Below are 222,449 nucleotides of genomic sequence, written 5' to 3' on the forward strand. Positions count from 1 at the left end.
ACCTCGAGGCAAGAAATTAAATATCTTTAAAGAGAAGGGGAGATAATTCAAAGAAATAAAACGTAAACAAAAAATAAAATTTTTAGTTTTCATTTTGTATATGGTTTGCAAGATGTGAATTCGTGTGTTGAAACATATTTTGCTGTATCTCGGTAGGGTCATTGTGCAAAAATATTTCACGCTCTGGATCTTTTCGGTTTGAACGGCAGTTTTTTCTAGCGGTGTCATATGAAATTGTCACCCACAATTATGACCCTAGTATCGATCTATTGTATTACAATCTGTTTTATGGTTAGGGGTGGGGAGAAGGGTATCTTTTTTTCTTCACAAATGTAAATAAACCCAATCTGTTTCTTAAACCAGGGACATATTCATACGGCACAGAATGTTTTCACCTCAATAGACGTCATTGATTGGTTGAAATTGCAGAAAAAAACAACAAATATCTTACAAACCATAGAATTTTCTCAATAAAGCCAAGAGAAAAAGATGTTTTATAAACACATTCTACCAGTATACGAAGTTTAAAAGTGTTTAGTTACGTGGAAATTATTAAAAAAAACTGCCGGTCAAACTGAGAAGATCCCGCGCCCTGGTTAGCAGAGGGGAAAAATCGTGAAATTTGTATTTTTAATTTTTGAAATTATCTCCTCCTCTGTTTGAGACACGCTAACAATGACCGCTAAGTTTTTGTTTCTTTCAACTAAAAACAAATTTCAATTCATAAAGAATTTTTTTTTTTATGTACGTCATTCATTATTCAGAAACGACAATTGTTGGTACTGTTATATAATCATCACAACAAACATGAACAATCAACGTCGCCCATTGTCTCCCTTGATAAAAGGACTTTCACTTTGTTTCCCGCCAAAACAATTAACTTGTACAACAACGGCAGTCGAATAAAGTATCTTGTATCGTTAACACGTTGTTTCAGTCTCTCTCATTTTCTTAATCTTTCATACTAAGTACTCACTACTTCCTTTAATACTCAATACATTACATATATATAACAACAACATGGTGTCAGAATACTAAAAGAACCCAAAATACAGAAACCAAAGGAAAAAAGAAGTTGAAATCATACTTCAAAGACGAAATGGAAAATTTACCGCATCCAAAAGACCTAGACTTTAATCAGGAAAATCTAGCCGCAGCATGGAAAAAGTGGAAAAAAGAATTCAATCTCTTTTTGATAGCAACAGAAAGTGACATGAAGCCAGACAAAGTAAAAACTTCAATGTTTTTAACTTGCATCGGTTCTAAAGGCCGAGATATCCATTCCACACTGGATTTCGATTCACCCGACGAAGAAATGAACCTTCAGACAGTAATCGAAAAATTCGATACATATTGTGAACCCAGGAAAAACATAACTTTCCTAAGACACAAATTCTTCACATGTGGACAAGCGGAACATCAAAAATTCGATGAGTACGTAGTAGAGTTGCGCCAAAAGGCACAACAGTGCGAATTCGGCAACCTCACAGACAGTCTCACCAAAGATATTCTGATATGTGGAATCAGAGACATGAGATTAAGAGAAAGATTATTGAGAGAACCAAATTTAGACCTACAAAAAACAATTCAAGCAGGTCAGAGTGCAGAGCAAACACGACTCCAATCAAGGATACTAAATGCCACATCCGAAACAAGAGATAACGAAATCTCGAGGGTATATAGTCAACACGACAGAAAAGGCGCCAAAACTCAAATAACCCGCCATATGCAATCCAGACATCAAAACGAACAAGGCGGAAGTGACAGAAAGCCCGCGAAGTTTCAAGCGCCAAGTCAACACTACGTCACTAACTGTCACTATTGTGGTTATAATCACAAAAGAAATAAATGCCCAGCATTTCACAAGACATGTGAAAAATGCAAGAAACAAGGACACTATGCAAAAATGTGCAAATCAAGAAAATTTGTACATAAAGTAGAGATACATACCGACGATGAATCAGATGACGATACACATGTACTCGAAATGATCACTGCAAATAATTCCCGCGTGCACAAAATCGAAAAGTTCAAGACTCCAAAAGACATTTGGACGGTCGAACTAAAAGTGAACAACTCGAATGTAACATTCAAAATAGATACAGGAGCAGACGTAACCGTACTGCCATTCAGAGAATATAGAAATATAATTCCAAAACCACAACTGCAAAAAACCTCAACTCGATTATCAGCTTACAATAACACAGCTATAAAAGTGCTAGGAAAATGCACAGCAGTCATTAAATACAAATAATTATCAAAGCAAATAAAATTCATTGTTGCAAAAACAAACTCGCACGCAGTTATAGATGCAAAGACAGCTAAAGATCTGAACCTGATTCAGAGAATTTCAAAAATAAATTCGTCGAACACAAACGACATATTAGAAAAATATGAAGACTGTTTCGGAGAAATCGGCACTTTGTCAATAACACATCATATCACAGTGGATCCACGAATAACTCCTGTAATTCATCCACCAAGATCGGTTCCTTTTTCTATAAAAGAAAAACTCAACAAAGAATTAAAAAGAATGACAGAATTAGATATCATAAAACCTGTTAGTGAACCTACAGACTGGGTAAATTCCCTAGTCATCGTTGAAAAAGCCAACGGAAAACTCCGACTCTGTTTAGACCCCAAGAATCTAAACAAAGCCATAAAAAGGCAACATTTCAAACTCCCTACAGCGGAGGACATTTTTGCACAAATGCATAACCCTAAATATTTTTCAAAACTCGATGCATCTAATGGATACTGGCAAATTCCAGTTGACGAAGAAAGCTCCCATCTTTTAACGTTCAACACACCTTTTGGAAGGTATCGCTTCACACGACTACCCTTTGGAATTCACAGCGCCAGTGAAGTTTTCCAAAAAGAAATTTCAAAAATAATAGAGGGCATAGAAGGAGCAAGAAATTCACAGGATGACATCATAATCTGGTCCAACACTTTAGAAGAACACACAAATAGACTACAACAAGTTTTCGATCGAATCCGAAAGCACGGATTAAAGTTAAATAAATCAAAGTGTATCTTCTATGAATCACAAATCAAGTACCTTGGGCATATATTAACCAGCGAAGGGATAAAACAAGATCCAACCAAGGTACAAGCAATCATTCACATGCCACTGCCAACAAGTAAAAAAGAATTACAAAGATTCCTAGGTATGACAAATTACCTATGTAAATTTTTATCTAACTACTCCGAAGTCACAGCACCATTGCGCCAGCTTCTACAGAGTGACACGTTATGGTCATTCGACAAACCACAAATCGAAGCAATAAAAAAGCTAAAAGAAATGATTACCAGAAAACCAGTGCTACAATTTTATGATCCAGATCTACCAATAAAAATAACTACAGATGCTAGTAAGCATGGGCTCGGAGCGATACTTGAGCAGAAACACAACGAAAGATGGCTACCTGTTTCGTTTGCATCTCGTGCAACAACTCAAGCGGAACAAAACTACTGTCCAATAGAGAGCGAAGCTCTCAGTATAGTTTTCGCATGCAAGAAATTTCATCAGTTTATATACGGAACTCATTTCAGAATCGAAAATGACCATAAACCGTTGAAGCAAATATTCAAAAAATCGATCACTATATGCCCCCCCCAGAATCCAAAGATTTCTACTAACATTACAAAGATATGATTTTGACCTAAACCACATACCTGGTAAAGAATCAATTGTTGCAGATACCCTATCACGTGCATACCTTGAGCAAAATACTCCAGAAGTATCAGACGAAGATATGAAATCGCACATTCATGCAGTAATAAAAAATTACCCCATAACCGACACTAAATTAAAAGAGTATAAAGAAGCCACTGCAGACGACCCGTCTCTACAGACACTCGTCACATATACAAGAACAGAATGGCCCCCAAAAGACAAAATACCAATAAACATCAAACCATTCGTATCCGTTCGTGATGAAATATCAATCGTCAATGGTCTCGTTCTAAAAGGTTCAAGAATAATTGTACCTAAGTCATTACGTAGAGAAGCTCTACAGGAAATACATACCGGACACATGGGTATCGAAAAATGCATAGAGAGAGCGAAGGAATGTATATACTGGCCCGGCATTAACGCTCAAATCAAAGACATGATTAACACATGCTCATACTGCATTGACTACAAAAATCAACAAGCAGCCGAACCACTAATAAATCATGAAATACCTACTACACCATGGACCAAAGTGGGTACAGACGTATTTCACCTGTCTGGAAATTCGTATGTCACAATTATTGACTATACAACAAGATTTTTTGATCTACACAAAATAAATGATTGCCAGTCAAAAACCGTAATCAAAAAATTAAAAGAAACTTTTGCTAAATTCGGAATTCCGCAAACAGTTGTAAGTGACAACGGTCCAGAATTCAATTCGGCTGAATTAAAAAAATTTGCAAAAAATTGGCATTTTCATCACACGAAGACAAGCCCGCATTATCATCAAGCGAATGGCATGGTTGAGAGAAATATACAGACAATAAAAAAGACGCTAAAAAAGGCATTCAAAAGTGACGAAGAACCTCAGTTAGCGCTCTTAGCATTACGCACGACTAAATTACAAAATGGTGCACCATCCCCTGCAAATCAAATAATGAATAGAACATTGCGAACAAATCTCCCAAACATACTACACGACAAAATTGGTATCAGGCCTCACGAAAAGAAGAAATCAAACATTACAACAGAACTCCCAGAGTTAAAACCACACGACACGGTTAGAATTAAGTTTAACAACAATTGGTTTAGAAGGGGCAAAATAATTAAAAAACTAGAGCAACCTCGTTCATACTTAGTAATAACAGAGGAAGGAAATACAGTCAAACGAAATAGACAACATATTCTTAAAACAAACGAACACGTTCGCATAACAGAAGAATTAGATTATGAAAATATATTTCCAAAGTCAACAAACACGCATGAAAAAACAAAAACAGCACAACTACAGAATTCAACACTACAAAATAATAAAACCACAAAAAGTGGACGACGAATAATTATTCCCTGTAGATACAGATGATATAAAAAAAATTAAAAAAAAAAAAAAAGGAAGATGTTATATAATCATCACAACAAACATGAACAATCAACGTCGCCCATTGTCTCCCTTGATAAAAGGACTTTCACTTTGTTTCCCGCCAAAACAATTAACTTGTACAACAACGGCAGTCGAATAAAGTATCTTGTATCGTTAACACGTTGTTTCAGTCTCTCTCATTTTCTTAATCTTTCATACTAAGTACTCACTACTTCCTTTAATACTCAATACATTACATATATATAACAACAACAGGTACCATCCTGGTTTTATTTGTGCTTTTCTCTGTTTATTGTTCCATTTTTTAAAATCCTAAAACAAAGAGTATTAGCTTCAACTGGCAATTTAGTAAAATCCAAAAAATGTGTATATATATTAATATAATAATTCATAAAATTCCAGATGTCGATTAGTAATTCATGAAACTCTAAATGTCAAATGAAATGACATACATATATCAATCTAAATAATTTGGAAGAATTATTTCAAACGTTGGCAAAGTATGAGCTCTACTGAAAAGGAATTATGTAACAACGATATTATCAATGATGCTTGACTTTTATTACCAATGAAAATTTTCGGCTGTAACCGGCTTTACTACCCGTCGTTTTCGATGATTTTTTATCTTATCGATCGCATAGTAAAAATAATTTATCCAATCTATCTGCAATCGTTTGAATTTCCGTTCTTGTCCGAAATGTTTTATCTTAATCTGCAACAACTTAAAATGAAACTTAATTGTTTCAACTTCCCTTAGTTGTCATTATTCATTTGTCAAAATGGTTATGGCGGCTGCCCTTCTTTTGCTAATTACCAACAGACGGCCGTAACCTGAAGAAAATTGGTCCAACCATTTTCGAGTGTTTAATTTCCGGTGAAAAGTCTTTCTATAATTGTAATATTTTTAACCAATCCGCTTTGGGTTTATACTTAAGGTTTATCATTCATTATCATGTAGCATTGTTAGAACGTCTATTTTTATGATATAAACAGAGAACCGAAGTTCATTCAGCTCATTGATTTCATTTTTGCTCGATGCTAATTATACTTAGTTTTGCAGGAAATAATATCAATGAAACATAGTATACTACTGCATTTATATGCATATTAATAAAGGGATTATTTAATGAATGCTTATAACGGCCTGCAGAGGCGAGACGACCGACAGGATAACGTACTGAATTGTCTGCATGTGTATTATGTTATCCAGTTTCTTCTATCACAATAACTTTTCCATTTAAAATGTATTAAAAGGATATAAATCTATCACCAGTACTTGACTAGTACTTTATTTTATTATAGTCTGCGTAGCAAGGGGGCAGTCCACCTGGGCGACGCTTTTAACCTGAACCTAGACATCATTGAATACAGGACTCCATGGAAGATCGTAGTAGAAATCTACAAACATTTCTGACATGCGCCATAGATCTTAGATCCTATTGAGGTGGGATACAGAGAGTTTGCAGGCCAGTCCGTTTGTAAATCTTACAGTATACTTAGTAGGATAGGGACCAGTAAGTGGAAAGCCATCAAGCTGGCTGTGGAGACAGCAAAGATGCCTCAAGATGGTTGTGGGCGAGGAGGTGCAAGCCCTGGAAGGGGAAGTGTTACCAGGAGTAGTGCTAGCAGGACACAAGGTGGTGCTTGCTGAAATCGGTTGAGTCGTGGGGGTGTCTGATGTTGAAAAGTCCTGAAACACCTAATGAGCCCAGGAAACATCACTGACGATATGTCCAGGGGCATCACAGGATGATCTATGGAACAACTTGTTAGTAAAAAAAAATGCGTTTTGGTTCCTTTTCTTTATTCAAGATCACAAAATAATGTTTGATCTTGACAGGCTGCTTCCTCTCAAATGCCTGGTTCTTAAAACAATCATGAAAAAAAAAAAAGAAAAGAAAAAGAAAATTGGGCTGCTAGTTTATTACAGCAAATGTGTGACATATTTTTCAAACAAAATAAGACCCTTAATAAAATATACCATTTTCGTATTCGTCTTGTGGCAATGTTACAACAAATCGGGCTAATCATTGCATTATTTCCCTCTCCAAATGTAAATTAAATCTTTTTCATTACAAGAAATGTGTTATAGTAAAGATTGTTTGCCAACATAACATGGCAGTCCTATGTTGCTGTAATTTAGCCCCGGGAGACATCGTCTCCAGTTGGTTATACGACACAATTTGTGTCATTTTCGAACAAGGGAATCTAGCACCCCCACTCAGTTCAAAACAATATCTGTGTATCGCGATTTCTGGGTTATTTCTCTTCATCAGCATAGAATAATTGTTCGGCCAGAGGTGGCGCTGCCAAATTCCCGTTTGAAAATATACGGACACAGATCGTGTCCTATAACCAGCTGGAGACGATGTCCCCTGGGGGTAAATTACAGCAACATTAGTCCTAAAACTAGGACTGCCATGTTATGTTGGCAAACAATCTTTACTACAAGGTACTGTTGCTGAATATCTCACGTTGTGAGATTTAAAAATAGTAATTTTCTAAGAAATGTGTTGTTAAAATTCTTACTAAAATGGTAACACTCTATCTCGAAGGAGACCCTGTGCTCATTACAGAACATTCTAATGCAAAATCAATGACAAAATATTACGTTGAAGAAGCAATCTTCGTATAGTTTCAATATTTTCTACGTACTAAAAGTAAGTGTTTTGATATCTTATTTCGAATGATTTGTTCTGCTCAACCAGCTTAGGAATTTCTTCAGCGATTTTTGCCATAAACTGTGCAACCTATGTGTGCAAAGATTGTTGAATTATGTATAGGAAAAAAATGTTTTCTGTTGAGAATATCCGTAAAATACTTTATGACTGCCGAATATGCTCCGAATCTAAATCCATTCCTCAACTGCAAGACACCTGTTTCTGTTTCTCTATCATACTTTAACCTCTCATCACCTGCCACAAAACTACGCCCTTCAATACTACTCCCCACTTAGATTGAGGGGTCTTATCTTGCGAGTTACTTGGTGACCTTACTGGTACCGATGTCACGTAAAACTCACCTAGCACACGCTGCATAGTGGTTAGCATTAGGAAGGGCATCAACCGAAGAAAGCATACCAAACAGACAGTAGAGCTTGGCGCAGTCCTCTGGCTCGTTGGTTCCTGTCGAAACGTTCAACTCATGCCAGCATGGAAAACAGATGTTAAATGGTGACTTCTGTATAGATCCTACAAAATGCAACGCGATTTCATTGGATTTTTTTTGGATCTAAACAGTTATTATTTCGAAACTGTTGACTGATGTTGTAAATAATTACTTTCTCTTCTTGGAACTCCCGGCGCTATCCAAGATTATAAAGGAGCTCAATTCATGAGGAAATTCGAACTTTTCTAAAACAAGAATTGTGCAATGCAAAACCTCTTCATACAATCCAATAAAACAGTGTGAAAGTTAGAATTGTTAGCTTAGAAGTCTTACAATCTTCCAGAATCTACTTGAGATTTCTTTCAACTACTACTAATGCTCCCTACCATTATTTATTATTATTTCTTTATATCCAATTTTCAAGCTGACATCTCTCTACCTTCTTGGCTCATTTGTTTTGGCCCTGTCGAAACATATCTACTACATATGTGGAAAATCGGTGTGTGTTTGTTTGTGGCGTTGTTAGTTAACTCCTCCTACATCATTTTATTGATTTTGATGAAACTTGACACGTGAGTAGAACTTACGTCTGGAATCCTCGTGACATACCTAGATTGTTGAAAACTCGATAATACAAACCCTGGAAGGGATCTTTATATCTACCTCATATAGCTATTTTTAAACACACAAGGGAAATAACCCATGGCACCTGCACAATATTTTTTAAACACTCAACGGAGATAACTCATAGCATCTGCACTTTATTTGAATTCTTACTATCGGGTAATTAATTTCATGTTATTACATAACTGACTTCACAATTTGGATATTCATAACTTATTGGGAATTCCTAAAAATAAGATCCTGTGTAGGACAGTTCGGTATTCTCTGTAAATGCACAAAAACTTTGTATTGTTGTTACTGGATTAGCGAAGCAATTAGGAGAACGGAACCAAGGTTCAAGTCCCGCTTTCTCGGGAATTACCGGGTACGTCAGCTAGTGTATGCATATGCAAAAATGATCTCACGATAGATGCTGAATTACTGGAATCTAACAAGTTCGTCTGTATTCGAAAAAATAATGGAGTAAACACTGTCTCACTTCGTGATTTGTCACGGTATCTGAAATCTCAGGACGAAAGAGTAAAGCTTGTGGAGTCGGACTTAGCAATGGCTGACTCAGTTTCCTGTTCTCAGGAACATTGCACGTTCTCATTCTTCGCTCCACGATAATAGTTTCTCAAGAGTCTAGGCTCTTTCAATAGCAGAGATAGTAAAATTATTTCCCCCGGTTTTGCTGTGCTTATCACTCTTATTCATGTACTTTGTCATTCAAAGAAAACTATCAAACCACTTGAAAGATTTAAGTTATGTGTTAAGTTGTTTTAACATAAATTTAATTTCAGATTGAAATTTCATTATTAGTGCTATTCTTGCTAATTTTATAATCTTACAGTTTATCTCATCCCTAGTCGGTGATTGTCACGCGCTGATGACGGGTTACCACTCAGAAACCCGGGTCCGTGTATATCACGTCAGGCTAGAAATGGGAACGATGATTTCCCTTTGCAAATACTAATCAGACACAGACAGTATGTCATTAGTCAGCTGGAGGAGATGTCTTCCTGGGGCTATAAACTACAGTAGTATCGTCCCATATGGGTCAGCCACATTTAGGTGGCAAATATGTTTCAATGTTTTCTTCTAGTTTTTCGTAAAAGAAAATGAGCAGGCGGTGTTTTGTTTTATGATCCAGAAAGCGAAACTGCTGAAGTCAATAGTGGTCTTTCGTTTCTTTGAAACGAAATAGTGATATAACAAGGAAGGTTTATTTCTATGTCTTCGAACATTATTTATTTGTTACATTAACAGGAAAGGTGTTCATGCAATACAATTAACGGAAACAATAAGACGAAACAGCTTAATATGATACGTAGGGAAAGTCTCTGTTAGCAACTCCACACGCAAGCAATTTTGTTTTCATATACAAAGCAAATATTCAGGTGCCGTGACGTGTCTTCTTCGATTATCCTCAGTTGAATATGCAGCTGTGAGAACAGCTATTAGGAGAGCGTAACATAACGCGATCCAAAACATTCTGAATTGGCGAAAGTGGACAACGTCATGGCGGCTCGGACGTCTCGACAGTCTGCGAAAGTGACAGCTAATTTGATTATATTTGTAGGTCCCGATACGGAAGGTCGTAGTTGAACCACTGAACTATCACGTGAACAACGGCCGTTCATTGGATAAAATCTCGGTTGCGCAATGTTCAAACCATGACTGAACTGTGGCTTGAGATTCGTATGTGGCAAAATGCGGGGTTGAATCCAATTGCTATAGAGATATAAATCTGAAGTAGCAAAAGGGTGGCTGTAAAACCTTATTTTACATAAACTACTAGCGATTTATTTATAATTTGAAAAAAATAATGAACTAAAATTAACAGAATGATACCATCGAAGATATTTAGCAGACGATGAAATTTAGCGGGCGATGAAATTTAGCAGACGATGAAATTTAGCAGGCGATGAAATTTAGCAGACGATGAAATATAGTCAATCTGTACAGGACGGTCAATATACCACATAACACACGTATCATTAAAATAGTTATTCCAGTTAAATATTGTTTCTCTGCTGACATCAACCTTCATAACAAACTGATGACTGCATACAAGCATTTCCAAGTTTTTCTACTATAGCCCCGTGAATGCTTTGTGCATGAATTCGGTAGATGGAAGCTGAAAGAAGCCCATTATGTATATATGTGTGTTTGTTCTACACCACTACTTGACAACCAGTGTTGGTTTGTTTACGCCCTTGTCAATTAGCATTCCAACAAAAGAATAAGTACTAAACTTTGAAAAAAGTACTGAGAATCGATTTCTTCAACTAACCTCTTCAAGTTGTGGTGCACCTGAGCACTGTATACAATAATTTCATTATTATTTTTTTAAGGCAGTAACCCAGTATAGCCGCAATCCAATAACTGAAACTAAAAGATAAAAGATAATAATAATCGCTTAGAATAGTGATGTCTAATGCATCTAATGAATGACGAAAACACATAATCTTTGTGAAAATGTCAGGTGAATTCTTGGAAATATATTGAGAAGAAATTATCTGAAGTTCCACCCATGGTGTACAATTGCTTTTGTATTCTTATATAACGTTGCAACGTTGATATCGACGAAAACTAACACTGGGGAAATTTTTCAGTTTTACTTTATCACCAATTGTTAATGATTAATAAGATTTTTCTTTCACTAGAATTTACTCTATTTCCTTTCATTTTGTTTCCCATTGCTGTCCGCTATTACATGTTCATAAATCGAAATATCGACCTTCTTATTTATCACCATTACAAAGACAACCGGAAATCCTCGTTTATTGCTATCTCATCTTTGAAGATAATGTTAAACACTTCGTACAGACTAGGTTACGATCAGTTGTTTTATGCTCATCAGAAGCAATACATTGTTCCATTCAAATACTGGAATATGTCCAAGAAAGAATTAAGTAAAAGAAGGTAAAACAATATTTATTTCTTTATTGCCCACAAGGGGCTAAACATAGAGGGGACAAACAAAGACAGACAAAGGGAATAATTCGATAACACCGACCTCAGTGTGTAACTGGTACTTATTTAATCGACCCCGAAAGGATGAAAGGCAAAGTCGACCTCGGCGGAATTTGGACACAACGTAACGGCAGACGAAATACCTATTTCTTTACTACCCACATGGGGTTAAACACAGAGGGGACAAACAAGGACAGACAAACGTATTAAGTCGATTACATCGACCCCAGTGCGTAACTGGTACTTAATTTATCGACCCCGAAAGGATGAAAAGCAAAGTCGACCTCGGCAGAATTTGAACTCAGAACGTAACGGCAGACGAAATACGGCCACGCATTTCGCCCGGCGTGCTAACGTTTCTGCCAGCTCACCGCCCTAAGGTAAAACAATATTGAAATATAAGAAACATTACATAGATCAAAATACGTATTAGTTTTTCATAGATTATAATTCTATGTATAACATTATATACAGCAAACCACTGACAGGAAATTTTGACCAATCAAACACTCTTTTTAGGGAATTTAACATTTTCATAATTAGCATGCACGTGAGATCCTCTTGGTACAATCAATTGTCTTAGTACGTACGTACAGACATAGAGGAAAAAGAGGTGCTGGATGCGAACCAAACGGAAGTTATGTTAGATTTATCAATAACTAGCAGTAAAGCCCTGCGTCGCGCGGGCTTGTTTTCTTTTTCTACCCTTTAAAATTGGAATTTTTGAATAGTAAAGATTTTGCACCATGTAGCTTGTTATTCTCTTTAAGTGAACATTTTTCTGGTTGAAATACACCGAAAAATGGCGACACAGCAGTCAAAAAATCGTTAAAAAATAAGGATTTTCATAGAAAAAAAGCACCTTTTTGATGTAAATAATTTTTGGTGTTAACATGGTCCGATTTGAATTTTTTCTTCTACGGAAGGAAGAGCAAGCCTTCTTCTATCATACTCTCAATTTTGGCCAACTTGCGCCGCAGGGTCTCGGAGGAGTTAGTGTTAGTTGAAGGCTACCAAACCTGCCATACACAGACAGCTTCAGCTTTATATATATATGTTATTAGAGCGATTATTTAAAATTTTCAGTTTTCACGTAAAAAAAGCAATGAAAATAAAGAAAAGCTAAAGACAAAATTAAAAACTGATAATATGCCCCATTTAAATAAAAACCGAGAACTTCCAAATATTATTTTAAAAGATTTAATTATTAAAGTACAAGATCAATACTGTACTGAAAAAGTAAAGATAAAGTTGCAATAATGCATTTTCGCACCTTTCAGAGAGTTCACACACACACACACACTGGATCGAATAAAATCGATAACTTTATAGCAATAAAATATAGTCAGATTCTTAAAAAAATAAATTACCAACTTATCCACATGGTTTTCCAATCTTCTTCAGGAGTAAAACACACATTATACAAATTCTTTGTTAGTGTACGAATGTCATTTCTATATTCAAGGAGTATAAGTTTGAAAGCAGAGGCAACGGAGAGGAGGTCCATCTCTATACGGTTTAAATGTCACGTCCTCAATATCCAAGTGGCTAAAAAATGCCAGTAGAAGGACACCCAGGAGTCATGACCTGGATGTTGCCCGGCCTCCTTAGAACGTAAGAAGTTAAGGGCCGAAGCACTTACCTGATGGGCTTTCGTCTCTGAAGACCTTTTGTTGTTCAGCTCTCCCGAGACATTCTTACCAACTACCACAAAAGATTATTTAAATTTCTAAGATCGTTAAATGATTGTTAACCCATTTTTCCTCACCACTTACTGTAGAAAGCAGTCATGTGAATGAATAGTAGTGACCTTAAATATCAATGTTACAATAAAAGCCTGTCTATTCGTATGTACATTAAATATCAATGCTACAATAAATGTATTGATGGTTAAAGCGTCTAGAAAGAAGTCTAGGTTGCTAAGTAACAGTAGCGGAAGTGAATGTGGTTCGCCAACACGCAAGCTCGTTTAACAGTTTAATTCTCAGTAAACAAATATGGCAGCGCCCAGGTGACACCTCGAATTTGTTGAGTTTCGGGATATTTTAATGTAAGAACATAGCAATATGGATAATAACATGAACAGGTAAGTAATGATAAATGTAGCTTCTGCATGCATGTCTAGTGTTACTTTACTGTGATATATTACGGAATGATCGATTCTATTGCTGTCGTTATTCGTTTCACTTCGATAAATCAATGATTGGATGAAAAAAAAAAAAATATATATATTTAAAAAAATCGTTGATGGAGATTAATTTCGTTCCATCTCATCATAAATGTATATTTGTATATCTCTAACACACACATCTATATTTACTAATTTACCTAGTGGATATTTTCTCAAAAGTGGTCACCTTAGCTGGAATATATATTTATAATCATAATAAATAATCTACGTTTGCTAAACATTATTACCCAAGCGTGTCGACCGTATTACATGGTGTGTTTTTTATCACCCAATCCTCTCGATCATCATAAAGCCTTATGAATAGTTTATTGTGTAACAGTTACGTAATATTAATAATGTAATATTTAAATGTTATATCACTTTGAAAAGACATTTCCCTCCAAATAAATAAATAAATAAATAAAAGCGATACTGTATAACCAACACGTATAATGCATACGAAATATGCAGTCAGACAATTATGTTTACTGAGACAAATTTAATGTGCTCCTATTTTTTCATGTTTCGTTTTCTTTCATAATTTTCAAAACTGATCTTTCACAGTAATAATTAGCAATTCAAAATGCCGCTATGAAATGTATTTGGTCGACTAAACCTCAATCAATCAATCAATTTTTCACTGTACCTTTCAATGACTATTTACTCCAAAAAAAGTGACTTGATTAAATTTCGTAAATAACACACTACCCCGTGAATGATTCACCCGATAGCAGCAAAAAATAGATTTGTTTCTCCTTGCATGTAAAACGAAATGAGTAATAATCTGTAACCTGTTGTATCAACACATAATAAACGTTGTACTGTTTCTCGAAACCTATAATTAATGTTAATATTATATTTGCATTAAAAGACACCGTGACATGTATTTTATTTAATATGTTATGCTCACTACTTATGTTTGTAGATATTTCTTTATCTAATCAATATCTTCAGAAACTTAATATTGTTATATTTAAGACGATGAAACTACAGATAAATCTTAGAACACCGTCTTGTCAAAAGTCAGATTTCAGTTAGATTAGAAACACAAGTGAAGCAATTGCCAAAGATGTTATTTAGCAACACTCTTTAGATTATCATGGCTACATTTTTTTTTTTTTGAGATTCTGCCATAGTGTTGTTTTTATATAAGACTGCTGATGAGGAGATAAAGGTTTTGAGTTCAGTCCTAGCCAAAGGTTATGTTCTATGCAAAAATTATGTATCTGGGAGAAAAAAAATGATCGAATTCTTGACCAATCAAAATATATTGTGGATAGCAACAGATAAATGGAATTAATATGCTGATTTTGTATTGTTTTTTTTTAATCCAAGAAGTGATCAAGGCCAGTCGTTGACTGATCGATTAAAATAGTAATTGAAGGGGTGGGGGAAGGAAAAGCAATACGAAAATATGGATTTAATTCAATGAGCTTCTATTCATGTAAAAGTGTGTATGGTAATTTAATACATATCAAGGTATTTCTATGTTATGTAGTATTAGTGGTTTGACCGAGAATTCGTGGTTTAGGCTTGTTTCTGAAGGTATGCCATAACAAACATGACCCAGTGACATAGAATCATCGTTGTTATTTATTTTCGTCGACCCAGACTTTGGCTGGGTGACGATTCTTCTAGTGGGTTCAGGGTAAGGTTAGAACCACTGACATACCAACACCCTACCACTATTACCACCACCACCAACCAAAGGAACTTTTACTCGGTTGTTTATCCTGCTAGAAATAGCAGACAAATCTTTCTGAAATAACTCCATACCATTTTAGATAAGAAAGATGGATATAATTGGAACGTAGTCCCTGATATAAAAGGCGATATGGTCACAGCTGGAACACCATTGATCGTAGGTCTGCTGAACAACAGCAATCCTGTCACCTCCATAATATTTGATGCAGATAATTCTTCACAGTAATATCAGTTAATTTCAGAACGCAGCACATATCTATTTTTTCTTTCTTTAAACTTTCACAACAAAGATGCATGACTAAATTTATGTATCTTAATTAAACAAATTGTAATCACTGTGAATAGGACTAAAGATTCTTCAAATGGACATTCTGGAGTTATGATTCTTCAAGTGATTTGATAGTATAGCTACAACCACCTGAATTAATAAAACGCTAATAACATGGTTTACTCAACTCTTGTATATAATGTTTATGGACCAGTTGATTCTAAAATATTAAAGAATGCCTTCCTTCATTAACTCATGATAACAAAAATAACCAATTGATAACCTAGTATGAAATATAAAAGTCTGAAAATTGTCTAATGCATTTGGATAATTCAAGAGAAGTCAATCTGATATATTTAATAGTTTCTTTGACATAAGTGACCCTTTAATGCTCAAGTAGAGTAATAAGTATACTTATACTATTTATACATACTATAGTAGCTACAGTCTAAAAAGTGATAAAAATATTTCAGGTAGATATTATCTCTGTTGGTAAGGAAGTGTTTCTCTCTGTACAAAAGGCAGACTGTACAGAGCCTGTGTAAAGAGTATTATTCAGAATACAGTGAGATGTGAGCATCAAGTGTGAAAAAAAAAAATGTGGTGAATGGAGAGGAACGAGTCATGAAAGGTCTGCTAGGATATATAACATGGAGAGCAGAGCACAAATGAGCTGGGAAAGAGGCTAGAAAAAGGCAACAGCTGATGTTTGTGTGTGCAGATAAATGTGCTTGTATGGATATGTGATTTGCTGACAATGGAAAGTACCTATGACAGAGAAAGATTGGGGAAAACGTGATGACGTCAACTCTGATGTTAGACATCAAAGAAGAGATGATGCAGGACTGGGAGTAGTAGCAATCTATATTTCCTATAACCTCTGCAATTGCTATACAATGGATGTTAAGTGGATGATATGACAGGAGATTAATGCATTAATCAACTGCATAGCCTAAATATTATCTAAATGTTCTCAACTGGTGGCCAACCCTGCTTTCTTTTCGGTCTGTATTTAATCTAACGCAATACCTTTGTTACTCACAACATAAATATGAATTAGAGTGGAAACTACTATGCAGGTATTCAGTGTAACAACTGAAGCTTCCTTAACAAATTCACTGATGGCTCTCACATGAAAAAATAAATTTTAATATTGTACCTTGTTGATGGTGTTCTGTGTAATGTAGAGTATGGTTTTAGATTAGATTGATATTTAACATATCAAAAGCGCAAGGTTTATGAGTTTTTCTTATAGGTTTGGTTTAACACTATAAAAAAGGTATATCATCATCATCATCATTATTTAATGTCCTCTTTACATATTAGCATAGGTTGGATGGTTTGACGGGAGGTGGCAAGTTGGAAGACTGCACCAAGCACTACTGTTTGCTTTGTTGTGGTTTCTATGGCTGGAGCAGACAGTCTAGCTTGAGTAAAATTCAATAAAGCTACTCAATAGCAACAAGAACAACAAACCAATGCAAAGAAATCCTTTTAACTCATCCTTCTGCCACTCCAGCTCTAAATCTTCAGTTCCTCTGTGCAATTTTTTTTTCATTTTCTGCCTTCAAAACCACCATTCCAATCAAAATCCTCTTTCCTACCTTGAAACAATATGCTTTGGCATTATTTACATTCGACAGATATATGTCCTCATCTTGTTTGTTGTTAACACAACATTTTGGCTGATATATCCTCAAGCCTTCTTCAGTGTCTTAACCACTATGCCATATGCCCACGGGCATATGGCATAGTGGTTAAGAGTGCGGGCTACTAACCCCAAGATTCCGAGTTCGATTCCAAGCAGTGACCTGAACAAAAACAACAACAACAATAATAATAATAATAATAACATTGAAAAATACCTTAGGAATGAAAACCCAGGTTCGAAATTTCCCCAAAACACCTGAAGAAGGCTGGAGGGTATATCAACCGAAATGTGTTAACAACAAACAAGATGAGGACAAATATCTGTTGAATGTAAATAATGTACATAATTCCTCATCTCTTAAATATAGAACTGTAATGCACTTTGGAATTAGCTCCTGTTCCAAGGATGCTTTTAACACGTTTCATCTAAGCAGCAATTTTTAATTAGGGGGAAATTTAGGGATTCCAGTGAGGAGATAGTTTTAAGTTCTTTATCATTATTTGCACTGGTTTTGCTTGATTTTGTATTTGATGACAAAAAAGATGTATGGGCATATTAAATGCACCCTAATTTCAGCAGCGCATATTCAGGAAAAGAAAGCATTTCTGTGTATTGAAGCATGTCGTATTGAAAGCTTTCTAGTAGTATTTTACAAAACATTACAAAAGTACATCAGGCCATAACAACAAGCATGACTGTATTAAAAGGTTAAGTTAGCAGTACAGCTGAACATAAAACTAGAAATCACAATAGTAACAATATCCTATATGGTTACAGTAATAAAATATGCAGGAAAAAAAAAAGCAGAATACAAACTGGCAAATGTCACCAGTCTGTTGTGATAATTTCTTCTACAATATAAGTTATGAGGATAATGTTTAAATAAATATTATTATCATTGAGTCAGACTGAGTACAAGAGACAGTCTGGATTGGAACTTGCCTACAAATGTCAGGGACAAAATGAGCTTGGAAGGGGACCAACTTTGTTTAACCCTTTAATCTGGCTATAGCAGGCCTAAATATTCTGCCTGTTTTGAGTTGAAACCTACCAGATCTTACCTCTCACACTTACCCTGCAATGTCATTCTTAAAATAATCATACTATTGGAAGTTCAAAGCTGCAAGGCAATATGATTAATTTAAAGCAAAGTGAATGAATAAGAATAATATTTGGGCTACCATAGAAAAAAAAAAGGCATAATCAAGACAAAACTAGAAGTGCATTGTATGTCTCCACTGTCATTTTTTTTGTTCCCAACTTTGACCCTCCATAAATCCTAAATTTTATTTTAGAATTTATGGGAGCAACTGTCTTTGAAGACTCATATTGTCATTGAATGCTTGAAATGAGGAATAGATAGACAGCCGACAACTGATGAAGGGTCCTTTCTCTGGGTTAACTCATCCTCTTTTCCATCTTTTTCTCATTGTTTATGTATTTAACTTGTTTTTCCCTCGTTTGTTTACATATTTCATGTTATTTGCACCATTGGTGACTTAGAAAATTACTATTTTTAAATCTCACACTGTGAGATATTCAGCAACAGTACTTTGTAGTAAAGATTGTTTGCCAACATAACATGGCAGTCCTGGTTTAGGGCAAATGTTGCTGTAATTTAGCCCCAGGAGACATCGTCTCCAGCTGGCTATGCGACATGATCTGTGCCCTTGTTCAAAAAAAAAAAGGACACAGATCGTGTTGTATAGCTAGCTGGAGACAATGTCTCCTGGGGCTAAATTACAGCAACATTAGTCTTAAACCAGGACTGCCATATTATGTTGGCAAACAATCTTTCCTACTGTTGGTGACGTTCTATAGCCATATATGCATGTATATATATATTATATATTATTTATTATTTAACTGAACACGATGCATCCATTTCCAAGTATACACATACACACACATTATATATGTGTGTGTGCGTCTTTTTGTCTGTGATTGTCTCCCACCACTACTTGGCAACCGGTGCTGGTGTGTTTACATCCCTGTAACTTAGACAGCAAAAGAGACTGATTGAATAAGTACCAGGCTTAAAAATAAAAATGAAGTCAATTTGTTGAACTAAAATTCTTCAAATAAAAGATAAAAGGTAAACAGTCCTACTTCTGTAATTCTCCCTCCCTCTCAACTAAAGTCTTATCTTGGGAGTACTTGGCGACCTCACCAGTTCTGGTGTCACATAAGGGACTCCTTACCCCAATGCCCCACCTTTAATATAAAGGATTGTTAATGTTTTGCATTAATTTGCATTGTATACATGACTTTTTTTCTTCTTCTTGTGTATGGCAGGGCAATTGGAATAATGAACTGCCCCCACTTTTATTTCTTAGCAAATCCTATTTCTCTCTGCCTCTTACACTAAAAACAGCCGTAAGATGACAGCAGTGGTGGTCACCACTCAAATTTCACATGTGTGTATTGAACAATGGTCGAAATCTGATTGCAACACAATAAACTGATGGTGAGATGAAAGATTGGAAACTAATCTGAAATCATTCAGATGTGATATACTGCATAGGAAAAACAGCTATAGATCCCACATTAGCACATGATAAGAACAAAAGAGGATTTGTATGTAGTTTGTAGAGAAAACGGTAATCAGAACTAACAAACAAGGTGAATATGCACTGAACTGGTGAAGAGATATGGTGAAAAAAAAAAAAAAAATTACATAAAAGGAAATGATCTAGAGGTGACATTTCGGTGAAAATATGAAATTCCTAACAAATCTGGAGCAAATCGTAATAATGGCTCTTAAGTACTGTGAACTGACGGTGAGCAAGGAAACCTCTATGTGGTTGCTTGACCTGCTGGAAATAGCAGCCGAATTTAACTCAAATCCTGTTCTATCATCATCATCATTTTAATGTACACTATTCCAGGTTTGTATAGGTTGGATGGAATTTACTGCTACTGGATGTTCCTCTTGTTGCCAAACCTCACCTGTTTCCAAGTAAGGTAAGATTTCCCTATGGCCTGACATGTTTTCACAGAATATCGGAAGTAAACGACATAACTTGTATGACTGTGACACGTATTTAGAACTACCATGTGATGTCAAGACAAGTAAACACACACACGCACACACAAGTATATATCATACTACTATATCCCTCAATACTATTAAACCTCACTCAATTAAAGTCTTGTTTTGTGAGTATTTGGTGTCATGTAAAAAGCACCCGGTGCACTCTGTAAAATGGTTGGCTTTAGGAAGGACATCCAGCTGTAAAAACCATGCCAAAGACATTGGAGCTCAGCACAGCCCTCTGGCTTGTTGATTCTTGTCAAACTGTCCAGTCCATACCAACATAGAAAAAGGAACATTGATGATGATGATGATATATAAATCTATATGATAAATTTTTTTCAGTCGCCATTAAACAAATCCACTCACAAGGCTTTGATCAGTCCAGGGCTGTAATAGAAGATGCTTGCCCAAAGTTCCATGCGGTGAGATTGAACCCAGAGCTGACTTCTTAACCACACAGCCACACTTACTGCTTTATAAAAAAGTCGGAATCAATGCATAATGGAGTCCTTGATACATAGTCTGAAAATTGATGGACTGATCAAAGCCAGAATACTCTGTCTGATCAGAGCTCGCCTAGAGTTTAATAACAACAACAATTAAGAAATTAATGGCATGGCATAAAAGGAACTCTCTTACTATCTCTTCTGGGTGTGTATACACGATAGAGTGTAAGCACCCTGAGAGAAAAGTTGGATGTAAGAAGCATCAGATGTGGTGTGCAAGAGAGACGACTGCACTGGTATGGTCATGTGTTGCTTATGGATGAGGACAGCTGTGTAAAGAAGTGTCACACCCTAACAGTGGAGGGAACCTGTGGAAGCGGTAGATCCAAGAAGACATGGGATGAGATGGTGAAGCATGACCTTCGAATGTTGGGCCTTACAGAGGCAGTGACAAGCACACTCTAACAGTGGAGGGAACCTGTGGAAGAGGTAGACCCAGGAAGATATGGGATGAGACAGTGAAGCACGACCTTTGAATGTTGGGCCTTACAGAGGCAATGATAAACAATTGAGACCTTTGGAGATATGGTGTGTTTGAGAAGACCTGTTGAGTCAAGTGAAGACATAGTCATGGCTGATGCCAGTGCCACCTGATTGGCACCTGTGCCAGTGGAACATAAAAAGCACCACTCGCTCATGGCTGATGCCAGTGCTGGTGGCATATACAAAGCACCATTTGAACGTGGTTGATGCCAGTGCTGCCTGACTGGCTCCTGTGCTGGTGGAATGTAAAAAGCAACATTTGAGCATGGTCAATGCCAGTGCAGTCTGACTGGCCCCTGTGCCAGTGGCACATAAAAAGCACCCACTACACTCTCAGAGTGGTTGGTGTTAGGAAGGGCATCCAGCTGTAGAAACTTTGCCAGATTAGATTGCAGCCTCCTGGGCTTGCTAGTCCTCAGTCAAGCCGTCTAACCCATGCCAGCAGGGAAAGCAGACATTAAACCATGATGACGATGATGATGAATTGTTATTGATTTGAGAGAATTTGGAAGACTTAAGAAAATCTTATGCCACACAAGAGATAACTGTGAAACAATGTAAATGCAATCTTCAAAGATCCAGTCATTCTGAAAATATAATTAGGACTGGAAATTATCAACTGTTTGAGAAAGAGGGAGAGAGGGTTTAGTTTCACAAATGTGGTTGTGTTATTAAGAAGCTTGCTTTGAAAGTATATGGTTTCAGGTTCAGTCCCACTGTGTGGCACCTTTGGTAGGTATTTTCTATTGTAGGCCCAGACCAAGCAAAGCCTTGTGTATGGATTTATTAGGTGGAAACTGAAAGAAGCCTGTCATATGTGTTTGTCTGTAACTATCTCCTTGCCTTGACACTGCAACCTACTTGTAAAACAGATGTCATCATGTTGCAAGTGGTATATTTTGTTTACAGTCTGCCATGAAAACATGTCTGGCCACGGGGAAATATTCACCTTGCTTGGAAAAGAGTGAGGGTTCATGACAGGAATGGCATCAACAAATCCTCTCCAACCCATGGAAGCATGGAAAAGTGGATGTTGAAATGACAATGATGATGATATATATGACGGGTGAAGCCGTGTGGCTTAGTGGTTAGGCTGCTGCACTCAGGATTGCTAGACCATGGGTTCGATTCCCACACCAGGCATCTCATTGTGCTCTTGAACAAAACACTTCATTTCACATTGCACCATTCCCCCTTTCAGTGGGGAATGTTGGCCTGCTTGCCTAGCCATTGGGGTGGTGTCATTCGAAGCTAAAGTGATGCAAAGTGCATTGTGGCCAGTGATGTGCAACAACTGATAGTCTGGTTGGACACATGATATAGGAAGGACATGGCTGAGTGCCTTTCATGTATTGGACCTCACGGGGCCAAAGTGGCTGAGTTCCTTTCGAGTGTTGGGCCTCATGGAGGCAATGATCGAGACCTTTGGCATTGTGTCATGCTTGAGAAGAAGACCCATCAAGCTGAATAAAATTGCAGTTGTGGCAGATACTGGTATTATGAAAATGGCACCTGTGCCAGTGGAACATAAAAGCACCCATCTCACACTCTTGGAGTAGTTGGCATTAGGAAGGGCATCCAAACATAGAAAACCATGCCAAATCAGACTGCAGTCTGGTGCAGCCTTCCAGCTTACCAGCTGTGGTCAAACTGTCCAACCCATGCCAGCAAGGAACAACGGACGTTAAATGATGATGATGATGATGATGATGAACCATTTCAGATTTTGTTTAACATTCTGCATAGTCTTAACACTCATCACATCCTTTTCCAGATGTATCCTCTGAAGATCCAATGACTGTCTGTCAAGAATCAATTAAGATACATTATCATACAATGGTTTTAATATTTAATGTTATGCATCAGTTCTTCAACTTTATTTTCTATTTGTTTCATCACCTAAACCATATATATATGGAAAAGAATGCCCACCCCCTATATCATCATTGCCATCATTTAATATCTTCTTTTCCATACTTGTATGCTTTAGATGGAATTTTTTTGAGGCAGGTTTTCTGCAACCTGGTGCCTTTCCTGCTGCCAACCCTTGCTGTCCAAGCAAGGCAATATTTCCCCATGGCCAGACAGGATTTCCATGGAAGACAGGAAAGGAACAACCTCACTTGTATAACGATGATACTTGTTCTTAGTCATTATGGGATGTCAAAAGAAGGGTACACACTTGCACGCACATGCACCCCCCCCACACACATACAGGATAGCATACTTTCAGTTTCTGGGTACTACCTCTCACAAGACATTGGTTCATCTGGGGCTATACTAGAAAACACCAGCCCAGGGTGCCGTGCAGTAGGATTGAATCAAAGATCAAATGGTTAGAAAGCAAGCTCATACTGCAATGCCTGTACCTATCAGTGGTGTGAAAGGATCTTCGGATGCTGGGCCTTACTGGGGAAATGACGAAAGACCAGGAGTTGTGGCAATTTGCTGTATTTGAGAGGAAGCATCAAGCTAAGTAAAATCACGGTCATCCATAGATACAGGCTGTCATACATACTTAACAGGTGCCAGTGGCACATAAAATGCGCCCGTGCCGGTGGCACATAAAAAGCACCCAGCACACTCTGTAAAGTGGTTGGCATTAGGAAGGGCATCCAACTGTAGAAACCATGCCACAACAGACGATTGGAGCCTGGCCAGCTCCTGTCAAACTGTCCAGCTCATGCTAGCATGGAAGACGGATGTTAAACAACGATGATGACGACGATGATGATGATGATGATAGAAAGGGAGAGAGAGAGAGATATCTCATTTGAGAAAAATATAAATATAAAGCTACTTTTTTGTTTAAGAATATAGTAGATAGTAAATACAGTTTTGACTGGCTAATCTTTTAATTACGGGTTGTTTGATTACAATCCTGTTGTTAACCTATTAATGTTGTGTGCTATCATGTGTAAGTGGCTAATAACAGCTGTAGGTATTATGTCATGTAACATACATCCATACATACATACACACACACATACATACATACATACATACATACATACATACATACATACATACATACATACATACATACATACATACATACATACACACATGCATGCATACATTTGCTAAGTGCAGATTTCTTTCAATATTGATAATCATTAAGTGCAATTTATTTTTATTTCATCTTTTCAGCTGTCTCCTTGTTCCTTCCCATTTCTTCTTCCGTTTATCATTTCCTTCCCCTCCCTCATTATTTATTTACTTGTTTTGTTAAGCTTTTTTCTCTCCAAAATTCCTATTTGCCTCTCTCTCTGATCCCCACCCCCAACCTACCCTTTCTCTCTCTTTTCTTTTCTTCTTATCATCATCTCTGTTTTTGCACTTGTTGAATTTTCTGTTTTTAACTGTAGTACTGCCAGCATTTGTCTATATATACGTAACTATACAGCATGTGGAGGCACATGGCTTAGTGGTTAGGGTGTTGAACTCATGATCATAAGGTGTGATTTGATTTCGATTCCTGGACTGGGCGATGCATTGTGTTCTTGAGCAAAACACTTCATTTCATATTGCTCCAGTCCACTCAGCTGGCAAAAATGAGTATACCTGTGATGGCTTAGCGTCCTGTTCAGGTGGGTCTTATGAATCAATATGAATCAGGAAGGAACTTCACTTCTTTTATACAGTGTACATGTGTGTTTGTGGAAGCAAGACTGCAGGCTTAGCTGAATGGTTAAGAATTTAGCTGAATTGCAATCAGGAGGTTTCATGTTCAATCCTTATACATAGCAAGTGCTACTTCAATAGCCTTAGATCAACTGAAACCTTGGCAATGAAATTGAGTTGACAGAAATTATCGTCTACTCTAGGCACAAGGTCTGAAATTTTGGAGGAGGTGCCAGTTGATTAGATCAATCCCAGTATGCAACTGGTACTTAATTTATCGACCTCCCCCTAAAAGATGAAAGGCTAAATCGACCTTGTTGGAATTTGAACGCAGAACGTTAAGACAGATAAAATACTGCTAAGCTTTTCGCCCGGCATGGTAACATTTCTGCCAGCTCACCGCCTTTAAGTTGACAGAAATTGTGGAAGCCTGACGGGTGAAGAGCCACCCTTCATTCTATAAAAACAAACAAGTTTTACAACAATAGCCAGAAAAAGAAAAAACAGTTTGCGATACAGCTCCACATAGCATACACTTTTGAAAATGAAATGTGAAATCAGTTGAATGTATACACACACACACAAAAATTTAAATAAATCTTCATGTATTCTCTGTGTATTTTCAATTTCATTTATTTCTTCTGCATTACTACTTCTTTGAATAAGTAATAATTTTTATATGGAGGTGCAATGACCCAGTGGTTAGGGCAGCAGACTCGCAGTCTTAGGATCGCGGTTTCGATTCTCAGACCAGGCATTGTGAGTGTTTATTGAGCAAAAACACCTAAAGCTCCACGAGGCTTCGGCAGGGGGTGGTGGTGAACTCTGCTGTACTCTTTCACCACAACTTTCTCTTACTCTTCCTTCTTGTTTCTGTAGTACCTGTATTTCAAAGGGCCAGCCTTGTCACACTCTGTGTCATGCTGAATCTCCCTAAGAACTACATTAACATTACACGTGTCTGTGGAGTGCTCAGCCACTTGCATGTTAATTTCACGAGCAGGCTGTTCCATTGATCGGATCAACTGGAACATGCGTCATTATGACCGACAGAGTGCCAACAAAAGAAAATATATATATATATATATAATGAGGTCACAAATGATATCCCATATTGGAGATGAGTACTACACAAGGGGATCGAGCGAGGGGAATAGAAACTGAAACTTACCACCAAAGAAAAGTGCACTTGAAGAAAGGAAAACACAGTAGCACCAGTGGAGAGCATCTTCAAGTGCAGTCACTGCATACAAGGCTGCCACTCCCAAGTAAGCCTGTATAGTAGCTGAAACAAAATTCTACGGGTGTAGATCTATGTTCTTTTCAGACCAACAGATGCTGTCTCTCTCTCTCTCTCTCTCTATATATATATATATATACCCACAAAATTATTAACCATGTTGCCAATAACCACCTTGAGCACCTTTTTGAGCTCCATGTGTCTTACACATGTTGGCATGCCTCCAAAATCAGAAAACAGCACAGCTCCCACGACTTTCGGAAACAGTTTTTTACACTCAGAGTTGCTGCAGTATGGAACAAACTACCTGCATCAGTTGTTAATTGCCAAGACATTGCATCCATTAAAACCTCCATGCTTCCTGAAATTCGCCAACACCACACCTGATACTCCCCACTCCATACATATGCAGACATGTATATCATGACCCATACACTATTCACTTTTCTGACTTTTGTTCATAATTAGCAGTTCAGGAAAAAAAAAAAGAGACCAATAGAATAAGTACTAGGCTTACAAAGAATAAATCCTGGGGTCAATTTGTTCGATTAAAGGCGGTGCTCCAGCATGGCCACAATCAAATGGCTGAAACAAATAAAAGAATATATATATATATATATGTGTGTGTGTGTGTATGCCACACTTCTTTCAGTTATTAGGAATATATTTTAATGAAATGAAAATAAATTTTGCATAAAGTTGTAAAATTCTGTACCCGAGTTTAGAAAACTAATCTTTGAACTTTGTATTTTATCCTTGAATTTAATTGCTATATGCATGTGTGTGTTGGTTGGGATGTATTTTTTTTTAAATGCTTAAATTTTATTCTCTATCTTGTAACTTCCCCCTGCATTATATTAGCCTTTTTTCATGTTCTGCCATATCTTGTCTCCTCTACAATGAAGGACTTTGTTATTTTTGTTTTTTAATTTTTTTTACTCTCATCAGCTGCTCTATTTTGTAAAAGTTTTTGGAAGGAAAATAGACTTCAGTGTGTTGATTTGCTATGAAAATTTAACTGTTTCAAACATTTGTCCTTCTTTGGAGAGAGAGAGAGTTGGGGGAGAATGAGGCTTTAATACTCTGGTGGCAAAATTGTGAATGAAAGGAAGACGTGAAGAAATGAACGAAAAATGTTGTGAGTCTATGTTGTGTTTGTGTGTGTGTGTGTGGGGGGGAGGTGCAGTTATGTTTGAAACATGATGAAGTTATGAGACTTGTTACAGAAATTGCTTGCAGGTTAGTCAGAAACCACTGAAGCTTGTCACATTGGGACAGACCAAAGACATAAAAAAAAAGAAAGAAAAAACTAAAAAAACCCCCCAAAACAAAGTAAACAAATAAACCAAGGTTTTTTATTCTTTTACTTGTTTCAATCACTTGACTGCAGCCATGCTGGAGCACTGTCTTTAGTCGAACAAATCAACCCCAGGACTTATTCTTTGTAAGCCTAGTACTTATTCTATCAGTCTCTTTTGCCGAACTGCTAAGTTATGGTAAACATACCTACATTGGTTGCCAAGTGATGATGGTAGGAACAGACGCACAAGCATACACATACACACATATACACACGACGACGAGCTGCTTTCAGTTTCTGTCTACCAAATCCACTCACAAGGCTTTGGTTGGCCTGAGTCTATAGTAGAATACATCTGCCCAAGGTGTCACGCAGTGGGATTGAACCTGGAACCATGTGGTTGGCAAGCAAGCTACTTATCACACAGCCACTCCTGGAAAGTTATAGAACATTTGTCCAAATTGTTTAAAATGAAAAGACTGAAGCCATATTGGAGCAATGCCTTGAGGAATTTTTAGTTGAATGAATTGACTCCAATATTTATTTTTTAAACCTGGTACTTATTCTATTGACCTCTTTTGAACCATTAAGTTATGGGGACATAAACACACCAACACCAGTTGTCAAGTGGTGGTGGAGGACAAAGACACACACATACATATACAGACGATGAGTTTTTTTCAGTTTCCATCTACTAAATCCATTCATAGGATGTGATCAGCTTGAGGCTAAAATAGAAGACACTTGCCCAAGGTGCCATGCAGTGGCACTGAACATAGAACCATGAGGTTGTGAAGCAAGCTTCTTACCACGCAGCCATGTATATATTTTTTATGATTCTGTCTAGCCAATTACTAATAAATAAAATTAGACAGAGCTTACTAATCATGAATAGTCTTATACCATCTATAATTAAGAGCTATAGATCCTGCTGAGGTTTAGCTTGAAAAAGGGGTGAAAAGTAAACTCCAATATTGAGAACAGTTTGGGAGGCAGTCTGAAAGCCAGACTATGTGAGCTGAAGTATATAATGAGGGGCAAGGATTGTCAAAAGTTTGTAGCAAGAGCCACATTCTTTGAAGTGGAGGGGTTAAGGGCCAAACCAAATGAGTTAAAAGACAAGGGAGGAAGGGCAAAGCAAAAGAACATCTACACAACATCATCATCATCACTATTCGGCTGTTTAGCATTCAGCTTATTTTGTCAAATGTAATGCTTATTTATTCAAATTGTTTTGAATTAATTATGCATTATCTTGTAGCTGTGAGATTTTGATGTTGTCATTGTTTATTTTTAGAATGACATAGTAGCGTAGTTGTAAGAATCTGGATTAGGTCCGTTTTAATATAAAACAGCTAGAATATTTGGGCTAGATATGGTTGGTTTAAATCCTGAAGTGTTAGTGTTTGTTTTACCTGCTGGCATGAGTTGGGTGATTTGACAGGAGCAGGCACACCAGAGGACTGCATTAAACTCCACTGTCTACTTTGGCATGGTTTCTATGGCTGGATGCCCTTCTTAATATCAACCACTTTACAATATTACTGGCGTCGAGCTGGCAGAAACGTTAGCACACTGGGCGAAATGCTTAGCGGTATTTCGCCTGTCTTTATGTTCTGAGTTCAAATTCCGCTGAGGTTGACTTTGCCTTTCATCCATTTGGGGTTGATAAATTAAGTACCAGTTGCATACTGGGGTCAGTCTAATTGACTGCCCTGCCTCCCCCCAAATTTCAGTCCTTGTGCCTTGAGTAAAAAGAATATGTACTGGGTATGTTTTTTGTGGCATCAACACCAGTGAGATAGTCAAATAGCTCTCAAGACAAGATCCCTCAACTGAGGTGGGGAGTAGTATTGAGAGAAGTGGCTTTATGCTAATATGATGAGAGGTTAAAGTATGAGAGAAGGACGGGAATAGGTGTCTTGCTGCTGAGGGGATCAGGGTCTTCCTGACTACAGCAAGATGCCAGATGTCTTGGACCTCAGTATCTTCTTTGTAAAGCTCAGTGTCTTGAGGTCGGCCTTCAGTATTTTGTTTGGTACTTCATCCAGTAGTTACTCCAGTTGGAAAGAAGAGAGGAGAAAGCTGAGAGAGAGGTATTGGATGGAGTACTGAAGGTTGATATCAAGACGTTGAGTCTTACAAGGGAGATGACTAAGGTTCGAGACATCTGGTGCCTTACTGTACTCAAGGGGACCCATCTGCCATGGCAGAACTGATACCAGTGCTGGTGTCACATAAAAAGCACTGGTGCAGGTGTCACATAAAAAGCACTGGTGCAGGTGCCTCATAAACAGCACTGGTGTTGGTGTCACATAAAAAGCACTGGTGCAGTGTCACATAAACAGCACTGGTGTTGGTGTCACATAAAAAGCACTGGTGCTAGTGTCACATAAAAAGCACTGGTGCTGGTGTCGCAAAAAGCACTGGTGATGATGTCACTTAAAAAAACACCCTGTAAAGTGGTTGGCATTAGGAAGGGCATCCAACAATAGAAACCATATCAAAACAGACAACGGAACCTGGTGCGGCCCCTGGCCATACCAGTTCCAGTCAAACAGTCCAACCCATGCCAGCATAGAAAACTGACATACATAGAAAACATATGTAAATACATACATACATTCATTCAAATGGAAGAAGTTGGGGTGGGAAAAGAAATGAGTTAGCAATAGGAATGAAAGAATAATAGAATATGAGGAATATAAAGAAATTTAAGGTGTGATGAAAAACTGTCTGAACAATGAGGTATAAAGAGGTAGTAGTCTATTGGTGAGGAGTGGTGGTTGGGGAACTAGGAGCTGAACTAATGGAAATAGGGCAAAAAAGGCAGTACACTTACCTAAAGTACTTCACACATGATAGGCATGGCTATAGCTGTGTGGTGAAGAAACTTGCTTTGTAAACCATGTGGTTTCAGGTTCTGTCCTACTGTGTGACACTCTGGGCCAAGTGTTTCTGCTATAGCCCTGGGTCAACCATAGTCTTGTGAGTGGATTTGCTAAATTGAAAATCTGTGGAAACCCATTGTATATATGTGTGTGCATGTGTAAATGTGATTGGCAAAAGAGACTGATTGAATAAGTACTAGGCTTACAAAGAATAAGTACTGTGATCGATTTGTTTGACCAAAGGCGGTGCTCCAGCATGGCTGCAGTCAAATGAGTGAAACAAGTAAAAGAATAAAAGAATAATTATATTAGAAAGAGAGAATGAACAGGCAAGACATGTAATTAGTTAAGAGCATGTAATTTATAATTCAAACATAATTGCAGAGTTGTTAGAGTAAATAAGGGTGTAAGTAGTTGTGCATAAAGCTTTACAGCCGTTTCAAGAATATCTGTCCATATGGGACATATCTCATTGGGCAAAGATTTCCATATTAAAGCCTTCAGAGAGGAAGCTCTTAAGAATGTCTTTAATAAAGGATATTAATAGTTACCAGTTCCACATATACATAACACAGTGCAAATAAATGCAGGACAAAAGCATGTAAAATAGAATAATGTACCTGACCTAATCCATCCCTTCCATTGATAATTGCCCCACCTACCCCACTCCACCCCTCCACTTATACTATCTCTTCTCCCCTATGATAACAAATACCAGTCTGTTTCAGGGTTGCTAATTTACAGCTGAATGGCATGGAGCAAAGTGAAATGAGGTGTTTTGTTCAAGAACACAAACTGCCACCCAGCCTAAGAATCGAAACTTCAACCTTAATCGTGAATTGAACACCCTAACCACTAAGTAGCCCCCATGTGCTTTCACAATTTAAAACTAGCATCCTTAAAATCAATATTAAAGAAAATAAATCTAGCAAAGAAAAAAAAAGTAACAAAAGATAATAACTGTACAAATAGTGATCAGGCGTTTTGCAATCTAAAAACAATTTTCTTACCTGAACTCAGCTTCCACTGGAGTCTTGAAATTTCTTCCCCGAAAGAAATTTTCTCTCGGTTAAGAACTGAGTGCACTAAAGGAATTTGAAGGAAAATAAAACATTACCAGTATTAATTATTATTAAAATTACTATTATTATTACTATTAGTAGTAATCTGTTTTCTTGTAATCCTTCTATTTAAGACAATATAAAATATGATTTCAAATTTTGGCACCTAGCCAGCAGTTTTGGAGTACGGGGCAAGTCGAACACATAGATCTCAGTGCTCAACTGGTACTTATGTTACTGGCCCTGGAAGGATGAAAAATGTCAAAATTAACCTCGGAATGTGAACTCGAAACATAAAAAAAATGGATGAAATGCTGCTAAGCATTTTCTCTGGTGCATAATGATATCCTGACAGCTTACCACATCATCACCATCATCGTTTAACATCCGTTTTCCATGCTAGCATGGGTTGGACGGTTCGACTGGGGTCTGGGAAGCCAGGAGGCTGTGCCAGGCTCCAGTCTGATCTGGCAGTGTTTCTACAGCTGGATGCCCTTCCTAACGCCAACCACTCCATGAGGAGGCTGGCAAACGACCACGATCGGTTGGTGCTTTTTACGTGTCACCGTCATGGACGCCAGTCAGGCAGCACTAATAATAATAATAATAATAATCCTTTCTACTAGAGGCACAAGACCTAAAATTTGTAGGGAGAGGCTATGCCGATTACATCAACCCTAGTACTTGACTGGTACTTAATTTATCGACCTTGAATTGATGAAAGGCAAGCATTTTGCCTGGCATGCTAATGATTCTGCCAGCTCACTGACTTAATAATAATAATATTAATAAAAATCATAATAATAATAATAAGAAGAAGAAGAAGAAGAAGACACCTGATGGAAGTTATTCATCCAAGTGGTCTAAACTGAAAAATCATTAATTTGCCCATTACAGGAGTTAATAATCCAGAAAATTATAATCTTGATATTTGTATAGCTAATTTATATTATTTATATTGTCTGTTGTTAATTACAATACAATATTTTAAAGAAAAATAGTGTTACAAATTAGAAATGAAACAAAAGATTGTCTATTACGAATATAAATTATTGACATGAAAGGGAACCATCCAGATTTATCTCCCTTCAACCAGTAGCGTTTTCTTTTTTATTTCTATCCGTTAGTTTTAATTTGAAAGTCTATTTTAGTTTCGTTTTTTGATGTTTAGCCCTAGGTTAGTCCTCCTTGAGCTCTATGATCCAAGGCGTTCCAGTAACAGCCCTCTATTTTTCAGACATAATCTACATAGGTCTGGATTATTCAATGCATTCTCTTTTTTCTGCTTTTTTTTCTCCGGAGTGCAGTGCATTTAGAATATATTTGTTGATTTAATATAAAATTATTACTGTCCCCACTTGTAGCTCAATATATTGATTTCAAATTCTGGCACAAGGCCAGAGGTTTCCGGGGAGCGGTAAATCGATTACACCGACCCCATTGCTCTACTGGTATTTATTCTATCAACCCGGAAAGGATAAAAGGCAAAGTCAACCTCGGCAGAATTTGAACTCAGAACATGAAGACAAACGGATCTTTTCGCTTTGACCGGCAGATTTTAAAAATAATTTCTTTGTAACTAAACACTTTTAAACTTCGTATACTGGTAGAATGTGTTTATAAAACATCTTTTTCTCTTGGCTTTCTTGATATAAACACACTCTACCAGTATACGAAGTTAAAAATTTTTTAGTTACATGGAAATTATTTTAAAAAGATCCAGACAAACAAAATGCCTTTTAAGCGTTTTTACTTGGCATGCAAATGATTCTATCGGCCCACTATAGTTCAAGAAATTCAGTGTATTCACAACAGTCTATCTCATTTCCTTTTACTGTTTATTTACTCTTCTCTTTTATTAAGATTTATGTCACTTCAAACAATAAAAAGTTTCTTATCCAACTGTATGACCGTCCTTTTATCGCTTTTACCCACTCAGTGCTCTACTTCTGATTGAAACTGCCCTTCGCTCAGCCTTGTAGTACCGTCTATAACTCTCTTGTTTGCACAAGTAATCAAAGTTGTTGATGTTTCTGACTCATATCTACTTGCTGTAGTCTAACAGTGCTGCTTATGATAAGGTCTTGTTAACTGCTGTCACTTTAAGATGCCCTTCAGATCATTTATCATTTCCAGTGTCTCCCTCTCTCTCTCTCCTCCACTTTGAATTACATTCCATAGAACATCAGGGTTAAGGTTATGGTTCACAAACTATAAGTTATCATCGTCATCATCATCTCAATTGATGTGTGTTTTCCATGCTGGTTTAGGTTGGACAGTTCGGTCTGGTGAGCCAGAGGACTGCTTTAAGCACTTGTATGCTTTAGCATAGTTTCTCCTACTGAATGTCCTTCCTAATGCCAACCACTTTACAGAGTGTACCGGACACTTTTTATGTGGCACCAGCACCTGTGAGGTCACCAAATAGCTTGCAAGACAAAGATTTCTTAACTGACAGGGGGAGTGGTATTGGAGCAGATGGCTTTGTGCCAGGTGATGAGAGGTTAGAATATAAAGGGACAAAAACCAGTGTCTTGCTGTAGAGAAGTACATGGGTAACCCAACTGGAGGGAGAGCGAGAGAGGGAATGAAATTTGTGGTGACATGCTAGGATATTACGCCCTCAAGGTACAAGGAGGTAAATGTAAAAAGAATGGTGATAGAGGATTGGAAGAGCAAGTGAGAAGGGGCTGCAATGAGACAATGAGATTGCAAAGGGGAAGAGGGGAGAGAAAGGGGATATAAGCTCCATTAATCAGTTCCAATTCCTATTTGCAGCTTTATCATGTCCCTTATAAATAACGTCACTGAGAAAAGGATGGCTATGTGATTCAGAAGTTTGCATGGCTAGAGTATTACATTGATATGATGTACATTTACTGTAATTTTTGTTACCTTTACAATCTTAATTGTCATTATTTTCATTGTCATGAAGGCAGTGAACTGGCAGAATCGTTAGCATACCAGGTGATATGCTTAGCGTTCCGCTGAGGTTGACTTTGCCTTTCATTCTTTCAGGGTTGATAAATTAAGTATGAGTTGCATACCGGGGTCAATCTAATCAACTGCCCTCCTCTCCCCAAATTTCGGGCCTTGTGCCTAGAGTGGAAAAGAATTGTGAACACGCTAGATGAAATGCTTAGCAGTATTTTGCCTGTCGTTCCATTCTGAGTTCAAATTCTGCCAAGGTTGACTTTGTCCTTCATCCTTTCGAGGTTGATAAAAATAAGTACCTGTTGAAAACTGGGGGTGATGTAATTGAGTCATCTCCTCCTCCAAAATTGCTGCCCATGTGGCAAAATTTGGAACCATTATTTTCATTATCATGATCATCAAGATTATTATCCTTATGACTAGAAGGTGTCATCACCCACATCTCATAGCTTTTGTTTTAAATGTCTAATTTTCTGATGGTGACCAAATGGTTGATGTATTTGAAAACTGGGCCCACAAGTGAAACTTTAATAATCTTTGTCATCCCACCACTGTCTGTTATTTTTATTTTTTGCTTGTTTCAGTCATTGGACTGTGATCATACTGGGGCACCACCTTGAAGACTTTAGTCAAACAAATCAGCCCTCTCTCCAGTTCTTATTTTGTTAATCTCCATTGCCAAACTGCTAAGTTACTGGGCCTTAAACCAACCAAGACCAGTTGTCAAGCGATGGTGGGGACAAACTCAAATACACACACATGTCAAGCTTCCATACAGTTTCCATCTATTAAATCTATTTCAGGCCCAAGGTGCCATACAGTGGATCTGAACCTGAAACCATGGTGATGCAAAGTGAATTTCTTAACCTCTTAACATATTTATACAGTTCTGTATTTAAGAGATGAGGAATTATTTACATTATTTACATTCGACGGATATTTGTCCTCGTCTTGTTTGTTGTTAACACAATATTTCAGCTGATATACCCTCTAACCTTCTTCAGATGTCTTGGGGAAATAATAATAATAACATCGAAAAATACCTTAGGAATGAGAACCCAGGTTTGAAATTTCCCTAAGACACCTAAAGAAGGCTGGTGGGGGGTGTATCAGCCGAAATGTTGTGTTAACAACAAACAAGATGAGGACAAATATCCGTTGAATGTAAATAATGCTCTTAACATATTATCTCGTATATTTTCGTTCAGAGATGTCTATTTGAACGACAATAAACATTCACTGTACTCTGAGGTATCTGTCACTTATTTCTAATCCAAAATACTTTACTCTTTTACTCTTGTACTTGTTTCAGTCATTTGACTGTGGCCATGCTGGGGCACCGTATTTTAGTTGAGCAAATCAACCCCTGGACTTATTCTTTGTATGCCTAGCACTTACTCTATTGGTCTCATTTGCCAAACTGATTTGTTACAGGGACATAAACACACCAACATCAGTTGTCAAACGATGGCGGAGGTGACAAACAGACACACACACACACACATGGGCGTACATATATATGATGGTCTTCCTTCAGTTTCTGTCTACAAAATCCACTCACAAGGCTTTGGTTGGCCCGAGGCTATAGTAGAAGACACTTGTCCAAGGTGCCATGCAGTGGGATTGAACCCAGAACCATGTAGTTGGACAGCAAGCTTCTTACCACACAGCCACTCCTGCGCCTTATATACAGATTCAAAATAAATGATGAGAAAATATGGTATCTTTTGCATGGACATTGAAAAAAAAATGTGTATGATAAGAGGTTAACCACACAGCCAGGCATGCAGCTAAATTGTTATTGTAACAATTGGTGATTAGTTCGTTATCTTTATTTCTCACTGTCTGTCTGCGTTAAATAGTTAAAACCTGAAAAACAACTTTCTTACATTCCTTCATCCATCTGCCACAAAAACCACACATTTTCTTCATGTCTTCTCACTTTTTCGTCAGCTTCAGCTATTCTCTTTCTTTCTCATTCTCTCTCTCTTTTTCTTGTGCTCTCTCTCTCTCTCTCTCTCTTCTTTCTCTCTCTCTTGTTCTCTCTCTCTCTTGTTTTCTCTCTCTCTCTCTGTTTTCTCTCTCTCTCTCTCTCTCTCTCTCTCTCTCTCTCTCTCTCTCTTGTTTTCTCTCTCTCTCTTGTTTTCCCTCTCTCTCTCTTGTTTTCTCTCTCTCTTGATCTCTCTCTCTCTCTTGTTTTCTCTCTCTCTCCCTCCCTCCTGTTCTCTCTCTCTTGTTCTTTCTCTCTCTTCGTCTCTCTCTCTCTCCCTCTTTCTTTCCCCTTACACCTTTGCACTATAAGCATATTTGACAATCACTAATATTTCCTTTAAACTCACTGGCAACTACTTTAACCAATTTCCATCTCTTGTGATATCTACATGCACCTAAGACTGCAAGAAGCACTCAATTCACCTTCTTTCCTCCTATCAATTTCTTTGGGTCTCTCACGTCCCAGATCTCACACCAAACACTTTGCTTTGTCCTTCTTCAAGTGAACCACACCTCTCTTCCTCATGCTCGTTTTCTTACCATTGTTAATGTGCAGCAATACAAACACCAGTATTTAAACCTGTGAACCAATGAAGGAAGTGCTATGCAGTTACTTTAATTGCCAGAAATAGCAGCCAAATCTCTTAGATAAGGAAGGACACACCGAATAATGTATTTCTGCATACAGTATTGCTTACAAAATAGATGGGATAGTCATGGCTTCAGTACCCTTGATCTGAGATCTACTCAACCAGACCTGACTTGGAACAAAATAATTAGTATGTTACCAAACATTAATTAAACCTCACCTGTTTATCCCTATCTTTGAAGAACTAAAAATGAATTTGGAATATCTTTGAATTGCAGCCATGCTGAGTGAGGCACTGCTGCCTTGACAGCTTTAGTCAGACAAATCAATGCCGAATACTTATTTTTTTAAAGTCTCTTTTACTCTTTTACCCTGTTACTTGTTTCAGTCATTTGACTTCGGCCATGCTGGAGCACCGCCAAGCTCTAGTTGGAGACTGGGTTACTGCAGTTGGAAGCAGTTACACTAAGAGACTGAGTTATTTTCAGATTAAAAAACCTAATTTGAATTCAGTCTGAATTCTTGCATCAGTGTGGAATTTATAACTTGTTCCAATTGGATTGTGGCCATGCTGGGGCACTACTTTTTGAAGGGTTTAGTCAAACAAATCATCCCCTGTACCTGGTACTTATTCAGTTGGTTCCTTTTGCTGAACTGCAAAGTTATGAAGGTATAAAGAGACCAACACTGGTTGTCAAGCAGTGTGAAGGGAAAACATAAATACAAACACACGGATGCATGTGATGGGCTTCCACTCAGTTTCCATCTACCAAGTCCTCCCACAAGGCTTTGGTCAGCCTGAGGCTGTAGTAAAAGACACTTGCCCAAGGTGCCCCACTAGGACTGAACCACACAGCCATATCTGCATCCATGGGTATTGTCCTATAAGTAGAGTGTTTTAACTGACTGTACCACTGTTTTGATTTCTTACATTGGCACAAGGCCACAAATTCGTAGGAGATGGGTATAGTTGTATTACTTGACTGCCACTTATTTAATTGATCTCAGACGGATGTTCTAAGTTTAAATACTGGAAAGTATATAATAATGTTAATTACATTAAAAGTTAATGTGAAAATCTTTTCAAAAGCTCAACTCATTTACTGCAGAAAGCAGAAATATCACACCAAATTTATGTACCAACCTGTCTTTTTGGTGAGGAATGTTATGTTTAAAACTATTTTCTGTTGAGATATGTCGAGTTTACTGAGGCAATGTGACTTGCAGAAAGTACCAGTTCTATTTTTCGGTAGCATTACTGGAATAACCATGAAATTTAATTTCACATTGAAAAGGTTAAAGAATGTCTTAAAAAACAAATATTAAATTCTAACTTCTATTTTTATGCAAATTTTTGTGACAGTGAGATCCAATGTTTTTATATTCCTATTGAAATATATTTAAAATATTTCGAAGTGATTAAAAAAAAAAAAGAAAAGAATATTGAGTGGGAGAGAAAGAGGACAAAATTCTTTGCTTTTAACTAAACAATCATGTTTGTAAAAAAAATTTTGTGTGAAAACAATTCTAACCTAATTGAAACAAATGGTTTCCTGTTTGAATCTGGTGACATTCTTTCATTATAAAATCTGTTGTATGAGAAAGCATTGGCTGACATCTCACATTGTTTTAAGCTAAACTGGAGAGAATTTTCTTCTCATATAACAACAGCTCTGTGTTGGCCTTAACAACTAAGTTATGTATTTACTTTCCATGCTATACTATAAATAGTGAGGCAATGGCTACTTTTACATGTCTGAAAATAAAAGTTTTCCCTTTATTCATCATTATTCTCGTCATTATCGTCATCACCACTTTTTCTATGATGGCCTCCCTATATAGAAACATAAAGGAGAACGCATTCTTGATATGTGCTTTTTCAGTTGTCATCGTTATCATTAGTGGTACCACTGATGACAATTTACTAATTATTAGTGTTGAAGCATGAGCATTATATCATTGAATAAGAATGTTATTTGATGGCTTGGAAGGTGCACAAGCATAATATACTCACAAATCTCAGCAGCACATATTCAGGAAAAATGGTTTTGTGCGTGTGTTAATGCTTGTAATGGGTTATGAGAGGCCCTATTTTGGCAAACAGAATCCCGGGTGATTTTTTATTTTTGAGGCATGACTTTAGTAAAAAAAAACAAAAGTATGACTTACATGCCATCAAATATGGCGTATGATTTTCATGGTGTTTATTTATTTATTTCAGTAACATTTGTGATGCAAAGGAAACAGTTTTGGTTGGGAATTGAAAATGAATTTTGGACGGTATTCATCTAGAATTTAGCTCTAAATTACATTACAGCATTAATCATTTTAACAGAAAAAATAAATAAGTAAATGAGTGGAAATTGAATTGATGAGTGTGTTAAATAATAAGGCACTAAAAGAGAACAACTCTTCCCAGACACAATAAAATATGCTTCAACACATAAATTCACCAATGCTAGAACGGGACGACACTGCATAGTGCCAAAGATCCCAGCAATGCCATCACGCTTCAGGACCAGCTTCTGCAACAGCCTGGGTTTCATGGGCCCACAGCTTTTTAATATTCTCCCAAAGAGTCTGAGGAACTTGCACAAAGTAGATGTAGCGGTTTTTAAATCAAAACTGGACATCTTCCTGTCGAGAGTCCCAGATGAACCTACCTCATGGCAAGAGGTGCAAATGAGAGTAGCTATATCAAACTCCATTCTTCACCAAGTGCCACACATTAGAAGAGGTTCTTCGCAATAACAGTGTAGCACAAAACGGTGGTGCATCAGCATGGCCACAGCTCTGAGCTGAAACTAGAGAAAAAAAAAAGAATCTTGCAAACCAAATACAAACTGAAACATTTTAATAATGTTTTCTCTATAAATTGATCCATCAACAATTTTATGGAAAGAAGAGATTATGATCATCATAATTCAACATTTGTTTTCTATTTTTGTGTGGGTTGCATGGTTTGACTGGATCTGGCAAACCACAGGGCTGCACCTAGCTCCATTGTCAACTTTGGCATGGTTTTTGTACAGTCTGATGCGTTTCCAGCCCAGCACACTGCTTTACAATGTTTGCTGCATACTTTTTTATGCCACTGGCACTAGTGATGGTGCCAAATAATTTGCAAAATGGAAAGAGCACAAAAGGTGACCCACCCCCCAACTACCACTTATACGTAAGTAGGTTTAAGAAAAAATCCCCAAAATCTAGCACTCTGTTGGTTATGGTGATGAAGGTTCCAGTTGATTCAATCAATGAAACAGCCTGCTTATGAAATTAATGTGTAAGTGGTCGAGTACTCCACAGACATGTGTGCCCTTAATGTAGTTCTCAGGGAGATTCAGTGTAACACAGAGTGTGACAAAGCTGGCCCTTTGAAATACAGGTTCTACTAATTTTTGACAGCTGAGTGGACTGGGGCAACGTGAAATAAAGTGTTTTGCTCAAGGACATAGCGTGTCACCAGGAATTGAACTCATGACCTTACGATTGTTAGCCAAATGCCCTAACAACTAAGCCATGCGTTTAAGATATAAATAAAATAATTGTAGCACAGTGGAAGTGGCAACACTGATCTCAGGGTCATAAGTTCAAATTCAACTAAAGCTGTTTGGTAAGACTTCTGTTTATTTCCAGATTGCATAATTGAACAAAGTAAGAAACAAGCTTCATTTTTACTTCACAGCCAAGTGGTTTGACTCTAGAATTTACAGTATTTACTTGTATACAGGTTACGCAATTTTATATCTCATTTCAACTGAAAAAAAAACTGGGGTGAAACTTATGGGACAAAGCTAAAACTATACAGGGAAAAATATTTGTACCAAGATCTAATACTAAATTAGGAGTGTATCTTATGCACGAATAAATATGGTAAATTCAGATATTAATAAGAACAGCTGCCAAATAGATATTTTAAAACTTCTAATTAATATGTTTTAACTTCACTAGTCTAGGCCATATTTAATAGTTTCATTATTAGACTGGAAGACTAATATTAATTACATGATATTAACATATTTTATCAGCTTTGGGTGTGAGCTGAAAGGCAAGTCAATCCAAGCACAACTTTAACCATTTTGTTACTGTATTTATTTTGAGATGCTCTGTGTTTCTTTCAATTACTTTTTAATATAACAAAGAATTTAGTAAAATAACTTAGTTATGATTCAGCTAGTGTTAGGAACATAAATTGTGACTAAGGTTTGGTGGAAGATTTTAATTCAAAACTTATGAAAACAAGACATTTGTACTCAGAGCCAGAGTGAGTTTCAGCTGGGTTGGTAATGAAAGGGTTAAGCACTGGAAAGCATTTAGTCAGAGGATTGTACTGTTCTCTCAGCTTATTATTATGTTTGTCACATTAATTATACTAATAATGATTTCAAATTTTTGGCACAAAGCTAGCAGTTCTGGGGGTGGGTGTTTGTTGATTCTATTGACCCCAGTGCATAACTGGTGGTTGTTTTATAATCCTTGAAAAGATGAAAGGCAAAATTGACCTCATTATTATACTAATAATGATTTTTTTTTTATGTTCTAGATCAGGCCTGGCCAACTTAAATTACATTGTGGGCCGCTTTAATCAGAGAAAGTCTTTTGAGGGCCGCTTGTATACTTTATGCACTAATAGTCAAATAATCAAATTACAGAATCAAGAATTTTCCATATCTTTCGTTTATTCTTTTACTTGTTTCAGTCATTTGACTGCAACCATGCTGGAGTACCACCTTTAGTTGAACAAATCAACCCCAGGACTTATTCTTTGTAAACCTAGTACTTATTCTATCGGTTACTTTTGCCGAACTGCTAAGTGGCGAGTACGTAAACACATCAACATCGGTTGTCAAGTGATGGTGGGGGGACAAATACAGACATAAATAACAAACACACACATGCATACACACACACACACACACACACACACGCTTACAACTGATCTACCTCAATGCCATAGCAACCACCCTCATACCATCTCGCCCTCTTGCCAGGTTTTGGGCATTCTCCCTTTTCAAGCCAGCCCTCTCAATCTCCTCCTCCACATTTTCATCAGACTACCTCGCTTTCCTCAGACCATTGGCCATCATAAGGCAAATCATGCTTGCAAAACCCAGGATGAAGGTTTGCAACTTCCTTTTTGAGGTAGGCAGATGCAGCCCACTCCAACCTTTGGGCTGGCTGGTGCCCATTCTCCTTTTCTATCATGAGGCTTTCTCGGAGCTGGATTTTCTACGGGGAACATGCCCTTGCTTACCCCCAGCTTCAGTTTCTAGATATGAGTGGTCCTGAGACCATGATTTTTAAGAAATGTGCAGGAAAACTAGCTCAGGAAGGCAGGGATGCTACTCCTTGAGACCCTGTTTTTTCCACTTTTAATTTGAATCCTTTCTAATATTATTTGAATTAATATGAAAAACATTTTTATTATAGTGTTGTTGTTTTTCTTTTTATTTTGTGGCTTTAATCTTCCTCTACAACTTTTATATCATTTTTGAAATTTGAATAAATTTCATCTCTTTAGACATATGACAATGGAGTGCTTAGTAGTAAAAAGAAAATAAAAACAAATTTTCTGAAAATACAATACTTTTTTAGTAAACTCTAAAAAAAAAGAAAGAAAAGAAAAGTTGTTGGAAAGAAATTTAATGCAAAGTTTCTAAAGGGAATTTTTAGAAAATATATTGTGAAAAATTGTTCACTGTACATTAGGAATTATGAGAAGAATGACATGAGGCCTTGTTTAACCCTTTAGCATTTAAACTGGTCATAGTCAGCCTAAATACTCTTTCTGTTTTATGTTCAAACCGACCAGATCTAGCCTCTCACATCAACCCTACAATGCCATTGTAAAAAGAAACAATCACATCAGTGAAATCTCAAAGCTACAAGATAATGCATGATTAATTCAAAATAAGTGAATAAATAAGCATTACATTTGACAGAGCAATCTGATTGCTAAAGGTTAAAGTTAAAATATACATACAGTATAGAATTGGTAGATTCAGGTGAGATTATTGCAACTGACGTGCAAGAGGCTTTGAATATATATTACAGGTGTGTGAGTGAAGGCTTGGCTTACCAAACAGCTGGTCCATTCTTGGCTGCAATCCAATGTAGAATTTGTGTTTGTCTGACAATGCTGCATCTTAAATATCTAAGCAATACTCTAAAAATATTTCATCCTTTGAAAGCTGCTTGCTCTTTACAAATATGTGGTGGGTATTTTAAGATGTGTCCCACTTTAAAATACCCACCATGGAAATGTTATGCCCATCACATTCAAGCGAGGGCGTTGCCAGTGCCGCTGGACTGGTTCCTGTGCAGGTGGCACGTAAAAAACACCATTTGAGCGTGGCTGTTGCCAGTACCGACTGACTGGCCCTCATGCTGGTGGCACGTAAAAGCACCCACCACACTCACGGAGTGGTTAGCGTTAGGAAGGGCATCAAGCTGTAGAAACTCTGCCAGATCAGATTGGAGCCTGGTGCAGCCATCTGGTTCACCAGTCCTCAGACAAATCGTCCAACCCATGCTAGCATGGAAAGCGGACGTTAAACGACGACGACGATGATGATGATGATTTACATCCATGTATGTTTTTTGTCATGCAAGGTACTTGGTGTCATGTAAAAAGCACTGGTGCTGGTGTCACATAAGATTCACTGGTGATGGTGCCACATAAACAGCACTGGTGGTGATCTCACATAAAAAAAAAACACTGGTGCCTAATAAAAAAGCACCCAGTACACTCTGTAAAGTGCTTGGTATTAGGAAGGGTATCCAACTGTAGAAACCTCGCCAAAACAGACAGTGAAGCCTGGTGCAGTCTAAATGAACGATTTTTGCTCAAGAACATTATGGACCACTTGGTCCTGTAATCGAAACCACAACCTTGCGATCATGAATGCAACACCCTAACCACTATGCTACATGCCCTCACTATCCCTCTACGTTTTATTTTCTCCAGCTGTTACTAATATACAAATCCCATCAGGGATGACATGTAATACTTTTGGCATGTAAGAGAACCATCTGAACGTGGCCATTGCCAGCGCCGCCCCGACTGGCCTCCGTGCCGGTGGCATGTAAAAAGCACCATCCGATCATGGCTGTTGCCAGCCTCGTCTGGCCTCCGTGCCGGTGGCACGTAAAAAGCACCATCTGATCGTGGCCGTTTGCCAGCCTCGTCTGGCACCTGTGCTGGTGGCATGTAAAAAGCACCCACTACACTCACGGAGTGATTGGCGTTAGGAAGGGCATTTAGCCGTAGAAAAATTGCCAGATCAGACTGGGCCTGGTGCAGCCTTCTGGCTTCCCAGACCCCAGTTGAACCGTCCAACCCATGCTAGCATGGAAAGCGGACGCTAAACGATGATGATGTTGATGATGATGAAATCAGTGGGGGTGGAGGACTCACTTAGTGTTCAGTTATGAGAAATATTTGTCATGGGACGGTCAATTTTATTGACTTGATAAAATTAGGAAATTAGAGTTGTAACCTTTTTATGAAATAGCTGCTACTACCTTGAATCACAACTAGGTTGTATATTCAATTGACTGGGTGTTTACCATATTATACTACAGCCCTTACTGCTTTCTTCCTGAATAAGGATTTACATTAAATTCAAACATCAACCACATTAACTTGGCTCACTGATCTTTATCATCTAATAAGGGCTATAGGCATGGTTCTGTGGTTAAGCAGTTTGCTTCGCAACCACAGGGCTCCAGATTCTTTCCTATTGCGTGACACCTTGAGTAAATGTTTTCTACTATATCAAAATGAAGTATTAGGGTTGATTTAACCAATTTAAACTTTATATTTATGACCTGGTTCCTATGTTAGAAATGATTAGGACAGTTAGGATGGCGAGCTGACAGAATTGTTAATGTGTCGGACAAAATGCTTAGTGGTAGGCAGTTCTTCTGGCTTTTTATGTTCAAATATTGGCGAGGTTGACTTTGCTTTTGGTGTTGATAAAATAAGTACCAGTTGAGCACTGGAGTCGATGTAATCGACTTAACCCCTCTCCTAAAATTGCTGGTCTTGTGACAAAATTTGAAACCATTGTGTTGAGACAATACATTTACAGTTTTATTTTCTGTTTTTCATATTTTGAAGTATTGCGATCTGTCGGCCAACTACATTTTCCATCCTGTAGCATTTGAGAGGTTTGGTGGGGTTGGACCACTGACTGCGAGATTCCTGTCTTCACTGGCAGCTCGTCTAGTAGAGGTAACTGGTGAAGCTTGTGAGGGTGCTTGGTTGGCCTAGCGCACCAGCCTCGCCATCACCCATGGCAACGCTGCAAGCGTGCCTCAATAGTCATTAGAGAGATTTCCCAGTGCCCCAAAATTTTCAACCTAAAGTGATGAATTACTCTTTTACGCTTTTACTTGTTTCAGTCATGTGACAGTGGCCATGCTGGAGCACTGCCTTTAGTCGAGCAAATTGACCCCAGCATCGGTTGTCAAGCGATGTTGTGGGGGACAAACACAGAAACATATATACACGCATACATATATACACACACACACATATATACGACGGGCTTCTTTCAGTTTCCATCTACCAAATCCACTTAGAATACTTTGGTCGGCCCGAGGGTATAGTAGAAGACACTTGCCCAAGGTGCCGCGCAGTGGGACTGAACCTGGAACCATGTGGTTGGTATGCAAGCTACTTACCACACAGCCACTCCTACGCCTTGTTTTTGTTTTGTTTTCTTCTTATTCTTATGTATATATTTAATAAATGGAACAACTTTAAAAAAATTGGCGCGATTTGTAATAAATTCTCGTATATTTTGAAATATAATTTTATTTTTACATCGTAGCGACTAAGACACAGCTTAGTCTGTTGTTAGGACTCGTCGAGGTTACAAAGAGATATCACTATATTAAAGTTTGTTGTAGCAGTTGAAGTATAGTTTGATCCCATCGTTTGGGAAAGAAAATAATCTTTAGTTCATTAAAGCATGTAATATTTTAGTTGGAGGGCCAACTTTGAGTGATTTCTTTTTTTTTTTTTTTTTTGAGACATCTTGCGGGGGCAAATTTGCATCTTATTTGCCTTCAAATACAACTACAACACCGGAAAACTTCATTGTCAACGTCAGGGGAGAGAAAGAGTTAATTAAAATTCGTAAATTAAAGATAAGTTCGAGTGCCATGAGGAAGGGTGAATTGACAAGTCGTTGAAGGGACGGACCTCTCTCTACCCTGATACTTCAAAACTCTACTCACAAACATATAATATGATATAATATAATACATATGAAGTTGTTTATATCAGTGGCTGGTAACGTCTCTAAACTATATTATATTAAAAGATACAGACTGGAAAAGTTTAATTTCTTCAATGTCTAAAATAACATTTCATATTATTTTCCTTCATTGTTAAATAATGAATAAAAAAAACGTAACTGTTTTTTCTTCACTGAATAAATGCAACCGGACACAGTGGTAAGGAATTGTCGAGACTTTAGTTTATATGTGTGACGGAAGGTCGGTCGGTTGGTCTCTCAAGTTGATATGTTCTAACTCGTCAAGAGCAGCTGACTATCTCGGTTAAGAGTGTCAGCGCATGGGACGTGTCAGATTAGTGCGAGTTTCAAATATTTTACGACCAAAACATTGTCTATCACGCGCACACACGTATACAGCCAAACTACTGCATGTCTGAGAACAAAGTATCGACTGTTGGATCGGTTTCCAACTATTGACAACACGGAATCCTTCCCTATTCAAAAGTCATGTCGGACGTGGCTGATACTAAACGTTCCTATTTCGTTGCTACTCCGCCGTTTAATAACCACTTTCATGTAACTGCTTATTGTCAACAATCCCATAGCTGGATAACTTGCCTCTTCCCTCGTCACTACCGGAAGATTACTTCTCGAAACTCAACAATCCGTTCTATCTTAACAAATTGGTATGTAAGTCTCCCTTTTCTCTCGTATTTATTTTTGCCCACTCCCCGCCCTCTCCCTGAGTCGTCTCCTATCTGAGAAAATCAGTCTATTCCTTTCTGTTGTGGAGTCATATTTTTTTCGCAAGCATTTAAAAATTTTTACTTGTTTATTTATTTATTTTATCAACATTCTTGTTTCATGATGCTCCTACTTCGTTTATATGCATACATACCTACCTGAAGACCCTGTGCACTTACAGGTGAAAGTCGACCAAAATAAAAATATCGTTTTATCATCGCCATATATATATAGAAAGTGAGAGAGGGGGTAGTAAGAAAACTTAGAGAAGCTTCACAGTAGAAAGCGCACGCACACATATATATGTATACACGCATACACACATATATAAACTCGCGCGCGCGTTTTTCTCTCCACCTTTTCTTTAACGAAATAATTAAATAACGCTTCAAAAGAAATGAGTCAACAACACTAGCGACAATAGACATAAAAGAATGCATTAAAAAGTTAATAAATGTTTGTCTACTCCGTTACACACTGAATTCACTTGGACAATAAATCTGTTTTCTTTTCTTTCTGTAAACAACGCCTTAACAAAGAGGGAGGCCTCTAAGTGGTCGCTCGGCTTGCTTGAAATAGCAGCCAGAAGTCCTTTCAGATTTCATCTTACCGTCTCAGGTAAGGACGGACACATTAGATTATGCAGTCTAAGATAGATTATGTCTGTAAAATAATTCGGGATGGTAATGACTGGAGCCAAACAACAAAAAACAAGAGTTTATATTCGTTCACATGACTAATAGTTTTCTTATTACAACTGTTATTGTTTTTGCTTTTGTTTCTGTAGTTAATTGAAATTACGGTATTATAATATTATAAAACAGTTGGCTCGAAGATCAAATTGGGGTTAAACTATAATGTGTGTTTGTATGTGCCGTATTGTTAAAATTTGTGAAATACCTTTGTTATAACGAGAGCATAGCAATGCTACTCCCACCTGGGTGGTTAAACTGCTGCTCTGCTTTTATACCGAGATATTTATACATATTTTAGACATTCGTCAACTTGTAAGTATGTGTGTTGTATATAATATATAATAATAATAATAATAATAAATAAATAAAAAGACAGTTAGATATAACTGTCGTGAGATATTAAATACATTTAAGAAATTTGAAGATATTAAGTGTTGTTTAAGTTCTGTGTCGTTGACAACACTGAATTGTATTTATTTATTTTTTATCTTTATTTGTTTTGTACATATTAGATCAGACTTCCTCTTTCTCATTCACCCTTTCTCCCGGCGAAAGACCAACAATCAGCTGGTTTAACGAACACACACTCCCCCCCACCTCGCTCTCTCACACATTCATATACACACACTTATGTAACATTACCAATCCTTGTGGTCTCGACTTCACAACGGCTTGGTATTTTTAGTAAATTACTCCTCTGGGTGTGCATTCACTAATCATTGACAGATAGTTGCTATGCTTGTGTAAACAGAAATGTCGTTGAGAAAAACCTTAATTTTTGCCTGAAGGTGGAGCGGTTGGGAAGAGGAATATCTTATTACTCCTGGGCAAAATGTAATACTTAACGGCATTTCGTCCGTCTATATGTTCTGAGTTCATATACTGTCGAGGTCTACTGTGCCTTTCATCCTTTCGGATTCGATAAAATATGTACCGGTTGAGCACTGGGATCAGTGTAATCGACTGACCCCACTCTCCCCCAAAATTGCTGGCCTTGTGCCAAAATTTGAAACCGTTATTATTATTCCAACCATTCCGGCTTTTTGTAATCCAAGTTCAAATTTCACCAAGGTCCACTTTGTCTTTCGTCCTGTCGGGTTCGATAAAATAAGGACCAATTGAGCACTGGGGTTCACGTAATTAACTTACCTCCTCCCCACAAAATTACTAGCTTTGGGCTAAAATTTGAAAAACTCATCATTTAACGTGCGTTTTCTGTTCTGGGATGAGTTAGACGGTTTGGCAGGAGCTGGCAAACCAGAGAGCTTGTTTTGGGATGGATTCTACAGCTGGATGCCCTTCCTAACGCCAACCACTTTACAGTGTACTGGGTGCTTTTTACGTGGCAACAGCATGGGTGCCTTTTTAATGACATTGGCATGAGTACTTTACGTGACACTGGCATGAGTGCTCTTATTGAGGTTCATGTAATTAACTTACTCCCTCTCCACAAAATCACTGGCCAAAATTTGAAACATCATCATTTAATGTCCATTTTCCATGCTGGCAAGAGTGCTCTTTATGAGGCACCGGCACTAACCATTATTATGATGCCAGTACCGCCTGACTGGTCCTCATGCTGGTGGCACATAAAAAGCAACCACTACACTCTTGGAGTAGTTGGTGTTAGGAAGGGCATCCAGCTGTAGAAACATTGCCTGATCAGATTTGGGCCTGGTACAGCCTCCTGGCTTGCCAGCCCTCAGTCAAACCGCCTAACCCATGCCAGCATGGAAAGCAGACGTTAAACGACAATGATGACGATGATGATGATTATTATTATGCAGGCGCAAGAGTGGCTGTGTGGTAAGGAACTTGCTTACCAGTCACATGGTTTTGGGTCAGTCCCATTCCATGGCACCTTGGGCAAGTGTCTTCTGCTATAGCCTCAAGCTGACCAAAGCCTTGTGAGTGGATTTGGTAGATGGAAACTGAAAGAAGCACATATATGTGTGTGTGTGTATATATATATATATATATATATATATATATATATATATGTATGTATGGGTGTGTATATGTTTGTGTGTCTGTTTGTCCCCCCAACATTGCTTGACAAGCGATGCTGGTGTGTTTACATCCCCATAACTTAGCAGTTTGGCAAAAGAAACCGATAGGGTAAGTACTAGGCTTACAAAGAATAAGCCCCAGGGTCGATTTGCTTGACTAAAGGCGGTGCTCCAGCTAGGTCATAGTCAAGTTACTGAAATAAGTAAAAGAATAAAAGCAAGAATTATTATTATTAAGGTGCTGAGCTGCCAGAATTGTTAGCATGCTGGACAAAATGCTTAGCAGTATTTTGCCCGTCACTACATTCTGAGTTCAAATTCTACCAAGGTCAGCTTTGATATTCATCCTTTCGGGGTTGATATAATCGACTTATCCCTCCTCCAAAGTGGCTACCGTTATTATTCCAACTATTTAAATTTATTAAATGTCTTCATTAAAATTTTTTTTTAAACTAAAAAGTTTTGTCAGCAAAACTTAAAATGATACTCAACAGATATTAATGGAAAATGTAATTTTCAGTCTAAACTATCAGTCTATTGTCTTTCATAATTCTGGAGGTAATAAAGAAATGAAGTACCAGTCATATATTGGTAGTTTATTCTGCCAACTACACTTCTTGTCCTAATATGATTATATTTTATTTAGCATATGAATGGTAGAATTTATAGAGCTGTGGATAGAACATGCCTTGTAGAATTTAGTTATGTCTGAGTTGAAACTCCATTTAGGCGACCTTTGTTTTCCATCATTCTGGTGTTAATGAAATAAAAGCATCAGTCTGGATGTAATCGACTATGATCTTGCTCAGATTATGTGACATTAGCAGAGCTTGCTGCAGTATTTTGATTTGCCAGTTCCTGCTAAACCATCCTATCCATGTCAGCACGAAAAACAGATGCTAAATGATGATACAGTTGTGTTGCTAAATTCTTCATCTTTGGATTTGCTTCTGTCACATTCCTGGTAAATAAATCCTGTTCACACTTGCAGTTGGGACTCCTGGTCACAGCAAGTTTCCTTTCTGCCAGGATATGTTGTTGTTTAACACTTCCTTCAAATCAGTTCTGATTTAGCAGACCAACCTATGATAAAAAGCATTCCATAAAAAGCATAGTTTTATTGGACTACATTATTTTCAAAATCAAAATCAAATTCAATGACTGGCACCCATGCTAGTGGAGCGCTAAGAGTACCATATGAGCATGATTGTTGCCAGAGCAAAAAGCTGGCGTCCGTGCCAGTGGCACGTAAAAAGCACCATTTGAGCATGATTGTTAGCTACGTCACCTTACTGGCACTTGTGCTAGTGGCACATGAAAAAATATTCGAACGAGGTCATTGCCAGTGCTGCTGGACTGGCTCCTGTGTAGGTGGCACATAAAAAGCACCATTTGAGTGTAGTCGTTGCCAGTACCGCCTGACTGGCCCTCGTGCCGGTGGCATGTAAAAGCACCCACTACATTCTCGGAGTGGTTGGTGTTAGGAAGGGCATCCAGCTGTAGAAACTCTGCCAGATCAGATTGGAGCCTGGTGCAGCCATCTGGTTCGCCAGACCTCAGTCAAACCGTCCAACCCATGCTAGCATGGAAAGTGGACTTTAAACAATGATGATGATGATTTTCTTATTTAAGATACTGTAGTGAGAGAATTGACTTTTGTTTCTAGCAAGACAAGTGACCATGTTGATGTTTTCTTGTCAACTTGTCCAGCATATATAAAAGTCACAATTCTGAAGGGTTATTACTCTTGACCAAACACCAGATATTGCCCACTGTTTCAGCTTGTTTTATTATCTTGAAATTATTTAAAATTTTTCCACAGAAATTAAATAATAATAATGATAATAATCTTTTCTACAATAGGCACAAAGCCTGAAATTTGGTGGAGGGGGGTAGTTGATTATATTGACCCCAGTACTTGACTGGTACTTATTTTGTCGACCCTAAAAGGAAGAAAGGCAAAGTGGGCCTTGGCAGAATTTGAACTCACACTGTAGCAGCAGACGAAATACTGCTAAGCATTTCGTCCAGTGTGCTAACGGTTCTGCCAGCTTGCCACCTTAATAATAATAATAATAATAATCCTTTCTACTATAGGCACAAGGCACAATTTTGGGGAAGGTGGCTAGTCAATTGTATCGACCCCAGTGTTTCACTGGTACTTAATTTATTGACTCCGAAATGATGAAAGGTAAAGTTGACCTTGATAACAATCATGATGATGAAAACTAACTGTAACTATAGCAACAAATGGGTTGAATGAAAAGTGTTTCCTCTGGCAGTTTTCGTTTCTAACCAGTAAGACAGGATACTACAATCCTGTTTCAGTTACACCCATTCACAACAACTTGGAAATGTCCACCTTCACAAATACCTAGTTACTTATTACTACCAATCTTTTAACTGTTTGTCGAAGGTGGTATAAATATCACAAACAATGAAGTCTATATATAGCTATGTTAGCTAAATCACATATATGTTTATGCAATACTTTCCTTCGTCTTAAATGTAAGGAGTTCATTCTTGTTTGACGGGCTCTTCAATCAAACTCAAAGCTTTTTGTTTTTAATTTAAATACATACATACATACATAAATATATATATATATATATATATATATATATATATATATATATATATATATATATACATATATATATATATATATAAGTTCACACATTTACTTCAATATTTATACATGCATATATTTCATCTTTTCCACCCATCCCACTTGTGCAAATCCAAACTGTTGATGGACAAGATTGCAATTTGGAACCAAGCCTACTAAGTCCACAACTAATTTCCTGTTAATAGCACAACATACTGTCATTCACGAACTTAGTTGTTTTGCTATTTTTAACATGCACTTTTTCATGCTTGCATGGATCAGATGGAATTTGCTAAAGTAAATTTTCTATGGTCAGATTCCATTCCTGTTGCAAATACTTACCTGTTTTCTAGCAAGCTGATATTTCTCCATGGCTGGACATATTTTTCATGAAAAATTTTAGATGAATAATAAAAGCAATAAAGGGCAATAACAGTGTTGTTTATATTATTATTATTATTATTATTATTATCAGACAATAAGAACAGTGTGATGTAATTGCAATAGATTGTTACCAGTTACAAAATTGAAAACTGATGATGTCCCTCTATCAAAATAGGAACACAAGATTTCCTCATATTTTTGAATTTCTGTGTTTCTGCAGTTGTTTCCATTTTACATTTTGACAAGTTATCAAAATATTGTTCAAACCGATAAGCAGTCTCTTGCAATTGTATCGTGTTCTTCTCAATGTCTTCATGAAGAGTTACGTCAACCTTTATAAAATATTATTATTATTAAGGGGGCAAGCTGGCAGAATCATTAACACACTGGGTGAAATGCTTAGCAGTATTTCGGTCTACTGTTACGTTCTGATTTCAAATTCCACTGAGGTCAATTTTGTCTTTCATCCTTTTGAGGTTGATAAATTAAGTACCAGTGAAATACTGGGGTCAATATAATCGACTAGTTCCCTTCCCTCAGATTTCAGGCCTTGTGCCTTTAGTAGAAAGGATTATTATTATCGTTATTAAGGCTGCAAGCTGGCAGAATCATTAGCATGCCGAGTAAAATGCTTAGAGGCATTTAGTCTGTCTTTACATTCTGAGTTCAAATTCTTCTGAGGTCGACTTTGCTTTTCTTCCTTTTGGGGTTGATAAATTAAGTGCTAGTGAAACACTGGGGTAGGTGTAATCGACTAGTTCCCTCCCCTCAGATTTCAGGCCTTGTGCCTTAGTAGAAAGGATTATTATTGTTATTATTATTATTATTATTATTATTATTATTATTATTATTATTATGCACAGTGCTAAGAACACACATATATTGTTAGCAAAACGCATATTAAAGGAGAGATTATTCTTCAAACATAAACTTTTAAATGAATTAAAGACACAAGTATTTTTGCTTTTTGATTCTCTTCTCAAAGACAGCCATTCAACATTAAAGTGCAAAGCTGATTTGTTTTCCTTTTTATTCACTGCCAGAATCTATCTAAGTTTACATGGTTCCATTTTTAATTTATGTACTTCTAAGACAAGTTTATACAGTGGTAAGTACTTTAAAGATATCTCTCCTGCTGTATAAAACTCATATAAATTTTAATGCTGATTTTGTTCTTGAAAGAATTTTTGTGTGATAGAGTAAATTTCATTAAAGAGATTTCAATTATGCATTACTCATGCTCTTTATAGTGGTGAATTATAATTTTTTCATAGGTGCAGGTGTGGTTATGTGGTAAAGAAGTTTGCTTTCCAACTGTATGGTTCCAAGTTCAGTCCTACTGCATGGAACCATGGGTAGTTGTCTTATAGCTTGGCCAAACAAAGCCTTTGAACAGATCTGGTAAACGGAAGCTGAAAGGAAGTCATTTTGTGTGTATGTGTGTACTCTTTTGTAAATGAGCATCATTGTCATACGAGCAAGGTTGTTCATTTGCAGGTTTCAGTGGAAAACATGTCTTGCCATGGGGAAATACTATTTTGATTGGGAACTGGTAAGAGTTGGCGACAGGAAAGTCATGCAGCCATAGAAAACGTGTCTTAATGAATTATGTCTGACCCATGCCAGCATAGCAAAGTGGATCTTAATGATGATAGTGATGATTTCTAATTAAATTTTACATAGATTGGCCATTAATTAAATACATTTACTGAATTTAGAGCACTAAGTAATTAAAGATGTAGACTCTATTCATTGTCTAGTTTAATACCGCTTATCACTTTGGTGCTCTTAGCAAGATCTAATCTGTAAGCATTTGGGCCACATCTCCAGTGTGAAGGTAACTCAATATCTTGATGTATTGCTTCATCCTGTAGTCACCCATGAGTCTTGGCTTCTTTCTTTCTTTCTTACTTTCTTTCTTACCAATCTCAGAGACCACACAGAGATCATGGCTATTGGCTGTCCTTCTTCCTCTCAGATATTTAAAAAAAGGGTTGCACTTCCTCTAACTCATATTTAAACAAGATTTAATTTAGCTGTAACTTCAGATTCATTAACATTACATGAGTGGGAGATGAATATTCCCCTGGCTAGGTCACCAGTCTATTGTTGACAGCATTCCCCTTGGTAGCTAGATGAACTGAGGCTATTGGACTTGAGTGTCTACTCGGTGGTGGACTCTCTTATCATATGCCTGAGGATTCACCAAGACAGCTGAACAGTGCAGGATTATGGAGAGCAGCCATCAACCTATGAGTGCAAGGTCAAATCTGTAAACTTTCAGTAGCATCTTCCATGTGTCCCTGTCATCTCTTATTCTATCACCACAGGATTTATGAAGAAAATGCGAGTGGGCTGGTGTCTTGGATTGCTGAACAAGCTGCACGATGAATATTATTAGAGGTGCCATGGTTTCCACTCTCTCATCCTTCAAACTCATACTTGTCTGGTGCAACAAGTTCCACAAGACCGATACTTATCAATATGTAGAATTTGTATGGAATTGTGTCTTTTTAGATAAGTTGCTAAAGAAGTGAAGGGCCACTTCAGGCCTGGGTGCATTGGGTTGTCTGTGAGCGAACTTCTTTTGGAGGAGCCTCGTGGTGCTTAGGTGTCTTTTATGTGTTACTCCCACTTTTATGAGTGTCTTTTATGTGTTACTGGCACAGGATAAAAATCACGTGATTAAAATCTTGTAGCGACGAAATAATGTATGATTAGTTTAAAGCAATGAGAACAAATAATAATTACATCTGACAGAGAAATCTGAATGCCAAATAAATACAGTAACCTTTTCGTTACTGTATTCATTTTGAGATGCTCTGTGTTTCTTTCAATTACTTTAAATATAACAAAGAATTTAGTAAAATAACTTAGTGTTAGTAACATAAATTGTGACTAAGGTTTGGTGGAAGGTTTTAATTCAAAATTTATGAAAACAAAACATTTGTACTCAGAGCCAGAGCCATTTTCAGTGGGATTGGTAACAAAAGGGTTAAGAATTGTTTCTCTATAATATATTTTAACCCTTTTGTTACCATATTTCTGTTGAGATACTCTGTTTTTCTTTCAATTACTTTTAAATATAACAAAGAATTTAGTAAAATAATTTAGTTATGATTCAGCTAGTGTTAGGAACATGAATTGTGACTAAGGTTTGGTGGAAGATTTTAATTCAGAACTTATGAAAACAAGACATTTGTACTCAGAGCCAGAGCCAGTTTCGGCTGGGTTGGTAATGAAAGGGTTAAATGTACTCTTATTCTCACCCTCAAACATACAATACTCTATTTTCATCGTTACTGTTTTTTACATTTCACTTTATTCCTATTTATGTTTACTTTTATTAATATATTTAATAAATGCATCAGAAAGTAGGAAATGCTTGAAATTGATGCAAAAGAAAAAGAGTCACTTATTCAAGCCCTTCTCTTGCTATGGTGCATTGGACATCAATGAGTTTTTCTCCACTGTTCTTTCCTCTGAGTTGTTATTTTTGATTTTCTTCCAGTTGGCTCCCTGTTTTTTCAGTTCTGCTTCAGTATCCCACTTCCGGTTATTTTTAGGGTGTTCTCTTGTCTGCCTCACTTGCGAGCGCCAGGTTAGGTCCTGGTTTCCTTGAGGGGAAGATTTCCCTCTGTCTGGTCTTGTTAATTTTGAATTGTCATTGATGTTTCTCTAACTTAGATTTTCTCTGGGTATGGGTTTTGGCCCAGCGCAAATCCATTTTCACCCTTGGAAAATGTGGTCATATTATTCTGGCCTCTGTTTTTTGACTGCTCAGCACGGGAAGCACTATCAGGAGCTTGCACTCTGCTGGTATATGTGTGTGTGTGTGTGTGTTGTGTGTGTGTGTATATATATATATATTATGTTAGGGCATGGACTAGTGTGTTGCACTCATGATCCCTAGATTGTGGTTTCAATTCCTAGACCGGGTGGTGTATTGTGTTCTTGACCAAAACATTTCGTCTCATGTTGCTCTGTGATCACTTTGACACCTGATGCCTGGTACACTGTGCACCTGTCCAGACAACATTGATTTGATGGAGAGAGTGAGCTAATAGGCAGCACAAACATTTGTTCATAATAAACAAATCGTTTGTGTAGGCTGTATGGCAAAAGCTAAATGCTTATATGTCATCTTCAACAGGAGAGTCCATCATGTATATATATATATATAAACATTATCGACCACACATACTGAATGTATATGTGTTGTGTGTTTGCTAGTAGGCTGTGAATTGGTGTGATGGAGATTTCTACCTCAAAGTGCTTGCTTTTAAGACACCTGAAAGTGATGGACAGGTGAGACAACTCACCTCAAATCCCATCAAGTGGATGTATGATGAATGGTTTACATTTATGATCATATCTTTCTTTTCTTTTTTTTTCTTTGTTTTTTTTTTGTTTTGTTTTTTTTGCCATGCATAGCTGTGTAGTTAAGAACCTTGTTTTGCAGCCATGTGGTTTCAGGTTCGGTCCCACTGTGTAGAACCTTGGGCAAGTGTCTCAACTATAGCTTCAGCTCAGTCAATGCTTTGTGAGTGAATATGGTAGATGGAAACTGTAGTAGCTCGTGTGTGTGTGTGTGTGTACATGTATAAGTATGTTTATGTGTGAATGTATGTATGTGTGTCTTTGTGCTTGTGTCTCTCCCACCTCCTCTTGACAACTGTGTTGGTTTGTTTACATGTCTGTAACTAAGCAGTTTAGCAAAAGAGACTGACAGAATAAGTCCCAGACTTAAAAAAAAATTCAGTACTGTGGTTGATTTGTTCAATTAAGCCCTTCAAGGTGGTGCCCCAGCATGGCTACAGTCCAATGACTGAAACATATCATAGAATAAAAGAGAGACTCATTATTCCTAAAACAGCATTTTCTGATGTTACCTTATCTGATGCAGTAGGTCGTGCTTTGTGAGGGATTTAGCTGCTGTTTTTAGTATTGTCTCTTCCTTGTCTTGTATAATGTTTTATGCAGTGTTTTTCATGAGGGGCACCCGAAAGGAATGAAAACCAGGGGGAAATATTGCCATGTTTGTTAAAATTAGATGGTCTTTAACCTGTTAGTATATAAACTGGTCATATCTACCCCAAATATTCAATCTGTTCTGTGTTCAAACAGGCCAGATCCAGCCTTTCATACCTACCCTTCAGTGTCATTCCAAAAATAAGCAGTCACATCATTTTAAAATCTCAAAACAACAAGATAATGTGTAATTAATTCAGAACAGTGTGAAGATATGTGGCCTAAGCACAGGAGTGGCTGTGTGGTAAGTAGCTTACTTACCAACCACATGGTTCCAGGTTCAGTCCCACTGTGTGGCACCTTGGACAAGTGTCTTCTACAATAGCCTCGGACTGACCAAAGCTTTGTGAGTGGATTTGGTAGACGGAAACTGAAAGAAACCTGTCAAATATATATATGTGTGTGTGTGTGTGTGTGTGTGTGTGTGTCTTTGTCCCTCCAACATCACTTGACAACCATGCTGGTGTGTTTACATCCCCATAATTTAGCAGTTCGGCAAAGTGACCGATAGAATAAGTACTAGGCTAACAAAAAATAAGTCCTGGGGTTGATTTGTTCGAAAAGGCGGTGCTCCAGCATGACAACAGTCAAATGACTGAAACAAGTAAAAGAATAAAAGAATAGTTGTTTGGGTGTTCTACTCACAATTGCTAGAGTGTGGGTTCGTTTCTTGGACTAGGTAGCGTGTTGTGCTCTAGTGCTGTGTGGGGATCAGCATGTCAAAGAATAGACCCAGTGTTTCCTCTGCATGTCATAAAAGGCAATTAAATGAGGTTGAGGTAGGATTTGCACTCTGACTCATAAAAACCCTCACCATCAATGACTACCCAAACAGACCCATGGGTTGGATGGTTGTCGCCTGAGTGGTGCAACAGTGCCATCCGCCAGGAGTAGGGAATTACCAACAAATGGTAAATGCAGTGACTCACTGTTACAGCGGATGCCCCTATACTACTACTCTTTTACTTGCTTCAGTCATTTGACTGTGGCCATGCTTGAGTACTACCTTTAGTCAAGCAAATCAACCCCAGGACTTATTCTTTGTAAGCCTAGTACTTATTCTGTTACACTCTCTGAGTGGTTGGTATTAGGAAGGGCATCTGGCTGTAGAAACTATGCCAGATCAGATGGGAGTCTGGCGCAGCCTTCCAGCTTGCCAGCCTTGGTCAAACCATCCAACCCATGCCAGCATGGAAAGCGAACGTTAAATGATGAGGATGATGATGAAACTCTGTTTTGTTTTCTTATTACACTTTACACTTTTACTTGTTTCAGTCATTTTGACTGTGGTCATGCTAAAACACCACCTTTTAGTCAAAGAAATTGATCCCTGGACTTATTTGTAAACTTGGTACTCATTCTATCGGTCTGCTGAACTGCTATGTTATGGGGATGTAAACACACCAAGATCGATTGTCAAGCAATGGTGAAGGGACAATCACAGACACAAACACACAAATAAATATATATATATATATATATATATATATATATACACACACACATGACATGCTTCTTTCAGTTTCCATCTACCAAATCCACTCCTGAGGCTATAGTAGAAGACACTTGCCCTAGGTGCCACACAGTGGAACTGAACCTGGAACCATGTGGTTGGGAAGCATGCATCTTGCCTCACAGCCATCAATAAAGATTTGAGCAGGACTGGTGGGGAGAGAAGGGGGTTGGGGTCTGTTAGTTTAAGGGCCACTGGTTTAGTACATTAAAGCCAAGGCTAAATGCAATTTCCATAGCATATAAGTGATTGAGATTATAACATTCTCCTTTAAACGGGATGCTGATCCATCATAGGGTTATAAGGCACAGGTGTGGCTGTTTGGTTGAGAATCAAGCTTCTCAACCATCTGGTGCTGGGTTCAATCTGAATGTGTGGCACCTTGGACATGAGTCTTCTACTATATAGTGAGTGGATTTAGAAGATGGAAACTGAAAGAAGCCCATCTTATATACATGTGTCAGTGTGTGTGTGTACCGTTCTCTTGACATTATGTGATGGTTTAAATTAGCATTACTGTCATGCAAGCAATGTCCTTCATTTCTAGTCTTCCATGAAAAAACATGTCTGACCATGGGAAATTATTATGTTGCTTGGAAACAGGTGAGGGTTGTCAACGCGATGGGTATCCAGCTGTAGAAAATGTACCTCAACAATTTCTATCTGACCCGTGCAAGCATGGAAAAATGAACATTAAATTATGATGATGATAATGTCTGTCAATATGAGTTTCAAGAATGTCTTTTCCGTGTGGCAGGTATGTCTTAGATAAGAGACAAGAAGTGCATCCAGCTTTTGAAAAATCTGCCTCAATGAATTTTGTTTAATGCATCCGAGTACGGAAAAATGGACCTTGAAACAATGATGATCTTCATCATGGGGATGATGAAACATATATTGAGAAAACAAAGTCACTGCCTTTGATATTGGCAAAATCATTGACAAGCAAGCCTCTATGTCTAACACCTTTTCTATAGATTACAGCAGGATTAGACCTTTCTCTCAGTTCTTATTGTGTCAGCCTATGTTTTTTGGTATCTGCTCCATCGATTTTGATGTCTCCTAAGAACCCATCATTTACTTGCATCTCTTTCTCCTCGTTAGAGACCTCCTGAAATTACTGCTATTCCTACATCATTGTCACCGTCATCATCATCATTTAACACGGATTTTCCTATGCTTGCATGGGTCAGACAGAATTTGCTGAGGCAGGTTTTCTATGGTCGGATGCCCTTCCTATTGTCAAGTAAGATAATATTTCCCCATAGCAAGACAGGTTTTCATGGAAGACTGGAAACAAACAACCCCACTTATGTGATGGTGATGCTCATTTACAACTATCATGTGATGTCTAAACAAAGTCACACACAAATATACATATGAGCACACATACACACACACACACACACACACACACACACACACACACACACACACACACACACACAGAGTATATGACTGGCTTCTTTCAGTTGCTGTCTTCCAAATCTATACATAAGACTTTTGTCAGCCTGGGGCTAAAGTAGAAGGCCCTTGCCCAAAATGCCACAAAGTGGGCTTGAACCCAAGACCCAAGATTTTTAACTACACAACCATGTCTGTGACTTAGAGAATGAGAATGCAGTAAAGTGGTTTGTGCTATACAGATGCAGGATGGAATGGTCTGAGTAAATACCAGGAGAAAAAAAAGTATTAAAGTTTGATCAGTATAAACACTGGTTTCCAGATTCTTTTCTACTCTAGGCACAAGGGAGCCAGTCAATTAGATTGACCCCTGTATGCAACTGGTACTTAATTTATCGATCCCAAAAGGATGAAAGGCTAAGTTGACCTCAGTGGAATTTGAACTCAGAACGTAAATACAGACGAAATGCCGCTAAGTATTTCACTTGGCATGCTAATGTTTCTTATTTCTTTATTGCCACAAGGGGCTAAGCATAGAGGGGACAATCAAGGACAGATAAAGGGATTAAGTCGATGACATTGACCCAGTATGTAACTGGTACTTAATTTATCGATCCCGAAAGGATGAAAGGCAAAGTCGACTTCGGCGTAATTTGAACTCAGAACATAACGGCAGACAAAATACTGCTAAGCATTTCACCCGGTGTGCTAACATTTCTGCCAGCTTGCCACCTTTTTCTCAGATTCAGCACCTTAGGCATGTGAGACATTTTGGCATTGCTGATTTGGCACCGACTTACTTGACATCAGACATTTTAACGTCTTTCTCTCTCTCTCTCTCTCTCTCTCTCCCTCCTCCTCCTCTCTCTCTGTTTATGCACATGAGCATATTACTCATTATGTATATTAAGAGGGGGAAAGTTTTCATATCATTATGTTCAATTAATAAATCATAGTGCCTATGCTAGTGCTATGTAAAAAAACACCCAGTACTCTCTGTAAAGTGGTTGTTGTTAGGAAAGGCCCCCAGTTGTGGAAACCATGCCAAAACAAACAATTGGAGCCTGTTGTAGCTCTCTGAATTGCCAGCTCCTGTCAAACTGTCCAACCCATGCTGGCATGAAAAACATGCTAAATGATGATGATGATGGTGATGTCTCTTCTCCCCCGCTTCTCTTACTCCCATCTCTCTCCTTTTGTATATTTCTGCGTGTGTGCAGTGTCAAAATGTAGTCACCAAAACTGGTCAGATGTCCAGTCCGTGTCCAAACAGCTGCATCCAATTGTCCAATCATCTCATTCCATATACAGAAGTAATTACTGGGCTATTATTCTTTTATTTGTTTCAGTCATTTGACTGCAGCCATACTGGAGCACCGGCCTTAGTTGAAGAAATCAACCCCAAGACTTATTCTTTGTAAGCTTAGTACTTATTCTATTGGTTTCTTTTGCTGAACTGTTAAGTTACGGTGACGTAAACACACAAACATTGGTTGTCAAGCGATGTCTGTATTTGCCCCCGCCACCATCACTTGACAACCGATGTTGGTGTGTTTACATCCCTGTAACTTTGTGGTTTGGCAAAAGCGACCACTAGAATAAGTACTAGGCTTACAAAGAATAAGTCCTGGGGTCGATTTGTTTCGACTAAAGGTGGTACTCCACCATGACTGCAGTGAAATGACTGAAACAATTGAAAAAGAAAAGAATAAGTACTCGAGTTGATTTGTTTGACTAAAACCCTTCTAAGCAATGCCCCAGCATGGTCACAACACAATGACTGAAACAAGTAAAAGATAAAAGATTATACCAAATCATCTCCTAGTTGAGGGCTATACTGCACTTTTTGACTGAGTGGTGATGAACCATATTTGGTATGATATGATAATTACTTGCTTATTTTATTTTTGTGTCACAACCCATGCTGTCTCCAACCCATGCTGGCATGAAAAACATGCTAAATGATGATGATGATGATGATGATGGTGATGTCTCTTCTCCCCCGCTTCTCTTACTCCCATCTCTCTCCTTTTGTATATTTCTACGTGTGTGCAGTGTCAAAATGTAGTCACCAAAACTGGTCAGATGTCCAGTCTGTGTCCAAACAGCTGCATCCAATTGTCCAATCATCTCATTCCATATGTAGAAGTAATTACTGGGCTACTGTTCTTTTATTTGTTTCAGTCTTATTTATCTAAGTCTGATGCAGTTGCCTTTGTTCAAATGGGAAGGTCCTCTGGAAAGAAAGATTGACTTTTAACTGTAAAGTTGAATGATTGCAACTTTTACGTCTTTTAATGACTTTGCAACAATTTTGGGTTGACAAAACTGCAATAATTGATGTCATAAGGTGGTGAGCTGGCAGAAATGTTAGCATGTCGGGTTAAATGCTTAGCAGTATTTCATCTGTCTTTATGTTCTGAGTTCAAATTCTGCCATGGTCAACTTTGACTTTCATCCTTTCGGGGTCGATAAATTAAGTACCAGTTGCATACAGGGGCCAATCTAATCGACTGGCCACCTCCCCAAAATTTTCAAGCCTTGTGCCCAGAGTAGAAAAAAATAATTGATGTTGTTGAATGTTAATTCTCAAAGATTATTTTCTGTGTGTGTGTGTGTGTGTGTGTGTGTGTGTGTGTGTGTTGTACATATGCATGTGTTGAAGATTAAGTTTTGGGGATTTCTAAAATGATAATATTCAAAGTGTTCATATACATCTACTATAGCCTGTGTCATCATCATCATCATCATCATTGTCATTTTAGTGTCTGCTTTTCCATGCTCACTTGGCTCAGATGGAATTTTCTGCAGCTGGATGCCCTTCCTGTCACCAACCCTCACCTATTTCCTAGTAAAGTAATATTTTCCCCATGACCAAACATGTTTGCAGTTAAGATTAGAAACAAAGGACACTCATAATAACAGCACTCACCATTATCATGCAATGTCAAGGCAAGGAAACAGTAACACACATACGCACACACACTCACTCACACATACACACACACACACACGCGCGCGTGCATGCAAACACACACACAGACACATATATGGCATGTAAAAAGCACCATCTGAACGTGGGTGATGCCAGCACTGCCTTGACTGGCTTCCGTGCTGGTGGTACGTAAAAAGCACCCACTACACTCACGGAGTGGTTGGCATTAGGGAGGGCATCCAGCTGTAGAAACACTACCCGATCAGACTGGAGCCTGGTGCAGCCTCCAGGCATCCCAGACCCTGGTCAAACTGTCCAGCCCATGCTAGCATGGAAAACGGACGTTAAACGATGATGATGATGATATATATATATATATATATATATATATATATATATATATATATATATATATATATGTATGTACGAGAGGTTTTGGTATCCAGAAGACCCAAAATGGCAGGTAAGACTATGTAAGTGCTACGAAAGGACTGTAGTTATTTAACTGTCTCATATCGTCTCTGCCTTTCTCTTTATAAATGTCCTAGAAATTTCACACTGCCTTGGCTTTGCTGTTCCATTTTATTTAACACACACACACTGCTGACTACCAAATCCATCTACAAGGCTTTGGTTGGCCCAGGGCTATAGTAGATGACACTTGCTCAAGATGCCATGCAGTGAGACTGAACCTAACTCCATGTGATTGGGAATCAAACTTCTTACCACACCTGCCCCTATTGACACAACTAAATTAATCTCACAGTGGTCCCAATGTTGGGTCTTCTCGTTACTCATTCAGTGGAACTCTCTGCTGATAGAATTGCAAAGAAAATGGTTGAATATTCCAAAGAGACTTGCACTCTTAGTTCAGTCTTCGGAGTGACTCGGTACAACATTAGATGTGACAAACTGGGTCTTTGAATTACAAATAAAGTACATCTGATGGGCTTCTATACAATTCCTTTCTGCCCAGTTTCATTCATAGCACTTGGGTTGATATGAGGATTTTGTAGATGATGCTGGCTCATGGGGTACATAAGGGACTTGATCCCAGACCCTCATGATTGTAAGGTACTTCTGATCATTTTATTCTACCTATACACATCTTGTAAACAGACTTAATTCTTTCATACAAAATTAAAAAAAAAAAAAAACATTTATCTTTTACTTGTTTCAGTCATTGGACAGTCGCCATACTAGGGTATCACCATGACAGTCTAGTTGAACAAATTGACCCCAGAACTTGGTTTTTTTATGCTTGGTACTTATTCTGTTGGTCCCTTTTACTGAACTGCTAAGTTATAGGGGCATAAACAAACTAACACCAGTTGTCAAGTGGTTGTGGGGGACAAACGTAGTTACAAAGAAATGTATACACACTCACACACACACACACACACACACACACACACACACACACACACACACATAGGTTTCTACACAGTTTCCTTTTATGACAGACATATTCACAAGTCATTGGTCAACTCAGGGCTATAATAGAAGACACTTGCCTAAGGTGCCATGCCGTGGGACTGAACCCAAAACCACTTTGTTGCAAAATGGGCTTCTTAACCACACAGCCATGTCTGCACCTAACAATTTTTCTTTACTCTACAAATTTTAGCTTCAATTATGGAAGGCTGGTAAGGAAATTAAAAACATTAATTTGCAATGATGTAAACAGAAGTCAACTTGATGAACTGAATTTTCAGTGTCATGATTGGCAATATGGATTGCATGATGTGATTGTAGACCCCATGTTGAGTCCTGATTGAGCTGAACTATGATCAGCTACGTTCCAGCCATGACCATCTCATCTAACTTTCAGTTATGGAGTATCTAGGACTACATTATCCAATCTGCCCTTCCAATGCTTAAGAAAAATATGGGTTGAGATTTGACTGTTGTTTCTAGCAAGTCGAGCATCCATTTAGAGAGGCACTCTCTTTTACTTGCAATAATTGTTGCTGGTGTTGTCCTAATTTTCAAATCATTATTTTTAATTGCTGCATAAATGACGTTGAGATTTCTAGTCACATGTTATCATTGACACCCATTAAACATTTTGCTGTTTAACCCCAGGCTGGCTCTGGTTGTCCAGAATTATGATCAAAAACAATCCAGCTATATAACCTCTTACTTATTTTTTTAAAAGTTTTTTTTTTACTTGTTTCAGTCATTAGACCGTGGCCATGCTAGGGTACCACCTTGAAGAATTTTTCTTTGAATGAATTGACCCCACTTTTTTTTAAGGCTGGCATTTATTTTATCTGAACTGCTAAGTTAGGGGGGATGTAAACGTGCCAATGCCGGTTGTCCAGCAGTGGTGGCAAATCGACGCAGATACAAAGACACATACACACACATACAGATTATATGTATATGACAGGCTTCTTTCAGTTTCCATCTACCAAATACACACACAAAGCTTTTGTTGGCCTGAGGTTGACCTTGTTATATTTTATATGCCATCAGATATGGTGTGGTGGTAAGAAGCTTGCTTCCCAACCACATGGTTCTGGGTTCAGTACCACTGCATGGCACCTTGGGTGAGGGTCTTCTACATTTTTATTGCTAACTTTTACATAGCTGGGGCTTGAAGTGTTTATGAATGCATACCTGATCGTTATAGACTCTATACGAGATCTTTTTTACTCAGTAGTTTTATAAAATACATTTGAAAACTTTCACATACATTAAAAGCTACTAGAAATTTTAGCATTTTCTCATAGGTGTAATGCATAAGAAGGTAGAAAGAAAGTAGAAGTTATTTTACATCTACATGAAAGTTTTCACAGATATAAAATGGCTATCAAATTTGTTAACAGAAAGACATTATATATATCTATAAATCTATGTCTGTATCTATATATGAAAAGAAATATATATATATATATATGGGGCTTTGTTGGAGCTGGATTTTCTACGGGGATCATACTCTTGCTTACCACCAACCTCAGTTTCTAGACACGAGTGGTCCTGAGACCAAGGCCTCTACCATGATTTTTAAGAAATGTGGTGGGAAGCCTCATGATAACAAAGGAGAATGGACACCAGCCAGCCAGCCCAAAGGTTGGGTGGGCTGCACTTGCCTACATTGGTTGCTATGGCATTGAGGTAGATCTGGCCACCCCCTGTTAATGGAGACAAAACCCGGATTTAAAACACTAGATGATGATGATATATATGTGTGTGTGTGTGTGTGTGTGTGCGTGTGCTGAACCTTTCTTTAAATTTGTTGGGTGTTCTTTTTTTGTTTTCAACTTCTTAAACTATAGAAAAGCTTTATCTCTTTTATGTTGTTACATGTAACGTGCTAATGTCATAAAAAAGACCTTTTACCTTTACGATTTACATTACCCTTTTTTAAAATTTTGTTAGCATTTATGTAGTCAGGGTTTAAAGTGTTTATAAATGGGTACCTGTTATTTGTAGAACTTTTTACTCAGCAGTTTTACAGAATGCATTTGAAAAACACAAATTAAAAATTACTGGAAAATTTAATTCCCAATTAGAAAGGACCTAGTTATAATCTGATATTCATTTTTAAAAAAATACTATATTTACTCATGTATAAGTGGCACCCTTAATTTAGTGTTTAAATCTTGCTACAAATTTTTTTCCTTTCATAGTTTAAGCTTTGCCCCATATAAGTCATATCCCAGTTTTTTTCCATTAAAATAAAGTATTTGACTATGTGACTTATACACAAGTAAATACAGTATACAAGGGGATGCTGAAAAGTTCCTGGTTTTAAGGGTATCATGAAAGGCCTGGTTGGAGGCCCAACCTTCTGGGTTCTTTCACAGGGCTTAGAAAAACTGAAGGCTCGCTGCAATAAGTGTGTGATTCTGAGAGGAGAATATGTTGACTAAAAAAAATCTTAATTAACTGATCCTCCTGTATTTTCTTTTACTCAAAGCCAGGAACTTTATAGCATCCCCTCATGTATATATATATATATATATATATATATATATGTATATATATATATATATATATATATATATATATATATACACACACACATATATATATATATATATATTTAAAATATATTCTGCAAAGTGACTTTTTTTTAAGGTATGTTTTGTAAAACATAACTAAACTATTAAAGTTTAAAAATTCACAAAAAGATATTTTTTTTTATTTTGATTTCAACAACAACAGCAGCAACAACAACAAAAATATGAATACCATTTAGAACTCACTTTGGTAGTTTGTATTTGATTTTGTGGCATTTCTGTTGGACTGAAATGAGGAAAGCGAAGGGGTTTGCTAAATATTGGTGTTAAAAAGTTTGATGTTATTTTCTGCGACATTGTAAGGTGAGGTAAAATCCGTTGTCCAATGAAAATAGGTATCCTGAATCTTAGTTTCCCGCTTAATCCAGAAAAAGTGATCTCAACCTGTAAGTAGTGGGACACTTGAAATAATTTGCATTTGTACTGACTGATACACAGGGCCGCATTCTTGTGAATAGGAAGAAAAATCTGGAATTTATTTTCCTTCTTTTCATTCTGTGATGGTTCCTCTATTGGACTAGGGTCCTTTGAGCGCACATGCGAAATGCATTTAGAAAAACGTTCACTCTTTTCTTCAAACTGAACCAACTGGTTAAGTGTTCCTGTAATTTTCGAAACTGATTTTGTTGGCCATCCTGGGTCGATGGCTATCTGGAGACCAAGGCAGATCCTCTCTCCTGGTTCATATAACCTCTTGTCAAGAGTTAAGACAATGTGAACTTGTTTTCCACGACTGAACTTTAATTTGGTTTTCTCTTCATGATTCACAGGAATCAGTGCCTCTGACAGTCTGTTTACTAGGCTACTGGGAGATTCTTCAACTTGAAAGTGTTTCTTTCTCAGTAGCACAGTATGGGGATCCCTTGATTGAAAATTGTGGCTTGAGGGATGAATGTTGAGGGGTGTATGAATATATATGGCTATAAAGTAGGTAATTTCTAATACAACTGTGTTTTTGTCTTCATAGAGCAATGATGATGGTATATCTGGTGGTAACCAGAATTTATACTGTGAGCTGTACAAGCCTGGCATGGCAATCATCCTTTCATGAGGATTACCCAGAACAGCAAACTTTTTATTCATGAAAACCTTTTTAGGAGCACCTCCGATTCCTGTTTGTAGATATGTAGCACTGCTTTGACCAACGATAATCATTTCAATAAATTGTAGCTCCAAAGGATGTTTTATGTAAAACTCCAAGTCAATAGTCATCAGTTCACCAGGCTCATAATTTGCATCATCTGCTTTCTGAGTGTAGATTTGAAAATATGATATTGGGCTTGAGTTCCGTACCCTGTGTGTAGATCTACCCAGAGTTGGAAAGGTTGTAAACACTTGGTGTATATCTCTACTCGATAGTGACTTTCGGATTGGTGCTCGATGGCGTGTATGATATGTCGACTGACTCAAAGTTTTCCTTCTTAGAGTTGTCATCTTTCAACCAGTTATTGAATCTGAAAAGTGATTTCTGATTCTGTCAGGGAAATTTTTTCTTAAACTTGTATGATTTGCAGAAATCTCTGTTATGATGACACGTCTCCAGTTGAAGAAAATAATTTCTCAGCAAATCTTATTTATTTTGCTTTTCAGTGTTAAAGCTGTTGAGGAGTAGTTGCAGATTGTAGACTGTAATCTTTATTGTAGATATATGTGCTAGCAAACTGGTTAAAGCACTTCTATACTCACAAATTTTTTTGTTTCTGTTTTAGTTTTTATTAAAGGTGTGTCATTGTAAAATGATGTATCCAGCAAGCAATTTCTTTTTATAGCTTAAGACGGTAACTTTTTGTTTTTTGTGGTTTCCATGCACACAGTACAGATAATGTTCGCCTCTGGGGGAGAAAACAGGTTCTACCTAAGTGTCAGTTGCCAGCACCATACTGATTGACCAATAATGAAGCTGGATTGATATAGAGAATGTTAAACACATTGTTCCTTTAAATTATGGAGGATATATATGTAAATTACCAATTCAGTGTCTGAGTTATTTATTCATTCCATTTCCAACTTATATACTGGGAAGAAAATACAAAGCAACATTCCGTTATGTAACTTTTCTATGTTAACTACCAGTATGATTGGCTCCTGGTTATTGTTGCCTTCTTTTTTTAAACAAGTAATTTTTTTTTCAATTTGCTGAATGATATTTCTAAATTTCCCATGAAGGCATATGCTTTCATTTTATCTGATTGTTTTCTTGGGAAAAATGTTTTGTGGAGATCTAATTTGAATAAACTGACATGAAACAAGAAACAAATCACTGTTGTTTAATAATAACAAACTAGAACTTGATGAGGGAAGCATTTCAACTCTCTCTCTCTCTCTCTCGTTATCTATCAGATGCAGTGGGACTGGCATGAGACAATTGGGTGTAGCTGTTTGGACATTGATGATTTGGCCTGGCTGACTGGACATCCAGCTTGTTTTGGTGACAGTACTTTCTGGTGCTGGAGGAAAATTTACACACTCACACACACTTGTGCTCAGAAGTGTGTGTGTGTGTGTAAAAACCATGCCAAAAGTGACCTTGCCTGTGCAAGTACCACATAAAAAGCACTCAGCCCACTCTGTAGAGTAGTTGGTGCTAGGGAGGGCATCCAGCCACAAAAAAAAAAGATGCCAAAACAGACACAGAAGTCTGGTGTAGTCTTCTACCTGGTCAGATCCTGTCAAACCATCCAACCCATGCCAGCATGGAAGGCGGATGTTAAACGATGTTGATGGTGTGTGTGTGTGTGTGTGAAGGCATGTGGCCTAGTGGTTGGGGCAGCCACACTTCTGAGATTGTGGTTTTGATTCTCAGGCTGGTTGCACATTGTGTTCTTGAGCAAAGCACTTCATTTCATGCTGCTTCAGTCTGCTCAGTTGTAAATGGGTAACCCTTCCAAGTGGGGGGAATGTTGGCCTGCTCCCCTAGCCAGCAGAGTAGCTTCATTTGAAAGCTAAAATAATACAAAGTGCATTGTGACTAGCGATGTATAACAACATCTGATAGTCTGGTCAATACTGCAGTTGCTATTTTACTCTACTGGACCCCACTCCCACTCCATAGCTGTTTGACGTTTAAAAAACCCTATATATTTGAGTATTATTAGGAATTATATTAAAAAAAATTGTTTAAATATTTTGTTTATTGAAGAAGTATAACCAATTTATTGCAGATAATTTTCAACCACAAAATCTTACATAAACCCCAGTTCAGAGCCACTGAGAAAGAATTTGAACAGTGGGAAGGGAGTTCTTGATAGATTCAGATGTGGGAGATTTAAGATTAATTGAACCAGTTTGAGGAAGAGGAGAGGTGTACTGACTTGGTGTAAGAAGACATGGTTTGTCAACTGTATAAAGATGTCAAACTCAGAAGAATCGATGGCATTGGGTTGGCAACTTGGGAAAAGGGGCATAACCTGACTATAGACTAGTAATTGGAGTGTGTTAATGTATTCATATTTGCTAGCTGTTGTTTCTGGCTTTGAGAAAAAGTTGTAACCTTTGTGATAGAAATATTTGTCATAATACTGTAGAAGACAGCTGGAAACTATTCTATGCGTTTCTTTCATTATTTCTTAATTTCAAGTCCCAACTTCTAATCCCACCAAATATTATGAAGAAATAATTATCTCCCTTGTATTAACTGTCCACTAGGGAACTCCATGTATTCCAGTACAGCTTTCCCAATAAAATATCAATTCTTTCTCTGCAAGGTTTGTGTCTCTTGCATATTTTTTTTATTGCTGTTACTTGTCTGTCAAAACATGAGAATGTATAAAGTAACTGAAGTTGGTATGTGGGTTTTGCTGAGATAGCTGAGAGAGAGAGAGAGAGAATGTGGGGGAATGTTTTTGTGTGAAAAGGTCAGAGTGTCAAAAGAAAACCTGTTGGACCTTTATAATGATATACAAAAAGTAATGCCACAATACAGTGCAGTGGAAGCAGGTGCAAACCAGCTGTGCACTTGTATGTTTTTTTTTTCTGGTTGACAAACAAATGACAAATTTCTTGTTAATGTTATAAAAGTTAAAAGTAAGATTCTGTCATGAAATGAAGATGATAAACATATATTTATATAAGTCATACCCCTAATTTAGTGTTAAATTTGGTACAAAGATTGCATGCATACCATGGCAGTTTTAGCTTTATCCCATGTATAAGTCACAACCCTGTTTTTGCAGTTTTTATAAAGTATAAAAATAATGCAACTTATAAAGGAGTAAATGCAGTAAGTTCACCAAAAGTGGATTTTAAAAGATTTTTTTTAACAATTTGCATTAGCAGGACTGTATTAATATGTCAGATATTTATACTAACAAGTTCTTGAGTCACAAAATACTACTAAATTGGAACCTAATAGAAAAATACTGTCTGTCTGTCTGCCTCTCTGTGTGTCTGTCTGTTTGTATGTCTGTCTCTCTCTCTTTCACTGACACACACACACGGCATCGTGTTCACATGGATGTAAACTTGATGCATCTGATCCTAGGCATTATAGTTTTAGTTCATCTAAGTAAAATATTTAATCACTGAATGTACTCAATGACTCATTAAGTAGTTGGTGCTATGAATTTATGTCTGAATTATACAAACAGGAAGAATAGAACATAGAAAAACCCATGCCAGCATGGAAAGTGGACGTTAAACGATGATGATAATGATGATGATGATGTGAATAAACAAGTGTTACATTTGATAGAGTAATCCGAATGCTAAAGGGCTAAATCTTTGATTATACATTCGAATTTTTCTATTAAATGGACAATACAGCTGTGGCTGTGTGGTTAGAAGTTTGGCTCCCAATCACATGGTTCTGGGTTCACTCCCACATTGTGGTACTTTGGGTAAGTGTCTTCTATTATAGTGTCGGGGCCAATCAAAGTCTTGTCAGTGGATTTGGCTGACAGAAACTGAAAAAAGCCTGTCATATATATATGCGTGTGTGTGTGTATCTTTATGTCTGTGTTTGTCCCCCACCACCACTTGCTAACTGGTGTTGTTGTGTTTACGTCTCCATAACTTAGCAGTTTTGACAAAAGAAACCGTTGGAATAAATACCAGACTTTAAAAAAAACAAAAAAACGTACAGGGGTTGATTCATCTAACTAAAAATTCTTCAAGGCGTTGCCCCAGTATGGCTGCGGTTTAATGACTGAACTGAGTAAGATATAAAGGGAAATATAAAAGAATACATGAAACAGATTCCTGTAATTCCCATGTAATGTCAGCTTCAACTAAAACATGTTTAATGTTTTATCTTCAGCCCTGTATCTCCATAGCTTTGTCACTTTTCACATAAAGTAGTAAATATGTAGGTGTAGTTAGCATAAAACATATTTGATGGATTCCCAGAAAGGTCATTGTTTTTAGGAAAGGAAGGCAGTGTGTAAGGATGGTTGGCAGGGTGGGGGTTAGTAAAAGTGGGCAGTTGAGCATACTGGAATAACCAGCCTTCAAAATGTAAACCAGTTTATCAGACAGCAAGGTTTCCAAAGTAATGCAGCACAGCAGAGACCAATAAATCAAGCCAATGATCAATAGCAAATAAAACTCAGAATCCAAATTAATTAGCTCTGGTCTGTGTCGACAAAAATCATTTAATAAAGCTTGGAAATTTTAATAAATTAATATTCTTTTCTACTCTAGGCACAAGGCCTGAAATTTTTGGGAAGGTGGGGCCAGTTGATTAGATTGACCTCAGTACACACCTGGTATTTAATTTATTGACCCTGAAAGGATGAAAGACAAAATTGACCTTGGTGTAATTTGAACTCAGAACCTAAAGACAGATGAAATATCGCTAAGCATTTCTCCTAGAGTGCTAGTGATTCTGCCAGCTTGCTGCTTTTTATTCGTTTCTAATCTAGGCACAAGGCCCAAAATTTTGGGGGAGGGGACCAGTTGATTAGATTGACCCCAGTACACAACTGGTACTTAATTTACTGACCCTGAAAGGATGAAAGGCAAAGTCGACCTTGGTGGAATTTGAACTCAGAATGTAAAGACAGATGAAATACCGCTAAGCATTTTGGCCGGCGTGCTAATGTTTCTGCCAGCTTGCCACCATAATTGGAATTAGATAATTCTTTTCTACTCTAGTCACAAGGCCCGAAATTTTTGGGGAGGAGGCCAGTTAATTAGATCGATCCCAGTGCGCAACTGGAACTTAATTTATCGACCCTGAAAGGATGATAAGCAAAGTCGACCTCAGCAGAATTTGAACTCAGAACATAAAGACAGACAGAATACCGCTAAGCATTTCACCCAGTGTGCTAACGTTTCTGCCAGCTCGCCGCCTTTTTAATAAATGAATATTGTGTAGGTGGATGGGAATGCTGATGTTTTGAATAATAATGCTTTCTTGAAGTGAGAAATTTCAAAGTGTATAAAATAGTACTAAGCAAAAAAGAAGCTTGAAGGATCTGGGAGAGAGGGAGTGAGAAGGTTCAGGTGTGGCTTTGTGGTTAAGAGGTTTGCTTCCCAACCACATGGTTTCCAGTTCAGTCCTACTGCTATAGTCTTTGACCAACCAAAGATTTGTGGGTAAATCTGGTAGACAGAAACTAAAAGAAGCACATCGTGTGTGTGTGTTTGTCCTGCACCACCACTTGACAACTGGTGCTGCTTTAGAAAATTACTATTTTTAAATCTCTTTGTTTACATCCCTGTGACTTAGCAGGTCAAAGCACCATCCGAACGTAGCTGATGCCAGCGCCACCTTGACTTGCTTCCGTGCTGGTGGCATGTAAAAAGCACCAACCGATCATGGCCATTGCCAGCCTCGCCTGGCACCTGCATTGGTGGCACGTAAAAAGCACCCACTACACTCACGGAGTGGTTGGCGTTAGGAAGGGCATCCAGCTGTAGAAACACTGCCAGATCAGACTGGAGCCTGGTGCAGCCTTCTGGCTTCCCAGACCCCGGTCAAACCGTCCAACCCATGCTAGCATGGAAATCGGACATTAAACGATGATGATGATGATGATATATATATATATGTGTGTGTGTGTGTGTATGATGAGCTTCCTTCAGTTTCCAGCTATGAAATCCACTCACAAGGCTTTAGTTGGGCCACAGCTATAGCATCAGGCTTAATTTAATTTAAACAGTCAGTTAGGGGCTAACTTACTAACTTCAGACTCAAGTCTCTCTCCAGCTTATCATCATTCCGATTGCTACCTTTGTTTTAATGTCCACTTTTCCATGTTTGCATGTCTTGACCAGAATTTTATTTAGGCAAATTTTCTATGACTGGATGCCCTTGCTAGTGACACCTGTTGCCAGTGACATCTCTCTTGTATTAACACAAACTACAATGACAAACTAAGACTACTGTATTTTCTGGCATACAAATCAACATAGTATATAATGTTAACATGTAGTGTAAACATTCAAACATCGTCACTATCTTTCCAAATCCTTCTGCATTTCCCATGGAATTTTTGGTCCTCCAAAGTCGTCTGGGTGCATAAGTCAACCTACGTCTCTTGGCTACAAATTTTAACCTTAAAAAAATTTGACTTTTATGTTGGAAAATACAGTTAGCGATAACCTTACTGCTGTTGTTGCTTAAGTTACATTGAGTTTCCTGTGACTTAAGTAATTTTAGAACTTGAATCTTCAGTTACGAGAGAGAGAGAAATAGAATGAGAGAAACACATGTACACAACAAAAGTCTCTTTGACAACATTCCGTGGATTTGGTCATCAAGAACAGAGACAAGATCTCACAAAGCTCCCATTAAAAACACCGAGCACGTGGCTTAAAATATTGCGTGCTTTTCTTTTTTTAAATAAAAATTCTTTCCTATGACTAACTTAACAGTTTATTAATTTGTATAAATTTACTCTAAACTATTTGTTGTTGATTTTTATTTTTTCTGATTCATTTCTATAAACATTGAAAATGTAAATATCACAAAATATTCTCTTTATTTTATTTATGACAAAGCATCATCACAATTCTATTTTGAATCTGTTACATTCTATTGCCTTGTGTTGTATTATTGTATTGCTTCATTCATTGAAATCAAGATCTCTCAATTCACCATAACATTCTATGTATGACTGTATGTGTGTATATTTACAAGCACAGTGTGTGTGTGTGTGTGTGTGTATGTGTGTTGCATGTAAGTGTTTGTATGTGCTTAATTTGTATTCCTCACAAACATCACTCCTCACACAGACATAGACCTCGGAGTAACGGAACCCTCACATTAAAACAATGTCGTCAACTTTATAGAGTTAGCACCAATAATATATTCAGTGCATAGCCTCAAGGAGTATGTTTGTACTATGAATGTCAGTTACCCTGACGTCTGCCACAGACTCAGCCAGTCTCTCAACTGCAGTTTCTGTTGCCAATTAATGCGGTAAATATACTTGATACTGTATTTTTTCAGGACTTTTAAAAATTTTATCTAATCGCAGATGCTCGATAACAGACAGTATTATTTTTCAAAACCCTATCTCGCAAAAGCACTCAGGTTCAAATCTGCTCTCTCTTTTAGATACACACATGCCATCACTATCATCATCATTTTAATGTCCACTTTTCGATGCTTGCATGGGTCAAATGGAATTTGTTGAGGCAGATTTTCTAGCCCTTCCTGTTACCACCCTTCATCTGTCTCCAAGCGAGGTAATATTTCCCCATTGACAGACATGTTTTACTTGGAATCTTGGAAATGAAGGGTACCACTTAAATGACAGTGGCACTCATTTACAACAATTACACCAGGTCAAGACAAAGATGCTAACTCAACACATACAAACACATGCATACACACAAACACACACACACACACACACACACACTCTCTCTCTCTCTCTCTCATTCGCACACACACACGTGGTGAGCTTCTTTTAGTTTCCATCTATGAAAGCCATTCACAAAGCTTTAGTTGGGTCAGAGCTATGGCAGAAGACATTTGTCCAAAGTGCTGCATGGGGGGAATGAACCTGGAAACAAGTGGTTGGGAAGCAAGCTTCTTAATCACACAGTCACACCTGCACCTATTACACTCACACTTGCATACACACATATGCATATATATAATGCGGTCAATGCCAGTGCTGCCTGACTGGCTCCTATGCTGGTGGCACATAAAAAGCACTATTCAAGTGTGACAGATGCCAGTGCCATTTGACTGGCTCTCATGCCAGTGGCACGTAAAAAGCATCCACCACACTCTTGGAGTGGATGATGTTAGGAAGGGCATCCAACTGTAGAAACTTTGCCAAATCAGATTGCTGCATGGTACAGCCTCCTGGCTTGCCAGTCCCCAGTCAAACTGTCCAACCCATACCAGCATGGAAAGTGGAGTAGATGTTAAATGAATGTTGATGATGATGATGATGATATATTTATATATATATGCATGAGGACTTGGAAATTTCTTGTTTGATACGTAGGTGTGCATTTAGCCTGTCAGGGTGGGTTATACTCTAGTCTGTGGTGAAGGCAACTTACCCAGAAGATTGAGAACTCTAACAGAGTTATGTTATTCATTAAGTTTGTGACAAACATTGACACCAACTTTCTGCTATTGGCGTTTCCAAATGTTAGTGGCTATAATATTGGCTGTTAGACCCTCATACATTGAAACTGATTGGAGAATCAGGAGAATAAGAGAATACATACATAAAACATTCAAATCTGCACATGCACTGACTTTAAATACTGTACACATTCACACAAACATGTACAAATACCCTGTTGATGTTGTTGAAAATTCCAATGAAGGAGCCTTAAATCTAGGTTAGAAACCTGGCAAGAAATCTTGAAATAAAACTGAATAACATACATACATACACACGTACATGTACATATATACATACATACTTACTACTATCAGTTGTGTCCTCAAAAATAGAAAACATACATTGATTACAGTCAAATTGTGTATTTTAGGTCAAACCAGTAACTATTTTCATGCTTATGGGAAAACATCTAATAATATGAATATTTTATGTAATGTCTGTCATATTACTTGATATACATTTTCAGTTCTCACTATCTCTTTCTGTATTATCTTGTTTTTTACTTTAAATTAATAGCGATCGTTTTATTCCGTTTCATTTGCTTCACTTGGCTTAACTGCTGATGTAATGACATTGCATTATAATTAGACAACCAGGTCAGGTATACTTTTAAGCAATCTTCAGTGAATTCACTACCTCTTCCATCTGATATGAACTGAACATTCAATTTTTTTAATTCTGAGAAACTAAGATTCTGAATCATAACTCTGAGCACCTTTTCAAACTCCACCTGTCTAACATCCATGAACATGTTTACAAAGTCAGAAAAGAGCACATCTTCCATGACTTTCGGAAGAATTTTTTCATGCTAAGAGTTGCTGAAGTATGGAACAAACTGCCAGCATCAGTTGTTAGTTGTCGGAGCACTGCATCCTTCAAAACTTCCATGCTTCTTGAGATTTGCCTACACTACACCTGATTTTTCTCCTCTCCATACACACGCAAGCATGTATCTGACTCATACACTGTTCACTTTCCAGACTATTGTACATTACTGTATATGCTATTTATACACTTTTGACAAGTTGTGGTGCACCTGAGCACTGTATACATTAATTTCATTATATTATATTATATTTTAAAATTTCTAATTAGAAGATTTTTACTTGACACAATCCCCATCCACTGAGTCAAACACCTTATGGAGGTTGATGTAGGTTGCAAGCAGCCCATGCTGAAAGCTCTGCTTGCATTCAATGAGTACACAAAGAGCCAGGATCCTGTCAGTAGTTGAACTCTTTGGCATGAACCCTTGAGATGTGTCCTGTTACCTGTATGATTCAAGAGTGCCAGCCCAGGCTGTTTGACCATGTTGCTTGATTTTGTGAGTTAGACCCTGTTTACCATGTTGTCTTCACTGAGGATCTGGCTGAGTTGATGGCTCATGTTGGTTGACTACATGCTACATAGTCACAGTAGATGAGGAGGCATCTTGCAGAAATGAGGACTGGTTGAGACTTTGCTTGATGGGTCACCCGGGAGGATCCAGGGATATACTGACAAAGGGTGAATGCAAGTGTTTTCGACGATAGCCCTGGGCCAACAAATGTTATGTGAGTGAATTTGGTTGACTGTAACTACAAGAAACCCATTGGTAAATGATGACGATAATGTTGATATTAACTCTTCATCATCATCATCATTTAACATTCGCTTTCTATGCTAGCATGGGTTGGATGATTTGACTTGAGGACTGGCGAACCAGATGGCTGCACCAGGCTCCAGTCTGATCTGGCAGAGTTTCTACAGCTGGATGCCCTTCCTAATGCTAACCACTCAGAGAGTGTAGCTACTAATTTCAATTAATTAATTTTTCAAACATTAAAGCAAGAGACCATTAAGCAGGGTGTTGCTATCATCATCATCATCATGTCTGCTTTTTCCATGCCACAATGGAAAAAAGATTTGAGGTACTGTTGTTCAGCTGGACATCCTTCCTGATGCCAACCATTTCATGTTTTCAGTTAAATACTTTGTTTCAATGGCTTTCAGATGTTTTTACTTATGGAGGACATAAGTGACATCTCTGTCATCTCTGTCTAAGCAGCCTCAATGAAAAGACACACACGCACACACTCTCTCTCTTTCTCTCTCACTTTTGAAGCTACACAGCCATGCTTGTTGTCCAACATATAATGATTCATCATTTAACATTCACTTTTCCATGCTTGCGTGAGTCAGATGAGAATTGTTTGGGTGGATTTTCTATGACTAATCCTCACTTGCCAACCCTCAATTGTTTCCAAGCAAACTTGTATTTCCTATGGCCAGACATGTTTTCACAGAAGACAGAAAACAATCATTACATGCGCGACAATAATGCTCATTTATAACCACTATGTCAAGACAAGGGTACACACACACACACACACACACACACACACGTATGTATATTGAACTGAATTCTTTCATGTTTTGCTCTACCATGCAAAGGGCTTTGGTCCATCTGGGGCTATAGCGGAAGACAGCTTCCCAAGTTGCTGTCCTGTAGAACTGAACCCAAGTCCTCGTGTATGGGAAGCAAGTGCCTTAATCACACACCCATGCTTGTATCTAAATGTGGGTGTATATATTTATGTGTGAGTGTGTGTGAATGTGGCCAGACCCCCTTAGAGTGTGTGAATTTAAGGGCCAAAACACTTGCCTGAGGGGAGTTGCTTCTCTGAAGACCTTCTGCTGTTCAGCTGTCTTGAGAGAGAGAGTTTCTTATCACTATGTGTGTGTGTGTATATATATATATATAAATGTATGTATATTTTTTTTAAAGCGTACAAGTAAGGAAAAAAATAAATAGTTACCAGGGTAGCAAAAATTCACATATATAATTAAAAAGTAATGCCATAATACATTATGGAGGATATATCATAAACAATAATTATTTATGAATATATCGATGGCCAAACATGTTATCATAAAATATATAGAAGCAAAACGTTTATAATTTTGAACAAGTCACAATTATAACTAAGAGAGTTTTAAAAACCCTTACACGTATTATATATGAGGGGGTGCTGAAAAGTTCCTGGCTTTGGGTGAAAGAAAATACAGGAGAGTCAGTTAATTATGATTTTACGCATCGTACTCCCCTTTCAGATTCGCACATTCATTGCAAGGGTATTTCAGTTTTCCTAAGCCCTGTAAAAGAAGTTGGAACGTTGGGCCTCCAACCAGGCTTTTCACAACACCCTTAAAGCCAAGAACTTTTCAGCAACCACTCACTCGTTTATATGTTTGTGTGTGCATATGTTTGTATGTATTTGCATGTATGCATTCATATCTATAGTCTATCATTATCCTTTTCTTTTTTCTTTTTACAGTGAGGAAGAAAAGGATGGAATTGTTTGTCTGTGGGAAGGATACTATGGAGACATACGACTGCAAACGTTCGACATATTTTCCAACAAGGTCATCAAGAGAGTATCCCTTGGTTTTGACCATAGTCTTTTCATCAGCCAAGAAGCTGAGGTGTTTGCTTTGGGCAGTAATAGCCATTGTCAATTGGGACTCAATGGGTTGACAAAAACCTCAATCACTACCCCACAAATATTGGAAATATTCAATGGTGAGTAATTATTTTTACAGACGTTTATGTATTGATTTCATATCCAGGCACAATAAGCTACAGATTTATTTGGAAGAAGGAATCGGATGTGTGTCATTCATGCCTTTCTCGGCAGTGTTAGTGCTATTACATGAGCACATGGCACGGCTCTGTGGTTAAGAACTTTGCTTTGTAAACATCAGCCAAGTGGTTTCATGTTTGGTGCACAAGTGCTGTAGGTGTGTGTCTTTTACCACATCTTTGGGTTGACCAGCATATTCTGAGTGAAACAGATGGAAACTGTGTGGAAACCTCTCATATATACACAGACATCTCAAAAGTAGACAGACACCACCATTTTTGAAAGGTCTATTTCTAGAAATAAAATAATGTCATTTAATACATTTAAGTACTTAATCTAGTACTTAATAGACATGCCTTGTGTAGTTTTTTTATGTGTCTGCACTGTATGTGTGTGTGTGTGTGCGCATGTGAGTGTGGCCAAGCCCCCTTAGAGTGTGAGAATTTAAGGGCCAAAACACTTGCCTGAACGAGTTGCTTTTCTAAAGACCTTCTGCTGTTCAGCTGTCTTGAGAGTTTCTTATCACTTATCTGTCTGCACTGTATAATGAGGGACATCTATTTACTTTTGAGATGTCTGTGTATATTGTTGAGCAATATATTCCTCATTATGGCATAATGTTACCAATGGTTTCACTCCATCTATTGCATTTGGCAATACTGACAATTTCTCACACATGCTGACCAGAAGCACATGGCCTCTTTTGTGTTGAAGGTAAATATACAGCCCTGGTTCACATGAACTAGAACAGTGGTTCCCAACTTGGGGTCCCGCAAAGGTAGTACTGGGGGTCTGTGAACTAAATTCAAAATTTCATTCACATATATATATATAAGGATAGGCATATTAAAAGGAGTCCATGGGAGAACACATTTAAATAAAAGGGTTGGAAACCACTGAAAAGGTTGGGAACCGCTGAACCAGAATAAAAAAGTGGTGAACACTTAGGATATTTTCTGGGAGGGAAAGAAAAGCCGTCTCTCATGGAATGATATCAGCTGTGACTGAAGAGTTTCAGGTGTGCATGTGTACTTTTTTGGGTTTTTTTCTCTTTTCTTAAAAAGGAGACAACTAAATTGCCAAAAGGAATTTTCTTTCAGGAGGACAGCAGTGAAATATTTCGCTTAAAAAAAAAATTATGTGGGTATGCACTTGCACACATACACATGAACACATACAAACACACTATGTTGTTTAGGAAAGCATAACAAATAATATGCATATAATAAATTAATTTGTGGAGGCGCGTGGCTTAGTGGTTAGGGTGTTAGCACCATGATTGTAAGATTGTGGTTTTGATTCCTGGACCGGGCGACGTGTTGTGTTCTTGAGCAAAACACTTCGCTTCATTTTGCTCCAGTCCACTCAGCTGGCAAAAATGAGTAACACTGCAATGGACTGGTGTCCCATCCAGCTGGGGAACACATACACCATAGAAACTGGAAAACCGGGCCCATGAGCCTGGCTAGGCTTTAAAAGGGCACATTTATATATTTATTTATAATAAATTAATTTACCATGACCTCTTGTAAAAACGTCTGTGTTAAATGTCTTTAAAAACACATTTAATCAGACTGGATATCCTTGTGTAACGTAATTTATTGTATTTTCTGTTTCAGGAAAGGAGATAACAGAAGTGGCATGTGGAAAACAGTACAGTGCTGCTGTGTCTTCCTCTGGAGATGTTTTTACTTGGGGTGATTCCACAAAAGACCAGTGTGGTTTGGGACGTTCTGAGATAATTTCTAACCCTGAGCAAGTCACATTTCGTTTGACAGAAGATAAATGTAAACATGGGATTCCAATGCCTGAAGAAAAGATCCTGATACGTCAGGTAGCCTGTGGTGAGACCCACACATTGGCTATTTCCTGCAGGGGTGAGTTATGGGTCTGGGGTAGTGGAATGGGACTTGGATTAGGAGAACAAACAACTTCTCCTGTACCAGAAAGAGTGGAAGATCTTTTAGAATACAATGTACTTGATGTCTCATGTGGTCTGTCACATAGTATAGCTTTGGTTGAAAAACAAGGAGCCATTGGTACACCTAAAAAGATGAGTTCTGATATGAGATTCCACAAGTATTATCCTCCAACATGTGCCAAGTGTAACCAAGAGATCTATAGCTACATTGAAACTAATGATTTGTGTATTATAAGTGATGAACACACTTGCTGTAAGAAACCTGACAACAAAGCACCGATAACGAGATCTGAATCTTTAAAGAATGAGTCATTATCAAACTCTGCCCCATGTCTAACAAAAGAAACAGACAGCAGTTCTGCCTATGAATCCTCTCAACTGACATCAGAATCAACTGAACCTTCTGAAATAAATTCTAGCAATGGAATTACAGGTGGCAAAAGTCAATCTTGTAGCAATATTAATAAACCTTTTGTTTCTTCACAAGAACCTGAAGAAAAACATACTACAGATTTGAAAACTGGAGAAAATCAGTCCCAAAATGGGCAAATTGTGAACTTAACTACAAAAGATGAAGTCATCCAAACTTCACAATCAGAAGAGAAAAGTGCTTGTGAGACAAAGGCTGCTGATAGTTCTTGTCCTACAAATTCTGTAGCAGAATGTGATAATAAATTAAAACCTCGACTAACAAATGATGCGATTCAAGCAACTCTGGACAATAACATGGAAAGCGAAGCAAATGGAAATACAATTCCAAACACTGCTAATTCTGAAGAATTTCAAGAACATTCTAAGGAAAATAATTCAGTTCAGAAAATCGTTGATTCTTCAGACAACTCAGAGACTCCTGTGAAAAATTCCGTTGACTCTAAAGGAGATTTGGCTGATGATGCAGATTGCAATAATAGTCACAGTTCACAACCTTCAACAACTGTTAGTATGGAAAATATAGTTCAAAAATCTCATATTTTGGATGAAGATGAAGCTCGGGAGTTCCTCGCCAAACAACTCTGCAACCGAGAAGATTCTGATACAGATTTGGGTTGTCAACATCCTATTAAAAGTCGGTTGGAAAACTTACTTATTTCAGTTCCAGAAACTTCTGTGGCTGTCGTTCAACAGGTCACTGATTTAACCCATCGGGCAATCAGCACATTCCGATCATCAGTTGGCAGCATGGCAGATTCCTTTGGTTTTGTCTCTGGTCAGGGTATAGAATTAGATGGTCTTTCAAAGTCTAGCAGCATTGATTCCAATTTACAGTCAGACACTGACTCGCCAAACTTATCCCGTCGTGACTCTGTCTTTACATATGATACTTCAGTAAGTGAGGATTTGTGGAGAAGAAGATCTGGCAGTACCGATGATATTCTTTTGAGTGAGAGGTCCGATTCACATTCTTCCCTCAGAGCCCTTTGGAGACGATCCAAGAGGCTTGAAAAAGACCGACAGACACATAAAAAAGATGAGAAAAGTAAGTCAGAGTTTTACTGTCACTTGTTTCTTAGAATTTTTCCTGTTTTTTTTCACTTATGATTTAGTCAAATCTCCATTCTTTTTCTTTCTCCTTTATACAGTAATCCCTTGCCATATTGCGGTTCATTATTTAAGCTTACACCCCCATTGTATCTTTTTATCTTATTTAAAGCAGATACATTTTTAAACAGGGATGGGGAAACTTTTTAGTGTGTTGGGCAAAAATTTCCTAAGCAAAAGAGTTCTAACTCTTATATCTGCGTAAATCTTGTATATATCTATGTATGATTTGATATACATTAATAAAGATAGGTTTAACACAGTAAATTAATGTGTAATATCTTCATTTACGCCATCACTGAATTTAGGACGCTTATATCACTTATGAGGTATTCTATATTTTTCAGCTAGAGTGTAGTTGGGTCTCAAGGGGGTGGTACAAACCTAGCAATATGTGTTTTCTGCTGAAAACAAAATTTCCATTCAAATGGCAATTACTGGATGATTTCTGACCATTTTAAATTGTAGTGGAAACGCAACCTATGTCACAAATAGGTATACGAATATTGTATAAATTTTGATTGAAAAATTTACTATATTTTGTACATATGAGTATATCAGCCTGTGGACACAATAAAATGGGCTTGCAGGCGCAATTCCCCACCCCTGTTTTAAAAGAAAGCCACTTATAGGTGTAAGCTTAGCTGTGTGGTAAGAAGTTTGCTTCCCAGTCACATGGTTCCAATTTCAGTCTCAGCATGGCACCTTGGGTAAGCGTCTTTTACTAAAGCCTTGGGTTGACGGAAACCTTGTATGTGGATTTAGCAAATGGAAACTGAAAGATGTTCACACGTGTGTGTTTGTGTTTGTCTCCACCACCACCACTTGACAACTGGTGTTGATGTATTTACATCCCCGTAACTTAGCAGTCCAGCAAAAGAGACTGATAGAATACCAACTAGACTTTAAAAAAAAATGTACTGGAGTCAATTCATTTAACTAAAATTCTTCAAGGCAGTGCCCCAGCATGGCCACAGTCTTATGACTGAAACAAGCAAGAGATGACTTGTTTTAGTTTCTGTTGTTAGCCTCTGTTGACTTACCACATGATTTGCCATGTAGTTTCTGTGCATTACAAACATGTATTTTCATCCCTGAATTTAGAATTTCCTTAATTTTTGTCATACTTGTATGATTTGGGAGTTCCAGCTCAGATTATTTGGTCATGTTGCTTGATTTTCTGAGTTAGACCCTGCTTACCATGTTCTCTTCATTGAGGATCCAACTGGGTTGTCGGCTCATGTTGGTCAACCACATGCCACATGTTTATGGCAGATGAGGAGGGATCTCACAGCGATGGGGACTGACTAGGATTTTGCTCAATGGGCTGCTCCGAGTGAAGGGGAGAGAGATAGTGACATTACACATACAATGTGTTGATGCACACACATAAATAGAGAAAGAAGCAGGGTGAGAGAGAGAGAGAGAGAGAGAGGGAGAGAGAGAGAGATTACACATGCATATAGGTGCAGGAGTGGCTGTGTGGTAAGTAGCTTACTTACAAATCACATGGTTCCAGGTTCAGTTCCACTGCGTGGAACCTTGGGCAAGTGTCTTCTGCTCTAGCCTTGGGCCAACTAAAGCCTTGCGAGGTGATTTGGTAGATGGAAACTGAAAGAAGCTCATTGTGTGTATATATATATATATATATATATATATATATATATATATATATATATGTTTGTGTGTGTATATATTTATATTTGTGTGCCTGCGTTTGCCCCCTAACATCATTTGACAACCAATGCTGGTGCGTTTATGTCCCTGTAACTTAGCAGTTCGGTGAAAGAGACCGGTAGAATAAGTACTAGGCTTACAATGAATAAGTTCTGGGGTTGATTTGCTCGACTAAAGGTGGTGCGCCAGCATGGCTGCAGTCAAATGACTGAAGCAAGTAAAAGAATAAAAGAATAAAGAGAGATTACACATACATATAGACGGATTTAAATTGAGGGAGATAGTGAGGGAAGGAAGAATGAGGGATACATTAAAAAATCCAATGTTAGTGAGGTCAGCGTTGAATCAGCATCACTGAATAAGTGGTGCCGAAACAGCTGTACCAAAATGTCTTCAGCCCTGCTTCAGTAACTTGAGTTACAGGAAAATCAAGAATTTTTTTTTTCTTTTTTCTTAAGAATATCAAAATTGTTGTTTTATTATAGAAAGAAAAAAAAAGAAAAAAGTATAAAAGATCAAATTATCAAGACCCCCCCCCCCCCCCTCCCCGACACTCACTGCAACAGCCACTCCAGTTTTAAGTTTGAAATTGTGTCAGTTTGTTTGTTTGATATTGAGCATGTTTTTTTTTTGCAACAAAAAAAAATTAAAACAAATAAATTAATAAAAAAAATAATAAATGTTTTTACATAAAGCAACAATGGAAATTTTAACGAGTCAAGTTCTCACATTATCATTTGTGTAACAATTAAGTTTTCACTTGAGATTTTAATTTAAATATGAAATGAGCAGAGCAGATAAACAACTTGAGACGAGAAGTTGTCTTGAGGAAGTTGTTATCGAAACAGTTCACAACAACATTATGTCATATCTCACATGCAACATAGCTTCTCGTATTTTAGTAACATTCTGAGTTCATGTCTAACTAAGTGAAAGGCTTAGATCTAATTCTGTGGTATTAAACAGTCCAGCCTATACCTACATGGAATCCTCTTTATTTAATGTCCATTTTCCATGCTGGTATGGGTTGGATGGTTTGATAGGAGCTGGGAACCCTGAGAGTTGCATCAGGTTCCAGTTGGCTGTTTTGGCATAGTTTCTGTGGCTGGATTCTCTTCTTAATGACAACAACATCAACATCATCATCGTTTAATGTCTGCTTTCCATGCTAGCATTGGTTGGACGATTTGACTGAGAACTGGCGAAACAGATGGCTGCATCAGGCTCCAATCTGATCTCGCATAGTTTCTACAGCTGGATGCCCTTCCTAATGCCAACCACTCCAAGAGTGTAGTGGGTGCTTTTACGTGCCACTCAGGCAGTACTGGCAGCGGCCATGCTCAAATGGTGTTTTTTACATGACACCTGCACAGGAACCAGTCCAGCGGCACTGGCAACAACCTTGCTCAAATGTTTTTTGATCTGCCACTGGCACAAGTGACAGTAAGGCAACGCTGGTAATGATCACGCTTGAATGGTGCTTTTTACATGCCACCAGCATGGAAGCCAGTTAGCCACTCTGGTAACAATCAGACTAGGATGGTGCTCTTAGTGCTCCACTAGCATGGATGCCAGTCATCGAATTTGATTTCGATTTCCACTTTACAAAATGTACTTGGTGAGGTACTTTTTATGTGACACCAGCACAATTGCTTTTACATGACACCAGCACAGAACACTTTATGTGGAATCAGCACCAGTGGGGGTCACCAAGTAGCTTACAAGGCAGAGATCTCTCGGAAGGGAGATGATGAGAAACAAATAAGAGTGAGGACTTTCTCTTCACTTGGTTATGGTGCCAGACTATTATAGTCTTCCCTGATAAACAAATCAATAGTTTATAACAATTGGTTAAATTATTGAATCTCCCCCACCACTGTCCATTCTTCTGTTTCCTATCCTCTCTCTTCCTATCTCTCTCTGCTTTCCTCTCCCTTTCTCTCTCAATCTTTCTCACTCTCTTTCTCTCATTTCTAATATTTTATGAAAACATATCTGGTCACAGGGAAATATTAATATGGTTGGAAACTGGTAAGAATTGGCAATGGGAAGGGCATCCAGCCTTTGAAAATCTGCTTCAGTGAATTCAATCTGATCTACACAAGCATGGAAAAGTGGAGATTAAATGATGATGACGATATGAGAAATATGGATCAAGTTATGTTCATTCTATCTGCCACCATATTTTTATACAGAGTTTATTATCAGAAAATTGATTCTACTTTTTTTTTCTCAATTTATCTATTCCAGGTGTCAGTCAATGTTCCAGTATTGAACCACTGCCTTATTTCGAAACAGAGGTCTGGTGTTGGGGTAAAAACAGCAAAGGCCAACTTGGGCTTGGAGATGGTATAGAACGGTAAGTAAATTCATGTGTATGTATGTATGTATGCATGTGTGCTTGCACTTTCTTGTTAATTTAGGGAAGCAATTCAAGATCCATGGCTGGCAATGCAAAGCTCTGCTAAACTGCAATGGTTGACTGAGTTTACTAGTAAACAAGGGAACTCGAACATTTTTGCTGTTACTCTTTTACTTGTTTCAGTCATTTGACTGTGACCATGCTGGAGCACCGCCTTTAGTCGAGCAAATCGACCCCAGGACTTATTCTTTGTAAGCCTAGTACTTATTCTATCAGTCTATTTTGCCAAACCACTAAGTTACAGGGACGTAAATACACCAGCATCGGTTGTCAAACACAGACACACAAACACACACACACACACACACACACACACACACACACACACACGACAGGCTTCTTTCAGTTTCCGTCTACCAAATCCACTCACAAGGCTTTGGTCGACCCGAGGCTATAGTAGAAGACACTTGCCCAAAGTGCCACACAATAGGCCTGAACCCGGAACGATGTAGTTCGTAAGCAAGCTACTTACCACACACCCACTCCAGAACATTATTGTCTAATGACATTGAACCTCACCTTCTGATTTGATTACAATAAGCCTCTTTCAATATTACCTGCATAATATGCACTTTCTTCTCCAAAATCAAGTTTTAAATTTGGTTACATTCAGTACATGAGAATAAGCTGCAAAATTTTCCCCACTTTCATTTATTAACAAATTGCACTATAATTTTATAAAGCTTTATTAATTTTTAGGTTATGTTTGGTATTATATATCAGTATCATCATCATCGTTTAACGACTGGGTTGGACAGTTTTGACTGGAGCTGGCAAGCAGATGACTGTGCCAAACTCTACTGTCTGGTTGAATGCCCTTCTTAATGCCAACCACTTTAAAGAGTGTACTGGGTGCATTTCACATGGCACCAGTGCCAGTGAGGTTGAAGCTAGCATGATCCGCTAGATGTGTAATGTCAGTGTGCACACATGACAGCGCCCTGAGAGAAATGTTGGACATAAGAAGCATTGGATGTGGCGTGCAAGAGAGACGTTTACATTGGTATAGACATGTACTACGGATGGATGAGGAGAGCTGTGTGAAGAAGTGCCACTCCCAAATAGTGGAAGGAATCTGGGATAAAGAGAGACCCAGGAAGATATGGGATGAGGTGGTGAAACATAACATGCGAACGTTGGGCCTCACAGAGGAAATGATGAAAGACAGAGACCTCTGGAGACATGCTGTGACTGAGAAGACCCGGCAAATAAAGTGAGCTCACAGCTGTAACCTACACCAGTGTTGCATAACCAGCCAACTCAAAAAGTACCCTTGGATCATAGGGTGACATGCCATGCTTGAGGAGATCTATTGAGTCAAGTACATCAACATCAAAATGAAATCAAATCACAATGAAATGGAAATTGTAGTTGTGGTCCCTGTGCTGGTGACATGTAAAAAGCACCATCCAAACATGGTCAATGCCAGCCCCATTGCCCTGACTGGCGTCTGTGGTGGTGGCACATAAAAAACACCATCTGAATGTGGCTGATGCCAGCACCGCCTTGACTGGCTCCCATGCTGGTGGCATGTAAAAAGCACCCTCCGATCATGGTCAATGCCAGCCCCCTCAGGCCCCTGTGCCAGTTGTACGTAAAAAGCACCCACTACACTCTCGAAGTGGTTGGCGTTAGGAAGGGCATCCAGCTGTAGAAACATTGCCATATCAGACTGGTGCCTGGTGCAGCCTCCTGGCTTTCCAGATCCCAGTCGAACTGTCCAACCTATGCCAGCATGGAAAACAGACGTTAAATGATGATGAAATGATTAGAGTAGATTATGTACTTTTGGACTATAGTAGACAATTCTTGTAGCTATTGTGCAACACTCTGTGTTATGGATAGTGTCTTAGACTTTTAAGACAGTTTAGATCCAACAATCAAGATGTGTGTAACACATAGTAACATGGACTTTTATGGTGACTGTGGTTTTTGATCCAGCTCAGCTATAATCTATGGTAATCCAGACCATCCTCTCTTTTATTCAGACATACTGTATCCGATGGCAATTAAGCTGTATCAGCCCCTTTGCCTTTCCCTTGGATAACATCGGTGGCATGGAGAGGGGTAGCTGCTATGCATGGATGACTGCTGGTCTTCTATAAACAGACTTGTGCCTCAGAGGGTAACTTTCTAGGTGCATCCCATTGTTATTCATAACCAAAGGGAGTCTTTACCTCTTTACTGTATTTGATGGTATAAAAGATGCTCGAGTGTGTTGGATGCACCCCAATTTCAGCAGTATATATTCAGGAAAAACAAAAAGTGTTTAGTTTATTTTAGTATGTAATTTAGGCCCATCTTTGTATATCGGATTAGGACTGATTTTTTTTCAAGACATTTTTGGAGGAAAAAGTATGTCTTATGTACCATCATGTATGGCAATTTACAGAGGACTACATTATCTAATGTGTGTTTCCATTTTAAAGCCAGTTGGGTGTGATTTGAAGGGGATTTGGTTACTATTTATAGCATGTCAAGTGATTTGGTAGGGGCTTGGGCTCCCTTGTTGGCTACCAAATTATAGTTTAATTAAAGTTTGCTCAAGTTTGAGAACAAGCTGCAATGCAGACTAAATTCATTATCTTAAGTAGTTTGAAATTAACATAGAAGTATCATAAATTTTATTTTCATCTTACTGTCATCAAAACTGGAACCAACTGAATCAACCATGTAGATGGAACCAGTAAAGAAGAGCCTCTATACAAACAAATGAAAAAAAATCTTTGGAAGTCAATGAGACACACTTCTGCATATTTGTCTGACCTGCAAGAAATCGCAGCTAAATCTGCCTTAAATCATATCCTACTGTTGAAGAAAAGAAACTGAGACAAAACACATCAGGTGATATAGTTGTTGTAAACACAATGTCTAGAAACACAATATAGTTATAGAAAAATGCTGTCTGAAAAAATGATGGGATAGTCACAGCTGGGATATCTTTGATTAGGGTTGACCTGGAACTAAACAAAAGTGACAACAACAGCAACAACAACAGTTTTATAACTTCCTCTTTTGTGTCTTTGCTTAGTGACTGGGATTCCTCTCTAAAAACAGCTTTTTAGTGAAAATTATGAAATAGTCAGTTTTTTTTTTTATTAAGTGTTATTAAAATGGCTTACCTTGTCTATAAATACATGTAAAAAAAAAAAGCTGGGTGTATATTTCTTTTTTTTTTTCTTTTCACAATTGTCATTGAAATAATTCCTTTTTCCACCCATATTTATTTTTCAACCAACAAGTCCTACAACAATGTGAAACATTAATTTCATTTGTTTCTCACAGTCATTTGCAGTCTCCTCCCTCCTCAACCCCCACCCCCACCCAATAGAGGAGAATATGAAAGTGTGATAGTCACTTATCCATCTCTTTAATTATAAAACAAAACAAAAGACAACGAATTTTCCTTTTATTGCAGTCATAGGTGCAGCTACGGCTGTGCGGTTATGAAGCTTGAATTGCAACCATATGGTTTCAGGTTCAGTCCCACTGCACTGCACCTTAGGCAAGTTTCTTCTACTATAGCTGCTGATTGACCAATGTTTTCTGAGTGAATTTAGTATACTCTCTCTTTACTCTCTCTCTTTTACTTGTTTCAGTCATTTGACTGTGGCCATGCTGGAGCACCACCTTTTCAGTTGAGGGGTCTTGTCTTATGAGTTACTTAGTAACCTGACTAGTGTTGGTGCTGTGTAAAAGGCATCTAGTACATACTGTAAAGTGGTTGGTGTTGGGAAGGGTATCCAGCCATAGAAACCAAAGATGTTTCTTCCTGACCAATATCTCCAATGTAAACTAATTTCCATAGCGGGAACCATTGAAAAGGGGGAGAAAGAGAGACACTATCAACATTGATGTGGTTAGTTATTTTTCACAAGTATTTCAGAATTGCTTCTTCAGAAAATTTCAAGAAAATATTTTTATTGTTGTTGTGTAGTTCTAAATCAGCCGTAGCCATTCCATATTTTGTTTCTAGGTGTAGTGTATTGATGGCTAGATTTTTCAACATGCCCTTTCATTCTTTGTCATTTCTTCAGTGAGAGGTTTCTGGATTTGGGCTGCTATTTCTAACACTTTAAGCAGTCATGTAGAAGCTTCCTCAATAGCTTGTAACAAATATGTATTTCGAGAAAGTTTTTTTTTAAATGTTTCCTACAAAAAAAAAAAGAAAGAATTTATATCATTCATATATTTTGATTCCTTAGTGACAGACCACGCTGTGTCAAGACATTGAATTCTAAAAACTGCACCAAAGTGGTTGCTGGTTCTCAACACTCCTTGGCACTCACAGCCTATTCACAGGTAATATGCTTCTATTTATCATCATCATCATCATTATTATTACTGTTATCTGGCAGTTTGTCTTTATGTTCTGAGTTCAAATTCCGCCAAGGTCGACTTTGGCTTTTGTCCTTTCGGGATTAATGAAATAAGTACCAGTTGAACACTGGGGTTGATGTATTGACTAGTCACCCTCTCCCAAATTTCAGGCCTTGTGCCTATAGTAAAAAGGATTATTATTATTATTATTATTATTATTATTATTATCATCATCATCATTATCATTATTATTATTATTATTATTATTATTATTGTAAAGGTGCTGAGCTGGCAGAATCATTAGCACGCCAGGCAAAATGCTTAGTGGCATTTTGTCCTTTACGTTCTGAGTTCAAATTCTGCCAAGGTTGACTTTGCCTTTTATCCTTTCAGGGTCGATAAAATAAGTACCAGTTGAACACTGGAGTTAATGTAATCAACATAACCCCTCCCCTAAAATTGCTGGCCTTGTGCCAAAATTTAAAGTGATTATTATTATTCATATACTCACAACAGATTAGACTTTTGGGAAAGAAAATTTCCTAACATCAGACTACAACAAGTAACCTTAGATACCAAGAACCCTCCTAAGTGTCTTAGCTGTCCCTAATAACACCGTTTTCTGGAGCTGTATTAAACTGGGTTTTATGCCTGTTTCCTCTATAATTATTATTACCTCCACCTTAGCAAAGGCATAGGTATTGTTTTCAGTCATGTTTGTTTGTCAGTGGACAAGATATCTCAAGAACCACTGGATGGATTCGGATGAAACTTTCAGGGATTTTTGACCTTGTGACTGGTACAAACTAATTAGACTTTGGGATCGATCCGGTACCAGACAAGGATTCTGGATTATTTGTTATATTTACTTTACGTGATTACTATCTTATGTTAACTTTCAAGTCTTTTTCAGTTATCTCTCTTTAGGCTGTAACTATTTTGAATGGTGAATTTGTTAACTTTGGCTTGTATTAGATAAGGATAAATTTTCTACGGCCACCTTAACATGCCATGAATATCATTGGGATCGCTCAGGTACCAGATGAGGATTATAGATTATTTTCCCTGTTTCTTTACTTAATTTTTGAGAGCGGTCTGGTTCATTTTTAGTATTCTCATTTGTGAGAGTAGTCAAGTTTATTTCAGATATTCTCATTTTGAAAATCAACTCTGCCTAATCATTGAGAGAATGTTGGTGTTGCCTTGGCAGAAATTTGCACTGTCTGAGTGGTCTTTTTCTTCTTCTTCTTTCTTTCTTTCTTTCTTTCTTTCTTTCTTTCTTTCTGTCTGTTTGTCTGTCTGTCTGTCTTTCTGTCTTTCTTTCTTTCTGTCTGTCTGTCTGTCTGTCTGTCTGTCTTTCTTTCTTTCTTTCTTTCTTTCTTTTTTTCTTTCTTTCTTTCTTTTTTTCTTTCGTTCGTTCGTTCGTTCGTTCTTCTCTCTCTCTTTCTTTCTTTCTTTCTCTCTCTCTCTCTCTCTCTTCTTCTTTCTTTCTTTCTTTCTCTCTCTTTCTCTCTTCTTTCCTTCCTTCCTTCCTTCCTTTCTTTCTTTCTTTCTTTTTCTTTCTTATTCTGATAACTTGTAAATGTCTCACACCAGAGAGTTTTACTGCTGTTAGGACCTAATCTCTCAGCTTTATCTTTTAGATATGTTTTGTTCATCTAAATTATCAAAGCTTTTATAAAGTATAATTTATTATTGTTGTTGTTGTTGTTTTATTTGTAAATACAGGATTTTACTTGATATGTCACATACACATTAGTTTTTATTTTTCAACCAAACTTAACATAATTGCACAATATTTAAAAGAATTTATTTAGATAATGATTTTCACCATTCACTGAATTTCCCTCTATCCGTCTCACACTTTTATGAACTTACCAACGCATACCACTTCTCTTTAGTATACCTTCTTGTAATTTTAGGTATACCCTGACATAGCTTCTCTACCTCCTCCTTTCTTCCAACTAGCATAATCATGTATCTTTACTTAAAGCCAGACACCTGTCCCCCACCACCACCACCACTGTCATATGAACCTCTTATCACTTGGGTTAAAGCCTGATCCTTCAATAGTACTCCCCTCTTTTTCAGTTGAGGGGGTCTTGTTTTATGAGTTACTTGATGACCTGTTTGGTGCTGGTGCCATGTAAAAAGCACCCAGTACACACTGTAATGTGGTTGGTGTTGGGAAGGGCATCCAGCTACAGAAACCAAAGCAGACGTTGGAGCTTGATGCAGTCCTTTGGCTTGCCAGCTCCTGTTGAACAGTCCAACCCATGCCAGCATGGAAAATGGATATTAATTGGAATTGATGATGATGATTGTATACATTTCAATAATGTGTTTATCATCATCTTCTAATGTCTGTTTTCCTTGCTAGCACTGGTTGGATGGTTTGACAGGAGCTGGCAAGCCAGGAACTGCACCAGACTCCATTCATCTATTTTGGCATAGTTTCTATGTCTGGACGCCCTTCCTAATGCCAACCACTTTACAGAGTGTACTGGGTGTTTTTTTTATATGGCACCAGCATGATGAAATCATGGCTATGTTTATTATATAAACACCTAAAAAATCCATTCCTGAAGCATATGTACAATGGTTATTTAAATAAATTCTTTTAAACATTATGTCATATTATTCTAAGGATTTTTTAAAACTAATTAGCTTGTAAATAAAAATTTTCTTTTCATAATCCATATCATTTCCATATTGAGTTTTTAATTTACAGTTAATTACTTGTGTCTTAAAACAATTTGAAACATTTTTTTCATCAAAAATTACACACACACACACACACACACACACACACACACACACATACATATCTGTTTCTGCACACATGTGGAAACACACAGTGTAGGTCTTAACTATATAGCCATACACATTTTATTACGGAGATGTACTTGCATAGCAAGTGACCTGATCTGAGATCGTATGCTGAAACAAAAACAATTGCAGCATGGAAAGTGTTTATAAGCCATTTAAAAACACACAAAACCCATTAGATTCACTTCAACATTTAAATTTAATTTGCCAAAATATTTTCGTCGCTTTGAGACTGCGACCTGGTCACTGACAAAATTCCGTGCTGTATCCGTGTGTGTTTTTGTGTGTTTTTAAATGGCTTATGAACACCTTCCAATTTTTTCATATACATTTTATAAATCTTAAAACTTATGTTGTAAAATAATGCCCTTTTCATTGTAGGTTTTCTCATGGGGTTTCAATGCTTATGGACAATTAGGGCACACTGAATCTCCAAGTGTTCCATCTCCAGTTAAAGTAAGTTGCTTTTTTTTGCCTTCCTCTTATTTTTATTTGTTTTTTTGTGTGTGTGATAGCAATATCCTTGACCTTAGCTTCATTACAGCAATAAAAAGATAACTGGCCAGCTATTTAAATATAGATTGGTTTGAGATGATTGGACTTGACTACTTGAATGCTAAAGTTTTTATATGGCTGACTGGACATTCAGCTTGTTTTAGCAACAATATGTTTTGGTGTTGGAGGCAAACAGAGAGAGAGAGAGAGAGATAAAAAAAACTATACATTTACAGAGAGATTACACGTACAACACATCGCCCATGACTTTTGGAAACATTTTATTCATCCTCAGAATTCTTGAAGTATGGAATAAACTACCCACATCAGTTGTTAGCTGTTGGGATGCTACATCCTTCAAAACTTCCATGCTTCTTGAAATTTGCCAACAATACGACGACTCATTCACTATTCTGTTCTTTTCCACTCTAGGCACAAGGCCCAAAATTTTGGGGGAAGGGGCCAGTCGATTAGATCAACCCCAGTACGCAACTGGTACTGAATTTCTCGACCCCAAAAGGATGAAAGGCAAAGTCGTCCTTGGCGGAATTTGAAGTCAGAACGTAAAGACAGACGAAATACCGCTAAGCATTTCATCCAGCGTGCTAATATTTCTGCCAGCTCGCCATCGTATTCACTCTCTCTCTCTCTCTCAAACACTTCTGTGCAGAATCATTAGCAAGAGCTGGCAGAATCGTTAGCAAAGGTGGTGAGCTGGCAGAATCGTTGGCATGTCAGGTGAAATGCTTAGCGGTATTTCATCTGCTGTTACATTCTGAGTTCAAATTCTGCTGAGGTTGACTTTGGCTTTCATCCTTTCGGGGTTGATTGAATAAGTACGAGTTACACACTGGAGTTGATGTAATCAACTTAACCCCTTTGTCTGACCTTATTGACCCCTCTGTGTTTAGCCCATTGTGGACAGTAAAGAAATAAATTATTCTATGCACTGTTCATGCACTTTTGGCTACTTTTTCTGATGAACTGTAGAGCACCTGATCACTGTATACAATACATTTATTGTGTATATTATAACTAGATGCTCACACACATAAAGAGAGAGAGAGAGAGAGAGAAACCGTAAAATATCTGGTGTCAAATAACTCAACATGGAATCGGTGATGTTAAATAAGCAGTTCCAAACGACTGTGCCAAAGCCTCTTGTACCTTTATATTGGTGACAGTATTCTCTCTTACTTTCTCCTCCTTACATGCTCTCTCTCTCTCTCTCTCAAACACACCTTCACTCACAATCACACACACACACAGGTATTATATGTCTTTTTGCTGTGGGTCTGTCAGCCTCAGTCTCTTTTTCTATTTTATTTTACTTTACTTTTGTCCTGTTCACAGTGATTTTCTTTGTTAAACAATCTGTGTGAAAGTGCATGGCTTAGTGGTTAAGGTATTTGGCTCAAGATCATAAGGTCGTGAGTTCAATACCCTTTTGCACGTTGTGTCCTTGGGCAAGACATTTTACTTCACACTGCTCCAGTCCACTGAACAAGCAAAAATGAGTAGTATCTGTAATTCAAAGGGTCAGCCTTGTCACATTCTGTGTCACTGAATCTCCTTGAGAACTACAATAAGGGCACATGTGTCTGTGGAATACTCAGCCATGTGCATGTTAATTTCACGAGCAGGCTGTTTGGTTGTGTTTGGTGGCACATAAGAAAACCATCCGAACGTGGCCGTAGCCAGTACCGCATCAACTGGCCTCCGTGCTGTGGGCATGTAACAAACACCATCCGATCGTGGCCGTTCGCCAGCCTCGTCTGGCACCTGTGTCGGTGGCACATAAAAACACCATCCGAGCGTGGCTGTCTGCCAGCCTCGTCTGGCACCTGTGTCGGTGGCACATAAAATCACCCACTACACTCTCGGAGTGGTTGGCGTTTAGGAAGGGCATCCAGCTGTAGAAACACTGCCAGATCTGACTGGCCTGGTGCAGCCTTCGGGCTCGCCAGACCCCAGTTGAACTGTCCAACCCATGCTAGCATGGAAAGCGGACGTTAAACGATGATGATGATGATGATGATGATGATATCAACTGGAATGCTTGTCGTAATCAATGGAGCACCAGTTTAAACACTCTGTACTGATCTTGTATTGAATAATAATAAGTTTTACATTTTACTTATTCAGTTTGTTGCCAACTGCTTGGTATGGGACATTGCTGCTGGAGACAACCATTCTTTATTCCTAACTGATTCCGGAGGTTTTCATCCTGACGTCTACTATTCTGGAAAACAACCCAGGTAAATTTGAATAGATATTTATTAAATACTAATAAATTATGTTTTATCTGAATCATTATTATTTTCTGCAAGGCAGAGGCCTGGCTGTGTGGTTAAGAAGCTTGCTCGCTAATCACATGGACTCAGGTTCAGTTGCATTGCATTGTACCTTGCGCAAGTGTCTGCTACTACATAATCTTGGGCCAACCAATACTTTGTAAGTGAATTTGGTAGATGGAAACCGTGTGGAAGCCTCTGTGTGTGTGCACAGTAGTCGTCCCCACCAGTTGACAACAGCTGTTCATTTGTTTATATTCCTGTAACTTAGCAGTTTAGCAAACAAGATTGATAAAATACATACCAAACTTTAAAAACTAAATACTGTGGGTAGTTTGACTAAAAACCCTTCAAGGTGGTGCTCCAGCATGGCCACTATTGAATAACTGAAACAAATAAAAGATAAATATGAAAGGTTGTTTCTACCATTTCCAGCTTCTGTAATGTTGTACTAAAAGAGACTAGTAAAAAAAAAAATTCAAAAATACTAAATAACTTCATATATTCTTTCTTGAAAGAAATGAAGCTGATATGCTTTGCTGGATGTGCAATGTCAGTGTGCATGTTCGACAGAGTGCAAGCGTCTTGAGAGAAAAGTTAGGCATAAGAAGCATCAGATGTGGTGTGCAAGAGAAACGACTGTGCTGGTATGGTCATGTGATGCACATGGACGAGGACAGCTGTGTAAAGAAGTGCTGATCTCTAACTGTGGAGGGAACCTGTGGTAGAGGTAGACCCAGAAAGACATGGAACAAGGTGGTGAAGCTTGATCTTTGAACTTTGAGCCTCACAGAGGCAATGACTAGTGAGCAAGACCTTTGGCAATGTGCTCTACTTGTGAGGACCCATCAAGCCAAGTGCACCCGTGGTGGTGGCATGTTAGCAACACCTTTTGAGTAGTGGGCATCAGGGAAGCAAAGTGACTGAGTTCCTTTCGATTGTTGAGCCTCACAGAGACAAAGAGGCTGAGTTCCCTTTGAGTGTTGGGCTTCACAAATGCAATGACCGAGACATTATGTCATGCTTGAGAAGACCCATCAAGCTGAGCAAAATCACAGTCGTGAAAGATATCAGTGTTGCACAAATTAACACATAAAAGCACCCTGGTATCACACAGATAGCACCTGTGCCAGTGGCATGTAAAAGCACCCATTACTCTTTTGGAGTGATTGGCATTAGGAAGGGCATCCAGCCATAGAAAACCATGCCAAATCAGACAGGAATCTGGTGCAGTCTTCCAGCATGCCAGCCCGGTCAAACCGTCCAACCCATGCCAGCATGGACAACGGATATTAAATGATGATGATGATGATAGTGATATTTACTTATAAAAGGAACAAGTGTTTTGAAAGCCAAAAGGGCAGAATTCATAATGATATTTCTTTGATTTTTTAAAAATAAATGTTTGAAGAAATCAGGGTCTCATTAATATAACATTGTCGTCTTTTCAGTGAGAATCAATTCAGTTCTGTGACAAAGACCGGCAAGCCAATGGTTCTAAACACTCTGAGAAAGGTAAGAAACAGAATTCTATAAGTGTCAAGAATCTATAAAGCTGTTATCACTCACCTGATATAATTTCACCATCTCTGAGCTAAACAACTATTTTATGTTGCATTAAGAATATTATTTTAATGCATTTAAATTATGTAAATTTCACATTTAAACTTGTTTATTTATTTATGTATTCTTTTTTACCTTAGACTGGTTGGATCCGCTCTTTACAAGCTGGTGGAATTTCTTGTGGTTGTTTAGTTGGTAAGAGCTCATCAGGCCAAACTGCTACAGCTTTTGAACTTGCTCTTTCTGAAAGAAACTTCTATTCTAAACTAAACAAAATTGCAACAAAATTTCTTTCTCCCTTGAAAACATCAAGTAAGTACCACAATTTAAATGTTTTCTCTCATACCATATATCTGATTTGTTTCTGAAACGAATCGTTATTTCATTGTATATCTAAATGCCAGAAATAGCTTGCTTTTCCCTTCAACCATTCTGTTTTTATTCTTATTCTCTGTCTGTATTTTATTTATTTTTCAGTGTTCTTGTGTGCCATGGAATCCAGTTACTATAAATCTGTTTTTACCGCCCACATCGATGCTTTCCTTGACCTCACCAACAAAGTGAGTTGATTGAGTGTGAATATATTTCTTTACCATTTATTCTAAAAGAATCAGTCGATCAGAAAGTACACAAATGACAAAAAATTTCACCTAAAGAATATCGAACAGTTTTTGCTCCACAAGGGTTAGAAAGTGACACCTTTTGGATTCGTTAACTTACATAAAATGTATTTTACACTGTCCACAAAAAAAAAGTATAGAGCAATGACAAAGTTAAGAAAGCTGAAGTACATTCTGAATTATCTCGTTTACTGACTGAAACGAATAACATTTTTTTCTCAATAAAATAATTTTTCTGGTTAGTTGTTTTGATATTCATCATCGTCATCATGATTTAACATCGACATTCTATACTGGAATGGACAGCTCAACAGAATATGACAAACCTGTGGGCTGCATTGGTCTCCACTGTTTACCATAATACATGTACACTAGGTTTACAATATATATGGTGCATAGAATGCATCATATGTATTGTAAACTACACTCATTACTGTTTGTTCACCATTTTAACCAAGGGGAGTACCTCATCTAACGACTTCCAAAACCTTGGTTGTCACACACGTGTTTTTATACACCAAACACCTATATAAGAGAATCTCTCAAGCCTATCATCATCATTGTTGTCGTTTAACGTCTGCTTTCCATGCTGGCATGGGTTGGATGCTTTAACTGAGGACTGGTGAGCCAGAAGGCTGCACCAGGTTCCTATCTGATCTGGCAAAGTTTTTACAGCTGGATGCCTTTCCTAATGCCAACCACTCCAAGAGTGTAGTGGGTGCTTTTACATGCCACCAGTACAAGGGCCAGTCAGGCGGTTCTTGCAACGACCATGCTCAAAAGGTGTTTTTTATATGCTACCTGCATGGGAGCCAGTGCAGTTAGCAACGACCACACTTGAATGTTGTCTTTCACGTGCCGGGAAGACAACGCTGGCAATGATCACGCTTGAATGGTGCTTTTTACATGCCCCCGTCATAGAAGCCAATCTGTGGCCCTGGCAATGATCACGCTCAGATGTGCTTTTAACATTCCACTGGCACAAGTGCCAATCAGGTGGTACTGTCATCAGCGATTTCGATTTTGATTTCACTTGCCTCAGTAAGTCTTCACAAGCAAAGTTTATTGTCCAATGAATGCGGGCTATTCTTAAGTGGGCTGGTTACACCCACTGGCATAGGCCACGGGCTATGGTCTCACTTGGCTTGTTGGGTCTTCTCAAGCATAGCATATCTCCAAAGGTCTCAGTCAACACAGTATTCAGTGTTCTGACAGGGCATCCATGTTAAGTTGGATATAAAAGATTACCTTTTGGCTTTAATACTTCTTCTGTTGCTAATTGTTAATCATAAAATCATATGTACACTGCCATTTACACTTTGTGCAGTCAATAAGTAAACAAAGTCAGAGAGGCCCTTTGAAAGGTCATGGGCACTGCATTCCTTTCTGACTAAAAGATAAAACAAAAATGTAACAATTTTTTCAAGTGTTAATGTATAACTGAAAACAATAATTTGTTGAATTATTGTCATTAGTTGTTAGTTGTGTGATGTTTCATAAATATAAAGTTGCTATTTTATTTTAATTTAATTTAAATTGTTAATTAATCTTTACATTCTTAGATTGGGGAAAACTGTGTGCAGTTGACCCGGCTGATTCGAGGTAATGAAGACATTACTCATAGTCGTATGTTCCAAAAATCTAAAGAACTTATTGAGTACTTCAAGAACTACTCTCTTCGATTTGGTGACATGTTGGCGATTAATGGCTTTGAACATTGCACCAAAATTGGCAAGTAAGTCTATAGCTCTATTAATATCAAGTTTTACTTGTTGAATATTGTTTCAATATTCTTTTATTTATTTCAGTCGGTTGACTGCGGCCATGCTGGCCCACCGCCTTTGGTCGAACAAATCAAACCCAGGATTTATACTTTGTAAGCTTAGTACTTTTTCCTGGATCGCTAAGTTACAGAGATGTAAACACACCAACATCGGTTGTCAAGTGATGGTGGGGCTACAAACACAGACACACAAACACTCATACATACATACATACATACACACACACACACACACACACGCACGACGGGCTTCTTTCAGTTTCCGTCTACCAAATCCATTCACAAGGCTTTGGTTGGCCTGAGGCTATAGTAGAAGACATTTGCTCCAGGTACCATGTAGTGGGACTGAACCTGAAACTATGTGTTGGTAAACAATCTTCTTACCACACAGCCACTCGTCACGTACATGTTTTAGATTGTGGTTACATTTTAACGAAGTGATTTGACATTTTTTTATAATTTTGTAGTAATTATTTAGTTGATTATTTACTCACTATAAGTGCAGGCATGGTTGTGTGATAAGAAGCTTGCTTGGCAACCACATGGTTCAAGGTCAGTATCTTTGACAATAGCCTCACACCAACCAATGCTTTGTGAATGAATTTGGTGGACAGAAACTGTGTGGAAGTCTGTTGTTTGTGTGAGTGTATATGTATATGTGTGTGTGTGGGGGGGTGTTTGTTCCCCGCCACCACCACCATCACTTTACAACTGGTGTTGATTTGTTTATATGCCCATAACTTAACAGTTTGGCAAAAGAGATCAATAAAATAAAGACCAGTCCTTTTAAGAAAAAAGTACTGGGGTCAATTTGTTTGGTCAAAACTCTTCAAGGTGGTGCTCAGCATGGCTACAGTCCAATGGCTGAAACAAATTAAAGATAAAAAATAAAGACTTTTCTTTTTCATTGAATTATCATATTGTCTTTCCTTTTTTTTTCCTTCAGTTCTTACTTTGAGAAAATTCAAAACGTTTTTACTGAGATCCTTGATGAGTCAACTTCAGAGAAAATGAATTATGCTTCCATCCTTCAACGCATACTGCAATATCCTTTACATAGGCCTAATGAATATGGCCATATGATCAATAAATTATCCATGGGATACCCATCAGTGAGTTTCATTATATATTATCTTCTATTAAATATTCTTGGTAAATGTGACAGGAAGGGAAATGTTTGTGGGTTGCTACACTTTATCATTATCATCATCATCATCAACATCATAAGTGAGGTGTGGTTGTGTGGTAAGAGGCTTACTTCTCAACCTCATGGTTCTGGGTTCAGTCTCAATGCATGGCGCTTTGGGTATGTGTCCTACTATAGCACTGGGCTGACCAAAGCGCCATGCATTGAGACTGAACCCAGAACCATGAGGTTGAGAAGTAAACCTCTTACCACACAACCACACCTCACTTATGATGTTGATGATGATGATAATGATAAAGATAATATGTTGAATGCCCTTCTTGTGTTTGTCTACTCACCCATATATATATATATGGGTGAGTAGACAAACACAAGAAGGGCACTCAACATATTTATTGGGAGTTACATGTATGGATCAAAATGGTTTGATTCAGACTCCTTAGAAATTTGACCTAGGACTGGTGAGCCAGAGGCTGCGCCAGGCTCAATCTGATCTGGCAAAGTTTCTACAGCCTGATGCCCTTCCTAACGCCAATCACTCCGACAGTGTAGTCGGTGTTTTTTATGTGCCACTAGGACAAGGGCCAGTCAGATGGTTCTGGCAGCGACCTAGCTCAAAAGGTGTTTTTATGTGCTACTTGCATGGGTGCCAGTCCAGCGGCACTGTCAATGACCACAAATGTTGTTTTTCACATGCCACTGGCACATGTGCTGGTAAGGTAAAGCTGGCAATGATCACACTCAAATGGTGCTTTTCATGTGTCACTGGCATGGGAGCCAATCTGTGGCCCTGGCAACGATCACACTCAGATATGCTTTTAACGTTCCACTGGCATGAGTACCAATCAGGTGGTACTGTCATCGGCCACATCAGCAATTTTGATTTGTTTACACTTGCCTCAATAGATCTTCATAAACAAATTTCATTGCCCAATGAATGAGGGGGACTCATAAGTGGGCTGGTTATACCCCACATTCGGATGTACTTTTAATGTTCCATTGGCATGAGTGCCAATCAGGTGGTACTGTCATCGGCCACGTCAGCAATTTTGATTTGTTTACACTTGCCTCAATAGATCTTCACAAGCAAAGTTCATTGCCCAATGAATGAGGGGTACTCATAAGTGGGCTGGTTACACCCCACGTTCAGATGTACTTTTAATGTTCCACTGGCATGAGTGCCAATCAGGCAGTACTGTCATCGGCCATATGTGTAATTTTTGTATGTATGTGTGTATATGTATATATATATATGTGTGCCTGTGTTTGTGCATATCCTTGTCTTGATGTCTCGGTTGTAAACAAACATCACTATCATATAAGTGATATTATTCTTTTCTAGTCTCCCATGAAAAGCATGCCTGACCAAAGGCAGATATTACCTTGCTTGGAAACAGGTGAGGGTTGGTGAGAGGAAGGGCATCTGGCCATAGAAAATCTGTCTCCATAAATTCCCTCTGAGCCATAAGTTCCACACAGTGGGACCGAACCCAAAACCAATAACAAGTATAATTATGATAACCACAAAGATATCAAGAGGAGTGTTTCTTCAAGAATGGGCATCTAACTCAAAGAAAAACCTAATATGGGATTGTCATTGCTCTCCACTATGTAAAAGAGCACCTGTGTTGGCACCACATAGTAAAGCACCCATACTTGTACCACATAAAATAAAGCATCTGTGCTGATATCACATAAAAAAAACACTCATGCAGGTGCCACTTTGGAGAACAAGCTGTGCCAGTACCACTTATAAAAGCACCTGTGCCTGTTCCACATTCAAAAGCTCCCATGCCAGTGCCACATAAAAAGCCCCTGTCCTTTCTGTAAAGTGGTTGGTGTTAGGAAGGGCATCCAACCATAGATAACAGTTGACTGTTTGCCAGCTCCTGTCAAATCATTCAATCCATGCCAGCATGGAAATGATGGTGATGATGATTGCCACAAAGATATCAAGATGAGTCATTCTTCAAGACTGGGTATCTGACTTACAGAAAAATCTAGAATGCGATTGTTATTGTAATATCATATCTAATAAGCGTTTTTCAATGCATCATATTTCATTGTTATTCTTCTTATGTTAGAATTGTTTCCTTTGGTTTTTCTTCTCTCTTTTAGGACTCAGAGATGAGGTCTCTACTGAATTCTATATCTATCAAGTGGGATACATTGAAAATGTCTTCTACAGAGGAGCACAATATTGCAGACAAAACTCGGCTGTTCTGGGAGAGCAGCTCACAGAAATTAGTGGTCAGTTTACCATTTGTCTCTGTCTTCTTTACGCTTTCACTTAACATAATTTTGTCCTATATACATATACATACAAAGAAATTCACACACTCATATTAGCTCTCTGCATCTTAATATTCGTAGAATAATCTCTGATTGCATTCAAAAGACTCTAAGTATTTTTAGTACCCCCCCTTCTCTCTCCCTCTCCCTTCCCCCCTCTCTCTATTTGGAATTATTTCTTTTATATTTTGCATTCTAATAAATATTTCTTTTGACTAAGCTTAGGTTTTACTGCTGTGAAACATACAGCTGATTACATTCATTTAAGTATATATATATACTAGTAGAATTGCCCGGCGTTGCTCGGGGCTGAATTGCTTGAAAGTACTGTTAATGATTGCACTGAATTATGATGATTATTCAGGCAAATATTGAAATAAGCTTACGGTGGGAGATAAGGACTTAACGCCAAATGTGTGCCATTGCATTGTTTTGGGGGAACCAAATTTCTGATGAGCATTATAGGGGCACTAACTTTAAGTTTGAGAAAGTGTGGTGGTAGTCCGGGGTGCTCAAAGGAATTGAGTACCTCTATTGGATAGTTGATGACGTCCTCTGGGTCAGGAGTTGTATCGATAGACTGATATACATCGACTTCCCCAGGAATGAGTTTTAGCATTTCATCATTAATATGGTGAACAGTTTTATTCCTCGGGGCCAGTATAGCCTTTTTGCCAATCCAATCCATATTCTGATAATTAGCTTGTAAATCTGGGATCACTGCATCTCTGAGATCAGAAGGCGTCTTAACAATGGTACAAATGGAATCGATGGCAATATTACCATTTTCATCCCCTGGTATTTTGCCTTCGCCAAGTGCAAGGAGGGTGTGAGGAAATGCTGGTGATGTGATATTACGTCGCATATGAGCACGCATATTGGTGTGAAGTTTGAGAGTTACTTCCGTTTATTTTTAAAAAATGCATTAAAATGGAAAAAATGATGGTAAATTATTTGTAAAATCATAGACTCATCGTAGACGCGCGCTAATACCCAGAAGGGCTCGATATGAATCACGACTATAAGATACCCGGTTTTGGTTAAACTGCATCGCAAAATGTGGGAGTAGTTAGGAATCTAAATCGGAGTAGACAGACACACAACCTTTCTTTGATATATAAATACATACATACACACACATACATACACACACACACACACACATACATGCATACATACATATACACATAAACCGAGTAAAAATTTCAGTTATCTCTCTCTTTCACACATTACTCTCTCTGTCTCTTCACACACACTAACAGAAGCACTTCACTTACACAACATACTGTCTGTCTCCCACACTCCATCAAACACACACACACACACACATGTACATCAATGAGTCCCATGCACGGTAACTTCAAAGGAACTTCCCTCGTCATACAATCGCTTTCTCTTAGTCTCTTTCGCTCTCATTACTTATGTAAAAAAATAAAAGTTTTTTCTATGTGTCTAAAGTGGAAGTGGGAGGCAGAGTGAAAGAATCACTCACTACAGTAAGTGAATTACTTTCATTTTATTCCTTGCCCACTGTGTGTGTGCGTTTGCGTGTGCTGTAAACCAGACTAAGAAAAGCATTTGACACACACACCAGAATGTGAGTTTTCTGTAAATTTTGCTTAATTGGAGTTTAAATTTTAAAAACTGGACCTGGTATGACGCGATGCATTGTACTCTTAAAATTGCTAGGTAAATTGTAATTGAAGAAATCCTATATTGTAGATTTGTATAACTCCCAAAGGGAGGCAGATAAAATCTGCCTTTTATAATAAGAGATATATATAAAACTTCATATTATTCCATGCACCTACGATATTACAATTATTTAGATAACTGACATAAGTCATGGTTCACCTGAAACAGCTGTCAAGATGAGACTATTACATCATTCTCTTTGTTTATTTGTATTCCATGTAAATTCACTCATTAAGCCTAGCTTTGTTTATCTGCCTTTTTACTTCCATACCCACTCAACAAAGATCATTCTTATGGCGAACTTGCTACACCACAACCACCTGCCCCAGATGTAGGAGTTAAGAATTAAGTTCTCATTTATCTGAGCACTACTCCATGAATATTAACACCCCACTTGCTTTTGTGGTTCTCCAACACACTCTTTATATATTATAATTATAATAATTGCTTAAGTAACAAGAAGATGCATTAATCCCCAAACTCAACACTTCAACACACTAATCAACATATACCCCTTAATCCAAAAATATTAAATATATGTATATATAAATATGAGGTTCTTGGATCGGTATAATCAATTATACATGTGTCCTAATCATATTCCAATGAAAGAAATCAATGATATTTATAATCCTTATCCTTTGATAATATTTTCAGGACACTCTTCGTACCCCTGAAAGACGACTCCTGTATGACACCAAGCAGAATCCTCTGACCCAGGCCAGTGCAGGACGGTTCTTCGTCCATAACTTCCACCTTTTCAACGACATCTTTGTACATATCCATGTGAGTATTCAGCCAAATTTTTATCTTTTAAGCTTTTAGAAAAAAAAGATGATCTAATCGAGGGCCAGGAGTGGCTGTGTGGTAAGTAGCTTGCTTACCAACCGCATGGTTCTGGTTTCAGTCCCACTGTGTGGCACCTTGGGAAAGTATCTTCCACTATAGCCTCGGGCCGACCAAAGCCTTGTGAGTGGATTTGGTAGACGGAAACTGAAATAAGCCCGTCCTATATATGTATATATGTATGTCTGTGTATATGTTTGTGTGTCTGCATTTGTCCCCCCAACATCACTTAATAACTGATTCTGGTGTGTTTACGCCCCCATAACTTAGCGGTTCAGTAAAAGAGACCAATAGAGTAAGTACTAGGCTTACAAAGAATAAGTCCTGGGGTTGATTTGCTCGATTAAAGATGGTACTCCAGCATGGCCACAGTCAAATGACTGAAACGAGTAAAAGAGTAATCATGCTATGAGCACAGATTTGGCTTTTTGGTCAAGAAGTTTGCATTGCTTTGCAATCACATAGTTGCAGTTATGAAGTTCTCATCCTTTGGTATCAGTAAAATAAAGTAACAGTCAGGTACTGAGCTGCTGCTGCTGAGACCCCCTTCAGTCATGACTGACCTCTAGAAAGTTACCCTCCCAGGCGCAAGTCCAGGCAAGGTTATTTATGGAAGACCAGCAGTCACCCATGCATACCGGCCTCCCCTCTCCACGCCACCAGTGTTATCCAAGGGAAAGTCAAAGGCCAATACAGCTTGGCACCTGTGACATCGCGACTCATTTCTACAGCTGAGTGAACTGGACCAATGTGAAATAAAGTGTCTTACTCAAGAACACAGCATGCATCCTGGTCCAGGATTCGAACTCAACCTCACTATCGTAAGCTCGATGCTCTAACCACCGAGCCATGCGCCTTCAGTCAGGTACTAGAGTTGATGTAATTGACTTGTCCCCTCTCCTCAATATTACTGAGCTTGAACCCCGCTTTGCATCTGTGTCCTGTCTAGAAGAAATGTGATCCCAGTCATTTATATGCTCTGGAAATTGTGTAACCAGCATTGTAATCCCTGAGGCTCAAGAAAAATAAAGAATAACGTAAAAGGTCTATAGTATTCTTGGTAAGAACAATCAATAGTCATAAGTGGCAGTTTGGGAATAAAACTGACTTTATTTGTTTGATCTATATTAGTGTGTGAAGGTGCATGGCCTTGTGGTTTGGGTGTTGCACTCATGATTGCTAGATCATGGGTTCAATTCCCTGATCAGGTAACACATTGTGTTCTTGAATAAAACGCTTCATTTCGCATTGTCCCAGTCCCCCTTTTGATTCGGGGGAATCTTGGCCTGCTTACCTAGCCAGTGGGGTGGTGTCATTTGAGGGCTGAAACAATGCAAAGTGCATCGTGACCAGCGATGTGTAACAACATCTGATAGTCTAGTCGGTCACATGATCACATGATTTCAATGTAAATTTTTATCTTTTCTTTTTTTCTTTTTCTGCAGGGATCTGCAATTAATGAATTTCCTCTTGAAACTGTATGGGTAGACACCTCTTCAGAATCGGAACAAACACAGTAAGTATCTGCGTGTGTATAAACATATATACATCTTAGTTTAAAAGTTGTATGAGTAGGTTTGGTAGACGGAAACTGAATGAAGCTTGCCGTGTGTGTGAAGTCATATATAAAATCATGAGTTCGATTCTTGGCAGTGCATTGTGTCCTTAAGCAAGACCCTTTATTTCAAGTTGCTCCAGTCCATTCAGCTGGCAAAAATGAGTTGTACCTGTAATTCAAAATAAGCAACTTTTGTCACATTCTGTATCACACTGAACATAAGAACTACATTAAGGCTAATACAGTTCTATATTTAAGAGATAAGGAATTATGTACATTATTTACTTTTGACGGATATTTGTCCTCATCTTGTTTGTTTCCAAATATCTCCGAGTAAAATCACCAATAGAAGAGAATATGACCAAAGACTGCGTGTACTCCATCCCATGCAGATGTGGTAGATTATATAAAGGCGAAATATTCCGCCCCTTCAAAATAAGGGTAGATGAACGTCGCAAAGATGTGACATGAGGAGATATTGATAAATTGGGTATAGCTGATCATGTATGGGAAAATGGAGACCACCTCTCCCTGTGGGATGAAGTTAAAATAATAGACAGAGAACACCACTGGAAAATATGAAAACTAAAAGCAGCAGCACATATGCTAGGACACAACAACCTCCTAAGCAGATTGAGTGCAAATATGAGTAGCATATGGGAACTGGTATTAAGGAAGGATAGAAAAATATTAGATTTATAAACCCTAAAATTCACTCTATAATTTCCCACAGGCATATGGCGTAGTGCAGGCTACTAACCCCAAGATTCTGAGTTCGATTCCAAGCAGTGACCTGAACAATAACAATAATAATAATAATAATAACATCGAAAAATACCTTAGGAATGAGAACCCATGTCTGAAATTTCCCCAAGACACCTGAAGAAGGCTGGAGGGTATATCAGCCAAAACATTGTGTCAACAACAAACAAGATGAGGACAAATATCTGTCGAATGTAAATAATGTACATTAAGAGTGCGTGTGTTTGTGGAGTGCTCAGCCATCTTCATATTAATTTTGTGAGCACATCTGTTATCTGGAACACTTGTTATCATAACCAGTGGAAAGCCAGGCCACATATATATGTATGTGTACGTATGTTTGTGTCTCCTTGTCTTGACATTGTATGATAGTTGTAAATGAGTGTCACTGTCATATAAGAACATGTCTGGCCATTGGGAAAATATTACCTTGCTTGGAATCAGGTAAGGTTTGGCAACGGGAAGGGCATCCAATAGAAAATCTGTGTCAATAAACTCCAGTCCATGCAAACATGAAAAAGTGGAAGTTAAAACTTACTACACGGCCACTCCTAGGTGTATGAGTGGCTGTGTAGTAAGTAGCTTGCTTATGAACCACATGGTTCTGGGTTCTGTCCCATACATTTGTGTGTCTGTTTGTCCCCCCAACATCGCTTGACAACCGATTCTGGTGTATTTTTCTTGTCTTCTACATTTTATTTCTTTAACTAAACTCATTTTCTTTTCTCTTCAGAGATTCTCTTCAAATCATTACTCCTGAAGAAACCTTCGTTCTGACTGTCACCTCATCTGCTAGCAAAGTAAGTGAACAACAGATTTGTTAGATTTTGGCATATTTTAGAGCATGCATGGGCAACCTGCGACCCGCAGGCCACATGCAGCCCTCGACATGTTATTGTGTGACACTCAATGAGTTTCTAGGTTACTAATTTCATACTAAGACAAATAAAATTAAGAACTGCAAAAAATTCAGTGTAAAGTGAACAAGTAATATTTCATGCATATGTGTTTTATCATGTGGCCCTCTCCCACTTGGAAATGGTATGATGCGGCCAAAAGTTGCCCGTCCCTGGTTTAGAGGCTAAGAACCTCTTTAAAGTAATCATTTTTATTCATATTTTATCTTTAAAGTAATCATTTTTATTCATGTTTTATCTTTTGTTTCAGTCATTAGACTGTGGCCATGCTGGGGCACTGCCTTGAATTTTATTTGAACAAATCAACCCCAGTAATTTTTCCTTTTTTTTAAAGCCTGGTACTTGTTCTATCAGTATCTTTTGCCAAACTGCTAAGTTATGGGAACGTAAACACATCAACACTGGTTGTTAAGCAGTGGTGGGGGACAAACACACACACACACACATATGCAAACAACAGGATTCTTTCAGTTTCCATCTACCACATCCACTCACAAGGTTTTGGTCAGCCTGAGTCTATAGTAGCAGACACATGTACAAGGTGCTACACAGTGGGACTGAACTGGAAACCAAATGGATGGAAAGCAAACTTCTTAACACACAGCCATGTCTGCACCCATCTTGCCTGTAAAACAAACAAACAAAAAAAACGTACTTTTTTCTGAAAGACTTCTGAACCCATGGTTGGATGTCTTGAAATTTACTTTGTTCATCACAGAAGATGTTGCTTATTGTTAGTTAACTGTCAAGGTGGCCTTGATTAAGCAGATCTAAAATGGTTCAGCCACACTAATCTCATCTTTTTTTTTTGCAGTCATAGGCTTTCTTGGATTGCAATATCTAAAGTCTTCTTTCAACTTTAAGATCACTGGGTAGTATGATTTGGAGAAGATTTAGCTACTATTTCTAGTAGATCGTTGTTGTTATTGTTTTTCACCACATCAGTCCTGCAAAAGCATTTCAGCCTTGAACAAACCCTTTATGTATATATATAAAACTCCTTAGGCCAAATTGTCTTTCCATTTCTCTCATATGGCTGCTATTTCTAACATGTCAACCACACGCATAAAAGTTCTCTTGTTGGTTCAATCTGGGCATTGTCTATTATAGAGGTGTTATAAGTCTTGTGAGTGAATTTGATAGACGGAAACTGAAAAAAGTCCGTCATCCATCATATATATAACTAGCAGTATCGCCTGGCGTTGCTCGGGTTTGTAAGGGAAATAACTATATAAGCATTTTTAGAGAGTTATAGCCAAAAAATAGCAAAAAATGCATTAAAAATGGAAAAAAATTATGGTAAATTTTTTTTTAAATCGTTGACTCATCGTAGACATTTTTAGAGAGTTACTTCCCTTATATAATAGCGAAAAAAATGCATTAAAATGGAAAAAAATGATGGTAAATTTTTTTTTTAAATCGTAGACTCATTGTAGACACGCGCTAATACCCAGAAGGGCTCGATATGAATCATGACTATAAGATACCCGGTTTTGGTTAAACTGCACCGCAAAATGTGGGAGTAGTTAGGAATCTAAATCGTAGGAGACAGGCACACAACTTGACTTTTATATATAAAGATAATATATATGGTGTGGCTGTGTGGTAAGAAGCTTGCTTCCCAACCACATGGTTCCTAGTTCAATCCCACTGCATGGCACCTTGGGCAAGTGTCTTCTACTATAACCTCGGGCCAACCAAAGCCTTGTCAGTGGATTTGGTAGATGGAAACTGAAAGAAGCCTGTTGTATATATATATATATATATACATATATGCATATATATATATGTGTTTGTATATCTGTGTTTGTCCCCACTACCATCACTTGGTAACAGATGTTGGTATGTTTACATCCCTGTAACTTAACGGTTCGACAAAAGAGACTGATAGAATAAGTACTAGGCTTACAAAAAATAAGTCCTGGGGTTGATTGGTTTGACTAAAGGCAGTGCTCCAGTATGGCTGCAGTCAAATGGCTGAAACAAATAAATGAATAAAAGAGAATATATATATATATATATATGTGTGTGTGTGTTTTTGTGTTTGTCCCCCACCACTGCTTGACAGCTGGTGTCGGTGTGTTTACATCCACTTGCAACTTGGTGGTTTGGCAGAGGTGACGATACAATGTGTATCACAGCTAAAAGTTTCTTCTTCAAGGTGGTGCCCCAGCATGGCTGCAGTTCAAAGACTGAAACAAGTAAGAGATAAAAGATAATGACAATTTAAATATCAGTGTTGTTGTTGATGATTATGATGATGATAATGATAGTGACGATTCTTTCCATTTCTGTATTCTCTATGAATTTCTTGTAGACTGAGTGGCTGATAAAGCTGAACAGTGCCATAAACAACTGTTATCGACCAAGGAAATCAACGTCAACCAGTGGCTGTAGCCAGGTGGAAATGAACCGCTTCAACCCACCTTTAGTACGACAGGCACAGCACAAGTTCACCAAGCATTCCACCTTTAAAGATGCAGTCTACAATGGAGCTTGGATGAAAGGAAAATTACACGGATTGTAAGAGTTTGATTTTTCTCTGGCATTACTACGTTCTCCTGCCCCACCTCTTCCTCTTCTTTCTCTTCCCCTCATGTTCGTCTTCTTTCTCTTCCCTTCCTCATCTTCCTCTTCCCCTCCTCATCTTCGTCTTCTTTCTCTTCCCCTCATCTTCGTCTTCTTTCTCTTCCCTTCCTCATCTTCCTCTTCCCCTCCTCATCTTCGTCTTCTTTCTCTTCCCCTCCTCATCTTCGTCTGCTTTCTCTTCCCCTCTTCATCTTCCTCTTTCTCTTCCCCTCCTCATCTTCGTCTTCTTTCTCTTCCCCTCCTCATCTTCGTCTGCTTTCTCTTCCCCTCTTCATCTTCCTCTTTCTCTTCCCCTCCTCATCTTCCTCTTCTTTCTTTTCCGCTTCTGCTTCCTCATCATCTTCCTCTACCCCATTCCTTCCTCCCCCTCCACGCCCCCCCTTCCTCTCCTCCCCCTTTCCTCTCCCCCCTCTTCATCTCATCACTCCTCCTCATACACTTCCTCGCCCACCCCAGTGTCATGCAAATAGCACCTATGCTGGTGGCACATAAAAGCACTCATTACACTCTCGGAGTGGTTGGCATTAGGAAGGGCATCCAGCCATAGACAACCATGCCAAACTAGACTGGAGTCTGGTGCAGCTTTCCATCTTACCAACCCTGGTCAAACTGGCCAACACATGCCAGCATGGGCAACAGACGTTAAATGATGATGATAATGATGATGATGAACTGCCAGAGTTGTTGGCATGCTGAGCAAATTGCTTAGTGGCATTTCATTCATCTTTATGTTCTGAGTTCAAATTCCCCTAGGGTCTTCATTGCCTTTCATCTTTTGGGGGTCAATAAAATAAGTACCAGTTGAGCACTGGGGTCAATATAATTAACTAGCTTCCTCCCTCAAAATTTCAGGCCTTGTGCATATAGTAGAAAAGATTATTATTACCTCTGACTTAGCAAAGGTGGAAGTATTGTTTTCAGTTGCATTTGTGTGTTTGTCCATAGACAAGATATCTCAACAATCAATGGATGAATTTAGATGAAACTTTCAGGGTTGTTTGGCCTTGTGACTGGCACAAACTGATAAAATTTTGGGATCGATCCAGTACCGGACAAGGATTCTGGATTATTTTTCCAGTTTTTTTACTTAATTTTTGAGAGCAGTCAGGTTCATTTTTAGTATTCTCGTTTATGAGAGCAGTCAAGTTTATTTCAGATATTCTCATTTTAAAAATCATCTCTGGTTATCGTTAAAAGGACATTGGTGTTGCCTTGGCAAAGATGTGCGCTCTCCAAGTGCTCTTGTTGTTGTTATTAGTATTATTATTATTATTATTATTATTATTGAATGAGAGAGCAGTGCATGCTATCAAAGTGATACTGGGGTAAAATATATAAAGCCCAGTATACCCATTATGACTGCCTGTCTGATAAGGGTACACCAGACACATGCATCACAACCATATGTGCGCGACGTGCTTGAGAAGACCCATGAAGCCAAGTAAAATTGCAGTCATGGTAGATACTGGTGTCTCGCAAATGGCACCAGTGCCTGTGGTAGTTACAAGCACCCATTACAGTCTTGGAGTGGTTGGCGTTAGGATGGGCATCCAACCATAGAAAACCATGCCAAATCAGACTGGAGTCTGGTACAGCCTTTCAGCTTACCAGCTCTGGTCAAACTGGCCAACTCATACCAGCATGGATAACAGACATTAAATGATGATGATGAGGAATGAAAGGCAATGTTGACCTTAGCAGGATTTGAGCAATAGGAATGATAATGGCTTTGAATTTTGGCACATGACCAGTAAGTTTGGGGGTGGAGGCAAGTTGATTACATTGACCCCAGTGCTCAACTGGTACTTATTTTATCAACTCCAAAAGGATGAAAGGCAAAGTCACCACTCAGTGGAATTTGAACTCGGATCATAAAGACGGATGAAATACTGCTAAGCATTTTGCCTGGCAGGCTAACAATTCTGCCAGCTCGTCGCCTTAATGATAATAATAATAATAATAATAATTTAATGTCCATGTTTTGTGCTGGCATGGATTAGGTGGTTTGGTAGGATCCAGTAGGTCCAAGGACCATATTGTGCTCCAATGCCTGCTCTAGCATGATGTCTATGGCTGGATGCCCTTCATAACACCAACCACTTTGCACCACATACTAAGTGCATTTTTTTACCACTGGTACTTTATAATAATAATAATAATAACAGTAATGATGATGATGATAACAATCATGATTTGTCTGGCTGTATATTTAAGTAAAAGGGTTAGATTTTATTTTTCTGCATTCAATTTTCCAGTTTTTGTGTCCTGGATCAAGCCGTCATCATTTTCTGTTTTTTTCTCTCTTCCAGTGGTGAGATGAAATGGCCTGATGGAAGACGTTATATTGGAAAATTTAAGAATGGCTTACAGCATGGGTAAGTAATTGTAAAAATGTACCAAGGTATAATGTGTTCTATAGAAAATTTTGTTTGTTCCTGGAGTAGAGTGTCCAGGTAATAAAACAGAAAATTAGTTGAACTCTCTAAGAGCTGAGATAAAAAATAGTCAAGTGTGTTTGGTGTTGAGAAAAGGGAAGATAATGATTAATTCTGTAGTTACTTCAAGTTTCATTTAAAAATTAAAAAATTTTTTAAAAAAATCATTCAAGTTTTTGAACAAAAACCTGAACAAGTGCATTTTGGGAAACACACGTGTGTGCATACATACATTACATACAAATATATATACAAATATATGTTTGCATGCATACACACAAACATGTACACCTTGAAACCTCAAGCTGCTCAACCCAGATTATAATAATAATGAAATTATTGTATACAGTGCTCAGGTGCACCACAACTTGTCAAAAGTGCGTATAAAGCATATGCAGTAATGTACAAATGTCTGGAAACTGAACGGTGTATGAGTCAGATACATGCTTGCGTGTGTATGGAGGGGAGAAAATCAGGTGTAGTGTTGGTGAATCTCAGGAAGCATGGAAGTTTTGAAGGATGCAGTGCTCCGACAAATTACAACTGATGCCTTAAACCCTTTATCATTTAAACTGGCCATATCCAGTCCAGATATTTTACCTGCTTTACATTCAAACTGGCCATATCTAGCCTCTCACATCTACCCTACATTGACACTCTAAAAATACATAATGACATTATTGAAGTTTCAAAGCTATGAGATAATGCATGGTTAATTCAAAACAGTATGAATGACTAAAGCATTATATTTAACAGTAATCTGAACACCAAAAAGTTAATCTTTTAATTATTAGTACACTTGGCTATGTTAATTGACAATCTTGGAAAGCTAGGGCTTTCAGGCAAAGAAAGGGACCGTGTAACCAGTGCTGGATTAATCATTAAGCAAAATGAGCATTTGCTTAGGGCACCACAGAAATGGTAAATGATGCACAGCACAAAAAAAAATATTCAAATTGATTTATATGATCAGGAATATAATTTCAAAATGTTCATGGTGTCATAATGAAGATCTGGTCAAAAGACTTTGCAATTAAAAAAAAGTAGGAGAAAACTTTTCAAATATAAATAAAGGGGAGGTATACAAAAATAAATATTATTTTCCATCTTGTTTCATTTTGAAACATAAAAAAAATTATTTATTATTGTTCATATTTTGAATAACATATATATGGGGGCAGCAAAATCTTGTAAGGGCTTAAGGGCAATTATGGGTCTTAATATGACCCGGAATGTAGTGCATACTTTGAAAATTCAATGAAACAGTAAAACTGTGTAAAACCTTTCCAAAGTTCTACATGTGATATTTATCATTTTTGTTATGCAAATTTCAGCAACTGGGCTGTTTCTTTGTTACAAAGCATTTCCTTCTTTATTGGAAGAATTCAAATGATTAAAAAAAAAAAGATACAGGTACATTATTTTATTTTTATTTATTTATTTATGGTTCTCAAAATTATTTATCAATATATGTGTTGTGTTTCAGAAATGGAAAATATATTGTACCCAAATCAGACTCTGAAGAAATCTATGAAGGTTGCTGGAAAGAAGGCAAAATGAATGGGCTGGGCTCAGTTATGTAAGTAATTTTAATTAATTATTTATCTTTTAGTTTTTACTTGTTTCAGTAATTAGACTGTGGCTATGCTAGAGCACCACCTTGCAGAGGTTTAGTCAACGAAATCAACCCAGCATTTATTTATTTTTTTAAAGTTTTGTACTTATTCTGTTGGTCTCTTTTGCTTAATCGCTAAGTTACAGTAAACAAACCAACCTGATTGTCAAGTGGGAGTTAGTCAGAGGAGACAAACACATATGCATATTTATATGACAATCTTTCATAATTTCCCTCTACCAAATTCATTCACAAAGCATTTGTTGGCCCCAGGGTTACAGTAGGGCTCTCTTGCCTAAGGTGTCACACAGTAGGACTGAACCCTAAATAACATGGTAGCAAAGCAAGCTTCTTAAGTACACAGCCATGCCTGCACCTACATGGAAGGACTAAATTACTAGACAAGCGCTTCCTCCTCCTTTTGGCAAGCTGCAATCTGCTGATCATATACATATAACCTTGTCTTTGATGCCAGTCCTTCACACAAGCATCTTATGATTTGTTTAGTCCACATGACTCTGTAAGAGGCATAGAGCCAGTTTCCTCGGTTTCTCTGGAATATTTCTCCCTGGATGGGGAACACCAGTCTATCACAGGATTCCTCATTTTTGCCAGCTGAGTGGATTGGAGCAACATGAAATGAAGTGTTTTGCTCAAGAACACAACACATTGCCCAGTTCAGGAATCAAAACCTGGAAAGATTCCTTAATCTCTGAGGTACACGCCCTGTTGTGTAACATTACTCCAGAGATGTTTCAGAAAAATCTCATCTTAGCTGCTTGTATTTGCAATCGTACTCTTTCAGTCATTGTCCAGTATTTATGGACATAGGTGAAGATTGGTACAAAGACCAAATTGAAGAGAGCAAGTTTACTTTTTTATTGACCTCTCCTCTTCTGAGGATCAAATGCTAGAACTGGTGCATTACCATACCAGAACTTATGATGATGATGATGATCTCATTGACCCCAGACTTAATTTTAATGGTGGGAGGAGTTTAATATATTATTGGTTTCAAATTCTGACACAATGCCAGCAATTTTGAGGGAGGGCTAACTCGATCACATCAACCCCCAGTGCATAACTGGTACTTTTTTTTTACTGACCCGAAAGGATGAGAGGCAAAGTTAACTTCAGTGGAATTTGAACTCAAAACATAAAAAGGGACAAAATCCTAAGCATTTTGCCTAGTGTATTAACGATTCTGCCAGCCTGACACTTTATTTGTGCTTGTGGCACATAAAAAGCACCTACTTCAGTCACGGAGTGGTTGGCGTTAGGAAGGGCATCCAGCTGTAGAAGCACTGCTAGATAAGACTGGAGCCTGGTGCAGCCTCCTGGCTTCCCAGACCCCGGTCAAACCGTCCAACCCGTGCTAGCACAGAAAACGGACGTTAAACGACGATGATGATGATGATGATATATATATATATATATATATATATATATATATATATATATATATATATATATATATATATTAGCATCTATGTTAATGAAAGTGTGAAAGTTAAATGTTAAGTTGGAAATCTCAATTTCAATTTGGTGAGAGAATTAATGCTGTGTCAGATGTCACAGCATTAACATGAATACTGTTTGGTTCAATTTTAGAAAATTAGGCACAATTAAGGAATTTTCTGTCTGAAAACTAATGTGCCTCACATTCACCTAGAGGAGCTGGGTGGGTGACTTTTAAATTTATCTATTTGATTTTATTCATTTATTTGTTGTTACTACTATTTATTATTGTTATTATCATCATTAGCATCATTATTACTGTTGTTGTTACTGTTGTTATAAATAAGTTTCTCCTTCTTTGACTATTTTATTTTGCATGATTCCAGGTATCCAAGTGGAGACCGCTACCAGGGTTATTTCAAAGATGGACAAAAGTTTGGGCATGGGGTTTTGCGCCAGGGTAAGCACATGTCCAGTGTTGCCAGTGTTTACATAGGAGAATGGATGGCCGACAAACGTAATGGATATGGAGTATTAGATGATGTACTTCGAGGTAAGCATGAATGACTCTCAGATAATTCATTTATATTTTTCATTCATTTTTACATCTGTTTTTCTATGCTAGCATGGGTTAGATCAGTGGTTCTCAACCAGGGTCCATATAAAATTTTGTTGTTAACATTTATCTACAATAAACTGGTTATACTTCTGCAAATTACAAAACATTTTAACAATTTTTCCATACAATTTTTTGTTATTTAATTCTGTCAAGCCAAGTGTAATTGTAGTTGTGGTTGATGCTGGTGTCATGTAACTGGCATGTAAAAAGCATCTTTCGAGCATTGGGCCTCATGAAGACAATGTGGCTGAGCTCCTTTCAAGCGTTGGGCTACACGAAGGCAATGTGAATGAGCTCCTTTTGAGTGTTGGACCTCATGGAGGCAATGTGACTGAGCTTCTTTTGAGGATTGGGCCTCATGGAGGCAATGTGGCTGAGCTTCTTTTGAGTGTTGGGCCTCATGGAGGCAATGACCGAGACCTTTGGCATTATGTCATGCTTGAGAAGAAGACTCATCAAGGCGAGCAAAATGGCAGTCATAGCAGATACTGGTGTCGTGCAAATGGCACCCGTGTTGGTGGCACGGAGAAGCACCCATTACACTTTTGGAGTGGTTGGTGTTAGGAAGGGCATCCAGCCATAGAAAACCATGCCAAATCAGACTGGAGTCTGGTGCAGCCTTCCAACTTGCCAGTCCTGGTCAAACCATCCAACCCATGCCAGCATGGACAATGGACTTTAAATGCCGCCGCCGCCAACTTTTTTAAACACTGAATGGATAATGAGGGTCCATTAGAGTAAAACAGGAATCAAAGAGGTCCATGAGTAAAAAAAAGGGTTGAGGACCCCTGTTTTGCAGCTGGATGCCTTTCTGGATGCTAATGATTGTGTGTTTTTTTTAACTAAGAGATCAATTTCAAACTTCTTTGAAGTCAGAAAAATAGCAGATGAAGTGTTGACAGGAGGAATGGCGACACTGCTTGTTGCTCACAATTTTCACTGAAGGTCATATATAAACAAACACTTAAATACAGCCATTCAACCTCCTGTCAAACCGTTCAATCCATGCCAGCATGGAAAATGGACACTAAATGCTGATGATGATAAAATTTAAACTTTGTTATTACTTCAAATTTGTGTGTCCTGATCAATAAATCTATTCCTTTAACCTTTTCATTACCGTATTTATTTTGAGATGCTCTGTGTTTCTTTCAGTTACTTAAAATATAACAAAGAATTTAGTAAAATAAATTAGTTATGATTCAGCTAGTGTTAGGAACATAAATTGTGACCAAGGTTTGGTGGAAGATTTTAATTCAAAACTTATGAAAACAAAACATTTGTGCTCAGAGCCAGAGCCATTTTCAGTGGGGTTGATAACGAAAGGGTTAAGAATTGTTTCTCTATTATATATTTTAACCCTTTTGTTACCATATTTCTGTTGAGATGCTCTGTGTTTCTTTCAATTAATTTAAAATATAATAAAGAATTTTGTAAAATAACTTAGTTATCATTAAGCTAGTGTTAGGAACATAAATTGTGACTAAGGTTTGGTGGAAGATTTTAATTCAAAACTTATGAAAACAAGACATTTGTACTACAGAGCCAGGGGTGGTTTCAGCCAGGTTGGTAACAAAAGGGTTAAATGATGATGATGAATAGTGTTGTTGATGATGATGATGATGATGTTTTTTTTTTTATCTATTTGAAGGCGAGAAATATATGGGAATGTGGCAAGATGACCAAAAACATGGTGGTGGCATTGTGGTCACTCTGGACGGCATGTATTTTGAGGGGAATTTTGTCCAAGGAAAACTCAGTGTAAGAACCACCTTTTTGCAGTTTTTCTTTGGTCTCTGATAATTTTTCAATTAGTCTTTCATCCAGCAGTGAATGCATTGGTTTGTATACAAACTCAGTAACTACTTTATTATTTAATGTTAAGCCAAGGCTCTTATTTTCTGTTCAAATCTTGTAGACCAACTACGACTCTGTATTAATTTATCTTATCTTTTAACCTTTACTAATAAGTCCTCTCTGCAAGCCATGTTGAGCTAGTGTGACAGAATAAACTCATCAAACCAGTATGATCTCAAAACTCAAATTCACAGCCTTTACATCAGACTTGGTTGTGGAGAGAACATGTTGAGGCCTTTGTCCTGCAGTGGACTAAACATAGGCAGTCCACTCCAATAATTTCCTCACGGGGTGAGCCAGCAGACTCATTAATATTTTCCAGAAGACTAGAAATAAACACTTGCACTTGTCTGACAGTGATGCTCATTTACAAACATCACATGATGTCTAGACAAAGGGTACAAACACAGACATACATACATCATAACATTGCACTCAATATTAAGTGGTTAAGTGGTAAACACAATTGGACAACCAAAGCAGGAGAATAAGCCGTACTAATCAGAGCAGGCTTCTACTCTTCTGCTCATCAGTTAAAGTAAACGCAATACTCTGACAATATACTAGAATAAAGTTGACCATGAATTTAATCTAGGTTTTTTTCTGTTGATCAAATCTACTCTCAATGCTCTGGGTTTTCATAGAAGACACTTTGTCCAAAGTGTCATGCAGCAGGATTGAACTCAAGATTACATGGTTGGGAACCAAAATCTTCACCACACAGCCACTCCCGTACCTCTACTGTTTAGTATTTATAGATGGCAAAATGCTGTTAATTTGCTGTTGCCAGTACTGCCTGACTGGTCCTCATGCCGGTGGCACGTAAAAGCACCCACTACACTCTGAGTGGTTGGCATTAGGAAGGGCATCAAGCTGTAGAAACTCTGCTAGATCAAGATTGGAGCCCGGTGCAGCCATCTGGTTCGCCAATCCTCAGTCAAATCGTCCAACCCATGCTAGCATGGAAAGCGGACATTAAACGTAAAAAGCACTCATGCCAGTACCATGTAAAAATCACCCAGTCTACTCTGTAAAGGGGTTGGTGTCAACAAAGGCTTCCAGCCATAGAAACCTTGCCAAAGCAGACATTTGGAGCCTGGTGCGGCTCTGGTCACATCGTCCAACCATACCTGAATGGGAAACAGACACTAAGTGAAATTGATGATGATGTGTGTAAATACTCAAATTTTCAGAGTTATTTGACCCAAATGAAGAAGAATTAGTGCAAAAGTTTAAAAGAGAAAAAGAAATATAAAATTTAGCGACAATTATTTTCAGAATTGTTGTTACATGTTCCATTAATTCCTGACTTATATATTTATAGGGTTTTGGACTGATGTTAACTGATGATGACAGCTGCTATGAAGGTGAATTCTCTGGAATCACTCAACTAAACGGTAAAGTAAGTATACCGTTTTGAAATGTTTTATATCAGCCTGTGATGAAAATTTATCAAGTTTCTCTATAGGAGGTGAATTCCAAACAACAAAGCAACTGTAGAAAGGACAAAACTATTTGTGTGTTTGTATTATGAACCAAAATATAGTGTTCAGTATATACTAATAGGGTTAGTGTATCTATTTATCTGTAAATAGCCAACAACTTGAAATAAGAACGACTTAAAATTTGGCTGTTGTATCTTGGAAGGGTCATTGTACTAATAATAAGCATGCACGCACGAGTTCTATTTCACCTCTTTATTATTATTATTGTTGTTGTTGTATTTAGGAACAGTCATGTTGCCAGTTTAGCCAATAAAAACATTAATCTTAATCTTATTTCGGCCAGAGTTCTTTCGTCACACTACTGTGACCTCATCAGTGGTCCTTTGCTTTCTTCTTTCTTATTTGTGTGTCTCTCCTTACTAACCGTCAGCCATTTTGTATTTTGTATTCCTATTGTATGTGTCTTTATTTGCACATGCATATACCCCTATGTCTGTCTGTTTAGTTAGTGTGTGTGTGGGGGGAGTACCTGTAATATTTGTATCTCCTGTTTATATACACATTTGTGTAATTTGTTTTCGTTTATTTTGTTCGTGTTTATACCTACTTATTATTTTTTTTTGTATTTTAATTTTTTTTAAAATTTTGTTAATGTATATTTTTTTATCATTTCTAATGTGTCTATTATTATTATTATTATTATTGAGAGAGAGAGGAATGCATGCCATCAAAGTGACACTGGGGAAAAATATAAGAAGCCCAATATACCCATCATGACTATCCGTCTGATAAGGGTACACTAAGCACATGCATCACAACCATACATGTGCAACATGGTGATCTCATATGAAGATAAACAGTGCATGACCTTGCAGGTGGGGGCTCAGTTAGAATTTTCTTCTGGTCGAGTAACCCATCCTGCTCAAAAGGTCCCTGAATAAGGTTTGTTTAAGGATGATGAACGAAACACCCATGTTTCCAAGGGTGAATTATCCAGACCCCCAAAGAATTCCTCTCAACACATGGCTATGGTGCTCTCCCACTACTTCTGCTCGTGATCAGAGATGCACATATTGTCAGTCACTTAGGGATATGCTCAACTGGTTAAGATCAAACAACTGACAAGCAAATCTGTGGTATTGAGCAGAATATTTGCTGTAGCCCATCTTTTATACCATGGTAAAACAATGTACAAGATAACACCTCTAATCAGTTAAGATCAGAAGCCATGAAAGCCACTGCCTGGCATTGCATCAGGGCATCGTCGTCGTCGCCGCCTTCTTCTTCTTCTACAAATTTCAGGCCTTGTGCCTATAGTAGAAAGGATTATTATTATTATTATTTCCTTTTTTTTCAGGGTACATTACGACTACCAAACGGGGATAGTCTTGAAGGACATTTCACAGGTTCTTGGAATGTTGGTATCAAAGTAAATGCTACATTCCATAAAAATCTTCCTCCTGAGACAGTCAAGAAAGCAGACCTTACCTATGGGATCCACTCAAAGTAAGTGAGATATTGCTACAGTGAGTGTCACTCACATCAACAATTTACTCACATTCACACAATCAGTATGCATGCTACTTACTTCATTGAAGTTTGTGGTGCACTCAACCTCACCAGTATTACAATGATTTTATTCAAACCACAAAGGTGAAACAAAGAGGGTACAATACACGGGACACCAGTATTACGAGCCATCACCTTCCCTCTTTGCAGAACATTTTGATATGAACATCGTTTTATCACAGAGAGAATTTCATTTTAGCACTGCAAGTTTTAATGCACAAATCTCCTGTTGCCCGCAGAAATCTACTGTACTTTCTCAATGTCTCTTTACTGAGAACTAGAAAAACTGGGTCTTTTACAGGGTGATATGTAACTCTAATGACTTAGTACAAACTGCTAACATCTTGATGGTTTGGACACCTGTAAATCTATTTTAGTTACTAAGATATTCAATAAATTAAATGCGCCCTTTTAAAGCCTAGCCAGGCTCATGGGCCCAGTTTCCTGGTTTCAATGGCATATGTGTTCTCGGCTGGACGGGACGCCAGTCCATCACAGCATTACTCAATTTTGCCAGCTGAGTGGACTGGAGCAACGTGAAATGAAGTGTTTTGCTCAAGAACACAATGCATTGCTCAGTCCAGGAATCGAAACCACAATCTTACGATCATGATGCTGACACCCTAACCACTAAACCATGCGCCTCCACTATTAAGATATTACTTTCAGTAAAAACATAACTGCATGAATTATAGTCTGTCCCCACTTTCCTTCCTTCTTGAGTCACAGTCTTTATTCTCCCTTATATGTACCTTCTTGTCCCTTGAGGCTATGCTCTGGTACCCTGTGACCACCATCCTTACCACATTTCCAGCTACTTACATCCACCCTTGTGTAATGCAGGGTAACCATGTATCTCCTCTAAAGCAAGATACCTGTGCTCATCCCTCTGTCATACTTTTAGCCTTCAACACTCGGCATAAAATCCATTCCCTCTCTCTCTCTCTTTCAAATATATGCCCACCCATTTGAAGGGGCCTTTTCCTTTTCGTTTTTGTCTTACAAGTTACTTGTAATAGATGTTAAATGACAATGAAGCTAAGCTTTTTACGAGCTGCTTATTAATGGATTCAAAACTTTCTTATTTCCATTCTTCTTTATTACAGAACTTATGGTACATTATCTGTGCCAGCAGACCGTAAATGGGAAGATATCTTTAGTCATTGCAAGTCTATGCTTGGTTATAATGGAGAAGGCAAAGCAGACCCAGCTAAAGCTTGGCAGGCTGTGGCTGTTATGATCTCCAGTGGGAAGAAATCATTGAGTGACCAAGACTACAAGTGAGTAATCCTGTTTTCTTCCTTATTTATTTTAGTTTTATTTACTAGTCATATTTACTCCAAATTCAAATATATATAAGATTTTAATCCCAGTGAAATTTTGCATTTTTTTAGTGGAATTTTGTATTGATCAGTTATAAAGCATTAATCAGTTATAATGTAAACCTATGGAAAAAGAAGAGTTATACATTTATCCTTATTTATCATTGATCCAGAATAACATTGTATACTATATTGTGAACCATTTTATGTTTATCACAAATCGATCTGGGATAACACAGATCAGTGATTAGTCAAAGGTTCTGCTTCTTATGGTATTTTTCAGTTACTTTTTTATCATTTACTGGTCATATGTTATTAAATTTTACTCTAAATATTTTCCCAAACATGAAACAATATCATTGTGCATGTTTAAAAGCTATTTGGAGGTATTATTTGGGTAAGTCAGAGGGAGAACTTGGGATCAGGAACAAAACCTATTTTACTATATGTTCTATAATTCATTTGTCTATGATTCATTTAACATGGTTGATTTTTTTTTAATCAAATACCTGTGATAAACAAAGATAGATATATATTTAGAATTTCCTACTAATACATACATACACAGACATATATACTTGCTTCGGCAGTACATATACTAAACTTGGAATGATACAGAGAAGATTAGCATGGCCCCTGTGCAAGGATGACATGCAAATTCGTGAAGCATTCCATGTTTTATTTTACTAGGCATAGGAGTGGCTGTATGGTAAGTAGCTTGCTTACAAACCACATGGTTCCAGGTTCAGTCCCACTGTGTGGCACCTTGGGCAAGTCTCTTCTACTATAGCCTCGGGCCGACCAAAGCCTTGTGAGTGGATTTGGTAGACGGAAACTGAAAGAAACCTGTCATATATATGTATATATATGTGTGTATGTATATGTTTGTGTGACCCCCCCAACATCGCTTGACAACCGATGCTGGTGTGTTTACATCCCTGTAACTTAGCAGTTCGGCAAAAAAAGACTGATAGAATAAGTACTAGGCTTGCAAAGAATAAGTCCTGGGGTCGATTTGCTTGACTAAAGGCGGTGCTCCAGCATGGCCACAGTCAAATAACTGAAACAAGTAAAAGAGAGACATCTATAAAGTAAATAGATGTCATCGTTTTTGAGAGAAATTTATTTCTAGAAGCAAAATAATATCCTTTGATGCATTTAAATCTGTCACCAAGTATTTAGTAAACATACCTTGTGCAGTTTTTCATGATTTAACCTGCCTAGGCATTGTGCTAAAGAGTAGTGTCCACATAATTAAAAAGGTATAATGTGGGGGTGTCTATACATATGTTTCTCTATATTTTTTGCATTGTTTTTCTCTATTACTAAACCTTATATGAACTCCTTCATTTTCTCAACATTTCTAATCAAGAAACTATTCTATTCATTGTTTAATTACTTAGCATTTAGACTAGCCATATCAAATATTCTCTCTGCTTTATGTTCAAACCAGCTAGATCTGACCTTTCACATCTAACCTACAATGTCATTCGAATAATAAAGAATTACATCATTGAAATCTTGACTCTACAAGATCACTCAGGATTAACTGAAAATGATGTGAATTAATAAGCGTTACATTTGATGGGATAATCAGAATACTAACTCTGAACAATAACTCTGAGCACCTTTTCAAACTCCACCTGTCTAACACCCGTGGACATGTTTTCAAAGTCAGAAAACAGCACAGCTCCCATGACTTTCGGAAACATTTTTTCACGCTAAGAGTTGCTGAAGCATGGAACAGACTACCAGCATCAGTTGTTAGTTGTCGGAGCACTGCATCCTTCAAAACTTCCATGCTTCCTGAGATTCGCCAACACTACACCTGATTTTCTCCCTTCCATACACATGCAAGCATGTATCTGACTCATACACTGTTCACTTTCCAGACATTTGTACATTACTGCATATGCTTTATATGCAGTTTTTGACAAGTTGTGGTGCACCTGAGCACTGTATACAATAATTTCATTATTATTATTTAAAAGATTAATTAAACTGGATATTGTTTGGTTTCTGTTCTTCAGCTGCTCCCTTTCTAAAATTAGACTAATGTCTTGCACTCTTGATGAACTTGAGAAAATTCCTCCATATTCCGAAGGGAAAATGACTGTGGAATATTATCATAAAATTGCAAGTTATCTCTCAAAGGTATGTAAAATATTTTATTGAATTAATCCAGTTTGGTTATTCATTGGTAGATATATAAAAGAAAAAAAATCAGTGTGTTTATTGGTGTATTTTGTCTAATGTGCTAATGGTTTTGCCAGCTCATCACCTTACCTTGTACCTATACTAGAAACAGTAGTAGTAGTAGTAGTAGAAGCAGCAGTATTTGCTGCTATTGTTATTGTTGTTGTTGTTAGAAGAAGTAGCAGTAGTAGGGCAGAAAGCTAGCAGAACTGTTAGCATGCCAAACAAAATGCTAAGTGATATTTTTTCCAGGCATTACATTTTGAGTCCAAATTGCACCAAGGTCAACTTTGCCTTTCATCCTTTCAGTTCCAATAAGTACCAGTCAAATACCCCCACCCCTACCCCCAAATTTCAGGCCTTATACTCTCTTTACTCTCTCTTTTTACTTGTTTCAGTCATGTGACTGTGGCCATGATGGAGCACCGCCTTTAGTTGACTCATAAGGCTTTGGTTGGCCCAAGGCTATAGTAGAAAACACTTGCCCAAGGTGCCATGCAGTGGGACTGAACCCAGAACCATGTGGTTGATAAGCAAGCTACTTACCACACAGCCACTCCTGCACCTACAGTAGAAAGGATTATTGTTGTTGTTATTATCGTATCTTTTCCTGAGTTATCTATGTCATGTCTCAGAACCATCCAGCAGCTTAGAGAGATGCAACACTTTTCTCAACACATGAGCTGTTCCAAGTATTGTTGTCGATTGAGTACTTCTTATGAAGTTTGGCATTTGCAGCTTTTGATGCCAGAATATTGCTTTCTTTGAGTTGGCCCCAAGTGCAGCAATCACAATAAGTGCTACACTCACTTTTGAGGATCTATGGATGCATTTCACTTCCAATGCTAGGTCTTGGTATTTCTCGACTTTCTTGTCCTCTGTCTTCACAATATTCTGGTCTGTCACAATTGTTATTGAGTGAGAGAGCAGCACACCATCAAAGTGATGTGGGGGTACAAATATACAGAACCCAATATACCCATTGTGACTGGTGTACAAATGCACAAAGCCCAATTTACCCATCATGACTACCTTGTCTGATAAGAGTACACCAGGCACATGCATCACAACCATACGTGCATGACATGGTGACCTCATATCAAAATAAATCTTCATGAACTTGCAGGTGGGGTCCAGTTAGAATTTTCTTTGGGTCAAGTAGCCCATCCTGCTCAAAAGGTTGCTGAATAAGAGTTGTTTAAGGATGATGAAGAAAACACCCATGTTTCTAGAGGTAAATTATTCAAACCCCAAAGAATTCCTCTCAATACATGGCTATGATGCTTCTCCACTACTCCTTCTCATGAGCAGAGATGCACATATCGTCAGCCACCAAGGAACATGCTCAGCTGGTTAAAGTCAAACAACTGACGAGTAAATCTGTGATATTGAGCAGCATATCTGCTGTAACCCATCTTTTACACTAAGACAAAACATGTACATGATAACACTTCCAATCAGTTAAGATCAAAAGCCATGAGAGTCACTGACTGGTATTGTATGAGAACAACTTGTTATTATTAAGGCGGCGAGCTGGCAGAATCGTTAGCACGCCGGGTGAAATGCTTAGCGGTATTTCGTCTGCCATTACATTCTGAGTTCAAATTCCGCCGAGGTCAACTTTTCCTTTCATCCTTTCGGGGTCGATTAAATAAGTACCAGTTACGCACTGGGGTCGATATAATCGACTTAATCCATTTGTCTGTCCTTGTTTGTCCCCTCTGTGTGTAGCCCCTTGTGGGTAGTAAAGAAATAGGTATTTTGTCCGTCGCTGCATTCTGAGTTCAAATTCTGCCGAGGTTGACTTTGCTTTTCATCCTTTCAGGGTCGATAAATTAAGTACTAGTTACACATTGGGGTCGATGTAATCGACTTAATTGTTTGTCTGTCCTTGTTTGTCTCCTCTATTTTTAGCCCCTTGTGGGCAATAAAGAAATAAGAATGGTTAGCATGCCAGGCAAAATGCTTAGCAGCATTTTGTCTTGTCTTAATGTTCTGAGTTCAAATTCCACCAAAGTCGACTTTGCTTTTCATCTTTTCAGGTTTGATAAATTAAGTACCAGTGAAACACTGGGGTTGATGTAATCGACTAGTCCCCTTCCCCAGAATCTCATGCCATGTGCCTTTAGTAGAAATTATTATTAAGGTGGTGAGCTGGCAGAATCATTAGCATGATGGACGAAAAACTTAGCAGTATTTTGCCCCTTGCTACATTCTGAGTTCAAATTCCGCCAAGGTCAACTTTGCCTTTCATCCTTTCAGGGTCAATAAATTAAGTACCAGTTGAGTACTGGGGTTGATGTAATTGACTGTCTCCCTCCCCCAAATTTCAGGCCTTTACCTATCGTAGAAAGGATTATTTGTAGTAGTAGTAGTATAAGCAATGCTATAATTTCCTAAATGTGTTAATCATTTGTCTGTACATAGGTTATTATCTGATATTCTGTCCAAAAAAAAAAAAAAGTGTGTTCAATTTGACTCTTCTCTTCTTCATTTAGGCTTTTGACACAAAATTCCACCCCATTGGAAAGCTCATAGATGGGTTGGTGGAAGTATTCAGGGCTGCCTACATTGGTATTGGAGCCCATCCCAGACTGTTGCTGCATGCTGTTCAAGAAATCAAATCTTACGTTAAGAAAGTCTACAGGGTTATCAGGTAAGCAATGTCTGATATTAGTACTACTGCTCAGTACATCTGTGTGTGTGTGTGTGTGTGTGTGTGTGTGTGTGTGTGTGTGTGTGTGTGTGTGTGTGTATGTGTGTGTGTGTGTGATTGAGAGAGAGAGAGAGAAAGATAGAAGTATATGTATGTGTGTATTGGTTTTTATGGATGGATGTGTGTTGACACTGATCATCACTAGTTTACTTCATGATAGAGATATCTTCTGTATACATGTTTGAGAGAGAGAGAGATAGTGGGACATGCTAGAGTAGCTGTGTTTGTGTGTTAGCACTAATTGATAGCTTTGTGTATAAGCTGCATATGCATGTAATGTGTGTGTGTGTGTGTGTGTAGGAGATCAACAATGGCTACAATGTGGATTTTGTGAGAAAAACATGTGAGGTTTCAAAAACTGCTAACAGGAAAGATTAATTTCATTTATTTCAATTTATTTACCCTTTGCTTATTGCAAGACTAAATCATCTTAAAATATCTGAAACTTGTTGCATGTTTTGATAAAAAGGTAAATATTTTCCTAATTCTAAAGCATTTTCTCCTTTTGTTTTTTGAAAGTACACTCAAAATAGATCGTGTTTTCAGGAAGTGATATAAGAAGAAAAACATAAGCAAGGATAGAAAATAGTGTCCAGAAGAAATTGTGAGAAGAACTTCCTAGCAAGAAGCAAGCATTGTGGGAATCAAAATGATGATTAAATTAAATGGAGAAGCTATTGATGAACTCTCTAAACTATCACTTGGCCTACTAGAAACATTTGCGGTCAAATCTCCCTTAAATCACTGAAAAAATGTCACATTGGATAATGTAGTCCAAGATATACAAAAGCTGAAACAAAAAAAAAATGAAACAATCTGGGGCTGAACGTCATCTGCTAGACTCTAATTAGAGTAGAAGATGGGTGGCAAGCTGTCAGAATCGTTAGCACACTGTGCAAAATGCTTAGAGGTATTTCGTCTGCTGTTGTGTTCTGAGTTCATATTCCACCGAGGTTGATTGTGCCTTTCATCCTTTTAGGGTCAATTAAATAAGTACAGTTACGCACTGGGGTTGATGTAAATGACTTAATCCCTTTGTCTGTCCTTCTAAATGACTCAATCCCTTTGTTTGTCCCCTCTATGTTTAGCCCCCTGTGGGTAATAAAGAAATTTTTAAAAAATCAGAGCAGAAGACATTACAAGTTGTATGTCCTCTCTCATGGCACTGTAATAATTATTTCAAATTTTGGCACGAGGTCAGCAATTTTAAGCGAATTTGAATACATTGACCCCAGTGTTTGACTGGTATTTCTTTTATCAACCCCCGAAAGGATAAAAGGCAAAGTTGACTTTGGCAGGATTTGAACTCAGAACCTAAAGCTAGAAGAAATACTTCATAGCATTTTGTTTGATGTATGTGCTGTGTACATGGTAGAACACCTGACTGGATATCTCACTAGCTTTAGTCTTTTAAAAAGCTTTCAAATGAAAGCAAGCTACAATTTTTAGAATTTTATTATTTGTTCATCATCATCATCATCATCATCATCATTTAGCGTCTGCTTTCCATGCTGACATAGGTTAGTTAGTTTGACTGAAGACTGGTATACTGTAGGGCTACACCATGTTCCAATCTGATTTGGCATGGTTTCCATGGCTGGATGCCCTTCCTGACACCAAACTTCTATAAGAGTGTAATGGGTGCTTTTTATGTGGCACTGTCACAGGTGCCATTGACGTGACACCAGCATTGGCCATGTCTATGATTTCACTTGGCAAGTCATACAGTATTTCACTCTGCAGTTCTTTCCTTTAATTTTCAACACTCTTCGATGTTTCCCTTCCTCCATGCCAATTTTTCTCTTTCTTTTTGTCTAATTTCTATCTCTCTACCTATCAATTATATTCTGTAGGATTTTATTTCCTGATCTGCCCTCCTCTTCAAAACCAGTAAGAATCTACAGCTGCAACAGAGTCCCACCTGCTGAGGATAGTGAACTAAAAAGTGAACAAGACTTTATGGTTAGTGACAATCCAGATGAGAGGTTAGTTGTAGCAATATTTCACAACTTATTTATTTCTGCAACACTTAAAAAATGCCATTAAATCTTTATATATTGAATGGCTCTCTCGTTGAACTTCTCAGTTATTCAGTTACCACAACAACCTGATTACTCTTTTACTTGTTTCAGTCATTTGACTGCGGCCGTGCTGGAACACCGCCTTTATTTGATCAAATCAACCCCAGGACTCATTCTTTGCAAGCCTAGTACTTATTCTATCAGTCTCTTTTGCTGAACTGCTAAGTTACAGGGACATAAACACACCACCATTGGTTGTCACGCAATGTTGTGGGGACAAACACAGACACACAAACATATACACACACACACACATATATATAAACATATATATGATGGGCTTCTTTCAGTTTCCATCTGCCAAATCCACACACAAGGATTTGGTCGGCCCAAGGCTATAATAGAAGACACTTACCCAAGGTGCCACACAGTGAGGCTGAACCCGGAACCATGTTGTTGGTAAGCAAGCTACTTACCATACAGCCACTCCTGCGCCTGTTTGAATTATAGTGAAGTACCATATCTGAAGGCATATAAGGCATGTTTTCCCCCAAAAATGCCTAAAAAAAATCAGTTTGCATTTCATCAGTATCAAAACTAGTAAAAAAATATAAAAGAAAATATAATGGAATATATTCTATCCTCCACTTGGCTGCTAACTTTATTTAGATGTACATCAAGGGACCTGGTAATTGTATGAGACTTCAGGCTATGTCTAATTACTTGCAGAGACTCACTTGAGGGAACCAATCTTCATTAAAATAAACTCCAAATATTATTCAATGTGTTATCTAATTTCTTGCTCCTTACTTCATCATCATCATTCTCATTTATTGAACTTTGATATTGATTTCAGTGAAGTTGTTACGCCAGCTCGTCTTCTACATCCTCTGTTGCTTCCCAAAATATACCCACCACTTTTTGATCTGTATGCTCTCTACAATGACAAGGAAGATGAAAAATATTGGGAGCGCGTTTGGAAATTGAATCGCCAAGGAGATATGGCACTGATGGCTTATCTCGGCATTGACCAGTAAGTAAATCACACATAAATACATACAGTTTAGACAGTGTCTCAGTTTTTATTTTTTCAATGTTTTCTCAATTTCCTGTGAACAATTAAAATGATCGAATAAAAGTTGAATTATGCAGTAGAAGCAAATCTAGAATAAAATCTTCATTTATATAACATGTTTAATGTATGTGCGTTGTTGAAAAGCAAGAAGCTGCAGTTTTATGAAAAAAATCCCTTTATAGACATACTGTATAAAAAAAAAACACAATATGCTTCAGAGCTAGGCAAAACGAAAAATCACCCTTTAAGTGATTACAAGAGCTTCTTCTCTTCTTCTTAATCCTTTTTGTTCCCTGTGGAGCATAGGGCCTCAACAGTTGCTTTCCACTTTTTGTGGTCATTGGCGTGTTTCTTGGCTACTTCCCATGTCAGGCCGGTGGTCCTGAGTTTGTCCAAAATGCTCCGCTTCCATGTCTGCTTCGGGCCTCCTCGCTTCCTTTTCCCCTGCAGGTTCCAGTCAAGTGCTTGTCGTGTCACATTTGAGGGTTCTTTTCGCAGTGTGTCCCCGATCCATCTCCATTTCCTTGTCTAATCTGAACATGTATGGGCTCCTGGTTGGCCCTTTCCCACAGTTTGGTGTTTGGCACTCTGTCAAACCACTTCAGATGGAGGATCTGCTGGAGACATTTGTTGATGAAGGTCTGGATCTTCTTGTAGTTGCTGCAGGTGGCTCTCCATGTTTCAGAGCCATACAAAAGCACAGATTTTACGTTTGAACTAAATAAGCAGAGTTTGATTACAAGAGCTACAGATATGTATTTCTTCATTGTTGCAGCTTGTCAATGTCGCATCTTTGTGTCACTTCTGAAACAAGATCAAATCTGCTAGTCTCAAGTATACAGATAGAAATTTGACATGTATTGTGGAACAGTTATGATGTTGGTGAAAAGTGTTATGATAGCGAAGATGTTACGATGTTGCTGTTTAGTTTCAAGGCAGAAATTTTGAAGAAAGGTGGTTAACCAATACCATTGACCCTAGAGAGATGAAAGGCAAAGCTGATCCTAGCAGGATTTGAACTCAGAGTGTAAAAAGTTGAAGCTAATACTATAAAGCATTTTCCAAGGCTATAATAAGCCTGCCAGCTCATCACCTTAATAATACTTGTTTCAAATTTTTACACAAGGCTAGCAATTTTTGGAGAGGGGTTAGTTAATTATATTGCCCCCAGTGTGCAACTGGTACTTACAATACATTAATTAAATAGATGTTAGAATTACTTTTGATATTTAATTCAGTTTGTTTTTCCTATTTCTTACTTTTTACTCCATAAAGGGAATTATAATCCTTTTCATTTTACTTCTTCTTCCAGGAAGTTTTGGTTAATTGAAGATAAAATCTTTCAAGGTAACAGACAGGTAAGATTATAACATAATTTCTTTCATATTTCTTTCTTTTTGCACACCAGACTTTTTGGCTGACTTTTTGGAAAGGTGGTGGGGGTGCCGTGCCCATGACCTTTGCAGATAGGGGAGAGGTTGATGTGGTTGATGGTTACTCTGAACCTCTGTACATGTAGGGGAACTGTTGGGGAAACATTGAGGAAATGTTGAGAAAGTGTTGGTGAAAATATGAGCATGGCAGGGAAGAGATCAAAAGAGTTGCAGATCTAAAGAAAAAGAATTAGATGAAATGTAAAATGGTTTGTTTGGAGTCTGGTGAATGAAAGATAGTAAAAAAGGTTGAGATGTTACAAGCAAAACAACAAAACAAAAGCAAAGCAAAAAAAAAAACTAGTAAAGCATTAACTCCATGAAGACATTGTTAACCCCAGTTGAACTTCATTAACACCACACCAATAACCATGTAAAATAAGAGAGGTATTTCTGTCGCACACTGTACTACTTAAGAGGAGGCACAGTTCCACAGACCTGTACATAGTCTCCATCTCTTTAATTTCAGTCACATGGCTTGGGTTGACTTATGACTGTGGTGGATGGAACTAACTTGTCTAAGGTGACACACAGTAGGGTCAAACTCAGGATCATATGACCGTGAAGTGAACTGTTTAACCACAAGGCCTTGCCTTCAGTCTGCTTTTTCAGGTCTCAGATGATTTCAGTGATAACCTAAATATTCCTCAGTTTGTATTTGGTCAGCTTTGTTGTCTATGGATTATTATTTGTATGGCTTATCTGTTGCAGAAACTGTCTGAGATCCGAGATCAGTGTTATGCTGCTGCTGTTGATATGCTGCAGCAAATAAGGTAGGTGCATTTGCTTTCATTCAAAATCCTTTTTATTTCTTTTCTTTTCTTTTCCTTATTTCGCCTTTCTCCCCCCACATACAAACGACATTCATTCTCCCAATGATATGTATGTGTATATATAGAGGCAGTGAACTGGTAGAATCATTAACATGCCAGGTAAAATGCGTAGCAGTATTTTGTTCATCTTTATGTTCTAAGTTCAAATCTGTCGAGGTCGACTTTGCCTTTCATCCTTTCAAGGTTGATGCAATAAGTACCAGTTGAGTACTGTGGGTTGATGTAATCGACTTACCCCCTCTCCTGTAATTGCTGGCTCTGTGCCAAAATTTGAAATCTATGTGTGTGTGTGTGTGTGTGTGTATATATATATATATGTGTGTGTGTGTGTGTGTGTGTGTGCAAGAGAGACGACTATATATATATATATGTGCAAGAGAGACGACTGCGCTGGTATGGCCATGTGGTGAGAATGGATGTGGATAGCTGTGTGAAGAAGTGCTACACCCTAGCGGTTGAGGGAACCTGTGGATGAGGTAGACTCAGGAAGACCTGGGATGAGGTGGTGAAGCATGATCTTCGAACATTGGGCCTCACCAAAGCAATGACTAGTGACCAGGACCTTTGGAAATATGCTGTGTTTGAGAAGACTTGGCAAGCTCAAATGAGACCATAACCTTGTGGCCTATTCTAGGGGTGTAACCAGCCCACTTATACGTACCTTTCCTTCTTTGGACACTAAACTCTGCTTGTGAAGACCTGTTGAGGCAAGTGAAATCGAAATCAAAATCAAATTCAATGACTGGCATCTGTGCTAGTGGAGCGCTAAGAGTACCATACGAGCGTGATTGTTGCCAGAGCAACAAGCTGGACTCCGTGCTGGTGGCACGTAAAAGGCACCATTTGAGCGTGATCATTACCTGTGTCGCCTTACTGGCACTTGTGCTGGTGACATGTGAAAAAACATTCGAATGAGGTCGTTGCCAGTGCCGCTGGACTGGCTCCTGTGCAGGTGGCACATAAAAAGCACCATTTGAGCATGGCTGCTGCCAGTACCACCAAACTGGCCCTTGTGCCAGTGGCACGTAAAAGCACCCACTACACTCTCAGAGTGGTTGGCGTTAAGAAGGGCATCAAGCTGTAGAAACTCTGCCAGATCAGATTGGAGTCTGGTACAGTCATCTGATTCGCCAGACCTCAATCAAATTGTCCAACCTATGCTAGCAGGGAAAGCAGATGTTAAATGATGATGATATATATATATATATATATGTATGAAGGTTACAATGGACACAGGTTTGTGTGTCACATAGATTGCTATGTTCAGAGTTTCACATAGATTTATTAGAATCCAGCTTGCTTCTTTCTTGTATTAGTTGTCAAGTAACTACTATACTGAGTAGTATTACAAGTTATGAACCATAGAGCAAATGTAAGAGAAATAAGGATAAACATGAGTTTATACTATGATTCCTACACATATTCACCATTATGATTGTCTAAATTCCAGTGCATGTGCACATACGCGCATATGTGTACATACATACGTATATGGTAATTAAATGAAAAGCTTCAAAAAACAGGCATCTCTTTGCTTCTGTTAATCATTACAATATATTCTATATCTTACAGCACTGCATTCAGTCCATGTGAAAAGCTGGCCGTGATACAAAGAACTTTCTTGGAAATTACAAAGGTAAGTTGGAACTAATCTTCTTCAGATTATCCTAAACCAGCTATAGGTAAACTGTGGCCTGCAGGTCACATGCAGCCTTTGGGACTTTCTGAATGTCACATCTAACAAAAAAATTACCTTGTTTTTTTTGTGTATTTTAGTGGTGCAGCTCGCCTGATGATGAGCCATGTCTCATGCTGCCTGCTTCTCAAAAACAAGTCACCTATGCCTGTCCTAAGCCAACTTTACTAAACGATTTAATCTGTTGTCCTCTAATGTTATTCTTTTCCGCTGAGGCTGTTGCTCAACATAATACTATTTGCAGGTTCCCTCTGGCTCAATATCAAAATCACACCATGTTGTTGTCTCCCTTCAATGATTGTCTCTCCCCATCTTATCATTTTGTTTTTTACTGTAACTGTTTTAATGTTAAACTGTCTACCTTCTCTTGCTCTTGATGGCAGGTATATCCTGTTTTGGTAAGTACCACTGCTTGATTCAGCAACACTGAAACTATTTTGAACACTGGTTCTATTTGGTATATTGGCCTATTATTATTTCTTTAGTAATTAGCAGTTGTCATTATCTTTAGAAATAATCTTTAGTTAAACTATCGCTCGTGGTTATAAGGTGAACTGAGTCTCCGGTGTATTCATCCTTTACTATCTCATTATCGACTGTCAGCAGCCTTTACTTTTAGCTAAACTAGTCTAAAATATCACTAGCAGTTTATAAGTTAAAATAACTTTTGATCTCTTCTGTTGCAAGTCTTACACTGTCTCTGGGCAGAACACTGTATTCTGCATACCTTAGTTCTTAAAATTTTCAGAAAGTATGTACAGGATCTGGGAATGTTATGTATTGTACACTACTATCCTATCCAAAGAGAGCATTTAGCTTGCAACCACATAATATTACTAACACTACCAAGTTTGGAGCTAAGTACCAATTCTTTGAGCCCTTGTAACTTGTCAAGAGATTTCCTGTCATAAAGCACTGTTACATATTTATTAATTATTTGCTAAGAAACATTGTGAAAATCTTTCATAATTCCATTTGCACCTAGGATGGTTTATATTGTGTGGTTCAATATTTAGTCTTTGTCTAACAGTTAGTCCCATGCAGCTGGCTTACACACCAAGCAGCAAGGCATGTCTCCAATCATCTCAGTTTTGAACATAGTCTCCTGCATCTTCCCAGACAATGCCAAGTTGCTTCAGATTTTCTTTGAAGGTGGTGCACCATATCTCCTTGAGTCTCCTTCTTGTGGCATTTATTGTATAAGATGACTTGGACCTCCATTATTTTCTGAAAATCAGAAAACATGACCTGCAAGCCTCACTCTTCTTTTTGCCACAGTCTCCTTCAAGCTGCACAGATTGGTTCTTCTCAGGACTTCAGAGTTTGTGATTCTGTCCTTGTAAGTGATCTTGAGTATTCTGCGTCAGTACCAATGATAGAATACATTAAATAACTGAGTGATCTTAGTAGTCATTTTCCAAGTTTCTCCTACACAGGTTTGCTGTTGGCAAGAGAACATACTCTACCCCTTTGGCATTCAGATTATGCTGCTAAATGTAATGTTTATTTTATTCACATTGTTGGTGTTAGGAAGAGCATCCAGGCGTAAAAACCATGTAGCCTTGTGTAGTCTCCTGCCAGGCTGACTCCTGTCAAACCATCCAGTTCTTGCCAGCATGGAAGGCAAACGTTAAACGATGATGATGATGATGGTGGTTGTGATATCTTGTAGCTTATGATGTGATTGTTTATTTTTAGAATGACATTGTAGGATAGGTGTGAGAGGCTGGATCTGGCTGGCTTGAACATAAAACATGGTAGAATATTTGAGCTGGATGTGGCCAATTTAAATGCTAAAGGGTTAAAGGGAGGTTTTTTTGTGGGTTGGGTATTAAATGAATTAGTGACATTAAGTAACCAGGTTCAACTCGTTGCAATTACGCGAAAGTGTCGTAAGTCCAAAGCATTGCTTTTTCAGAAAAGGAAGAAATAGTTTCACCATTCCATTTCTTTTTACATTAGCAACAGTTTCATCTTAACAATAATACTTTGTTGGTTGCATAAAATCATGACTCCATGCATGATATTTTCAGTCAGAAATATTTTTGCAAAACTGTCATATGTGGGACTTACTACAATTAAAAAAAAAGCTAAACTGTTGTACTACACCATGACAATTTCATATCTTGGCATCTAAAGCAACTGGAGATATGATAGTTTGACCAAAAGAACTAGCTATTGCAAGCAAAATTAAATATTGAAAAAAAAAATGCATTTGGTCAAATTTGGACATACAATAGTTTAACATAATAGCAATGAGCTGTATTTTACAACTGCCAACAAATGAAGACTAGCTAAAAGGATTGTGAATACATCTTATTGAGTCAAAGTAAAATCCTTTAATTTGGTTCACACCCACAGTGAACTTTATATTGAATATTTTGTCACTTGGACTCATCTTCTCTAAAACTAGCATTGGTTTTTCTTCAAGGAATATTCAGATTTTAATTTGAGATATTTTACGGAGCAGTTGTTTGGCAGAATCATTAGAGGGTCAAGCAAATTCCTTGCAGTAATTGTTCTGGGTCTTTGCATTCTGAGTTCACATCCTGTTAAGGTTAACTTTGCCTTTCATCCTACCAAGCATCTCTAAATAAAGTACCAGTGAAATGATAGGATTGATTCTCTCTCTCATTGCCCCAAATCCATTTCCAGTGTTCCCAATGATAGATAAAGTACCAAGTTAGATGGAGTACATTGGAGTATCAGTGAAATACTAGGGCTGATTCTCTCTTTCTTCTCTCTCTCTCTCATTCAGCTTCCCCACTCAATGGTCCCACTGGTAGATAAAGTACCAAGTTAGATGGAGTACACTACCATCACATCAATGAAATAAGTGGACCTTCATTGATGGGAGTGGGGTTTTTTTTTGGTCTTTTCTTTTTGTAGCTCTTTAGATATGTCTTCTACTATGGCCACAAACTGACCAGTGCCATTTGAGTGAAATTTGGTCGATGAAAGACCACTGTGTGTATATAAGCATGTGCATGTATGTACATATTTACATGGAGTAAAGATTTTTGCAACATAACATGGCAGTTCTGGTTTAGGATGAATGTTGCTGTAATTTAGCCCCAGGAGACATCATCCCCAGCTGGCTATACGACATGATCTGTGTCCTTATATTTTCATACAGCCAGCTGGAGACGATCTAGATTACAGCAACATTCGTCCTAAACCAGGACTGCCATGTTATGTTGGAAAAAATCTTTACTCCAAAGTACTGTTGCTGAATATTTCTCGTTGTGAGGTTTAAAAATAATAATTTTCTAACATACTTACATATATCATCACCATTTTAACATCCTCGTTTCCATACTTGCATGGGTCAGATGAAATTTGTTGAGGCAGATTTTCTATAGCCTGTTGGACTTCCAGTTGCTAACCTTCACCTGTTTCCAAGCAAGCTAATATTTCCTCAGACATGTTTTCCATGGAAGACTGGAAACGTACAGCATCGCTTGAATGGCAATGATGCTCATTTATAATCATCACATAATGCCAAGACAAGGACACACACACACACAAATGCATACATGTGTGTGGTGTGTGTGTGTGTGTGTGATATTTAAAGGTATAAAAGCTACATGGGTATATTAAATACACCCTGAATTTCAGCAGTGCATATTCAAGAAAATGTGTCAGCAACAAAATTAGCTTATGGGAGGCCCAGATTCACATCTTTTATCTTTTAACTGTCTCAGTTAACTGGGGTACAGAAACAATATGGAAGCCTGTGGCATGTGTGTGTGTGTGTGTCCTCTAATCTGTCTTTATATGGTTTATGTATGAGAAACAATATCGCTATTTATGCGGCAGTGTCATTGTTTGCATATAGCATAAAAACATGTTTGGCTGCTGAGCAGTTTATCTTGTAAAAGACTTGAGGAATAAATACCTTACTTGGAAACAAGGAAGAATTGACAAACAGGAAGTGTATTCAGCCATTGAATACTACCCCAACAAGTTTGATCTAAACCATATTAGCATGGAAGAAACAGACGTAAAAATTTGTTTTGTAACCTTGGTAGACTGCCTTACGCTTGGAAGATGTGGAGAGTATGGTCAAAAGAATTAACCTAGTACCTGACTGGATCTTGTTCCATCTCTGGAAGAATGAAAGTCAAAGTTGATCGTCAAAGGATTTGAACTCAAAGAGATAATACTAAATACTGAAAAGCACTTTATGTTGTACTACACTATTATTGACAACCAATTTTTTTTTTATTATTAATTAAAGGAGTAGTAAATGAATTCTTGCATTTGTGAGACAGGTGTACTTGTTGCTTGGTGGACTTTTGGAATAACTACCACTGCCTCAAGGAAATGGAAAAGGCAAGGAATTGGGTGATTGGTTAACCTTTTAGCATTTAAATCGACCAAATATGAGACAAATATTCCACCTGTTTTATGTTCAAACTGGTTAGTTTCAGCCTTTCACATCGACCTTACAATGTCATTCTGAAAATATACTATCATCATCATCAACACCATCAACATTTAACATCCAAAATCTGAAAGCTACAAGATAATACCTGATTAATTCAAAACAATGGGAATAAATAAGCGTTACATTTGACAGAGTAATCTGAATGCTAAAGGTGTAATAGTTTATTTACTAATCTTTTAGTAAATAAAAGAATTGGCTGTCCATAAGAGAAAAGTACTTTTATGTTTTGCAGTATTTAACCATGTCTACTTATTCTATCAATAAATCTTTTGAATTAATTTAACAAAGCCAGTATTTATACTAACAGGAATATCTACAGTTGCACCCAATTAATAAGAATATGATGCAAAAGTAACCAGAGTTCAAATCCTAGTTCTGCTGCTTTTACTCTGACCATGTACAATAGATGATTGCACAAAATCCGTTTATTTAGCTTGGATTACCTAACAGTTAGTAATAAAATCTCTTCTTAATAAATCTCCTTACCCCTGTATCAAAATCCTGTATATTATTGCTGCTTCCTATATCATGAGTCTCCAGGAATTATTTTCCATGCTGGCACTACATTATTGACATTCTCCCTAAATGCTTTCAATTCTTTCTTTTAACTCTTAGTGCTGCTTACATTTACCGACTTATAGCTTTGGTCACTCAATTAACTTCTTTTGTTTGATGTGTCTTACCTTCTCTTACTTAAAAATTTTTCATTTCACCTGGATTTAAAACTAAAACTGCTACATATGTAACAATAAGGTGCTTCTTTTTAAATCTCTGTTTGAAGAAATGTTTGATGCGTTCCTATTATGTTGTTGTTATTTAGCCCTAGGCTGGCCTTCTGACTGAATCCATCCATGATGTAGGTTGTTCAATGTGTAGTATATCCAGGGAGATTTCACTGCTATTTCTAGCAGGTTGAGCTAGTACATAGAACCACCTCCCTCCTATGTGCTATTTTTACTTGATGTTAGAACTGTAGTAGAATTAAGAAAGGTTTACTAGTATCTTTGGTTGTTGTTGTAGTTGTTAGGTAAATTTCATCCAATTAGTGCAAGCATAGAAAAGTGGATGTTAAAACAATGTTGATAATGATGATGATGATGCCTATTGTGATAATTGGTAACACTGGATGTTAGTGAATGCATGCTTGTAACAGAAATTTTATTTGGCATTAGGTATGTAATATAATAATAATAATAATAATAATAATTGTGTACAGTGCTCAGGTGAACTACAACTCATCTAAAGTGTATATATAATCAGGTGTAGTTTCGGCGGATTTCGGAAAGCATGAGGGCCTTAAAAGATGCAGTGTCATGGCAGTCAACAACTGACGCAGGCAGTTTATTCCATGCTTCAGCAACTCTGAGCGTGAAAAAATGTTTCCGAAAGTCATGGGAGCTGTATTGTTTTCTGACTTTGTAGGCATGTCCACGTGTGTTAGACACATGGAGATCAAAAAGGTGTTCAGTGTTGTTGTTGGTGAGGTGGTTGATAACTTTGTGGGTGTTTACCAAGTCCGTCGCCAAACGCCGGAGCTTCAGTGAATCCATGCCCAGGGAAACAAGGCGCTCAGAATATGGTAGGTGTCTGATGGAGGGTATGCGTTTGGTTGCACGTCTCTGGACAGATTCCAGGAGGTCAATGTTCTGTGCAAGATAGGGGTTCCAAACTGATGATGCGAATTCCAAGTGTGGTCGTACCATAGCTGTATACAGTTTTAAATAGATGGCTGGAGAGCGGCTAACAAAAGACCTGCTGAGTGATGCCAAGACACCCTCGGCCTTCCTGACAATCTTAGAGATATGCTTTGACCAACGCAAATCACTGCTGACAGTGATGCCTAGGTCACGCTCGCAAGAGGATTTCTTGATATCAGTGTTGTGGAGGGAGTTTTAGACTGCTTTTACTTAAGGCAATTAATGGAAGATTATTGTGTATTTGTGTGTTGATTTAGACACAGGTACAGCTGTGTGGTTAAGGAGTTTTATCATCATCATATCACCCTCGCCCACCACCACCACCATCACTACCATCATCATCATCATTAAGTTGGTGAGTTAGCAGAATTGTTAGCGGCATTTTGTCCTTCTTTACATTCTGAGTTCAAATTCTGCCAAGGTCGACTTTCCCTTTCATCCTTTCGGGGTCAATAAATTAAGTACCAGTTGCATACTGAGGTTGATGCAATTGACCAGTCCCCTACCCCAAAATTTCAGGCCTTGTGCTTATAGTAGAAAGGATTATTATTATTATTATTATTATTATTATTATTATTATTATTAAGGTGGTGAGCTGACAGAGAATCATTAGCATGCTGGACAAATGATTAGCGGTATTTCGCCCATCGCTACATTCTGAGTTCAAATTCCACTGAGGTCGACTTCGCCTTTTATCCTTTTGGGGGTCAATAAATTAAGTACCACTGAAACACTGGGGTCAATGTAATCAGTCCCCTCCCCCAAAATTTCAGGCCTTGTGCCTTTAGTAGAAAGGATTATTATTATTAGTATTATTGAAAGCAGTTGGTTCTGTATTGCAACGATAAATTTGTTGCAAAAATAGCTTAATTTTGATTATTAGTACAAACATAATAACCATACGTGTCATTACTACTTTTTGGAAAGACATTAATGCCACAACATCCTGTCTGCTGCCACTTTTGAGCTTCATGCATATCAAAGCTAATTGCCTCTGATGCTGACTTTTTATTTTGTGGTTCTTTCTCTACTACAGCTTTTTAAATAATTCTTACTTAAATTTTAAATGAGTGGCTGTGTGGTAAGTAGCTTGCTTACCAACCTCATGGTTCCGGGTTCAGCCCCACTGCATGGCACCTTGGGCAAGTATCTTCTACTATAGCCTTGGGCCGACCAAAGTCTTGCGAGTGAATTTGGTAGACAGAAACTGAAAGAAGCTCGTTGTATATATATATGTGTGTATGTGTGTTTGTGTTTGTCCCCCCCAACATCGCTTGACAACCGATGCGAGTGTGTTTATGTCCAAGTAGTACAGCATGTTGTTTCCAAATTTTTGGCTGAGTGATTTAGGTCATGGTGCTGTTTTTCTCACAGACAGTGCCCAACTGATCCTACTATACTGTGTAGTTGACAAAATTAAAAGCAAAAAATGTGCATGCGTGAAATTAAAAATATAAGATGGCAACAATTTACCCATCACACCCTGTATATATATGTCTACATATTTGTTTGTGTGTATATATAAATGATGGACTTTTGGTTTCTGTCTTGCAATTCTATTTTGGTCAGACCAGAATTACAGGAGAAGTGACTTGCTCAAGGTACCATGCAGTGGGACTGAACCCAAGACCACATGGTCGGGAAGCAAGCTTCTTAGAACCACACAATCACACCTGCACCCATGTATACATCTGTTAAATACACTTACAGAGCTCTGTTGGTTAGATTAGACTATTTGTGGCAGATGAGAGCAAGGAGTAAGAGAGAATAAGAAAGAAAGAAGGAAGGAAGAAAGGAAAGGAAGGAAGGAAGGAACCTTACTGCTCTCTTGAAACTGCATTTAATTTTCATTTGTCAGTTTTGAGTTAAAAGACATAAAAGAAAGCTTGTCTCTTTTTCTGCTCTCTCTCTCTCTCAACCAATATACAACAAGTAACTAAGTTGTCAGAAGATTTTTCTATAACCATCCTCAATGTTGAAATTTTGAAAGACAATCTCTGCTATTATACTTATACTTTTATTATACTTAACATTTATCTTCAATGCAAATCAAGATCACCTCATAGTAATGTTACTCAGTTGGAAATAATTTTTTTCTTCGGACGATTTTTATTTTTCCTTCCTTAATTCAGAAATGAATTGAATCTTATTTTGATTTTATCTATTGGAATACTCTCTCACCAGTTCCTTAAAAAAAACAAAGGAAATCAGAACTAACCTAGTCAAGTATGTCATATTTACTTGTGTATAAGTTGCACCCTTAATTTACAGTTAAATCTTTTTTCTGTTTTTTTTTCTTCTTTTCACTTGTTTCAATCATTTGAAGGGTTTTAATTAAACAAATAGACCACAGGACATACGATGGGCTTCTTTCAGTTTCTGTCTACCAAATCCACTTGTAAAGCTTTGGTTGGCCCGAAGCTACGCAAGGTGTGACACAGTGGTACTGAACCTGGAACCATGTGATTGGGAAGCAAGCATCTTACCACACAGCCATGCCTGCACCCATGTACAAATTTTTTTCCTTTCGTATTCAAACTTGATATCAGCTTTGCCCCATGTATAAGTTACAACCTAGTTTTTACAGTTAAAATTAAATATTAAAATGGTATGAATTATGCATAAGTAAATACAATAGTGAAATGAATTTTTAAATTCACTCTAAATTATTTAGATAACCATTAGGGAAAAACACCAAACTCAAAATCACATTTAATTAAACACTAAATTTTGTCCACTTTGAAAGACACATTTATATATTTTTTACATCTGTCTGTCTGTCTACATTACAGTAATTCCTCACCATATCGCAGCTCACCGATCACAGTTTATTATTTAAGCTTACATCGATTCCTCCATGGTGTTGTTTTGCATTTATAATAAAATAAATATATACAAATTATAAAAATAATAATAAAAATATACAGTACAGTACTGTTTCTACTTTGTGGATTTTCACCAATCAGAGGGGGTTTTGAAACGAACACCCACGATAGTTGAGGGATTACTGCATTTTCATTCAGTTTTTTCTTATTGGATAAAAAAAAAAAAGAAAACTATGTGCTTGGGTTTAAGACAATGATTAAATTGTTTGTGGTTTGGACATTTGGTCTTGTTTGGGTGTTTTGTTTTGGACATGATTCTTTGATATTGCTGGTAAGTAGCCATCATCCATCTACAAAAACTCATTGTCATCATCATCTAACATCCATTTTTCCATGCTTACATGGGTCAGGTGGAATTTGTTGGGGTAAATTTCCTATGACCAGATACCCTTCCTGTTGCCAACCCTCACCTTTTCCCAAACAAGGTTATATTTCCTCATGGCCAGATAAGCTTTTCATGGAAGACTGGAAACAAACAGCACCACTTGTATGACAGTGATGCTTGTTTACAACCATCAATGATGGCACGGCAAAAGTACAAACACATACACACTCATATAAAAGAACCCAGATGGGGTTTAAAATTTATGACAGGCCCTTTCAGTACAAGTTTATTTATGTATTCATAGATCACATCATAGCATGTAACCATTGCTGATACAATCTATAGTCTATGAAGACATCAATAAAATTCTACAAAAACAGCTGTTGTATATTATAAACCCCATTTGTGTTTCTTTATACCTACACATTAGATTTGGTACTTACATATTTGCAGTATCCTACCAGCAACTGATACCTTCATGGTTGTCTTACCTCACTGTGAACCTTATGTTATTGTACCTAGCCATTTCTGGCATCCTACATGTTGGTGTGCCTAGATTCTATTAAATCCTGTATCTATATATACACACACTTACACAATGGGCTTCTTTCACTTACTGTCTACCTAATCCACTTACAAGGCTTGGGTGGGCCCAGGGTTACAAAAGACTCTTTCCCAAGGTGCCACACAGTAGGACCAGACTCTTGTCCTTCATTCAGTTTCCATCTATCAATTTCTTTCATAAGGCTTTGATCAGCTTAGGGTTGTTGTACAAGACACCCAATATGCATTAGATATTTTGACAGAGAAAATTTTGCTTTTAATGTTCATAACAACTGGTTTATACCAGTTGGGTATGAATCATTGCAGAAACTAAAACATAGAAATTCAAATAGAAAAATATATGACACAGTTCTTAATTTTAAATACATTGTTGTGATCAAATATCAGAGGCTTCATACTTATAATCTACCAATTGAAAATTAAATGAAGCAAACGTTTTAATGAATCTGTATAATAGCTATGTTAAGGAAGATAAATCCATACTTTAACTAAATTTTCATTTTCTTTGACTCGCTCTTTTGTTTATGTGAATGAGATGTGTTTGTATTAATGAGGTTTGTTTCCAATATATTTTAATGTCTTTTTACTTTTGTGTGTATGTATAATATTCTAATATTAAGGTGGCGAGCTGGCAGAATCATTAGCACGCCGGGCGAAATGCTTAGCGGTATTTTGTCTGCCATTATGTTCTGAGTTCAAATTCCGCCGAGGTCAACTTTGCCTTTCGTCCTTTCGGGGGTTGATTAAATAAGTACCAGTTACGCACTGGGGTCGATATAATCAACTTCATCCGTTTTTCTGTCCTTGTTTGTCCTCTCTGTGTTTAGCCCCTTGTGGGTAGTAAAGAAATAGGTATTTCGTCTGTCTTTACGTTCTGAGTTCAAATTCCACTAAGGTCAACTTTACCTTTCATCATTTTGGGGTCGATAAAATAAATACCGGTTACGCACTGGGGTCGATGCAATCGACTTAATCCCTTTGTTTGTCCCCTCTGTGTTTTGCCCCTTGTGGGCAATAAAGAAATAAGTATTCTAATCTGTCTGTCTATCTCTGTGTTCTTCTATGCAAATGTGTTTGTGTGTTCAATGCTAAGTTGTTCATAACGTAAAGAGCACTGGTAACACAGTAGGGTGTGGTGTTGACTCATAAACACAATATACTTTATCGTATATTAGGTGTTGCATAATGAAATTCCATGTGCTCACAAGTCTTTAATATTAAGTCTTTCATTGGCAAAAAGGCCATTGGCACAACAGGTCAGGTGCCAAAATGATCACACCAAATGGATGGCACCAAAACAAATGCACTGTAATCCCTTTCCAAAGGTCCTGAGTTTTATGGTAGCAACCTAATTTTATATTAAAATCCCGTTTTTTGTAGTTGTGCTCCAGCTGGACAATAACATTGGAAAATCCAACCTAAATTATGAAGTGAATTAGTTGCTTAGTAATTGCTTTATCTTACCATTTTATCTTTTACATGTTTCAGTCATTGGTCTGTGACCATGCTGGGGCACTGCTCTGAAGAGTTTAGTCAAATTAACCTCAGTACTTATTTTTTTAAAGTCTGGCAGTTAATCTATCAGTCTCATTTGCTGCTCTGCAACGATGTGATTTCAGGTTCAGTTCCACAGTGTGGCACCTTGGACAAGTGTCTTCTACTATAGCTCCAGGTTGATCAATGCTTTGTGAGTGAAATTGGTCAACAAAAAACATGTGGAAGCCCATCACTCATATATACGTTTGTATCTTTGTGTTTGTCCCCTACCACTACTTCACAAGTGTTGGTTTGTTTACATCCCTGTAACTTAGTGATTCAGCAAACAAGACCAATGGACATGTAAAGCACCCAGTACACTCTGTAGAGTGGTTGGTGATAGGAAGGGCATCCAGTCATAGAAACCATGCCAAAACAAACAACTGAAGCCTAGATAACACTCTGGCTGGCCATCTCCTGTCAAACCATCCAACCTATGCCAGCATGGAAAATGGATGTTAAATGATGATGATAACGACAACTGACAGCATGGAGAGTGTAGAAGCCTTATATGCCATCTAAGAGGCATGAAGTACAAAGAAGAACAGACAGTCAATCATTGAATAACATTCTTTTAGAACAGGAAATAAACCTCAATTGTGCCTTATTTATTCACATATATTTATTCTATCCTCTAGTACCATTCCTATAATGTGTTTCTCTTCTAAATTTGCAGGCAGTCCAAGTTACCCTTGATGAAGACTACATATGGTGCATGGATGATCTATTTCCTATATTTCAATATGTGGTTGTGAGATCCAAGATTCGACATTTAGGAGCTGAGATACATTTGATTGATGACTTGATGGAACAACACTTGGAATATGGAGAATTGGGTATCATGTTTACAACACTCAAGGTAACACACCCTTCATTAGTAAGCTGTATATTCATTAGTTCACTGAAGGTTTTATTAGTAAACTATGTTCATTTTAATTAATAACAGAAATGCAAATATCTACAATAATAAAAAAAATGAAGCAACTACTTTCTAACTGTAGAACTAGAAGCAAATAAAGCTATAATTAGCATGTAAATATTGGGTTAAAAAACACATAGGACAGAAAGAGTCACATGTTATCCATGGGACTTGAACCCACATCTGTGAAAAAGACAGATGTTTTACCATTGAACCAAAGCATTCATTCGAATTTATTCATTTTATATGTTTTGTTTTTACCAGTGAGAATTGCAGGTTAGTTATGTCATAAGAATTTGGAAATTTCAATGTAATAATTCATTTTTAACTTGAAGTAGAGAAAGCTACAAATAATAGCAATAATAGATATTGAATTATAAAACCCTTTTGAGATTTCTGTTTGTTTTTACCTTAAATATACTGATACCATTTTTTCTCATTGGTTTTTCAGGCATGTTATTTTCAAATACAGCATGAAAAGATGCCAGGTTGAAAAGCAGCAATTCTGATGAATACTAAAACTAAATTAATACAGTGTTTAAACTGACAAGACTGAAAAGAGGTTGCTGACATCTAATACACAAACACACACACACACACATATATACACTTGCACATACACACATATTGAACCTAAAGCAGCCTATTTTAATTTTGTTTGTAAAAATTGATAGCTAAATCTTTCAGCTTTTGCTGACGTTGCTACCTCGCTATCTTGTGGAGAAAGACCGTTCTTCTTTCACATTAACATAAATTCTCTTCCAGTCATTCGTGTATATTGTTGTTAATCAACAGTTGGCAATTATTTCTGAAATATTCAGACCCTCCCCCAAAAAGTTTTACAAAAAAATTATTACTATTTTGACAGAATTTAACTTCATAGAAGACATTACTCTTGTGGGATTTTTTTCTTTTTGTTCTTGTGTCTTCTAAAGTCTATACCTCAGCTATTATCAAACCTTTGTCCACTTATAATGGTAGTCTTCCTGGTCTGTAACATTTGTGAAAAGAAAATCAAAGAAAATTCTAACAATCCTTAGGATTTGAGGAGTTATCAAACCAGCCATATTGGTATTATAAATCTTTTAAATCCAGTTAATTAACAGCTGTTTCTAATTACTAAAAGTAATTAATTTATATAAATTATATGATTTTTAGTCTGACTAACAGGCATTATATGAAAAAAAACCCCACCTTAACTCTGCTCCAAGCTAACTTGCTGCCACATTAAAATTGATAAATATATATATATATATATATATATATATATATGCTGTAATCTGTTTGCATATTTTTGTAATTCTAATTCCATAAATGTTTCTCTGAAATAAATACTTCCTTCATCAACTAAGGAACACCCATGTAGATATCAACTATAATTTCTCATTTTGTGTTAATTTCATTCTCTAAAAACTTATTTATTTGAGATCATTTAAAACTATTCACTTCGGTTTTTCTTTCACAATGCATAAAATCCTTTCTCTACATCATCCATCCATTGCTCAATAAAATGAAATGAAAAAAATGTTATGTGTTCTTGTTTTATTCATCATCATCATCATCATTTAACGTCCATTTTCCGTGCTAGCACAGGTTGGACGGTTCGACCGGTGTCTGGGAAGCCAGGAGACTGCACCAGGATCCAGTCTGATCTAGCAGGGTTTTTACAGTTGGATGCCCTTCCTAACGCCAACTACTCCGTGAGTGTAGTGGGTGCTTTTTACGTGCCACCGGCACAGGTGCCAGGGGAGGCTGACAGCGGCCATGATCAGTTGATGCTTTTTACGTGCCACCGGCACAGTAGCCAGTCAAGGAAGCACTGGCATCGGCCACGTTTGGATGGTACTTTTTACGTGCCGCCGGCACAGGTATCACAACCACAATTTCCATATGATATTTATTTTGATGTTGATGTACTTGACTCAATAGAACTCCTCAAGAACAGCAGGTCACCCTACGATCCAAGGTAAGCACAGCAGGTCGTTCTGCAATCCAAGGTACTTTGGATGGGCTGGGCTATGCGAAACTGGTGCAGGAAGCAGCCATGAACTCATTATTTGTCAGGTCTTTGCAGTCACAGCATATCTCCAGAGATCTTGGTCTTTCGTCATTGCCTCTGTGAGGCCCAACGTTCGAAGGTCATGCTTGACTACCTCATCCCATGTCTTCCTGGGTCTACCTCTCACCCGGATACCTTGAACTGTTTGGGAGTGGCACTTCTTCACACATCTCTCCTCATCCATCCGCAGTATATAACCATACCAGCGTAAACGTCTCTCTTGCACACCACATCTGATGCTTCTTGTGTCCAGCATTTCTCTTAGGGCGCTTACACTCTGTTGTATGTGCACACTGACATTACACATCCAGCAGATCATGCAAGCTTCATTTCTTTCAAGCCTACAGATGTCCTCTGCAGTGACTGTCCATGTTTCATTACCGAGAAGCATAGCAGTTCGCATACGTGCATCATACAATCTAGCCCTTCATGTGTGTGTATGTGAGCATAATATATTTATAAATATGCTTATGTGTACCCCACCATCATACATTCTGAACCAAAATAGCACTGGAATCATCTAGCTTTCTATGGCTATAAGTCCTCAGCATCAACTGGAGTTAATTCAGTCCATTAAACTCCATCACCTCCTCTCCAATATTTTTAAGACTAGTGTCCCAAAAACATGTACCGAGAGTGATAAAAGTTAAACATCCAGTCAACATCATGGTGTCTGCACTAATCATTAGTGATGGCGACGTTATGCTTCCATTCATCTTCTCACACAGCCTCAGACTCAACACAGAGGCTTACATCAAGTGCCTGCAGGAGGTAGTGCTGCCCTGGGTCAAGAAGGTGACTGCTGACCCTGTGACTGGTAACAGAACTCTTGCACCATGCCGCACAGGCAGAACCCAGTCATGGCTGTCAGACAATTTTTGTGACCACATCACACCTAACTCACCAGACTGCAACCGCAACCCCCTTGATTATTATGTGTGGGGTGCAGTTGAACAAGAGACCAACAAAACTCCTTGTAACACCAAAGATGAACTGAAGGCAAGGATTATGGCAGCATTCACCAACTTAAACAACGAAAGAGTTGCAGGAGATTCCAAAGTCGTCTGAAGGCCATGGTTGAAGCCAATAGCAATTTTATTGAATAAATTTACTTTTAGTATTTCAAGATATTTTTATGTAATTTTGGTAAATATATGTTAAAATGAGATGTCTTTTTTATTTTCATTTTTGCTTAACTTAGACGACAATATATTCATCGCACCCTGTATATCATTAGATAATATTCTAAGTATAATTAAATTGATTTATTTTCTTTCTTCTACTTACCATCTTTTTGGGCATATAAGTCAACGTAGTATGTAGCATAAACATTCAAACATTGTCACTAGCTTTCCAAATTCTGCTGCATTTCACATAGAAGTTTTGGTCCTTGGCTTACGTTTTTTTGCTAAATTTTGGTCTGAAAAATTCAACTCGTATACTTAAATATACAGTAAATTTCTGAAATATGGAATTGTATTTAAGTAAAACAGCACTAAATACATTAGTAGAAAATATGTGATGTTTTATTTACAATTAATTATTTTCAAGTAATGAAAATATAGTTTCTATTTTTTCTCCCCTTCTTTCTGTTTCGCAGACCTGGCAAATTGCTGGAAACAAGTTAAGGATTATTTTACATTTAAAAAGAAATTAAATGCATCAAAAATCACTTTGCTTTACAAAATAAACTAAACTCAGACAATGCCTTCTCTCTTCATTATCAAATGATGCTTACCATTTTTGATGGCATATAACACATACTTATTTAAAAAAAAAAAAGTTTCAAACAAATTACCCAGGGTCCAATATGCTAATTTGGGCCTATATTACATGCTTTAATCCTTTAACATGCTGATTACTCTGTCTAAATGTAACAGTTATTTGTTCTCATTGTTTTGAATGAATCGTGCATTATTTTGAAGCTTTGAGATTTTGATGAGGTGATTGTATATTTTTAGAATGACATTGCAGGATGGGTGTGAGAGGTCAGATTTTGATAGCTTGAATGTAGTTTATTTAGGCCAGATATGGCGAGTTTAAATGTACTTAATGCACTAAAAATTGTTTCTCCCTAAATATACTCTTTACTCTTTTACTTGTTTCAGTCATTTGATTGCAGCCATGCTGGAGCACTGCCTTTAGTCGAGCAAATCGACCCCAGGACTTATTCTTTGTAAGCCTAGTACTTATTCTATTGGTCTCTTTTGCCGAACTGTTAAGTTACGGGGACGTAAACACACCAGCATTGGTTGACAAGCGATGTTGGGGAAAAAAACACAGACATACAAACACAGACATACAAACACACACACACACACACACATATATATATATATATATATATACACACGATGGGTGTCTTTCAGTTTCTGTCTACCAAATCCATTCACAAGGCTTTCGTTGACCTAAGGCTATAGTAGAAGACACTTGCCCAAGGTGCCACGCAGTGGGACTGAACCCGGAACCATGTGGTTCATAAGCAAGCTACATGCTGAAATTAGAATGTGTCTAATATCCCCATGTGTTTTTTATACCATCAAATGCAGTAGATATGAGAATAGACCAGTATTTCTTAATCTAAGAACATATTGTAGACCAAACAAAAAATTACTGACAAAGCTGAGAATGTTAAAAAAATTGTTAGAAGTAAAAAATTTAGAAAAAAAAAATCACAGAAAAAACTACTACTTACCTTGTTTTATTAATCATACTTCATTTTCATCCTTTTAACGTCCACTTTTTCATGCTTGCAGAATTTATTGAAGCAGATTTTCTCTAAAGATTTTGTTTGGGGACAATTATAGGTTAGCAACAGGAAGAGCATCCAGCTGCAGAAAAATCTGCCTCAACAAATTCTGTCAGACCCATGAAAGTATGGACATTAAAAACTATTATTGAGAGAATAGCAAATGCCATCTAAGTGACACTGGGGTACAAATATATGAAGCCCATAATACCCATCATGGCCACCCATGATAAAACTTATTATTATTATTATTCAGTAACCTTATTTTTATCACATGCTTTCACTGCACTACTGAGCGCAGCTCTGTGTGCCTTGGGTATGTGCTGTGGTTTGTTGTGATGCTCTTATTTTTACTGTATTTAAAGTGTTTTATACAGGATGTGTGCGGTGCCTAATAGTGTTATGTCCTGGTGTTTTTGCTATGTATTTGTCTGAATATTTTTTTATCATTTCTAATGTGTCTATTATTATTATTATTATTATTATTATTATTGAGTGAGAGTGCATGGGGTAAAATATACGAAGCCCAGTATTCCCATCATGACTACCCGTCTGGTAAGGTACATGCATCACAACCATATGTGCACGACATGGTGATCTCATATCAAGATGAAACAGCACATGACCTTGCAGGTAGAGCCCAGTTAGAATTTTCTTTTGGTCGAGTAGCCCATCCCATTTAAAAGGTCCCTGAATAAGGATTGTTTAAGGATGCTGAACGAACTGCCCATGTTTTCAAAGGTGAATTATTCAAACCTCTAAGAATTCCTTTCAACACATGGCTATGATGCTCCCCAACTACTTCTGCTCGTAATCAGAGATGCATATATCGTCAGCCACTAAGGGACATGGTCAACTGGTTATGGTCAAACAACTGACAGGCAAATCTGTGGTATTGAGCAGAATATTTGCTGTAGCCCTTTATTATTATTATTATTATGATGATGATGATGATGAAAAGGATACTACTACCATAGGTCTGTTGTAGAGAACAAAGCCATTAGTATCTTCCAAAGCTACTTTGGCTACTTTTTCATTTGGAAGCGTTATAAAAGCCTGTCCTCGAATCCGTCCTTCTTGCATGAGTCTGATGTAAAACCTGAAATCAATTGAGATGTAAAGTTTGCAATCAAATGAAACATCTAAGGTTTGAGAGAGTAGATAGCAGACAATCCACAATGATAAATTCCATCCTAATCATTTGAATTTTTTTGTTACCATTCACAAAATTCTTTCAAACATAACATCTCAGTTCTCACCTCTTTTATTGTCTTCATAATAGGTTCTGCTCTCCAAGACTTTCTGGTTACATTTCATCTCTCATTTCAACAACTGATATCTTTTATCTTCTACTTGTTTTACTTATTTCAATCATTAGACCGTGGCCATACTGGGGCACTGCCTTAAACTTTTAGTTGAACGAATCAACTTCAGGGCTTATTTTTTTTTAAAGCCTGGTACTTGTTCCATTGGTCTCTTTTGCTAAACTGCTAAGTTACTGAGATGTAAACACACCAACACCAGTTGTCAAGCAGTCGTGGGGGACAGACACAGACACACACATATAAGCATTTATATATCAGTTTCTATCTTATTTTTTTATTGCCCACAAGGGGCTAAACATAGAGCGGACAAACAAGGACAGACAAAAGGATTAAGCTGATTACATCGACCCCAGTGTGTAACTGGTACTTATTTAATCGACCCCGAAAGGATGAAAGGCAAAGTCGACCTCGGCGGAATTTGAACTTAGAATGTAGCGGCAAACGAAATACCGCTAAGCATTTCGCTCGGCGCGCCAACGTTTCTGCCAGCTTGCTGCTTTTATCAGTTTCTATCTACCAAATCTATCACAATGCCTGGGGCTATACTAGAAGACACTTGCTCAAGGAGCCATGCAGTGAAGCTGAATCCAAAACCACATCTCTCTCTCTCTCTCTCTTTGATGCTGTATGAGTGAGTGAGATTACAACCCTCCCCACTGAACAGGACACCAGTCCATCACAGGGTTAACGTCCTGGCTATTGCAGGATTTCTCATTTACGGCCAAGTGGACTGAAGCAACATGAAATTAAGTGTTCTACTCAAAATTACAATGGACTGTCTAGTCCAAGAATTGAAACCACACTCTTACGATTATGTTTAATACTCAACCTTATTTGGTCTTATTGTTAATTTCAGTAGAATAAACTAGAGCGAGAGAACATGTTAAGAATTAAGGATTCAGTTTTAGACAATTATTTCAGTAATACTTACATGTTCCTTTCATCTTCATTTTTGGAATTGATGTAGAAACCAAATATCTTCCACAAGTCCTGAAAGAGGGAAAAGAAATGGTTTTGTTATTTTATTCATCATCGTCATCATCATCATTCAATGTCCACTTTTCCATGCTTGTATTGGTTAAACAAGGTTTATTGAAGCAGAGTTTTTTTATTATAGCTGGATGCCCTTCTTGCCACCAACTCTTACCTGTTTCTAAGCAAGGTGTTATTTTTCCATAGCTAGACATCTTATTCACAGAAGACAGGAAACAAACAACCTCGCTTGTATGATGATCGTGTTCTGCTCATTTACAACCATCAGGTGATGTCTAGACAAAGGTACACACACACACACGCGCGCACATATGCCTGGCTTCTTTCAGTTTCATCATCATCATCGTTTAACGTCCGCTTTCCATGCTAGCATGGGTTGGACAATTTGACTGAGGACTGGTGAACCAGATGGCTGCACCAGGCTCCAGTCTGATCTGGCAGAGTTTCTACAGCTGGATGCCCTTTCTAATGCCAACCACTCTGAGAGTGTAGTGGGTGCTTTTACGTGCCACCAGCACGAGGCTGGTCAGGTGGTACTGGCAACGGTCACGCCCAAATGGTGTTTATTACGTGCCACCTGCACAGGAACCAGTCCAGCAGCACAGGCAACAACCTCGCTCGAATGTTTTTTCATGTGCTATCAGCACAAGTGCCAGTAAGGCACGGAAGCCAGTTAGCTGCTCTGGCAACGATCACGCTCGGATGGTGCTCTTAGTGCTCCACTAGCACAGATGCCAGTCATCAAATTTAATTTCGCACAAGACATTGGTCAGCCCAGGGCTACAGAAGAGCACATTTGTTCAAGATGCTGTGCTGTGGAACTGAACCTAAAATCACGTGGTTGCAAAGCATGCTTCTTCACCACACAGTCATGCTTGCACCTAAATACATTTCTATAAAAAAGTAATATAATACTCAATACGCAAACTTTTACTTATATTAATACTGGCAAAGGGAAAAACGAAATAAAAAAAATATAGAAATAGTAAACTTACATCCTCAGTGACATGTCTGGAAAGATTTTTTATATAAAGTCGACTTGATGGTTCACCAGGTTGATAATTTTTGAAGACTGAAAGTTCTTTCATGTCTGTAATTAAAATAATTAAATATCAAAATGGTGTGTTATAATACTATTCCACAAATACAAACAGCTATACCAACAATCCAACATACCTTCATCATCAGCTGCCCCACGGATATCATTATGGTTTTGACACCTGGGCAGTACCATTCAATTCGTTAGGAAGGGCATCTAGCTGTAGAAACCTTGCTAGATCAGATTGGAGCCTGGTGCAACCTCCTGGCTTGCCAGTTTTCAATCAAACCGTCCACCCCATGGAAAGCAGATATTGAACGATGATGATGAAACACAAACACACACTCATATATATATATATATATATATATATATATATATAGTTTCTGTCTACCACATCCACTCACAAGGCTTTGGTTGGCCCACAGCTATAGTAGAAGACATTTGCCCATGGTGCTGCACAGTGGGACTGAACCCAGAACAATGTGGTTGGGAAGCAAGCTTCTTAAACACACAACTACCCCTGTGCCTACAGTCTTAAAGAAAAAACCGGAGAACACATTGGAAAAATAGTTACAGCTGAATGCATTTGGCCACAGGTATACTCAACAGAAGCCGAGTTTTTGTATTTAGTCAGAGTAGGAAAGGTAGGGTCCGTGATCTACTTCAGGGCCTCTGAAACTGATGAGCGGAAGGGAAAAGAATGTGGAGTCAGCTTGAATCCTTACAATAAGGTACTCAAGGGCCAGGTGGTGGTATTTAATCAGGGACAGATCAGCTTTGAAACTGGCCATATCTGGCCAAAATATTCTACCTGTTTTATGTTCAGACCAGACAGATCCAGCCTCCCACACCTATCTTACAAAGTGATTCTGAAAATAAGCAATCACATCATTGAAATCCCAAAGCTACAAGTTAATATATGATTAATTCAAAATCAATGTGAATAAATAAGCATTTCATGCTGAAAGAGGAATCTGAATGCTAATGGGTTAAGTCATCCAAGAACAGCAATGGTTTCTTCAATGAGCTTCTCTACAGTTTCCATCACCATTATTGTTTTAATGTCCATTTTACCATGCTTGTATGGGTCAGACAGAATTTGTTGAGGCAGATTTTCTATGGCCAAATTTCACTCACGAGTCTTTGACTGGTCCATCACAATGAAACTAGAGCTAAACACCAACATCTTCATGGAAAACAACTTGAATATTAAGACACATTATATTTCATGTTTTGAGTTATAAGTTATCAAAGACAAAACTCTTTGGCTTTCTTTTATGTAATGAATTCAATGAATTGACTATATAAAAAAAATGACTAAATCTGTTATGAAACACTAAAAACCCTTACCTTTCGATGATATCCTTCCTTGTCGGAGTTTCTCAGTTGATACAAACTGAATGTTTTTGAATTTATCATCTTCTTCTTCTTCCACAGGTAAATTAGGCTGAAAATAAAAATACAGGTATCGAAGGTAAAAGGGGAAAAAAGCAAAGATCTTTCTATATATTTATATAGATAATCATCATTATCATGGGTCAGACAGAACTTACTGATGCAGATTTTCTATGGCTGGATGCCTTTCCTGTTGCCAACCCCCACCAGTTTCCAAGCAAGGTAATATTTCCCCATGACCAGTTATGTTTATGCAGAATATTGGAAATGAATGACATTGATTTACAACAATCATACAATGTCAAGACAAGGAGAAACAAACATACACTCACGTATATACATCATCATCTAACGTCCACTTTCCATGCTGGCATGGGTTGGACAGTTTGACTGGAACTAGTAAGCTGGAGAGCTGTACCAGGTTCCAGTCTGATTTTGCATGGCTTCTACAGCTGGATGCCCTTCATAATGCCAACCACTCCAAGAGTGTAATGGGTGCATTTTGTGTGCCATTTACATCAGTGCTTCTCAAACCATCTGATGTGGTGTACTGGCAGTTTTTTTTTCCAATGTGCCAGGTAACCGGTAATATTTCTTAGTAATATCAATTTACACCAGAAACAATATATAAACACCTTCCAGGCTGCAACAGTTTTTTTTTCAGCACATGGTCTCAGATCAAGTCACTTGCTATGCAAGTATATCTCCATAATATATATAATGAATATAATAAAAGTTGACAATTTTTAAAATCTTATATTCATTTTGTAAACAAATAATACAATATCACATAAGCTGATAAGTTGCTTACTGCAGTGCATAAGGCAAAATCATTAAAATTCTGCTATCGTTTCTTTCTTTTCTGGAAACTTGCCGCATACTGGCTCACGAACCGGCACTGGTCCGCAGACCACCTCTTGGAGTAGCACCCTTTTACATGACACTGACAACAGCCACAACTATAATTTCATTCGGTTTGATGAGTCTTCTCAAGCACAACATATCGCCAAAGTCTCGGTCATAGACTCATTTCAGTTTCTGTCTATCAAGGTTTTGGTTGGCCTGGAGCTCTAGTAAAAGACACTTGCCCAAGATGCCATCAGGTGGAACTGAACCCAAAACCACGTGGTTGGGAAGCAAACTTCTGAACCACACATCTATACCTGCACCTAAATAATAATAATATATTTTCAAAAGGTTCAAAATGATGATGATGATGATGATGATGATAACTCCACTGTCTCCATTTGCTTCCCTTGTTTCTTTATTATAGCAATTGTCAATTGTCCAACATATGTAAATCTATAAAACAATTTCGGTCCAAATATAAGAGGGAAAAACTATTCATGAGGAAAGTAGCTCATAAAAAGGACCCATGCTGGCACCACATACAAAATACCCAGTACACTCTGTAAAGTGGTTGGTATTAGGAAGGGCATCTGGCCACAAAAGCCATGCCAAAACACACGAATGGAGCCAGGTGCAGCCCTCCAGCTTACTAACTCCTGTAAAACCGTCCAAGTCATGCCAGCATACAGAACGGACAGTAGATAATGATGATGACTATGGACTACAAAGAAATTGGTGATATGCAGAAACACAGATAACAAATGGCGGATGAAGAAAACAAATAGGCAAAAGAGAAAAAAATAAGAATAAAAAATATGAAGAAAAATATTTACCTTTTCTAAAGGCGCAATCTTACCAAAACCTGAAGAATTCTGTTCCAGGTCTGTAGGTTCATTTGTTTTAAGTGTCTCTGATACAAAAGAAATAGTAATTTTAAATAATGTAGCAAAATGCAGATAAAACATCAAAAACAAGAGAAACATAGTAACAGAATTACTTAATGATAAAGTTGGATCATCAAAATCACAGACTCTAAGAATATTACATCTTCAAGTTTCCTAACCATTTGGTCTTGGGATTCACTCACACTGTGTGGCACCTTGGGCAAGTGTCTTCTACTATAGCCCCAGGCTGATGAAGGCCTTGTGAATGGCTTTGGTAGATGGAAACTGAAAGAAGCCTGCTGTGTGTGTATGTGTGTGAGTGCATGAATATATCCTTGTCTTGGCATCATGCGATGGTTGTAAATTAGCCTCTCCATCATACAAGTGATGTTGTCCATTGAAAACATTTCTGGCCATGGATAAATACTACCTTACTTGGAAACCAGTGGAAGTTGGTAACAGGGAAGGGCATTTGGCCATAGAAAATGAGCCTCATCAAATTCAGTCTGACCCATGCCAGCAACTAAAAGTGGACATTAAATGATGATGGAATTTGCCATATGCAAGCTGGTTTAGCTCTGTGTCATCATCACCATTTAACGCACACCTTTCATGTTGGCATGGGCTGGATGGATTGGCAGGATCAGACAAGCGCTGAAAAAGTGCATCATGTTCCAGTTGCCTTCTTTGACATTGTTTCTAAAATTCGACATTGTTCTAATTCCAGCCATTTTAAAAAGCTGGCTGAGTGTTTTTTTACCGTGATACCAGGACTAACAAGTCCCCTTAACTGAATGAGAATGTAATAGAGAGGGAAGCAGTTTTATGCTAGGTGTTGAGAAGTTAAAGTATGATAGAAGAGACAAAGTTTATTGGTTGCAGAGACGAAACACAGCAACCCTGCAAGGCAGTGAGCCCATGGAATCGTTACTGCACCAGGCAAAATGCTTAACAGCATTTCATCTGTCTTTACATTCTGAACTGAAATTCCACTGAGGGCGACATTGCTTTTCATTCTTTTGAGGGTTAATAAAGTAAGTACCAGATGAGCACAGGGGTCGATGTAATTGACTTACTTCCTCCTCTCAAATTGCTGGCTTTGTGCCAAAATTTGAAACCAATTATATAAGGGTGGGTGAGAGTAATTGGAAACAGATAAAAATGGCAGTACTAAAGTACCAGAGCAGACACTCAAGGAATAGCAAGGTGAATACAAGAGGGAGTAGGAACCTAAGAACAGGAAAAGTAGATAAAGGCTGCAAGAGCGGGGGTAGGGGGTTAGGATGAATGTAGTGAATGGTGAACTAGGGTGAAGGAGTGGATGGTGGTAAATATAATGAATGGATGTCAAGAGAATCGGCTCAGGGGAGAGGAGGTGATGACAGTCAGTAGAGAAAGGGTGAAATGTAGCAAATTACTAATAGCACAGTAAATAGGGGAAGGATGAGAGATAGGGAGGTGATGGGTGGAGGAGGATGGGTAAAGATTACAAGAGTGTGGGGGGAGGGGAGTGAAAGATATCTAGTGATGGGGGTGAAAGTGGTTACATAAGGGTGGATGTAGTGAACGGCAAACAAAGTTGGTGGGGATGGTTGATGATTGAGACAGTGTTCAGAATACGGTATGGATGTCAATAGGAAGTGGTTCAAAGGAAGAAGGAGAAATAATTGCTGGTAAAGGAATGAAGATCAATGGACAGAAAGCAGTCTTGTGATTTACTTTGTCTTTGGTGACAATGAAACTTTGTAAAAGAATGGTTTATTGTCAAAAGGTCAAGCAACATTATGTCTACCTGTATCCATATTTGTTGTTAAGTCCCCAGAAGGTTCTTCAACAGCAACTGTGTCAGGTAACTTGATGGAGATTTTCTTTGATTGTAGATTTGCCTGGTCAAAAACATCACGAGCAGAATACGCAGGTAGGGTTGAGGGTAATTTAATAGATTCTGTCATACTCTGCTTCAAAGCATTCCAGTCTTGTTTTAGCTTCTTCCTCTTCTTTAGAACTCGCTTTCTTGAGGGCTCCACTGCATGAGTTAGTCTGTAAAGAAACAACCGGAAAGATGTTGCAAAATTGGTTTCATACTATTGTAATAGTCAACTATTTGATTCAATAGAGTTATAGAAATAGCTACAATAGGTATGGGTCTAGTAAAGACATGACGAAATTAAAAGAATAATTATTGCTAAAACCGTACTTCATAATGATGTAAAGCAAGAATTTGCTTACATAAGCATTTCAGGCGTCGAACTACGGGGATATGCAAGAGTGTTTGTACATGTATTAGGTATGATAAAATATACAAATAGGCTATGAGTAAATCATCATCATCATAACACTCATTGTCCATGTTGGACAGTTTGACTAGGCTGGCATGCTGGAAGGCTGCGCCAGACTCCAGTCTGATTTGGCATAGCTTTCTATGGCTGGACACCCTTCTTAATGCCAACCACTTTGAGAGTGTAACGGGTGCCTTTATGTGCCACCGGCACAGGTGCCATTTGTGTGACACCTGGGTGCATCTATGTGCTACCGGCATGGGTGCCACTTTGCTTGACACCAGTATCTGCTATGACTGCCATTTTGCTCGCCTTGATGAGTCTTATTCTCAAGCATGACATAATGCCAAAGGTCTCGGTCATTGCCTCCATGAGGCCCGACAATCAAAAGGAACTCAGCCACTTTGCCTCTATGAAGCCATAAAAAGGAAAAAAGTGGACCATTATGAAAACAAGTTGCTGATCCTTAACCCAAAGTAAAGTACTTCAGGCCATCATCATCATCATTGTTGTTTAACATCCATTTTCCATGCTGGCATAGGTTGGACTTCATAAACTGAGAATACTAGAAGAATAAGCTGGACTTCATAAACTGAGAATACTAGAAGAATAAGCTGGACTTCATAAACTGAGAATACTAGAAGAATAAGACTAAGTACTCAGAGTAACATAAACAAATAAAGGTTTATCAATTATTATACAACATAAATCCTTGATTTATTAAAATCATCACAGCCTCTAGAGGGTATGTCATAATTACCAAATTGCAATTAAGAGTAATTCTCATGAGGAGGGGAGATAATCTCAAGAATCAAGATCTGTCCGAAGTCAATGTGCCACTAAGGAAAAGGACAAGCTTGCTGTCTGGAGATAAGAGGACACCATGGACACATGTCTCTGGCTCAATGGGCATCATCAACATGGCAATTGTCCAACCTTATCTCCAGTAGATGAAAGGACTTATACAAAAATAACACATTTATGGCCTGGGTATTTTACATAAATTAAACAAAATGAGTTATTAGAGTAAAATGGATAAGATGAACATTAAATAATAACAATGATGCATTATATTGGAACAAAGCCACAATTTTACAGAGTTAATCATTTGTAGTTAATTCAAAGTGATTGCCAGTACACAAGTAAAAATAATTTTGTTGATCTTTCATGGTGGTGATGATGATGATGAACAATAATGACAGCAATGACACTGAAGATGATTACAACAATAAAGACAACAACCATAATAAATAAAAAAGACCAAACCTTTGGCCTTCAGAATCTGATTCTAACTCAGATTCTTCAGTTGTTGAAACTTCCATTTCTTCCATACTTAAATTATCTGTCTCTTGGGGTCCACTGTCATTTGGCTGAAAATCATAACATACACCTGTAAAGTCTGTGATATTTATATTAAGTTAATTTTATAGTGCAAAACATTTTATATGAACTTAAGTTAATTATAACAAGTTGGGAAGGCACATGGCTCAGTGGTTAGCACGTCGACCTTACGATCATGAAGTTGTGAGTTCGAATCCTGGACCAGGCTGCGTGTTGTGTTCTTGAGCAAGACACTTTATTTCACGTTACTCCAGTTCACTCAGTTGTAGAAATGAGTTGTGATGTCACAGGTGCCAAGCTGTATCGGCCTTTGCCTTTCCCTTGGATAACATTGGTGGTGTGGAGAGGGGAGGCCGGGATGCGTGGGCGACTGCTGGTCTTCCATAAACAACCTTGCCCGGATTTGGGCCTGGGAGGGTAACTTTCTAGGTGCAATCCCACGGTCAGTCATGACCAAAGGGGGTCTCAATTATATCAAGTTAATTCCACCACTACCACCTTACTCTGTTTGCATGAACCGGTAAAAGCAGCCTTTTTTGACCTACTAAATATAGCAGTCAAATTCCTTCAAATAAAACTCTACAGTCTTAAAAGGGAAGAACAGTGTATTTTGTGTCCCAGATATACAAAAATAAAAGATAATCATAACTAGAATGCCTTTGGTCACATATTGACTTGGTCAGCTGACCAGGGGCTAAAACATAAACACATTCTTATATTGAGTTTATTATGGACAAAATAACGAGAATATTTTTCTTAGAATATTCATATACATTATAATGTGGTGCAGGCATGGCTGCGTGGTAAAGAAGTTTGTTTCCTAATCAATTGCATGGTCTTAGGTTCAGTCACACTGTGTGACACCTTGGGTGTCTTCTACTCTAACCCAGGGCTAACCTAAGCCTTGTGAGTGAATTTGATAGATGGAAACTGAAAGAAGCCTGTGATATGTATATGTGTGTGCATGAAAATTTATGTTTGCATCTTCTTGTCATGACATCGTGTGACAGTTGTAAATGAGTGTCACTGGCCTACAAGCAGTGTCATTCATTTTCAATATTCTGTGAAATCATGTCTGGCCACAGACAAATATTGCCTTGCTTGGAAATAGGTGAAGGTTGGTGAAAGGAAGGGCATAAAGCTGTAGGGAACAAAAATGCAAGCAACAAAAATGATGACAACAACGATGATGATGGATACAATGTCATGCAGTGAGACTGAACCCAGAGCATCACTACAACGAAAACTTTTCAACTATTCAGCCATTTGTTTTGTATTTTTATCTTGTTTAGTCAGGAGAGAAGGCAGTGCCTGTCACCCTTAATAAGACTTCCAAGACTATAGGGAAGAAGGAAGAGAGTATCTTCAACCCAGAGACTTGACCTGAGTGGACTCTACTGAAGGCATCCAAGGTATCAGATCATCGTCATCATCATCATCATCGTTGTCATCGTCATTGTCATCACCACCATCATCGTCGTCGTCATCATCATCAGCATTGTTTAATGTCTGCTTTCCATTTTGACATGGGTTGGATGGTTTGACTGAGAACTGGCAAGCCAGGTGGCTGCACCAGGCTCCAATCTGATCTGGCAAGGTTTCTACAGCTAGATGCCCTTCTTAACACCAACCACTCTGAGAGTGTAGTGGGTGCTTTTTATGTGTCACTGGCATGGGAGCCAGTCAGGAGGCACTAGCATTGACTATGCAGTCAGGTGGAACTAGCCATGGTAGGATCTGAACTCAGAACACAGAGAGGCAGAACAAATACTGCAAAGTATCCAGTCTTATGTTCTTACATCTCTGCCACAAATTGGTTCTTTTATATTTTTTCATCAACCCTGAAACAATGAAAGGCAAAGTTGGTTTTGATGGGATTTGAACTCAGACTGCAAAGTGTCAGAACAAACATTGTAAGGCATTCATCTGATGCGCTTCACTGTAATGCTTGAACCACTTAAGGACAGACTCATACACTAATACACACCCACTCACACACTTTAATACAGGGATAGCCAACCTGCGGCCCACTTGATACTTTCTTGAACAAGACATTAAAAAATTTTATCAACAGTTAAAGATTGCAATGAAAAGTGAAACATGATAATATTTCATGTTGAATCAATGATCATTCATTCATTATTTTAATAAGAAAGCAAAATGCTTTCAATTCTGTCAGTATACAAGTGACCCTCAAAAGACTTCCTGTGATTAAAGTGGCCTGCAATGTAATACAAGTTGGCCAGGCCTGTTCTAATACATGTACATTGCAGAAACTCACATAACCAAACGTGCCAAGACAAACACAAACAAACTTCAGAAAGATCTATTTTTCAGATTTTGTATACTTTTTTACTTGTTCAATCAGTTGACTGTGACCATGCAAGAGCACCGCCTTTAGTCAAGCAAATTGACCTGAGAACTTATTCTTTGTAAGCCTAGTACTTATTCTATCGGTCTCTTTTGCCGAACCGCTAAGATACAGGGTTGTCAAGTGATGTTGGTGGGAGAAACACAGACATACAAACATATACACACACTTACATATATATATATATATATATAATACATATATATATATATATCACGTCACGTCATCACATCACGTGACCGACCAGTCCATCAGATGTAGTTACACATCGCTGGTCACAATGTGTTCGCATTGTTTTAGCCTTCGAATGATGCTGGCTAAGCGAGCAGGCCAACAGAAGAAAGAGTGGGAGAAAGAGTGGTGATAGAGTACAGCAGGGATCACCACCCCCTGCCGGATCCTCGTGGAGCTTTTTAGGTGTTTTCGCTCAATAAACACTCACAACGCCCGGTCTGGGAATCGAAACCGCGATCCTACGATCGCGAGTCCGCTGCCCTAACCACTAGGCCATTGCGCCTCCATATATATATATATATATACATATATACAATGGGCTTCTTTCAGTTTCCATCTACCAAATCCACTCACAAGGCTTTGGTTGGCCTGAAGCTATAGTAGAAGACACTTGTCCAAGGTGCCATGCAGTGGGACTGAACCTGGAACCATGTGGTTCATAAGCAAGCTACTTACCACACAGCCACTCCTGCACCTATCGTATTAAAATGATTTACAAAAGAATTTACTTACAATCGGTGGAGTTTGAGTAACACTTCCAAACGGTGCAGGAATATTCATTTTGTTCATTAAATGAAGAACCTGATGACGAAATAGTTTGTTTTTAGAGAAAATATCAATTGGAATTTCAAACAAAACATTCTTATAGTAGAAATTTTAAAATCTTTGTAATGTGCAGAAAGAAAAAAAATTATCAAATTGCTTCTGTCTTTTACATGTTTTAGTCACCAGAATGCGACCATGCTGAGCACCACCTTGAAGAACTGACTCCAATACTCATTGCTTTTTTTTTTAAAGTCTGGTACTTATTCTATCAGTCTCTTTTGCCGAATGGCTAAGTTACAGAGACATAAGAACAAACCAACACCAGTTGTCAAGTGGTGGTGGGACAAACACAAACACAGATATTTTATATATATATATAATTAAGAGAAATAACCTCTATTAAGCAATCCAATAGTAAAAGACATTATCTACACCATATAGAAAAAATGCTTATTTAATATAGTGATTTTTGAATAATATTTATTATAGTATATTTAAATTTTTTCTATATGGTGTAGATAATGTCTTTCACTATTGAGTTACTTAATAGAGGTTATTTCTCTTAATGATATACATATATATTGTGAAATTTTTAGAAGTGCTATATTGAATTTTTCCCTGTAAGTTTGGAATTATATTCCCTATTATTATTATTATATATATAATTTCCAGGATTTAGGAGAACCAGATACTTAAATAGTCAAGTACCAAGGTTGGGTTGGTGATAGCACTATTGTAGACAAACAGTATTTAAGGACAAATATATACTTACTAAAGTAAACGCTTTATCAATAAAAAAACATATCTGAAACAGCTGTAGTGAACAACCCACCTGTTGTTATTTATTTATGTGTGTGTGTGTGTGTGTGTGTGTGTGTGTGTATATATATATATATATATATATATAAATAGATGAGTGAAATCTTCGAAACATGTGTCGGAAGTAAAAGTATTTGAATTATACCTGCGTTAAACTCCATTTATTTATATATATATATATATACATATATATACATATACATATATACATACATTTACCCAAAGTTCCAGTCAGTAGATTGAGCCCAGAAGCATGTGGTTGGAAAACAAGCTTCCTTCCACACACCCATGCCTGCACCTATAAATATGTATATTCTGTGCAGCTACTTTATTGCTCTTTGATTCAAAATTTGAATTTCTAATCCAGCCATGTGATCGAGAAATGATTATCTCCCTTACAATAACTGACCACCAGGACACACCACATGTTTCAATAATTAGTATTATAAATCATTTCATCCGGAGAACTCAAAGGAGATAAAGCTATAAGCAGCTTTATCTACTTATTATACTCAGATCTTCTGTGAATATGATAGATGTGCTACTACAGGTAACCTTCCACTTTTTTCTGTCCATGGGGGTTTTTGCATTCAATATTCTACAATGCCATCATTTATACCAATATCTACTTGAGTTCCATAGTTGAAATATTTCATAGCTCTCAAGCACAGAAAATGGATGTTAAATGACAATAATGATAATGATGATGATGACAATGGTGATCCTATTTATATCAGCATGAAAAAAAAAAGGTACAAAGCGAAAACCAATTTTCATGTCAAATATTCACAGAGTGGACAAAGAGATGAAGATCAAGAATAGGTTTTTGAACTACATTTCATACCTGGACATAAAATTTTGGACACGATGCCAAAGCATTGGCAATGTTGGTAAGAATCGATACAGTTGGTGGTGGGTATATGTAACTGAGACGGGGGTTTGCACAGTACTGGATTCTGGAAAATAAAACATAAATATTTTACTTGTTTCTAGGGTTGGATTCAGTGTACAAGTTATTTATACAATTCAAAATGTGTTGCACAAACAGTATAAGTTGTATGTATGTGTGTGTGTGCATATATATATATATATATATATATATATATATATATATATATATATATATATATATAGATAGATAGATAGATAGATAGATGTACATAGATAGATAGATAGATACATAGATAGATAGATATCATCATCATCATCATCATTGTTTAATGTCTGCTTTCCATCCCGGCATGGGTTGGACAGTTTTTGACTGAGGACAGGGAAGCCAATAGGCCGCACCAGGCTCCAATCTGATCTGGCAAGGTTTCTACAGCTGGATGCCTTTCCTCATGCCAACCACTCCAAAAGAGTAGTGAGTGTCTTTTACATGCCACTGGTACAGGTTTACATGCCACTGGCATGAGTTTATGTGCCAGATATATGTTTTATATATATGTATAACATTCAATGTGCCGGTGACACGTAAAAGCACCGTCCGTTCGTGGCCGGTTGCCAGCTCTGTCTGGCCCCGTGTCGGTGGCACGTAAAAGCACCATCCGTTCATGTCCGTTGCCAGCATCGCCTGGCCCCGTACCGGTGACACGTAAAAGCACCATCCGTTCGTGGCCATTCGCCAGCTCTGTCTGGCACCTGTGCAGGTGGCACGTAAAAAACACCCACTACACTCGCGGAGTGGTTGGCGTTAGGAAGGGCATCCAGCCGTAGAAACACTGCCAGATCTGACTGGGCCTGACGAAGCCTTCCAGCTTCACAGACCCCAGTTGACCCGACCAACCCATGCTAGCATGGAAAACAGACGCTAAACGATGATGATGATGATGATGATTCAATATCATTATGTACTACATAAATACTGCATGGCTGTGTGTGTGTGTTTGGACCTTCTTGATGCTTTAATGCATGAAGGGTCAGCTTGACAGCAGAGTCTTGGTTTGCTCAATATAATAATATTCATCATTCAAGTCCAATGGCGAATATTGTTGTAATGGGCATGGTTTGTGCAGAACCAATCCCAGTTCCTCATCATCATCATTTAGCATCTGTTTTCTATGCTGGCATGGGTTGGACATTTTGACAAGAACTAGTAAGCGGGAGAGCTGCACCAGGCTCCAGTCTGTTTTGGCTTGTTTTCTATGGCTGGATGCCCTTCCTAATGCCAACCACTTCACAAAGTGTTCCAGGTGCCTTTAATGTGTCACTGGCACAGGTGCCTCTAGCATGTCACCGGAACAGGTGCCCTTAGCATGTCACTGGCACAGGCGCCTTTTACATGTCACCAACACAAGTGCCTCGTGCCATGAGAAAATGAGCACCAGCCATATAAAGACGTAGCTCCCCACCTCTCTTTCACTCTCTGTGGCTGTCACATCCTGAATGTGTTGTTGGGTCAAAGGGTAGGAAAGTCAAGAGGATGTCTATTCCTGCTTATAGACTACGAAGATTTATGAAAACAGCATGGAACATGTTTCCAACTCCTACCCTTTCACACATGTCTACTGACTCTTTATATGTGGCTGTGGTAAGTAGCTTACTTACCAACCACATGGTTCCAGGTTCAGTCCCACTGTGTGGCACTTTGGGCAAGTGTCTTCTACTATAGCCTTGAGCCAACCAAAGCCTTGTGAGTGGATTTGGTAGATGGAAACTGAAAGAAGCTCGTCGTATATATATGTATGTGTGTGTGTGTGTGTGTTTGTGAGTCTGTGTTTGTCCCCCACCCCCAACATTGCTTGACAACCGATACTGGTGTGTTTGCTTAGTGGTTCGGCAAAAGAGACTGATAGAATAAGTACTAGGCTTACAAAGAATAAGCCCTGGGGTCGATTTGGTCGACTAAAGGCGGTGCTCCAGCATGGCCGGAGTCAAATGACTGAAACAAGTAAAAGAGTATATATATATATATATATATATATATATACCCTTTTACTGCTTACTGTCAGTTTTTCGAAATCAGTGGCAGACGCCACTAGAAAAACTCTTATATATTTGCAAGGAAGCCTTCACTTTCGTCACATCCTGGTGGTTACCGCCCGTTGACAAGGGACAAATATCCCGAAACTAGTCTGAGCGTATCACTCAGGCTTGCGAGGAAGGGATGGCCTCCCTTTGCAAATACTTCAAGGGCACTGATATGGTGTCTAAAGCCAGCTAGAGACGACGATCTCTTGGGGCTATAAAGCTACAGTAACACCCCCTCCCCTATGTGGTTAGCCATAAGATGGCTTCTATACTTTATATATATATATATTCCATTTTTCTTGTTTCAGCTCAGAGCTGCGGCCATGCTGATGCACGTTTAAATAGAAGTAAAATGGCCTTATTAAGGGATAAAAAATATCCAATGAATTATTGGTTTGTTGCCTACTATTTTTTGTGAATAGCAATATTCCTAAAATAATAGGTTTAAGTATAAATCTTGGTTTATAAATATTCAAATTAAAATTCAGAAAATGGAGATGTAACATTAATACAATTTATTAACTGGAAAAATTCAACATGTTCTCTTACAGTTAAAGTAGGAGACAATTGTCCAAGGTGTCACACATCGGGACTGAACCCAAGACCACATGGTTGGCAAGCAAGCTTCTCAACCACACAGCCAAGCATGTGCCTATTGTGATATATGCAATATACAAAACTTGAATTCATAATAAACACAACAACCAACATCACAGATAAAATATTTCCCACAACCAATACACAGTGCCATATAAATGACAGCCTAAGGGCATCCAGTCGTAGAAGCCATACCAAAGCAGGAAATGGAACCTGGTGCAGCTCTTTAGCTCACCAGCCCCCATCAAACATCCAACTCATGCCAGTATGACATTAAATAATAATGATGATGGTGATGAACATCTGTATAACAAAACAACTTACCCCCATTTCAAATAGCCTTCATCAATGTGAGGTTTTGGTTCAAATGTCTTCTCTTTTGTTCCTTGTTTAGAATTTCTTTTGTCATCCTTCTGTGGTTTTCTGTCAAACACCAACAATACAAAAATTACCGTTATTAAAATACGTTTCTCATAAATAATTTTTCTCATTGGCTTTTGTTCTTTGTTTTTTCAGATAAAAATAGCAGTTCAGCAAAAGATACTGATAAAATAAGCAGCTGGCTTAAAAATAAAAGTACTAGGGTCAATTCATTCCACTAAAATTTCTAAAAGGAAGTGTCCCAGCATGGCTGCAGTCAAATGACTGAAGTAAGATAAAACATCCTTTTGCGTCTGTCCACTTAAGAAGCTTGCTTCCTAACCATGTGGTCTTAGGTTCAATTCCACTGCACAGCACCTTAAGCAAGTCACTTGTGTTATAACTCCAGGATCACCAAAGCATTGAGAGTGGATTTGATAGATGCAAACTAAAAGAAGACCATCATATAGACATACACACGTGCACACACAGACACGTGTGTGTGTACGTTTGTCTATGTGTGTGTGTGTTTGTGTATATATACATACACACACATACTGAGTGAAGTATAATCATTTGACTTAACTACTACTCATTTGTAGAGCAAAATGAAAAACAAAATCTCTTCCATGAGCAACATGGTGGCTCAACCTACTAGAAATAATAGTTGAATCTCTCTCAAATCAATACTTTACTATTCTAAAAATAGGAAGGACTCACAGGAGAGTGTAGTCCTGAGTATACAAAAAAGGATGTGATAGTCATGATTGGAACATGTTTGATCATAAATCTGTTCAGTTAGCGCTAGTCAATGACTTAGCAACAAAAACAACACTTCCTATTACAACTTCCCTACAGCTAAAGTAGGAGACAGTTGTCCAAGGTGTCACACAGCGGGACTGAACCCAAGACCACATGGTTGGCAAGCAAGCTTCTCAACCACACAGCCAAGCATGTGCCTATTGTGATATATGCAATATACAAAACTTGAATTCACAATAAACACAACAACCAACATCACAGATAAAATATTTCCCACAACCAATACACAGTCCCATATAAATGACAGCCTAAGGGCATCCAGTCGTAGAAGCCATACCAAAGCAGGAAATGGGACCTGGTGCAGCTCTTTAGCTCACCAGCCCCCATCAAACATCCAACTCATGCTACTACTACTACTACTACTACTACTACTACTACTACTACTACTACATTATAGAATATATTCCAGAGCTTGCATATAGTTTCAATGTTAAATACCTCTCATTATCAATAAATTTTGGAAAGTGTTCCTGCTGGGATTTTCTGGAAAATTCTATAACAAGTTTCTTGTCAAACACTTCCAATTGATGGAGTCTTTCTAAAGCCTGCAAGAATGAATGAATGAAACAATTTAGCTAGACCAGAATGTAAATATGAAATACTACAAGACAAAACAACTTTCAGTTTAAATGTTGAAACACAATTTCAAGAACAAAATTTGCTAAACAGGTGCAAAACCCAATCCAAAATGTTTTTATCAGGTGAATGTTCAAAACGTTTTCAATGCCCCAACAAAATTTTAGGGGTTACACTTGCACCCCCTGCACCTGACCCTATGTGTTTAAATGATACAGGCACAGGTGTGGCTATGTAGTTAAGAAACTTGTTTTGCAACCAGGTAATCAGAGTTCAATCTTGCTATGCAGATCTTTGGGCAAGTGTCTTCTACTATAGCTCCAAGCCAACCAAAACCTTAACAGGGGATTTGATGGATAGAAACTGAAAGAAGCTCGTCATACATGTGTGTGTGTATGTTTGTGTGTGTGTGTGCACACCCTTGTTTAGATATCATGTGATAGTTACAAATGAGCATCATCAAATGAGGTTGTTTGTTTCCAGTCTTCTGTGAAAAACATGACTAGCTGAGGCAAAAATATTACTTTGCACCAAAGGATGTGGGTTGGTGATAGGAAGTGCATCTGGCCATAGAAAATCTACCTCAACAGATTCCATTTGACCCATACAAACATGAAAATGCAGACATTAAAATGATGATAGTGACTGACACACTGGAACACATCATGTCTAACAACCTTTCCAAAGAACATCATCATCATCATCATCGTTTAATGTCCGCCTTCTATGCTGGCATGGGTTGGACGATTTGACTGAGGGCTCGCGAACCAGATGGCTGCACCAGGCTCCAATCTTGATCTGGCAGAGTTTCTACAGCTGGATGCCCTTCCTAATGCCAACCACTCCGAGAGTGTAGTCGGTGCTTTTACGTGTCACTGGCACGAGGGCCAGTCAGGCGGTACCCACAACGGCCACTTATTATTAATATCCCAAAATCTACATAAAAACAGATTTAATTTTCATAACTAAGAAATGCTTCAATATTGAAGAGTTCAAGTCTTTTGACAAGATTCAAGTACAACAGCCTAAGAAGTTGCCACTTTGTATATATGTGATTCCTTGTCTTGATATCATGTGAAATTTGTAAACAAGTGTCAATGTCGTATAAGCAGTGTCTTTCATTTCCATTCTTCAATGGGAAAATATTACTTTGCTAGGAAACAAGTGAGGTTTGGTAAGAGGACAGCATCCAACCACAGAAAAATGTGTCCCAACAAATTCCATCTGATCTATGTGAGCATGAAAATGGAGACATAAATATGATGATTTGTATATATGATATTTGTATTATTTAATGATGTCAAATGTATGTCATTTCCATTGACTTACAAAGCTTTGATCAACTTGAGGCTATAGTAGAAGACACTTGCTCAAGGTGCCATGCAGTAGGACTGAACCTAAAGTGATGGTTGAGTAGGAGACTTCTCACCACACAGCCATGCCAGTGCCAATTTGATATATATATATAAGTGAAAGTTTTGTGTAAAAATATCAACATTGTATGATGGATAACATAATAATCTTTTCTACTATAGGCACAAGGCCTGAAATTTAGGGGGCAGAGGCCAGTCGATTAGATCCACCCCAATACACAACTGGTACTTAATTTATCAACTCCGAAAGGATGAATGGCAAAGTCGACCTCGGTGGAATCAGAACGTAGCGATGGGCAAAATTATGCTAAGCATTTTGTCCAATGTGCTAATGATTCAGCCAGCTCGCTGCCTTATTATGGATGATGGATGGATAATATAACAATGACATACAGCATAGATGTAACAAATATCACATAAATGTGACAGGGGAAAATGATATAGAAATGGCTTAAATGCATATCATATTTGCTATAGAAAACTAATGTGATAAATATAAAATGCATTAGAATTGCAAAATGGGACTTAAGTGTGACAAAAAACAAAATTAATTCATCTAAAATCATCAGCATTTAATTGATAATATTAAAAGTAACAAGGTAAAATCTTGAGCACAAAAGTATATAATTTGATACTTTAAACTTACATTTTTGGCAGCTTCTTCATCACTAAATGTTGCAAATGCACAATGCTTCTGGAAAAACAAAAAAACATGTGTAAATATTTTTGAGTTTGAGAGGACAGTGTAAAACTAAGATACAAAAAATATTGTATCTTAGTTAAGATACAAGATAATACAGAGAGAATTTTGTAATCGTAAAAAAAAAAGTTGGAATGTCCATGAAGATAAAATTGGACAACCAACACATGGGTCATCAGATCATACCAGCTGCAAGAGTTTCATAGAATTTCTAGGTCACTGAAGTGGATGTCATCGACATAGATATACCATGTCCACCTCCCGGTTGCTTTGGCCCTGATAGTGTTTCTCTGTGGGTATGCTTCATTGAGTGACAAAGGTAACTGGTGCATTCATTGAGAAAAAATTAGAGTCTACGCAAGTCAGTGCTCTACTGACTTGCATTCAAAAAGCATGGGATGCTTTTAATTTTATGTTGATTTAGAGGAGTACAAATGGGTTCCAAATCTTCAAGATATGGTACCTTTCAAAAAACAGACTGGTTTTCTATCTGGCTAAAGATTAACTCTACAAAGTATGCAGTGAATATTCAGCTTTGTGAGTTCCTGTAATACATGAAAAGTAAGGTAAGCACACTTACCTACCCACCCACTGGATCTGGTTAGTATGAATATAAAGCGGGTAGAATGTTTGAGCCAGATACAGCTAGTTTAAATAATGACTGGCTCTGAGGGACTACCCAAGTAAAATAGGCATAAAAGGGGGTCCACAGGTAAAAAAATGGTTGCGAACAAGTGTAATAAAGGGACACAACAAAATACCTTGTGGTATTTTGTCTGCTGCTGTTCCACTACTTTTGCTGAGAATAACCTAGCTACATATGTCCTGGCCTAGACAAGGCAATGGCTGAGCCTTTATAATCAAGCTGACAACCTAGAAAAGAGAAATGGAAACAATTCAAGCACTCACCATTGAATTATCTAACACTTTAACTCTGATGGCTCCAAAATGAAACAGCAAGTTTTCTTTATCTTCATTGGTGAGCTGGGATGGTAAATGCCGTACCAGCAATGTACTGTTTATATCAGCCATTTCTTATGTGAAATAAGTTCTGAAAGTATATAGAGACAAAGTCTTTATTATTGGTTACAGTATAAAATAAAAAAGGTGGGGTTAGCCAAATAATATTTTAAAAAGAGATGACTTTTATTATATATTTTTCATATTAACAATACACAAACTAACCAAGAAAAAAAGAGCACGAAAGAAATAATTCATTTCAAGGGGGATAATTCTTATCCTCGTAAAATAATATTGTATGTCAACCGTGCTTGATGGCATAGAAGTCCTTTTTTCTGAAAAAAAAAAAAAACGCTACAAAAATTACCACAGATCCTATATGCAAAGTTGGACTCATATCACATGCTTTAATGCACTAAATTTTTTTTTTTTAATTCCTGAATATGAGCTGCTGAAATAGGGATGCGTCTAATATGCCATCAGATACGGTGTTTTCCTAATGTTAGAATATGTAATTTTAAACACTTGCTCTTTATATATATAGAGAGAGAGATAGATAGATATTCTTTTACTTGTTTCAGTCATTTGACTGCGGCCATGCTGGAGCACCGCCTTCAGTCGAACAAATCGGCCTCAAGACTTATTCATTGTAAACCTAGTACTTATTCTATCGGTCTCTTTTGCTAAACCATTAAGTTACAGGGACGTAAACACACCAACATCGGTTGCCAAGCGATGGTGGGGGAGGGAGCAAACACAGAAACACAAATACATACATATAACCAAATCCACTTGGTCAGTCTGAGGCTACAGAAGACCCTTGGCCAAGGTGCCACGCAGGTGGGACTGAACCTGGAACCATGTGGCTGGTAAGCAAGCTTCTTATATATATATATATATATATCATCATCATCATCATCATCATCATCATCATTTAGCGTCCGCTTTCCATGCTAGCATGGGTTGGACGGGTCAACTGGGGTCTGTGAAGCTGGAAGGCTTACGTATATTGCTGGCTATGTATGGCAAATAACTGGTCAAGTGTTACTGACAGTTTTACATCGACAATGACACCTGGCAGTCGAATATTAAGAGCTGAAGACAAGAAATCTCTAGACCAGTGTTTCTTCTTCTTCTTATTATTATTATTATCATCATCATCATCTAAGGTGGCGAACTGGCAGAATCGTTAGCATGCCAGGCGAAATGCTTAGCAGTATTATTTGAAGTAGGACGTGGGGTAAAAATGGTTAAAAAACACTTCTCTCTAGACTATTATATAATTGAAAAAATGGACCAATAAGTACAGTTACTTAAATGAGCAAATTATAACTGATCATACTAACACTGTTGGTTTGTGTTGAACAGTCTTATACCAACGATTTGCTTATGCATTGGTACCTATCAAGTGCTATACCAGTAGTCTTCAATCATGCTCCATGTGTCTCTTGGGGTACCACATAAGTGTTTGTCATTAAAATTTATCAGCAATAAATTGGTTATACATCAACAATACGCAAAATATTTTACTCTCTCTTTTACTTGTTTCAGTCATTTGACTGTGGCCATGCTAGAGCACCACCTTTAGTTGAGCAAATCAACTTCAGGATTTATTCTTTGTAAGCCTAGTACTTATTCTATCAGTCTCTTTTGCCAAACCGCTAAGTTACCGGGACGTAAACACACCACTATCAGTTGTCAAGCGATGTTGCGGGGACAAACACGGACACACACACACACACACACATATATATATATATACATATATACAATGGGCTTCTTTCAGTTTCTGTCTACCAAATCTACTCACAAGGCTTTGGTCGGCCCAAGGCTATAATAGAAGACACTTGCTCAAGGTGCCACGCAGTGGGAACGAACCTGGAACCATGTGGTTGGGAAGCAAGCTACTTACCACACAGCCACTCTAATAAAATTCCTAATAATATTTAATTCTCAGGGAATCTTTTTAAATATTGAATGACTATGAGGTTCCACCTGAGTAAAATAGAGATCCAAAGGGTCCATAGGTAGAAAAAAAAATTGATTGAGAACCACTACCCTACACTTTTGTAGATTAGATGAAATGTCATCATTTACACTTGGCTGGCACCACTTCCCACATATCAATTAGGCTGAAGACAAAATATGAAAATAAATTGTAAATAAAATTCAGAAAAAATGGACATTGAATTAGTGTAGGACAGCATTATTCAAACTGTGGGTCCTGCCCCTTCAGTGAGTCGTGACAAAAAGGAAAGAAAAAATGCAACTGAGTGCAAAGTGCAGAACGTAAACAACTCTAAATGTTGCATAGTACTCATAAACCATTGCTAGTTTTACCGATTTCTCCCATGACAATGCAGGCTTTACCAATCAAAACATAATAGTACATATTATTATGGATTCCTTGTACGTATACAAAAAGGATGTTATTGTAGTCGAAATAACTTAAACCTTTTGTCCAAGACAATCAACAGTCTCACTTCTCCTTCTCTTTTTTCCTTGAATTCTTAACTATCAAACAAGTTTGGATAAATTTTAATAACTAGTTATCAACAACTCTAGCAATCGACAAACACACACAGATACACACTCTCGTGTCTTGAATTGTTAATCATTAAACAAGGTTGTTGCAAACCTGAATGGCTAGTTGTCAACAGTTTTTACAACAAACTGGCCTCAAGTGCTGGTGGTACGTAAAAAGCACCATTCGAGTGTGATTGTTACCAGCATCACCTTACTGGCACTTGTGCTGGTGGCATGTGAAAAAACGTTCGAACAAGGTCATTGCCAGTGCCGCTGGACCGGCTCCTGTGCAGGTGGCACATAAAAACACCATTTGAGCGTGGCTGTTGCCAGTACCGCCTGACCGACCCTTGTGCTGGTGGCACATAAAAGCACCCACTACACTCTTGGAGTGGTTGGCAATAGGAAGGGTATCCAGCTGTAGAAACTCTACCAGATCAGATTGGAGTCTGGTGTAGCCATCTGGTTTGCCAGACCTCAGTCAAATCGTCCAACCCATGCCAGCATGGAAAGTAGACATTAAACGATGATGATGATGATGACAATGATGATGATTTAATGTTTTTTATCAGTCTTTACTAATTTTACATAGCATAATTTTCCTATTTCTTTTTTTTGATATATTAAATTTAAATGGGATAATATAATCATCATTGTCATCATTTAACATTCATGTTCTATGGTACCATAAGAGCTGGCCAGGCCAAAGCCTGCACTAGACTTCTGTGACTGTTTGGCAGAGTTGACTTAGTGCTTTTTATGTGGCACAAGCACAGGTGAGGTCAGTTTTGGCAAGGTTCTTACAGCTAGATGCCCTTCCGAACACCAACCACTTTACAGTGTGGACTGGGTGCTTTTAAGTGGCACCTGCACTAACAGGGTTACCAAGTACTTGCAAGATTGGGAAATTAGGAAGAGTAACCCAACATGGATGATGGGCATTTGCTAGTGTTTACCTTCATTTTTTTCTATATATTTAGTCACATTTCATAAGGTTTTGTACTTATTCTTTGTATATTTTATGTATATATATATATATATATATATATATATATATACACACACACACACATATATATAGATACATATATATATATATGTGTACATATATATATATATATATATACACACACACACACACATATATATAGATACATATATATATATGTATATATATACATACACAAACACACACGTATATATATATATAAATATATACAATCGAAAAATAGGATAAAATCTTTATAAGAATTCATCAAGTAGTTAGCATGAAAAACCTCATAAGGATAAAATTTATAAATTATTCCTTTTAAATATATTTATTTATACTAAGGTTTAAAATGGAGAAGATGTTAAAATTTAAGAGAATTTTAATTCATGCATGAATTAAAATTCTCTTAAATTTTAACAAATTTGTTGAGTTTTATGGATTCCTTTCCATATATATATATATATATTTATCAGAAACACCCCCAATGATGGATTTTTATGCCATTCAGAAAAAGAATGATGAAGGAACAGGAGTACCATCAACATTAACAGATATATTTGGAAATGCATTTTCCATGAATGTTGTTAAAGATGATAATATTAGCGAGCAAGTGCTGACTTCTTTTGAGACACCTAAGAAAAAGATGAAAGTAAAAAGACTTTATAGTGAGGAATACTTGGAATATGGTTTATGAAATGGGTGGATTATAATGGAAATGACAGGCCTCAGTGTTTGATTTGTAATGATGTTCTTGCTAATGAGAGTTTGAAGCCTTCGAAACTAAAAAAAAGACACTGGGAAAAACAGCACAATGAACTTTCAAATAAACCTTTGGAATATTTTCAAAGAAAGAAACAAGATTTACAGTCATCAGTACAAGTTTTTTGTCCCAGATTTGCTGAAAAGGTTATTGTTTGGATATTGTATGTACTATGCTTGATGAAAAAGTTGCCAAAAAATTAGCAGTAATACCTGCCAGTGACAATACAATATCATGGAGAATTTAGAAGGAATGCTTATTGCAAAACTACAATCTGGTATAAATTATGCAATACAGCTAGACGAAAGCACTAACATTGCAAATGGTGCTACACTTTTAGTTCTTTTTCAAATATTATTTACTTTACCTTTATGTCGGAATTTCCTTTAAATTTATTTTTCTAAAAATATTTTTACATTCAGATACATACAATTCCAATATGTGCAGAATATAAGAAATATACATATAAATTGTCGGTGCTAAATGAATGAACCTGGTGAATAGAATTTGTCTTTGGTTTATTGCATGTGGGTATAATGGGTCGCAATGCAAAATGTGGTTCTTGCAGTGGGGTTGCAGTAAAAAAAGTTTGAAAAATGCTGGTATAGGAAATAATTTGGGCACTCCTTAAATACAGAGGTCCAGATGCATCTACGTAACGATGTGTTTTTACAGTGCACACTTGTTAGGTTAGGTTTAGTTTTAAGGTGGGTTATGGTTGGTTAGGGTTAGGTTTACGTAGATGCGTTGAGACCTCTGTATTTAAGTAGTACCATAACTTTTTTTCCATTTTTGTGGTAATAAACAAAATAAAAATGAATTATTCTACTGAATAATCAGTTTTACATGTGTATAAAGCATGCTTGCCTACTTCAAGTAACCTTTTGATCAAATCAGAACGATGAAACGTTAATCTTAAATTATGTTTTACGTTTTGCTGTGTGGTTACGAAGCTCGTTTTGCAACCATATAGTTTCGGGTTCAGCCCCACCACGCGACACCTAGGGCACGTGTCTTCTACTAAAGGCCCGGGTCGAACGTCTTGCGGGTGGATTTGGTAGATAGAAACTTTGTGGAAGCCCCTCGTATGTATGTATATGCGTGTCTTTACATCTGTCCCCGCATTGCCCAGCAACCGATGTTGGTTTCTTTACTCCCAATGTAACTTGGCCGTTCGGGAAAAGCAACCGATAGAATGATTGTCATCTCATCTTCGCCCACTTATTTCTGGGCGGGTCGTGGGGGAAGCATGCCTTCAACCGGGCCCTGCCAGAACCAACTATCGCTAATTGATCTGGTTACATCTCAAAGGTGGACCAATTGAGTTCGTGGTCTACCGCTGTATCAATCAGGCTTGAAAAATAATTGCTGGGATCGATTTATTCGACTAAATCTGTCAAGGCAGTGCCCCAGCACGGCCGCAGGCCAGTGACTGAAACAAGTAAAACACAAGATAAAGATAAAGACGTAGATAAACTAACCTACCAATCTTTCTTAGAACATACAAATAAATTAAGTCTTTTGTTTGTCCACCGACGGTCATTTAACAGCCATTTTGTATTACAAATAACAAGCGGCTGTTGACAGACCATTATTTTACATTGACACCCAGTAAGGAGAAAAATAATTTTGTGTTTGTACAACAGTGAAGTGAAGTGATTTACCTTTGAAGTCTTAATCTGGACGGAGAATCGACAATTTGGGAGATTGTCTTTTACTATATAATTTTTTTAATGAAAGTGTTTCAGTTTAAGATATTAATTTTTTAACGGTGAATATATCTTTACACTTTGTAACAGTGAAACGTAATACAAAATATACTCATACTTTTCATATTGTGCGTGTTTCAGTCATTAGGCTGTGGCCATACTGGGGCACCGCCTTGAGGAATTTTAGTCAAACGAATCGACACCAGTACTTATTTTTTAAAAGCCTGGTACTCATTATATCGTGCTGTTTTGTCGAACCGCTAATTTAGAGACGTAAAAACACCAACACCGGTTGTCAAGTGGCGGGAGAGGACAACACACACACGACGGGCTTCTTTCACTTTCCCTCTACCAAATTCACTCACAATGCTTTGGTTGGTCGAAAGCTATAATAGCAAACACTTGCTGAAGGTACCACGTAGTGGGACTGAACCCAGAACCATGTGGCTGGGAAGCAAACGTATTAGCACACAGCGAAGAAAAATTATTTTAATTTTATTCTTTTTCCTATGAATATTCGTTGCTTTTCCATATTTCGATTTGTTTAAAAAATAAAAACATATACGAAAGCACACACGGCAAAGACTATTTTAACTAAGGACTATGTGCAATATAATCAGACCATCTATACATTTATTATTTTGGTTATACTGTTGTTTTAAACCTATGTCATAAATCTTAAAGATAACAAGCAGTTATGGGTTGGAATGAGACGACAGGGCGCAGCTGTTTGGGCGCTAATGATTTGGCATAACTGACTGGGCATTCAGTTTGTTTTAGTGTCAGTACTTTTTCGCACTGAAGACAAACACTCACGTGCACACACACAGAGGCAAGTATGCACAGAAATATACACATACAGATAGAAAGAGTGAGAGAGAGAGACAAAAAAGAGAGAAACAGACAGACAGAAAAAATGAGAGAGAGAAAGAGAGGGAGAGAGACAGAAAGAAACAAACGGAGAGACAGGTAGGTAAGTAGACAATAGACGGACAGACAAACAGAGGGAGTGGGAAAGAAACATTACATTTTATTAACTGAACACATTTGAAGACGATGAGCAGGCAGAATCGTAAGTAAGCTAGTCAACGTGCTTAACAGCCTCTCTTACGACTTCACATTCTGAGTTCAAATTCCACCAAGATCCACTTTGCATTTCATCCTTTTGAGATCGATAAAATAAGCGCCAGTTGGGCACTGAGATCTATGTATTCAACTAGCCATCTGACCCATGATTTCAGGCCTTGTGCATGATTGATACAGACAGTCTCACTCCTCGGATACACAAAGGAAAAATGTGCTTATACACGTAGGCGCAGGCGTAGCTGTGAGGTAAACTGTTTGCTTTCCAACCACATGGCTCTTGGTTCAGCCCCACTGCGTGACACTCTGGGCAAGTATTTTCTACTATAGTCTCGTGTTGACCAAAGCCTTGTGAGTGGATTTTGTAAACGGAAACTGAAAGAAGCCCGGTGTGTGTATGTGCGTGTGTGTTTGTGTCTACGTTTGTCCCCCACTACTGCTTAACAACCGGTTTTGGTTCGTTCACGTCCCCGTAACATAGCGGTTCGGTCAAACAGACCGATAGAATAAGTAAAAAAAATGTAGAGGAATCGAATCATTCTACAAGGCCACAGCACGGCCACAGTCAAATGACTGAAACAAGTAAAAGAAAGATAAACAAGGAAAGGGAACAGAGGAGGAGAAACATTAAAAGGTCTGATGTCAAATAAGTCAACGTTGAATCAATAACGCCAAATCGACGGCGCCAAAATATTTCAAAACTGAATTACACCTAAATTTCTGAACGTATCAGAAGAGTTCTACTCTTCTGATAACGTTCAGAGGAGGTTGGATTATAAGCTACTTGCAAATATATTCTTTCAATCACACCCACCATACACTAAATTATTTCAGACCAGAACAAATTCTTTTCTTCTCTAGGCACACGGTCCGAAATTTTTTAGGGGGTGGGGGCAGGCGATTAGATCGACCCAGTACGCAACTGGTACTTATTTAATCGACCCCGATAGGATGAAAGGCAAAGTCAACCTCGGCGGAATTTGAACTCAGAATGTAAAGACAGACGAAATACCTATTTCTTTACTACCCACAAGGGGCTAAACACAGAGAGGACAAACAAGGACAGACAAACTGTTTAAGTCGATTACATCGACCCCAGTGCGTAACTGGTACTTGATTTATCGACCCTGAAAGGATGAAAGGCAAAGTCGACCTCGGCGGAATTTGAGCTCAGAACGTATCGTTTCTGCCAGCTCGCCACCTTTAAATTATTTCTCTATTGCCTACAGAGGGTCTAAACAGAGAGGGAACAAACAAGGACAGACAAAGGGATAAAGTCGATTACATCGACTCCAGTGTATTACTGGTTCTTTTTTAATCGATCCCGAAAGGATGAAAGGCAAAGTCGACCTCGGCGGAATGTTAACTCAGAATGTAACGGCAGACGAAATACTGCCAAGCATTTCGCCCGGCGTGCCAAACATTCTGCCAGCTCGCCGCCCTGACTAGAACAAATTCCGATTGAAGATAACATAGTACCGAGTTTATTGACACATCCAAAAATATTTGAAGGGTACCTATGAACTATTGGTTTGCTTAATACTTATATTCCTTTCTGAAATGTTTTATTATATTTAAATATAAAATTAAATTTTTTTTCTTTGGAATGGTGGATATTGAAGTAGTTAAAGCTATAAATAATAGCATTAGATAGAAAAAAATCGAAGGCTGCCCGTGGGGCATAAACATATATATGTAAACGTGATAGGCGTTCTACCATTAGACCAAAGTAATCCGAATTTATTGATTTTAGAGAAGAATTTTAGCAAGAATTGTATGGTGTTGACGTCATAAGAATTTCGAAATTTCGAGAGAATGAGATACTTTTTTGGAACGATAAATCTCGAATCTCGAAGATTATAAATTCTTAAGACGTCAGCATTATAACTATTATTTTAATAAACTGCATTACAAAGTGCACTGGGTGGTTTGTAACTTGATGAAACTATTCCGTTAAACATCCAAGTGACGTCCTTTACCGGTTGGCTGCCACTGTTGTTTAGCATTAGCAGTGACTACAACATGGCTTCTGTCGAGTACGACACGAAAACCGTGGAGAATTTAGAACTTCAAGAGCTGGAGGCAAGTGTCCTTTCTATTTAGCAGATTATTATACATTTTCTATGAAATCTTACTGAACTACTTCAGCATATGAATCTTTTTCTTATTAATAGAATCTAATAGCATCTCTTTCACGTTGTCATCATGTGTAGTCGTAAAACAAGTCCTTGTTGATGATTATATATAGATATATATATATATATATATATATATAACATAAAAGAAAAGAAAATGTTTTGAATATTACTTGTATATTATATTTCTATATGTTTTCTATATTATGTAGCGGTCTTCAATAGTGAGTGTTTTCCAATAATTTTCCTCAAATACTTTTATATTCTAAAATGTTTTAGTTATCGTCGGTGCCTACTCACGTTATTAGCTAGTGTTTTAACATCTGCCAGCTTTTAGTGTATTTAGGAAAATGCATTAAAACAACGGATTAATAATTTATTGTACACGGAGAAAATGCTGATAATAATTCAACAATATTTAATTCATAATAACGGTTTCAAATTTGGCTCAAGGGCAGCCATTTGGGGGGGGGGAGATGAATCGATTTACATCGACTCCAGTGTTTCACTGGTACTTAATTTATCGACCCCCCGAAGGATGAAAAACAAAGTCGACCTCGGTGGAATTTGAACTTAGAATGTAGCAGCAGACGAAATATTTAATTCATGATAATAATGTCTGATATTGACTCCGTTCGACACTCCAAATGATCAAAGCCGGTGTGAAATAGTAACGATTATTCTCTGAATTATAATTACTTACTATTTAAGATTAACGTGAATAAATACATTATTTTCACTGTACATTAACCAAAAGGGGGGTTTGCTTTGGATCAACGACTCACATCGCAACAACTTAGACAAGAAATTCCGATTAGTGATTCACATAAACCTATCTTTGTTCTTTCACTCTACATAATGATGTTGAGTACTTGTTTCGCCTCACTGCAATTCACAGAAGTGGGAACCTATAATAATCTCTCTCTCACCCTCTCTCTCTCGTGTGTCTGTGTGTGTGTGTGTGTGTAAAATCTAGTTCTGTGGCTATTTTACACTTAAATTTTCTTTTCTAAAATGTTTAATTTATTGTTCGTTTCTTTCCAATACTTAAAATCTTTAATGATTTATATTCTTTCTTCAAAATGATTTATCAATGTTGACTTTAACTGAAGAATATGGAGTACTGTTTCTAAATCTAGGATGGTGCAACTGTCACACACACACACACACACACGTCCTAGACTGCATCACAACAAAGACTACCCGAATAATTGACTTGATGTCATTCACAAGCATACTTCAACCTTTAAGTTCAATTACGTGCTATATTCTTTCTGAGCTTTTTCTACCGCCTCGAGAATGGCCTCCTCTTTTTGGAGTTGTTTGGTCTGGTTCCACTTTCACTCAATTACTCTGGACTTATTGCCCCTCACCCCACCCCACTCTTCTCACTGTATATAGTATAATATAATAATGAAATTATTGTATACAGTGCTCAAGTGCACCACAACTTGTCAGAAAGTGCGTATAAAGTGTATGCAGTAATGTACAAATGTCTGGAAAGCGAACAGTGTATGAGTCAGATACATGCTTGCGTGTGTATGGAGGGGAGAAAATCAGGTGTAGTGTTGGCAAATCTCAGGAAGCATGGAAGTTTTGAAGAATGCAGTGCTCCGACAACTAACAACTGATGCCAGCATTTTGTTCCATGCTTCAGCAACTCAGCGTGAAAAAATGTTTCCAAAAGTCATGGGAGCTGTGCTGTTTTCTGACTTTGTAAATATGTCCACGGGTGTTAGACAGGTGGAATTTGAAAAGGTGCTCAGAGTTATTGTTTGTAAGATGGTTAATAATTTTATGGGTGTCTGCCAAGTCAGCTGTCAGACGTCGGAGTTTCAATGTGTCCATGCCCAGGGAAGTAAGGCGTTCAGAATATGGCAAATGCCTGATGGAGGGTATTCTTTTGGTTGCACGTCGCTGAACGGCTTCCAGACGATTAATATCCTGGGCAAGATAGGGGATCCAGACCGGTGATGCAAATTCCAGGTGGGGTCGTACCATAGCTATATAAAGCCGCAGATAGATAGCCGGAGAGCGGCTCACAAAGGACTTGGTGAGTGATGCCAAGACACCCTCAAGCATCAGTTGTGGTGTGCAAGAGAGACGATTGTGCTGGTATGGTCATGTGGCAAGAATGGATGAAGATAGGTGTGTGAGAAAGTGCCAATTCCTAGCAGTTGAGGGAACCCGTGGAAGAGGTAGACCCAGGAAAACCTGGGACGAGGTGGTGAAGCACGACCTTCGAACTTTAGGCCTCACTGAGGAAATGACCAGCGACAGAGACCTTTGGAAATATGCTGTATGTGAGAAGACCAGGCAGGACAAGTGAGCCCAGCCCACTTATGCATGCCTTTCCTCCCTTGGACACAAAGACCTGTTGAGGCAAGCGAAGTCGATATAGAACCTCATCCGACGACAGGCACCCATGCCAACCCCCCTTTGCTTGCGAAGACATGTTGGGGCAATCGAAATCGAATTGAACCAGCCAGGATCCCTGGTCTGGTGGTACGTAAAAAGCACTATCCGACTCGTGGCCGATGCCAGCGCCGTTTCGACTGGCTTCCGTGCTGGTGGCACGTAAAATACACCAATCCGACCGTGGCCATTGCCAGCCTCGCCTGGCACCTGTGCAGGTGGCACGTAAAAAGCACCCACTACACTCACGGAGTGGTTGGCGTTAGGAAGGGCATCCAGCTGTAGAAACATTGCCAGATAAGACTGGAGCCTGGTGCAGTCTTCTGGCTTCCCAGATCCCCGGTCGAACCATCCAACCCATGCTAGCATGGAGAACGGACGTTAAACAATGATGATGATGATGATGAGTGTTTGTCTTTTGACTTTGCACTATTTTTCAGTGAATCTGAGACAGGTGAGTGAAAGATCTATATGTTGGCAACCAAGTGGTTTCAATAGACCAAAAGGTGGTGCTAGACAATGAAAATATTATATAGATACATAAAATACTAAACACCAGATGAAATAACATGAGACTAAGTGAAACTTAACCAAAGATCGGATGAAAGAAAATTTACTGTATTGGAAAGCATTTTGAAGACACATGTACATATTAAATGCAGCGCATATTCATCAAAGAATGTTTTTTTTAGTGCATTAGAGCATACAATATGCCTGACTCTGCATAGGGGACCTCGGGTGACTTTTTTCTTTCGAAAAAGGTGTCTTATATAGCATCAAATACAGTAATTATTTTATGGAAATACATTTGATTAATGACTGAAGGGAAAAAAATTTGTTTTCTTTCTTTCTTAAAGGAGACTTTTCCATCCATTTCCCTCCAAGACTTTTTCACTCATTTTTGTACCAATTCCTAATATTTGTCTGCTATCCTAATATATTTGTTTTGTTTCTTACAGTCACCTTGTGGAATTGCTACTCCACAGCTCTACACACGGTTATTAGGAGTCTATCTTCTTAGGAATGATCTGTAAGTTACATTTTATTTCATAGCAGATAATCTTATCATACATCGTTATCTTTTAACATCCTCCATTCATACTGGCACAGATTGGACAGTTTGACTGAAGCTAGTGAGTCAAATGACTGCACCAAACTTCAGTGTCTGCTTTGGCATAGTTTCTCCAGCTGGGAACCTCTCCTAATACCAATCACTTTACAAAGTGCACTGGGTGCTTTTTATGTGGCACTGGCACTAGTGTGATTACCAAGTAACTCACAAGACAAATAACCTTCATCTGAGAGGTGTGGTAGGAATGTGTGAGGTGGTTTTTATGCCAGATGATAAGATGTTAAATTACGGTAGAAAGACAGGAACAGGTATCTTGCTGTTAAGGAGATAACATGGTTTATTCAGTTGGTGGTGAAGGTGTGTGAGGATGTAAGATATAGTAATTTGATTCAAGTGCACTTTCCTTTTGTTTTCTTTCTATTTCAGGTGTAATGCCAAATTTTTATGGAAAAGAATCCCTCCGTCAATCAAATCAGTAAGTAAATCAGAGCCACTGAAATTTCTCTTTATTATTTGTAATGGAAGTCTGTCTTAGAAGTCTCATTAGATTCATATTGAGGCAGGCCATGGCACTGAAATTTCTTCTGGTTTTTTTTCTGTTTTTCTTTGTTTCTGGCAGTTGTTGAATAGTTTTGGGGAGGACTAATATATAGAGAGTTAACTTTGTGTGTTGAGAAGGGTTTTGAGGTTTTGATCCAGTTTAGGAAGATTTTATAAGTTGTCGTTGCCAGTGCCGCTGCACTGGCTCCTGTGCAGGTGGCATGTAAAAAACACCATTTAGTGTGGCCGTTGCCAGTACCGCCTGACTGGCCCTCGTGCTGGTGGCATATAAAAGCATCCACTACACTCTCGGAGTGGTTGGCGTTAGGAAGGTCATCCAGATCAAGATTGGAGCGTGGTGCAGCCCTCTGGTTCGCCAGTCCTCAGTCAAATCGTCCAACCTATGCTAGCATGGAAAGCAGACATTAAACGATGATGATGAGTGATATGTAAATTGAAAGTTTATTCTCTGGTGGCAAGGGTGTTGCATTCATGATTACAAGATCATGGTTTCAATACCCAGACTGTGCAGTGTGTTGTGTTCTTGAGCAAAACACTTCATTTCTTATTACTCCAGTCCACTCAGTTGTAAACGACTAACCCTGTGACTAACTGTCACCCTGTTCAGAGGGAATGTTGGGATATTGGACTCTTATGTACCATGGAAACTGGGTAACAAGCATCTCAAGTCCTTTGATTTGAGACAATAATGTCTAGGGGTTGACAATGTTATATAAGAAAGCAGCATGATTCATTTTAAAATCTGACAATTTGCAAGAAAAAATAGCCCTGGATTTGATAAAATTTACAGAAATAACTTTTAACTAGGTTCATGGAAAATGTTAATATTTATTGATTTCTATTGTTTAATGGTTTCTATACTTAGGATGAATGCCACCAGACGGAACACTATGACCCAAGTTCATACAGCTGATACTTAACTCAAATTTATGTTGTACTAAGTATGGCTGCAGTCCAAAGACTAAAATTAACTTCTTTCCGAATAGCTATATTGTTCAACATTTCTACTTTCTTTCTTATTGATGGTGTATCTTACTGATGTTTATTATTTTTTTTTACCTTCAAGAGTCATCCAGAACTTGGTCATATGTGGTTAGTAGGACAAAAGATGTGGCAGCGAGATTTTCCTGGCATCTATGAAGTTTTAAAGAGAGACTGGCCGGAACACTTGAGAGCCACTATGGATGCTATTTATGGTGATTATAAAAGTTACAGTATTTTGCCTGTGGAATGTTATGATTGGATGCAGCTGTTTGCACACTGACAATTTGGTATGACTGATTGGACATTCTACCTGTTTTGGCAATGTTACTTTTTGGCACTAAAAGCAAACACACACACACAAATATACACATAGTGGTAGAAAGATAGAGAGGGAGCAAGAGAGATTACAATTTATTAATTGGACATGATTGACATAAACACATTCACACAGAGAGCAAGGAGAAAACGGGAGAAGCATTTAAATGTCTGATAAATCAACATAAGATCAGTAATGCCAAATAGGCAGTGTCAAAACCACTGTGCCAAAATGTCTCATCATCATTTGCCTGCCTGTAATTCTTACAGAATCTGGATTTTTAGCAAATTTGATTCTTTGTTTTAGCATCAAGTTTAGTTAAGGAAGGAGTCTGTGAAGAAGTTTATAAATATTTCATTTGAATTACTAATTAATTAAAAATGAAATATATCATTTTTAATGGTGGATCTTGAAGCAGTTGAAGCTATAAATAATAGTGTGTAAATAATGGGTTAAAAACCTCCTTGGATGGTTAAAGTTTAAAACTGCCTGTAGGGCTTGAACCCACATCTTTTGTAAAGACAACAGACGTTTTACTATTGATATACTGAGCACATATCTGTTTGGTACATTTTAGCCTAGTAAATATCTTAGACCCTGTTTTGGTACAATGGTAGATGTAGGTTCAAGTACCACAGACAGCTTTTGACTTTTTCCATCCAAAGATTTTTATAACCCAATATAGTGAAGGTGCATGGCTTAGTGGTTAGAGTTTGGCTCACAACTGCAACTGTAAGGTCATGAGTTCGATTCCTGGCAGTGCCTTGTATCCACAGGCAAGACACTTTATTTCACGTTGCTCCAGTCCACTCAGCTGGTAAAAATGAGTTGCACCTGTAATTCAAAAGAGGCCAGCCTTATCACATTCCATGTCACACTGAATCTCCTTGAGAACTACTATAAGGGTGCATGTGTCTGTAGAGTACTCAGCCACTTAATTTCATGAGTAGGCTGTTTCATTGATCACATCAACTGGAACACTCACCATTGTAACCAACAGAATGTGGTGCCTAACTCAATATTTACACATTATTTATAGATTTATCTACTTCAAATTCCACTGTTAAAAATGATTTATTTAAGTTTTGATGTTTTAATTAATTAGTAATTCAAATGAAATGCTTATAAACTTTTCCCCAGATTCTTTCCTTACCTACCCTTGGTGCTAAAACAATCAAGCTTGCTTTACTGAAACATAAAAACCTACATTCATTTTAAATTTAAGAATGTTAGCCAAATAATTAGATAGTATTGCTTTTTCTATTTTCTTTAAACTTTTCTTAATTTGTTTCAAATTTAACTAAAGGCGATGCTCCAGCATGGCCGCAGTCAAATAAACGAATATCAAATTTTTTTTACAGAAATCACACGTAGAAGAGCAATTAAGTTAGTGTCCAAAGCATATTCTTCGATCAATATCGACACTTTTGCAGCTCTTGCTAATGTAACTGTTTCAGAAGTACCGGACGGTAAGTTATATTTTGATTATAACAAGATAAATCAGTCATTCTTCTTTGAAATCTAGCTTCAAATTTTGTAGTTTTCCAATAGTAGAGATGGCTGAGTCAGAGGAAAGCTAGGTTTGTTTGGTTTGTGGTATTTGTCAAGTTCAGTACCTTAATGTCCATTGTTGAAAATCCTGTCAGAGACTGCATTGCTTTTTCTGTCCTTTCAGAAATGTGAAAATAGTTGTCATAGCTGATACCACTGCCGTCTGACTGACACCTATGCCAGTGGCATGTAAAAAGCACCATTTGAGCATTGGGCCTAATGGAGCTGGTGACAGGTGACTGAGACCTTTAGCGATATACCACGCTTGTGTAGACCTGTCAAGCCAAGTGAGACCATAGTCATGGCTGATGCCTGTGTCAGATCAAGGGCACCTGTGCCGGTGGCACATAAAAGCACCCACTACATTCTTAGAATGGTTGGCATTAGAAAGGGCATCCAGCTGTAGAAACCTTGCCAAACCAGATTGGAACCTGGTACAGCTCCCTGGAGTGCAGGCATTAATCGATGATGATTATAACCTGCATTCAATTCATTTTCCAGGTTGATAAAATAAATGCCAGTTGAGTACTGGGGTTAATGTAATCAACTGGCCCCTATTCCCCTAAATTTCAGGCTTTGTGTCTATAGTAGAAAGGATTTAACTATACCCACTCCTCTGCAAAATTGGTCTTGTACTTGGGTACATCATTACTGTTACTATTCTGTCCATCCCCACCCCCACTGCTCTCTTTATCCCTCAGCTTTTCCCCATGCATTGGTCAGCCCCATCCTTATCTATCATTCCTAACATCCACCCTTCAGCTGTACCTAATCTTTACAGTTGTTACCAGCATCCCCTTTCCAGATTTCCCATTAATTGCTTTCCCCATGCACTCTTTGCAGATTCCCACCCACACTCCTAGTTCCTCATCTTGTACCCTGAGAAACCACCTGGCACCTCTTCACCACTATTTGTATTTACCTCTTTGCAACTGCAACTAAGCATTCTCACCCTCTCTTCTAAATGTGAGGAGCAATGTGACTTTTCTACAAGAACCTACTTACTCTCACTCCTCTTCCATATTTTAACTCCTCATCTCCTAGCATAAAGCTGCTTTCTTCTTACCTCGGATTCCATACTCTTGCTAGCTGTATGGCGACCTTACTAGTGCCTGTGGCACAAAAGAAGCACCCAATACATGAAGTAAAGTAGTTGGAATTAGGAAGGACATATTAGGAAGGCGGCGAGCTGGCAGAAATGTTAGCACGCCGGGCGAAATGCTTAGTGGTATTTCGTCTGTCGTTACGCAGCCAGTTTGAGTTATTTTGTGGATTATTCCCCATGCTTAACAATCAATGTCTTGTTGCTGTCACTGTATCTTCTGATACAGTTATCTCCCCTCTGTGTAACATTTCATAGGCCATGAGTTTTTTTTTTTTTAATGTCGAAATATTGGGAAACCGATTATAGCAGTGACTCGATCAATTCCTAGCAATATCTGAAGAAGGAATTTTTATATTCTGAAATGTTATATCAGACTATGGATAATTAAATTATTATAGTCCACTCTGCATTGTTGTGCCATTCAAGACACGTTATATTTATTGATCGTTGTTTTAGGAGGCAGTTTATTGCCTGTAGTCCATAATATAGATAAGTATTTTCGTTTGGTTAATCAGGGATCTGAGAACTTGGAGTTTGTGGAGAAAATTTATTCAATATTTGATGCAGGTTTTGATGAGAATTTTTTTTTTTTTGTTTTTTACTTGTTTCAGTCATTAGATTGTGGCCATGCTGGGGCGCCTCTTTGAAGGGTCTGGTCAAACAAATTGATACTAGTTCTAACTTTTTAAAAATCTGGTACTTATTCTCTCAGTCTCTTTTGCTGAACTCATAAGTTATGGGGAATGTAAACAAAACAATTCAGGGAGGGGGACAAACATAGATGCAAAGACACACATACATAGATTTACATACATGCAACCCCCCTTCCAAACACACACACACACACCAAATTCTCTCTTAAGGCATTGGTTAGTGTGGGGCTATAGTAGAAGACATGCCCCAAGGTGCCATGCAGTGGGACTGAACCTGAAGCCATGTGGTTGCAAAACAAGCTTCTCAGCCACACAGCCATCACTGGGGAAATCCATGTTGAAATAGAAATGAGTTGATGGTTGGAACACTTTGAGTTAAAGTGGAGCTTTTAAAGCAGGGGTTCTCGACCCCTTTGATTACTATTTTACTCTGGACCCCCACAGCCATTCAATGTTTCAAAATTAATTTATAGATACATCATCATCATCATTTAACATCTGCTCTCCATGCTGGCATGGGTTAGACGGTTTGACTAAAATTCCTATTTTGCTTTTTACACATTAACTTGTGTAGGATGAACTATGTAAAACATTAGAGAAAGAAACCAAACTGTTTCTTGCAATAAATACATCTAAAGCAAAAGGTTTTCGTGAAACAAACTGCTGTAGGTCCCCAACTTAGTATTTTGTTTGTATGGATCCTCCAGAATCTCATATGGACTCTGGTTGACAACCACAGCTATAGATTAAGAGGAGGTTCCATTCAGTAGGTTCTAAGAGCTTATCTGCAGGACAAGATTCAACTTTGGAAGATTAGTTCCAATTATTATTTTAGATCACTTGACGTCTACATTAAATCGATTTTGTTTAAATTTTCAGTGACTAAAAAAGAAGGTTGGGAAACTGATCAGAAAAGCAAGATGGTGTTGCCGAAAAAACCAGGTAAATATGTAATTAATTACCATTTAAACCATTAATTAACTAATTAATTAGTGTATACTGTAGGCTTTTATAGATTCAAATTATCTTGTCTCTCTCTTTACTCTTTTACTCTTTTACTTGTTTCAGTCATTTGACTGCGGCCATGCTGGAGCACCGCCTTTAGTCGAGCAAATCGACCCCAGGACTTATTCTTTATAAGCCTAGTACTTATTCTATCGGTCTCTTTTGCCGAACTGCTAAGTTACGGGGACATGAACACACCAGCATCGGTTGTCAAGCGATGTTGGGAGGACAAACACAGACACACAAAAACACACACACATATATATACATATATACGACAGGCTTCTTTCAGTTTCCGTCTACCAAATCCACTCACAAGGCTTTGGTTGACCCGAGGCTATAGTAGAAGATACTTGCCCAAAGTGCCACGCAGTGGGACTGAACCCGAACCATGTGGTTGGTAAGCAAGCTACTTACCACACAGCCACTCCTGTCTCTGTGCAAAATTATTTGTTTCCAGAAAGTATGTTTATATTTTGTATTAAATATTAGTTGTTTTCAGTCGTGTTTGTTTATTTGTTTGTCCGTGGACAAGATATCTCAAGAACCACTGGATGGATTCAGATGAAACTTTCAGGGATGTTTGGCCTCGTGACTGGTACAAACTGATTATATTTTAGGATTGATCCAGTATTGGACAAGGATTCTGGATTATTTTTCCAGTTATTTTACTTAATTTTTGAGAGCAGTCGGATTCATTTTTAGCATTCTAGTTTGTGAGAGCATTCGAGTTTATTTCAGATATTCTCATTTTAAAAATCATCTCCAGCTAATTGTTGAGAGGACGTTGGTGGAGGCTTGCGCTCTCTGACTGCTCTTGTTATAATTATTAGTTTTCATATGTTTCAATCATTGCACTGTAGTCATGCTGGAGCACCACAGTGAAGGGTCAAACAAATCAACCCTAGTACTTATTCTATCACTCTTCTTTGAACTGCTGTTACTGGGATATAAACAAACCGACACTGATTATCAAGCAGTGGGAGTAGGCGCAAACACATTCAACTATGACAGGCTTCCACACAGTTTCTGTCTACCAAACTCCTTCACAAGGCTTTGACTAGTCCAGGGCTACAGTAGCAAATGCTTGCCCCAGGCACTGCACAGAGGAACCAAACCCTGCAATTTCAGTGTGCCCCTTAGTCATGCAGCTCTGTCTGCTCCTGTTTGAACTATGTTCTAATTTTTAACTGAACTTGCAACGATGTCCTCATTATAATTTCTGTTTCATGACAAGTGACCAAAATTCTTGGTAATATATAGTACTTGAGAAGACCTGTGAAGCAAAGTGAGATTGCAGTCGTAGCTGATGCCAGTGTTTCGTAACTGGCACCCATGCTAGTGTTACATAAAAAGCACCCACTACACACTTGGAGTGGTTGGCGTTAGAAAGGGTATCCTGCTGTAGAAACCATGCCAAAATCAGATTGGAACCTAGTGCAGCTCTCCAGCTCACCAGTTTTCAGTCAAACTGTCCAACCCATGCCAGCATGGAAAGTGGACAGTACATGATGATCTTTCAATCCTGACATCTAATATTTAATACTGTTTAGTTTTTTGTTTTCTCCTGAGTATGAAGCCTTTTTTTTTCTCTTTTCAGACTTACCTCCTGAACCTTGTCTCCCTAATGAAGAGCATCTATCTATCTTGACTGATTATGTCTCTTATTTAGAGAACTGAACCAACATAACATGTGTACCTATCGGAAGGTAACAAATATTTTTGACATTATCTTTTATCTTTTACTTATTTGTCATTTGACTGTGGCCATGCTGGGGCACCATCTTAAAGAGTTTTTAGTCAAATGAATTGACACCCCCAGTACTTTTTTAAAAAAAATCTCCTGGTTTACTTTGCTGAGCTGCTAAGTTATGGGGACATAAGCAAACCAACATCTGTTGTCAAGCAGTGGTGGGGACAATTACATACACAAAGACACACACCCATAGATTTAGATATATATATCATCATCATCGTTTAACGTCCACTTTCCCTGCTGACACATGGGTTGGATGGTTTGACCGGGGACTGGCAAGCCAGGTGGCTGCACCAGGCTCCAATCTGATCTGGCAAGGTTTCTGCAGCTGGATGCTCTTCCTAATGCTAGCCACTCCATGAGTGTAGCGGGTTCCACTAGGAACGTAGTAGAGTACAAAATAGAGCTCGTTCACCCTTAGAATCAGCTGGCAGGCCTCATATGGGGACTGAAAGAATCAAGAATTAAATATGAGATCGAAAGGTCAATAATAACTAATGCACACCCATGTAATTTGTTATCTGACAAATGTGACCTTTGCCTTGAAGAAGCATTGAGTATACTGCTGAGTATTGAGAACCTAGTAAACAAGCATGATGGGAAAATTCCAAGATGTAACCACCGAGCGAAATATGCATTTTTAAGATGGAACAATGTACAAAAATATAAAAGTAATAATAATTATCCTTCTGTTTAACCACACCCATCCTTTCTGTCCCACGTCTGTGTATAAGTATGTGTGTGTGTATATGATGGAGTTCCCAAGGATATACCCATGTGCATGCATATGGGTAGATAAATGTTTGTGCTGGGTGCTTTTTACATGCCACCAGCATGGGTATGTTAACACAGCACCAGCACAGGTGTGTTAACGCAGCACTGGCGTTTTGCAAGTGACCCCAGCACCTGAAAGGACAAGCCTCTATGTGGGGACTGAATGAATATTTCTTATCACCTAGCCCTTTTTGAATTCATACAACCAGCAATGTCTGATATGAGTCCCATCTAAACTCATTTTAAAAGGGTAAAATTAGTACAAATTTGACAATTTCTGCAAAAAAAATGAAAAAAGAAGAGGCCCAGTAGAATGTAAGAATTGATAGTTATTTTACCTTAAGTATTAAGAAAGTATCCTCAAAGTGATCATGTCAGAAACGTGGCAGGGCTTTCTTTCCAACCTAATTTGATTTTATTATAAAGCATCTTAAAGTGGCGAGCTGGTAGAATCATTAGCACGCTGGGCGAAATGCTTAGCGGTATTTCCTCTGCCACTACGTTCTGTGTTCAAATTCAGCTGAGGTTGACTTTAAAATTTCATTCTTTCGAGGTCGATAAATTAAGTACCAGTTATGCACTGGGGTCAGTATAATCGACTACCCATCCCCAATTTCAGGCCTTGTGCCTATAATAGAAAGGATTATAAATCATCTTCTCTAAAAGTAAATTACAACTTACACAAATCTAATTGAAGAAATTAACAAAACAGTTTTAATTGTAATTCATTGGAGATATTGTTGTTTTGCTGTATGTTTTAAATTTTTTTGCAGGCAATTGGCTTGGTGTGTGTTGTTCTCTGTTGATGTTGGCAGTGGAAATCTCCATGAAGTCTAGCTGCTTCACAAAGCCAGAGCAGTGGTAAAGGATACACAACAATGGAGATGAGAGCTGATAGTAACAAGGCACAGCTTATAGAATTACATTTATCTTATCAGTTGCTTGTTACTTTATTGAAATTCCTATGTTTGCTTGTGTGTGTGTGTGGTTATTGCCACCATCACCACCACTACTGGAAGGAAAGAACCTGTCAGTTTTCCAGTTTTCATCATTTACTATTGTACATATGATACGGATTCTTCCGTTAAACCTTTCAAAATGTTTCATTAAACAATTAAAGGAAAACTACCTTGATATTTTTGTTTTTCTATTTGGTTTGCATGATTCATGATGTGAACTTGTGTGTTGAAACATATTTTGGTGTATCTTGGGAGGGTCATTATGCCAATAATAACACATGCACTGGTGCAATATCACTTCTTTTATTATTATTATTATTATTCAATTGGTTAATCAGTTAACCAATTAAGTCATTGATTGTTTGATTAATTGTTCAGTCAATCAATCAATCAGGTATGATATGTCCTTTTTACTCTGATAGTCCTGAAGTAGAGAGACTGTCATTGATGAGGTCATGAAAAGCAAAGAAAGGGCTTTAGGCAAACCAGTGTCTTGATGAACACTTGTGCTGAAGTGATGAGAGAGTCCAGTGAAAAGCAAATTATATGATATTTGTGAATGAACGGCTTTGCTTCATGGTACTGAGATGTGGGCTCTGAATGAAGCTAGTATGCTCTGATGAATGTGCAACATTGGTGTGTATGTACAGAAAAGTGCAAAATGCACTGAGAGAAAAGTTGGACATCAGAGGAATCAGATGCAGCATGTGAGAGAGAGAAGACTATGATGGTTTAGACGTGATGCATATGAATGAAGACAGCTGTATACAAAAGTGTTGATTGTTTAAAGTAGAAGGCACCTGTGAAGGTGGAGACTCAAGAAAGACCTGGGTGGCATGAAGTAATGAGGGCCAATCTCACAATGTTAGGCCTCTCATAAGAGATGACTGGTTTAAGATGTCTGGTGATATGAGGTTCTTGAGAAAACCTGCTCACCTCAGTGAAATTGAGTTTTAGAAGTGCTGCACATGTAACATTAATTCATAGAAGTGCACCCACATGTAACATTAATTCATACACCCTATTCCATTTCTTCATGCACTTTGCTTATCTCCCCCTCCCCACTCTTGCAGCCCAGCACAACTGTCATCTCTCTCTCTCTCTCTCTCTCTCTCATCTTCCCTTGCCATCTGTATCATTGCTATTCTGTTCCCACCCCTATTCCCATGTTTCACCACTCACTGCAATCCCCCTTCCCTATCCTCCTTTAGCACCTTCATGAACTCGTTACTCATGCACCCTGGGCAATTTTCTACCATTCCATTTATATTCACTTCCTTGTATCTCGAGAGTTTTCCCTGGTACATCACCATCATCTTTCTTGCTCTCTCTCCAACTGGGGTAGCCATGTATCTCCTCTATAGCAAGACACCTGTTTCTGTCCCTCTGTCATAGTTTAACCTCTCATCACTTTGGCACAAACCCACCTCCTTCAATCCCACTCCTCCTTTCTCAGTGGAGTGTTCTTTGTCTTGCAAGTAATTTGGCGACCTCAGTGGTGCTGGTGCCACATGAAAAGCACTCATTCCACTCTGTTAAGTGGTTGGCATTAGGAAGGACAGCCAACTGTAAAAACCATGCCAAAGCAGACCTCACTAATGCTGGTGCCACATAAAATGCACACAGTCCACTCTGTGAAGGGGTTGATGTTAGGACGTGCATCCAGATGTAAAACCCATTCCAAAACAGACATTGAGATCTTGATGCAGTCCCCTGACTTGCCAGCTCCTGTCAAACAATCCAGCCCAATACAGTATGGAAGACAGACATTAAACAATGACAATTGATGATATATATATATATTGGCTAATAAAACGAATGGTTTACACCTAGTAGCTTAATGGTAAAGCTCAGTCACTTTCAGTGATCATTATGTATATGGTAAATGAAAGAGGGAAGATGAAATATGAGAATTCATTAATCTCGACAATTGTTTCGACACATCTAGCATCGATCCCTCATGGGTGGGACACTCAACATCTGGTTCAGGAGCATCTGGCGGTGCAGATGTATCTCATTGGGTGGTTAATAGATACAACTTGTTAAAATAACAGTTCTGCAATTTAACTTCTCATTTTGTAGAGAGAAAAGCAACCAGACAGAGGAAATATCTTCATTTACAGCTGTTTTGCGTGTTTTGAAACAATTGTCACGATTAATAAATTCTCATATATTCCATCTTTCATTTGCCATATATATATATATATATATATATATAAAATAATCTCGTCATCCCATAAATAATGCAGTTTTTCAGTTGCATGAACTAAAAGTCAGAGAGGGATGGGATAAAATACCTGCATCAACTTGCTATAAAAGCAGGTAGTAATTTTACTAGTGCAAGTTTTGAAAAGTGCAGTTCGAATTTAACAGTTATTTTTTCAAAGCCCAAATGGAAGTGACAAAGGAGCATATTTTGCTTTGTGAGTTCAAAAAAGGCAACAACACAGTGGAAAGTGTGGGGAATATTAATGCAGTATATGGGGATCGGACAGTAAGCATAATCCAGTGTCAACGGTGGTTCCAGAAATTCTAAGCTGGAAACTACAGCCTAGAAGACAAGCCACATCCTGGAAGATCTGTAGAGCTCAATGAGGATGTCCTGCAAACCCTGGTGGAACAAAATACCATTGTAACTGTTGCAGAACTAGCAGAGAAGTTTGGATTTGGTCATTCAACCATTCATTGACACTTGCGTTCAATCAGCAAAGACAGCAAATTGGGTCAATGGGTTCCTCACAAACTTTCAGAGTCTAATCATGTGCAGAGAGTGAACGTGTGCTCTTCTTTGCTGTCATGTCTCACAAATGAACCCTTTTTGGACCAAATAGTGACTGGTGATGAGAAATGGGTTCTCTATTAAAATGTGAAGCACTGAAGACTGGGCAGGGAAAAGAGAAACACAGGCACCCCAGGCTAAACAAGGTCTTCCACCACGTAAGGTGTTGTTATCTGTTTGATGAGATATGAAAGATTTAGTCCACTTTGAACTTTTAAACCCAAACCAAACGATAACAAAGGAGATCTGCTATGAGCTGCTTGAGCAGCTTAAGTCAGTGCTAGAAGAAAAACGACTATCTTTGGTTTCAAGACAAAAGGTGTTCTTCCATCAGGATAATGGTTGGCCACATGCAGTGAGGATGACATTCCAAGGCCTGGAGCAGTTTGAATGGGAAATGATGCCCCACCCACCATATTCGCAAGACATTACTCCATCTGATTATCATTTATTCTGCAATCTTCAAAATTATTTGGGCGGTAAATATATGAATTCTGTAGATGAGGTCAGAACAGTACTGGAGGAGTATTTTTCATCACAGACAAGTGAATTTAGGAAGAGAGGCCTTGCAAGTCTACCAGATAGATGGAAGAGTATTGTAGAAAATGAAGGAGAGTATATTTTAGATTAAAAAAGAACTTTGTCATATTTCATTTTTGGATTTGGTTTGCAAGATTCTTTATGTGAATTCATGTGTTGAAGCATATTCTGTTGTGTCTGGGGAGAGTCATTTTCTTTTTGTGCCTTATAAGTTAACACACTCACCGGTAAAATTTCCACTTATTTCTTATTTTTATTTTCCTAAAAATTTTCATTGCGTCTTGCAACCTTTTCGATAGTCTTGACTCATTTTATTGTTTATCGTAATTTTGAAAAAGTATAAAAAAACTGCGTTATTTATGGAATGACCCAAGGTATATATATATATATATATATATATATATATATAGGAGAGGAAAAGTGATAATAAGGCAGAATGCTAAATTGAAAGTAAATTTTAATAAAAATGGGTTTATGAAAAATAAAAAAATAAATCAAACCGGTTTTCAAACAAAGGTAAATTTTCAAGATTTGGAAGGGGAAAAAAGAAATTTACAATGTTTTTTCAAAAAAATAATAATACATATATACAGAAATTAATAAATATGTATACCAATACATTGTAGAGTCAAACAGGATGCTTATATCAATTTTTTGTCAGATAGGATACTAGAAAAAGGAGTATGGTCACCATGGAGTTTGCATATTAAGACACGTTTGGAATATTTCATTAAAAAGATTCTCCTTGTTGATTCTTTCTTGTGTAGAGATTCTGTGTTTACATTGGTAGAAAGGGAATATGTGAAATTTGGGATTTTTATCTTTAGAACACGACTATATATATAAATATATATATATATATTAAATTAGAGATAAAACCACTATTATACAAATCAAACAGTGAAAAACAAACCAAAACATAGAAATAAAATTAATTAATATAATATACAAAATATATAAAATATAAAATTCAAAATTTAAATTATTTAAATTAAAAGTTAAAAATTAAAAAAAAAATTTTTAATTATTAATTTATACTTATAAATTTATATATATATATATTTTTTATTATTTTTTATTTTTATTTTTATTTTTTATTTATATATATATATACATCAGAAATGTAACCACACATAGATTGTTGGTGATTTTTCCTAACTTTTCCTTCTTTCACTTTGGATTTTTCTCTTTCTGACAAAAAAGCTATACTCGAAATGTTAAAAACTCTCTCCTTTAACTGAGCATCAAATTAATATATTTCTTGTGCACATCCTCATGTTCTTCTTTTCTTTTTTTCTCTGTTTTTTAATTGTTTGTTCTTTCAATTGAATATATATATATATGTGGCCTAGCCAGGTGGGGGAGCATCATTAGAAAGCTACAGCTATGTAAAGAGGTACATTGTGTGACAAGTAGTTTACACCAACAGCCAATAGTCTGGGCAACACACACACACACACATACAGGGTGCAGTGAATAAACTGTCGTCTAAATTATGCAAAAATAAAAATATCTCATTTTAACACGTATATTTACCAAAATTACATAAAAATATCTTGAAATACTAAAGAGTAAATTTATTTAATAAAATCGCCATTGGCTTCAACCACAGTCTTCAGACGACTTTAGAATCTCTTGCAACTCTTCTGAACAGTCTCCTTGTTTAAGTTGGTCAATGCTGCCATAATCCTTGCCTTCAGTTTATCTTTAGTGTTACAAGGAGTTTTGTTGGTCTCTCACTCAACTGCACCTCACACAATATAATCAAGGGGGTTGTAGTCTAGGGAGTTAGGTGGCCAGATGTTAGGGCTGATGTGGTTGCCGAAATTTTCTGATAGCAATGACTGGGTTCACCTGCTTATGTGGCATGGTGCAGAGACCTGTTGCCAGACATAGGGTCTTCCAGCATCCACCTTCTTGACCCAGGGCAGCACTACTTCCTCCAGGCACTTGATGTAGGCCTCTGTGTTGAGTGTGAGGCCATGTAGGAAGATGAATGGAGGTATAACATCACCATCATTAGTGATCACTCCAAACACCATGATGTTGACTGGATGTTTGATTCTTATCACTCTTGGTACATGTTTTGGGGACAATTTGTCCTCAGATTGACACCCAAACACTCTGAAATGTTAGTATTGGAGCTTCCGGCATGAATGTCAAGGAGTACAGCATGTCGTTTCCAAATTTTTGGCGGAGTGAATTGCATCATGGTGCTGTTTTTCTTACAGACAGTGCCCAACTGACTCTTCTATACTGTTGTTGACAATATCAAAACCAAACAATGCACATGTGTAAAATTAAAAATATAAAATGGTGACAATTTACACTGTGTATGTGTGTGTATGTATGTATGTATATATATATATATATATATATATATCATCATCATCATCATCATCATCATCATCATATATATATTATATATAATATTATATATATGTGTATATATATGTACATATGTGTGTGTATATATATATATATATATATATATATTTTACTTGTTTCATTCATGAGACTGTGGCACTGCTGGGGCACTGCCTTGAAAAATTATTAGTCAAAAAATGACCCCAGCACTTATTTAGTTTTGAGGCTTAGTGCTTGTTCTATCAGTCGCTTTTGCCAAACCACTCAGTTACAAGAAGGTAAACACACCAACTGGTTGTCAACCGGTGTTGAGGGACAAACACAAATGCATACAGCTTCCGTCTACCAAATCTACTCACAGGACTCTGGTCGGCCCAAGGCTATAATAATGTACTACGCTGTGAGACTGAACCTGGAACCATGTGTTGTGAAGTAAGGTTCTTACCACACCATCATGCCTACACCTACACACACACACACCACACACACAAATGTCCTCATATAACTGAAAACCCTGTCCTGACATCATTCAACAACCTTAGGTTTACTGTCTGTCCTTGAATCTCTGCAAAGACTTCTTCAAGCAGTTATCCAATTATATATCTAGACACTGTGCCTTGGCATTCTTCCATCTAAATTACTCCCAAAACACAATTGTTAGGTAATTCTACTGTCATTCATCTTGATTATATGACCATTCAACCATTAAATGAACCTTCAACGTTGGTAACTCAATGCCCGTCTTTCTCACAGGCTTATTGTTTCAAAACGAAGATGTGGTTCCATCATTTGATATAATATCATGGTTATGAAATACTGGTTGAAATATTTCCATGCTCTTTAGAATATGCATGTGTGTGTGTGTGAGGGGTGGGGTGTGTTCATGTGTGTGTGTGTATGCATAAGTATGTGCATATTATGTATATGCATGTACATATATACATATATGTATGCATACATACACATGTATATATATATATGTATATGCATATGTATGTATATATCTATATGTATCTATATTTATATTTATATCTTTATATGTACATATGTGTGTATATGTCTTTATATACACACACACACACACACACACACACACACACACACCACACATACCTGTACATATACATATTTGTTGGTCTGATGCCAATTTAACATCATTGCATGTGTATGCACATGCACACCTATGTATGCATGGATGCATGCATGAATCTCTCTGTGTATGTATATGTAAATGCATGTGTATGTACACACACACATATATAATAATAATAATGATAATAATGATAATAATAATAAAAAGTGATAACAAAAGAACGAGACCTCGATATTAGGTAAATAGAGGATATTTATATATGTATAGTTTAGGTCAATCAGTAAGTTGTCATAATAGTACTCAGAGTTTCAAATGCTGGAGCTAAGAGCTACGATGCATTCTCATCAGCTATTAATGGCAATAGACGCTATAAAAAGCTGTTGAATAAAAGGAAAGTTACACTAATATGTAGGAAAAATATAAAAGATAAAAAATATACACAACCATATTCTCACAATACATAGACATAAAACCTCCTGTGTTTATAATGTCCACATACGTACACACTCACACAAACATGTATATGTACATGCCCATATACACATAAACATATATGTGCATGATTTATTGAAACTGAGTACTATTATGACAACTTACTGTCTTAAACTATACATACATACACACATATATATATATATATATATATATATATATATATATATATATATATATAGTATATATATATATGTATCTGTATGTGTGTGGGCATGCAGACATACATATGTACATACATACATGCACACGTTAACTAATATGCACATATATATTTGGACACATTCACATCCATGTATATGTTTGTACAGTAGATCGTAGCAATTAATGCTTAACACCAGTTTCACAGTATAAGATAAATGTGAAATCCATCCTCTCTGCATAGAAAACAGTCAAAGTAAATGGAACCAATGAAAGGGAGAAACCCAAAGAGTCGTAGGATGGAACGGTGAAAACTGAACTCATGATTCTAAGTTTCACGGAAGAAATGACAAAGGACCAAGATGATTGGTGACATGCAGGGCTCAGGGCTTATCCCCCTGTGCAAGCATCAACCTTTCAACTATTGCTTCCTGTTGTGGCGAGTGTCACGACGTCCCCTGCAAAAATAGACTTAACCAAACAACTATAAATTGGTAGTGATCTGAATTAATCACACCAAGGTGGAATCGCAGCAAGTCATAAGGTGTCATTTTGGTAGTTGTCAGAATATTGTTTGCTAGTTCATGTATACTTCATGGAGAGTTTGTTGGATTGTTACGTTGTTGTTACCCTGCTTTGTTATATTGGATTGTCTGAAAAGTTTGTACCGATTTATAGTAGCTTACCTTTCGACTTATCTTAGAACATGGTTAAGTCCATAAAATAGGATTTGACTACACTTCCATTTAGAGCACAGTTTAAGCTATCTTTTCGTGGAAGAAGGTTTATGTTCCTATAACCTGTGTTAATTTTCTAACCCTTTAAAATGAAAGATAAGAATGTTCATTTTCGGCACTTGATGCTTTGGAAACCAGACAAAAATTGCTTCAGCTCGGCTAGGATGTGTTACCCCACCCTCCATATTCATCAGATATTGCTCCTTCAGATTTTCACTTATTCAGGTCTCTGCAGAATAGTTTTAATGGTAAAAATTTCAATTCCTTGGATGACATAAAAAAGATACCTTGATGAATTCTGTGCCACAAAACCACCTCAATTCTAGGAAGAGAGTATTTTCAAGTTAAAGGAAAGATGGAGATGCATTGTGTAACAAAATGGTTCATATTTGGTTGATTAAAAATGTAATGGCAAGTATTTATTGACCTTTTTCTTTCCTTTAAAAATCGGCACGAACTTTCTAGACAACCCAATATATTTTATTACTACATGATAAAAGTGTAAATAAGTATCATCATAAATAGTGGCAATACTACAATGATTGGTGACTAGTAACTATGTTACAATACTTCCATAGTTAAATATATAAGAAAAACAGAGGTATCCTGGCTCTGACTTTTGCAAATCCTGCCAGGCCAATGTCAAATCTGAATGTAGGCCTGTAGGGAAAATTTGATAGGGACAGAACCAAGATTCTACTTGGAATCTTTCTGAATATTGATTTGAAATTTTGGCACAAAGCCAACAATTCCAGGGGAAGGAGAAGTCGATTATATTGACTTCAGCGCTCAACTGGTACTTATTTTAATCAACCCTGAAAAGATGAAACACAAAGTCAACCTCGGCAAAATTTGACCTCAGACCATAAAGACGGATGAAATGTCACCAAGCATTTTGTCCGGTGTGCTAACGATTCTGCCACTTTGCTGCCTTAACCTTTCTGAATGTTACAAGTATTTTCTGGGCTTCATATAACTTTTACATTCATTTTTACAAACCTATTTGATAGTTTACTTTATTTTGGGGGCAGCTGCTGTTATAGCAAGATGCCCTTCCAATACCTGACCATTTCAACTGTGAAATGGAACCTGTTTAAAGTTAGCGAGAAAGTCTGGAGGAAACTGAATTATGTATGGAGCTTCTATATGGATGCTCAATCTGCTAGAAATAACTGCCAAATCTCTCTCAAATCACACACACACACACACACACACACACACACACACATCTTAGCAAAAGGGAACATTTAATAATATTCTCCTGGGTCCCATGTATAAAGGAAAAAAAAATGGGATGGTCATGATTGGAATATCCTTGGTCATAAGGTCTGCTTAATGAGAGCTGACTTGAGACTAAGCAATCTTTTATCTTTTACTTGTTTAAGTCATTACACTGTGGCCATGCTGGGGCACCTCTTTGAAGAAGCGACTCCAGGATTTCTTATTTTTTTTAAAGCCTTGTACTTATTCTAACAGTCTCTTTTGCCAAACAGGGACTAAAACACACCAACACTGGTTGTCAAGTGGTGGCGGAAGGGGGGGAAAACACATACACATAAGATGGGCTTCTTTTAGTTTCTATCTATCAAATCCACTCACAAGGCTTTGGTTGGCAGAACTGTTAGCATGCTAGAAAAAATGCTTTATTAGCAACATTTCAATCATCTTTATATTCTAAGTTCAAATTCCACCAAGGTCAACTTCATTTTTCATCCTTTATGAGTTGATAAAATATGTACTGATCAAGTCCAGGGTGTCAATGAAATTCACTAGCGCCCCCTTCCTCCAAAATTTCAGGCCTTGTCCTGTGGAAGAAAGGATTATTATTATTATTATTATTTTATCGTCTTTGCACAGCTTCTAATGCTGGAGATGTACTATGGTGTCAGCTGTTCACTACCAGTGAACTAAGGTAACACCCCTTATTTTTCGTGCACCATCCAGAGTATTCAAGTGGTTCCCAAGCATTGCTATTTTTGCAAGTGCTTCACCTCCAGATCATCATCATCATCCCCCCCCCCCCATTAGTAAGGCATTGAGCTGGCAGAATCATTAGCATGCTGGGTGAATGCTTAGCAGTATTTCATCTGCGGCTACATACGGAGTTCAAATTCCACCAAAGGTCAGCTTTGCCCTTCATCCTTTCAGGGGCAATTAAATAAGTACCAGTTATGCACTGGAGTCTATGTAATCAACTTAATCCTCTCCCCCAAGCTGCCCTTGTGGCAAAATTTGAAATCATCATCATCATCATCATTATTATTATTATTATTATTATTATTATTATTATTATTATTATTATTATTATTAGTAGTAGTAGTAGTAGTAGTAGTAGTAGTATTAGTAAGGCAGTGAGCTTGCAGAATCATTAGCACATCAGGCAAAATGCTTAGTGGTATTTTGTCTGCGGCTACGTTCTGAGTTCAAATTCCGCTGAGGTCGACTTTGCCTTTCACCCTTTTGGAGTTGATAAATTAAGTACCAGTTGAGTAATGAGGTCAATGTAATCGGCTATCCCTCTCACCCAAAATTTCAGGCCTTGTGCCTATGGCAGAAAGGATTATCATTATTATTATTATTATGATTATTGTTATTATCATTACTATTATTGATTTTTTGCTGTTGTGAAATGAAGATGATGGTTGTGGTGTTGGTGGTGGTGGTGGTGACAGTAAAAGATGATAATGACTATGCTGATCATAACAATATAGTAGTAGTAATAATAATAGTGGTAGTAATGGTGGTGGTGGTGGTGGTGGTGGCTGAGGTGGTGGCAGCAGCACCGGCAGTGGTGGAAGGAGGAGGAACAACAGTGGTAGCAGTGGCAGCAGCAGTAATCTCAACAATTCCCATTTGGGAAAGTGAAGTATTTTGGTTTCCTATACATACATAAGTTGTCTTACTTCTCGACCAATTGGCTCTGACAACACTTTGGTAATCAATCTAATCTGTGAGTTCTTTCACTTCTGTTTTCACCTCTCATTCTTCACCTAATAAATCACCAACTTTTGCTACATTTGACTCTCTTAATAGAAGCATTAATAGTTGCTTCACACACACACACACACACACACACACACACACACACACAACACACACACACACACACACGTGCGCATACACACACACAGAGTCACACACACATGCAAACATACACATACGTAATACAAATACTCGCATACTCACAAACATGCACACATATATATGTATATTGTTATGTATATATCTGTGTGTGCAAACACACACACACACACACACACGCACACACACACACACTCACACACATATACATAGGTGCAAGCGTGGCTATGTGTTAACAAGCTTGCTTCCCAACCACATGGTTCCATATCTAGTCCCACCTTTGGCAAGTGTCTTATACTATAGCCTTGTGTTGGGCCGACCAAAGCCTTGTGAGTGGATCTGGTAGACAGAAACTGAAAGAAACCGTCGTATATGTGTATATATATATATACACACACACTCACACACACATATATATATATACACACACGCACACATACACAACACCACATATATATGTTTGTATATATATATATATATATATATATAATATATATAATATTATTAGTGAATTGAAGAAATGGAGTTGAACGAAGATTGAACAGAAATCCTTTTATTGCATTCTACACGTGTTTCGAAACACGTGTAGAATGCAATAAAAGGATTTCTGTTCAATCTTCGTTCAACTCCATTTCTTCAATTCACTAATAATATTAAAATTCAATTATCCGCACCAACGCATGGTTGCAACACCATATGGTGGTACCTCCAACCGTGCTTTCTTCTGCTGTGATTTTTGCTACCAAGGTATCGGTTAAACTTTTGATTAATCTGCACAAGATTATTCATCTTTCTATTTCACCAAACATATATATTATATATATATATATATATGTGTGTGTGTGTGTGTATGTATATGTATATATTTGTGTGTGTCTGAGTTTGTCCCCCCACCATCACTTGACAACTGATGTTGGTGCATTTCTGTCCCCATAACCTAGTGCTTCAGCAAAAGAGACTGGTAGAATAGGTACTAGGCTTACAAAGAATAAGTCCTGGGGTTAACTTGTTCAAGTAAAACCCCTTAAGATGGTGCTCGAGCATGGCCACAGTCAAATGACTGAAACAAATAAAAGAATAAAAGAATATATATGTGTGTGTATATTATATATACACACACACACACACACACACATATTATTCTTATGTGAGAATGTTGTTAACAGTGACTTCAAAGTTTCAGCCAATTAAGCCATCATCGGACTGCAGTCCAATGATAACATAACTGTCTGAAACTTCAAAATCACTGGATGTCCCCCTAGTATGAGCAAGTCTTTAAGGATCCTTGTGTGTTCGGTAATGGATAACTTGCACTGTTTTGTCCTGTTGATACCTGGTACATAGCCATTCCTCTCTCTCTCAGCTGAGATGTCCTTGTGTTGCTAGCAACTCAGTGACCTTGCAGGTGCTGGTGCCACATAAAGAGCACCCAGTACATTCTGTAAAGTGGCTGGCATTAGGAAAGACATCCAGCCATAGAAACTGCCAAAACAGACAACTGGAGCCTGGTGCAACCCTTTGGCTTGCTAGCTCTTGCCAAACTGTCCAACCCATACCAACATGGAAAACAGACATTAAATGATGATGATGATGATGAGTACCATCATGCATAACTTCAATTACAAACCATTCATCTACATCTAGTTCTTAAGACCCAACAGAGTACAGGTACAATCAACAGTATCAGATCCCTTATCCAAATAACAACTATAAAATAAAATGGTTGTTGATAGTTAAGAACTTTTTTGAAGTTGCCTCATTAAAAATATAGTCTATACCATTGCACAAACAAAACTCCATTTTATTCAAGTTAAAACTCTCTCAGCTATTTTAAGACTTGGTCCATTAACTCCATTAAATGATGATGATGATGATGAGTACCATCATGCATAACTTCAATTACAAACCATTCATCTACATCTAGTTCTTAAGACCCAACCAGAGTACAGGGTACAATCAACAGTATCAGATCCCTTATCCAAATTAATAACTATAAAATAAAATGGTTTGTTGATAGTTAAGAACTTTTTTTGAAGTTGCCTCATTAAAAATATAGTCTATACCATTGCACAAACAAAACTCCATTTTATTCAAGTTAAAACTCTCTCAGCTACTTTTAAGACTTGGTCCATTACTCTGAGGCTTCTGTAATTGCAATTCTCTGGTGCATCTCTTTTGGTCTTCTGACATTTGATAAGGGTACTCCAACTCCAGACACTGCAGATAATACCTCTCTGCACTAACTAATTAACTAAGCACATGGTTTGCGTAATCCGATTCTTACTATATCTCACCACCCATACCCCAGCAGCTCACTGTTTTCCCCACCTTCGTGTTTTTACTAACCATAATGAAGTTAACCTTAATAGTTAGTTACTCTTAATTTTAATTGAAAGAGTCCTCTTTCTTTTTCTCTTCCCCTCACTCGTCTTTCAACAAACTCTTTTCACTATCATCAAAAACAAGTCTACTTACAACTAACATTCTGGACACCCTTCTTCTCAATTACATCTTGGTTCATACGAATACACTGTTTCTTTATTCAGAACTCCTCATACTTTTGCTGAGGAATACATTCCTCATCCCTCATCAGAGAAAGGTTTAGTGTTCACAAACCATTGCCCTGACTTGTTTTCTGCCAAGTACAAAATCAATAAAACATGCTTGAATGAGAGGTAATCAGTTGGATGGTTGGTTTTGCATGGATGGTCATGTGAGGGTGCATAGATGGTCAAGTGATGTGTATGGATGATGTCTGCTGCATACAAAAATGCCAATCACTTAAAATAGATGGAATTTATGGAAGATGGAGATCCAAGAAAACATAGAATAAAGTAGTGAAGGCTGATCTCAAAATGTTGAGCACCACTCACAGTAGAGATAACTGACTGAGATGATTGGTGTTTTGCTGTATTCAACAAGACCCATCTGTTACTATGAGAGAGAGGTCCTAAAAGCAGTAGGTTTATGTCCATACACTCAATAAGCTCTGCACTTTCTCCAAATCTATTCACATCAAGCTTTCCCCACCTCTATCTTCCTAACACCCATCCCTTCATTGCACTTCTAACAATGGCACTAATCAACTGCTGTAATCATGGCATCAAAATCTACACATATATCTTTCAAAATACCTCAGCCTCTCTCTGGAACTATTTTTTAGAAATTTCTTCCTAATTCTCATTATAATTGTTTCCCACATATTTTCCACCAATCATCTTTTTCTGTGCTTCTAGTTATCTTCCCTTCTCTTCTGAGATACATTTTAGGACTGTCATGCCTCATCTTTAACACTCTTTGCTATTACTTTCAATATTCTCTCATATCTGCCATCAGTACCCTTCTGCCACCTTTGTCTTCACTCCCTTATAATCACCACTACATACCTCTGATCTCTGTCTCTGTACATTTCTCTCTCCCCTACTCTTCACTCTTCTTGTTCTGCTACTTGCCACTCCCTCCTTTGTGGGCTATTTCTTTTTACTTCTCCACTAACTGATATTTATCATCAATTACACCTCCACCCCTCTTCGTCACTCACTACACTCACCTCTTCTCCAACCTCTAACCACCTACCACTCTCCTATGAACCTATCCACCCATAGCTCCCTATCCTTGGCCTGCATTCTCTTAGACCCACCTTGTACCTTGAGGGTATGCTCTGATACCTCATCATCATCATTATTTTTTTCCAGCTTCTCCCACCCACTCCTATTTAATGTTAGATAGCCATACACCTCCTCTTTAGCAAGACACCTATGCTTGTCCCTCTATCATACTTTAACCTCTCAGTACTTGGCATAAAGCCACCTCCTTGTCTACTACAACCGTATGCAGTCTAGGAAGCTTCTTCTTTTCCTGTATTTCACAAATTACTGAGAAAACTTGTGTCAGTATCATGGGAAAAGCAACCAGTGCACTCTGGAAAGTAGTTGGCATTAGGAAGGGCATCCACCTTAGAACCTATGTGAAAACTGAGCTCAATACAGTTATCTGTCTCGTTAGATCCTGTCAAAATGAGTGATCTACACCAGTATGAAAGGTGGATGTTAATTGATGATAATAAAGAGGAGAAAGAGAATGGTAGTGATGGCAGTTGTGCTGGTGGTGGTGATGATTTTTTTATATACATATACATACACACTTACAGGCACACACATACACACACACACATATAAGTATATATGTGTGTGTGTATATATGTACGAGGAATGTTTATTAAAGATGTCCCCTGACCCATTTCCCTAGGACTGGGATAAATGAAATTTGACATAATTATTAGTCCTTCTCTACATAGCCACCACCAATGGTGACACACTTCTTTTGCTTTATGCAGCTATGAAAACCTCATCTGTAGAAGTCGGTAGGTTGTGTCTGGAGCCAAGTCTTTACCTTGGAAATAAGTTCATTATCATCCAAAAAGTGCTTCTCCTTCAAAAACGACTTCATGGTTGGAAAGACATGGAAGTCAGATGGTGCAAGGTTGGGAGAGTAAGGAGGATAAGGAAGGATTTCATAACCACAGGAGTGTGCTTTCATCTGGGCAACATGCACATTGTGAACTGGGACAGTGTCTTGGTGGAGGCAGATTCCTTTGGTCAGCATAGCATGCTTCTCTGCTTTGATGGCATCTTGTAATATGCTCCATTAATTGTGGTGCCCTTTGCCAGAAAATCCATCATCACTACTCTGCGCTGGTCCCAAAAGACTGAGCATACCTTGCCTGCTGAGGGTTGGACACAAGCCTTCTTTGGAAGTGGTGAGTTATCATGCTTCCATTGCTTCGACTGGACTTTAGTTGCAGGATCATAGTGATGGACCTATGTTTCATCCTGTGTGATAAATCTGTGGAAAAAGTCCTCCTCATTTTCTTTGTACATTGCCAGAAGAGCCTGGGAACAATCGACTTGTTCCTGCTTCTGAAAGAGTGTGAGCATTCATGGGAATCCATCATGCAGACAACTTCCACATGTGCAAATGGTCGTGAATGATTTTTTCCCATGGACCCTACACTAATCTTTACTTCTTTGGCTAACTACTAAATAGTTATGCGGTGAGCCTCCAAAATGGCGACTTCCACTTTATGGCTGGTGTTGTCATCAATGGCAGAATGTGGCCATTCAGGAATAGAAGCAGTTTCACCAAAGTCTGACCACATTTGAAGTGGTGATGCCAGTGCTTGACTATATCATATGATGGTGCATTGTCACCATAAACTCCTTTCATCTCATTGAAAGTCTCTTATGGTGTACGACCTTTCAAGTATAAGAACCTGATTACTGATCTGCATTCAGGTGTTATAATGGAGGCATTATAACACCTTAGTTCATTTCAGGAGCTGTAAAAGACAAATGAATACAAGTGGGAAGCTGCAATTTACATGTGTCGTGTAGAGACATGTATGATTATACCTGTATAAGTTCCATTTCCTGCAATAACTAGAAGTGGGTCAGGAGAAATCTTTAATGAACACCCCTCATATATATATATATATATATATGGAGTCAATAAGAAGGGGTACGGCTGGAGATTTATTTTTTAATCACTACAATTGTTTCCATGCAACGTAGTTCTCCAGGTATGCAGGTACTTGATTATGCAACTGTTTCCATGCATTATGAGATCTAGTTGTGTTTCCTCAGCTGATATGTAAATATTGTCTCCATAAGTTTGTACATATATTCATATATGTATATGTATGTGAGTGCATGTATACATCTATATATGTGTGTATATGCATAGATATATATCTATGTATGTGTATATATATATGTATGTATGAATGTATTTATGCGTGTGTATGTATGTATATCATCATCATCATCATATATCATTTAGCGTCCGTTATATGTATGTATATATGTAATGATTAAATATATATATATGATATATTCATCATAGTCCTCCAAGCAATAATAAAAGAATTCAAGACAGGCTGTCACTGATGACTTTGCTCTAATAGCTGAGTCACTACCAGAACTAGAGATGAAGTTTCAAGTGTGGAAGCAAGGTCTAGAACTGAAGAACCTTAGAATCAATCTAGCAAAAAACAAAGTCCTAGTAAGTAGGAAGGTGGACAAATCGCAAACTCCTTCAAGTAGATGGCCCTGCTTGATCTGTAGAAAAGGCATTATAGTAGCAATAAACATTGAAAGAGAAGAACAAACCATCCATCAAGCCAGGGGGAGAAACTAGAAGTAGTTGATAACTTCTGCTACTTAGGTGACCAAGTCTGTAGTGGAGGTGGATGCTTGGAGAGTGTTACCACTAGAATAAGAAAAACCTGGGCAAAGTTCAGAAAGCTCCTACTTCTGCTGGTAACAAAGGACCTAGCACTCAGAGTGAAAGGGAGACTGTATGATGCATGTGTGCGAAGTGCCATGCTACATGGCAGTGAAACATGAGCTATGACTGTTGAGGACATATGTAGGCTTGAAAAAAATGAAGCTAGTTAGATCCACTGGATGTGTAATGTCAGTGTGCATACACAACAGAGTGTAAGCACCCTGAGAGAAATGTTGGATATAAGAAGCATCAGATGTGATGTGCAAGAGAGATGACTGTGCTGGTATGGTCATGTGCTGCATATGGATAAGGAGAGCCGTAAGAAGAAGTGTCACACCCTAACAGTGGAAGCAACCCATGGAAGAGGGACCCAGGAAGACATGGGATGAGGTGTTGAAGCATGATTTTGAACGTTGGGCCTCACAGAGGCCATGACAAGACACCGAAACATTTGGAGATAGGCTGTGACTGAAAAGACCTGGTAAGTAAAGTGAGATCACAGCCATGGGCGATACCAGTGTTACATAACCAGCCTATTTAAAAGTACCCTTGAATCATCGGGTGATATGCTGCGCTTGAGAAGACCTATTGAGTCAAGCAAAATCAAAATGAAAATCAAAATAGAAATTGTAGTCATGGCTGATGCCAGTGCCACCTGACCGGCACCCATGCTGGTGGCACATAATAAGCACCATTCAAGCATGAGTCAATGGCAGTGCGCCTCACAGGCTCACTGTGCCAGTAGCATGTAAAAAGCACCCACTACACTCTTGGAGTGGTTGGTACTAGGAAGGGCATCCAGCTGTAGAAACCTTGCCAGATCAGATCGGAGCCTGATGCAGCCTATTGGCTTGCCAGTCCTCAGTCAAACCATCCAACCCATGCCAGCATGGAAAACGAACGTTAAACGATGATAATAATGATGATATATAAATATGCATATATATATATGTATATGTGTTTGAATATATATATATATATATATCATCATCATCATCATCATCGTTTAACGTCCGCTTTCCATGCTAGCATGGGTTGGATGGTTCAACTGGGGTCTGGCAAGACCGAAGGCTGCACCAGGCCAGTCAGATCTGGCAGTGTTTCTACAGCTGGATGCCCTTCCTAACGCCAACCACTCCGAGAGTGTAGTGGGGGATTTTATGTTCCACCGACACAGGTGCCAGACGAGGTTGGCAGACGGTCACGCTCAGATGGTGTTTTTTATGTGCCACCTACACAGGTGCCAGACGAGGCTGGCAGATAGCCAATCTCGGATGGTGTTTTTTATGTGCCACCGACACAGGTGCCAGACGAGGCTGGCAGATGGCCATGCTCGGATGGTGCTTTCGGTGTTTTCTTATGTGCCACCGACACAGGTGCCAGACGAGGCTGGCGAACAGCTACGATCAGATATATATTTATATATGCATGTGATTGTGTGCATGTGTGTGTATGTAAGTAGCTATGTATATGTATGTGTGTGTGTAAGTGTGTGTATGCACACACGAGCATATGTGTATGTATATGTGTGTGAGTGTATGTATGTTTATACATGTGTATATATGTGAGCACACATACATATCCATATATGTGAACATGTGTGTATATACGTACATCTATGTATATGGAAGTATATATGATCCAACAAGTATCTGTATGCATCTTGAATCTTGAAGATCAGCTAAGGACAATTGCATGTGTAACCAACCATGAAGAACAAATCAACAATACAAAGAAATCTAATGCCAATCTCTTTAAAACAGCAACCACTTTAACTTTAGCAGAATCCCCATTCCACTACATCTACATATTCAAAGCAGTTTGTCAGTAACAACAGACCCTGATAAGCTCAGTGTAAACTATTAATTTCTGGCCATGACAGACAGAGAGGATGTTCTTGAAGCTGAGGATTTTGAATTTACAGAGATAATATTTACATATCGCCTGAGGAAACACAAGATCTTATAATACAGGGAAACAGTTGCATAATCAAGTACCTGCACACCTGGAGGACTACATTGTGTGGAAACAATTGTAGTGATTGAAAAATAGATGTCCAACAGTACCCCTTCTTGTCGATTCCAGTTTTTTTACAATTATCTGTTCACACATGAGAGGTACCCAAATGAAAATCCAGAAGTACATATAATATTACTACTGGATAGCACAGGGTGGAATCTGAAGGTGGATGAGCTTCATACTGTACTCTACTATGTTCTTAACAGAATATACATAACTATACACACACACACACACATGCACATACACACATATATGCATACATACATAAATATACAATGGCAAGCGAATTTATCAGCCGTACAGGCAAATAAATAAAATATATACATACAATATAAGATATGTACTCACACACGTATATATATATATATATATATATACACACACAGGGGCACTACATGAACCCCTACATCGCTAAAAATAGAAGTCAAAAATACCTCTGTGCCACAGAATAGTCACAAATCTACTATAGGCATGGTAGGAAAAAATTCCAGTGAACATTAAAAATGTCTTACTTCTGCTAGGTCAGCACAAATAATACTTGTCAACTTGGTACCAGTTTCAAAATTAGCACCAAATAGGTGCTGGTTTCTCTTCAGCCAAAGTCTGCTAGCTAACTAAAAATTTCCCCCACCATGCCTCAAAAGTTCGTTTGAAGTGACCAAGCACTATTTAAACAAACGAAATGTGTGAAATTATTTATAAATGAATATAAGGGATGGTATTATTGAAATACCATCACAGTATACATACATATATATATATGTGTGTGTGTGTGTGTGTGTGTGTGTGGCACGTAAAAAGCACCATCCGAATGTGGTCGGTGCCAGTGCTGCCTTGACTGGCTTCTGTGCCAGTGGCACATAAAAAGCACCAATCGATCATGGCCATTGCCAACCTCCCTTGGCACCTGTGCTGGTTGCACGTAAAAAGCACCCACTAAACTCATGGAGTGGTTGGCGTTAGGAAGGGCATCAAGCTGTAGAAACACTGCAGATCAGACTGGAGCCTGGTGCAGCCTCCTGGCTTCCCAAACCCTGGTCAAACCATCCAACCCATGCTAGCATGGAAAACAGATGTTAAACAATGATGATGATGATGATGATGATGATATATATATATATATATACACACACACACATACATATATACATACATACATACGTACATACTTACATTCATAGATACATGCATGCATACATGCACGCTCACACATATACATATATATGTATATACATATATATATATACACATACATATATATATATAAAACATGAAAGTAATCACAGAAACAAATTATTATTTTGAGTCCTTCAGTGCAATGGTTCCAATTGTCATAAAAATTAAATATTTTTACAAAAGCATCTTGTTAAACATATAACATATACATACATGTACCACCATTATTATCATCTCTATCATAATCATTGTGAACCAGATGAAGGTAGGCTGACATAGAGTTTCCCGTTAGAAGATATTCACATATTATGTTTCATGTTAGTTAATAGAGTTTTTGCTTTTTGGCTTATTTGCTGTGTCTAATTATTGCCTCATTATATATGCTTGTTTGCATTGTGAGTATTATATTATCAATTTGTCATTGATTGTTTGAAACAGCTGTAATTTGAATATGTATCTATCTCATGTAATGAATTACTGCTACTATAATTGTTTGTCCATCTTTTTTCTTTCCATCTCTCTGTCTCTCTCTATGCATGTGTGTACACACACACACACACACACACATATATATATATAGGGTCATGCCATAAATAATGCAGTTTTTTCATTTGCATGAACTAAAAGTGGGAGGGGGACAGGATAAACTACCTGCATCAGCTTGCTATAACAGCAGGTAGTAATTTTATCTTGTCCTTATTCTTAGTGAAAGTTTTGAAGGGTGCAGTTCGATTTCAACAGTTATTTTTTCAAAGCTATAATGGAAGTGACAAAGGAGCATATTCGGCATATTTTGCTTTATGAGTTCAATAAAGGCAACAATGCAATGGAAAGTGCGAGGAATATTAATGCAGTATATGGGGATTGGACAATAAGCATAAGCCAATGTCAATGGTGGTTCCAGAAAATCCAAGCCAGAAACTACGACCTAGAAGATGAGCCTTGTCCTGGAAGATCTGTAGAGCTTGATGAGGATGTCCTGCAAACTCTGGTGGAACAAAATCCCATTGTAACTGTTGAGAAACTAGTAGAGAAGCTTGGATTTGGTTACTCAACCATTCATCGAAACCTGCACTGGAAGAAAAATGACCATCTTTGGTTTCAAGAAGAAAGGTGTTCTTCCATCAGCACAATGCTTGGCCACATACAGTAAGGATGACATTCCAAAGGCAGGAGTAGTTGATTCGGAAACGATGCTTGACCCACAATATTCACAGGACATTGTCCCATCTGGTTATCTTTTA

The 222,449-nt window shown here is 37.9% G+C and overlaps 4 protein-coding genes and 1 non-coding gene across 10 annotated transcripts; 3 read left to right on the forward strand and 2 right to left on the reverse strand.

The window, feature by feature from the left end:
• Positions 1-13,697: 13,697 nt before the first annotated feature.
• LOC115214897 (alsin) lies at positions 13,698-152,138 on the forward strand. Of its 4 annotated transcripts, none has more exons than XM_036505223.1 (34): positions 13,698-13,839; positions 80,653-80,897; positions 82,578-84,356; positions 88,346-88,454; positions 92,723-92,819; positions 96,048-96,122; positions 98,307-98,419; positions 99,907-99,970; positions 100,159-100,330; positions 100,496-100,578; positions 102,201-102,373; positions 103,368-103,533; positions 105,687-105,818; positions 108,213-108,341; positions 109,847-109,917; positions 111,455-111,521; positions 113,956-114,161; positions 116,537-116,602; positions 118,149-118,241; positions 120,122-120,288; positions 122,006-122,115; positions 123,536-123,613; positions 125,014-125,162; positions 126,332-126,505; positions 128,578-128,701; positions 131,242-131,399; positions 133,313-133,444; positions 134,337-134,513; positions 135,868-135,913; positions 136,700-136,761; positions 138,394-138,457; positions 138,901-138,915; positions 150,651-150,833; positions 151,345-152,138. In XM_036505223.1, exons 1-34 carry the CDS (start codon positions 13,820-13,822, stop codon positions 151,384-151,386), a joined length of 5,541 nt encoding a protein of 1,846 aa, XP_036361116.1. In that variant the 5' UTR covers positions 13,698-13,819; the 3' UTR covers positions 151,387-152,138. The 4 variants fall into 4 exon arrangements, with proteins under 4 accessions (XP_036361116.1, XP_036361115.1, XP_029639792.1 ...); XM_036505222.1 differs by lacking the exon at positions 13,698-13,839 and adding an exon at positions 46,726-47,137; XM_036505224.1 differs by lacking the exon at positions 13,698-13,839 and adding an exon at positions 66,769-66,795.
• On the reverse strand, positions 67,909-69,706 carry LOC118764482. The gene has a single exon (XM_036505226.1). It carries the CDS (start codon positions 69,234-69,236, stop codon positions 67,935-67,937), a length of 1,302 nt encoding a protein of 433 aa, XP_036361119.1. The 5' UTR covers positions 69,237-69,706; the 3' UTR covers positions 67,909-67,934.
• Positions 127,122-127,228, forward strand: LOC115215268. The gene has a single exon (XR_003881969.1). It is a non-coding gene; the product is annotated as a U6 spliceosomal RNA (small nuclear RNA).
• A 2,314-nt stretch (positions 152,139-154,452) lies between the features above and the next one.
• On the reverse strand, positions 154,453-184,018 carry LOC115215050 (RNA-binding region-containing protein 3). 3 transcript variants are annotated; one of them, XM_029784188.2, is made up of 15 exons: positions 183,900-184,018; positions 178,087-178,228; positions 177,124-177,171; positions 174,967-175,073; positions 173,671-173,769; positions 170,624-170,735; positions 168,928-168,996; positions 165,735-165,838; positions 163,982-164,229; positions 162,139-162,215; positions 160,412-160,508; positions 159,015-159,109; positions 157,958-158,016; positions 156,668-156,800; positions 154,453-154,565 (listed from the first exon to the last, which is right to left on the reverse strand). In XM_029784188.2, the coding sequence occupies exons 2-15, from the start codon at positions 178,207-178,209 to the stop codon at positions 154,521-154,523; spliced, it is 1,416 nt and encodes a 471-aa protein (XP_029640048.1). In that variant the 5' UTR covers positions 178,210-178,228; positions 183,900-184,018; the 3' UTR covers positions 154,453-154,520. The 3 variants fall into 3 exon arrangements, with proteins under 3 accessions (XP_029640048.1, XP_029640050.1, XP_036361118.1); XM_029784190.2 differs by having other exon boundaries at positions 183,896-183,985; XM_036505225.1 differs by lacking the exon at positions 183,900-184,018 and adding an exon at positions 183,286-183,420.
• A 3,118-nt stretch (positions 184,019-187,136) lies between these two features.
• On the forward strand, positions 187,137-200,552 carry LOC115215025 (COP9 signalosome complex subunit 8). The gene is made up of 8 exons (XM_029784152.2): positions 187,137-187,288; positions 190,716-190,786; positions 191,255-191,303; positions 192,456-192,585; positions 194,051-194,158; positions 196,878-196,940; positions 198,604-198,712; positions 200,307-200,552. The coding sequence occupies exons 1-7, from the start codon at positions 187,229-187,231 to the stop codon at positions 198,681-198,683; spliced, it is 561 nt and encodes a 186-aa protein (XP_029640012.1). The 5' UTR covers positions 187,137-187,228; the 3' UTR covers positions 198,684-198,712; positions 200,307-200,552.
• Positions 200,553-222,449: the final 21,897 nt, after the last annotated feature.

This window comes from Octopus sinensis, linkage group LG8, assembly GCF_006345805.1.
Source record: "Octopus sinensis linkage group LG8, ASM634580v1, whole genome shotgun sequence".
Classification (NCBI taxonomy): domain Eukaryota; kingdom Metazoa; phylum Mollusca; class Cephalopoda; order Octopoda; family Octopodidae; genus Octopus; species Octopus sinensis.

Coding starts and splice junctions, on each gene's coding strand:
- LOC115214897 (XM_036505222.1), top strand. CDS start 46,959: ATGTCGGACGTGGCTGATACTAAACGTTCCTATTTCGTTGCTACTCCG. Junction 99,971..100,158: donor TTCTAAACACTCTGAGAAAG/GTAAGAAACAGA, acceptor TTTTTACCTTAG/ACTGGTTGGATCCGCTCTTT. Junction 125,163..126,331: donor ACCTATGGGATCCACTCAAA/GTAAGTGAGATA, acceptor TCTTTATTACAG/AACTTATGGTACATTATCTG.
- LOC118764482 (XM_036505226.1), bottom strand. CDS start 69,236: ATGACAACTCTAAGAAGGAAAACTTTGAGTCAGTCGACATATCATACA.
- LOC115215050 (XM_029784188.2), bottom strand. CDS start 178,209: ATGGCTGATATAAACAGTACATTGCTGGTACGGCATTTACCATCCCAG. Junction 165,839..168,927: donor TTACTCAAACTCCACCGATT/GTAAGTAAATTC, acceptor TATGATTTTCAG/CCAAATGACAGTGGACCCCA. Junction 164,230..165,734: donor TCAGATTCTGAAGGCCAAAG/GTTTGGTCTTTT, acceptor GTTTCTTTACAG/ACTAACTCATGCAGTGGAGC.
- LOC115215025 (XM_029784152.2), top strand. CDS start 187,229: ATGGCTTCTGTCGAGTACGACACGAAAACCGTGGAGAATTTAGAACTT. Junction 187,289..190,715: donor TAGAACTTCAAGAGCTGGAG/GCAAGTGTCCTT, acceptor TGTTTCTTACAG/TCACCTTGTGGAATTGCTAC. Junction 196,941..198,603: donor GGTGTTGCCGAAAAAACCAG/GTAAATATGTAA, acceptor TTCTCTTTTCAG/ACTTACCTCCTGAACCTTGT.